The 288,358-nt window shown below is 39.6% G+C and overlaps 1 protein-coding gene across 1 annotated transcript; it reads right to left on the reverse strand.

Moving 5' to 3' along the window:
* Positions 1-12,292: 12,292 nt before the first annotated feature.
* GALNT18 (polypeptide N-acetylgalactosaminyltransferase 18) lies at positions 12,293-239,833 on the reverse strand. The gene is made up of 12 exons (XM_084264078.1): positions 239,634-239,833; positions 239,224-239,490; positions 131,060-131,252; positions 119,402-119,568; positions 85,649-85,832; positions 84,659-84,856; positions 82,032-82,146; positions 66,241-66,426; positions 60,591-60,728; positions 57,083-57,178; positions 29,491-29,655; positions 12,293-12,756 (listed from the first exon to the last, which is right to left on the reverse strand). Exons 2-12 carry the CDS (start codon positions 239,456-239,458, stop codon positions 12,610-12,612), a joined length of 1,824 nt encoding a protein of 607 aa, XP_084120204.1. The 5' UTR covers positions 239,459-239,490; positions 239,634-239,833; the 3' UTR covers positions 12,293-12,609.
* Positions 239,834-288,358: the final 48,525 nt, after the last annotated feature.

Below are 288,358 nucleotides of genomic sequence, written 5' to 3' on the forward strand. Positions count from 1 at the left end.
AGCAAGGATGATCATTCCTTGTATATTTGTAGAGCAGTGGGTATTCTGCAAGGGCTATTGTAATAATATGTATTAGAAGCATTTCTCCTCAGACTGATTGCCCTGAGAGGAGGCAATTCAATGAATAATGCGCAGTTGACATCCCTGGAACTCCCCGGTGCTGCGTTTCTTGCTGAAATACCACTGGCAGCCCTTCCCCATGGGCCTGTGTACTTACATGTGGTTGCTGTTAAGACAAGGCAGCTCTGACCTACAGTGCTGTGATTGCACTGGATGAGTGTTCAAGCTTCACAGAATTCGAGCCATCTGCAGTAAAAATTCAGTAGAAGTTTCCATGTACTTCTTCAGAAATCACAGAAGTTTTAATCTGTGATATTAGCTCTACGAGAGGAGATCTGAAATGAACGCAAAAGAAATAGGTGATGATGTAAATTTGTATCTTTTTTATTTTTTCTAATACCTCACTAGTACACCTGCCTCCTCCCCCCATCCCTGCCTCACCACCACCACCCCCCTTGATGTGACCAGGGTGAGAAACTACTGCCTTTTTCCCCTGGGTTTATTTTCAGTCACTTACAAGTCTAGGGTACATATTTGCATTTCTGTGCTCTCAAGGAGGAACTTGGCAAATGTTAGTGCTGTACTCCTGTCTGATTCTAATTCCTATTAATAGTGATGTATAAAATCATTCTGTACTGCTTCACTTTTTTTTCTTTCCTCAATGAAATATATTTGGATGAGCCTGGCTTGTCTCTTATCCTAGTGAAATGTAATTTAACTTACATTTCTATCTTCATAATACAGCATGCATGTATTTCAGTAGTCCAGTGCATTATCTGACAAGTTTTTTCTTAAAATTCTCCTTCATTGTTGTAGATTGAACTCAGCATCTATATGTTTGGAGGGAATGTTAACTAGAATAGGGTCTTTATGGTGATGTAAACTGAACATACATTTCAGAAATTGTGGTCTACTTCTTACTCTGGATTTGTTCATAGATTGCTGAATGATCTGGACATGTGCTTAACATCTCTATGTCTCATTTTAACTTGTTGTATAGTAGAGATAAATTAGTTACCTTTTTCATGGGTATGTTATAAAACCTAATAAATTATACAGGCAGCACTTTAAAGCACTGGTGTAAGTAGGTGATGAGTATTAATGGTGAAGATATTCAGATGTGGAAGTGGCATTTGGACACTTAACAGCCATTTCTGCCTCTGGGAAATTTCCCCTGGCTGTTGGTGGTAATGATTTACATGTGGGAAAGCTGGGGGAAGCTACTTAACTTCTCTGCCAGATGGGAAGACTAATGATGTACCTCAAAGGCATTTAATCTGCAAAGAGCTTTGAAATCCTCAGACACAGCAGCACTATCAGGGAGCTTATTAGAGTTGCCATAAGTCATCTGAAATTTTTTTAAAATGTTTCAGTCTGTGCTGCTGCTTGGATGATAAGGATGCTTTCTGTTCCAAATATCAATTTTATTAATTAATAAACACATCCTCTGCTATACTGTGAAGTTACTTGGTAGAGAACTGGACACGTGCTGCAGGTACAATCCACACTCACCTTAGAAGATCTGTTCCTCACGTTCTTCTGATGTGACAGCTACCCACTGTATGGTAAAGAAAGTGCTAAGTCAAGCATTCTAGTACTATTGTTTGGAGATGTTCAGATGAGAAAACCAAACCAAACACCTTACTGGAGTGGCAGGGAAAAAGAATGTATTAAATGCTCATTTAACTTGCATCTTACATGCAACATAGTAGCCACTTGAATGTTGCCTGGCTGCCCACCATAACTAAAGCTTAAGTACAATGTTTGGCAAACACTAAAGCCAAACCTTCAAAATACCTCACATGATGTCCAGATGATCAGAATTCAAAATGTCTGGAGTCAATAGAAAGGAGCTAAATCAGCAGCTCTGTAACTAAGAGGAGAACTCCCCTCTGCATGGATTTTAAAAATTATTTTCTTTTTCTGGCCAAAATTGAACTTTGAAAAGAGATGATCAGAGAACTTCTCACATCTCTAGCACAGTACTCCACCTGCTAGCTCCAGTTAGCTAGATGTGTTACTCACAGGGTATCAATAATGTTGATGAACAGATGTTTTGATATGGTAACAATAGGAATATGTTGCTTGTATCCATAAAAATTAGGTCCCCTGAAACCTTTGGCTCATGATAAAGTGCTGCACCAAATGTCTGTGGGTTAGCAGAGATGATGGCAGCAGTAGCTTTAATTTCTCTTCATGATGTATGCTTCCACTGCAATAACTTGGAGACAGTGAGATGATAAAAAACACTGAAGGGGAGAAAAACCTTGCAAGATTCCTTTGAAAAGGTGTTGTGAGGAAGGTAACCCTCCTGAAAGCAGGTGATATATGGGATTTTATTCCTCTGGAAAGAAGGCTATTTAATGTAACTGCCACTTCTGTGTGAATGGTCTAAACTGCTGATAAAAAGGGAAAATGGACAAAACTTCTTTTCCTCCAGCTGTTTTTAAGTAGCGACTATATCTTTATGAGAGTTCAGAGAACACACCCGGTCACATCTTCAGGAATTATGCCCTATAGTTCTGCACCTAGTACACTGTTGTGAAGCTGAAGCTTGAAAACAGAACCAGGTGCAGCAGAGACAATTTTCTTTGTAGAAAGATGGGTGTGTACTAAGCAAAACCTGGATCCATGCAGGATTCAGTGTTTAATCAGCTACTGAAATTAAGCACTTTATTTCATTTGAACTAGCAAAAAAATTCCTTTTCCTAATGTTTTAACATAAACTTTCAGATTTTTTTATTCATAAATCTCCTTGAAAGTCCTTGTAGACTAACAATTTCCATGTACCAAAAGCTGTAAGTGTTCTAAGTTTGGTTTCACAGAAAGCCTGCAAAGCAAAGCTGACCAGTACAAACCAGTGACTACAATCTCAATGAGAAAATAGTTCACTCAGGCTTTAGCACCTGCGTTTGTCAAGGTCTGAGCAGGAATTGAGATCAATGCTGCTTGATATTCAGATACACTTTGATTGGTTCTTTGATTGACTGAGTGATTTTTAAACTGCGAGGCCTGTTTAGTACTTCTGCAGAAATACTTTAAACCAGGTGATGTCATATAATGCTGCTGTTTATCAACAGTATGAATTCTGGGGAAAAAAGATAAAAAACTTTTTTTTTTTTTTACACCCTCCCCCCCTGGACTAATGATATCCAGTCTCTTGACTCCAACGTTGAAACAATGATATTCAATCTCTGACTTCAAGGTCTTATCTATGGGAAGTGTAAATGCTTCATTATAATAATATAAAATTAAGTTCAGTATTTCTGTGGAATTGCTGCTGTGCCAAATTTGCCAGCAATTAGAAGGTATCAATTCCGAAAAGGTAGATGATTGTTAAGTTCAAATAGCTGTAATGCTTGGTCTTATAATTACATAACATCATTAGAGGCATAATTTTATAACATCACTAGAAACTGAATCTTCATGTCTGTGCTGGGTTCTTGCCCAATCTGTCTTTAGGAAAACTCTGGATGACTATTTGGGTATTGCTTATTTACAAAAATGTGGTGTTCGTTAGCAAATAACTGGAATTAGGTTTGTTGACTTAACTGGTCTGAATGTATCACTACAGATGAGAAGCAGATAATTTTGGATGTTCAGTAGATACAGCTCACAGAAGAGCATTTATGAAGTGCTCTTGATGTAGAAGACAGTAGAACAAGTGATCTGGCCTGTCAATGCACATTGGACAGCATACAGACTAAATACTGACAAGCTAAGGAATTTTTGATTAGATTGTCAGTGTCCATTAGATTGGCTACTGGGAAAAGGGGTTTATGTAGAACAGTAGTTTGTGTATTGTTTTGCTGTCTCTGCATTTACAAATACTTCCCTTTGTACAGCAGTAGCTAATTGCTGTATGTAAATATACGTGGTGATAAGATTTATATACCCCATGAAGCAGTTCCTTGGGATAATTTGTTGGGGAGTTCCTCCCAGAGGAAGGCATACCTGAATGCATAGGCTGTGTTAAATTTGCAGAATACATTACAAAACTCCAATGGTATTCTCTTCTGTTGCATGAGGAATGGCAGCACTGTTGTCAAGTTGTGAGTACCTGCAGGAGCGAGGAGAACGGGGCTGGCCCTGAATTACCAACCTCTCAGAAGGGTTGTTTGCAGAACTGTGATGCTAGCTACCTCTAGTAACAGCTGTAAAAAGCAACTGGACCCCCACTGTGTGTAGCTGGTGGCTGCGGTGCTTGCAGTTTCTAAGGGCCATAGAGTTACTCATTTTCTAAGGTGCTGTGAGTAGACAGAGTGCAGCACTAAAAATAATCTGCAAGATAATTACGGATAATTGCCTTTGGGACTTTAAACAAAATAATAAAGAACAAGAAGGCTGTGCTAGCTAGTTTTCTTGGTGACCAGCTATGAAAGATGTTTCATTCTTCCAAGGCTTTGCAGAGCTCTCTGCTGTCCCTCTATCTGCAGCATCCTTTGGGTGAAAAGCCTCTGTGAGGTGAGAAGTAAGTCTGAACAAATTGAAAATCCCTCCCACCACTAAGAATCATGATGTGTTTTGTGATCTATGAAGCTGTCACTCCATGTTTCCTTGGCATGATGTTCCACTTTGGAGGAAAGATTTGTTACCCCTATGAGTCTTGCACCCTTTGCCAACAAACTTGCTTCTCTTCTCAACGGTCTCTCTGACCCTTTCTAAGCAGGAGGGGTGAGTGGCTGCACCCATCATTGTACATGGTTCCCCCTTCCTGGCCTGTAGCAACTTCAGGCCCAACCACCTGCAGCTCTGCCACTGCAGATTCCCTGCTTCTGAATCTCTGACAAATGCAGTCTTCAAAAATGAGAACATAAAGCAAAACTCATCCCCTGCCCCTTTTTATAGAGAGAAAGGAAAACGTGTTGGTCGCTGTGATGGCCAGAGTCGCCTGGTGCTCTTACTGGTCACCAGAACTTAGGCAGAAAACAAAAATGAACTCAAGCTACCTGTGAAGTGTGAGCAATGTTTTCCTGCCAACAAGCTGATGGTTATCTCTACTTCAGTAGAGCCAGATTTCACGTGCTGAAAAATTACCGGGTTTTATATATATGTGTAGGCAGGAAGTTGGAGAACCATGTTCCAGGACCTAAGGTATTAATTAGAATCATTATTTATCTGAACAGCAAAAGGCACCCCACCCCTTTTTATTCTTTCCTCTAAAATGCATGCTCAAGAGTAACAGATTTAAAATAATTCAGCTCTTTACAAAGGTCTACTTAGCAATAATAAAGATATTGTTAGTCTGTGGACAAAAAAGAAATTGAATTCCTTCCTACAATTGCAGCTAAAAGCAGTTGTTATGGCAACTCTTGCAGTGTATCAGTATTTCTGCTGTACTGTTTGAGAGGCAAAATCTCTTTTCCTCAACTGCATGTGACTGGTAGAATGGGAGATAGAGATGCTCAAGTAGTAAGATGAGGGTTCTGGTAATATGCTTTAAGTTAACCTCCCCCTTCCCTTGGGGGATAGGGAAGCAAGGGCTGCCCATAGATGCAGACAGATTGCACACAGAGAGTCGTCAGATCAGAACACGATTTCCAAACCTCTAGGTACCCAGAAGGCCTGGCTGAAAGTACAGCCAGATGGTTTTGCCTGTCAGTCTTTGTAGCCAAACCTCTATGTGCTGCTCCCAGGGAAGTGTGATGTGTGTCATTTATTGAGTGTCTAAAGGTACCATCAAAATATCTCAGAAGAGTCAGAGAGAAGCTGTTGCCAGTGTGCTTAATGAGTGATTTAAGAATGCTCTGCCTCGATGTTTGTATTACCTTTGTGGGTAGATTCTCAAGTGTGATACCTTCCAGTTCTGAAATTAGGTTTGCATTTGGACCTTTGTCTGCAGTTTCCCTGCAAACTTGTGTGTTCCTGTGTGGTTTCAACTGGACTTGAACTACTTTTTTTCCTCAATTTTTTCTTTCAGTTTTTTTTCCTTTTATAGTTTCCAACTTTGTGTGGTTTTGCAGGTAACTGTGGGCACATACCATGGCAGAGGGATTTCTGCCCAGTTTTTAAAAGTGAGGGTAATACATGTGCTATTTCTGGGTTAAACACTGGATCACTGCATGGTGCAATGTGGAAAACCAGTTAGGGTCAGCATCTCCATTATGATGGATTTCCAGCTTTAGCATCAGCACTTGATGACTGAAGGAAGGACAGCAAAAATGTGTAAGCTGCAGTCTCTTTTTGATTAAAAGTAACTGTTAAGCACAAACTGATGTTCCTTTAGCACAAGAGGCAGGACACCATTAATTAAGGCTAGCATGCTCCTACTTTGATGTGGCAAGATCAATTGCTAAAGGTAATTGGAGAGCAAAATATGCAACGTTACCTAATCACACAAGGAAGAAACTGCAGTTGCATCCAAGGATCCCAAAGAGTTGCACCACGGAGCATCCTGAGCCTGTGTCCCCATACCCTGCCCTATTACCTTCCCATGCAGTCCCAGCCATGCCTGGATGCAGAGGGAATTGCTGACAGAGTACAGTCCTACAGCGTCCTTCCAGCAGTCTCACTACCAAAGAGGGAAATTAGCAGGTAAGATTTTAAGAGACTCTTGACACAACTGATTATTTTCCAAATCTTCAGTGGTACACATGCATCAGAGAGTGCTGTGTGGGGAAGCATGAGGTGTGACTTGTGCAGCTTTCCTGCATGTCTGACTCACATAGTAATCTTTAATAGTCTGTTGATTCTACAGTGCCCTTAACAGTGCCAGACATCGTACTGAGATACAGGGTATGAATCAATAGGCCATAATTCAATTAATAATCAAGAGTCAAGTTTTAGTAAGCGTGTACCCCCCTGGAAAGCATGTGACTCTTCAAGTGGTCTCACAAAGACTGACATACAAGAAAAGGTGATAGCTTCTGCAGAAGCTATCATCCACTTTATGAAAAACATTCTGTGCCCTTTCATGAAAGAGTAGTATTATCAGATAATGAAATTAGATGGAGAGCTATCTAAAGTCTAAGTGAACAGACAGGCTCCTCAGCATATGTTGGTAAACCTTGACTTGCGTGAGCTTATGCATGATACACAGTGTTCTGATATTTTTAGATTATGAAAGCTCCATGTGATTTAATCTCTTCCAGGAAACTTCAGTCGAGGATTTAATACCTGAAAGCACTGCTTTAAATTTGAAATCCTTGACAGCAATTGTTGATTGTGAGACCAAGTAGACAAAGTCATGCGTATGGAACAATACAGCTGTTAAGTATGAACTGTTTTAATTCTGAAGTGTTATCTTGAATATTTCTGTCTCTGTGCTATCAAATTTGAGAGTAGAGAGGCTTTTTCTTTAACTTTGTTGACCACTAAATGCACATAAATTATAACAGTAAGGTGACTCCATTTGCCTAGGCACAACATACACAGATTGGATAAATGGAGCAGGCATGCATTGAGTTCAGCTGCGGGCAGAAGGGTTAGATACTTAATATTCAACCATTCGATGTGGCTGCAAAGTAATTCAGTTGAAGTTTGGACTCTAGTTTTTTAGAATATGAGAGGGAGACTGATTAGAAAAGTGATACTTGCCAGAAATTTAAAGTTACTGCTGATACTGGGGTTGTGGTTTGGGTTGGGTTGGTTGGGTTTTTTTTTTTCTGTGATGTGTATCAGGTAAAATGTCCTGAATAGCAAAGCATGTGAAGAATGGTAAGAATCCAGGCAACTTGCTTCTCTAGCATGATGGTGATCTTTCTTTATTGCTCAATAAAACAAGCTCTCTCTAAATGGCCACCAAGTCTGAGTAGGTGTATTCAACCTAAATACTTAGAGCACAAGATCTGGTTCTGAAAGTTGCTGACCGTGCTTGTCATGGCAGTGCTTGTGTTGTATGTTTTCAACTGTTTACAAAGGTATTTTCAGCATCCAGTTTGGCTGGTAAAAACATTTTTTGTTAAGCTTCCAGTGCATGTGTGAGTCCTGGACACTACTTACATACGTGTGTAAATGGAGATTATTTGTGGAATTCAGCATGAGGCTTGCTTGCGGTGTGCTTTGGGGATCAAGGCCAGTTCCTTCTCATGTGGAGTTGATGCTGTTCCTCAGTGTATGTGTACTAACATACTAGGTGAGCATTCATGCCTGTTACAAGGAGGTGTTGGCACAACAGGTTGCATAGATTTCAGTATTTTCATGCTTATGTTTGGCTCTGGATTTGAGTAAGAGCTGCTCAGTGATCTTCAGACCGTGACAAGTAGCAGGATCTTTCAATTTGTGTCTACATATATCTGTAGACATATTTGGACTAGAATTTTGGCATATATTTTTAGTATCTCCTCTTTAAATGTGAGCATTTGCTGAGTGATTGGAACTCAAGTAGTAAATAAGTAGGAGAACATCTAGGAGAATATAGGAAGTTATAAAATAATGGTAAATACCAAAATATATGATACACAGAAAATCCTTATTAACAGATGCTGAAGACAGGAATCTGGCTTTGGTGGTTTGCTTTGCATTGAACTGTCATCCGCAGCAAAACATTTGCAACTGATACGAGAATCACTGTCACATATGGGCACTGCAGTCACAGGTATTCCATTTGCAACCTGTTTTGGGGGTTTCTTTCCAGAAAAGTAATAACTAGTATCCCAGTTCTAGAGGAAGTGAGGATGGGGAACTAAGACACTGAGATAGAAGTGGGTTTTAGCAATGAGAGAACTTATGGGGGAACTGTATTAGCCAAGATGGCAGGCTGAGGATGATGCTATTTTGTGTGTGATGCTGACAACAGGTTTCTCTTCTTCTCAGAGCTGGCCGAGATATGGGAAATCTCTGCAGCCAGTGTGCTCTGTGCTGTGCTTGAGATTTGGGAACCAGATTTACTATACTGTGGATTTACAGAGTTGCTGCCTTTGGCCAAAGAGATGAATTGTTATGGGCCCAAAAGCTGAGGCATGAATAGTCCCTGGATTTAGCTGCACGATCTGACTTCCCTTTTGTAGATAAATGAATAAGAGATTGCTGAACAGCCAGGGACTTGGGTTATGGGACATGTAAGTTTAGCTGCCAGAAGAGAAGAGGTAGGATTTTGTAAAGCTTTCTGGTAGTAAGAAAGCCCCAGTTGTTAAAAATTTTGTGTGTCACCGTTTATAAAAAATCCATACCACCCACTGTCCAAGGATGTCAGCAGAGTTTAAAGTAAGGACTTACCCATGCCTCTTCATACATCTGAGCACTCATCACCTCCCAAGCCGTGGTTCAGAGCTTCCTTAGAAAAATTCTTCCTTTTAAAAGCTGAATGAAAACTGCATTTGCTTCTGGTCTTTTGCAAGTAATATGTATTTGTTGCTTTCAAATCATAAGGTAGAAATGCATATATTCTTTTAATTGGAAAATTCCAGCCTATCATATATGCGCTTCAAATGAGGCTAATTAACTGGAAGTAACATATTATGATTGATAATGTATTTCTGTGGTGTTACAAGAGGTTTTCAGATGCCTTATGACAAAGATTCCCCTCCTCCCCCCTTCCCCCCCAGACTATGCACTGCAAGACTAAATTCAGTAAAAGTCACTTCCACCTAGTGGAAGCTAATTTTAGTTGATAAACAAAGACATTGCTTTGCTGTTTCTCAATTCAGCTGTGAATGATGTTCCTGAGCATCATGTTGCACTTCTAAGATAAAAGCACGGTCTGGGGGTGCTGGGGGAAATTTAAGAAACACCACAGCAAACCAATAGAGAATACACTGTTACTCAAAACCCATAACAATTGCTTCCTGAGCTTCTGTATTAGCACAACTATTCGGTAGTCTGGGTTTGAGAAGTTATTCTGATTTAACGCTGTGGAAAACCTTTCACATTTATTGCACAAAACCTTAGAAGACGATGGTCTGCTTTTTTGTCTGTATTAAAAAGAGAAGTAGTGTTGAAGGTACTCAGGATAGCACAGTGATATAACTGTGATCCAAACCTTTAATTTCGGTGTCTTGTTTCCATGTCTTTTAAGGCTGTGGTTGAAGTGGACTTCAATGTGATTTCCCCCTTCCCAATAAACAGTATGTGACCATGTGCATGCATACCAATGTTTCATGTATAAATCTAGGGGTATATATATTTGGTGGTGTAGATATATAGACACATATATGCATAATTTAGGCTATAAACAAAATTGTGATGCATCCTACTGATGTGTGACCTTGAAATCTCTAATGTTTCCCTATCTCCAGCTGAACATTCACTACTACCCAGTACGCAATGACGTTACATAAGTATCGTTTTGCAACTTTCTCTTGACCAGTGTATATAAAAAAGGCTCAGTGAGGGGTGCTGACTGATTAACTTCTTTTTCTCAAAGCCACAGAGGCTCAATGTTTATTTTGATAATTCCACTGTAGTGCCTAGAATTGCTCTGGGATCACGCTCAAACCCACACTTACCACTGAGGGATTCCCAGTCGTGTTGTTTTGGTTTAGAGAAGTGGAATAAAACTGTTTCCTAGTGCAGGCGCCGTGGGAGTCAGGTGAGCAGCAGCCTTAGAACTGGTGTGTAGTGGGGAGGTCTGGCTGGAGAGCACCAAACGCATTTTGGTGAGGCTTGTAAGTGGTCTTGTGGCTCTTGTAAGGGGCTTTGCTTTCTTTTGTTTTCCTTTTCCCACTTACCAGTGAACACTACGCTGCTGCAATGTAATCAGGAGGAACTACAGTTGTCTTTGGGCAAAACTGCTCAGAGTACAGCAGGCCCATAAGAACTGGAGGAGACTGATTTGATCCATACTATTTGTTTTTCCTTCTGGCTGCATCTTCCATTGCTGAAAGGAAGCATAGTTTATCTTAGGCCACTCTGTATGAGGTCTGTGCTTTTTCTCTTTCTGAGCGGGCAGTTTCCTCCTCCTTCATCTGGAATGCCTGTGAAAAATGAGTCCAGTTGGTCAGTGGCAGAACCTGTGACTGCCCAAAATGGCTCTGCATGCTGTGCACTGAGCCTTCTCCCACTGGGACATGGCACGTCCTCCAGCATGCAGGAGGCTTGGCTTACTTGTCTAGCAACCTCCTGATTCTCTGCAGGGCAATATTAAAGCTGCTTTATCTTGTCCAGCTGTGGTACCCTGACCCACTGGCTACTGATGCTCTTTCAGGATTCTAACTTTAATGGGAGTTTTCACTCCAACAGGCCTGAGGGGCCACTGAAGTTGGTCAAAATGGTTAAGCACATCTTCATTGTCTGTTGCTATATTCCTGTTGCTGGCTCACTGTTTTCCTCTCTGAGAAGCAGGCGTACAGTAACTACATATAGCAGAAGGTTGAACTCCTATAATTTATGGGCCACACAACTTATTAAACAGTCATAGGAACCAAGACTGCTGGCTGGTCCTGAGCGTGAAGCCAGTCTGTAAGAGACAGTTTGGCACAAAACCAGCTCCAAGAGGTGATGACTGTTACTGGTGGTAACAAACAACAAAATAAAGAGAACAAATAGAGTAATAAAAGAGAGGGAATTTACATACAAATAAAAGCAGCTGGAAATAAAGAGGCCAGGAATCCTAGTGTCCTAGTTTCTCTCCTCTGTTTCTTCCTCTCCTTACTTATCCTGACTTAGCTGAGATGAGGTGAAACAGTGTTGCATTCAGACCGCCTTAAAGGTAGGGAGAAAGGCAGAGTGAATTCATACTTTTTTGCTGTTGCTCTTGGATAGAGACATTTTTACCCAAGTTTCTGGTAGCCAGGGAACAGTGCATTTAAAAAAAAAAAAGAAGTTGTAAGAACTATGACCAGTTGGAAGGGAAGTGCAGTCATTGAAACAGAGGTCAGCCCATTGAGAAATGTCAGGGGGTTTCTGTATTTTTCTTCCAGTAGCTGCTGCTTTTGTCTTGTAGCTTTTCTTATTATTTTTTTTTATTTTAACTAATTCTCTTCCCTGCCTCACTTGAGCAGGGGTGCTCTCTGTTATTTTATTTTGTAGTATTAGTAAGGAACAGTACGTGGGTGCATATTATACACCTTTACACCTCCACACAACAACCCCATTGCACCACATCTCCCCCCATATTTGCACACTAGTAGCTAACAGTGACCTAGACAGATCTCCCCAAAGACAGAAAGGAGAACAATCCTCTGTCACTGTAGCTACTGGTGTGCAGCTGGGACGTTTTACCACAAGGAAATGGATACTGAGCAACAACTTGCTGAGATCAGGCTTGAGTTAATGAAAACAATGAAACCACCACTTAACTTCCAAATGGATTTCCATGGAGACAGCTAGACAGTAATAGCGTTTGGACTTTTTTATTCAATAAAAGTTTGAGTTATAAATATTCTCCATTTTGTTTTCTATTTACAATTGTAAAATACTTTAGGATAGCCTACCCGTCACCTGTCATTCAGCTTCTCTATAAATGCCATGAAAACATCATTGTAAATAAAAATGTCTTATTTTCAGCCCACAAACCCAGTATCCACACGCTCACAAAATAAAATCAAAGGGACAAAAAAGAGGAGAGAAGGAACTGTAGGGATTGGAGGGGGGGCAGGAATACAGTACAGCAGGCAACAATGCAGTATTTGCTACACAGTAGCAAAAGAAATGGGTAAAAAATTTAGTCTGCTATGATGACAAGCTTTTCAGGACGTTTGTTATAGACCAGCGCTGTCCAGTGCATTTCTGAAGGACGAGTTGAAATCCAAATTCATTTTCATTGTTTTCCTGCAATTCCAGGCAACGCTTGGATTTCCGGTTCTGGATTGGACCTCCCTTTAAAGATGGGGGAAAAGAAAGCAGTGCTGGTATTAAACACTCCGAATCTTCCTGCAGTGCTACTGTGTGTAATACAGAACAGAGAATGTTACAGTATCTGTCTATTAAAATCAACTGCTACTGTGAAAAATGTTTTGGTTAGAGACAAGATAAGCACAAAGTTGGACAGGGAGAGAGGGTTTCTTTGTCACAGGCTGGTTTAGTCTCCTGATGCAGTTTAGAACAGCTTCAACTGCCTGTGGAGCAAGTGGAGTTTCTAGACTGGAGCTCTGTTTTTAGCCATGGTTTTTAACAACAAGCTAAAATACTGCTAAAAAGCTTTCCTCTTTGCTTCAGTTATATGGCTTAGTAGCTCTACTGCAGCTCTGAAACATGGAAAAAGGCAAATTATGACCAGTTCTTTGGCCAGGGGAGTCCTGTATGTAGGATAAAATGCAAAAAATTGTTTATTTTTTAAATTCTGCAGTGTACTGTCTAATAATCTCATGTTGCTACTCCTCAGTATTGAGTCTCTAATTCTCAGTTTAACACCATCAGACTCACTGTTGAGTTTCAACACTGGGTCTGTCACTGAGTTAACTGCAGCCCTAAATTACAATTAGACCATTGCATAGGTTGCATAAATTACATTTTCCCCCACTGTAATTCTAGTTCCAGTTGATTCTTTCACCCTGTCTACTGTCTAAGACAGATAATAGATAACCTGTACATATTAGTGTATGGGAAGTTTATTCCAAGCTATACAAAGTACAGTTATTTACACAGAAGTCTGAAAGTCTGTTGCTCTAGAGTACCTTGGACCTGTGTAGTAGAGAAATACTGGCATAATTTTCAAATCCAGGAGTGAAGAGTAAATCAGTACATTTCAGTACAGCCACATTTAAACTACTTATTTGTGTTACAGGAAAAAAGCCACACACAACCCCATACAAAAAAATCCCCATGAAACCTACCTCATAAGTTTTGTTACACCATCGTAACTGTGAGAGATTTCTATTCTAATCACAAGGGTATTGGCATAAATCCCGTCAAAATGCTGAGTGTGCCTTTTCAGAGCAGGCTGCTGCTCAGACAAGGGGCGCTCGTGGCATTCAGTGCAGGTTCTGCTCTGTTCACACAGGGGACCAGGGGTCACCTCTCCTACCAGTAATACTTGGCAAGTGCTTTCTCCATAAAGTGAATTCTAAAAAAAAGAATTTTGGACCTAGCTAATGAAATACAGAATTAGGCGTGAAAGCTCTTAAATTTTAAATACAGATTTGGGTAAGAGACAGACAATTTCTAGAATAATCCATAAAATTCAAAACATGAGGCTCCCATAAATCCTCCGTGGTATGCCTACATGCAGTGTAGATCCAGTTTTCAGTGATTACTTTGAGGCAGACAGGCACACAGTTGGCATTTTAATACACCTCCATAAGGAAATGCTGAGTGAACTGTCTTTTCCCACTGCTGTGCAACTGTTATTGACATTCATATTAATAACAGGAGTTGTATTTGGGTGGCTGGGGGGAGCATGAACTCTAAGCTATCTATAAGCAATGAAACTGCTTGACAATGGAACTAGGATGGGAAATTAATCAAAGCTTTATTATATACTACTTGTTCCCTTATCCTGGACACAAGGCCTACCTGCCCTCCCCCAACCCCCAGTTATTCTGCCTTTCTAAAGCTCACTGTGGTGAGCTTTGAAGTAGGTCCTTCACAGATGTAAAACTCTTAGGTAATGGATGTTTTCTCACTGCCAAACAGTTGTGACTTCTCCCCACCCACCTCCCAGCAAAATGTACGGTTTCTATTCTTCATGCAAACTGCTGATTATGCTTTTACTCTGCACAGACTCAAGTGCTGCATGACAGTCAGGGTCAGCAACCTGGGTTTAAACTGGAATTACAGTTTACCTTCCGCAAGCGTTTCCACCGAAACCCAAAATTAAGATCAACTTCCCTGTGCTTCCCAGTGATGCTGGAGGTGCTTGTGTTGCTGTCATTAACTAGTGCTGCATGTCTCAGTTTTGGGGCCCCAGACATCCTCATCTTGGGTATTGCAGTAAGTAATAAGCAGAAGGAAGAAGTTGTCCCACTTTCTCTCATCAGAAAACTAACGAGTTATGGGAGACCAGCTCAGCTCCATTACTTGCCAGACTTTTGGACCTAGGATATGAATCTTGGTGAGGTATGTTTAGACCTCTCCTGTAATTTCTAATTGATTAGCCTGAGTGAAGGAGCAGAATTAACTCCAGTTTATGTAAAGCGTGACAGGTAAAACACAACTCTTGAGCCAAAACTCTGTGAAATGGACTCTGTGGTGTCCATCATGAGGACAGCTTTCATGCCTGTGAAGAGGAGGGAGTTGGGATGCTCAAGTCTAGCTGGCTTCAACAGCTGGGCTGGTGCAAACACCTATTTGTTGGCACACCCAGTCTTTGGTGTCTATTTTTCTCTCCCCAAAGACTGTGTATGGGGCCTAGTCACCTAACTCAGAGCTCTGTTAGGTAGAGGTAGCCACAGCACTACGGCTGAAACTGCCGTGCAGAGTTGGAATTTCTGTCTAACACCCACTTGTTTCAGGGGTCAAGGGTCTCTCCTGCTTGAACTGGGCCCAAATGCCTTCTGGCCCCTTTGAGGATTTCAGGGTAGAGGACGGAGGATGGTCACAATGGAGGCAGATTTTCCTCCTTTCTAAATCACGTACTGCACCCACACAGGTGTCACAGTAAATGTATTTATGCAAAGTATTTTAATAGAGGCAGCTACATAAACAGAGCTAAACCACTGCTAAGGAAAACCAAACCAAGCAAGCAACCAAAAAACCCACCCCAAATGCTGTTCCCCTCCCCCCTTCGCTTTTCCTGATGTGCCCGCATGTGAAATTTAACAGAAACAAGTGACTGGGGAGATAAAAAGCTGAGGAAGCTCTTTTTGATGTGCTGCAAAGCACTCTGCAGTGGCTACTGAAAATCACCCTGCTGAGTACACCGGAGCTGCTATACAGCACATAAAAGAGACACCAAAGTTAAGTAGTGGCTAATGTGTGTGAATTGAGTGTTGTAAAGAGCAGGGATGCTTTTAGCAGGATAGGTTTTTGGTTTGTTTGGTTTTTTTTCCCACAAAAGAGAAGCACAAAGGCTCAAGTCTTGTTAGAAACTGAACAACTCAGCTCCTAAGAGATGACAGGTCGGTGCAGAGCCATGGCTTAATCCCTGAGAGGATGCAGTCTACACAGCTTCAGTTCCTTTCAGTAAGCATACAAATGAAAGAATTGCTCTGAAGTGCAGGGAGAAGGGTTTGTGTAGTGCTTACTTAAAATTTCCCGTTGTTAACCTATTTAATTGCTCATTTTTTCCCCCTTAATATGCCTAATGCAAGCCTGTTATAGCAGTTTTGGGCTATTATCTCTAGGGTGATGGCAGCGCACCCACTCTTAAGTTGCAAGGTCTGAGCCGTTTCATGGTTAGTCATGAGCTGAGTAACTCCACTGAAAGAAGCGAGCAAGCAGGACTGACACACTGCAAGCTAAAGCTGCGTTTTGCTGCTCCAACTGGCTTGGCCTCCAAATCACAACATTGCTTGGGTCTTTACGGAGAGGTTGGTCAGGCACTGGAACAGGGTCCCCAGGGAAGTGGTCACAGCACCGAGCTTGGCTGAGTTGAAGAAGTGATGCACTCAGTCATGTGCTCTGACATGGAGCCAGGAGTTGGACCTGATGATCCTTATGGTCCCTTCCAACTCAGGAGGTTCTGTGATAAATGGTAGCCACAGTCTCCTCTTGTCTGTTATATGCCATTTGGGACCATAAAGCCAAATACAGACAGTGGTGTCCTTTTAGTTAATGATTTTTTTAAAAGCTCTGGCAAGCCATGATGACTGCTTGATTAGCAAAATGGTTTATGGTGATACTACGCTTCAGGCTAAGGGAACAGCAGGGTGCCTGGCTGGTTCTCCACCCTATGTTCCCCATCCTAGGTATGACCTCTACTTTTCAATGTAAAGGCAAAAAAATGCTAGCCTGGGGTAAACCTCTTTAAACATGGTCTATGAAATATAATTCTATAGGCTGAAACAAGTGAAAGAGGAATTCTGCCCAGTTGAACAGAATTAGGATTAAGATAACTGATGATGAGAGGGAGGCAGTTTAAAGGCAATAGAGGTCTCAAGAGGATAAATAAATATTCAGGTCAACTATTTTATAACAATAAACTGAGCCAGAGACCTCCAACAAGTTTGACTGAAAACTTGGTGGGTTTTGCAACACAAATTGAAGCAATTCCCATGAGAAAGACAAATGCTCTCAAGCACCTGCTTGTTGCTTTAGACACGTGTAAAACTGATTGTGTGCTTCATAAGCGTATTTTCCATGAAAACACCGTCTCCAGTCATGCATACTGCTCTGACCAGCAGCTGTTTGAATGTTGAAGCCTCGAGCATAACACACTTAGCAGAAAGCAGTACTTTTGACCTCCTTTAGAATTATTATACTTTCTGTGTATCTGCCATGTGTAAGAGATTTCCTTTAAAGTCTTTCACTGAAGTAACTTGAAGTAGAATTTATCCAATAATGTGGCAACCAAGAATACCATTTGATGTGCCTACAAAACCACTGCTGTACAGGGATGATACAACATGCTTCTAGGCAGCCCCATGCAGATCTGTCATACATAAAAACCAACTCAACTCACTTTTAGAGAGAGTAACATGTTGCAAGCATATACCTATATACTTACATATTTTAGGTTAGAGCTGGAATGCTAATAATCTGCAAAGTAACTAGACTGTCTTTGCTGAACTGTTCTCTGGGGTTTGTTTTGGTTTACTGGGGGTGGTGGATGCACAGTTCCCAACCCCCCTCCTTTCTGTCTTTGTTCTGCAGGGCAGTAAGCGGGATGGGTCCTCTCTGGAAGATGGGCTCTTGGAGAACCAGGCTTAGTTGAAAACTGTCAGAATGTTTCTCTCAGGTCTAGAAGGCCTCCTATCCAGAGGGCTACAAATAGGACAGAGCACTGGTACAGCTTTCTTCGCAAATACCAGAGATGTTAAATACAATTTCTTTGGAACAAAATATGCACAGTGTGCATGCATCACATAACCTTGGTCTTCTGCCCCTCTCTACCACTGCTACTGCAGGACAGAGAAACTCCCTGCAAAGCCCACTCCCGTGTTCTGACTTCATGACAAAAGGAGTTTCTGGAAACATGTGCCAAAGAAAGTTCTGTATGGCCCATGGGTTTTCTTGCCAAAAAAATCTCACCTTATAATTACTTTTCTGCTGAATGACTGGCCTTTTAAACAGCTGACGTTTTCCTGATCACAGTGTAAACGGGGGTGGGGGGGGGTGGTGTATTTATTTCTGGCTGTATTTAATAGAAACTCTCTAATTTTCTTCATCAATAGCTATTTTCAGCAAGAACCAAGTGATTTTTCTGTTGTTTGTCACTCTGAAGTTAGATTGCCAAGGTTGTGTTTTGATACATGAATAAAAAAGACTCAGCAGGAAAAGGACAGAGATGCTACTTCACCTAGTTTAGGTATTTTAAAGGAAGGATTGGAATGTGGATATATAGCATCGTTAAAGATTAATAAATAATTCACAACATCTAATTGACTTGGTCAATTTAATCATTGTTTGTACTTGGCCCATCTGCTAGATGTGATACATGACATCAGGTAAGTGTGATGGATTCTGGAAGCTGTTGTATGGGTTTTCCAAATTTCCCTGAAAAAACGTTGCAGAAAGGGAAAACAGGGACATGAAATTGTTGCTTTAGACTGAACCAGGGCTTCTTAAGCTCTGGTTATATGGCTCGTAGGCATGAAACTTAAGACAGGGTTTGATCACTTGTAAAAATGAGGGATATTAAATGAATGAAATGAGATTGTTAGTATTCCTGAAAATCAGACTGATAGGTCTTTTTAACAAGTTACTATCAAGCACACACTTTGCTGGAGAAGTTAAAACCTACTTTTTGCTCATCCCACTAAAGCTCATGTTTTTCTACCTGAAGTGTTCTTTACCAGCATGCCTAGTCCTGGCTATTTCAGAAGAGGGTTTTACAAGGTTAATAACTATATCAAATCTCATATCTCATATGCTATATAGATGGTTGCATTCACTAGTCCATCATTTTCTATTTGTACCTCAATCACTGACCTCAAATATTTACGCTCTACCTTTGAGATAGAAACTCTAATCTTCACTATTGCTTTGATACATGTGCTTGGAAATACTGGATGATGTTACTGAATTTAGAATTTCTCTTTTGTAGTTGTATAAAGGATATAGGTGTAATGAATGGTAGGTATAGGTATATTGATTTAATTCCTTCTCAGATCTAAAACGGTACGACAAATTTTCAAACTCTTTGGTGCACAGATGCTAAGTAAAACAGACTCTGTACCATACTCTCTGATGTTCAAATCTTTCCAAAATGAATTTTAACTATTTAAATTGAAGTATTCCTCAGTCAAGTATATTGTTAGCCGTTGCTTTTCAAAGGTGCTTGGTTCCTAATATATTTGATAGTACTAGTGTGAAAGAAAGGTGCATTTAACTGCTATTATGTGTATGAAACATTATATACAGCAGTGTTAAATATTAAAAAGATGTTATATGTCACCTATTTATCAGTATTTCCAGTTAGATAAGAAAAATTAGAATCTTTTCCAGACACTTTGAAAACTAATTGCTGTGTACAACATAATCATGGGTGGAATTGTAATAGGGATCAGCCAAACCATTAAGTTTTCCCCTCCTACTGCCTCCTGCACTCAAGGCAGCCAACCCAGGGCTGCTCTTACATCCACTTCCTGGTACCCAGTGAGTAAGTACTATGAAACGCACTCTTGACAGTGGAATTAGAATCACAGAACTGTAGAATGTGTTAGGTTGGAAAGTGACTTTTAAAGGCCATCTAGTCGCACCCCCGTGCACTAAGCAGGGACATCTTCACTACATCAGGTCACTCAGAGCCCCGTAAGCCTGACCTTGAATATATCTCCAGGGATGGGGCCTCCACCACTTCTCTGGGCAACCTGTTCCAATGCTCCACCACCCTCGTATTAAAGAATGTTTTCCTAATATCCAACCTAAATATACCCTTGTCCTATTGCCACATGACACCATTCAACAGTTACTACTATTGAACATCTACATCCTGCTTTGTCTCATTCCACTACCAAGACTTCTGAGTGGTCAGATTTTGCATGATTATAAATGCTACTTTTTTTATATTGCTGCAACAGTTTTTTAATACTGCAGCTGTGACAAATGACATGATGCAGCCTCATCTGTATGTCCAAACTATGCTTTAGTAACTAGCAGACTGTGCAATGTTTCTCTGGTTTGTTTCCCATAGATTGGCTACCTGAATGTACAGGTTCTGAGCACAGCCCTCTAAGGTGTAATAGTTACATCTACAAGATGTGGAAATACACAGTACTGTTAATTAAAGGGTTTAAATAAAAACAATTAAACCTGGCAATAGGAAATGCAGTTTCATACAGAGAATGTAATTGGCATAGAAAACAAATCAGAGAAATGGCATAAATAGCAGAAATGGAAACTATGGATTTGTACCCATCAGTAATATTTTGCACATATATACAAAACTTTATCAAGGATTTATAACACATTACAAAACCCCACTATTGATAGCAAGATTAAGAGGATAATGCATCTCAAAAAATAAGTTCAAGCCTTAACTGATATTCAAAGAAGCTCCTCAGGATAGGATAGCTGCAATTGCCTTTTACTACAGAAAATGCTGATGAAACTAAGAAAATGGAAGCAGACTTAGGAGCTTAATACATGAGCCAAACTGGAAAGATCATTAGGGATTTTTCAGAAAGTTAACACGAATCATTACTGTATTAGCACTTGCTGGGGAATCGGACATATTCTGTCAACATCTGTAGAAACACATGTTCTAGGTACACAATATGATTTTTAAAAAAATTCTTCATTGAACATGGTTTCCAGGGGTTGTTGGGGGTAGCGGGACGTAATTTTAAAAGGGACTCTTCTATCCATACCTGGCCAAATGTGGTGTTTGCGGCTGAATTTATTGTTTGGTTTTGTTTTGGCAATACATCCAGATGATGTTCATCTTCTGAGGGCTGGGATTACTTAGTAAATCCTTTGTAGAAACAGAAACACTAGCTTTATGCTGTGCAGTTGGTAATGATGCACACAGCTCTTCTGACACAGCTGCTGTCTTGAGATATGAGTTAACAGGACAATTCACTTAGAAACAAATTGAATGCTTTTTGAGAGCTGATAGTCATAAAAGAGTAAGTTCCAGCAGTGCATGTTGGTGAGAGATGATTCACAGGTTGACGTTTTCTGAAATTTTCACCTCTCTTTTAGAGGGGGGGGCTGTGTGTAAGCGTCACTGCTGCATCCTCCCTGCTTTGGCCAGGTGATGCCCCTCTTGAGGGCATTCAGAAAACAAAATACAGAACATGCTACACTGAGTAGTTGCTGGCTAGTTAGTGCTCTAACTTCTGTACTCCGACGCTTGGAATTAGAATGACTTCTACATTTTATACCTCCTTCTGCTAGCAGGAGTGTTAGATACAGGCAAATCCTAGGTTTCTAAACATCTCTGGAGTCCTGAGTAAGACCTGGCCTATAGACAAGAATCCAAAGTCTTCGCTCTAGCTACGTTTTTTTTTTCTTATCCAACCTTTCTCTTCACATTGAGCCATACATTAGCTGCCTGTGTACAGAAACAATATCACGATACCAGTAGGAAAAAGATGGGAATGCTGGATAAATACACTTTATTTGGATGTTTTACAGCTGTGTTTTGTGAAAGGCTTAGGAAAATTACTTTTTTCTCTTTCTTTCTGAGATTACATATAAATGACTTCTGCAAACAAGTCAGGCCTGATTTATCTGCCTTGATCCAGGCTTGCTTCAAGATGTCTGAAGTAGAAGACAGAAAAAGGCAACAGAGATGCTTTAAAGAGTGATGGAATATTCATAGGGTGGGGATTAAAAAAACTAAACTGAAATAATAATGGGACTTTGTTTAAGATGTAAATGAAAATTAGTGGAATATGACTTCAATCATCAGAAGTATAAGAGGCTATTAATACAATTGTGAAACTTGTAAAAGATCTTTCTAAAGAAAAAAGGATTGTTAAAATTAGAAATTTGCAACCATTGCTGTGATTCAGGTGGGAATAGAAAACCCGCTGAATAGAGTCTCAGGCATCAATGCTCAGTGGATGTTTTTAGTTGATTTTAAGTGCTCTGATCAAACAACATGTTACTGGCATGCTAAAATGGATCATTCAGAGAAATCAAATCTTGGTCTTCATGAAGAAATCACATTGTGATCAAGAAGAGAATCCTCCTCCTGGTGTTACAGTGAAGTGCCAGCTCAGAATAGAACTCACTTTTGTGACACAGCAAGCATTGCCTGTTGCCTGAGGCAGTCTTCCAGATGAGGTAATGAATCTTTAAAATTAATTTTCTGATTTGTGATGTGACAAATTGTGTGTTCCTAGATTTTGACTGTTTGGGTTTGAAGCAATCATCACTTCTGTATATGTTACTTTCTAAGGCTTGTTCTGCACTGATTGTCTACGCAGAATTCTTGCTAACATCTCTTCCCACCCCACTCTTGAGTGTGCACAAGATGCAGTATCAGTTGAAAATCCATTGACAGCTAGCACCTGGGATCATGCCTAAGAGCACCTTTCTGCCTTATTCTTTATCTTTTTCTCTTTATTGATGAAAATATTGTTCTAACATGGCATACCTAGAAAACTAATGTAAAGTTCACGTTACTATTTACCAGCCTTGGCATGGGTGATATATAGTTTACTCATCTTCAGACAAAGAAATAAGAAACTCCTTGCAGCACAAGTAGAAAATCCAAGAATTTTTTATTTTCCTTAGGAAAGACAAGACCTTTGCCCTAAACATCATAACAGATTCCCAAAGATTTATGGGGTTTAGATGAGAGAAAATACGCATTCCTGTTCCTCTGAGAGACAGCTCTTACTGAAATGTATCTCCTTTGGAAAAAACCCTGACAGTTTCTTTTGTGTGTGTGGTGTATTGAATTAATCTAGTTTTTTAATCTACTGCTCAATATGAAGGCTTTCTTACTGGTTTTAACCCAGAAACTGAACTGCTCGCATTGTCATTATATGCTCATGATTAAACCAGACTCTAGAGACCAAGAAATAAATAGAGTGCCAACTGAAGAAAATTAAGAAATGAATTTGCAGTAGTATTTCGATTGATCTGCATATTCTAACATGGGAATTTAGGTTGGGCTCTTTGGGACCTTGGTCACAGTATCTAGTTACTGAAAATGGCTTTTTCCCTGGTAACAGCACAAATTTGTTAGCTGATTATAACTGATACTGGGAAAGGCATGTCCTTGCAGCCACATGACTAATCTTGCCAAGTTTACTCAGACAGTAATGGAAATAATCTGTTTTTTGTTATAGCGGGTATAGCTGTCAGGTTGAGGACACCAGACTTGTCAGCCTGATCATCTCACTGAATAACAAACCCTTTCCTTGTCTTACACGTCGTTATTGTACCCTGATTGAATTGCTTTCCAAGTGAACATTTTTCTTAAGCACGTGCATCTTGGATTGACTGTAGGGAGTTTCTTGGTAGCCAGACCTTGCTGATGTACATATTGTTCCTACCTCCACTGGAATTAAATATGCAGCTTCTACTGACTTGGTCAGGACAGAGTTTTGTTTTTGTTGTGGAAGTTGGAAATTTAAGTAAAAGATGTATGCTAAAGGTAAAAGTACTTCCATCCTTCTTGCAGCTGAGGAATTCAAAACCCAAGAAGTGATTGGTCCAATGATGCAAAGGAGCAGCCAAGAACAGAGCTCGTGAAACATGGCCACTTCATTTGGTAAGTTTTGGTTATCAGACAAATTGTAGAAAACATTCTGGATTTGGGCATTCTCTTGCATGTCTCTTATTGTAATGCCATGTGGTACCTTGTCAGTAGCAGCTGTCATCTGCGATTTTTGGATGGAGCCTGGCTGGACATCTGAAATTATGAAAAATCAGGTGGAACTAGAACAAATAACTTCCTGTAAATAAATGTGCTGTTTAAAATTATATGCTAAAATATGCAAATAGGGTATCTGTTTTGAAGGAAAAACATGGGTATGTGCTAACTTTCTTCTAAATTAATTCAGCACCAAGTGTCTTAGGAGCTTAAATGTAGTCCTCAGGAGAGTAAATACTGCATAATGTGATATGCTGGAAAAGGCTTGAAATGCACCCACTAAAAGCTCATTTTACTCCTGTATTCACACACAAACTTTCTAGCTGGCAACTTCTACACCTAATTTGCAAAGATTAAAACTTGCTACTAGACAGTTACTCCATGTAGAAATCTAAAGTTACAGAAGGAAATTTAGGTTACCAGTAACTACAACAATAACAGCAAACAAATGTAACACCAGTTGTTGAAACACATATTATGCTGTAATCTTTCTATTTAATATTTTTTCTGCATGCGTTTTGTATTTATTTTCATATTGAAGTTAAAGTCAAGTATTCAAAATGGAGAAAAATGCTTTCAGACTTTTGTACTTGCAAATAATTCCATTCTACATAAATGGGACAGACTAAAGAGTTTGTAGGTTTAAGAGTAACACATAGTTCAAGGAGTATAAAAACCAAACACTCAAATACACCTGTTTTTAAGAAGTGTTTAATGTGACAAGAATATGGGTTGACTTGCCCACGAATTAGGGACAAATATATTTGAGAGAAAAAAACCCCCAACAAACCATTAACTATCACTTTCTTATGTCTAAGCAGTTCAGGGTCCCTGTCCTCCCACCGTAAGGTTTTGTGCAGTATGAGGTGTGGGCAAGCCAGGGTAAGACTGCATCGAAGGTGGGCAAAGAATAGCTGAGTATAGATAAAAGTGCTGTGGGTGTACTGGACCTGTGCACCAGCACTGCACTGGGCCCCTGGGGCTGGCAGCTGTGCTCTTTTGTGGCCAAGGTTAAAACCAAACACTTGGCAACACTGGTTATTTAAAAATCAGTCTCACTAAAAATACAGGACTTAACCTAATCTGTTGGCTCAATTAATTGAATAATTAGGTTCCAATTTTCTTTATATTTCTCCTGCAGGGTCAAAATCTGCATTTCTTTTGACAGGATCACAATCACTTTCTGTTCTGAGCTGCCTGGCAAATAGCACTGCACAGTTCCATAGCTGTATAGCAGCACAGCGTGTCTTACGCTGCAAATACACATTGAGTGTGTTTGTGTCCTTTGGGGTTAGAAGTAGAGCATAAATTCAAATTCTTGATAAATTAATGATGCTGTTTTTCTACCCTGTGGCGCTCAGAATGGAAGAATCTGAGGAAGTTCATGGGGACAGTTGTTCCCTTAGACACACAGCTCTTCTGAAATGAATCCCTCTTGTATGCCAGTGTCCTTGGCTAACGCTGAAAACTGGCAGTGGACATTAGAAGGAAAGTGTCTGCTGTTTAGTGGTGTTAGCCTCCACTTCTGCACTGTGTGTGCTCAGCAAGGGGCATGTGAAATCGGTACAAAGATTCTCTGCTTGCTTCACAAGCAAGCTTAATTCTGCCACACAGTCTGCACCCTGCATTCCATTACTTGTTCAGGATGTGGCTGTGGGTGATGGTTCTAGCTAGCAGTACTACAGCACATCCTTTAATTTTGTAAGGTAGTAAATGCACATAGGAGCAATTCAGAATGACTGTCTAGCAAAGGCCAAAATCTGTAGGAGAAACAAGATGTAAATGCTTTCAGTAATTTTAAGGTCTATTCTTTATATAGCTACACAGAATATGTATTTAATTCATCTATTATCTAATACCTATTTAAATGAGATCTGAATCCTCATGTTTATCTGTGGAATACTGTAACAACTGAGTAATTGATCTGCTGTCATTGGTCTTCCCTTTTCCTTTCAAAGCAATTCCTGCTATGATATTTGGGAAATTACACATATGTTAGCTAAGTTGTCAGCAATAAATTTCTTTACTGCTTCTCAGGATAGCATCAAGCACCTCCTCTGAACACTCTGATCTGGATCATTTCCAGTGGAAGCCTCCAGCACTGACTAGAATCACAATGCTCTGTAACACGTAAAAGCAACGTTAACATCTCAGGCAGATGCAACTGCTAGTGGGTATGGGTACACAGCAGTGCTGAGCACTGGCTGCACATGGCCTCTTCCTCCCATGACGTCTGTGATGACTGTCCATCCCTACAGATGCATACTCTCCTTACCTTCCTATGGCAACCATGCTGTAAGTTAACTTGTGCCTGCTGTACTGAAAAGAATTCAGCATGGAACAGCCTGAGCAGGGTTCATCGCTTGGTTTTTGGCTCTGCCCCATGTCCTTTCTTACAGAGACCTCTCCTGTCATGTTTCTCACAACAGCCAATAGTGACAGCACAGCCAGTCTGTTTAGAAGCAGAAGAGATACTACCATCACAAGCATGAGAGACAGTCACATCCCCAGCTGACTAAATATAAACAAGACACTTTAAGAGTAATTACCTTGCCCCTGTTGCTTTTGCTACTGCTGGAGGAGTCCTAACATGCTTTAAGTGTACTTTCTAAATGACACTCAGGTGATGTACACAGAGATGAATTTCACATGTTGGGCAGGTGTTATGTCACAGCTGCCTTTCCTTCAGCAGTAAACCTGAGAAAGCTGACTAGAGACTAACAAACTTGTCAAAAACCCAAACCAGTACATCCCCTCTAAAGAACTGCCTGCATTTAGAACTGCATTTAGAACATACTAGTTCTTAGTACACAGAACAAACTTACTAGCATCAGGTGGTTTGGAAGAGCACAGTTTTGGCCATAAACAGTTTCTACTAAAAGAAAGATGTCCCAAAGAGTATCTGTCCAGGTGCACTGGTCTCCATCTCCTACATCTCAAAGCCCCCTCCTTTTCTGTCACACAACCGGCCACACAATGCAATGACTGTCAGTCCCAAGTACAGCAGCTTTACTGAGCACATGGACAATGAGGGTCATGCACATGTGCTGCTGACATGATGCATCCTGCAAGCATTTGATCAGGATGGGGGTGGGGGGTGGCAGATGGCTGCTGCCAGCATTCTGCATGTGCACCGGCTCCTTGCCATGAAGAGCTCACAGGACATGAGCAGGATTTAGTTTTTAGTTTTAGATTTTTAGTTCAGGACTAAATCTTGGTGGCAACTGAGGTTAGTTTTTTATTTCCTACTGGCTCATGATGCCAGAGAACCTTCCTTGATGTCCTGTTTAAATTAGTATTTTACTAAATTCTGACCATGTTATTCTGGTAATTCTATCCTCTCTGCCTTGTGGAATTTCTAGTGATTACTTACTATTTTTCTATCAAGTCTAATTTTGTTCTGATTAAATGAAAAAGTGGTGAGACATACTGAACTAGGTGAACTGTCAAACACCTAGAAGACTTCTGAGCAGAAAAGTATTCCCAAATTAGGTATTTCCCTAAGAGAAGACTTGAAAAAACAACCTGAAGAATAAAATCCTTGAACATTACCCATTTGACAGGAGTCTTTTCAGGGCTAATTTACATAATTTGACATAATTACAGTTATAAACACTTGAGAAAGCCTTGGAAGGAAGAATGCCACTGAAGCCCACGTTTTATTTGGTCTCCTTGCATTTGGCAGCTGTACAAAACTGTGGAGCACAGAAATTTGCTCAGATGGATCCTGATTATACAAACACATAGTACAAGCTTGGAATGCTCAATGCAAGTTTGTCCTGTACAGAAAGATACTGGAGTCTCCTAAGGCCTCTGCCAGCATGATCTACAATGAAAACAGCTTGAGGTTCCCTCCATAAGAACACCCATTAAACCACTGTGTTGTCTGCACAGTGTCCCTAGCAGTAGACATCCGAGTGTCTGTGCTGATTTGGGCTGGGATAGAGTTAATTTTCTTCCTAGTAGCTGATATGGAGCTGGTTTGGGCTTGTGCTGAAAACAGTGTTGGTAACGGGGATGTTTCTGTAATTGCTGAGCAGTGCTAACAGAGCCAAGGCCTTTTCAGCCTCTCAGCCCAACCCACTAGTGAGTAGGCTGGAGGTACACAAGGAGATGGGAGGGGACACAGCTGGGACAGCTGACCCCAACTGAGCAAAGGGACATTACATACCATATGACATCGTGCTGAGCATATAAAGCTGATACAGGTCTGGAATGCAGGGCAAATATACCGATTTTTGTGCTGGTCAGGGAAATCTAGTTCAACTGATTTATTCTGCTCTGGTTGGTAAGTGTTGCTCCCATTCCCTTTCTGAGACAATTCTCTACTTGCCCTGCTATGTTTTTAATTATCAGTACCATCAGACGTTCTTGTTGAATGGCTAGAGCATCCAGAGATGTCAAAGCACACTTGCAGCCAAAGGAAGGTGCTATAAAAAGCTATGGCCAGCATCTCCATTTAATTAGTATTTCACAGACTTCAAGACTACATAAGCACTAGTAGTCACAGCCTTGCTTATTTTCAGCAGTTTTGCTCACTGCATAATATGGAAAATAAATAACAGAGCTTTAAAAAGGCAATAAAAAAGGCTCTTTTCAAATAGACAGCTTCCAGTGCATTCACAGAAACACATCCATTCACCAGACTAAATGAGAGCATTTCAAATGGAGTTAGTTCATCAGTTGATCTTGGCAAGCCTTGATTACTCTCATTAGCTTGCTTCTAACTTACAAAACGTACCAGGGGCCATATACCATGCTCTATGTTGAGAAATAATGGCATTTTAATTGAATTGGGTATTAGCAAAATCCTTTTTGAACACCAAGCTTTTAATTATTTCATTTGTCTCTTAATTTATCATAAGGAAACAACTAATTAGCTTTGACTTCTCCTTGGTGGAAGTTTCTTTGTGTAAGATTGTGGTAAACTTCCAATGTCTTAATTCTTACCTTAGGAAAATTTTACCTTCCTTTGAAAGACCAAATTTGCCTATCACTAGCTTCCAAACACTGGCACCTGTTTTGTCTTCAGGATAACCTATCTCCCTCTGTGGAAATGCTGATAGGCTTTGAGTCACCTTGCCACTCCCTCTTAGTTGAACTTAATAGAGTCATCTCCATAAGCATTATATTGCAGAGCATGTTTTCTAGCCCCAGAACTTTAATGGCTTATTTATAATTGTTCCTTGTATTTCTAAATCAGTTATGAAGTTTGGACACCAGGCCTAGGCTGGCCTGGTATCCTACCATCACTCCCATCACTGTGAAATCCCTTCTCAGGCTCCCACTGCTTTTTAGCTCGTGCTCTCTCACATACACACACACACACACACACACACACACCTCTTGTTAAGTAAGTAACTCATGATGAGGCACTGCCCCCTTGTCTGAGTTGTTACTTCCAAAAAAACCCCAAATGACAAAAAATCTTTTCTGTTTCTTGTTCTTAAATAGGCTACTTGGCATTTGACTCTACCAAAATAACTTTCTATGTTAGTTCTGTAGCAGTCACTCTGCCTTTGAAACAAATAATTCACTGTGAACTCAGAAAACACAATACAAGCTGTACATCCTCCTGAGGTAGCCAACACTGGGATCAACTGTAAACATACCTCCCTGGCTCCACGCAAAGAAAGCAACGATAAATCTGTTTCTGTTCTGTTGGTAAACATATTACTCACACTTCAGCTACAAAACAAGAGCTTTTGAACTTTCTGAGATGTCTGCTGAGTAAGAATTACCTGAGTAAACTGCCAGTAAAGCTTCATTCTCTTGGCTTTGGCATAATTGCATTCAATGAGCCTGGGCCTGCTGTTCACATCCACCAGGCATCTGTTGTCATCATCGTCGATAGTGGGACTCAGAACACCCACATGGAGCTGCTGATTGCTTGTGTAATAAACATTCTGCAACAGGAAGCACAAACAAGATTTGTGGCCTCTAGACAGAAGCAGCACTTTTACCAAAAAGCTAATAGCAAAGATAAATACGCTGAATAGCAGCAGGCTGACCCCATAGTGGCTTTTCAATTACTGCCCTTCATGCAGGAGGTAACACAGCATTTAAAAAGTTGTTCTATATTAACACTTATTTGTTAATTGTTATCAACAAGTACATTTTGGATAACTACTTAATAAGAAATATGCAGTATGAGTCTTTAAAGAGCAAGATGTACACCTGCCATCAATTACCATTAGTCTATTTCATCTGAGGATAATACCTAACTGGTAAGGTAAAAAGGCAAACAGCAGTCCAGCAGGAAGGATCTCAATCTTTCACATGACAGATAGAGATAAATGCTTTCTACAAACAAATGCTAAAAATAAACTTGAGGCAGCTAACCAGAATCCAGTATATACAATAAAAAGTTATTAGCAGTGGTGACAGACACATGGCAGGAGTGAACAGAATAGCTGTGTTTAGGGCTATTTGTTCTCATTTTATTTTGTGTATGTCAGTAAACACAGACACAAGAGACTGGAAAAAGGGACCAGATACTGGCTGCTCTGGATTTGCTGCCAAGGAGTGCTCTCATAGGCCTCAGTTATTACACTTAAAACCGAAGGCATGAGACTATTATATTAGACAAATTCTTTCCGCTTTGTTTCACCACAAGAGGTTTCTCTAGGAGAAAGAAAAAGGAGGGGAGGGCAGGTGAGCTTGCCAAACAGCTGATAGTGCGTTCTCTTGAAGACAGCAAGTTACATCTAACCCCAGAAACATCACAAAGGACTGTAGCAGGACTGACTGTTTGCTAATCACAAATAGAATTTCTTTTGCTAAAATCAGACCTTTTTCTTGAGAGGACTGTGAAAAGAATGAAATGGCAACATCATGCTTTAGCAGCCTTACCCAGTAAGGCTTTGGCAAAGTTGTGGTATCAGAGTCGGAACAGACAAGAGCGGGACAGAAGCACCAAATTAATTAATTACTGTATCCATTCTACATGCCTGTAACAAAAGTGGGGCTGGAAATTACAGGGTATGTATTGGGAATCTTTTCCCAGAGGTTGATGGTACTATCTCCTGGTATCTCTTCATCGTTGACGTTGTAGCTTGTTTTATACGTGCAATATTCTTATTTGTGAAAACCCTGATACAACATTAATTGCAAATAGGGAGAAAGCAGAGAAACAGAACAAACCAGGACTGAGGAGAGATTTGGAAGCTTAAAATAAAAAAACAACTTTGAATGCTGAAATCAGTCAATGCAGGGATTAAATACAGATCAAAACAACTGGTGTTCCTGTGCAAGACTACATCCTCTCTTTACCCTCCTGGAACACTTCCAGGGCAAATCACAGCAAATATAAACTGACAAAATTGCATAAATGTTAATGAAGTTGCCATTAATGGTTTACACTGAACAAAGGTCTGACCCCCTTCATCAAGCTTCCTGCTTTTCACCCCAGTGAAACAACAGAAATCCAAGCTGGCTGAACTGAGGGGAGTGTGGGTTTTAAGAGTCTGAGCGGGGAAAAGCCAACTGGTTCAGGCATGCTTTGCAGGAGAAGAGAAGAGACGGGTGAATACTGAAGTAAAGTGTAATCACAGTGGAAGGACTAACAAGAGCACACACCACAGCAGACTCCATCCCTGTGCTTGGTGCATAACATCGCTCTAAAAAAAAAAGAAAGATGCTGTAGAAAACAATAAAAATTCAAAATGCACTTTCTAGACAGAGCAAGAACAACTATTTTAGAGATGCTTAAGATCTATCTAGGTGGTGGGTTTTGGGTTTTTTTTTTTTTTTGAGGGAGAGGTAGTTCTAAAGCAAGGCACGAAGATCAAGATGAGCTTTAAAGGGGATTGTTAGGACACAGTGACTCTACAGATGAGCATTCAGGTTGCAGCTCATTTGCCTCTTACCTAAAATTACTATCAGAAAAATGAGAGGGAAATTGTCAGCTATTTGCATTTGTTTTTACTCTCAGGAAGTGATTAGTTAGTTCCACTTTTTCAGTGCATTGTCGCCACAGAAAACATGATAGAACATGATAGATCAAGGAGGGTTTGCATTTTAAAAAATTTCCTAAAGACCCACAGTCATGGAAGACAAATGAGTCACTGAAAAGAAGTAAACCTGCTTAACTGTAACTCTGACATGTGGACACTATGGCTCAGGGTTGCTTCTGCAGAAAAAAGCAAACAGAAAAATGGTGTACCTGCCCATCCTCAGGGCTGAGCTGTTTTTATGGGCTCCGTCTCCTCAGGCTGTCAGCGACTGGCCTGAAGGCTCCAGGCAATAATTTCACCTTCCTGGATAAAGCAAACCCAAGTCATAGTACAACTCTACCAGCTTTTTATGACACTGAATCAGTGATGGTTCAGTCTGAGCATCTTTTTGGGCAGAAACAGAATGATGGCTCTGGCTGGGGGAATTACTCAATTCTGTTTGTTGGCAAAACTGTAGAGAGATAGAACAATCAAATGCAATTAGGCTGAATAGATTTAATTAGCAGGTTGTTGCTTATCCTTAGAGAGCTCACCCTACCTGCTAATATCACTTCAATTTTTCATTGTGTGCTCATTTAGAAAAAGAGGGGCGAACTCTTGTATTCTCTCCCAGCACTGGGAAAGGCACCCTCCTGCTTGGAAGTGGCATGTAAAAACAAGTTCAAGCAGAAACAGGCTGTGGTTTGGTCTCTAACCAGGCTCTTTCAAGGTGTTGCTTTGCTTATCCAAGTAATATGACTATAATTTAATTACTCTATATATTATTATAAGTATTTTAGTACTGTATCTTATTTCAAAATTGAAAACATTGCACCACCTGGTAATTTAACTACTGTGAGTTTCTAATGGAGGGATCTCATGGAAAGCCCATACCCCCTACAAATTCTACTTGAGCAGCATGTGAGCGAACAGCGAGGTGTCGGTCAGCGTGGCACTTGGCAGAAGACTTTTCTTAAAACCTGGCTCCTTTGCTCTGCCTGGGAATGAAACAGTCCCTGCACTGAGAGTGCAACAGTAACTATGACAGGATGAAGAGAGGACACCCATTTGGCAGAACAGAATTAACAATTCCCACTAGTGCTTATTGTGCTTTTTGTCTGAAACCACAATAAAGCTTCCCTTTTCATATGCTAAGAAAAATATTCTAATTGGTTTCATATGTTATGTCCCTATTTCTATTTGACTATTTTCAGTTTCCAAAATATTCTGTCTTTTTTTGTTTGTTTTTATGCAGGGCACTTTTTTGGGGTTTAGGATTGGGGTTTTTTTGTTTCTTTGTTTAAAGAAGGTATGCAAATTACCTGGGCCATAGGAGGTTAACCACCTGAGGTACATGAACTGAACTACCATCTCACAATGTACTTGTTAGGTATGGACATACATGATTTGTCATTGTTCATATTTTAAATTAACCTTCAGGTAAAAATGTGATTTTACAGATTAAACTCCTGCTCGTGTTTTATCATCTTATTTGTAGCCCTATAAAAAACAGTTTGTACTTGTGATTTAAGTAAGTTGTTAAATAGATAAATGCCCACAGCAGTGCTTTTTCAAGAGGATGCTTTTAACAAGCATCAAGTAGGCTAGCTGTTTTGCACTCCACTTCAGCACAAAATGAACAACTGAGGCACTTGTATTTAAAACACTTCAGGAGATACAGGCAAAACACATTCTACCAGCACATTTGTTCCTACAATATTGCAACATCACCGTCAGCTAACACAACAGGATAGAAATTTTGCAGTAATTTAGGAAACTGATTTTTGAGGAATCCCTCCAGTACTGTCTGGGAAGCCCAAATGACTGAATACTGAATACAGACTGTGAAGTCGTTAAAGTAACTTTGAAAATTTTACTCAGAATGTGAATCTTTCATTTCTGTTGCAGCACCCAATGTCACAGCAGCCATTGTTCAAAGGACTGGAGACTCAACAGCCAAACATTTGCTTAGTTCCCCTGACGGGGAGACACTTGCTGTATGCTGATTTACAGCATTCATTCCAAGCTCCTCTGCACTTCCACTGCAGCCTCAGTAACACACAACCAAGCATTTTCAGATCTCCATCACATCCACACTCCCTGAGAAGCTACTGAATTTTCACAGAAAGAATCTCGTTTGGGTGCAAGGCACATGATTAATAAAATAAATAAAATTGGATAAAATAAAATTGCACCCTTATTCTGTAACAAAGTAAGCCAAATAAGCCTCCTTACATTTCACTAGTCTGCTCTGGCCCATAGCACTTCACCATCTAGTTCTTTCACTGTAACAGTACTGATGTAAAACTATGTCTCCTGGCAACTGGAGAGGAGCACCTTTGTTCAGGAAATCAGTTAGGTTCAACAAAAGGCACTTTTGTCCTCAAAATGTAAAATTATAAGGATTCAGCATTACTGTCAGCTAGAAACTCTAAAAATGGAAACAGTATTTGTGATTCATAAAGTGTCAGAGTCAACAACATTCTTGTGTTCTCACAGAACAGCCTCATAACTGAATCACTTTCAGAACTGATCTTCCTCTGGACTGTAAAAAGTGGGTTTCTTTGTAAACTGATTCCTTATTTGTTTATTTAAATATCTGCTTACAAACGTGGCTGGCAAAGAGCCTTGTGGCTGTAAACCAGCATCTTCCAACCAAAGGACCAATTATTCCATAGCTTCCTTGAATTTACTTTGTTAGAAGTATCCTATCTAAGGCCATTACCTACCTCATTTCCCATTTTCTCCACCTAATAATCTCTGATTATTCACACTGAGACAAAATGTAAGGCAAGCAAACTGAGATCAGTATCACACTAACGAAACACCAGTCAGTCAGACAGGGCCTGGCAGACTGAAAAGTGGTGCTGTTCTTTCTAGAAAATTAACAACTGGATTGCTGTGGCAGGTTTTCTGTAGGGCCAGAACAGTAACTTTGGTGGGATACTCCCATCTTACGTGTGCGTCGCAGTGGTGACGTACAGAACACATCCTAAATCTGCCATGAGAGCAGTAAAGGCCCAGGTGATGCAACCAACCAACCTTTCAAACACCCACAGAAAGTAAAATCTGCACAAAGAACCACAATGCTCCTGAGTAGAAGGGAAGGGAAATGAGCTCTGCTTGCTTGGACACAAATACATGGCTTTGTCCTCACAATGATATGATGTAGAGTTTCTATTCATGAGAAATTTGCCCTAAAAGGTCAAACTGTGACTCTCATTGCAATTAACACTGAAATTGCACTGACTCTTTAAGCGCAATGAGAATTTTTTGGCTCCAAGTTTATTATTAAACTTTGAAAAGCCACCAGAGTTGATAAAGACTTCAGAGCTGAAGTGGGTTGCCAGTTGCAGTAAATTATTCATAGGAGCTGGTTTATCATGTAGCAGAAAGTTACAGTAAGATGTTCAACTTAACACAAGATGATTATCTGAAGGATAAATTGCCAACTCCCCACTGGAAGTTTAAAGCAATACACACCAATTTTCAGGCTGAAAGCCATTTGTAATCCTTATGGCAATGTTCCCAGATGAAATCACACTGGAGACTGGTACATGACTCTGCATTTATAATGAGCAAACTTAATGCTCAGCACCAGCAGTATTTATTTGCTACCCTGCTTTTGGCATAATAACTGCGAGGGATAAGAAGCCTGATTCACCACTACTTTATTCCATCTTTAAGGCGTATTTTTCTTCACATGAATCTGTGAAGTCATTTATTGTCAGGAGTAATAGATTAACATATTAGGTCTAAAGTCTCACAGCAGATTCATACTTGACTGCAACTCCAGCTAAAAAGCAGACTGGTAGATGCCAGTAAATCCAGACTTTGTGAGCATCACTGTTACTCAGCTATTTATACTGTTCCTGACTTTTACTCCAGCATTTCTTGGTACATAAACACATTGAACAAAAGAACTTTCCAACCCTGATAAGAAAAGTCTCAACAGAATCCAAGTAACACAAACACATACACCACTGAGAGAAAAAATCAAGATTTTTCCCATTCAGTGTTCATGCAGGAAGTGACAGGAGGGACTGTGCTGTTCTGTACCCACAATCAGCAGCATCACTGCATCCTGTGCTGCCCTAAAACTTACTGCTGACGAAGTGCAAGCATAAGAACATGGGCTGAGGATTACAGAAAGTTATGCATAAGCCATAGGTCAGCCCTTAGAAGATTCCTATTATTTTTCTGAGGTAGGTTTTCAGCTGGTGCAGCCTGATGATACAACTTTAAACCGATTATAACCATGTTATCCATGTTGAGGATCTATTCACTACAACACTCATCTTACTGATGAGCTGACAGCTAGTAGACCAAGTGTAGCAATACCATATTTTACACTTAAATTGTAAAGCTGCAAAAATACAACAGCATCTAAGAAGAAATTACTATTTCACTTGTGTTTAGATTTGTATCTACTGAATTAAGCCACCAGCATACCAATTACCTGACCTACTTGCTCTTCTTCATGCCTGTGCACTAATTAACTTCTGAACTCTAAGCAACAATCAATATTTGATAGCAATAAAGCCAAGGTGCTCAGAAACTTTACGCGATATGGCGTGGTGCTATAAATAAAGGCTTAAAGACACAAAAATGTTAACATTATTTTAATAGAAAACAGGAACTTACTGCCAGACTTTTTAATTTAAATTCATGAACCTATGTTGCAGTGGAATGCTTAATTCTGCTCTTGCCTACTTTGGTATTCTGCTTTGGCTTTATTTAAAACAAGCAAATAAAAATCCTCATATTTAAGCTCCACTTTTTAAATTGAATAGAACCATCAATTGTTGTTTTTATATATGCTTTCAGGACTTACTTCCATAGTTTTCCTAATGCCAGTAACTACAGAATTAACAAGACCTGGATAAATTAAAACATTACTCGATTCACTTCCTAAAGCTTCTTTGATTTTGCTCTTATTGCTGCACCAGATCTCTACGATTCTTCCACAGACACAAAAAGATAAAAGGTGGTAAAAAAATAAAAATAAATCAAGAGCCATTCTAGCATAGACAACTGTGTCCTTTTATAAAAAAGCAGGCTGTCCCTGTGACTTTGCCCTAGCCAAATTTTACTTTTCCCTCTCCCCTGATCCTCTTTACCCTTCATGTTCTTCTTTGTGGATTCCTGCAGAATCCCTTGTCTTTCTTACCATGTTTTCTTATTTCTCAGCACATACTGATCTGCAAACAAACTCAGCCAGCAGCCCCATATGCTGATGCACTGGTCCATACTTTACACCAGAGCTAACTCCTTCTGGGCAAATAAAAATCTGAGCTAGTTCACGGCCATCTGTGTGTAAGCATTTGGTAGCTCAGCACCAGCGGGTTTAAAAGCAGATTTTTACTTTGTCACAGCTATGCCCTAGTGCTTCACATTGCTACGGGTGTAGGCACAGCCAGGTAATCATGCCTTTATGTAACATACATCTTCACCTCACTTTGAACCTCTTCCAAAGTCATAAAATCTTGTTATACAGCCTTTTTTCCCCCTGTAAAGCATCTCTGAAATACAACTCTTCCATGCAGAGCCAACCTTCACTGGCTTCCCTCACTAATGTCAACACTCACGCCCTCTTCAAATCCACTCTGCTTCTGAAAACCTGGGTTTCAGGTTGTGTTTCAGAAAGGCAGTATCCTTCCACTTCTTGTTTTCCCTGCTGCACCAAACACTTTGTATTAATTTTCAAAACCCTTCTGAACCCCTCCTCTTTTTACTTTTCAGCCTAGCAAGCATCAATAGGCTGTCTTCCAACTCCAAATTAGACCAGGATGCTAGCCTTCACCGGTCACATTTGTCAAGCAAATGTTCCTGGGAGCTAGGAGAAAACACTGGTATCTTCCAAGGAACTTCTCTTCTTCCACATGTTCTACAGAATTTCCCATTTGCTCAGATGTCTCAAAAGATCCCCACAACAAGCCCCCAAAAGCCCTTCCAAATCCCCAAACAACAAAAAACCCCCCAAAATCTGCTGCTGTACCAAAGCACTACTCAAGAATGCTATGTCAGTACCTCATAGATGTCAGTAGCACATGGCATTCCCTTCTCCCTGCCATAATCTCCTGTTCAAAATATTCTATTTGTAGATTTTTAGCTATCCAAGTTAAGGGAATACATTTTATTATGAGACAGTAGAGAACTTAGGATAATGGATTTCTGGGTCATTATTGGAATGCCTAGAACCACAGCAATAAGCATAACAATTAAAAAAAATGTAGTGCCAGAGATGAGAGAGGTAGCTTAACCCTTCTCAGAAAAATTGGTATAACTTTGTGAATGTTTGTAAAAATAAATTGTGTTTTTTCCTATTCCCATCTTTTTCTAAACTGAATTTGATAAAACTGTGTTTCTGCAACCAGTAAATCAAGCCAGGCAAATTACAATCAAGTGCCATGACTTCTTAATTAAGATACTCTACTAAGATCTTGATCATTAGGGTCTGAGGGCTCTTTTTGATTGGTTTGGTTTTTTGTGTGGGGTTTTTTTTGTTTGTTTGTTTATTTTTTTTTAATCCAGTTGTCTTTAATCCTATATGATAGTGAGCAATGACTATGCACACAGAGGTCCTTCATTCCTCTTGGCTTCTGCAAGTGCTGTGAACTTTTGGCGTTTTGTGATGGGGACAAAGGAAGGGAGCAGTTACACCTGCAGCTTTGAGCAGAATCCCCAACTCCCTACAGATGTTACTGAACCCCTGCGCCAGCGCGCTCTCCTGCCTCCACTGAAAGCAATCACAAATCTCTCTGATTTCAGATGAGCCAGTTCTCACCCATTCTTCTTAGGATCACACATGCATTTGTTTCCAGAGGTACCAGACTGATACCAAAAGACGCAAGTACAAGAAAAATTGTCTAAAAATTACTTATTTGGTACTAAAGATAATAAACTACAGACATTATGTGGAAGTGAAGCATTATATACAGAAAAGGAAAATAAAAAGGCAGCACCTTTCAACCTAAGCTGGTTAGTGGAAGTCTGATTATCTTTCATTTGTTTTTTTTTAAGGCTACCAGCAGACACATACAACAAAACACAACACCCACATGAGTTCATCAACCAAGGTTAACTTTATAAATTGACCTTCTTGCAAGCACCTTTGAGAGAAAGTCAATTTGAAATTGAAAAGCAACTGTTCTCAGTGTCTTCAAAAGTCTCAGGATGTAGTAGGTTTTTAATCTGGTTCTACAACATGCAAAGGAGTAAATGCCATAGCAAGAAGAACGGGCCTTGATTCAATCACACCAAACCTGAAATAAATGTTATGTAATTCCTGTGAAACCAAATGAACTGTCAGGATCTGAGAGTCTTTCCTCCTCTTCCTCTGCATCTGACAAATTTTACAGGTGTTACATAACAAACAGCATCAATACACTGACCTAAATGAAAACATGAGCTGCTCTAAACTACAAAGGCCACAAGTCAGAACAGAAGTGGAACATGATGCTGAGACTGAGGTGAAGTTGGAACCTGAAGATCCTGTAGGACTCAGAGAATATAAAACAGTGAAAAGCGCATCAGACTGAGATGTTCAAGATGACCCCAGATTTTATGGAAAGGTGGACTCTCTGTCATTCCATGTAGTCTAGGCAAGCAGAGTAGCTAAAGCCAAGCTATAAAGAACCCAATTAGAGCCCTAAGTCACAACGGACTGAATGCGCTGAAATTAACGTGCAAATTAAAGTTGAGCTAATAGCCTGGGACATTCCCACAGTTTGTCATTGCTCTCTGACAAAAGGGGAACTCTTAAGGTTTCCCTTACTCCTATTAGCAGCATTTCCATCTGTAGCAGTTAACCTCTCCTCCTAAACTCTCAGTGCTTAGTGTTAAATAATTGTACTCTAAAAGCCTTATTATGGGTGGTTTTAAACTTCTCAGTTAGGAATGCACTATGGTGATCTGTGTGATGAGCAGCACTAGCTATCTGGAGTACTACCAATGTTCTAACACAGTGACTAGTCAGAAAAATCTCTGCAGTGCAGCAGAGGACCTCAAACTCCAGAACTAGGAAAAGGATTTTACTTTGTTTAAACACAGAAATGTGAGGGAAACAGCACAGATGCACAGCACCTGCGCAGAGAATTTTCTTCAGTTTTCAGTCTCTCATATGGCTTCAGGAATTGTTGTATGGTTGAGCCTGAGACATACTGCCATCTGGGTACTCCATCTTGAAGGCATATTACTCGCAGGTGTATGTGCATTTCCATGTACAGAACATTTAGTGCTGTAATTTCAGTGGTAAGCAGTTCTCTTACCAAGTTCTGCCACTTGAGCTGCTCAGTTGATACTTCTGCAGGTTAAATACTTCCCAGATTAGAATCAGTCATTTTTCAGAGTAAAACACTGATACTATTATACATTTGCAGAGGTCTTGCCTCAGATTTTTGTGTCATGTACAGTCCGTAACAACAGAACTGGCAAATACTGTATATAGCATTATTCTGTGCTCAGTAGCGCTTTTTTTAATGAATGACTGTAGAGCAAAATAAAGCTCTGCCAGGTTTAGTAGCCATACATTTGCTATTTAAAAACACTAGTAGCCCTTTGTCGTGAATAATATGTCAGACATCTGACATCTATGCTGTGATTTCCTTTTCTGTAAATGATGTAATAGCCAAGTTCACAAGAGTATATTGAGTTAGTCCAAATACTCATGATACATACAGAACTGATAGCCACCAAAGAAAACTAAGAGCACAGAGCACCTGTGCCTTTTTTGATGGTCATTTCTGTCCTGAACAGTTGAGCTTTTCTCTTTTTATAAAAGGTCAAAGTGTTATTTGCATGTAAGTTTTGTACTAACTGCTTTAACAGATGAGGGCCCTTAGCATGGTTACTCAGTGGGTAGGGGTGAGAGGTGCAGAGCTCTCAGTCCCCTGAAGAAGAAAGGGAAATTACTCAAAGACTTCTAGACTAGGAACAAATAAATAAATAAAGCTGTTTAAAAAGCAGAAAATTGCTTTCATGTCAAGCAGGACATTAATGCCACTCCAACTGTCCTAGCTGTGTGGGATGCCTTACTGCAGTCGGCCAAGTGAGCTTCATTTCTCCTATGAGTAAGAACCCTGCCAACTTTGTACCGGGCCCCTTGCACAAATCAGGCTGCAAAACTTGGCAAGAAATGAAATAGGAAATACTTTGACATGCAAAGGCACATTGCTTAATTGTGCAAATAGTACAATACTTCCCCTGCCCCCTGCTGTCATTCATTAGGGCTTGATTTCTGGGGCCTTCGCATACAAACTTAGGCCTTACAGACACCCACAGACCAAGTAGAAGAGGCTCAGCTTTTCTGAGTACCAGCTTATCAGGTGGATAAGGCAACAAAATAAACCCACCAACTCTAAACCCAGGTGTTTTAAATGACCTTCAAGTACCACAGCGAGTAGCTAAAATAGCTACACTAAGCTTCAGACTGCTGAGGTATCACTAGACTGTGAGGCTAAGCCTCCTTCATCAGGAAAGGCAGATTACATCATAGATTTTCCCCTGCATTTTCTGCCTGTTTTGGGAGCCTTTATTTTAGTAACTGAGTAACAGTATCTGCAGGATACAGACCTAAAGAAGAGAAAAAGCCCTCTGTCTTGCCCATTAGCAGTAATATGAAAACTAGGCACATTAGTCACTCATAATTAATAGTCACTGAATATTCACAATATAAATAATACAGTTCTTTCAGGACTCTTAGGTAGATTCATTTTACGACATCCTTGCAGTTGTTCTAAACCAACAATTATTACTACTGTTAGCAGCCTCCTAATTTGCGTATAAATAAAAACACTAAGAAGGATGATTACAATGCACACTAAACTATGTAGTGATTTGTACAAGTATGCACAGCTGATTCTCCCCACAGCACCTATCTGTGTCCTCACATGGGCCCTCTAGGACCAGATCCTCCCCAGGAGTGCAAGGGTACACACCAGAAAAATAGTGGTTTGGGAATCAACTGTTCCCCCCCTGCTCCTCCTCTCCTTGCCATGAAATCTCATGGTCTGCTTCAAGCCATCAAAGCCCTTTCCTTGTGAACTAAACTACGTCAGCCCTGCAGCATTCAAAAAACAACTTGGGAGATGAATGGAAAACAGGAGGTCACAAGCTACATCCTCATCTGAGATACTGAACCAGACTAATGCACCTGATCCTGATAAGATGTTGAGCACAATCTGACCTGTTAAGATCTGACAGTAGGGATTTATTATATTTTTTTTTTGCTTGTGGTCACTGAAAGGAAGAAAAATGTTTTGAAGTCACAGCAGAATAACAATTTTAGTCCATGTGGACCCATCTGTTTTTGCATCAGTGAAGTGAAAGCAACATGTTCCCATCATTGATCCAGCTTTTTAGTTTACAAACCTGGAGAAAAAGCTCTCTCATTTTGTAAGATTAGAATTTCATGAATGCACAACTGCTCCTAAGTAAGCCTTTTCAGGTACATTAATGTAGGTTTCTTACTTAGCTGTTCTACCTTGGAGTCAAACTCTGATGCCTCTCCCTAAGTATCTTGTCTTAAGTACTCCTGATTCTTCTGCACAAAGCTCGTTTTTGCAAGAGAATTTTTTTTACTAATTTGCATCCGCTGGCACTTGTAACACAAAATGTTTCCTATTCCCAGGAGTACTGCTCCTTATTTACCTTATTCTGATGCTCTCTTCCCTCAACAATCAACTTAAACTTTCTCAGATTTCATTATTGTAAAATATGTACATGATGAGATCTGCCATCTCTTAATAAAACTGTTACTGACCTTATGTTCCCAACAGCACAGGGGGCACCAGGTTTGGTCTCCTGGTTGCACAAAGTACATCTCCAACTTGTCTGAAGCTGCTCTATGTTTAAAGCCTGATGCACATTTTGAGGCTTTTAGCCAGCCAGGTGGCGTTTCATGCGGCATTCACTGAAATCCTTCTGCCAGTCTTACTGAAATTAGAGTTTAGTCACTGTCCTATCAGCCTAAAGTAGTCAGAGTTTATCCTCCACTGTCAGCTGGGATGCATCACCCCTATTATTGCACACTAGTGAATCACAGCTGCTACTGCTCTGTACTAAAAATTAAACATTTTTATGGGTTACTCCATCTAGTTAAACTGACTTTATATCCTTAAAACTTGGCTTGCTCCCTATAGACAGCTAAGGACAGGTGTCAGAAATACTCGTGTCTTTTGGGGAAGTGATGGTTACCTGAAGTCATGGAACTTTTTTCTTGATAGGAACTTCTCTTCAGCCCTGGCCAGACACAGTCCTTGTCTTAAAAGTTAGAAAATACAGGCAGAGACAGAATTATTTCAATGCCACTTATATTTGCCCATACAGGGCGCTCTTCACTTGCCCAGGATGCCTTGGGTTTCATCTGCTTTCTATTGACAGAACAGGAAAAGAAAGTATCATGAGATGGCAGTACGTGCTAGCTGATGCTGCTTGAGCAGTAGGGTTGGACTAAGTCATTGCCAGAGGTGTCTTCCCACCTCAACTGCACTGTGATTCTGGGAATTAGTCTCCTATAATCACAAGGCTCCAAACAGTTGGAGAGCAACAAATTTGGAGGGATGGGAGGAACTGTAAGAGGTAATTTTTGTCTCATTAATAAAAAAATAAATCAGCATTGATTTTTAGAAGTTTAAAAAGGGACAAGGAAGTCAAAGAGAAAAAAGATCCACAGTTCTTGTAGCTGTTGGTTTTTTTCCTTGTAGTGATCACATCTAGAGTTATCATCTCAGATAGTATTTCTAAGATTACAATATTCATTCAAATGATTTATGTGCAGTTATGAAAGGAATCTACAGTGAGCCGATCTTACTTTAATTCAAAATAAGCTGCATAGGGCATTAAAAATTTATTTGGAAGCCAAAAATTGGCATTCTGCATCAAACAGTTAATCCATAATTATTCAGCATAGCTCCTGCTGAAATGTTTAAATTAGGTACTTCAGAGTATTAACTATGTACATCACACATCTGGCAGAATAGTGTTTAGCTCACTTGACAGTTCATATTTAAATTTGCCTTGAGTGCTCAAGAAGGTCCCAGTTCTCACAGTCCATTGTTATGCAAACAGTTATGACTATTCCTGTTCCTTACCATATTAAAAAATGCAATCTGGGAAGAAAGCAATCCAATTGCCTCAGAAATTCTTAAAAAAACCCAAATTCATAGTTACTAACAAGAACCAGTATAAACTTGGAGATGTTTAAACCAATCCAACTGGTGAAAGGCCTTAAGTTTCATGACTATATTGGACACAAATAAATAAAAGCATGACTAGTCACAGACTCAGAGAATAGTTTGGGTTGGAAGGACCTTAAAGCTCATCTAGTCCCAACCCCCTGCCATGGGCAGGGACAGCCTCTGCTAGACCAGGTTGCCCAAAGCCCCAGCCCCATCCAGCCTGGCCTTGAACACTGCCAGGGAGGGGGCAGCCACAGCTTCTCTGGGCAGCCTTTGCCAGGGCCTCACCACCCTCCCAGGGAAGAAATTCTTCCTGATCTCTAATCTAAATTTCCCCTCTTTTAGTTTAAAGCTATTCCCCCTTGTCCTATCACTCTGTACCCTTGTAAACAGCCCCTCTCAAACTTTCTTGTAGCTCCCTTTAGGTACCGGAAGAAATTAGTCCATCACTGTTGCAATTTCATCCAGGAACCCTAGTTAATTATATGATGCTTATTTAACACTGGCACCACACGTTTTGAAGTCAGTTGGTACCCACTCTATGCCCATACTGTGAAAACACTGTGCAGGCACACTGTAACAAATGAAACCTTTTTATGACAAGTTGTGCTGCACTAATGCAATGGTATTTGATAATTTCTATCTGAACAATGGGAGATTTCCTCATTTGACTACATTTAAGGACAAATGAAAAATTTAGGGATTTGCTTCTGTGCTAGTATAAAATAGAAGATCTGACTAAAACCCCGAATTAATCTAAAATCCAGTGCTCTGATTTGCCACGATTGGCAGGATCTCCTTGTTAGATGCTGAGTTCTGTCCCTGCCCTTTGGTCTCAAACATCCATATTAAGTCCAAAGCTACACGATCTATATGGGTTCCAGGTTTAATATGGTAGCTTATTTTTCTTTTCTATATTTTTTTATTTAAACTTGATGTTATTTTACAAACTTCTGAGTTCATAAGCTGTATTGCTATTTTTTCCTTCCCAAACTGGTGCCATTAGTGAGTCAGTCCATGCAGACCTCATAATGTTAAGGCTAATTTCAGAGTTCGAACACACTAAAAATAAACGCTGAATGGAACACGCAAGCTGAATAAATCACCACGTCTTTAACATAGAAAGAGCAACAAAGCTCCAATGGTCACAGTTGCTGCAGTTCCTAGCTAAACAAATGCAGAGTTAATATTTTAGTAACATTGGAATAACTTAAATGCATCCATCAGCTTTTTCATTTAATTGCTCTCAGCCTTTCTGGACAGCCAGCTGAGCAGATAGGCAGGGTATAGCAGAGCTATCTTGGTATAATTTGCTTAATCACACTTTAAGAGAAAAGGAAGAAAAAAGGGCAAATTACTCAAGAAATTTAGCAACTGTTCTTAAAGCTATAAGGTTCTTCACCTTATGGAAACATATTAAACCCCCCATTTCTTTAAAGGCATTTTTCTTCTAGTCTAACAGTGTTATTTCTGTACATTCTAAAGTGAATCAAAATTCATAGTGCTACCTGTGATTGCCACTTAGCTGACATGTTACTAGATTTAAGAGCCATAGAGGACCATTAGTTTCTTTACTTGGATCTTCTATATGCCACCGGCTATATACTTCCACCTGCTTACCACTAAGTCCACTAACTTTTATCACATTACAGTTTCCAGAATTGTATCACCCTTGATGACTTCAGCAGTTATTGTCAGTGCCTCTTATGATGGCTAGTCATCTGCTCTGATATGACTTTATTCCTCATCTGTAACCGAGTGGCTTCAATTCCTAGCTGTTGGTTCTTGAAACAATACTAAAACCTCTGGTCTCCCATGTTTCTTTTTGGGGAACATACTCCTGCTCTGTAAATATAATCAGATTTAGATTGAACTCAACATTGTGAAAAGCTGGTTTGCTGATCCAAATACAGTATCATTTCTTGGCTTACTAATCAATGCAGAATTTTTTTCCCCAGTTACTCATAAATATTCAATCAAGATTTTACATGAACAAATAATTTCTGATATTCTCTCTGCTTCCTTATTGGACAAAAGATGGTTAATGAGCAGGAGAAAAAAATCCCTTGTTCACAGAAAGATACTGTGGATACAATCATTCCATAAACATTTCTGCAAAAATCCCTACTCTGCAAATGATGAACAATACCAGAGAGAAACCAAGCTGAAACTGAGCTGCTGATCAGAATTTGTATGAGTGCTGTGGAAAGTAATACGGCTCATGCAATTACAGAGGGAGTTAAATATGCTTTCATTGGGACTGAATGTGGTCCATGAATTCTAAATGAGCCAGTGGATGACTTCAATTAATGGAATGACATAGTAAAATGGTCAATAAAGTTAAAGAAATTATAAAGTGAATCTTCCATCTACGTATTAACTACCTTCTCTAACTGTTATTCACATACTGTCAAGAATTTCAGAAACAGAAATCTGACCTTCAGAACTTTAACACTGATGAAGTAACAAATGACATAGTGTAACATCAGTGAGAAGAACTGTCTAAATTGACAACCTTCCAACAATTACTACAACACCCATCTCCAAGTGCTACACATGTGTTCCAAAAACTACGTTGGTTTTATGCTGAATTTATACTGCAAGCGACAACTGGTTTTAAAACCAGGAACACCACTCCTTGCTCCATACCAGTAGACTCTTTTGCAAAGCACTCAGGCGAGATCTCTGAGCAGGTCCAGATCAGTCTATTAGCCAACCACTGTGGAAGTCAGCAGCAGCTTCAAAACCAAAACAGCTAGTTTATTTTGGGGCTGTTGGCTTAAAAGCCCTTTGGCACTGGCCAAGTGTTTACATTTGGCACCAGCCAAACATATGTGTTGCATACACCGGGTGTATGTAACAGACTATTTTAAGCCTCTACCCCTGAACTGAACCAAATATGAAAGGCAGTGTTACCTTTAATCAGGTTAGTGTCCAACACAAAGAAAATAATGTAAATCCAAAATCCAGTGCCAGGTTTATCATCTAGAAGCTCAGCAATGTTACCTTCAAGTTTTCAAATCATTTGATGTTTTAACTTACTGAAATTCTTTTGGCCAAAACTAGCCTTACAAAAAATTGCATACTCTAACACAAGGAAAAAAGTGCCTGAAAATGTATGTGCATTTTTATTTCCCAGGCGAGAACAATTTTCAACTATTGTATAATATTCAGTCTAACAACTCTAATCTCTTCTAAATTAAAACAGTACATGAGAGCTTGAAATGCTCTGATAATTTTAAATTCTTAAGTACTGCACTTGCTCACAACAGTTTGTTTCAATTATCTTAATTTCTTTTTTTTCTACCGATACCCTGGGAAAATTGCCTTAAAAATGTGAACCAGGGAGTAAAGTTCCTACAGTGACCATCACAAACTCACTAACAACGATTTGAAACTTATAAAATGCAAAGAAACTAAAAGACAACATTAAATAGCCTGAAAACCAACTCCTGTGATATTGCACTTACCCTCTCTTCCTGCATCAGCCTCACCTATTCAACAAAACTCTTAATAAATAGTTTCCAAACTATAGAGACAGCAGATACATGTCCCTCTACTCCAGTATCGGTAACAGACATATCAACAGTGGACAAGATAACCAAGAAGGAAGATCGTGATGCTAAAGTAGGATTTAGTCATACAGAGAGGTAACAGAATTCAAGATGAAGAGGATAACCCAAGGGCTGAGAGGCAAGTGCAAAAATCAAAGCAATGCAGAAAACATACAAGGTCATGGTAAGACAACACTCAAAACATGAAGTGGCGATACTTCATAAATAATCAAAAGAGAATTCAGGGAAGAACCTTTTGTAATGTACAGCATTTTCAAATAATCAGTTTTTTCTTAGAAAATCTGAGCTGAAAAAACAGCCCCAGATCTGTGAGCTGTATGGTACAAAGGAGGTGTTAATTTGTTCATCCTGTTGTTTCTGTGCAGGAGCATCATTTGTGGTCCCTGGCATACTTCTCTGTGCACTCCACAAGTCTGCTTACTACTATTTGCTGAGACGATGCATTATTCTTTACTGCAGGGATGTGATGAAATCCACATTTACCAAGTCTAGGTAAATTCCACCAGAGCTTTTGCCAGTTGAAGTTTCTATTATCTCTGCTCTAATCCTGCTTTACTAGGCAAAAGCTTTCAAACTAAATGCCTTTGATGGCACTTTCTGAGTACCCTTCTGACATTACTTCTGATCAGCATTTGCAATCATTCCTCCCATTAAAGGTCACTTGTGCTTCTGTACCTTTTCAGCACATCTTGGAATATATGTAGAATTACACCAGTACCTGTACTAGAAAATATTAAATAGTACAGCTGTATTAAAAGAACCCTTATTCATTTTCCAAGATGAGCATTTCCCTTTTATTTAGAAGGCTAGATGACTGAGCGGATATGGTATATTACAGACAGCTACTTTCATTCCTGTGATATTTTCTGGTTAGGGATTTTATTTGCTTTTTCAAACAGACGTCATCTGTGGCACTGGCCAAGTTGCCTTTGCCTCTCCTGCTGCATCCACCCACATAATACAAGCAGTCATTTCTTAGTCAGAAAAATGCTTATCGATTAGCCAATATTGTTTAAAAAAGGCATTTTTTTCTTAGCGCATTCTTAGTGTTAAATTTTGAAGACATTCAAGATCTTAATGTTCTTTCTTCTGACCATAAATATCCACAGCACTCAAATTAATTGAATTGCTTTTTGAATTCTTGCTTTTTTAACTTTAACTCAGGTCCTGGAACCGGAACGTCAACATCACGCTTTAGCCAGATCCCCGATTTCAGCTTACAGTAGTGTTCTCCTTTCTCATTATTCAGGCTCACCATCAGCAGTGATCCTGTACACTACAGATTTCAAAAGCACCTAAGACTTTTGTAAGCCTTTTAATTCTAGGCTATCATATCAAACCAAAGAAAAGAATTCTTTGAAACAAAACCATTTCTCCAAGAGTACATAAACGCTGTATGTTCCCAACTGAGAAAATCAATGTTATTCTTGGGGGAAAAAAAAGATTGCTTTTCAACTCTCATTTCACTATGGTTGGAGCTTCAATTCCAAGTGATCAGTTCTCTCAATTCTCACAGGCATGCACAATGTTTTTACACTGCAGAGTTTCAAACACAAAATAAATAAGCAGCAGTATCTATTTCATTATTTCCAAATTGAGAGATCTAGAAGATACCCCCTCTGATCCAGAAAATGCAGTTCTACAGCTTTTTTTCTTTTTGTTTTTAATCAGTGAAGTGAAACACACAAAAGACCTATCCTAAATCCAAAACCAGAAGGACCTCTTGTGCTCATTCTTTTTAATTCAGGTGCCTTTTACTCTGTGAACAGAGAATGATGTTCATTATGTCTGATACTTCCATAAAATGAAGAGAAAGGTTAGTCTCTGCTCCTACTATCATGAAGACCTGTGGTTAGTTGCAAAATAGAGTCTGCAAATCACTCACTGGTCTGTGGTCAGGCAAGGGACCTCCTGATCAGATCCATACTTGTACTTTACAAACTAATTCACCACCACTGATTTTCATCTGCACATGAACAACGTTCTTCAGTTTAAGAGAACCTCTCCTACTGGGCAACAGGTACTGAATTGGAATGAGACAAGCAATACAGGCAAAGGGTAACTGCCATCTTATCTCTATCAACAGAAAGCCTCTTGAATCAAACCACAGCAAGTACAGAAATAATTTAGTCTTGGCAAACGGTTCACTACAAACTTTACTCCAAAGCTGGAAATCAGATCAACAGATTCTGCCTCTGAAATCCTGCACTGAAATACATAATGTGAATTTTGCCAGATCTGAACTTAAAAAGATTAAAAAAGATGAAATCATTTACAACTTGAAATGATGTATTAGTCTTCATTCACAACATGTCCCCAAAGAAGAGTGTTGTACTACCTCTGTCTGTGCTAGGCCAAAGGAGGACTGATTGGTTTTGAAACATGTCTGTAGACTCCAGATGCACCTGCCACACTCTAAAGCGGCTGAGGCACTGAAAACGTTTTCACTGGCTTTAGCTTCTCAGGCATACATCAGAAAAACTCTCTACTTTGAAAGGAATTGCAAAAAATTAATATTAGATTCTGCTGCTATTGCAAACAAGGTCATAGTTTATATTCATTTTACTATGATCAAACTCAGGATTTACGCACCGAAAGAAATTAACAGAAATATAAATAACCTCAATAAACTACTCAGCAGGAATGTCTTATGTAAGACATTAATTGCCACAGCAAGCAGGGCCTTTACAGAATATGTTTAAAATAAAAATTAGAATTCATTAATGCTTATAACCATCCTTGCTAAGCAGTTTGACTAACTATATAACTTTAGCTTCTATTACATGGACCTTTACAGAGCTGAGCAACTGGATTAAAAAGTTTAAAAAATAAAAAAAAAAACAGTGCTATTCTAGTTCCAGAAGCATTTACATGGCAATACCCTTGTTCCCAGAAAGCACACCCTATGCACATCAAGATAGTGCTTAGATCATTCCACAAGACTTAGTGAATAAGGCAAAGGAAAACAATGAGCCTGACAGTGTCTGGAAGAATGTGAAGAGAAGCACAGACCCCTTCGCAGGGACACTAAGAATCGGGTCAACCAGCAAGGCTGCCACTCTCTTGATGCAGCTTCTTCATTTTGTATGAAACATTACATGAAACATTACATACTCACTTTGGCTGTACAAAGAGAGCAATGACTACTCTCTTGCATGGTGTGAGTTTTCACTGCGAAGTTTCCAGACCAAGACGTAACTGCTTTGTCCAGTTCCCTTTCTGCACAGCACCCTGTGTGTGCCTGCACACCTCAAACAGCCTTCGTAAAGCAGGTAACTGCTAACCTCAGACCGATGCCTTAGCAGGTCCATAGAAAGGAATGGTACTGCACAGAGCAGATGTCAGATCAGACTGCCTTACACACAGATGTTGAATGTGTCTAACAGTTACCTTGAAGACAAACATGAACATCAACCCTGAGTTCACATGTGACTGACAGCTGTTAAAACAGCTGCCATGCTTCTTTAAATTGCTTAAAAAAGGCTCCCTGAGAGTGGTTATCTCATCTTCAGGGCAGTCATTTTTTTCAAATTTGAAGGGTCAATCACTGATCCACATCAGCAGGTTTTTTCTGTTCTTTATTCCCTGACAATCACTGAAACGTGCTACTATCAGCAGCTGCTCGATGGGGAGCCTTTGGTTAACTACTCCCTTGCATAGACTCTTGGTTTGCAGTGCTTATGTGTTTTACACACACTCTTAAGAACATGGTCCTAATGCTAAATAACAAAAGATGGCTTGCTTCCTGAAATGTATGTGTATTTCATAGTTGTTTCTTAGAATGCTGTATTTTTGGACTAGAATAATTAGAATTTCACTGTGAGTTTAATTTTCAGCTGTAGGAGAAAAAGAATACATATTCAGTCATAAGCCAGCTCAGGATCTGAGTCATCAGAGTTATATGCTGTTCCTAAACTTCAGAAACCCCTTCACCTAAAGCTTTTCAGGACAGCAGCACTGTGGTGCTGTTAGCAGCAGCGTCAAGACTGTCAAGGACAAACAGCTGCAGCATTCAGTATCTCCATTATTTATTTTTTTTTAAAGCAAATGAAAAATTGTCATGGAAAGCCTGACCTGATATAATCACATTTTATCTATTAATTTCACCTTATAAAATGGTATTTAACGCTTCTTGGTCAGCATACTCCACCTATACAGAAAGTCAATCCTAAAATGACGAGTGCTTCAAATTCCCTTACAGCCATTCTGACAAAGCACGTGGTGGTTCTCCCAGCTTTTCTGGCACTGACCATTGTCCAGTACAATGAGAATTTCATGAGGCACAGGAACCTAAAGAAAATGTTTAACTTTGCAACAGACTTAATGAAATTAAAGCTCTATTAAAACTAATTTTAGGAAGTTTGTATTTGTAATGTCTTAAGAACTTTAAGATCATACCAACTTTGCTCTGGAGATGTCTAAATTATTCATTTAAAATAAACCGAAAATTTTCTTTTTTCCTTCCCTCCAAATTGTATGTAAAGCTACTTTGAGTCTTTTGATTAATATCTGCTCAATGTCTGTGAATTTTTCCCTCTCCTGGGTTTTACAAATTGATCTTTTTTTACTGGAAAATAAATGCCTTCAGGTGATAGTCATTTTTTACTCTCATATAATCTCATTTAAAAATTAGCAAATATCTGTGTGTGAACAACCACCACACTAAAGAAGTTTAATTGATGAAAAGATAGATTTTACAAAAGATATGTATGAATAACATTTAAAAAGGAGCACTCATGAATCATTCAAAGAGTTTTCAGAATTTCATGGAAGTTCCTGTAACCGCTGTTTCCAGTACTTCACACGCTGCGCTTAGAATACAACATTAAGCTTTCAGGTCAGAGCCTCATACAGTGCAAACTGGCACAGCACTCCTTATTGGCATGACTTCCTTTCACTGCCTTCAGCAGATATGCAATAATTCATACCTGGTAGTGCTGTAGTCATTGGTTTCTGAGTGTCAGTTCTGCAATCTCTTGCAAGAATATGAAAGGATATGAAAGGGTGTCCCTTCTCACCTGCATTTCTTTTCTACTAATTCTCCCAATCTCATCTTCTGACCCTGGTCCTCAACTTGAATTCCTCAAAATCTAACTGGGTTTGTATTGACTTTCACATCCCTGGATGAGCTTTGCGGTTTAACTGCTTATAAATTGAGAAATATATGAGCCAGAAGCGATTGAACAAGGGAACACAGAACCGCCCATTATCCCCTCAATCACAAGCACTTTTCAAGGTAAATCTGTGCTTAAAATATCACTTCATTGACTGATGGTACTTGTTTATTATACAATAAAGTCTCTAATAACGTGGTGTTTCATTCTCAGCAAAGAATCTTCCAAATTATCACTCAGGAGTAGTTTTAATGCAATTGACACCCTGTCATCAGTCTGCCTTCGCAATTCCAGCCCTGGTTAAACAGCAGCCTTAAACACCACCAAACACCCAGGCTCAGGCAGTTCTCAGAACTGGGAAGAGAGCGCAGTCGGGCCTGGGGCACACACTTGCTGCAGCTACAAGCAACCATCTTTTCCATGCAAAATGGGGACGCAGCTGGAAATGGACTGTTCTAAGGCATAACCATGTAACTGAATTGTAGCTTTGCCTCAAGAAGTTCAAGAAATAAAACAGTGCCTGTATCAATTTTTGCATGAACCACTTAAAAAAAAAAAGCAGCAAAAATCTTTCAATTTATTTTTTGTACTGTTTTGCAACTACTGTGCTTCTGCCTTCCCTTCTTTCCTTTCCTTTGATCTCCTCTCACATTCCCCCTTACTGCCAGTCCACCTCATCTCCCAGCGTTCCAGTTTCCCTCTAGCATTGCACTGAAGGGGGGCTGCTTCCTCACACCCCCAGCTGTCTCCAGTGTAATCTCTTTGGCCAAGAACAACTGTGGGATGCTGTGCTTTGCCTCTGAGCTGTTCTCATGCAGTCAAAGCAACATGATTTCTACCACCACTGACAGTGTAGTAGGAACCTATTTTAACTGCTGTTGTTATCTATTTTACCATGCTAGCTATTTTAAGAGCTGCAGAAGTCAGTTTTGTTCAGCTGTTCTAAGAAGCAGCAGCCCTGCTATTGCAGGCTAAGACATACAGCTAAAAGCCCTTTCTGAACAGCTGACCATCAGCACACCAAAGGTGCCAAAACCACCTTCTGGTGTTGCTTCATGCACACCTACTAACCTGCCTGGTAGCTGTGGTGGCTACAAGAAGTATAAGCAGGAGCTCAGGTGTGACAGTGCTGTTCTGATGAATCTGGGCAAGTTTTGCCAATATAAAGTATGTAGCTGTACAGGTGGGAGTAGGAACAACAGTGTCGATCTTGGACAGTCACTAAAGGCAGAGATGGAAGGATGAGATGCTTAGTAAGCAATACACCCCAACAGCAGAACTTGGGGAGGATGAACAACTGAGAAATCATGTTGTTCAGACACTACAACTTAGAAATACAAACATTCTCAACAGAATCTGTAATTACCTGGGGGGTTTGCAATCAAATAGTTCTTACTAAAGATAAAGTAATAGCAATTCTTCCCTTTAATTCACAGACCATGTTGCAGGCCTGCCACTGATTTTGGTTTTTCACTGAACATGCAAGTGGCTCTACATAGTGGATGGTATCATAACTCCTGAAGTACCCAGACTCCTGGGGACCAGGACAAAACACAGGTACCCTGGGAAGCACTTCTTGAGGACAGGAGGGTACAAAACAAATTGTGGATTCTAGTTTTTCAAGTGCCCTCTGTCTTTTCAGGTCAAGCCAAGCACTCTGCTGTAAGAAATTCTCTCTCATTAGTAGTATCAGAGGACTAAGGAAGCAGACAATGTTCTGATTCTCCATTCCATCCTACTATTTAACCACCTTTGAGATTTGCATGATTTTCTCTATTTGCAGAACAATATCATTAAACATAAAGTGCACGAAGGTATTTGCAGGAATGAACTATGAATATACTAATGTTAGTTACAGTAGATATACAGAGTGGATTGCTAAAAGGTTGGGAAATAACTGTGATGTCTATTTAAAATGAAACTGAAGCACTGCAGGGAAGATTGTTTCTGATTCATTGGAATATTTGAGGATATTTTCTATTGCTTTTAGTTATGAAGTTACACATGATGTTCTTCGTAACATCTGCAAAAATGGAGTATGAATTTTTCTGTCAGGTATGCAGTTCCCTTTCTGTTGACTTCAATGATTTCTTTCTTGTATAAAACATACTAAAAGGAAACATCAGCCATATATAGCATTCTGAAACTGTTACTTGATCTCAAATACCTCATCTAAGCTGTTTTCCACACCAAGTGTTGAAAATCCAAAAAGATCTGAAAGAGGTTAGTGGGGAAAAAAAAAAAGAGGAAGTTACCCCCGATTTAGAAGAGGCTGTAGCAGTAACCATGAACAGTAACTTACACTGCATAAAAGGGAATGGTTCCTGTCTGCCAGACATATAAACACACATCTAGATGCCACTGTGCAAAGCCCTCAATGGTGGCAGCTGTAAAACCAGAAGCGATTCAGCTGCAACAGTAAAACTCTGCAGCAGAGTGAGGAATGGCATCACCAAACCTCTCAGGCATACAAGCACTAACCTATTCTGATAAGGACTACTAGGTAGGCAAAAATAAAAAAAAAATCCCTTTATATAACATTTCACCAGTACTAGAATAAAATTAGCGTCTCACCAGAATCTTCCATGGTTACTGGCAATTTCACAGGAATTGTAAGGAATTATTTACTCAAGTTTTCCCAATATGCTGGGTAGAGCAAGTGTAAATGGGTGCAGCTCTGCTTAAGGAAGAGATTCTCTATGTGCAATGGAAATGTAGAAGTATGCCGAATAATGTTTGTTAGTGCTTTCCCTGTCAATACCACAGTCCCCAACATAGAGAAGGTCTGCTCTTTTAAACAAAGTTCTCACTCATTACCAGGATGCTGCTCATATATACGACTTTCTGGGGGTTGGTTTTAACACTGTTAGTTACAAAATTAAATACACAATAACGGGAAGGAGACATGACAATGTAATTATGAAAAGAGCAGAATCTTGTCAAGGGAAGTTTCCTTTGCACCTTTTCCCTCTGTCATATATTTGCTGCTATCTCATTTATACAGAATTTCCACTGACATTTAAAGGTAGTACTTGATCTGGTGAATACTGAACTGAGATAATTGAAGTGACTTGTTGTTGTTGTTGTTGTTGTTTGCCTCTTAACTATAATTAAAATTTCTAATTGGAATTTACAGCCATGCCTGTAGTGTGTTGTCATCACAGATGATATGCCAGGAGAGAGTTATGGCGTCCTCCCAGAAGATGAAGAGTAATGGCTCTGGCTCATGGGTGAATTACACAGTTCCTCAGCAGACACTGAGGACTAGCTCAAAAAGCTGCTGGAGGCAAACAGTGGTTACCACATAATTATGTGACAAATAAGCCACAGACCATGCAGTGAGTGAGTTTGATTGATGTCATTTTCAGGTATTTTTTGTCTTCATCATTCATAATTTACTCAAGCGTGATGCCACTAGGGATCGATATGAAAGGCCCTCAGTGAAGGAAGGCAGCCCAGAACATTGCAGCACGTGTAACTTGGTAAGGAAGCACAGAATCACACCTGCATTTCACCAACTCATGTCGCTGGCTCATGAGCTGACCCAGGTAGAGACAAGAATATTACCTTGTTGGTGTGAGCTTATTCTAAGACACTAGGAGGATTCATATAGTCAAATCAGGTAACTGACAATCCTTTGGGTAAAACCACATTCCATACCTTAAGTGGAGCATAACAGGGTCCTTTTGAGAGGGCAAGTATAAAAGGTAGTGAGAAAAAAGAATGATTCAAACTGGGGGGATTTTTCAGTTTCTCCAGTCACTTCCACAAATACATCAATTTCCTTTATGGCCTTTTTTTATGTCTTTGACAAGCATGTCACATTATTTCTACTGCCAAGATTTGCTTAGAAACACTTTCACCTATGCCCACATGCTCAGCCATTTGGGGAGATACAATGTCTTAATCTTCTTGGTTTATCAAGTTAGTAAATCCAACTGTTGTGTAAGAAAATGGAAAGGTTTTGGTAATTTGAGTGTGTGGCACATACTAGAGTAACAGAACAACAGCAGAGAAAGAAAAAAAAGGAGATTTAGAAGAAGGACTGCACAAGAACAGGGTTTGGAATTCGACACAGCTGTATGGTGTGAAGAAAGTGGCTGTACATTTCAGATTCGTGAAAATGAGACAGTATATATATCGAGTAAAAAGATGTTGCTTTAGATAACCCATAAATAAAACGTGAGTATACATGTGTATGCATGTAAAATGTTTCAAAATGCATTGTTTCATTCATATGACAAGGATAGTTAATGATGAGGAATAGAAATGTCTTTTGAGAAATCTGGGTCATTACTGACTCTCATATTCCTTAAATTTTTAAAAAATGAATAAATAAAGATTGTCAAAGTGCCAGTATACCAATGATTCTCAATTTATGGCAGAAACAGCACTCTAGGTGTCTATAAAAGAGCTACTAAATGGCTTACAGAGGTACTGTTGCAAGAAAACCATGACAAGTACAAGATGGTTCCTCCTACACGGTCTTCTCAGAGCAGCAGCAATACCAGAGATCATTAGACAAACTAACCTGTGGTGTCATTCCATGGCAGATATACACGATGGGGATATTCTCCGTATCTGGCCCTTGATCAAGGCACAAATCACTTTTCAGGGAATTCTGCAGCTAAGATAAACAGAAAGAAAAAGAAATCAAGCAAATCTGATGTGAGAAAAAGATGGTGTGATTGCTTTCTTTTCTTTGAAAAAAAATCGTATGTAGTTGAGCAAGGAAGAATGCCAAATTAAGAATACTTGTTGCAATGAAGATGCTGGAGAAAGCACCTGGACTAAATCTGTCCTTGTATATAATCTAATTCTGCTGATTTCAGTTATGTTACACTTAAAGGCTTCGGGGAGGGTAGATTTCAAAGAGCCTTCAGAGATAGCAATCATTTTTCATGTAAGTTTTTAAAATATTAAGTCTAATGAGTACACGTTATACACAAAAGACTTTTATTTTTACCAGTGCAGCCAGCTGAGTGCTATGGATGGAGTTTCAAACATAAGGGAAGGCCCTGTAATTAAACAGCTTTTCAGAGTCGCTCAGGAGAGTCTTATGATTTCTGCAAATAATTAAGAAATAAACCATCCTTTCTGCTGGCACGGAGAGACTTCTGGCCAATTGGTGTGCAGCAGCGCTGCGCCAGCCCGGGCTAGCCCATGCACAGCAACCGAGCTATGAACAGACTGCAAAGTACCTGCCCCTGTTCATCACAAAGCCCTATGTATTACCTGTGCAATGCTGAGACAGAATTTTCTGAAAGTGAAGAGCTAAATTAATGAGCAGAGATAGCTGGGAGGTCTTTTTAGAGTGTGAGGCCGAAGATGTGGACTGCATACCCATGGGCATCTATAAAGCTGTTCAGTGGTATAAGATCAGTTCAGAGAACAGGAGAGAATTGCCTGACAGAGGGAGTGAAGAGGTGATGTGGTTTGCAATCATCTATGATTAACTGGCAGTCCTGTCAGCTCTGTACAGGGGCCTCCTTTGAGGAAAACAAATTGATATGCTTAGAAAGGAAGTCTCAAAGTGTGCTCATATCTAAGTGTGGACAAGCCAGAGGCTGGAGCCAAGCAGTGAATAAAAATCAAACCCATGAACTCATGTCTACAAGGGTTCCAACTCCCAACCTAACTCTAAATTCCGTAATAGATAGGACAAATCTCTGCATTAGAGAGAAAAAATATGCATTAGGTATCAATATTGGCCTTATTCTTAGCTGTAAGCCTTGAGAATTAAATAAAGCATCCTCTCTCAAGCTCTGTATTTCTTACCATTTCCACAACCATGACTCTAATCTTAATCAGATGTTAGGCACCACTGTTTCCAAACCAATGATACATAACAGCCTTATTAATTTATGCCTGGATCCCTACCTTTGGCTTTTCAAAACCTCTTGCACAAACTCAAACTTTGACTCTGCAAAACTATCTCAAATGTCAAGCTGAAATCAGGGAGCCAGTCCCTTAACACTAAATACATCAGCCTTTGGCCCACTGACGTCACTTTCTCCTACCTCTAAGGGTACAGCAAAATTCAGGAAGAAATTTGGCTCCCAAACCTTTGCTCTGCCACCAGCCCCAACCCCAGATATATGCCACATCTTGAACTAGTTGTGAATGGCACAACTATTTTTCCTGCCAGGTGTTGACACTGTAGATGTGTATAACCTAACCCTCACCCTTAGTCATAACTTCTGTAATTACTCAGTATTTTTTTAAATTAATGATAATCCCACAGTAGCAGTATTTCTATTTTTTACAAAAAAATGAAGGCAGTTGATGAGTGAAAGCACTTAGAGAATCAGCAAGCAGCTGACTTGCTTTGAAATATCACACCTTTCTCCAACAGAAAAGCAGACATGAAGGAAGATTAGAGATCCAAGCAATTCTTCTATTAAAAAGATTGGTGCACTTTATCTTTTTGTTTCATAGAACAGTATTTCATAAAGCAGTAAGCTGTGTATTTTATAAAACACTCCTCCTTTACCTGTCCAGATAGTTGTCATAGCTGTCCACTTCTGCTTTTGTGATAGAACAAATAATGAATAAGGCCTCCTCCTCACATCTGTCTTAGCTGATGAAGCTACTCTCACACTGCAGACAAAAGACTGCATCACAGGCACTATGGTGCAGCACTTAATTACACTTTCTGCTGACCGGTGAGTTCAGTAGTTCTGTAACTCTTCTGATTATTTTTGGTTTGCATATTGCCAGCAAGGAGCCTTCAAATCAGAGGGTGCCTGTTTGCTCATTTTCATTTTGACTCACATGACACAGTAAATCCCAAAACTATGCAACAACTACCTTAGCTATTGCACTGGTCTTTCTTCAGTCTAGTATTGCTTCTATCTGCAAGGAATTTTTTAGCCAGAGGTACCTACAAGCAGAACCAGGCACCTATTAGCTGCTATGCCTCTGTCTCCTTGGGGGACTCTTGCACCTGATCACATCATGGTATTGCTGAGGGCAGTTCCACACAACTTATTGAAGAGGCTGCTTGCACACAGGTATGATTGTGGCATTCTTCTGAACTGTTCTGGTAGTTAATCATTATATCATATATTTAACAATGACATAAACCTTTGTTGGAAGTGGTTTTCTTCTCTTTTTTGATTGTATGAAGAGCCAGCACAGAAGTCAAAGGTGTCATGGAACGCTGACAGATAACCACTTCATTTGCCAAAACAAAGCAGCTGCTCTATGGCACCTCCAAGGGTCTTCTCAGAGCCATACTGGCACAACTCAGACTTTTTTTGAGGAGGAATGTCTCAACCCAAACCTTTCACTTGAAAGGTTTGCTCTTACTAGTATGTTTCCTAACTGGGACATGCATGCAAAAAGGCAAATTTAATTAACACAAATTGATTTTTGTGAATATGACACTGGACAGAGAACTTGAATCCTAGCCCTACTAGCTTATCGTGGGCCTGTATTAACTAACTGTGCTTATCCTCCATGTTACACACACCTGCCTTCTGTTTAGATTTCTGGTCTCCTAGGGCCAAGAATGGTCTCTGCTTTAATTAGTACAGTATCACTTAAGCATGATTTCAACACAGACAGGGGTCACTACTTGTGTCACTACTGTGACAAGGGTCATTACTGGTGTCACTACTGTGACACAAGTAACAATGATGATTGCAAAATAAAAATGTCTGAGTTTCTAAATTACTACATGGCTACAATATTAAGAAGCTTGCTGTTGAAATATTGAGCCTAATTTGACAGTTCACCTGCTGCCACCAGCCTTACAAGTGACAGCTCCCAGGTGTGTTACGTATCTCTGAGTTGAACGCAACCCATGAAACACACAAAAAATCAGAGAGGCAGATAATGTTCAGAGCACCTCAGCATAAACTACAACAGAGCAGTTGTCTCTGTCAACTAACTAGTCTAAAAAACTATTTAACTAGTAACTTCAAGTTTATCTGACTCTTCTATTTAGATCCAGGCACTGTCTTCATGAATTACTTCCACTATTACACCTTTCTCCCCCACCTTTTTAGAACAGGCAATGTAAACAAGATCCTTACCACCCCATAGGCGACAGTATCCGAATACATTCTCATTTCTGGATACACGCTGACAAGATACCACCTAAAGGTCTTGCACTGGAGCTTTTTCCTCAAGGCCTTCCTCTCAGAAATATCACCAATGTCAATTCCAGAGTCCTGCACAAAGGATAGAAAAAGCAGAACATACCATCAGCGATACACTTCTGTGTAGACTCATCATTCAGAGTCTCCTTCGTTGCTATTATGACCTGTGATAATTACCAACTTTTGTTTGTGAAATGATTCTGTTGCCCACACACTCCATAAGTGCCCCAATTAAAGATGACACAGGTCACCGTGGTAGGAAAGGCTGCTTTGCTCAATGGAACCGCTCCTGTGGACTTCAGTGGGGGTTTAGATCTAGCTTCTGCTGAATGTCACTGTTCTCTAATTTCCTGGCACTTTCCAAAACCCAAAGTAATTGGCAGGAAGTAGCGAGTTGCCCTAGAAACATCCTCATTGCTGGCGTCCCGCTGTGGCCTGATCATTAGTATAGGACACTTTTCCGTCTGTTCCTGAAGCCTGGGTGTCCTGCTTCACTGCGAAGCTCTGCTCACCTTTCTGAAATACCACGTATTGAATTTCTCTTGTAATGTAAAAAGGGGAGTTGCTATTTTTGATAAAGGCAGTTGCAGAACATTCTCTGCTCTAATTTTTATTCTCCTTTACATTTCTAGCTAACCTGATTTCTACTTATCATACGAGCAGATCATAAAGTGTGAGTTTCATAAAGTCCCTGTATACAAAAATCAATAATTTATCACATTAAAATCAAGCAGTGGAAATTTTTAGAGGGATCTAAGTGCAGATCCATGGCTGCTATCTGACAGGAAGTAAAAAGAGACATTTTGTGCCACACTGTGCTTTACCACATTGCCTCAGAACAAAACACAGGATAAATATATTTTCATACAGAAATCCTATGATATCTACTTAAACAGCTGCCTTTACTGGGCCATAAATGCCCCAAAGATTTTGTCAGTCACTAGATATGATTTAAAAATAACACTGGAAGCACTGAATTTTTTTAGTTACACATCAAAAAAGTGGCTTTGTAAGTATCTAGGTTTCAGAGCTACTGAAGCAACTACTGCTTATTACAACCCAAAGCACTGAATTAATGTTAATATAGAACAAGTTTATTTTATTATGGAAGCATTTCCTAACTAAAGTAAAATTGATTTCCACATTAGCAAAGTATACTAAAAAGTAGGAGATCTGGTATAAACAGCCATAACTCAAGTTACTCCTTAAAAATTATAACTCCCCTCCCATAAACCCCTGTATCATTCCTGAAACTTCATGCAGAACTACTCATTTTACCCTGACTTTTCTAGAAAGTGACTAGATAGAGGAATGTGCTGCAGGGTGCTGTAAGGCAACCAACTGATCCCATGGACACATCCTGGTCATGCACCGCTCTGACTGCACTTGCCAGTGTATCTGCCACTCGTGTGAAAGAAAAGGAGGATGCCAGCACACAGCTAGCAAGGCTTCCTGGGATCAGGTACTAAATTAGCCCAGTGTACCCCGACTCCTTTCTCACACAACCCTACAGGCACCAACGCTTGTTTCCCCACTGTTTACTGCATGAAGTAAGAATCTGGGGCCTCAGTAATCACAGAGAAGGAAAAACAGCTCACACGTAGCACACTGGCTTTATCACTAGTAACAGCTCAGTGTGTTTCCCAGAGCTGAGAATACCATGGGAAGAAAAAGAGAAAAAACAAATCCAAAAATATAGGGAAGGACACATGGAAAGCACAGATCTTACTACTGGGACTTGAAAAATCTTTCCTTAGGGTTTTAAGTGCTTTTCTGAATCTATTTATTTAGATAGTTATGCAGAAGTCCCCATGCCATCTGAAGCCCTCAGTATGTCAGAGCCACCCACAGAGATCCCAAGAGGGCAGTCACAGCACACTGCCAAATGAGCCTAACTCTTTTTTTATTATTAGCTCTCAAATAGTAAAATCTTTGGAAACAGCTGACTATGGGGGTTCTCATAGATCTGGGAATTCTTCCATGGAAAAAACAGTTCCTGTGGTTAACATTTTGGAGTAACATAATTCATGGAAAGTCCCAACCGTTATAGCTGAAAACATTTCTATTACCTGCACAGTCCATTACCAGGGCACTGTTTCATCAGCTTCCAGATAAAGAATTACTCCTGCAGTTATCCATTTGTGCAGCAGTATTTGGCCATGCTGTCTGTCTGTCTTCTCTGCACGTCTCCACAATGATGTCTCGATAACTTTTTGCCTAAGCTGAAGCTAGGTTTGATTTGAAAACTGTCCCTCTGGTATTTCGCCCTTGTTCTTGAGGTAAGCAAAGATGAAAAAGAAATACTGCTATCCAGGCTGGTATTTAAATTTGACCTGATCCAGCCCCAGCCTATCTCTTTGCCCCTGCCTACTGGAAGTCTTTATTACAAGCGTCCCACAGGCTTTATGTTATTTTTTAGGTTGTTTCTTTACACTGAATACTCCCCTTATTCTACAGGTGCTTCTATACAAAGCAAACCTAACCTTCTGGTTTATAAAAGAGGACTCCCATTAATGGTGTAAGTTTTCCTTATCCTGTCTGATTTAACTGCAGTGCTTGGGAGTGCAATTTTGTACTGTATTTTCCTCTTCCCCCTAAAAGGCCAGAAGCTTTCCTTAAACACATACTTGTTTCTTAATGCTCTTGAACCAGTTCTGCTAAACTTGCATGGGAAAGGGAGCAGAAGTCCTAGGTCTTTGAAGCTCTCCCCTTGATTCTTGGCACCAGGCCTTGCACAATCACAGAATCACTAGGTTGGAAAAGACCTTTGACATCATCGAGTCCAACCATACCTGTCCTCTATTAAACCATATCCCTGAGCACCTCATCTACCTGCCTTTTAAATACATCCAGGGTCAGTGACACAACCACCTCCCTGGGCAGCCTGTTCCAATGCCCAATAACCCTTTCGGTGAAGAATTTTTTCCTAATGTCTAATTTGAACCTGCCCTGGTGCAGCTTGAGGTCATTCCCCCTCATCCTATCACCTATCACTTGGGTGAAGAGACCAGCACCCATCTCTGTACAACCTTGTTTCGGGTAGTTGTAGGTGGTGATAAGGTCTCCCCTCAGCCTCCTCCAGGCTAAACAACCCCAGTTCCCTCAGCCACTCCTGGTAAGGTTTGCTCACCAGCCCCTTCACCAGCCTGGCTGCCCTTCTCTGGACAAATGACCACGAAGATGCTTAAAACAGCTTCGAATTACCTGACTAACTTGGGATACTAGAGCACATGTCAGGCTGTCAGAACAAAATGGAGTCCCCACACTCTTCTAACTCCTTCCCTGTTTTCTACATGGCAAAATTTGGAAGCTGGGTGAACAACAGTTCAATGTACCAGCTGTAAGTCACAGATCCCATCTGACAGGGGAACCTTCTGGTGGTCACAGAGGTGCTATACTGCCTCTGAACTTCCTGCAGCACTTACTAGGTAATGAGTAGATTCAGGCTTTATAGGCCTGTTACAACTGGAAAACTAAGCTGTTTCCCAGTGTATTTTAAATAACTATGTGGGCATGTGTGTGTTTGTTTAGTTCTCTACAGTGGTGAGAAATACAAACGAAGGTTCTTTGTACTTGGTTCCATACATACACAAAGTAAGTGATTTCTCCTTACAGCAGAGGCATCTCGTTACACAGCAGAAGAGGCTGCCATTATCAAAAGCTGATATAGTGCTTGCCATTTCCAGCTTTTAAGTCTACAGTATGGTTTGACAGCAGTAGCTGTTGTGAAGATGGAGAGAGACCATAATCTGCATTACCATTTATTCAAGCAGTTCAGGGCAATGATTAGTACATTTGTGGTGGGAAAATGATGGAGATTGAAGTAGCAAGAAAGCCTGTTATTCCTCTTTAAAACTGGGAGCCAAATCTGTTTTGGCAGTACAAGGCTTACTTTGCAAACATCTTGATGCACTTTGTGACCTGAAGAAATCAGTTCAATCCATATACCACATTTACTTTTTTCTCTGTTTAATAAAATATATTTGTTTCCTTTGTTTAATAAATGAGTTTCAAAATTTATTATAACAGGCATTTTCCCCCAATCTATCAGCACATTCAAGGCAGTTATTATTACTTGTTACATGGAGATATATTTGTGTTCTTTATGAATGTGATTTCCAAATTGCATTCAGATCTCAACTTTGCAGAAAATTAAGCACCACCACCATCATATCTGGATGAGTATTACGCAAATAGGTGTATAATACTATATATCCTAGTTAGCAAAAGGAATATCTAAATTTTGTGTTAACACCATGTTTACAAATCAAAAAATTGAAACTTGATCAAGCAATGAAGATAACCACTCTTCAGGAAAATAAATTGAAATTAATTACAGATTAATCACAAATAAAAGTGATCGGAAATTGTTTTAATGTAAAATAAGTAACCCTGTCTTCCAGAATTGTCTTTATTCTTGCATGTAATGCAACTCAACTACTCAAATGAGGGACACTTTCTGTGAACATGAGACCAACTTCTAGAAAGGTGCCTTCCCTATACCAGATCACAGAGGACTTTTTTCTCGGTGCCAAAATCACCTAGTTTTTAACCACAAGAGATGGAAGAAATTATTTGAAATAGCTGAATGAACATCAGCATTCATCTATCTGTTCAGTTTTTTGTTTCTAACCTTTTTTTCTTTATTAAGCTAAAGGAGAAGTACAGTATTTTTTCTAAAAACAAAAAAACCTTTTCTCTGAACGAAATCACTCAAGAGATTTTACAGACATTTTATGAAAGAAAAAATAAATTGACCCTGTTCATTTATTAAGTCTAATATATTTGCTTTTTGCTATAATGATGAGAACTGCACACTGTAAGTCAAACCTCACAATACAGCCATGGTTTATAACCTGTAGGGGGAAACAACCTACTCTACATAGATCCTGAATATTTTCCAGAATAGGTACAGGACAATAATCACCTTTTGCAGAGCCCTAGAACTCAACAGTTCACAAATTAAATACCATTGATTACAGAAATGAGGAACATCTAAAATCAGATGTCAAAGGGAACTATCAGGTCAGCCATCAGACATGGACCAACCATTGCTCATATCTGGAGAATAATTCTAGACAAGCAGGCCAAAACGGAATTACAGGTAGATTCTACAATATGTCACGGCATCCACCAGCCACCTTACTGTGGTGTGAAATTACTCCAGAGTGATACACCCGCACTTAAATTGTTAGACCTTAACACGTCTTGCCCCTTGGCAGACGTCTCCTCACAAATCTGGTGGAATTATAGCTATCTCTAATGGCAAACAGAAGACTCAAATTCAAAGTAAGATGCTTAATATAGATTTGATGCTTCTTTCACCCACATTTGTGCAAATACTAGATTAGTATGTCCAGGCAGAGTCATCAATGAGGATGATGAGCTTGACAAGAAATTAATTTTTAAGAAACCTGAAGACAAAGGAATTATTCTGGAATAGATGCATATATCTTATGCCTGCATGTAAGCCATATGTGTATACAAATAACAAAATCCTAGCAGAATAATAAAAATTCAGAATAGGAACCAAACCCAAAAGGACCTAAAGCCAAAGCTTGCAAACACCAGCCTTATGACTTACCTCCTGGGGTATGTTCCAAGCCATATAGACATGGCTCTTAAACTCATCCATCCAGACTTCAGCCACCCTTAGTGCATTTCTCCGGACATGAGCAGTGAGATCTTCTGTGTACGGTTTATGTGCTCTTTCAATGTGGGCAATCCTGGAGCAAGGCAGAACCTCAACACTTCCTCCACACTGCCACACCTAGGAGGAAAAAAGATATTCTGGTAGTGAGAGTTCCCTACAGCACTGCTGTTCTTGAAAATATTTTATGTCTATGCTCATCATTGTTACAAAGGACATTAACTACTCAAGACTTACTTGACTATAGATTTATTTTTAGACAGTTGTGAGTACTTAACAGTCAGTTAGAGTACTTGAATTACTTTACACAGAAGCTCTTTTTCTGTGTAACTTGCATCGTGAACTTCCAAACAAGATCAAGGCATCCCATTTAGAATAGTTGAGTGGATGCTGCTCAGGTGAAAACTCAGATGTACTCAAACTGTTTGATTGTGTTGAACAAGTACCTCAGTGCCACAGAGGCAGGTGTATTCACTGAGAAGTGACAATCTGCCTTCTGATACCACCAGCAGAGATTTCTGAGGCTTGACATCCCATACCAAGAAAATAAAAAATGAAAGCGAAGGTGCTTCTTCCTCAAACAGCTCATCCAGGAGAAAGCATACTCTGCTCTCCCTCCCAGTGACGCGGGATGTGGGCTGGCAGAACATCATGTTCTGGAGCTGCTCTTAGACCCTTCAGGTCTGCCCATCCTATAGGCATATGCTCTACTAAGAAGGCACTTTGTTCAGACATTCATTTTATATATTTAGACATCTGGCTTGAATACAGCATTTAGGCATTTGGCAGCTCCCGAGACCAGAAAATGTGGCATGGATTCAGAATGTTTACAAAGCCTTTTCTGAACTGGTGCCTAATTGCATTCAGCATATGCTGGGAGAAGAGATAGAGCCTTGGTTTTCAGAGCTCTCTGGAAGGTGAGAACCACAAACATACTGTACAGTCGAGAAGGGAGCTGAAAAGACTTCAGCATGTCTCCATGTCCAGAATTTGGAACCCCGTAAGAGTAAATAAACATAACCATTACCAGTATCAGGGCAAAACTGAGATGATAATAAATATTTTAAAATAAATGGGCAATTGATCTGGCACAAGAATAAATCATCTGGAAACAACATTTGTGTCCTGTCTTTCTAAATGTCATATAAAGTGGGCAATCCAGTCTAATGATCTAACAAAAATAAGAGTTTGTCAAACATTTAATTCCAAATGGTTCAGCTACATTTCCCAATAAAGATTAAATGTGAAGTATCATCAGGCTTTGCTCACACAATGCCTGCTTTCAGTCCAAGCCATTTCTCAGTACAGCATTGACAACCAGCTATAAATTGTTTCAGAGTTACTCACTGTACACTGCTTAAATTAGTATCATAAAAGACAAGGAAGATGTAGAGATGGTCATAACTTAGCCTGGGACAAGACACTTCACATACTCTGCCTAGCATTTGCTCATTTTCACTAGGGATGGCCTCGATCCAAGTGCGACATGTGAAGACCAAATCTCTTGTGGGATTTTCAGAGTTAGGTCAGAATGCCATCTTGACAAGCAGCTGAGACAAAAACTCACGGTCTATAATAAGCTGAATTTCCAAGTAAATTTCCACGTTCTGAAAATCTGAAGAGTGGAGTCATCTATAATTTTAACACTGATTCAGTAATCAGTAAAATCTAATTTGACTTTATAATGAAGTCATATGTGTTTTTGAAAAACATCCTGAGATGACAAAGTCTTTAATATACTTTGTAAATAACAATTACCCACTACCTGAATAAACACCAATTAATCAAATGTGGTGGCCACTCCTTTCTCTCAGACACTGTCAGTTCTGTTTCCAAAGACTAATTAATTACTCTGCATGAGCCATGGATTCGCTTAAAAACTTAATGCTAAGAGGGAGCTGTCAATACAGATGCTGACAGAACAAGCAGGCTGTACTGAACAGCTTCAAAACCAAATCCTATTATTTCTAAGCAAAAATGTCCTGCAATCCGTGAAAATGTGATTAGCATGCACCAAAATTAGACTAGAGATACATGCTAATAGTTTCCATATATCAAGATGAATAAAAGTCCTTCAATTAATGACTTTTTAAAGAGGACGACATCAGAAACACATGTGATCTGAAGATATGAGAATCGTAAGTTACAGGGCATGCAGAGCTTGCAGTCACAGCACGAAACAAGTAGCACTACCTCAGATGGGGGCTATGCAGCCTGGCAGAGCATGCACAGAATGAAAGCAGGCACAACACTTCCTAAGGGAGAAGGAATAATCCTGACTGGCTCAGCTGGTCACATCCAGGACAAGCCATAGTACCTTTCTCCCCCACAAGCGCTCTTTGCCAGTGGGACTGGATAGCAGTGGGGAGAAAGCTCTTTTCTCCAAACATTTCACTGCACTTAGGGAGAGGACAGTTGCAAAGAAAGAGCATGGAAGTAGGCATTAAAGACCCATTTTTAAATGGCACGAAATTCTGGAGTCTCAAGGGATTCTGGGTTCCCAGCTGCCCAAAACATGTGCAAAATCTCCAGCCAAGGAATGAAGGGCTTTGCTAGTCATACACTAAATATTAAATACTATACTGAACAGGATAAATTATAAACAAGACAACGCAATTAACTGACTACTATCAAAACTGTTAACCTTTTTTTCCCCCCCATTTTTCCTTGATTATATTTGGAATAAGGGAATTTCTTGCAGCTATATCAAGAACACCCTTCTCTTTCCCAAACTGTCCACCCAAATCTGACCACTCCTAGCTCCCCGCATCTTGTTTACTTGTGCAAACAAATCTATGGTACTCCAACCATTGTGTTGGAGCCACTATGGATTCTTGGATGGTTCTGAAGACATCTTGAAAAAGCACAAAACTCACTTCAGAAGTGCATAGGAGAGACTCATCAATTGCTCTGAACCAAGCACTTTTGGCCAAAGACAATTTTTAGGGTTTTTTAAATTAGTATTTTAATACTAGTAAATACATTTTCTTAAAGACTCAACTCAGAGTGAAGTTGTGATGCCTTTTAGAACAGTGTGTTCTTCATCTAATAAAATCCTGTGGACATGAGATTGTTGTCATGGTTAAGAAACAGGAATAGCAATAGAGGGGTCAGTTCCTCACAACTTCACAGGTTTTCCCTTGTGAATTCCACAGCTTTTATTTTCTGCTATTAATAATCTGTATTCAGGGTTCATCCATACAGAATAGCATCTTTCTAGTTCTCCAGTACTGTTATTTTAAGTGATAGCTATAAACAAATACAGAGGTTTAAAAATCAATGAAGCTTTTCCAAATTATCACCCATGGAAGACTAAAGATAAAAGCTTCAAATACTTTTTTTTAACCACATGGAAGATTTTAAAGTAAAATGTTATATTTCTGAACACATTTTCACCGCAATCAGTAATTCTTAATGAAAATCCTGCACCTAAAAATTCTAAGGAAGCCACTCAATTTCCTAAACTATAATTGAAAGGAAATGCAGCAACTTTCCCTGTTACCCCAGGAGGATGTTTTACCTATGGTAGCAAGAGGTGGAAATTGCTGGCAGTAGTCTCAATTTCCTGCCAAATCCCTAAACATACACACTTGTCAGAACCAACATACGCTTCCATCACCGTGATACAACAAACAATTCACATTTCATCCTGTAAAAGCATCAGCTGCACCAGTGGGTCTCAGTCTTTGACTTAAGGCAAAGGCCTGAGAAAGTTTTGAAGTGTGAGGGGCTGTGCATGTTCAGGAGTACTTAACGTGATTACTGGAGCCCCAGTAGTGCAGAAAGTTTGCTTTTCTTTGGAGGAATTTCTGAGCTTCTGGTCCTGCTGGTTCACTTTGCAAAACCAGACTTACAGAAAAAGAACACACCAACTGGAGTTTCCCTTCCAAAGAGCTCTCAGAATCCACTCCAGCGTGTTTTCAATGCTCCCTTCCAAGAGGGCCTCAGAAATGCCTCTTTATTCTTGAATTTCCAGAGGAGGTTCATTTATTTGGCATTGCCCCAGGAAAGGCTTAGAGGGCTTCCTCTTCTTGAAAGTGTTCCTCCATCATTACCAAAAAATAGTAAAATTTCCTAAAAAAAATCCAAGGCATAAGGAGACAGTAGAAGTGCCGGGGTGACTTCTAACACTTTCAAAGCTGAAGGTCTAAAAAAAAAAGAAAATAATCAGCAAAGCCCATGACTAAGCAGCAAAAGAACTGGGAGATGACAGGAACATTAAATGAATACAGAGAATCTATTTGGGGAAAAAAAAAGGAGGCAGGTGGGCAGGAATCTCTCTTTCAGATTTACGTGGAGGAACTGTCCAAGCTCTAAAGACTTCTTACTGATGACTTGCTGAAGGTATGTTTACATGTAAGCTATAACTGTGGCTCTACATCTATGTGAATTTATGTTCACCAAAGCTAAAGTGACCACTCGGAGCGAAGAGGAGACAGGTTCTTCATATTGGATAAGCCAGGAGAGCAGAGGGCAAGTAAAACTGCAGAAGAACTCATAGCAGCAGGAGCCTCCACTCTGTTAAAGGAGTAAAGTGCGGTGGGATGGCACAAGCCAGGCAGCTGCAGCAGCAGCAACACACCGAATAGCTTCCCTAAATTTCTTGCGAAGTCCCAAACTCCAACATAGCTCTGCTATCATCCCTCACTCAGCCCCACCAAAGCGAGGGCACTTGTGACAGCACTTGCACAGCCTTCAGTGTGCAGAAGAGACAGATGACTCACACATCCTTAGAAATGTCTAAATCAATCTGGTTATTTTTTTGGGAGCAAATTCCATTCACATCTGGAAAATCTGTTTCACTAGACAAAGGGGCTCCATTTCTGTTTAGTTTTCTTTTAAAATCCACATACTTTAGTAAATCCTTTTCAATTGCATTGAAATGTATTTGAATTTGCATATTTAATCAAACCAATTACAATTCTGAAACTGATCCCTCTCTCAAATATTTAATTTATACTTCATTATCAAATGATATAACACTTCTTCATTAAAAGTGTTTCTTTTTATCTCTTTAATCACCGAGTGTTCTTTTCATGTTGTGGAAGCTTAATCTAATAAAACAAAACCTATATGATGCTAAGCAGCTTATTAGCATGTACTGTATTCATTAAATTTATACAGATCATGCAGTTTCTCCAAGAACTGATGAGACCTTGTTTGAAACCATCATTCCATTTGGACTGCAAACAAAACTTTTAATTATTAAGTGATTTCTCTAAAAGCTGAACTGATTTCTAGCTTCTGTGAAGTCTGCAAATGACAAAATTAGAACAACTCATTAAAGATGCCCTGAAGGAAAAAAAATAGTCAGTGTGAATTAATTACTATTGTGGATACAAACAAATAGTCACCCATATCTTTAAAATACATTTTAGGGAACAATTTCATGCAAAAAATTATTTGTGAATCTTGTTAACCACTGTCATTACTATTAATCACTTAGTGATAACCAATAATGAGCCTGATGCTTTACAGGCAAATATGAATAAACTTATTTCAATTCGATACCATGAGCTAAGCCTGTGATCAGTTTGGGTCTGCATTTTTATTTTAGTATCTTGACAAGTGAATGCAGAAAGGACAGAGAAAGTGGCCACATACAAAGATCACTGAACTCCAGTGCTTCTGTTTCCTGTCGCAATCCGTGGGTTTTGGCTTGCACCCTGAAAGTTTTTGGATTGTCATGTACGCTTGGGTATCTGTCTCTATGAACCTACAAACTATACTCACTGGGTGAAACATGCTAATCTTTATTTAGGTTGTATTTCCACTGAAGTCCAATAACCTTCACCCAACAACTGCAGTGGTGACAGTAAGTACTGGTGGATTTGGCCAGCTTTCCCCAGTTGAGCAAGAAACCACACACAGCTTTGCCTATTCCAAGAGTGTCAAACAGCTTCCTCTCACTGAAGATGTGTGCCCAAGCAACAGAATTGAGCACAGAATCCTGACCCAAGTCACAAAAACTCAGGATTAAAAAAATCAGAATATAGGTGGACAGGAAGAGAAAGGAAATACACTGCTTCCTGAAGCTATGATTCTGGCTTACTCCCTGCATCTAGATGCTGAATGAGATGGAACAAAGAATCATGTCTTTGGCATGTAGCCCTGCAGAGTGGGTGGAACTTAATTCCAAGAGGTGACTGCCTATAGTCACAGCTCAGAACAGTATGCATAAAGAGATCAGGCTGAAGCGAGAGGGTTTTTTTAACTATTTCATCTGTTTCACTGAAGACCTGTGAGGTTTCTGAAGACTGTTTTACTTATCATCAGACTTTCAGGTAAAATTATGTATTTGTGTGCAAGAACAGTGTCTTTTGATAATCAAGCTGTTCATGTGAAACTGTAAGCAAACCACAAATACACACCCCCACAATCCAAAAGTCTTTTTAAAAGGAAGTAAAAGTCTTTAACATAACTAGAGCAGCTCTTGACTTTTTAAATGTAAATTATATCTTAAATCTTACTTTTCAAGTCATCATTAATTGCCTCATAGGCCTCATTTTACATTAATTGTGCCTTTAAAAAAAACATTCTCATTGAACAAGTAATACATGTAAAGATTCTTCCCATATTAAATTGTCAGTAGTTTCCTTCCTCTTTTAGCTAATCATTTCAGTATGTACTTTTTAAATTGCTTTGCTCTGCAGGGATTAATTTTGCAGCTATCTTCATGAGCTGTGAAACTTTTACAATGTATTGTTAAACTGTGCATGTTGTGTTGCTGGTTTACAACTGCAGGAACTACTCTAGGCCTTGTGTTACTAAGAGATAACATGCTTCAAGGGTCACTGAATGCATACGGCATCATTCAGCTCTTCTTCAAACGTGTCTATCTCATTGCCAGGCACAGCAAATAACTGACACGTAAATCACTTCACTGCCGAGTTTAAGTCATGAGGAGGAAGTAAAAGAAATGACTTTTCATCTTAAAAGGCAAAAAACCCTAATAACCTGATCACCACTGGTCTAGTATTCATGGAGTGACTTCCTGCACTGCCCCATCTTGTATGTTTTTACCTTTCTTTCCCTCACCACATCTGTACTTGACTTGATCAGTCTTGCTAATCTTGCACTAATCTTAAAGACTTGATCAGTACTAGAATACAAAACCAAGGATAGGATAGGTGCATTTCAGTTGGAAGGGATCTATGACAACCTTCTAGTCCAACTACTTCTGGGCTGATCAAAAGTTAAAGCATGTTATTGAGAGCACTGTTCAACGCTGACAGGCCTGGAACATTACCCACTTCTCTAGGAAGCCTGTTCCAGTGTTTGACCACCCTCTTGGTAAAAAAACACTTCCTCAAGTCCAGTCTGAACCTCCCTTGGTGCAAGAATGCTGTGAGGGTCAGTATAAAAAGCCTTACTAAAATCCAGGAAAACCACATGCGCTACCTTCCCTTCATCCATTAGGCAGGTGACCTTATCATAGGATATCAAATAAATTAAAAAGGACTTTCTCTTTGTGAACCCATGTTGACTCTGCCTGATGATTGCATTGTTCTTCAAATGCCATTCAATAGTGTCCAGAATAATTTTATCTATAACTTTTCCAGGAACTGAGGTGAGACTAACAGGTCTGTAGCTTCCTGGCTCTTGGCTCTTCCCTCAGACCCTTCTTGTATATTGGAGTAACACTGGCTAGCTTCCAGTCAGCAGAGAACTCTCAAGACCTTTGATAGACAATAGAAAGGGATCCTGGCAAAACCATCTGCTAGCTCCTGCAGGACTCTGGATGAATCCCACCACGGCCCATGGACTGGCAAACATTCAGCTAACACAGTATTTGACACTGTCCCACATGATATCCTTGTTTCTAAATTAGAGAAACACGGATTCGACAGATGGACCATGCAGTGGACACGGAATTGGCTGGATAGTTACACTCAAGAGAGTTGTGGTCAATGGCTCAATGTCCAATGAATGAAGTGGTGGGTGGTAAGGGACTGGCACAGGTTGCCCAGAGAAGCTGTGGCTGCCCCCTCCCTTGCAGTGCTCGAGGACAGGTTGGATGGGGCTTTGGGCAACGTGGTTTAATGGAGGGTGTCCCTGCCCATGGCAGGGGGTTGGAACTAGATGATCTTTGACGTCCCTACCAACCCAAACCATTCTATGATTATATGATGACTTACAACACAAGGTGCTGGGACACATGTAAAGGTATGTGGCCCTTGCAGCTTTGACCCAAACATTCTGGATCCATACTGGTCATCTACTCAGTTTAGCTACAGCACAACAATCCCTTGTTCTCCCACACTGGTCTTCTTTTAATCTCTTTTAGATTACTCAATTGGTCTTGCAGTACTAAAAAGCTCTCCATGAAATTAAATTTTAGAGAATTATCATCACAGTATCACATTAAAACATGTAAGAGTATGGAATCTTCAGAGACTAGGCCATGAAGAATTACAATACCAGAAGCTGGAATGCCATTGCCACCTTTCCGAGACTTAAAGTGCAGAAAGATGTTAAACATGAGGCTATCTTATAATAATGCACTAATTAATTTGCATCTCACCTGAGTCCACTGATTTGGAAGTGCATGTTGACTTAAACTGGTTTACTTCTCTCCATACCACTATAAACCAACCATTTCCTCTCATCATCAAGATGTCTGTATTACTGTCCGGTTGGTAATGTGCCACAATACAGGCATAACCAGTAAAAAAACATCTGTGAGAATCTCCAAGTGCCTCTTCCTCCTTCCTTGCAGGGTATAGTAATGCCTTGTGTAGGCTGGTGCTGTATCAATCATTTGTTTTCCTGAGGGAACAGCTAATAAAATGTTCTCTCCCCAGAAGGAGCAAAAACACAGAAATGATTCACTGGTAATGTTGTCTGCGTGTATAATTACACATGCTGTAGCTGCAGGTTACCTGCTGGGGTATTCATGGGCAAAATGAGGGAAAAAACCCCAATTATTCCACTGTAGGTTTGACAGAAAACCAGAACAAGACATAGAAAGCCAGCTTTCTCTTGATGTCATGACTGGCGCCCATTTGGAGGCATGAGAAGTCCTTATTTTATTCACAACAGAGGCTGTTTGGTTGGGGGTTTTGTTGTCGTATTTTTTCCTGCTGTTGAAATTATGACTTTATAAATACAGATTTTTTTTTAATCTGTGTCATCTTGGGAGTCAGGATGTTAATACAGTGAGGTAGTTTCCAAACCAAAATTAACCTTAGCAGTAATTCCAGCCACAGTGAGAAGCCACTGCTGTTTACACAGGGTGCTAGGCAAGTACTTACACCATACTTGCACTGCCAAGGAACTATTTTATTTTGGTGAAAGTGTGGGCTATGAAAAGCACTAGCTATCTCTAGTAAGTAACATCTGGTCTACCTTTACAAGGTTTTTTTCCACAGAGTTCAGCTGAGAAATGATCTCTTCTTAAATCACAAAATGGATAAAAATAAAATAGACATTTCTATTTAAAGCTTTAATATGAAGTTCAAGAGAAATCACTATCTTAAAAAGCAGTACTTCAAATTAGCAACTAAGAATATTCTTATTCCTGCACTTCTCAGCCCTTCCCCTTCACACATCATCAACCTAATATTGTTGAACAGCACCTGTGATCATATACTAACGATTTTATCTGTACAGCAAACCATTCCCTAGTGGGAAGGGCTATGACCCACCTATTAAAAAAATTAAAAAACATGGTTTAAGACCATAGCAAAAGATGGCAGCTGAAAGTGCAAGGATGGGGGACATCTCGTTTCATTTTTCTGAAAGGAAATTAAGGAAGATCTACACTCATCAGTGGAGGGCCATGAAAGGGGACACTCTGCACATGTGATCCATCCCACTGCTCACTCTCCATTCAAACAGTTTCACAATACAGCAGCTTAGTGAAAAATCCACTCAATTTTCTTTGTTCCCCCAAAGTCACTTCTACCTCCTGGCACACGCCCCATTTTCCTAACACAGTAGTTCACCAGGCAGCGTGGTAAATCACACACCAATTAGCATTAAAATTAATCCTGGAGTTTTAAAAAAAGTCACAATGTAGAAGTTTACTTCTGAACCAGAGGGGTTCAGAGAAGGGGTACAGAGCCGAAGGACTGCTGTGCTGTGCTGCGCTGCGTGGGGGAGAAGGAGGTGACAGTGAGGAGAAAAAGAAAATGCAAACCAGAGTAGCTGTTCGAGTCTTCGTGTTGTGAAACTACACCCTGATTTGTACCCTGCATACAGGCTTCTCTTAATAAAACCAGACATCTATTTACATGTAATGTGTTCATGATTTCATGAAATTCGTGGCCTGTATTAGAAACACCAACAGGTAAAATTGCTGGAAACTTCTAGGGAAAGAGGGAAAGTTCCAAAATGTTTTCAGATAAATATGGAGGTCTAGGGGCAAGTGTAAATATCTGTACTTGCTCATGATTATCAAAAAGAACACTCTTGCAGGGGCATATTATAAGAAAGAGATCTCAGGGAAGAAACGATCAGGATGCAGAGACACTTTGGATTTGAAGACACTGGACACATAAGCCAGCAATAGAGTTCTATGCACCATAGAAGAGAGACTGGGTTAACTGGCCAGCAATGCAGAGTAATGATTCCAGAAGCTGGAGTGGGGAGAGGTTAAAATAGAAAAGAAAGGGCCAAAAGCACCTTCCAAAAAAACCAACCCCTCAAAAACCCCCACCCCAAAATAACAAAAGAAGGAATTTGAAAAAACCCAACCCAAACACATCAGGGAGAGGAACAACAGACTTTATCTCCTTGCTCTGCAACAGGGACTTTTCCATATGGAAAATACAGCAAAGAACAGTGGGACTATTATCTGGTCAACCAGCTCAGTTCTGCATCTCTATTCAGAAAATGCATTCCTCTAGTTCTCCACCAATAGTAAAAGCATCAGCTTCTTGTAATTTCTACAGATGGAACACCAGGCTAACAAGCAATGAAAGATACTCTTCTTATGACCTTTTTTATTGCAAATACAACTAATTTCACTATGGGAATCTACTTGTGTGCCTTACTCAGTCTGAACTGTAAATATAATTTTCCTCCTGGGTCAGCTGATGTAAAGTCTTGATATATTGTCTGATGGGAGCAAGATCCATTCCTTTTCCCTTAAAGAGCTATTACCTTCTAACAGAATTTCCTCTTACCCATTTAACAGGCCCATTATATCCCTGTGAACACAAATTCATCTGCAAGCACAAAGTCTTTGTGACATGCATAATTACTCTAAGTCAAAGCCCAGGCTTACATTCCCTTGACTCAGATGATGGCTTAAGTTTGTGACCTGAGGCAAATCAGTGAATATTTGTTCAGGCATCTCTAAAAGTGGTACAAACAACTTTGTTGTAATGTATTTGGAAGCTTTATCAAACACGTAGGCTGCTTTAAAAGACAAAGTGATTGCTACAGGCTTGCTCTTCATAGAAAATCTTCTGCTGACTTCAGCAGGGATTAGAATAGGTTGTGTGAGCACAACCTGGAAGAGCAGCCCAATGGTGAGAAATGCCACACTCACATTTTGTTTCTGCTGTAAGAATCACAGAATCACAGAATCATAGGAGTTGGAAGGGACCTCGAGAAATCATCGGGTCCAACCCCCCTGCCAAAGCAGCTCCCCAGCTCATATTGCACAGATAGGTGTCCAGACGGGTCATGAATATCTCAGGAGATGGAGACTCCACCACCTCCCTGGGCAGCCTGTCCCAGGGCTCTGTCACCCTCACTGTGAAAAAGTTCTTCCGCATGTTGGTGCGGAACTTCCTGTGCTCCAACTTGCAGCCATTGCCCCTTGTCCTGTCTCCACACACCACTGAAAAGGGGCTGGCTGATTCCCCCTGCATCCCCTGCTTCAGATAATTATAAACTTTAATTAGGTCCCCCCTTAGTCTTCTCTTTTCAAGGCTGAACAGTCCCAACTTACTCAGCCTTTCCTCATAGGGGAGATGTTCCAGGCCCTTAATCATCTTCGTAGCCCTTCTCTGGACTCTCTCCAGGAGATCCCGGTCCTTTTTATACCAAGGAGCCCAGAACTGGACACAATACTCCAGGTGGGGCCTGACCAGGGCAGAGTAGAGGGGGAGGATCACCTCCTTTGACCTGCTGGCTACACTCCTCCAGATGCACCCCAGGATCCCATTGGCTCTCTTAGCCACCAGGGCACACTGCTGGCTCATGGTCAACCTGTCATCAACAAGGTGGTAACCAACACAGCCCCTATTTGGTCTCCTGAGTAAGCAAAGTGATTCCAGTTTGCCCTCCAAATGCAATCTGGTTCCATGCAAGCACGCTTAAGTCCATTCAACTCAGAGTTATTGAACTCAATGCTTTGTAAAAGACGCATTACTCACCCTAACATGAATTTAAGAATATTATTCTGGGGTACAGTAAATGAATCTCTTCAAAAAATTGCAGATAAAGTGACTGAGCTGCTCAGAAAAGATGCTGTGAAGTTTTGCATCAACCAGCCTGGCTTTATTTTCTTCTGGGGCAAATAAATAGCTTTGCAAGAAAGTATTTGCTTGAGGAGAAAATGCAGTATTGCTTTTAATACTCAAAATGCACTCATCTGTCAGCTTCTAGCTCAAGGCAACAGAACTCTATTATTTATTTAATAATAAAGGTTTAATATTTTACAAATGTTATTACAAAGCCATAGACAAGGGTAAAGATATTAGAAGTTAAAATAATACACCAAATTAGAGACAAATAGAGCTGAGCAGAGAAACTAAGTCATTGTAGTCAAGAGAATAATCCTCCAATCAAAGACCTCTTCTCTGTGGCTTGTTACAGTTTACTATCCATAATTTCCAATAATTGGGGATTTTCTTGCACTCCTGTAACAAAAATAACCTGGTATTTGTGCAGGTGATGGGGTGACAAAAACACTTCCTGGGAGAGGATAGTGGGTAAGTCTCCATTTTGTCAGGGTTTAATTCCTGTCCCTGCACAGTGGTTCACTTGAAAACAAACCATTTCAAGATTTTTGAAGAAACAGTAAAGGCTTCTCCTTTAAAATGAAAATAAATTGTGAATAGGTAGACTTTACTTCTCAGAAGCACCTCATCTGGGAGATTAAATCTTATCTCACATCACTGAAGATGCAGCTGCTAACAAAGCAAATGGAGAAGGAGGCTTTGACTCTGCATAGGCACTGAGAGCGATTTACTCAGTCCTGTCATCACATGATGCTGCAGCTGGTCTGCATAGGAGTCCAGCCCACAGGAGTTCTACATTCTCTGGAACAAAATTAGCGAAATAAAGACACAGGACCATCATCTATTTAGCTTGTTTATCTTAAGATAAACAAGTAGCTCACATGATCCTAACTGATACTGCTACTTCTACGGTTGAAAGTAACCTCTCCTGTTCCTGGGGATGTTTGCTCTTAGAAACTTACACACAAAATTTCCCAGTGACAGAATTGACTTCCTGTGCCTAAATACCACAAAGAATGCAAACAGGGTGTGTGTTCCTAGAAACTCAATCCACGAAAAAAATCAAGGAAATTTCACTAGCTATCAACTCCATCATATCAAGACAATGTGATATATGATGTCCTACCTCTTGACTATCCTGGATACCAGGCCATTTGGGCACACAGTGTCTGCATCCCCACGTGATAATGCATATCACAGAGCAGAATACTAGACGAAGCTAGTTACTTCTTAAAAAAGGAAAACAGCAAGGAAAAATGAAGCAGAGTGATCAATATGTAGTCATGGATTGGAAAGCAAAATTCTAAAATAGAAACAATATTTATTGCACTGATACTGTAATTATAATGTTTTTGTAGAACAATTACTGCCTTTATTAAGTGATTCATCGTAAGCCTCGCAGTGGAAAGCAATACATGTAATCTAGAGATGACTATCTGGTGCTGCACAAAAATGTAGTTCAGCAGCAGAGACAGACCATCTGGCCTGAAATTCCCTGCTGACTACAGTCTTACACGTAGCCCCCTCTAAAAGAAATGAAAGGCAGCCCCAGGGAGCTGCACCTCTGGAGACAGCGTTTAGGATGTACCTGAATGACAAGGCTGCCCACCACCACAATATGAGAGCCCCTTTGAAGCAGCCACCTGTATTTTGCCAAGATGCTTGGTGTATGGCCCCAGGTGTGTGCCAGATGCAGGCAGCTGAGAGAAGGAGCTTGCTTTTCAAGCTTAACATCTGCAGAAATAAAACTGTGCTTCCCAGAAGCTCTAATACTGCGCTGTACATTTATATTCAACCTGGTTTTACCTGGGATAAGATGAGAATTGTGAAGAGTTGGTAATAAACTGCTGAAAAATCTGTTCATTACAGCCCAGTAATTTGTTTTGATATAGCCAGGAACACAGATCCAAGTCAGGATAAAGTTACATGAGGCAGCAGACATTATGTTACCTTGCACACTACAATCTGTTACAGATGAAAGTATTTTATGTAGGTCAGGCACTGCTTCCCTGGAGACAGACAAAAAGCCACAAGGAAATCAGAGCAGTGTTGGGCCCTATTTCAGTGATCCAGCCTACTCCAAAGTTTCAATTATGCAGAGACTTGGGTCTCGCTGGTCTTGCCTATCAAAGTACTTTTCCCAATCAACTCCTACAAGGCTAAGTATCCGGGACTGGATAGACATGATGCAGAAATAGATAAAGCTCCCTGCAATCACAAGAAGGCAATAGTTTGGTAAATTGTAAAAAAGAAAAATCAAACTGACATTAATTTTCAACTCATTGGAATACTGAGCTGCAAAATCAGGTTTTGGGAACAGAAGGAGGCTCCCTGGCCCTCACAGCGAGGAGAATGTTGTTATTAAAAGAAGCAGTCTTGCATTTCCCTCTCCCTTTCCTTAAAACTGTGCTGTAATATAACTGAGGTGGGACCTATGTTCCAGTCTTGGTGCAATAACACTTTATCTGACAGGTGGGAGAAGAAAAATTTCAGGAGCCCAGATGCAAAAATGAGAATATTTTGTTATATCTCTTGGTCTCAGCAGAGAATTCTATATTTTTAAAATAAATCCCCTTCTTTTTGCTATTGTGTAACAGTATGCTTTTATTCTGTCAACTAGAAAGCACAAAATACAAGCTCCCACTAGCATTTCATAGCAGAATTCAGAATTTAATTTTATAACACATATCATTCCATTTTTCATTACCACCTATCTGCAAATTTATTTTCTATCAAAACCTGAAAGCCTCTCAAGGAGAACACAGCTGCATTTTCAGAACCATATTTAGCTGTGAAAAGATACAGAAAAAAGTACACAAACTACACACAATTCAGATGAAAACTATGATGAAATATGTGCACTTATGCACTTTATTAATGCCTTAATTCCTGACCAAGGAAAAGGCAGTTTGGTCCCTTGTGATTTCCCTAATTTAAATAAACCAAGTAAACCAGAAAGGCTTTTCCCATCACACCTGTGAGAAACTATCCTACTTACCAAGCCCAGGATCACAAGTAAGCAGGGAGTTTTAGGGATCATCTCTGCAGAATTCTAAGTTACTTGCATAAAGGAATATTACCAAATCCTGCATTTCTATCCTTGTTCCAGAGAAGGTCTTTAAAAAAATGTAGGAGATTTGCTCTTTTTTTCCCCTCTGTCCTTAAATACAGATGTTTATACTACTACTGGAGCTGTGGATCTCCTTTGCATGCCATCATCCATACATTTTTGACTGGTTTTCCCCTGCAATAAAAAGCAAGCTGCATTTTAAATGTAAGCCACCAGTGTTGATTACTTATGTTCCTTACCCTGATTCCAAGCTCCACATTCTCTCCTCCGTATACTTCCATGCCTTCATCCAGTAAGCCAATCTCTTGGAAATATTCCCTATCTACTATGAAGCATCCAATTAATGCAGGACTTCTGGAAGAATAGAACAGCAGCAAGCAAATTAGCAGATAGAATATGAACAATTTTATTATTCAGAAACAGATCATCTTTGTAATTGCTGGGTCAAATGGTGTGTTAAGACAAATCCTTAGGGAAGTATTTCTCAAACAGATTTATCCAGCTTTGTCTTCTTATGTTCTTGATTCTGTGGTGAATAAGCACCATTGAAGGAAAATAGACTCAAAATGACTGGACATACATATTCACCAGACCAGGCAGGATTTCAGTGCTAGCAGTACTAGACCTGGGAGCCCCAACTTTGTTTCTGAGGCACCAGCCATTCTAGTCTCTGCTCCTCCTAAAAGTCCTTGGGTTTCTCATCTGCGTTAATTAACAAGGGTACAGTGATGCACAGTTCTGTGTGTTTAGCCAGAAGCTAAGTTCATCTACAGCTAAGAAAGCTTGTGTCTGTAAGCTTATGTAAAACAACAAATTATTTCTTGAATAGGAGCTTCCAGATCAGGTTTTGCAATACAGAATCAAGAAATGTCTGCCCACACCAGCATCCTGTAATACAAGTGTGCTGTCCTGAAACAAATTTAAACAAGTCGCTTATCTTTACTGATTCAGTAACCTCTATGTCATGACCTGTATTACCCAACTTTTACTATGCAGAGCCTACCTTAAGGTAAGAGTTTGGGCACAGAGACAGTACCATTTTAACTTCTTGAGATGCAGTGGAGAAAAATACAGAGTAATTTAGCCTTTCCATTTTTCTCCTGCCTTATCATCAACAATGGAAAGAAGTAAAAATGTCTTTTCTGATCATTTTGCTAGTATCAGTAACTGGGAACAACAGGATATTAATTAGCAGTACAGGGGAAATCCTCCTGCATTTACTGGGAACATTCAAACCGCAGATAAGAGTAGATACCCACTTTCAAAGAGATTATAGGATGTCTTAATCACAAATTATATGATTCTAGAGAAATCTATACATATATGCCTTTAACTTGAAGTGCCATAGTACCCACTTTATAACAACAAAAGACTATTTCTACTCCATTTATTAAAGAAGAAAATAGCAGTTAATGTCACTTCAAAAATTATATTTCTTTTATGACGAAGTAGTCTTGCTTTTGGTGGTGTTTTAAAATTATTCTCAGAGTACCTGCTTCCCTTTGCTGTAATTATAGAAGCATACTGGAGGCATGATAGAAGCCATCAAATCAATACACATGGTGGGGTTGGGATTGAGGTTTTTTTGTTAATTTTAAATATCCAGCACACGGTATTGTACTGAAAAAAAAGATGCCAGGGAAAGGGCTAGGGAACAAATCTAAACAGCTAATATTCACAAAGGACATTAATTCCACAATCCTCACATCGAACAGAGTTTTAAGGGAAAGTGGAAAACTATATTTGCTCTTTATTCTGAGTTTCAATACTTTTAATTTAAAAAGTCACCATAATGAATACAGAAGGTTTGCCCCTGCAGGATTTAATAGAATATTTCAAAGCATTTTCATAATATTAACAGAGTTCATTAACAGTGAGAACCTTTTCTACCAATGTGGAAATTAGCACCTCTATTTACCTATGTCCTTGGCAAACCTGAATTTTTCTCTCTTACTTTCCGATTCTGAGGCTGGTTCTAAGGCCCAGCACAGTGGGGTCAGCACAGTTCAGAGTGCCTAAGCTGACAACTGGAAAAAAGCTGTCTGCCTGAAAAGACAGAACTACTGGATGAAAGGTACCCCTTACACTGACCACATGGAAACTGATCTGTAGTGACGACCCTCTCCACTGCCACTGGTATTTAAGGTTCTGCTTTGCAGCTGGTCAAAACAGTCCTCCCACTTTCCTTCTGCAGAGAGCTAGACTATAGCTACCAGTGATCTCCTTGATACGCATGCCTAGCGAGAAGAAGGGCCTGGAATCTCATCTGAGCTCTGAGGGGATTCAGAGGCACCTACTCCTCTTCCAGAGATAAGGGTTCTGTTCTGTACCAGCCTAACAATACTCTAGACATGGTAAGGAAGTACAGAGGTGGACTGTACAGAAGCTAAGATCTCATACAGTTTTTTCCACACACTGTCAGGGACCAGCATTAATTCCTAGGACATAACACAGCCGTAAAGCTATGGGAAAGCATTATAAAGAACACTATTTTCACATCAGTTCTGTTTACATAACGCATTTGTAAAAGAAGTTCTGTTTCTTGCCCATTACCACTAAATTAGCAGACAAGACATTTGGATAAGCAGCATGGCTGAGCATTCAAATCCCCCATTTCACTTTGGCTGTGTTTTGCCCTGTACTAAAAACAACGAAACCTAATTGTAAGGGTGTACTGTAAACAACAGCTTTCTTACTGACTGCATGGGGGTCAAGGTTGAAAGCTGAAAAGCACAGCTCAAGGACAGTTAACTAATTTAACATTATGCCTGTAAAACCTATTATGTAGCTGAGACCACTCACAGTCCGTCATATCTAGATGAGCACTGCCAGCGACACAGTAATCTAGGTCACAGCTGCACGTTACCTTATTGGAGCAGTTGTGTTCTCCAGTTTCCACCATGACTTAGGAGGGTTCAGATAACGGCACCATAGCTCCCAGTCAAAGCCCTGTGCTGAGAGGGGATATTCCTCTATTTCAAAATTATCATACTTGATGTTATCGAATGATGGAGAAATTACTCTTTTTCTGTTTTCTTTTATCCTAGTAAGCACAGGTTCAGCCCTAAAAAAGGAAAAAAAAAACCTCATTAAGACTACATCAGTAGAAGCATAGCACTGATGGAAATTATTTCAGAGAGGGCAAAGTCTGTAGCTGTCACCCATTCAGAGCTCCCCTTCTTTGAGATGGAGTTTTGACAAAACAGCATCTGCCCCAAACCAACACTGTGATATTTTATCCAGCATGCCCTTTGATGTTAGCTGGCAAATGAAGAAATTAATATCTGCATATCATAAAGCATTTACATCCTTGCTACCAAATAATGACTTCGGGCTCTCAGCATTATAAAGGACATCAAGATCAGAGTTACTAACAGATCTATTCCAGGGACAGAAATTCCTGCCTTTTTACCATCTTTCCTACTCAAGAAGCAACAGACACAACCTCCAGTCTGAACATGTTAAATGTTGCATAGTTTTAGTTATGTGATACTTTTGCACAGAGCAACAACCTCAGTGCCAAAAGGACACTTTGCTTACAATGTAAAACATAAAAGAAACATGGTATTTTTAATGAAAAGAAGATAAATTTGACCCTGTGGGGCAAAGGGCTACATTATAAGATGTTTTTCAAGTACAGGTTTCCAATATAGTTTAAAAACATTGGAAGTAGATCAGTAGATCTCTCATGCTATAAAAATAATCTAGATTGTTATATATTTATACATTTTTAAGCTGTGTCTGAAAAGAACAGAATGTTAATTCACCCTCTATATCCAAGAGAAACACCATTTAGTGATTTATATACAGGGCTTGGAAATGTCCCTTGGTCAGAGAAATTCAAGAGGACACATACCATCCCACATTGAACTCCACATGGGCATCAAAGAGAGCGACAACTGGTGCTGTGGCTACTCTCCACCCACTAACTCGAGATCGAATCAGCCCCTCTTGTTTGCTGTGTCGAACAACCTTGATGAAGCCAGGTTTACGGGCATTTACTTCATCAACATACTTCTTCAGCTTCTCCTTCAGTTCTTCTGTGGAAAGAAAAGAGCTAGATGTTAACAAGAAGCATCAGCTTGGTAAGATGTAAAACCTGTTCTTTCAGCAAAACAGGAGTCTTCACACATAGAAATACTTCCTTTTGATTTTAACTACTAAGAATTAATAAATAGTCAAGTCTAAAAGGAGGCAAATAAAAAGGACCATAAATTATATAATAGTAAAAAATCCAGGTGTAACTATTTAGCTTACCTGACATCACAACCCTACCAGAGTTTAAGAAGCCACAAAAGAAAACACTCAATCATAAAGCACCATAGCTATGCAAATGCATATGATGTTCCTGCAGCAACAAACAAGATAACTATCTTCTTATTTTGAGAAAAATATGTCCAAGTGTTTTCCATGAACTTCACCAATATTAAAAAAAAGGAATACAATTGATTATTTATGCTTTCTCCTTTTTTTATTTTTCACCTAAACTTTGACAATCCTGTTCTTTTCTCTTTGCTGAACAAAGTACTGGAGAAGAATAATTCCTAACAGAAATATGATAACTTTATAATCAACAGCTGTCATAACTCTGGTTTAAAGACCATAAGCACACAATTATTACTAACAGAAAACACTGTTCACTACTATTGGTTATTAGCATTGCTATGTTCTATTTATGTTATGGTACCACTCAGAATTCCTGTGGTGTTACTAAGTTCCTTTTCCTCCAAATCTTTCCATAAATATCTTTGCTGTGATGCAGAATAATGCTCCTGTGGTTACAATGCTCAACTGGGTATCATCAAATCTACATTAAAATCCCAATGCTGCCTAGTCCCTTCTGTGAAATTGTGAGCAAGCCACTTAACTTCTCCATAATCAATTCCATAATCAATTCCCCATCTGCAAAATGGGATCACCACACTTATACTTCTTTTCAGTCTATTTTGACTTGACACTTTAAAGAATAGCAGTTTTCTTTTTGTCTGCATTTGCCCTGGGGCAATGAGCTGAGGGGAGATGGCATGAGACAAGGGATGACACTAGAGGCCAGCAGTGGAAGGAGCAGAACTCCATAGTCAGCAGCATGGTAGGGAGTACAACTCCCGTCACATTGGCTGGCACAAACTGCTTCCCAATAAAATATAACAGGTTTTTTTTTTTAAACCTAAGCAATGAGGCTTTCCCCTCTGCTGTTTTGCTGGCATTAGCACTACAATGTGCTCCTAGCTACACGCCAGGAGAAGATTTCTGCTTTGAGCCCAGGTTTGAGCTTCTCAACACGTTATGCCAACTGCTCCAGGAACTGGTTCCAACAGATCTGGACAAGACATGCACTAGAACAGTTAACACAGCAGAGAAACAGAAGTGAGCACACTTCACCAGCCACACGAAATGTTTATCCTTGGAAAGGAGGTGACAAAGAGGACAGAGCTGTTTTATATGGTGTCCTCCAACCTAAAGACTTACAACCCACACAACCTTAGGGGGCCTACTTCTCTGAAGATATGGAGGAAAGGGAAAGATGCTCAAGCACAAAGACTCCAAAACTTCCCCCCCCCACCCCGTGCGAAGACTCTGGGATAGCCACCAGGCATGATGCTCTTGCAGCTGGTTCCACTGTGCCTGCCACATCCCTTTGTGGAAATGAACTCTCCACACAGAATTGAGAGAATACCAAAGAAAAGGGATGAAACATTTTCCACAAAGAGCAAGGATTAAAAATAAATATCCTGGTGACCATGTCCATCACAGTACTTAAACTGTAGCTATTTCTTAGGAATGGACTCAAAATATTTCTAGAATTTTCCATATTATATTGCCAATATCTATTAAAAATACTTTTCTATGACTGCATCACTTTGAACAAATAATACAAGGCATTAACATGCTTAGCATAGAACACTATTCTATTTGTATTAGATTTGTTGCATACTGATCAATACACTTTTTCCTTTATAAAATAAAGAAATAATATTCAGGTTTTCTACTGTGATTGTGCAGAGCCATGTGTTCTTATTGTTCATGCCCTAACACAGAGAGATTTGTAGCAAGCACAAAACTATCAAACCAACCACCAGCTAACAGCACTTTAAATTCAAAAAACATTTATGTTATTGAAATTGTGCCCACCTAAAAATAGTGCAAACCAGTTCTCCGTTCCCAAAATGTAGTATTGTGGAGGATGAATATCAAAACATGAAGATCAAATCTTTGTTCTTGGTGTGAGTGGCTGTTCATAGATTTGCAATACCAGGAAGCTTTATTTGCCACAACAATGCAGCATCACCACTGAGTATGAAATATATAAAAAGGAAGCAGGCTCTCATCAAGGACTTGAAAATCAGTACCCTTGATAGAGACATTGTTCTCTCAATCACCTTCGTTTTTAGCAAGTGGGTTATTCTTTCTTCTGTCATATACTCTTCCTAGTGCAGATGGACTTGAATAAACACAGAATCTTTTTCATGGGTAGGTGTGGTATGGAATTAGGTGGGGATGGAACAGAAACTAAGGGATGGAACAGAACCTAAGTCTTGGCTTGCCACCAGCATGACTTCAGATGCATTTTATAGCTGTGACATTTGCTGGGCAGTAGATACTTCTAAATTTCTGGCTACACTGCAGCTTTTTGAAACTGAAGTAGCCTGAAAAAGTTTCAGGGGAACCTTGAAGACTTACCCATGGTATGGAGAGATCCTTTTGTGGGCTTCAGTATGAGCCTCAGGAGGCAGAGGGAAGTGCTGCCTTTTACCTAGTCTTCAATACTGGCCCACAAGCAGCGACTTACTCTGTAGCACATTCTCAGGAAACAAAGCAGTATTTTGCAGTTAAAACAGATTAGCCTTCCTTTGTAAAGGCAGAGTGCTGAGCAGAACTTTACATGCACTCTTTTTCTTACTAAACCTACCTGGTAGACTCCCCCAGAAGAAAAGTCTACTAAAAATGTACCATTTTCACTCAGCCACAGGACACGGCAGACACGTAACTGAATCTAAAAACATCGCTATTTTGGGAAGAACACTACAGATGTCCTAGCAGTATACTGAAGTCAGTTTTTTTCATGCAGTTCGTGTTTTCCTGAGTTTTATGAGAGAAATCTGAGTTCAATTGTCTTTGACAGTTTTAGAGCACTCTGCCCAACTGGACTGAATGATGGGATTCTCCCCCTAGAACTGTTCATACATTTTTTGATGGCACTGATTGTCTTCAGCAATATATTTTTAACCCATGCTCTGTTTTTTTTTTTCCACTTCAGATATGTTGCATGAATAATAAACAGTCTTTTTCATTAATTATTGTGCTTCAGTGCTTTATGCCACCATAGGGAGAAGAAAGGGAATGAGCAAATGTGTCATCTTCAATACACTGTTGATTTGGTTTCTAATTATGGAAACAAACAGGCTTATAAAGATAGATGTGTTTGCCTTTCAGCACAGAACCTCTCAAATAAGGACTCAATTTGACTAAGCTGAACAAGTGTCTGCAATTGGAGAGAAAGTGCAGCCGTATATGGAATGGGAAAACGGTTCTGAACTGGTGCTTGGAAATGTTGCACTACACTACCCGTCTCTATATGTCTGGAAAGCACAACTCTCCTCATTAATATAGATGTTTTGGGTTTGTGATACTGGGGTGGCTTCTGCAAGAAGCTGCTAGAAGCTTCCCCTAGGTCCAAGGGAGCCAGTGCCAGCCAGTTCCAAGCCAGACCCACTGCTGGCCAGGGCCGAGCCTATGGGATAACATATTTAAGAAAGGTAAAAAGCAGCTTTTGCAGTCAGAGAGAGGAGTAGGAAGATGGAAGAAACTTTGCAGATACCTGGGTCAGTGAAGAAGGAGGGAGAGAAGGTGATCCCGGCACCAGAGCAGGGAGTTTCTCAGAAGGAAAAATATACAGGTAGCATTCTTCACCCAGTTGCATTCAAGTGGCCTGCATTTTGTATGCATCTTTCCTCCCTAAACTGAGAAGTTACCAGGCTAGGTGCTCCATGGGACTCCAGTGTCCTACAGCAGCTGTGGATCTGTCCTCAGACTTCAAATTTTAAAGTTACTGATACAGTGGTGTAAAAAATAATAAATTACTGCCTTGCATTCATAGACAAGTAGCTTAAAGAAGAGGCAATTAAGTCCCACTTTCAGTAACTTTCATGCTTTAAAGTACTTCCATTCTGAGGGCTTAAAAGGATATTCATCTCTCATAACAATTACATCTGTGAAGTCCCATGCTTTGCTGAGACGCACACATTCTACTGACTTTTTCAAATTGTTCTTAGCTGTAAGTTTGCCAAAAGAGCTAAAATAATAAATAAATAAATAAATAAATAAATCAAAGCTCTCCCATAACTCAATGTATTTTCTAAAGTCTGAAAGTCCCTGTTGGCTTTGGTGTGCCAGAATTCATGCTGGATGTTATTGCCATCTCTGCAAGCCTTGTGGTTTTTTACCTTTAGGGAAAAGTTTATTTCTATGTCAAAGGCCCAGGAATTACCATGTCCCTCTGTAACCTCAGGACTTGGCACAAACATGGCTTCTTTCACTGTGAAGGGAAAAAAATTGTTCCTCAATACAGAATGGGGTTTAAAGTAACAATTGTCCTCCCATGCCAGAAATTGTGGATTGACACATCATACAAAAGGGGTAAAATCCTGCCAATTCATTATTTTTATGCTCTAGTTTTGTATGTTCACTGAGCTGCCTAGAAGGCACACTCCGGTCCCATGATAAAGAACCATGTTGGATATTTTCTTGGATCACAAAGGACAATTCTAAAGGCAAATCACTGTATCAGTTGCAGTGGTATAGCAGACCTACTGCCTGTCTTGAAGCCAAGAAACGACTGATCTGTTTGCTCCTGGCAAGAACCTCAGAGCTTCCCCAAACACCCTGTACAGTAGGTCAGAATGGGATCTACTGCATTGCACCGAGGCAAAAAAGCCAACTGGCAGAGCACGACAAGTCAGTATACCATGAGAGCTGCTGCCACACTGGGACCATCTCATCAGGTGCATCTTGCTTCTGCATGAAAGGCCAGTAAATTGGCAAAAGGTAATTTTAAATCAAGATTTTCCATCTTCTTTATCTGATTATTTGTGGCTTGCAGTCTTAGGAACATGAAAAGCTTTTCCACTCTTCCTTAGCATAGCCTTTAGAAACACAGAATGTATTAATATAGCTAACTTTCCATCAAGTAAAGAAACCCTGTAACACCAGGTTTACAGCAAAAAACCCCACCCCTGTGTTCCCCTGCAGCTACTCTGTAGGTATAGAGCCTGAATTCATGGAATAAGCTGAATTCATGGCAGCAGTCAGGCAAGTAAGAAAACCTGTTTGCTACACTTCATCTAATAGGCTTGTACATTGGATCACATCACTTATTTTGTATGCAGCTTGGTGCTTTATAATTTTTGTTTTCCTTTCCTCAGGTTGCTTATCTTTCATGCTCAAGTGATCACCTCTCATCTCTGTAGTAGAAGAAGATAATTCCAAATGGAAAATATTTATAACTAGATAGAGGCATATAATTTGTAATGCACATGTGTATAAAGAATGTTTGCAACAGAGGGCAACAATGCTCAAACAGATAACGAGGGCCTGCTGCGCACACGTATTTAATAACCTCATGCTATCTAGTAATAGATAAACTGCCCAAGGGAAATTACTAACGTGACACAAGGAATTGATTTGGACAGACCTCAAAACAAAGAAACCCAGTATAGTCCTTTTCCTCCATTACTGCACCTAACTTCTATTTTTGACAGAGATGCATAATCTAATCTCAGAAGTTCCTGCTATCCACATGTAAAGCCAGATAGCACAATGAACTGAGTCACAGCCTTTGCATTCAGCAATCCAAAGTCTCAGCTGCTGTCAAACCTCCCCAGGTCTATTAGATAAATGAAGCTTACAATAATGCATTCCAGCTCACACCTTGGACTACAAGCCAAGGATTTCTTCAGTCTATGATGTGAAGAACACTTGCCTCCCACAGTAAAGGCAGAAAAAATACACATTTCCTCTCTCAGCCCCAATGTGCAAACACACATTCTTTCAACTGCCAAGGGGAACAGTACAGAGGAGTGGGAAGCACATGTTGCTTTCAAAGGGTTTGATCTGTTCTCAGGTCCTCTCCCAGGTCCTCTCCCAAATGTCATGTCTATGCATGAAAGAGCTTAGGTGGACACCTCACTCAATCCTCTTGATTACTGTGAGGTCCTGGGAATCTGACAGCACGAGAACTACATACCAACAAACAATTCCACTTCAAAACACTAATCAGTAAACAAACACATCTCCCAACACTAAACAGGCTTTGCAGAAGAGACCTGTGCCAGCGACTATTCCTTGAGTGATCTGACAGACAGGTACACTACTTGGGTCTGTTTTGGTTTTTTGCTAAATGATACATAGTTCCAATTCCAGCCACAGAAGTGTGATACCACCCCTCAAATCAATATTGCTGTGTCTTCATAAATACCAATAGTATGGGAAGTACAATGACAATCATAATTTGGAAACTGTGGCAGCTGAACACCATGTTATGGAGGAGAGGGGTACTGGAGAAAGCAATATTACATCTGTTATTTGTTGTTAGTACTATTCTCTTGTAGTAGTGTCTTTATAATAAGGGGTTCAAATCCCTTTAATTTCCCTTCTATCATTTATCGATTACTGTTCAAAGACAGTACTTGAGTTCTGTCCTAGGGTGCATCCTGTCCTAAGTTCCACTGATGCCCCACCCTAGCAGCAGTGTGTCTTGCAACACACAGAGATAAATTCAGATGCCAGACAAATCTGAAAGGTTACACCAGAAGCTGCAGCAGAAGAGGAACAGAATGTGGGTCTCCCAAATCCCAGGGCAGCACATTAACACCGCATGATTCCCCTGAGGCTGTGATTCTGCAGTTAGAACCATGGCTCATAGGGACCTCAGAGAACTCTGTGTAGGTTCAAGAGCCCATCCACATCACTGGGTGGGGATTCACAGGCAGCTGATACCTGGAGCTCTTGTCAATGTCAACAGCAATGCATTGCAAAAAAGGAGTTAAATACTGCCCTTCCATTCCCCTAACAAAGGGAGAGAGTCACATGCTTACCTCTGAAAACAGAATAGAGCTTACTAAAGTGTTAACATCAAGAGAGGAAAAGAAGTTAAAATCTGATTTTGAGCTCTTTAATGAAGTTAAGTGTATGTGGCAAGGCAGGATAAGAAAAGCAGAAAATGTTTTTACTTCGATTAAAAATTTCCCAAATTAAAAAGCTCACAACTGATGATAAAAGCCAGTTGGTCATGTTGTGCTTACACCAGAGAGCATGAACTACAAGTTAGAAGTAAAATGGGGACTTTCCAAGCACTGCCACCAGCTACCATACAGACAAGAAAGCAAGGGGACAGAGCCTGGTACGTATCTCTTCATGGCCAGACCTAGAACCCTTTCAACACAAAGGTGTTTACATCTCAAAAATATCTTTAAACACAGACCTGTAATTACATAATCTTAATCGTTCCACTCAACTTTCTGCCTGTTGGATGCTGGAATTAATCTCAGCAGGAACACTATTCTGCTCTGGTTTACTGTGTATCACTGATTTCCATTTAGGGACTTTCACTGGATATATTATGGCAATGATGTGATCACAACAATGGTTAAATCACCTGGTCAGGAACAAGCACTGTCACTGAAATCAGATGTTCATATCACATCAGATGCAAACACAACTTCTGATGCTTATTTGGATATGACAGTTTCAGAAATGGGCCATAAAGTGAGTAGTACACAAACACTAAGGCCATGCATTAGATCTGACACAGTGAATATAATACATTGGTGAAATACCCACTGCCAAAATTGTAAGTTCATAATTTTGTTTCTTGGCATTCCTGGATTCATTTGTAAAATGACCTTTAAATGTTAAAAAGAAGTGCCTGAAAAATGCATTGCCATCCCAGTTGGACAGCAGCTGTTTCCAGTAATCCAAGTGGCTTTTTCTTTTTCAATTTACACTATTTCATTCTAATCTATTTCCTGGATGTGTAGGGAACAGAAAAATCACTATTCAGAAAAGGAAACTAAATGCCTGAAAAGAGCCAGAGCATACGGTATAAATCTAGAAAAATATAACATGAAGAGCACATTAGAAATACTTTATATTTCTATAACTGTAAGATGCAGCAAGCTGCTTGCTGTACTGTAAACTTAATAAATAATCATGACTCCAAGAAACAGCGTGGTAGTTCATGTTATAATAACAGATTCATAAGGAAAAGGAAACTGCCAATTAAAACACAATAGTCCAAGAGTAACTACTTTATTTCTGGAGTGAATTCAGAAGAACTCACTCACATAAGTTATAAATATGCAAATATGCAGTTAGAAATGTATGGCACACAGCTGTTTATAGTCCTCTCTGGATCAAACCTGCCTGTAACAGTGAGAAAGTTGAGAACAGGACCATAAAAGGAAGAGGAAATAGAAACTATTCACAGAATATTTCTGGAAGGGAACCCTACAATGCAGCCCTCATAGGGTCCACTTAAACAATAATAAGTAAAATTCACTATTAATTTATTAATGAACATTAATTTAAAAGAATGTCAGAGAGCATTAAAAGATAGTTTCTGGTTTTTATAAATAGGACTTAGCTTTGCCTGCTTCATTAGCTTTTATTAAAATGTTGTTAGAAATTATAATCCAACTTTATACCTATCACACAGAATTACTTCCTTGGGGAACTGTTGTGGTTTTGGCAGGGATAGAGTTAATTTTCTTCCTAGTAGCTGGTTAGTGCTGTTTTGGATTTAGGATAAGAAAAATGTTGATAACATACTGATGCTTTTACTTGTTGCCAAAGCAGTCAAGGACTGTTCAGCTTTTCATACTGGCCTTGCAATGAGATGCCCAAGAAGCTGGGAGGGGACACAGCCAGGACAGCTGACCCAAACTGTCCAAAGGGATATTCCATATCATGTGATGTCATGTTCAGCATATAACTGGGGGACTGTCTGGGAGGCAGCATGGCTCAGGATCTAGCTGAGCATTGCTCTGGGTGATAAGAAATTCTGCTGTTCATCACTTGCTTTGTTGTATTGTTGTTATTACTACTACTACCCTTTTCTGTCCTATTAAACTGTCTTTATCTCATCTAGTGAGTTTTACTTCCCTCCCCACCCCTATGCTGCAAGAGGGTAAGTTTAGATTAGACCTTAGGAAGAAATTCTTCCCTGTGAGGGTGGTGAGGCCCTGGCACAGGCTCCCCAGAGAGGCTGTGGCTGGCCCCTCCCTGGCAGTGTTCAAGGTCAGGTTGGATGGGGCTTTGGGCAACCTGGTCTAGTGGAGGGTGGTTGGGAGTTGGGACTAGATGATCTTTAAGGTCCTTCCAACCCAAACCATTCTATGATTCTGTGATTCTTTCTCATTCTCTCCCCCATCCCACTGCGGGGGCGGGGGGGAAGGGGCGGGGACTGAGCAAACAGCTGCGTGGTTGTTTTAACTGCTGGCCAGGTTAAGCTATGATGACAGGAGCAAAACAGTAGCTAGCACACATCACACTTGATGATCCTGTGAGAGCAGGACCCTTGGGGGTCAAGACAGCAATAGTACTATTTTTTCTTGTGAGATTTCACTCTACAAATCAAACTGCAGTTAAGAAAAAGTAAAAAAAGCCCCCCCCCCCCCAAAAAAAAACCCAACCCAAACTGTCAAAACCCAATCACTTTGTGTGGTGCATTTTTTTAAACCTGGTCCAAATGTAGGGTTACCAGCTCTTCTTTTGAATGAATGATTCTCATTCTACCAGACAACTCTTACACATCAGAAGCAAAACGTTCTGTCCATATTCCAGGTCAGAAAGATTAACTTCTTGACTACCTGTGATCATGCTGTGTGTGACCTGCTAACTTCTCCTTTCAAAGGTGGACTGCCACTCCCGGGAGAACGTAACTCACCACAGCAATAGCAATGGATCGCCCAGTACACCAAGGAGAAATACAGCCTGACTGGGCAGGAGGGCTCTCTGTTCCACAGATGGGATTAGTTCACAGAAAAGGCTTGTTTGCTCCACTCACACAAGTTGTTTCCATCAACAGACAGAAGAAAAAAAAAGCAAATTATATTGATATGAGCAATTTTTTATGATTATTCTAATAGCTCATATGTTTCTGGCAATGCAAGCAAGAATAGATCAGATAATGCCACTTGCAAATAGAAATTTTACAGGGTGAAATACTGGCATCACTGAAGTCAATGAGTACTTTTCAGAAAAAACTGTTACACGTCCAGGCCCTGAATGCAGCATGACACATGACAGCAAGTTAGAATCAGTCCTTGCAAAAGGGCCCTCACATGCCCTTGTATTATACCATGCAGTCTTGAAAATTTCTGCTGAACACCATGTATTACATAGCACATCCATTAGAATCTGCTAACTGGTATAAAAAGGAGAAGCAGGACATACCCCACCACCTAACAAACAAGCAAAGAAGAGCCAACAGTGTCCACTTCCACTGCAGTCCTAGGAAGACTGTCACCTCACAGACCACTTCCAAGTTCACTTGGGACAATCTGGTAGGTATATAAAATGCTATATAAGTCATGGGGTTTAATTAACATAATTTGATTAACTTGGACATTGTAACTTCTCCCTTTTGAAACTTCCTAAAAATAAGGACAGAAATCCAAATCATTCTTACTCCTGCAAAGCACCCATTCCAATCAGAAATAATGTGAATACCACAAATAGACCAATAATTGAATACCACAAGAGCTACAGGAATTCTTCTATCTAAGGACAGAAACTGTTTTTTCAGAAGACTCCTATATGTACATTTTCAAATTAAAGCAACAAATTCAAGCTTGCTTCTTCCACAACAACATTTTGAGTACTCCTTAGGAGTAACACAGTGCCAGGACTGTGCCATTTGGTAGCTGTGGAAACCTCTAAATCTGGGATGTACAACTCTAACTAAAGGACTGATTACTATCATAATGGATCATCCTCTGCTTCCTAAAACTCCTGAACTGCTGGTATTAACGGAACACACTAGCATACATTTTGTATCTTTAGATGACATATATCAGCATGCAACAAATTATTCCAAGCATTTAATCAGCTGTTACAAAAAATTTCTCTGTAGTCATCTAATCCATTAGTTCTAAAGCAATCTTAATTCTTATATTTCGGTTGTTGTTTATGTCCTGTCTTTCTCCATCAGAAACACGAAGGACACTAGCAGCAAGCCTTATGTGTTCAAAAAAAAAAAAAGATGAGGCATTAAAAACAACCCAGGCAGTATCTTGAAACTAAAATCCATAATATCTTTTCAATGCACAACATGGAAACGGCATTGTTATTAGTATCTTACTGCAGTCACGAAAACATACAGTTAAATCCTGATGAATTGACAGTATGCTTCTTTAAAATTAAAGAATGTTTATCTGGGTATTAATATGCCTCCCACCAGGGTGGAAGCCTAGCTTGTCTAAAACATGTGCATAGAGGAACACATACCAGCCTTGCCTTTCCTGCTTCTCAGAAAGAACTGCCAGTAGCGTCAATATTGTTTGACATTATAAGCAGTAAAAACATCTTTTTAATTGTGCTGAGATGCAACAGAATTCTGTTGCCTCCAGCACTCCCTCCTGGAAACAGACCTGTGTTAGCAGCTGGAGGTTCAGGTGATTAGGTTGCACCAGGTTTCTGCTTTACTCTGCAGATGGCTGGAGCTACCAGGGAAGGCCACTACCTGCTCCAGACTATAGGAAGCAGGCTGGGCTGCTAGTTCAAGTTCTTATCTTCTCAGCAAAAGCAGAGCTGGTTCATACTGGCTGAGAAACCCATGAGGAAATGCATTTCTGGCTCTGCCACCTGGGGTTCAGCAGGCAGCAGTCCTCTCTCCAAATTGGTCACGCATCAACACTTGACGCTGCTGAGCACAGCAGCTTGTGAGACGCTGCAGATAACCGTCACAGAAAACAGACTGAGATCCAAAGCACAAACTGAGCACTGAAATGACTTAGACCTTGGGACATCCTACTAAAGAAAATTTCCATAAGTGAAGACAATGCCTAGGTTTAACAAAAATGGTCAAACAGCTTCTAAGTTACTTTTTTTTTTTTTTTTTTTTAAATTGAGTATTAGGAAAACAGGAGTCCAGAAGAAGATATATTACAGCAGGTTTGTTCAACATTTGTGTTCTGGTAGAGATTGCGTTAATTTCAGTTTGTTTCCTTTATCATGACTTTTGTTTGTTACTTATCTTTAGCTTTTTACTTCCAAATTTGCCTTCAAAAGCAACGCTTTAACACCTTATGATCAAAGTAGAGAGGCCCTCAGGACCCATCAACCACAACCCAGCAAGTACAACTTGGTACGTGCCAAACTTACCGGTCATGTGGAAAACTACACACATGGTCACTTGTATCCAGGTCTTCCTCCCATCACATTTTAAGAGATAGCTTCATTTTCTCAATAAATGCAGTAAATTTTAAGGGTCTCCATGAAGCACTACCAGCATAATTTTTACTGACATTATTATTTCTTATATACTTCTGAATCCTGACAGATATAAAATACTGCTTGGGAATTTTAAGGTCTTTTCGAGGAGACTTTTTTATGAATGCCTGTTAGCACTAAGTACTGTCTGTAACTCACTTAGCTAGCCATGATGTGGTCTGCAGCACCATAAACTTACCAGGCATCATTTATTATAGAGATTCAAAGGCTTGAAACTATCACCTCCTATCCAATTCTTTCAGTATACATTTGACCTTTCATTGTGAATAATGATTTTGCACAGATACAGGCTAATTTCCTTGGAATGGATTTTGATTTGCAATGATTTGCCATTTGTTTTGCAGTACATCCCCATTTTTCAGAACAGTTACTGCCCAACTTCTCAGATTTAAACCTTTTAGCATCTTCAAAAGAATACTTCTTGAACAGCTGAATTTCATTATGAAATTCCATGATTAAATTATCTCCAAATATAAACATTAAATTTCTACCTTGTCTGCATATTGCAGTATGTTGTATTGAAGACCATGTGATAACTTCAGGCTGGGTAATGATCTCATTTCCTATACGGAATTCATCTTAGTTAACCTGAGAGGGTTATTACACAGCTATATTCTTATTGCTACGTTGCAGGAGGAGTTTGTTCCATAAGGCAGTCAGCTCAGAGTCATCATTAATATCCAAATCTTTAAAATCCTGAGCATCATTTATTGCATAGAAATTCTGATCTCTTTCCAAAGCTCAAAAAGCCTCTAAAAGCTGAACAGTGAAAAGCTCCTGGAGGCACGCGACTCTTCCAGGGCCAAGGATTTTACATCACCCCCTTTCTGAATCTGCTCTCATATGAAAAGTTACAAATGGGTAAGTTGTACTCTACATAGAAAGAACAGCCATGCTACCTATGCTGGAAAGAGTTAAGTGGCCTGAACAGACTGTAAGTTAACATAAACCTTTTGCGATGCTTTGTGATTTAAACTACTAAATACATATGCAAGCCACACAGCCAGACAGACAGATGCATTTTCCCAAGTAACCAGTAGGTTACATTTCATTTGACCAAACCAAAGGAGATGCTGCCTTGATGTTCACTGCCTTAGTAACACTGCCCAGCTGGCACTTGCAGATATAAATCCCTGGAAAAGTCCATATAACATAGCTGCTTACTAAAATGAGGGTATTACACTTAATTTACCACCATGTGAATCTTTGTCATTGGATAGCAAAGTGGCTCAGCTTTATAGAGTCCCTGACCACTTGCATTCTGCATGATACTTCCCCTGAAGTTTATACACTCCTCAGAGGAGCTATCTCCAAAGCTTTTGGCAAAAGGACGGTCAGAGTTTGCTACCAGGGCTACATTTCCAGCTCATGTGAGGAACCTGAACCACATGCTACAACTCTAATTGGAGAACTCAAATCAGGAAAATAAGAAACCCCAGTAAACACAGGAAGACAAAATGCTGAAGGGGGCAACAAGAAGTGGTCACAGTTTAAATATCAAAAACTGGAAACTATTCAATGATCCTGTCTTTCACCACAGACAAATCAGTGTGACTAAAACACACACAGTCAGCTAGTAGCTTTCATAACATCTCTTTGAAAAACATGGAACTTTTTTTTTCTCAGTTAGACCCCTCCAAAAGAACAAAAACCCCTCAAACCTACTCCGGAGCAAAAGCAAATAACCTTCTGAAACACAAGGCCACCAACTCGCAAGAAGTTCCTCTCACTCTTTTTGCTAAGCTGCACATGAAAACTGATGTCAGAGTTCCTTTTTTTTTATTTGCTATGTGAATGAATCTTCTCTGTAGCTGAAAAGTAAACACTGTGGCTGTTAATTGGAAGCATTTGTGAAAACTAATTAAAATTTTTGTGCTGGAATCATGCTTCAGAAGGCTTTTTGTATCATATCCTAATAAAGATTTGTTTGTCTTGTACATGCTTTGTTTAATCCCTTCAGGTAGATAAACAAAGAACATATCAGTTGTATTTTAACAAAGAGAGGGAGTGGCAATTCTAATCAAAGGACTTTCTTTACAGTTAAAACTAAAGCTATTAATTAGGACCTTGGTACAAGTTATCCCCAGATACATACAACTCTCTAACAAAGAGATGTCACGAAGGACATTAGGAAAGCATATGCATTAGGAAAGCATATTCCTGGGGAAGACAGACAACATCACTTTTAGAAAGCATCTGTGCATGCCAGAAGCCACACAAGCCGGTTGGTCACAGTCTGGAAACGAGCTGTTACTACCATGTGATCAGCCACCTCAAACAGCTGGCAAGCTCTCAAATGCTTCACTGACAAACTTTTGCTCCTCATCTCAAAACAAACCTGTTTTCTGTATTCTTCCAATACTAACCCATGCCACCACTGCTTCCATGTGACTATTCCCTACTGAACCAGTCTTTCCTGCCCTTCTACTGTCATTGAGCCTATCCTTCCTTAATGATGTCCAATGGATCTGACACCTGACACATACTAGCACTCACAAGTCCCTCTGAAATTAGCTGGCATCAAACGCACATACAATTTAAGAGAAACTGAATAAACTGTTTCATTTTATTTGTATCCACATGTAATATCTATACTTATCAAACAATGCCTTATTTTTCTCCACCCTTCTGCTACTTTGGTTTTGAAACTCACGGATACCTTTGGTTTACTTTACACTGTACAAAACAATATTGGCAGTATCATCAGGTCATACCTCTTAGAGGTTCTTCACTATTCTCTCCACTAAAATCCAGCCATTTCTTTCTCTTCATAAACACTTTGCATTTCAGTACCACGTGACCAATCACCGTTAAAACCTCTCTGATCAAAAGCCTAAAATACCCACTAGCACAGGATTATCAAGTATCCAGCTACTGGGATTTACCATTCAGCAAGTAAATACAGAGCACCACGGCATCCAAGGACACAGCTACAGTGTGCAGCTCAGAGCACACACAGCCACCTGAGCTAGCACTAATGAGCTGCTCTGTCTGCACAGGGAGCGCTGGGCAGATGTTCTGCCTCCAGGTCTGGGAGCAGCTTGACTGATTTACTTGCAAGACTGAGCCTACACAACAGGACTGGGAGGAGAGTTTGTAGATGTTTAAGGTGGCAATGACAATGAAATGGTCTTTCCAGTGTGAGAGAATAGTAACATTTGTAATAGCAGTAGTTCAGAGGGAAGTCCACCCTACAGGTTTCGACTGCACTTCCCTTGGAAGATTCTACTCCAGCCAGACATGTATTAGAGCTCTGGCAGAGAGCTCAGTAATGCCAGAGGAAAGAACCTGTCAGCTACAGTCTTCTGTCTGGATTGCCAGCTATCCTGGACGCAAGCCATGCAAGACACCTTATAGATAAAGTCTGAAGCCTCAGATTGACTTCAAATTCTTAAGAAGAGCTTCATGCCACTATGTACAATGTAATACAGCTCTGTGGCAGAAGGAACACTGCTGTGTTCAGAATTAGTGGCAGCTCTTTGAGATCCCACCCCTATTTCGCACTAGAGCTGTCTAGACAAACAGTGACTGACCGTGTTCGTGCTGGTGGCTGGGCACACCCTTCAGGCTGAGTTTACTTACCTGGATCCTGAAGCATGGCATAAACCCACTTAAGTTGGTTCATACACAGCTATCTTGGGTTCAATTCCTTGACAAGTGCAGTATCATTTTAATTTTTCACACCATTATGCCATTCTTAAAACACTACCAACCACTCTCTTTGAATCTGTATTTTTAATAACAACATGACATTTCAGTCATATGAGGCACTGCTCTGAAGCTCTAGCCTTTTAATTGTTGAAAGTAAGGCTCTTCTACAACTCCTTAGCATCTGGCCATCAGAAATAATTCTGTGAATTAAGATGACAAGAGCATCTTTGGTGAGAACTATCCAGTGTCTAAATTAAGTAAACCCAGTCAGTGAGGCTCAGATGGGCTCATAGATCAAAAGAGATTATGTCCACGTGCAAAAATGCAGTAATTTTTTTTTTTATGTTTTAACTTTGTATTTCAGGCTTAAATTTCCAGTCACTTTAGATCATTTTTACTAGTGTTACAGATTTATTACTGATGTTGGAGGTTTTGAAAAACCTAAATGGACATGGTCTTGGCCAACTTGCTCTAGCTGACCCAGCCTTGAGCAGAGGGGTGTGATTTAGATGATCTTCAGAGGTCTCTTCCTACCTTACCCATGCTGTGACTCTGTGATAGCGTCCACATCTAGCCTGGAGAGAATGCATTGATTTATTTTGATGCACACCTATCTTCTGACAAAACAAACAAGCAGCCACAGAACAAACGACACCCCTGAGTAGATGGCCTGAAGGCAGTACAGGAATTGGGATGCATGTTATTTAGCCCTGGAACTATTCTGTGAGCTAGCAACACCCAGTCGTAATGTCATCAAACCTGTTTTTAATAATAATATTAATATATTTTCAATTTCATAGACAAAGCAAAATCTTGCCAAGAAAGTAAGTTCTCATTTCTGAAGCTGTAGGGTCAATGTTTTAGAAGGGGATCATCTGACATGACTTCTAAGCCCATGTTTAGGTGACTGAATAGAAGTTCTCTGATTTTCAATGATCTGCACAGAGACTAAACACTTCAGCATTCAGCTGAATGAACAGGTTCACCAGTTACTGACATAATGGGAAAGAGTCTGTTAAAGCTATACACATCACTTAATAAATACAAATCATGCTGAAGTTGTTCTGTCACAAGTCTTCCAACAGCAACAGTTTGCTAAAGAAATTGAGCTTCACAATTACTTGTTTGCAGATGATAAATTAAAGGTATTAAAGCAACGGAGTACGGTGGTCTTATGCACCACAGGCTTTTATACAAAGAACAAGCTGTGAACCCCTTTAAGTATATTCTCCATATACAGTTCAAATGGATTGCAGAGCCTGAATGATTGTATTTCTTTCATATACAGCAATCTTTGTCTAAAAGCACATCTCGGGAAAATTTGGTAGTGTGGACACACCCAATATTTACTAATTATTCTGAATATTACAACGTGAGGGATGCTGAAGGTATCTCTAGCTCTGCCTACTGGCACAGGAACATTCACAGCACTGTTAAGGGCTTTCAGAGGGTCTAATTTTTCCATATTTGCCTAAGCCTCGTAAAACTTTGAGGTTGGAAATTATTTATAGTAGAATAAAAATAAACCTACCAAATACAGAGAGAACTTTCTACTACTGGTTGCAACTTTTTTTTCTCCCTTCCCTTCAACAGGAAGAACAGTTCCTCAGATATTTTTTATGACAGTCAGAAACTATAACAGGCATCTTAGAATATGAAATCCCTGCCCTGAAAATATACATACTGACTAATCACTGAGTGTTTAAAGACCAAAAATAGTTTGATGAATAGAGAATCAAAGACTGCATCACTGAATGGACTCTGAAAGATCACCTGCTCCTTCTTGCCCCAATATAGTGGGAAATAAGTTTCAATTAATCTTGACAGAAGCTTGTGTCATCTCTTTTTAGGTTTACTCTGCAAATGTTGTCCCATACTCTTTATAGATGGATGAAATCAAGCACACAGTAAAGACAAATATATTAGCAGTACACATTAGTTTGCTCTCTGGCACAGTTAAAAATCCTAATACCCCAAACCTGTGGTGTTTATATCTGCATTATTTGTGTTTGAAACCATAGGAATCACTTGCTTCAGAATAAGTACTTACAAGAACCGTGAGCCGTAGGCCAAAAGAACTTCAATGAAAGGTCTAAAACTCTTTTTGCAACTTTGCTGTTACAAGTAGTAAGATTTTTCCTTGTAAATATGAAGACCAAGAGGAACTCTTGAGTAACAAGCCCTTTTGAATATTCATTAATATTAACATAGTTCAGACAGAAAATTCAATGTAGTAACTTTGCTTTTAGGGGTGGCATTTCAAGATCACCCTTCAATGAGGGAAATGGAATGACAGATAGCAGCATCTCCCATTGCCAACCTGGAAGATAATTTTTTAAACAGAATTTCACTGGAAAACACAGTATCCTCCTACAAGCAACACTGAACAGTAACACGGGCAGCCTGTGGGGTGAAGATAGCTTTAACAATTTGGCAAGACAGATAGCTGGCTCTAAACACTACAGAGTCATCAGTAACATTTAAAAAACAGCTCTCTCACAGAACAGGGAAAAACTGTCCAAATTTGCTCACTGCCAAATCACTTGAACACAGCAGGGGAAAAAAATATTCAAAGAACTAATTTGAGAAAAGACACTTCAAATACTGAACTTCAGGAGAAATGCAGGGAAGGTAGGAAGGTATTAAGATATAAAGCTATCAATTTAAAAAAAAAGGAGAAAAAATATTGCAAGTTAAACCAGAAAAAAATCAAATCACACCACAGACATTGAGGGAAAGGAAATTTACTGCCCATTAAAAAAAAAAAAATCAAAATCTACTAAAATCAGCTAAGAATGAAACTTCACCATCTGAGATTGTGAAACAGCTGTTTTGTGATTTGCATTGATTTCCCTTTCAGATAAAAAAAAAAAAATCTGTTATTTCAATTATTCTCAGTTACTTTAAAAGAAATAAGGTGACAAGAATGTGTCGCTTGTCTAATAAATATTCCAGGCAGTTGTCACAGTACTTACAGTCCCATAAGTCTTTTTTGGGGGGTTGCTTGGGTTTTTTTTTATGTTTCTACCAAATCTGTAGTAAACAGGCACTGTGTTCAGGGAAGCCTATTCATAACATATGATGTGAACACTTTCATTAAATGTAATGGCATTAAAGAGGATGGGATCCTTTATGAGGCTAACTGCCAAACAGCAGTTTAACCAAGAAGTACCTCACTGTTTCCATGTGATACCTCACAAAATAATATAAAACATGCAACTAAACTGGGCTTACAATCTATTATAAATACACACAATTGCCAAGTAGTTAGATTTCATGATTAGGGTGACAGTGTTCAGTCCCTAACGAACAAAACAGCAGAGTTAAAAGGGTTAGACACTTTTCAAAAGGGGACTAAATTTTAAGCAAGATTGCCTCAAGCAGACTTCTTCCCATTTTTGCTTCTGTGCCAGGAATAGCACAGTAGCAAATGAGTACACTGACAGATGCCAAATAAACACATTGAGGATCCTGGAACCTGGCTCCAGGGATATACCCGAGCACGCAGTGCAATTCTTCAAGCCTTCTTCCAAGGAACCATTATTTGACATGTATTGGAGAGAGATTTATTTCCGAGGGAGAAAGGAACGAATATCCTATATGGCCACAACACCTATCTGTCATCACTCCCTCCTGCCCTGGGAACACTCACTTTTTCCAAGAAGTATCTGCTGAGTAGATCCATTCCCTAGCACTCCTGGTTATCCCTGCTCTAGAGGTACGTCCTGCATATTCCTCTGCACTTAATTTACTCACTAGGCAGCTCACCCACAGAAACAACATTAAATTGTGTCTTCCTGGGGAGATGAACAGTTAGAAGCAGAATTGTATTAAAGTAAGGGTTGCAGAATATTTACAGAGAAATCCAACTAAATTTTCCCAAAAGAATACCAGACAGAGCATAGGTGGTGCCTCATACTGCCCAAGAATTGCAGAGATATTAGGCAGCTATGTGGGTACTAATGTACAGCACCTATAAAAGGATTTTTAAAAATTAAGAAGTGACAGGCCAAGATTCTCTTCAATACTCCCTTCAGGACAGGTTATTTATTCTATGCAATTTGTGTCGTTTTCAGCTGTCACTAGTCAAGCCCCTTTTGGGATGCTACTGAGCCCTCGGGCTGAAGCTTATGTCAACAAGGGTTCTGCCTTTAATGGGATAATGTAGAGTTTACTCTTCAATTTCAACAGTATCTTCAAGCAAATTATCCAAACCTCATAAATAATGCCCTTCTCTAAAAGAATCCCTTAAAAAACAGGAACATATATTTCATATCTAATTATCTTTTTATAGACAGATTTTATTCAGGAAACTCCTGAAGAGACAACTGATTACACAGGTAACTACACGATACTGGAAGTGGTATCAAACTTAAAAAATAATAATACAAAAGCAGAGAAAACACTTTTCCCATACCAGAGCCAGTTATATACATCACAGGAATCTCTGCTGCAATGGGTACATATGGCACAGAGAGAAATGCCATTTTCACATTGATAGAAACCTTCAAAAATTGCCAGAATCAAAAATGCAGCTAGCTCAACTGGAGATGGGTAGGTAGGTAGGGGAAGTTAAGCCAGCAGAAAACTTGGCTCTGCTAAACAAAGTAGCCTACTGCAATTAAAAGTTTCTGAGTGTGGACTGAAATTTATTTGAAATAAAATCCACCTCCAGTTTACAGATTTGCTAACTCAGAGTGTATCTGTTATAAATTAAGTGATCATTGCTCGGGAGTAAATGAATCACGCCCATTACTGCTGTAATAAGGAGAGGAAGGTCAGCCAGAGTAGCAGTGGATAGTCCATCTGGAGAGCTTTGCATTTTTCAAGAAAATACCCTACATGAACTTGAAACGAAGGGTTGTATATAACACTGTGTAGCACCATAAAAAATAATGCAATTTGCAGAATATGTTTTGTCATATATGAGGACTAAGTCTCAGCACATAAGATCCTGTGTGTGAGAGATAAATCACACAGGTTTTCATGTCACTCCCATAACTTTGACAATCCAATCCCAGGAAGTCAAATGAACTCTTGAACATACACCTTTTACAGTTCTGCTAAATAATTCCTCTACTTTCTTCCTGACCTACAGCTGACTGAGCTGTTGTGTAGTAATCCACAGTTGATTAAACTGAGTTTGATATATTCTGAGGCAATGGGCATATTTTTCTTGGGTACTTTCCATTATAAGGAAAGCTGATTAGAGCCCATTATTACATTTTACTGGCACTAAGTCATCTCTCTCAGTATTCCTAGTTTAGGGCCATAAAATGAAGGTTAGTTTAACAGACCATTTCATTAACTCATGACCCTTGAGGTTTTTGAGGTTTTTTTAGATATTCTAAAACACTGCTGAGTTCCCAATTTTTGTTCCTTACAAATGAGTGCTAAAAAGAAGAAATTCTGGGCATGGCTATCCTATGCTGAGCATGCAGTGAGAAGTACATTATCTCAAAGTGACTGAAGCTTAATTTGGCCTTCATCTTACAGTTCCCCAGATGGGAGCTCTCAATAATGACCTAACATCACTGAAGTACTGGATTTCCTTCATTTTTGTGGTAACATTCTCTGCACTAGTTATACGATATTTTTCTACGTCACATCACACTATGCAACACAACCTATTAATGGAAAAAGAAAGTCCTAGGAGACAGTCAGCACCTTCTAAGGTCAGTCCTCAAACTAAACAGAGGAACCCAAAAGTTTTAGGTATTTGGTTAAGGTGTAGTGCAGACATAAGCAAAGGACAAAAACCCTCTTCCTGGAGGGGGAAAATAAAAAAAAAAAAAGTAAAACAAACCCCCAAACTTTTAAAAAAAGAAATATCCACTTTTTTCTCTTTCCATTTTAAAGAATAATTTTCAGCCAAGAGGTTTTATGAATCTAATCTTGTTCTTCAGATTTGATATCATGCCTAGTTTAATCACAACATCAATTTGAGACAGGCAGCACACCACAACTCAAAAAGAGCTGTTTGTGATGGAAGCTTGAACAGTACAATTCCTGTACCATTCTCACCTCAGGGACTATGAATGTACATCTGCAAAACCAACAGAAAATCCAATTCTACAGTGTGCAGTAAAATGGTAATTCTGACTGCCTTAAACTGGATTTACTGATCTGTCTTCTGCTGAGTGCTCATGCCTGCATGATGCCTGAAGCATTTTAGAGTATTCCAGGCTGTTGTAGGACCATCTAAGAGAGAAGCACAGTACTCCACCTGCTTGTGTATTTTCAAGGATTTGAACTACCAGCATTTCCTGCCATCAAACTCCTTCCAGAGCTCCTACTGGAGTACAAAATAATAGAGCCACATATTCAGATTTCACGTATGGCATTAAGAGAAGAGTGGATCACTGGAAGTGTAGATAGTTGCATAAAATACCACTGCATTTCAGGGTCAACTGAGTATCAGGCAACCTCTAAAGTACTACTATATCACTGTATAACAACTGATCTTTTCTGGCTTGTAGGCTAAAACTAAAGTATAACTTTTCTTATTTCATTGGAAACGCTTCTCTTCCTATGATCTACGTGCTCATTCTCCCAGAACGCCATATATGTCCATATGTGATATGCTCTTTTTACCAAGCCATCCAGGTTTCCTGTAAGTTCAATATTTTCTGCTGCTCTTCTGCAGACACAAATGCTGAAGCAAAAAGACAGAGTAGATGAAAATTTAAAAAATCTGTCTCTACTTACTTCAGGTAGCTCTAGCCCTGTGCAGATCTAGGAAGGGGCGGGGGGTGGGGGAGGGGAGGGGGGGGGAAGAAAAATAACCTTGACTGTTTTTTTCTTGCTCTTACGTGGGCTCCCCAGGAGAAGGAAATTCTGGACATGGCTTTGTTTCTCAGTCATAAAGTCTCCCTTTCTTTTACACAGCCTACCTATTTCTTGGCTGTTCTATAGCTGAATCATTGCCCTCTCATAGGAAAGCATTCTGCATTGCTTCTGCCTCCTACCCTCTTCCTTACCTCTCAATTCTGCAGTTTTCTGGAGATGCTGGTAAGCAACAGCTGTGAATTTCTAACCTCTCTGCTCAATTTCTGGTGAAATGCTTTCCTCAAGCCTCTTTTCTAGCATTGGATTAATGCTCTAAGTCGAACTGCCATAAGATTTATCGAGGTGGTCATGGCACATCCTCATTCAGTTCTTGCCCTTCTATGCAATACTGTTTGCAGCACAAACAGCAAGAATAGAAAAATTATTAATAAAATTAAAATTAATTCATAAAAATTAATGTTATTTGTGGAATATGTTTTGTCTTAGATCAGGGTTAGTCTCAGTACATAAGATTCTGCATGTGAGATATAAAACATACACACAGTCACACAACTTTTGCCACAGTATTCCTTAAGTTTTATCTATTTGTATGTGTGGGAAATTGACAAAGAGAAGAAACATCCCTTTGGAAATTGAGACACATCTGATGAGCGAACAGGAAAACAGATCCAGTGGTACACAGTTTCAATTGCATGTTCAGAACAGATTGTTAAAGGCACAAAGAAGTTTCAAGGGCAGAAATATCACTAAATAATAATCCTAGGCATTTCATAAAAGCAGCAGGGGAATGCTTTAAGCCTTTTGTTCATAAAGTAATAATAATATTACAATGGAGACATTATTTGACGTGGATATAAGTACTTTTTTCAGGTGCTGACATTGCACTTGCTCTTGGTAATAAAAACCAGAAATCGTTGTTTGTTTGCTAGCACAGGAGTTGTCAACTTGTTTTCCATTTTAGAAGACCTTGTTATCCTCTTTCCACTTTGTGTATATGAGGCACAGATTGAGATGAGGAGTAATAGGTCAGGTGGAATAATCATTCCATAGCAAGTAAAACTGATAAACCACATATTTAGCTACAGAAATATCTTTAAGAGTCCTAAAACGTCATCATAATTCCATTAGGTATATGGCATTTTTTCAGCTTCATAAAGCATTAATGGTGTTTATATCTCATTTTCTTGTGTTTTTTTTTTAACTTTATTTTTCCAATTATTTCTACTGTATGCAAATCTGCTGGTATTTGTACTGCTTGAAAAGTGCCTCAAATAGAAGATGGCAGCTTCTGAAACATTAAACAATGATTAGAGAGGCACTGGGCCAAAGGAGTGAGTCAGTTAGGAGCAAAGGAACAATGCAGCAGATGACAGTAAGCTATCTTGAGAGAACTGAGAGCACTTAGCAATTCCATCAAGATTTTTTCTGCTGCCAAACGAAAACAACGATTCATACTGCCATATTATTTAGCATTCACCATGATTCTAAATCATTTATCAGAGAGTTCACACTATTGTGCAGACAAACCCTGTTAAATTTAATAAAAGGCAAATTGTTCTTTGAGTTGGCATCAAAAACATCTATGAGAAAGCTTTGGAGCATCTACCATTCCTCTCAGATTACACTTGAAAGGAAACTAACATTAAAAAAAAATTCAAACCAACATATAAATCATCAGCTTATTTGCAAATTCCATCGGAAAATGCCATAGAAATCTGGCAGGATGCTAATGGAGAATACAGCTCAATACAGCTCCCCCAGTCAGAAACCTTCATCTATCAGGCTGCCAGGACAGCAAGATTTGCCCTGTGTGAAGCAGGCTGCACAACTTAAAAAACTAACAAACTTCTAGACATTTGTGAAAATAACACAGACTTTAAGAATATGAAGGGTAATTTTTTTAGTATATAACCTGTATCTCCTTCCACAAGGACTCATATCTGGATTTCCTTCTACCCAAACTATCAGAACAGACTTCCAGTAAGTGATGTTAACAAGGACTCTAGTTACAGAAGCCCAAGAAAAACATAACGTACTTCCAACTAAACTGGGTGAGGACAAACATGGAGAAATTTTCACTCTCTCACAGCCTAAACTCTATGTCTTCATTGTTCCCAAGTTAAATCCATCATTGAAGGAAGAAATTTTAGCTTTTATGTCTAGTTGCATTACAATTTCCATCAAGTTTTAAATAGAGCTTCCCAAACTTTCCAAGACTGCTACTTGAGGCATACTACTTAAAATAAGTTACTTTTCTTGTGCAAAAGGAGAGAACACCATTTGAGTAATGGTCCCACAAATAACAAACAGCAACCATGTGAAGTCAAGTAATTGAAAACTAAGTCATCCAATATACTTAGATAACAAAAACGAAATGCCAAACATCCACAGAAAAAAGTATGCTAAAGGAAAAGTCAGCATGAATTGATTTTTTTATCAACAACAATTTAAATATCCTTTGATGAAAGGCTCTGTACTTGAACTTCAGACTTACAGTAGGTTCCACAATGTCTTTAAAACATCTAGCAATGCCCATATATGTGCCTTTGTATATTTCTGTAATCTATTCATATGTTCTTGCTTACTGATTTTTATCATGTTTTAGACCCTTCGTCATATTAAGGATTTTCAAATTCCATCACAAAGAAATATTAGAAATTATTAGTTCTGGCAGGAGGTTTTACCATCAATTTAAATTAAGGGAATTTATATTTCTTACTTTATGTAAGGGATAATTTTTTAACTCCTTTGCCTAACATTATGAAGTATTTTCTCTACCCCATCAAACTCTTGCAATTATATGTACCATTCTCTTGATAAGGAAAGAGAAAGGAATCCTTTAAAATGTCATTCAGGCTCTTAGAAGTTTACATTACTAGAATATCTCAAAACCAAACTCTACAGTGACAGTTCCACAAGGCTGCAATTACACATTGGCATTCTCACAGTGAGGATGCCGCCAGCCCATAGCACTTCCAAAATACATGGGGTGAACTCCTCATTGCTACCAGAGGAGCTCAAAACTAGCCTGTTGTTATTGCAGTCTTTAACACTGTGGGCTGCATTGAGTTTCTGAATCCCACCTGCCACAGGTGATGGCATTTCTTCCAAAAGATTCCAAAGTGCCAACGTGCACCCAGGAACTTCAGCTGTGTTGTCTTCATTGGGCTTTGATACTTTAGGTAACCTGAGAGCACACACCACTGCACTCACACTAAGGATTGTGTCATTACAGGACAGCAGAACAGACACAGGGATGAAGAACAAGAAAATACTGTGCATTGTGCTACGTGACATATCTAGGGCATACAGCACGTGTGAAACAGATACAGAATATTAATTGGTACACTGGGAGTCAAGCCACAATGAAAAAATGCCTGTCTAGCTTTCAGCTTAATTTGCTGTATGAAAAAAAAAGTGAAGATACAAGAAATCTGCAAACGTGCAGCTAAATCACCTCAGGATTTTGTTTCCTAGCTCCAGTTTTTCAGCATTTCCTGTATTATAGTTCAGACACTCCATTTTACTAACTTCCATCAAGATTAAATATGGCATGTAAATGCCACTCAGATGATGTTTAAATTAGCTCCTCCCATGCTGAAATCAGGTATGTTGCTATTCCAATCTTTAGCTCAAGTTTAATGGCAATCGACTTGTCTCATGAGGAAAAAATAAAAAGCACTATCTGGTGCTAAGGGTTGGAGTTGCATAGAATAAATTTTCCTCTACTCTGCCACCTACATGAAACTGCAAGTATGGGAAAGGCTGGTTTTAGAAGTGATTGCTCTGTTCTCTTGGAGTTGCTATGCTGCATCTGATATAGGAAAAGGTATGTATTAGACTGCAACTGCACTGGGACTGAATGAGTTAAAGCACCTCAACGACAGAATAAAAGATAAGATGACCACATGTTAACTCTCAACCACTGCTGGCTAGGGAAAATTCACAGTATTGTATGAACAGCTGAATCAAAACTCTGATGTCAGTAGACTGCAATAAAAGCTCTGCTGCCCGTTGATGACCCCTGATGCGTACAGAGGTTATGCTATCAGCTCACACACATTGGAATTTTGCTTCTCCAACCATACAAACAGACTGAACCACACTATATTGCAGATGATTAAAATAACTGTTCTTTTGATAGGCTGATTTGTCACTGCACACACATGCTGAGCACACACTTCCACAGAGGCAAGTGGTCCAATGGATGTGTAAGTTCTCTGGGATGCACTGGAAGAGCCACACTAAGATCCTGCTAAGGACCTTCCATATCCATTATAAAGAATAGAGAAGGTGACAGTTCCTGTGATAAAACAAAGCAAACTGCATGCTGTTTATCAAAGCTTTCATACAACTAAAACTCCAATGCTACAAAACCCAGAGTCTTGCCTCCAGCGAGGGGTCCTATGCCTGCCCACAGGTGTGACCCAATGCAAGTCAACATTTGACTCTGACGCACTATGGAGTTCAGATACGGGAGAGTTAGAAACACTGATCTAAAGGAATACAACAATTATTTTTAAATTAAAGCAAAAGAAAGCGGAAAGACATGTCTGAAAAGGAAGCATCAGGGAAAAGAAGGAGGAAATTATACAAGGGAATGATAAAAATATTTCACAAAGAAGCAGAATACAGCTGGGGGAGAGGGGGGAGGTTGGTTAGTGTGGATAACAGCGGGGTGAGCTCAACGATGAGATGTTTCTGAGAAGGGGCAGCAAACGTTCGAGTGGAGGAGACAGGGAGGGATTAAAAGGAGCAGGTACACTGGATTGGAAAACAGGGGAATGGAGACCCAAACTGAGGTGGACAAGCTCATTTAAAGAAGGATGAGGTGTATGGAATGGGCGTGAGGAAGCAAACATCTGAAAAGCGCTGACTGCCAGGGCGGATTGAAGAAAAGGAGAGCCGAGTGAGGGAATAAAGACCAAGGACATAGACCATGCCTGCATGAAAAAAAAGAAGGATCAAACACAGGAGGTGAAAAAGAGGTGAAGAGCAATAAATCAAAGCGAAGGAGGGGCATGAATAGTTGGGGCAGAAAACCTCTTCCCTTTAAAGCAGGAATCAAATACAAGAAAGAACAGTCTGCAGCCACTGTAGGACAGCAGGACATCTAGGACTTCAGGACCTACTGTCCTTGTAAAAATCTGACAGTCCTTTTTCATTAAAGGTTCTTAAGTTTTTCCACAAGAGCTTTGAGCTGCATGACCAGTCATTGATGAGACACAAACAAAAGTGTCTACACACTCCACTCATCCCTTAGAATAAGAACACTCCACATTCTTCTAACTTATGCTGACTGCCAAAATAGATACATGGCCAGTGGACTGTGTTTTGCTTTTGGTTATTCCTTCATATTTTCAGATGCATCCACAGTAGCTGGCACTCAAGCCAAGACACACCTCACTGCAGTCCTAGCATCAGCATGTAGTAGCAAACATATGCTCAAAGAATTGTCTACATTTATTCAAGTTTCAGTGCTAAATGTTATTATGCAAGTAAAATGCAGAGTTTGTATCAATAGCTAACGCTACTCTCAAATCTACAACGGAGACAGATCTGGTTTATACATGGAATACATGCTTTTTAGCATCTGATTCCTAACAAGCATCGCACTCTTTCATGTAAATCCCTAGCAACGCTACTGAAAGTTTGCTTCTGTAAGTGCTATGAAATAACAGAAATTTCAGCATCAAGACCTTTAACCAATAGGAGGAATTAATCTAGGCTGATAAAGCAAAGGCTTCACAATGCATAAACCATGGCCCAAAAGTGAATGCAGGTTTGAATAAAGTTTGTCTTTTTCCTTTTTTTTAAATGTTTTTATTTGCCTTTAAATTTTGCTGGCATTGAGGTATGCAAAGAGCAAGAAGCCAAACAGGATAGCAAGTTTTCCCCAAGAAGCTTGTTGTGAATAGGTTTTTTTAAAATCAACATTCATAGTTGTTTGGTCTACAAGTAAGTCATCTTCAAATTATGCTGTAATATTAAATCTAGCATGTATTTGAACAATACTTTTGAGGTTTATTTCTCACTGCTTTTGTAAAGAAAAAAAAATTCAGACAAGCTTCTATTCCCAAATCTCTCTTAAAAATAACCAAAGAAGAAATATACCTTTCTAATGAAAGCTTGGGGCTGCTTTCTGAAAAGCTTCTTTGTATTCAGTGTTTTGAGGACAATGTTGCAAATCTCTCAAAGGTGATACTGTTGCATCTGACCCGCTTTCTACTACTCTCTGCTAATTCTGTTCCATACTCTAAGTCATAAAATTATCATCCTGTGATATCCAGCATTATTACTGCAATTCAATAGCCGTATTCATGGAATTCTCAGGACAGAATGAGAATCGTTAAACTGCACGTTAGGATATTGCATTCATAAGTAATGATTCAAAGAAAAAGGAAGAAACCTTATGAAATCTGAGCCTCTATTGCAACATTTATTATTAAACTTAATACAAAAAAATTACATATAGGATGATAATTATTGCTAAACTATAAAATTTTCTAAGCCATACTCTGGACACATCAATGCATACTGCCTCCCCATGAAGCTGAACGCAGGCAGCATGGCTCACAAGTTTTTAAAAGAGATTTCAAATGGTCTTAAAATATCTTCAAGAGGTGTTTCATAATGTGGTGGGGCTCACTACCAGCCCAGAGTCTCAAAAGCCAAGCCAGGACTCCAGTGGCGCAGAAGGTCACCACCCTGTCCCCAGAGGACAGGATGCCACAAGCCAGAGTGTGAATAAAACTCTATTCCAGTAGTCTCCAGCTCAGGCAATGGTTTTTCTACATACATTTCTGAGGTCTAATTAACTATCAGCAGTCATGGGCATGGTCACTTTAAGGTTTTTTAAAGCCTATTCTCTGCAAATCCCTCTCCTCAATTGCACTGAGTTAGCTGGAACTCTGCTATTTCTGAAGGGAAAAATGAATATAACTTGACAATAAAATAAACTACTGAGTGTGTTATCTCTGAAAAGCAAACAGCATTCCTGAGGAGGACAGGAAAGATTCTGATCTAACAGACAGCACTTAACTGACACACCTTAAACACGAAAATGAAAGAGCTGAAATTGGTGCAGTTGCTCCATTCCACACTAATGTGAATGAGACCAGAATGAACAACACTGATATCTGGTTTGGTTTTTTAATAAATCTTTTGGTTTTGTTATATAGCACACAGGCAGTCACTGAAATGCACTTTTTTAAACCATCAATTAATTTTTAATACTAATGAACCTACATATGAAATGTTTCAGTGCTATGCTTACCAGAATTGCACTGGAAAAGATGGTATGGTGAAATACACATATTGAGCCATGCAAACGGCTTCATTAAAATAAAGGATACAAAATTGTGGACCTATAAAATCTGTTTTCTGCTTTTTAATGGCTCAGACTGCCATTTTCAGTTTCTTAACTTGGCGGGGGGGGGGGGGGGGGGGAGGAAACTCCACAAAGAGATTAATTGAGGTCTCCTGAAATATAATTGGGAACTTGAAAAACTGCACTGAGGTTTAGAGAAACTCAGAGATAATTTGCTTGACATACCCTGAAGTGCATAAAATAAAATACTATAGCTTATATTGTTCAAGACAAATGACGTTGGCTGTACACTTGAATACATGGTTTCTGAAATCATCCTTCTGGAATTTTAAAAAGCAACTGGATCTGCTCCAGTTAGGGGTGAATTCAGATATTCATTACTAGATCCAGAACTCGGTGCACAGCAAGAATTCGTACCAGTTTACCAGTACACTGCTTTCCTTCAGAAGCAGGAAACTTTGTTGCCCTCCTATAGTGCCAATCATCGCATCTGCTTTAATTTTGAAATCATATACTATGCAAATCCAATGAAATAGTGAAAGAGACTCAAAACCTACAGTCATTTGCACTCTGCCTGATACGAGTTCTCACTTTTTCTCTCTAGTCGCTTCCCATAAGCACGATGTTTCCTGCCTGTGAAATCCATGGCTGCAGCATCACAGAACAAAATCTTACATCAAGTTACAAAAGTTGCCATCCTTGGAGAAAGCCTGAGAGTAAACATACTACTTATAATTAGGATTCTGACAGGTGTCTGTGAGATGCAGAGTCTGGAGCCAGATGCAAGCACCAAGTAAGCTTTTGCCCCCTCAGGTAACATTACAGGGAAACCCAGAGTAACCCACTTATCTTACAAGCAGCAACACTCGCAAGCTAAAGAGCTACTAACAAAAACACAGAATGACACTAAATATAAAGGATTACTTTCAGCAATGCTAGAAGGGAGAAAAAAATTGAAAATATAATATTGTAAAAGCAAAAGTAAATTGTAAAATAAATATTTCAGGATTTAAACTAATAATAGAAAAGCCCACAAATCATCTTTACAATCACTCCCTTTCCTACCAAACATCCATCCTTTCCAAATGGATGCCTATAACCAGGTCTTCAGCATACATTATGGGATAAAGAGGACTGTAGGAATCTAATTTACTACTGCAGAGAACAGACACAAGAGAAAGGGTTAGAGGAGTAGCAGAAAATCCTCGAGAGAATTTCTAGGAGACTAAATATCACTCTGCACAGTGTGGCTTTGTATAGAATGACATGTAACACCAAGCCAAGACAGCCAAACCAAAGGTTATCTTCCTGTCAATTCCTGTCCTCCTGTTTGGGGCCAGGAAGATAAGGATTTAAGGCACAAGAAGGTAAGAAAGGCAAACTTGAATAAAAGGCAGAGCCAACTATAAAAACATGAAACTTTACAGTACCAATACTGATAGGCACAAAACAGGGCTGAGTAGGTCTTCCTAAAAGATTAGACTGCTGCTGCGATTTCTTATCTATTTCAGGAAAGAAAGAATGAAAGAGAGTAATTCTGACAAGCCCACAGAGCACAGTGCAAAGTGTTATTTGTTAGTGAGCTTGTCACACTGATGACAGGCACTCAGAGACACCGATGTTGATGACATTGCTCTGCAATGTGGCCACTGGAGTAGCTGCCTGTAAATGACAGAAAATCAGACTCAAACTCTAGAACCCTCATCATTCAGCCAGATTATTTTTCTTCTTGAACTGCTGCCTTGCAGCCAGTTCCTCTGTATGCAGAGGCCTCAGGCCCTGCGGCACCAGTAGCCATTCAGAACCGCTGAACGCCTGGTACCACATTAACTGAAACTGTTTGAAAGATGTCAGAATGGATTTCTACACATTCAAGACCCCAGGTCCACCAATCAACATTGTATTTCAATTTTTTTTTTCCCCCTATCAAACTGCTATGTATTGTGTGAGAGAGTGGGCAAAAATTAAGGCCAGCAAGTGTGTGTCAGTAAAACCACATCAAATGACTGAACTACGTGCTGAAGCCAATCAGAAACCTACCTCAGTTCACAAGGTGTTTCTGCATCACGTATGTGTGGATGATGGTTGAATGTGAGTTGTTCTAGTTTGGTTTTTGGGGGGAGTTTTTCGGGGAGATTAGTTTTTTTGTTTTATTTGCTTTACTCATAGTTTACTGATGTTTTGAGATTTTTTTGTTTACTTCATCATAAATTGTGCCATAAATTAAGAATAGCAACTAATACATCCAGCATGTTCATCTACCCACACGTTTTCAAGAGTAGGTTTTTGAAGAAAAGCTTGGTCAGCTTTCAGTACCTCTAAACATAGTATTATTCACTGGGCCTGACATTAGATTTGATAGAAGCCTATATCAAGTTGTTGGGTTTTGTGTGTACTTTGTATAGAGACAGGATTTTACTTTTTCCTCCATTAATAGTCAGCAGAAGAGGAGATGATGAATTGCATAGCCTGGGGTGGGCAAGTTATTTACTTGTTTTGCAATAAATCTATTTTCTGTACAAATCTGAAATACATTTATGATCAGCAGTGAGTCAAGGATCTAGACACAAGGAACACCTAACAGCTGTAATGATGGCAAGGTTAAGAGAAGCCCCTTGTTCAGCATTTTCCTTAAACAGGATAAATTCAGACTCTCCTTGTATTCTAGGATTTCAGAATTAACCCCCCAGCAGAGCAAAATTCTTCCATAAGTTCAGCATGTTGTGCTTATTTAAAATGCCATCGTTAAAGCTGCCAAAAAATAAGACTTGTAAATAACACCCAGCATGACCTCACTGCCAAAAAATGAGGCAAGTACTGAACAATCAGATATGGGCAGTCCAGTCCTTCAGATTGCAGAGCACAAAATCTGAGTAAATACAGTGGAAAAGCAGCAGGTTAATATTGCCAATGAAGACCAAGGAGAGGAACTGGAAATGTGAAAGAGATGTCCAAGGATCAGAGAACGACATTTTAAACAAAAGAGAAAAAGAGTGAGCATGCACATGCAATCATATGACTAACAGGAAGAGCACAGAAAGGATATAATCTTGAAAGGTACAAAGCATAAAACTTCTTAGGTCTCTATTGTTGCACTCAAACGTCTCCTTAGCAGACACCTTAAAAATACAGAAACAGCATTCTATCTCTCTGCATACTCTTTTACACATGCCACACCTGTGACAGCCTGGCAAGACTGTGGGACAAAGGGAAAAAATACACCAACAACATTTGCAATGCTAACAGAAGGAGCAGAAGCCAGAATTCAAGGATTCGTATGTGCTATCCAAACTCGGGCTAAGGGGAAGAGAGAGAACCAAAGCCTCTTACCATTATTACTGTTATCATCAACTAAAATGATTTCTTTGAGCAGGTGAGCAGGAGTCCGGTCAATGGCTGAATGAATGGAGCGCAGGATCACCGAGAGCGCTTCGTTCACAAATATGAATACGATGCTGACCTCAGGAAGCCTATCAGGAAACGTGAGGTTTCTGCACCTGAGGGTAAAAAAAAGAAAGACAGAAAGAAAAAAAGAAAGTAAACTGTTGGAAGGCACAACGTCAACACAAACTGTTTCAGCAGAATCTATCCCCAGACATAAGAATAGTAAGACAGCTTTTATAGGCATGGATCAGAAAGTCCCCATACACGCTCAGAGCACACGCAGACAGGCAAGAAACCAGATGAATTACTATCTAAATTAACTATCTTGAAAAAGAAATATCCTGAATCCTGAAAACAATATCCTGAATCAGCCAAAGCTTAGAGGGAGCTCACCTTTCCACCCATGGTCCAAAACAGTGAAAATCAGTCTGCAAACCAAATGCAAACTCTTGTCAAAATGTAGCTTCCAACAGCAGTTGTTTACAATGTCTTTCTAGACAGGGCAGACAGGAATAAACAGAAGAAGCCCCCTACTTTAGACAGCATCTTCTTAATAGCCACATTGGTTATTTTTGCTAGAGTATCTACCACTTGTCTCAGTCAAAATCAAGGGCTTCTTTCTCAACACAGTTAAAACTCCAACTCCAAAGAGCATCCTGCTAAAAAAGCTAAGACAGTGTAGCCAAAAGAATAAGTGAAAGAATGGAAAACTTATCTGTAAACTCAAATCAAGAAGTTCAATCAGAATGAGGAACAGTCTCAAAGCCTGATGGATTTTCTGTGCTTTTTAAAAAATATGGAAATAGCAGCATAGAAGCATTGCCTACAACCCCAAAGTTCCTTAATGTTTTACTATTTTATTTCCTTCCTCATTTAAAAAGGATTAAAATCTTGTATTTTTATGAAAAACAACCCTTTAATCAATTTTTAGCTTTTAAACTGTCAGCTAAATTTTCTTTTTGAGTAAAGCCACAAGTTATTAAGTAAAAGAAATTATTTTCCTTGGAAACTGTTAGTATTTTAACACAATGTTTCTGACCAATAGTTAATATTAGCTTTTTCTTGGATCTGAAACTATTTACTAGGATGAAATTAGGCCACAAGCTGACCCAGACATCGTTTCTAGATCGGATCTGTAGATGGAAATGATTGATCTTAATGCTCTTCTCTGCCTCCTGACAGCACTGAAGATGTTCTTCTCTCAACATGCCTAGATTCACTACAGCCAGGAACTCCTGAAAGCTCTGGAAAGCACTACTAACAGCCACTGTTTAGTATGCATGCATGGATGGATTCAGAATTTTTAGATCGTGTTTTAACATGACTCCTCAACTAAATTTGTCCTTCAGTTCAAAGAGAAAGTATAGCATCTTTCTGATTTGCTATTTCAATCTGTATAGTCAATACAGAGAAGTATCACTAAAGCATTCCTGTTCACATGCTGGATGCCGCACAAAAAATTAAGTTCAATCAAGATGATGAAGTCACATGTGTGCTTTTAAAGCCTCTTGAAAGGGTCAGTGCACAGGACACAAAAACACTGAGACACAGAATGCTAAAAATTCAGCTGGTCAACCAATTTTTTCAATTCGGTCATTACTTTGAAATGGATGGAAATCACATTAAAGTTGTTATTTAATATTTTATGTGCTTTTCTTTCTGTCACCATGTGAAAGAATCCTACATACACGCAAAACAGAAACCAGAGTCTTGAAAAAGTAGCCACAGCTTCAGTGTTGAAACTACAGCAAGGTCTACGCTCTATTTTTTAGCAAGTGGGTTCATTCGTCTTTCAGAAACAACTAAGAAACCGGCTCACGGAGATCCACAGCATTTTGTTCCAATACAAAACAGAAACAATTAAAATAGTGCTGGGATTTAGCAGTTCCCACATGTAGCTTGATCTTCTGGCAGAATAACAAATCACAACTTACTTTCCAAAATCAGTTTGTATTGCTACTGATGTGTTACTCCCCTGTTTTCACCAGTAAAAGAGCTTTCAGCTTGAGGCATCAGACTGAAAAGTTGTCTTTGTAGCTTTCAGCAGAGCGAGAAGCATGTAATATCTTTTTTATTTATTTTTTTTAGTACCACTGGACAGCACAACAGCTTGTGGAAGTGTCATTGTGTTGTTTATAATCAAACACCCCTCCTTTTTTTTTCTTTAAAGTCAGTGTCAATTCATTAAAAATGGCTTATAATAAAATTTCACTGCTCCTTGAAAAACAGATTCTATACCTGGCCTTTAAAAGCAATAGCAGCCAGGAGTCTTACTGGTTTCTGGGAGTTGTGTTGGCAATCAAGATTTTCTAAGGACTTATCAATAGATGCCCAAAGGAAATCCAAATGAAAATCTAAATATTGCATCTTTCAGCAGAGCGATAACCTGTGAAGTAAAAAGCTGCTCAGAAGCGCACATACAAGTCAGGAAAGGAGAAGCTTTCTCTATGAAGCACTGGGGGCCCTCTGAATTAATCAGAGACATAGGTGCTTTCCTAGAGATAAGAACCTGAGTGGGTTTTATTCAAAATAAAAGACTACAATAAGCAGAGGGAGCTGAACTGCCTTTTTTTCCAGAAGCCAAGTGCAAGGCAGGACTGTTTTTCTCCTGTAGCCAGTAGCTCAGGAGTTAAAACCTTCAACCAGGACAGAAGGAAGATGAGTTCAATCTTCTCTGACCTCTCCAGAGCACTAACTAATTTGCCAGCTAGGTGTAATTCTTTTCAGTCCACCTTTTCAGAGTCATTCTACTTTCCATGGTGCAATTAAGTGTGCAATAAGTTGGAGTGATACCAAGTAAGCATCTCTCACCCTGTGTTTAGGGCAAATTTCTTGGAGGAAAGACCTGTATTGCAGTACCTGTTCCAAAGGATGTTCATGCATTTTATACACCCTGTACTTCACTCTTCATGTCTATGTCAAATCTTCCAGATTATAATGCCACAGTAATACTTGTGATCACTTTTTTCTTTTGTGGTTGCACTTAAGAATTGCTGTGTTGGCCAAAGGAATAAAGGCACCTTCACAGGCCTACAAATCAGGTGTCAGGGGACTTCACTGGGAAGCAATACAGAATCACAGGATGGTTGAGGTTGGACTGGACCTCTGAAAGTCATCCTGTCCAAACCCTGCCTTAAGCATGGCCACCTAGATAGAGCCAGCTGCCCAGAACCCTGTCCAGACACCTTAGGGTATCTCCAAGGATGGAGATTCCACAACCTTCCTGGGCAACTTGTGCCAGTGCTTGGTCACGCTCACAGTCAAAAAGCCATTTCAGTTTGTGTCCATTGCCACTCCTGTCACTGGGTGCCACTGAAAAGAGTCAGGCTCCATTCGCTTTGCAGCTTCCCTTCAGGTAGTTATACACATTGATGACATCCCCTGAGACTGCTTTTCTTTAGGCTGAACAGTCCCAGCTTCATATACAAACGGAAGGTTTTAAACTTCCTAAGGAGAAAATTCGACTTTCCACACCTGCCTCCTGTACCCCAGAGGGAATATTTTAACCCCTGAAATCATTCATTAAAGAAAGATCATCTTCTGTGGTGAACAATGTTTTAAAGTACTGCTTCAAAACACTGCCTAGATGACCGAGTAGGTGAAGCAAGCACAAAACGACTCGGGCTGAGCACTGTCAAGACTGAGGTCAATCTTTTGCAAACGTGAATTTGAGGTGCCACCAGGGTTAGGTAGCATCTAAAAAAGGAATTTTCAAGGTTTATATTTGAGGCTCGAAGTGTCTGGGAAGTGCCTGTACCACACTACAATTTTTAAATACTAACCCTCACAGTTCTCCAAAAGATGCTAAGCTTAATACAAACCCAGCTCCTTGAGGTGCAGACGTGTTCACGGCACACAGACTGTGAACTGTGCGTGCTGGTCTGCACTGACAAAAAAAATTCCACATGCAATCCAGATACTCTTTACTTTGTGGATGTCACCTCTTATACACAAGTTGGATGGAAACATTCACATGGGCATAATAACAAATTACTAACATTGTGGTCTCCTGTACACCCTTATGTAACAGCTAGCACATTTCTGGGTGACGTTAAGTTTCATACAAGTTTTGAAAATTTGGCTTCAAATGACCTATGAACTGGTTAACAGGTTTATATATACTGAAATAATTTTCAGTATTAGCCCGTGAAGAAGCTTGTTATTTTAGTGATTCACCCGCAGCCAAAATGTAGAGAGGTATAAAATGGTCCAGCAAACAAAGCTACAGCCAGCTATCTTTTAACTGTTTAGAGTAATTATTTGTTATCCTCAGCCACATCAATGTACAAATAAGATAAAATCAAAACTAGCAAAAAATGTAAGACACGTTGCCTGTTAGACAAAGAGCAACACAGCAACTTTAGAAAGTATTTTAAATACAATGAAAATAGTTGAAAGAAGTTTCTGCCTTAAAATCTGTTTCTTCTCTCCTCTGTTAATTAGGCTAAAGCTAACATATATGGAAAATATACCTTTGTAAGAAATTCATGACAAACTATACTCCAAAAAAATGTTCTGCATGACCAAACCAACCTTCAAAAGTTTGCTGCCCTACCCTAAATCCACGCATAAACTGAAATGTTTAAGCAAAATTTCTGTTTCTGACATGTCTTCCATCCATTCAAAGGAAATCATTTGTATTCTTTTTCCTCCTTGCATTCATTTACACCTTTTCAAATTAGATCATACTGGACAAGATTTTCCATTTTCTGGAACCTTGTGCAATACAAGAGCAACAAGTTTAATGTTGTGAATGTCATTTTACTCCCTTTTTGTTCCACCATACCTTTAAAAGTAACTATATACCATAAAAGAGAATAGAATTAGGGTCCTGCCATGTCCAACTTGTGTAGACTTTTCAAATGGATTATTCTTCAATGAGGGTACATTCCTAAACTGAGGTAATGTTTTCTCTTTTCCTTTCAGACTACTTTATCATCTTTACTTCCAGTTTGAATCCACTTATTTTTCAATGTGTGTAGAGTTTGGAAAAAAAATGCCTTTTCCTGACTACAGTGTTTTTCATATTAGATGATGACAATAAAAAATACATGCTTTTTTTTTTATTTCAACTAATCAGAATTAAACCCACACACTTCAGATCATGCACAGAATGCAGAGCACTTGTGCAGCTTCACATCTCCGTCTTCCTCTTTACACCAAGTTTTATGAGGAATACAATTCCATAATCCTAGGAACAAACAAGAAATAGCTACAGAAAAAGCATGCGTGTACAAAACATATGCTGAAGGGGGAAAAAGGGAGGAAATTGTATGGATCAAAATCTTAGCTCCATTAAACCCTAAGAACTGAACGGTTGCATGGCAACCGGCAACATCCAAGTTCCAATACCAGCTCTGCCTTGGACTCAGCCAGGGGCCTCGGACAAGACCCCTAACCTGCCCCTCCGTAAAGGGAGGCTCTCAAGAGCTAGCAAAACAAATCCACAAAGTATAGAGCACATTGCGACTAAGTAATTTTAAAATAGAAATTCAAATATTATTTAGAATTACAATAATGACTATCATCTCAATGCAGCTAAAAAATTACCTCTAGCAACCTACTCCACTAAATTACGTTGGGCTAATAACACTAAAGTAACAGTTGTCATGGTTACCAGAAATTTAGAGAAACTCCTGGTGTTCTATTTCAAGCATAACTCTGGTAAATGGAGGAGAGCATACATTAAGAAGCTTTTTTTCAAGTATTTGTCCACAAGAAAATTATATTCCTCTAGAATATATGCACTGTGATAAGACAATTAGCCAGTCACATTAAAAGTTGCTTAGCATAACTATGCAGTAAGAACAAAGCAAGAAAAAAATTCTGTATTTATAACTTCTGAGACCTTCTACAATTATATAAATATATACAAATTATAAAAAAGAACCTTTCACCAAGAGTCAACATGGGTAACACAACCAACAATGGCAACAGAACATGTTTTTTGTTTTATTCAGTAAATTATGCCATCTATTCATTGTTTTTTTTTAAACACGGGATGCAATAAAGCACATTACTAAAACATTTAGGTTTAAGGTATTGTTTTTAGAACATATGTGGGAAGAAGGTTTGGTTCCAACAGAATAAGAACTTCTCAGAAGTACAATCAGAAATAAAACTGTACTTTCGTCAAGACCTGGTAACATTCTGTCATCAGCCAAAAGGACAAATGGAAGTTCAAGATGTATGGGATGTAAAAAAAATCCCATTCTGGCATAAGTTAAATAAATAGAACTAAAATTCTTCCAAAGAACTATTTAGGTTTATACTTTAACTTTGCAAGTGTTCTTCATATCTCATTTACTTTTATCAGTATTTTAAGTGTTAACTGTGGTAACAAGGCTGGCATTGAATAACATACAAAAAGGACTCTTTTTTTCAATCTCTGAGAATTACAGAGTATTATTACAGAACTACAGCCAGCAATACAGTACGTCTGGTGAAAACCTAGAAATACTTGTTTATGGTCATTATCATCTATTACAAGACAGAAAAGGCAGACATACAATTGTGTCACGAATTTGAATACAGAGTTACCATATAACATGGCTAACTTTTTTTTCCCCCTGGCATCAATCCCTAAAAACAAACAAAAATTCACACTAAGGAAAGATTAGATAACAGGCAGGGAACTTCATAAATATGCAGAGAAGTTCCAAGACTGTAACACAGGAGTGATTAGTTCCTGGTCTCCTAAGCATCTTACAGCATAGATTTAATTGTAAAAGACTGATTCCCCCTTCCTTTTATTAAAAGCTATTCGTGTTGATAAAATTATACCATAAAGGTCCATTGTCTTCTTGGTACTTAAAACCAAGATCTTTCTCTGAATAAAGAAATAAGAACAGAAAGCTGGGAATTGATGTCAGTATAACTCATTTCTGGATGAACATGAGAAGAATTCTGTATAGCTATATGGCAAAATTGTTAGCCTCTCACAGTATAATGCCATGGATTATTTTGAGTATGTTTCACTGTAAATGCATGCCAAGTGAGAGAACGTTCATGTGTTATGACACATTAATAAGAGACCGAGAGAGATACTGCACACAGATTACCACATTGCATCTTCTTTCAGCTACAGGAGACAATGGGGAAGATCAAAAGCATCAAGCCTACATCACTATTAACTGAGTTTATTATAGCAGGTTGGAGACTGCGGCTGACTTGTTATCACTGCTAGTGATATTAAATACTTCTAGAGCAGCCATCTGAGGAGATAGTGTCAGGACAAGCTGAAGCACAGATCAGAATCACAGAGGGTGGCCACTCAGGTTGAAGGCAGGCAAAAGTGAGACAAGAAGAAGAAGTGAAGATAGAGGGATGAGTAAAACAGAGTGGGAAATATGATGGAAGTAAACATTAGATATTTAACAAGCATGCCAAATAATTGAGCAATTTGGGGACTTCTGTCCAAAACTATAGATACTATAAATATCAGGTTTTTTGCTCTTTCTAAAGGATTCCTTTGAAACATCAAATGCGACAGGCAATATTCACGCTCTCTTTCATGAGTACAAACAAAAGAACACCTCAGAAATTAACATGGAGCCATATACATAACATATGGCCAGCATAACAGAACTGTTTCGCAGACACCTCTGGAAGCAAACACCTCTAGAATTAAAGTCTGTAGGAAGTAGCTTTTGGGGAGAAAAAGAGCTGACATGCAAATGCCCAGCTTGAAACTCACAATCTGAGATCACGTGTTCTTCCTACACCAGTTTTAATAAAGGTTTATAGAAGTCTGAAGTACTAAGAAGTACTAAGAAAACAGCCAAAGCCTTTCTCTGCAGAACATCATCTCTGCCCTTGTCTAGAGGGCAAACAGCACCAATTCAGTGAAGAAAAGGACAAACCTGCTACAAACTAAATACTTCGCTGTACTCTGAGTTGCAAATACTTCTTTTCCCCCTTCACCACTTTCTGCCTTTGTTTTTTCATACAAACACTGTTTTTACCAATGCAAAAGAAATTAGGATGACGGCAGTCACACTGACTAAAAAAAGCTGCTTTAAACCTACTGGTCAGGCCATGCAAGAGCAAAGCTCTGCAGAACAGCTCCTCTGCTGGGGTCCTGCTGCAGACCTCTTTTTCCCCCTTCTCTTCGTTCAACACATAAGCAAAGCAGAATGTTATCTCTCGTTCCCACACATGCTTCAGCACACTGGATCAGGCAACAAAAAATTCACAAGCCGAGAAAGTAGAATTCTAAGTGCATTCACTTGAAAGGAGATTTGGTACACAGCTTTGGGATTCCTAAACAACCTAAGTTTTAATAATGTCTGTGTGAGCTTGTTCAACATTTCACTCACGACAAGCTTTGTGGGTACTACCTGCCCTACTTAAAGTAATAAGCACAACAGAATTATAACTAACACAGAAGTGTTATCCTGTTCCTGCACACCGTTAAGGGCAACATTGCCTTCTTTAATGCTTCCAAGCTCATTAGAGACAGTGGTTACTTCTTAGTCTGCAATGTAGGTATTTTTACAGGCTAACAGATACACATTAGGTTGGCAGACAGCAGAGCACCCTGTTTCAGCAGCAGAAAATAAATGGAGGCCTTGTGAGAGACAGCATAAGCAATACTGCACAATATTTCTTGGAATACCTACTAAGTACTACAAAAATGGAAGCTACTTCAGGATGTGATGATTGCTTCAGGAGCCTGGGATATCCAGTGGAGTTATTTATTATTACCTGTATTATAAAATTACTTTGGACTGTGTTTGTGACTCCCTGTGCTGGCACAAATACAGATAAAAAATACTCTAATTCTAGATATTTTATCACAGTGAACGAGGCTCATGGCTGCTCAGACATTTACAAACCACTCCACAGTACCTAGAACAGAAGAAGGTGTGACATCTGCCGCAGCCTGATCCAGGTGCAGCCTGCTGGATGTTTCCATCTGACTGATGGCCATTTTTTCACAGAAAAGACAGAGATCAGGAGCTTGACCAGAGTGCACTGCCCTAACTACCAAGTATGGTCTCCCACCTCTGCATGCCACTCACAGTGTATGACCAGGCAAAGCTGAATATTTATTTACTTTCTCCATCACATCTCTCATGTCTCAGCAATCTCTAATTATGCTCTGTTTTTGTCATGGCATTAAATGTCGACCAAACCTAGAAAATCCTCTATGCTATAATATGGGGTTATTACGTATGCAGAGAGGCCTTTCTCACTGCAGAACCTTCCAAAGAAACGCTGAGCTCCTCTACATTATTTTGCTGTGAATTCTCATAGCGCTGCAAGCAGAAAGAAGGTCGAGGCTAAGCCCAGGTGAGTCTATAGCAGGGACTACTAACACCACACACGTGGCAGATCACTAATTCTCTCAGTCTCAACTATGTACAGATTACATTAGACTTCAGTTATATGTGTATTTCTTTTGTCTTTTTAATTTCCTATACTTCATATGATAGGCTATGAGCATAGACGACAGACCACAACTGAGCCCAAAAATATCTATATGAAGTCCATTCCTTTAGCTACCTGCACACAAGCTTTTGCTGGGATTCCAATGTCACAAAGACTCCTGGAGAAGCACTGACAAATCCAGGCTAATGAGCTTGGTTAGACCTAGGTTAGCTCCATCCTGAGCTACTGTGGTATGTCTGTTGTATCATGCATTTCTAGTCAGAACAGAAATAACACAACCGACTAAAGTCCAGGAAAGTTGATTAACTCTGTCTCTAAGCCACTTGGTGTGTGCTCTCTGCAGACCAAGCTGACCTTCACTTTCATGCTAAGCTTCTGGAGCTAGGATATCCCCATGGATAATTTAAATACATGTATATAGTTGCCGTAATTAACAGATACAATTGGCTTTAAAAAAATCTTCAAAATTGATCTTTCTAGTGGAAAACATTTTTTCAGGGTAGGCTTTTTTCCCCCACAATAGCCATGTGTGTGTATCACACAAATAAAAATTTGTGTATCAGGAGTGAGAATTCCTTTTTCAGCAATATGACTTTTAGAATAACCTGTAGCTCTGTGCTCCACAGGGTGTCGTATATACAGCAAGCAGTGTACATACTATCTAGCAGCACACTTCATTTCCTACAGTATCAGAATTTACTACATCAGTGTCAGATTACCTACTTGCCCCTCAACCATGGTAAGGGGGGTGATAGTGGTGGTAAAAATCTTCCTGAGCTACCGTCACTGAGCAATTATTTTGCATGCATATACCAATAAATGTATTTTAATGTCTAGTAAGTTTCTGGTAACATATAACTAAGAATCAAAAATTCCACAGAAATTAGAATCATGATTCGTTTCTAAATCGTTTCTAAATTCGTTTTAAAATCCCAACTCTAATTTATTTTTTTCAGCTACAGTAACATTAATTTTATCTGTCTCTTTAATTTTTAAAACCCATAATTATAAAAAATTCAGACTGAAATCATTCAGGAAAGTAATTTCAAAAGTGATATTAAGAACAGACACATTTCTGCCATTGACATCTTGTTACACTACAGAAGTTCTATTTTTTCCTCCAAATTATTTTACAGGGGAAAAAAAAAAAGATTGTCCTGACAGGCAGTGCTAAGCTGATTTAACCACAATAAAAATATACATGCATGGATTTTGATTTCTTTGAAGTCATTATTTCAGCAAATCTACAACATAAGTATTTGTGAAGTGTGATATGTAATATTTAGCTTAAATATATTTAAAATTGCTAAATGGTTGCTGGGAAGCGCATTTTTATCTTTCCATCAGACAGCCTCATACAGGGTAAAATATGCTGTAAGTGCTTTAATTATTAAAACTTTTGGTTAAAATAAGTGAATATGATCACACCTGGATTGCTTTTGGAATTGGCAAGGAACTAAGGAGTCTTTCATATTTTGGTTACTGGTTCAATTCAGCAGATACCTATGATGTTTATTTGAAATGTGTGGGGTTTTTTTGTTTTGGTTTTTTTTTGATAATGAGCTGTAAAAAAGCAGTTTTCCCTCCACCCATTTCCCCATCCTGATGGGGATGTTCAAAGGATCAGATATATCACCAAGGCTGAAAAAGTAGTTGAGCATTAACTCTCTCTGAACAGTCCTACCAGAACAGCCTGAAAAGCACACAAGGGAAAGTTATTCATTCCCTTGTCCCATCCACCTCCCCAGGCCATTGTGGAATAGCAATGGATGTGTTTACACAGCCTAACAAAGCCAAGAGCAGCCCAGTGAAGGAAGTTCCATGGGCTGTCAGCTGGCACACACTGACAAAATGACCTATTTCACCACTGGAGCACAACAGTTTCACCTGCTTACTGATCTTTATCAGACAGTTCTGGGCTTTCAGAGAAGCAGATCTTGTGACAAAACTGAAATTTAACATAAAAAGGTTATTCTTTTTAGCAGTAAACCTCTTGCAATCTAGTGCAAATTGTAGGTGAGATTAACTTTCCAAAGGATCTTGGGGAACTTCTAACAGATACTTAGTGGGATTTTAACAGGACTTAATTTGTGGACTGCTGTGTTTCAGGAGACATTTGAAACTTCCAACTTTCTATGTGATCAAAGACTTCCTATCTCCACACCCTCAACAACTCAGGAGCTACAATGCCCAGGTGACCTAAGCGCTTACCCGTTAGGCCTCAGGTCAGGCAGGGGCCTGTCCAGCGGCAGCCGATCGCTCAGGTAAGCGTTGTAGCCGTAATACTGGAATTGCTTCAGCGCAACACGTCTGTTTTCAGGACTGAGATCCTGGCCCCAGTGTGCAAAGAGCGATGAGTCAGTGAACGCTTCAGCAGGATTTTCTTCCAGTTTTGGTGGAGCTTCTGCAAAAGACAAAAAGAAACTATTTTAGACTTTCATTCCAACAGCCTCTAGGGTATGTTACTTTAAAAAGCTTAGGGAGAACATTGCACAGCACAGGCTGCTGGCTTACAGCATCTCTAAGTCTTTCACATAACGTGCCTTCACACCCTTCTTAGTGGCAGTGTAACAATTAGCTTTTTGGGCTCAAAATTTAATATTTAAAATATAGTTAGTTAAAAACAATTATTTTTCATCACAATCAGACTGAAGGCCAGGATGGATAAGTCTAAATTAAATTTCAAAAGGATCATTATCAGACTACGAGAATGTTGTTTTTATATGCAAAGATGAACTATTTAATTTCAGCCTGAATTATCTTGCTAGAAAAGGATTAGAGTTTTGTAGGGGAAAAACAAAGGAAGAGTCTGTACAGAACACACAAAATGGCTGCCAACATCCGTGTATAAGTAAGTTATTTGAAACTACAGATTCAACAGAGAAAAAATTCACTGCACTTGGCATCCATGTTTAAACCAGTTTCAGTCATGCAATATTTTTACAGTCCAATTTATCAGCCCAGGCTATTTGAATTTTTAGCCCATGTTTAGATATGTACAATGTTGCCACTGGTATGGACATTCATGTTATTCTAAAATACTTTCGTTCACCAAGGCCACGTATCTGGCTGCTGAAACAAACAGAAGGTGAGAATTTAAAGAAGAGCTCCAGTACAATGAAATCACAGCATTTGTTCTTGATATTTAATTACCTAAGATGTCTGTTCAAAGTGAATCTATAGGTTCTCTGTAACAGCACCATTTCACTCCTTCAATCAGCCCTTCAGTCTTTACTCTGGTGACTACACAATCTAACCCAGACAACCCCGTGCTTCTGTAAATACTTTACAACATACAGTACTTTAACTTCCAGAAAATGAAGGCCTTTTATTCTTTGTGAATCACAGGTTTATAGGTGGATCAGGGCCAAGTAAGGTATTTGATCTGTCTGTTAAAATTATTTACAAATATTCTCCATATTTATTAACAAGTAGCCAACTAAATAAAAATAAAGTCTCACAACCATAACTGCTTGGTCATACAGAGACTTAAAAAAATAAAAGTGAATCTTTGAAAAATCTTCAAATGTGTCCATGAGGCAGAAACTTCAGCTGTGTCCAAAATCCTCCTCAGCACACACATAGTTACCTACAGACCTGAGAGGTAGCTTAAGCTAGCTAATGGAAACATCTGAAGAGAACAGTTTGTGCAGTATAACAGCATATACCACCAGAATCTTGACTCCCAAAGAATGCCAGAAAACATGTTCTTTCATCTCTTACTAAAAGAACCCAAAATATAAAAAGATAGTAATTTGAGAAGATTAAGTTTTTTGATTTGTTCAAGATGTTTTCTTTTTTCACCCCTCAACAATACCGACAGGAAACTAATGACACTTCCTTCCCTGCATTGCATTCCAACCTCTGTAATATGTAATGTTTCTTTACTTGTCTAAGTGCTGCCTCCCAGTCTGAATCCTGGAAGCATCTCCAATTCTTCAGAGATTAAAGACATGCTAAACCCTCAGTCACACAAGGAAAACTACTCTGACAGGCCCTGCTACCATACAGATAAATATGAGTGGAGCTTGTGAGTTTACATACAACTCTGCAATTGACAATAATAAAAAATAGAAAATAATACAAAAAATCATACAAAAACTCCACATAACTAATTTCAATTTCGACAAAGAATCTCAGAAACTATCTTCATATCATAAGATGTATTTAGGTCATATAAGTTCCTGATTCTAGCCAGTAGAAATTCATATTTCTCAGCACTTTTCAAAAATTTGGACATTCGTGCTAATCAAGGAAACTATGCAAGTACTCGTTCAACCTGTTGTGTGTTATATTAATCTGGATTTCTCCAAATCAAGCACACTTGGATAAGTACACAAGAATAATTTTCCGTGGATGAAGAGCTATCCCAGAAGCAGCTCCCCTCATGGAATCACACACACAAGCACCTATAGGATTTTATGGATTTTGTGGGCAAGAGTATTTCCTAAAGTGATCTATGAATTTCTTGCTCACTGAAAAAGCGCTCAGCAATCCAGGTTGTGTCTGCAAAATGAAGATTTTCCAGCAATGGGTATCTGTGAATTTAGTTTACAGGCTCTAATAAGCCACTTGCCAAATGCAATCATTTTTTGTATACTAAGTAAACACGTTATTTTAATGTGTTACTCTATGGGGGAAAAAAATCATTATCAAGAAGTTCCAATTACAATGTCAATCAACAGAATTAAGCGTGCATGTCTGATGACAAAAGTATTTCTTCCCTTCATTTGGCTGAAAACCCTTGTAGGAACTGACTATTCAGGCAGTCTCTCTCAAGAAATAAAAACAATTACTATAAGACTATCAGCTGCCTTTCGACTAGTCAACAAGTGCATTTGATGTCTGAGCCTCTAAAAACAGGTCTGAAGTCTTCTTACCATTTGCTCTACAATTACAGAGTGATCATGGGAAGCTAAGGCTCAAAGGTGAGCCAGGTAAGTAGTACTGCCTGAAGCAATACTAAAGTAGGCACGTTTATGTGCTCAGTTATCACTAAAGAGGAAAGATCAGTTCCATTTTTCCTGTGGGAAGAAAGCTTACTGTCCATGGTGCACTGCTACAAATGTTAACGAGAGGTCTTCTTCACATTAACTTTTCGTGTCATGCAAAGATCAGCACTGTACATAGACATGATGCTGGTATTAACTCTTGACAGACTACCAGAGACAAGATGTCAGTTGTATACTTAGGGTGAGGAGGTCTCCTTTCAGAAGCCTGGCTGGTCATGGTACCAGCATGTTGGTCACAGACTGCTTACCTGAGACAAAAAAACTCAAACTTGCAGCTTGTTTTCCATAAGGATATGCATGTCTTGAGCTCATGCTTTCTGGATCATGTTTACTAGTTATGTAACTATTCTTAATAGAAAATCTATTGCTTCATCTAATCTCACTGAATGCAGCCTCCAAATGGAATATCCTCTTTTTATTGCTCATTACTGTGGTGAGTTGACCTTAGCTGGAAACCAGATGTCCACCAAAGCACAAAGGCATCACTCCCCTCCTCAGCTGGACAGAGGAGAGAAAATATAACAAAAGGCTTGTGGGTTGAGATAAGGACAGAGGACAGAGAGAGATCACCCACCAATTACCATAACAGGCAAATAACTGTAGCTCCCTCTACCCCCCTACCAAAACCTTGCCAAGTAAACCCAATACCATTATACAGAATAAATTAGAAGAATCACTTTGAAATCCATTTGTATGTATTTTTATTAGTAATCGAAGCTTGAATGAACATGTGTTATTATTGACCTTGTAATTAACCACACACCCCCAGAGGTTTCAATAGCAATATCAGGTGCACAGCAAGGTCTGGGTAGCAGAGGGACTGCAGGAGTGGCCTCTGTGGGGGGTGGCCAAACATAGCCACTTCCCCAACAGCATCCCTGCTAGCCAAAACTGAGCCCATCAGTGAACTTGGTGACACTTCTATAAGAAACTATTTAAGGAAGGGTAGAAAATGACCAGGAGGAAGGAAAAACGATACAAGGGAGCAGCAAACAGAACAGGGGAAACAAGGATATGAGAGAAGATCTAGGTCAGTCATGTTGTCTTTGTTTCCTAATACCTAAGTTGGTAATTAAAGATTTGGACTAACTGGTGAGGAAATTAAATCCTTGCTTTCTTCACAGGTTGTAGAAACAAGCGGCAAAAGGACACATGTCCATCCCCTATCATTAGTAAGGAACTTCAGACAAGCAGTGTGTTAGAAGGAACAAGACAAGACAGTTATGCACTTATACTGATCTCAACTGCTGCAGTGTACCAGTGTATCTCTTTCCTTCCTCTCCCTTCATTTGTTGTCTGTTTATAACCTACATATAGCATCATTTGATAATAACTAAGATGGAACAGGTATTGCTAAGGCTACCATGAAAATGCAATTATTTCCTGGGTAGCAGTACAGGACAACCAACTAATTTACAACGGGATTTTTAATTTATGAAAGCAAGTAAATGAAGACTACTGTATCCAACTTTAACTGTAGCAGTCTTCAAGCATCTTGATAGAATCACAGAATAGTTTGAGTTGGAAGGAACCTCAAAGATCATCTAGTTCCAAATCCCTGCCATGGGCAGGGACACCCTCCACTAGACCAGGCTGCCCAAAGCCCCATCCAACCTGGCCATGAACACTGCTAGGGAGAGGGCAGCCACAGCTTCTCTGGGCAGCCTGTACCAGGGCCTCACCACCCTTATGGTAAAGAATTTCTTCCTAATACCTAATCTAAATCTTCCTTCTTTCAGTTTAAATCCATTACCCCTTGCCTTATCACTATACTCCCTGATAAACAGTCTCTCTCCATGTTTCCTGTAGGCTCCATTTAGGTACTGGAAGGCTGAAATAAGGTCTCCCCAGAGCCTTGTCTACTTCAAATTCACTTCTCATTTTATCTTGGCAAAATATAATTATTTAATTACTATTTGCATAATGTAATTATTTAATTACATAGAGATTTTTTTTCTACCCAACAAATGCACATCTCTCTCAGAACCATGAATGGCATCTCTAATAGTATTGATGCATCAGCTATGCAAGGTTCAGCAGGGACTCTTCTGGAAAGACTGTGTTCAGTTTTGTCACCAGTATCATTTTACGTTGCATCAAACTATTTCCTGTGTATCTGCCATGCAAGGGCTGATTCTGCCCATTCATATCAAGATTTAAGAAAGACCATGAGAACATGTTTTCATGCATGCGGGCTGATTTGAGTTTCAACAGCCTTAACTAATAAGTTCATGAACTTATGTAATAACATTAACAGCTGGCATTTAGCAGATTAAATGGCTAAGGAATACTGCCATATTTAATCTAATTTCAGTGGTACTTAAAGCACAATGATGCTAGTGCATCTATAAGGAATAATTTTAAAAGCAATTTAGCATCTAAATATATAATTGGCACAGTGGCTGTTTGTATTGTACCCTGAGCCATCTACAGAAGCATTTAAGCTTTTAAAAAAAGTCAGCTGTCCTCTCTTCCAATATGCATCTGCAGTTAACAAGTACTTGGTTTACAGAAGAGGTCATAAAGATAGCCCTGAACAGTAAGGTTCAGTACTTCACAAGTCAGTACACTGCAAGAGCTTTATCCTCCTCTGTCATGCTTACTTTGGACCATCAATTGCTGCCAGTAATACATTTTTTCCCCTCTTTTATTTTTTATCTTACTTATTTTCCTAAGCTGTACACTGCATTATCTGTCCATGACCAATGCAAAACTGACTTTGTTGTGATGTTTTTTATTATTTCTCGTTGTCTGTCTCTGCTTGATGTTTCAGCCTCCTTAGGTGTTATTCACCATTTCTACAAATAGCACCACAAGGCCTTGAAGTAAAGAACCTGTATGTCAGAGGGCATCAAGATAGTACACTCAGGCATAAGAGGTTCCTAAAAGGAGGTTGTAGCCAGGTGGGTGTTCGACTCTTCTCCCAGGTAATAAGTGATAGGATAAAAGCAAATAACCCCAAGTTACACCATGGGAGATTTAGATTGGATATTGGGGAAAATTTCTTCACTGATAGGGTTGTTAAGCTTTGGAACAGGCTGCCCAGGGAAGTGGCTGAGTCACCATCCCTGGAGGTAGATGTGGCACTTGGGGACATAGCTTAATGGTGGGTTTGGTAGTGCTAGGTTAACAGCTGGTCTTGATCTCAAAAGTCATTTCCAAACTAACAATTCTATGAAAAAAAAATAGTTAGAAATGATGCCAGGATGCACGCAGTAAGGCTCTCATCACGTACTCTTCTGAGTTGTCCAGTGCTTAACAGTTTGATTTACCAGTCTAGAAAGGATGGAGCAGGCCACAATTAAAGAGATGCAGTAACCACACATTACCTTAAAAGGTGGAATCATGATGTAAATCTAAGTAGACTGTCATTAAAGACAAAATAACCCTCAGCTCTCTGATGTTCAGCAGCTAGATTACCGTGAAGTCAGAAGAAACTAATAAATGCTTTTATGAAAGAGTTCCATAGTTTGAAGAAACCAGAACTAACTTTCTTACACAACCTCAGGAGCCTTTAAATTCTTGAGACAATTATAAAGAAGCTCACATCAACTTTATGTGCTAGATTGTCTCCAATGGTACTCTGAGAATCGTTTCAGGATTTTGAGTACTGACAAGTGGCCTCAGACTCTGACTCCCAGAACTCAAAAAAAAAAAGGTAATCTATATTCTATTTCTTGCAGGCAACAGCATTTCAGCTTTCTGTGGAAGGAAGGATTCTTTCATCCTTTTCTTTTACGTGTGCCCTTCATCTGTTAGCCAATCTAGACCCTCTCTAGCCCTTCAGAGGCGATTCTACCTGACAGGTAAAATCCCAGACTTGCATTGGCTCATAAAGCCTTGATATAGCTTTTTGAAGTGTCACACAGGAAGATACACACAGATCGTATTTTCAAAGTCTACTGTAATTAATGCAAACATGTATCAGCACCCTTAATAATTACAGTCTGACAATTCCCATCTTGGAAGGCTGAACCTATGCATGATGCTGCTATAAATCCTCTATCAGATGAATGAGCCCCTGAAATGAAAACATTATCTCCTTGTTTGTACAGTGAGAGGAAACACTCACAAGCAACAGAAAAGCAGCTCTTCAAGATGCAATAATGTATCAGTCATGAAGAAGAGTATTCTCGGAAGTCAAAAAGCTAAAGTGACAGTAACAGTAGCAAAGAGAAAAAAAAATTACAATACTGTTGACAAGGTGTCAATATTAATATTGTTTGGTGCTGAAAAGTGAATTTTACTGTTTACTGTTTTACTGTTTTGAATATCTAAGTTAATCCTCCTCTCAGAGTCTAGTATTGTTTCCAAAGAACTGACTTTAACAGAAGTGCAGCTAAGAACAAAATTAAATACTTAAGTGGGTTAAATTCTGCTACCGCTGCTCACTTACAGCTCAACAGGTCATACTGAAGTTGCCAAGGTTCCTCAAAGACACTGACAAAGCCTGTCAGAGTCTGTACAGAGTACAAAGAGCAGTGAAGCCCTCATATTAAAAAATAAGAGTCAGATCCAAGCTACATACAAACCACACAACCACCCTGAGACAATCCAGCTCAATATCCAGTCATTGCGTATTCCAGCACAATCTGTAGTTAGTGTCAACACTGGGCAGATCAGACAGGGAATGAGGAAAAAAACCACCACTCAAAAATGTGATCCTTTCTTGAAAAGCCAGAAGTCAGAAGCCATGCTAATACTACAAATAGTAGACGACCAGTACGAAATTTTAAAAACTAAACTGTGCACATACAGAAGGAAATGCCCAAAACACTCTCAACAAGTTGACATCATTGAGAACTTGAAGCACAATTTATTATTATTAATATTATTAATACTACTGCACTTTAATGCAGCCAATACACGCCCATAATGCTAAACTACTAGAGAGCTGCTAAAAACACAGAATCTCTTAGAGAAATTTGATCTTTTTCTGATAAACAATCTCATGCTTATTGTGTGTGTTAAGGTGGAAATTCAGTCTGGTACTGCTGCTTAGCACAAGCATTTTCTCTCCCTGAAGTCACTTACAAATTCTAGAAACCTAAATATCGGGTGATGTTTTCCCTATGTGAATGACACAAGTAGCTATGAACTGAAGAACCAGTGAGAGGCATTTGAGGTCTTTACCCACATTCATATCCACACCAAAGTACTCTGCATTTTTTTCTCTTTCATTTTTGGCCAAATAAGCTGTCCTAGAGCCCCACACCCTCAGGAAGCCTGAGGTGGGCTGGGTCTCGCTCGGAGCCACACCAACACCAGCACACATGAACAGTACACGCAAAGCATCTGAACAACCTATAGGTCCCTAAAAAGTCACTGCACAGAAATTACTTTCCACTGAAGACGACTCAAAATGTGCTCAGCGCTAGAGGGCAGTGCGAGAAACAGGAACATTGGTCTCCTAACGAGAAATAGGAAGCTTTTAAGATTTCTTAGGAACTGGTCACAGAGCTTTCAGAACTCCAAGTAGCAAAATTATAAACTCCTAATTAACCAGCAAATTCTATTACAGTGGTTATTTCCTAAAGGTAAAGCAAATTCTAAAGTATACCACGTGGGTGCATGCGAACAACACTTCATAGAAACGTGGTCTTGGTAATGGTTCTCTATTTCTGCTGTACACACTAGAAGTAGCCCATTGTTATTTAAGGTGAAAACACCTTAAATCCTGGCCATTGTTGTTTCTACCAGGTATCTTTTTAACTTATTGGAAAGAGTTTATAAATGGAAATATGTATTTCCAAGTGCAATTAATTTCATCTGACAATATTTACCAGATGAAAACATAAACCTTTCTGACCGGTACCAATACTGCCCTTTGAAGGCCTTCTGTATCCCTTGACAGCAGCAAATGGGTAAAAGGCTGATTTTAAAAAAATACACTATAGGGATATTGAAGACTGAGGAGTACCAAGTTCCAAATCTTCGGACTTCCTAAACCACATTTTTAAGATCATCCAAAGCAATGCTCATCTGCATTCCTCACACTTGGAAACCAGATTTTTAAAAAGCATCAATTCATTTAAAGGAACACATAACTGCTGAACTACAGGCTTTCAAGATAAAGGGTGGCCAGAAGCATTATTTATTGCCACTTGAAGGACTACTGTTGTCTTCATTGCAAGAAATAAATTTTAAATTGCAAACTTATTTTTAATTTCAAAAAATTCTTTACTTAAAGCACAAACTTAAACTTAACCCATAGGCAAACATGTAGCAGTATTCAAATAATAGTCTAATGATACAATAATAAACTGCCAAAAACTATCTGAAAATTAATTTAGCAGCTTCATTTCAGTTTGTGATTTGTAAACCATACCATTATAAACTGCAGTGCAACTGGCATAAACTGGTAGTGGTACCCATAATGAAATGGGCACAATTGCCAATTTAATTTTTCAGAGAAGCACCATGATAGTCATGGTTCTGGTTAGCAAGTATAAACCCCCTTCCACAATGCTCATTAGATCAAACTGCCAACTAAAGTGCTAAACCAGTTTAAGCTAATCATCTCTGATCTCAGCTGTTTTGTGAGAATTACAGCACTGGCCTAACATGTTTTCTGTCTTGGACCAAGAAGACAGGAGTGCTGACACACGTAGCAGCCACCTTAGAGTTATTTGTGATAGCGTTTTTCAAAATTCCCATCAAATTGTGTTGCTGAGAGCACTGTACAAACAAAAAGAAAAGAATATACACAAACTAACCCCTAATTTCACAGTAGAGTCAAATGCTCAGTAACTTCATACAGAAGTTCCATTGACTTGTGTGCCTTCAGGAGGACTTGAACAAACAGCTTCCATGTGTACAACCTCATGGTAAGCAAGCCAAAAAGGTGACCAGAGGTTCTCTGGGAGAAAGGAGGGGGAGACCAGTGAATGTTAAGGAGGAGAAACAGTAGCAAGCCCAGGAACCCTTCAGCTGGATACCGAGGACTGAGGCGGCAGAGAGGTAGGGAAGGAGGTGGCCATTCCACAGTGACTCCAGCCTCCTCCTGTCTCCTCTCCCCCACTAGCACCCGACTAGTTCCTCCCAGCACAATTACTAAATAATAAAAATGCTTGTTGATTACATCCTACTGTCTTCATAGCCAAACAAATCCTTGAATATACCGGGGACTTGGATTCCTCAAGTCTTAGCAAGTATGGAAAGGTTTGCAAAGCAAGCTGAAAGGGTACAGTTGTATGCTCAATGAAATCTCCTTATTAAGAGCACTCTGCAAAGCCAACAAAACAAACCAGGTTCCACAGTAAGGCAGAGAATCAGAGACCTCTAAAAGACACAGCATAGTGAGTTGCTGTGCACAAAAGGAATATAAAAAGATTCAGAATATTCCACTGATTGTAACTGCACATATTCCTAAATTTAGGCATCTGCTTATGTGCTTACTAAAAAAGGAATCTCATCTGCATTTAATGAATAGCAGGCCACATTTTTCTTTGGGATTACTGGAGTTTGCATCTGTGCAGCTGAGAGGATTTAAAAGCTCAGTGTGTTTTATATCATAAACACAAATCTATGTCACCTGAAGTAAACACGAAAGCACTTAAGTATTTTGAAAACTTTGTTACCACAAGCTGTCAGGCTGTGACACTAATTGGAGCCATATGTACAGCTTTTACTTATATACAAAACTGAGGAGTCACACCAAAAGTAAAGTCCACATGAGGAAACAGAAATTAGCTCTCTTCTACACTCACCCAACTCAAAGCACCAAAAATAGGTTTCCTCTTTCAGTAATCACATAAAATGAGATTTTTCTCTGCTTACTGGGCCATACTGCATTTGCTTAGATTAGTTCTTCACCGATTTCCATTCAATCCTTTGAGGAATTTTGTTTTGGCCCCTTCTTCACAAACACAAAAATTTTAGAGAGCAGCAGCTCCCCTTCTCAAGACAGCCTTTCCACTTTTTGTAAATGCTTTCAACATTATCATAAACACTGTAAACTTTCACCAAAGTCTATCACCGGCATCTCAGTAAATAGCCATTTTGGTAAGTTGGCCTGTGCTCGACAGGCCTCCCATTTCAGAAGGACTTTGCAAACACTTGCAGATAGAGTTGCACCTACTTGGAGTTAGTTCACACTTTCACGTTTTTGTCTAGGCTACCTCAAAAGTCAGAGAGGAACTTCAGATCTGAATAGTGGGAAAGCCAAGTCTACTATGTAACGATTCTTATAACCAGGCCTAGAAAGACTGGCACATGATTCTCTCAGTGTTGCCGAAACCTTTCACTGTTTCATGATATAGAGAGAGTGGTGAGGTGCTGGAACAGGCTGCCCAGAGAGGTGGTGGATGCTCCATCCCTGGAGGTGTCCAAGGCCAGGTTGGATGGGGCCCAGAGCAACCTTGTGTAGATCCAGGCCTGGAGGTTGGTGGCCCTGCCTGTGGCAGGGGGGTTGGACCTCCATGATCCTTGTGGTCCCTTCCAACCCAGACCATTCTATGAAACATCAAGAAATCTCAAGAACAGGGCAGTTTTGAAGAGCCCACATGCATGTCGGTAAAAGCATCTTCCATCCCTATTTGCCATTGTTTTCTTCAAGTTTTCTTCATCAGTAGCAGGGAGCAAGTACATTGCAATAAACCACCTAAGCATGATACAGCTGCACCAATTCGTAGAAAAACATGAATGACAAGCCCCCTCTCCCATGTTTGACAGCAAGTACATGATTTGTGCTAATGTTAATAGCACTAATAAACTGAAACTGACAAGATCTCATGAATTGTCCCTGAAATAGTATGAAAAAGTAAAGAAAATGCAATGCAATGAAATGAAGTCCTCAAGTTTAGTAGGTATTTGGTAAATGCTGTATCTTTAACTTAATTTTGGAAAAAGGGCAGTAAGTCAGAAACACACTAAAAGAAGATAAGTCACGAAGACAACCAGCAGTCTGCATCAACAGAAAGCAGAGGATTTTCTACATTATATCCAGCAAATACTGGTTTGTTTACTGTTCTCAGCTATATGCACTGCCTATCTGACAACTAGGTAATATCTACCACCTGAGGTTTTTTCCACTCCTATGTTATTTTAAGAACTGCAGAAAAAATGGCTTTAGAAACTTACACAATCCTGCATTTCCTTTGCAACTTTAAAAATCAGAGTGAGTTTAAAGAATATTTTTTTATTTGAAGCTGCATGAACTCTACTCCTCCACTCCTTCAGTTGTGTGAAGAACAGAGGTGTCTGACCAACATCAGCTCTGTGGGGTTCTGCTCCATTAGCAAGACTAATTTTTGCTGAGTTTGCACAAGCATTTCCAATGTTTGATAAATACATTAAAAAACCAAACCAAACCAAAACACACACACCCCCCAAAAAAACCAACATAACATTATGGAAGAGGACCTCTCCTCAGTGTTCTCCATTGTCAAGGTCATAAGACTCCTCTGTAGATCAGACTGTAATGAGGAAGTGGAAAATACCATAAGCACCATTATTCCTCAAGACAAAAGGAAAAAAGATGCATCTGTTCTCACCACAGAATATGATTGCCCACTGACTTTGCACCATTACACGGGGCAAGAACTGAACACCGAGTGTCACTCCACATCCAGGAAGGTGATCTTTGGATGAAAAGAACACAGACACAGGTTTTAAAAGCTCTATCCATGCCCACAATTGGGTCCTCTTTGGAAAATAAGACAATAAACCAAATAAAGCCTGCAGAACAGCAAGGGTCAGTTATTTAATACTTGTTAAGTAGGTTGAGGAGAGAAAGCTGTATCTGTTTGATATTGCTCTTTACAACACAGTAGGCTGATTCCTCAGAAGAGATATTGTTTGGTTTTATGGACAGGAGTTATGAAGCCATGAATGATCATTATAGGGGAGAAAAAAGGTGCAGTGACATAATCATTGCTGCTGAAAGAGATCCAAAAGCTTGGAACATATGAGGAGCATCTTGAACAGGTGCTGACTGCTACAAAATACAGATCAATTCCACTACCATTTATGATAGAAATTAAAGACATATGGAGAGGGTTGGTTATTTTGTGTTGTTTTTTTTTTTTAAATTTAAGTCATCACAGCTCTGTCAGAATTTTAACAAAAAAAACCCCGAACAGGTCTAACCAACAGCTAGATTATAAGCTTGATTCATTGTCTAGCTAGAAATTCAGTACTAAACTGAAATAAAAATCAAGAGTAAAAAGAGGAAGAAGCCAAAAAAACCTGAAATTGCTGCCAAACAAGGAAACGAAACAAAAAAAAAAATCAAGGAAAATTTGGTTTATTATGTAAAATACAATGGACACATTAGTAATTTCTCATCATAGGATGACAGATTTCCCTGTAGAGCTACTGTGACTTTGGTGTGAGAAGCATTACTGCAAAGGGCTCACATTCACTAATCAACCTCTTGTAAACGTGCTAAATCCATACAGAAGAACATGAATGGAACTATCTTCTGAAATTTTTAATTTATTACTTTCTCTCAACAGAGAACAAATTATAATTTGCCAAAATTCAGTTCTGTCTGTTTTCCTCCTATCCTCATCCCACATCTGTAGATCAGCGTCTGGTAATCCCACAAAGCAAAAAGGATGAGGGGGAAAAACCCAACCCCTTAGCGGTCATATATTTTGAAATGATAGAAGAATGATTTTCTACTTTTCCATTTCCTTCTGATAAACCTGTGCATCACACATCCTGAAAGGAAATACAATTGTTAATTAAAGATTAACAGCTGTTCATTTTGTCTAAGACAAAAATGAAGGCTCTTTGATAAGGATTGTTCCGGTGCTTTTAATGGTGCTCACCGGTACTGCACCCCAATTTTAGCCAGGGCAAAGGACTGTGCCCACTGCGCAGAACCTGCAAAAACATCCGTATCTTGCTCAGTTACCAAGAAATACTGTTACTGAGTTAGCCACATTACTTCTCCAGAAAGCCTGTTCTTCAAGTCGTGCTTATCACCAAGACAGTCCAAACCTACTTACTGTAGAAACACTGATGAAAATTACAGCTAGACATGTTACTGAAGGAATGCACCCTTTTTATGAGTACTGGAACACAAATTAGTCATGTCTGCAGAATGCTTTAAAGAGGGACAGACTGAACACCAGCAGCAAATGCATTTCTATTCTCCTGTTGCTTCCCTGGAAAGCATGTGGAGTGCTCTGATAAGCATTGTTCATTTCACATTCACTTGTGTTTTCCAGGAAAATGAAAGAAAGAAAGTAAAAAAGGTGTTACTAATAGTGTCTGTGAAATAGCTTAACTTCAAGGCATTTAATGATCTTACCGCACTCGAACCCTTCAGGTGGGACATAAGTACCACTAAGGTGTCAGCATGCCCATCATGAAGCCACTCAGGCAGGCAAGAGAAAATGTGAAGGGAAAAAAGCCTTACCTTGAATCCTGTCTCCCACAATGACTCACATGCTTCCCGCTGCAAGGAAGCGCCACCTTTCCCTTGCAATTCACAGTTCCAAATGCTCTCCTGGATTTACGTATCAATGCATTCTCTTTAAAATAGCCCCTAAGCTTGACCTTTCACTGTAAACCATTTGGAAAAAGGTCTTTGTCTTTGACCAGTATGATGCAGTAAGAGCATCTCTGCAGGGTACATACCATTCAGGCTTACTTGTCCTTCCAGCCTAAAATGATTTGAATGTACATCAAAGCCTGTATGGGACCCATGAGAACCCTGGTTAAATGAATGAGATCACAAGTGTTGATACTGATTTGTAGCAGATAAGGATCTACAAGACCATTTAAGATAGTCTATTATAGGATAAATTCTCATTTTGGCTATATTAAAATAGACAGGAATAGAATTTGCAAAAAACTGCTGAAGGATACTGGAGTTACACTTAATATAATTGCACAGAAGTATTTTCTACAAATTCTTCTGTTTGACTGTAAAAAGAGAGCAGAATTGAACCAGCCTGTGTGTTAAATAAAGGAGTGCATTTAGCAGATCTCATATACATATAATCCCACACAGGTGGTTACTAATCCCAGCTGTTCTAATAAAAACAGAATTATCCAGGACTGTTAGCAAACACCAGCAAAACGCCTAAAAAACTGGGTAATGAAAACAGACTTTCACCAATTTTGAGCAGAATACCTTTAATAATAGAGGACCAGAGACTTTATTGTTATATTATTTGTTATCATTACTTTTAGCAAGGACTATTAGGATAGATAGCAGAACAATATACTCTGATAAAACACCAAAGAACTGCAACACATTCTATTCTGAATTTACATAATGCTTTTAGGAATTGTTATGCATGATAACAGATTTCATTAATCCTGAGGTTATGTCCAAAATGAAACACAGTGGTGTTTTCATTTGCTCCACCTGCCCGGAAGGTGTTTGAAATCTGCAGGGCTTGCAAGTTAATTACTGATGAGTCACTGGGGTGGGATGGGCTAATTAAATTCTATTTGAAAAAGAAAAGAATGAACAAATCATTTTACCAAAAGAGCGAGCATATTAGCTGCAGAGTAGTAGTGAAGGAAGAAATTCTAGAAGCAGCCAGCTCTGAAGAGAAGACCCGAGAGGCACTTACTTTGGAATAGCTATTCATCAATGAAACCCAAGTTTTTTTTCTACATCCACATCGGAAATCATTTTCTCTAACAGCAAATGAAAATTCTTAACAGTTTATTTCCAATTAATCTTCACTCCTGGAGAAAAGCTGCCCTTTAATACTTTGAGGCTTAAATACAGTTGGCATAGATTGACCAAGATCAGTAAAGACTCCAGAAATTTTGTAAACAAATCCTACCTCAAGGCAATGCCAGAGAATTAAATTTCTCACCTGGAAAATGCAATCTGGGAGATTTTAATTCAATGCATTGTTTTACCTGTGTTGTTTTCTCAGTGCAGTCTCCGAAAAAGGAATAATTATGAGAGAATTTGAAGCCAATTAGAATGCAGGAGGTAATTTCCCTGGCAGGAGAACCGAAGCTCATGGTGTTAGTCCTAATCATCATCTCCAAACCTTAGCCAGAAAAGTTTCCTAAAGAAGCCCCCACACAGTATTTCACTGTGTCACTGGGGAAGAGTGATTTGTAAAGCCTGCTGAGGAGACATGGTTTTCTCCATGAGCAGAGCCACAATTTGGCTGGGAACACTGTAATGAATCAGCTTCTCTTTCCATCTAAAATGCACACATGGTAACCATCTCTCCACACTGATGACTCAGACTTTCTCAGTGTCATCTTTAGATCAAGAGTTATGTCAAGGTTGCTACTCTGCGCCATACTGGTTTAATCAATGGTCACTGTCCCAAAGAGGTCAGCAGGTGCACAAGGGAGTTTGAGATTTAACTCCAAAGTTGCTTTTGCAATTTAAGGCGACTGGAAAAAATACATCTCTCCTTTTTAATATCTTATTGCTTCCAGATAGCAAGTTTTGGGTATGCTACTTTGGGCCAGTAAGCTTACCAATGCTTATCCAAACTCTGCTGAAAAGTAGAAACTGATACCAAGAAAACTCCTACACTAGTTTCACTGCATTCTCATTTCCGAGATCTGCAAAAAGGTTCAGTGAAGGAGTGTTTCTGACTGCTATTAGTGTCTCTCTGAAGCTGTACCTATGCCAATGCAGGAATTTAAAAATACATGCAAGGAAATACTGATGAGACCTTTCTCGTTTCATAAAATTTAGATGAGAGTAGGTTAAATCATAATCAGAGTGCTGAGCACAATCTTGTATGGTTTCTTCTCCAGGGGTTGTTGTTACAGAAGGTTCTGTCCCTTCAGACATTTGCTCTGATAACACTTTCTTGTTTAGGTAATTTTCTGCCAAAGACTTAGCAAGTTGTGGAGGAACAGATGTCTGTTTCTCCATCACCACCTTTTTTGGCTTCATCTAACACCAGGTTCCCCAGTTCCTCAATGCTTTAAATGCTTGCAAAGAAACGGAACTGCAGATACCAGATTTCCACTTACTTTTGTCCTCAGCTTCACCTACGGCCAGTGGAAGATTTGTCATCATTATTTTCCCATATACTTTCCAGTCTAATTATACACAGGTTTCATAACCTGAACTTTTTCTTTATGCCCATGATGTATTCTCAGCACTTTTCATTTGTTCCTCCTGACATCTCTACTTCCTGACTTTGCCAGGCTTTCTATCTGCTACAAAGAGTAAGAACCTAATGGCATATGGAGTATACAAAGCTGCTCAACATTTAAGTTACTTAGGTGTCAAAACATCTCCACTTTAGAAAAAGTGCCTGGCCTTCAGTGCAAAGAGCTATTCCCAAGATATCCTGTTGCCTCCAACCACAAGAAAAAAGAGAAAGTGCTGAATCTTAAGAGCTCAACTATCCACAACCACAAGCACATCCTCTGTCCTCCCGTGGATGACAACAGTTGCACTGGGAACTTACACTAAGGGTTATTTTCTCCTGTTGCTTCTCATAGTATCCTTCAACAGTGGTAAAGGAAAAAGAAGATTTAATTTTCTGCCTAAAATAATTCCTTAATTATCTTTGAACAACTGAGCGCTTACAGAAAAGCCAGAACGTTCTCTCTGTGGATCTCATCTTCCCATTGTAGAAAAGGAATAGCACCGCCTCCCCTGCCTTGCAGGAGTATTGAAATAAAGCTACGCTTCAGAGCTACTCAGTACCAGCCATCACTGAAACGCCTATAAAACCAATAAAAGTCCTCTTTCCTCTCATTAGCCAGGATGTTAAGAGCAGTCATTTTTCAGCAGCTCCTCCGCATCAGCAGACAATCTGCATCACCGAGAATCTTCAATTACTTGCTGTCCCTGTCCCCAGAGAAGGTAATACTGAAGATGTCGGTTTCAGTGTTTCCAAGCCACCTGCCTCTAACACTCTGGTATTACAAGGAGCAGATGTTTACTTCAATTCCATTTCCTTAACTAGTAACAGCGGATTTGTTTTGTGCGTAAGGAGATTAACTAGATTTTCAAACCTCTTTGGAATGTGGATTGTGAGGAATATTTAATACTTCAGTAGAACTATCTTTCCTGCAAAGAGACATGCGGGTGCAGATACCCTTTTGTCTTACAGACTCATCAAAATTTGGTTCTGTGAACAACCAATGTTAAATTGTTGCCAAGAGGGGATGCATTCCCAAATGACCTAATCCTACAGTGTGTAAAGAAGCCAAAATGTTAATTTTCAACTTAGAATATACTGCACTCAAATAATTTTGTTCAGGCAAGAATCCTTTCTCTAAGTTACACCTTTTAAATTATACCTAACAAAACGTGCACTTCTTTGCTTAATTATACAGCCTGCTTTACCCCTCTCTTCGCCCATTCCCCCTTCTCTGCTTTTTCTTGCTCAGAGGTATGCAAACCATCTGTGCAGCTGACATGGTCTAATAACAATCTGCAAATCCGTTTCCCTCAAAGTGACATTACCAAAGCTGGAAGGCCAAACAGTGCCAGCTGCTTGCAGGAGTGCGGGCTTGTGCATCACAAGCCCTCTCTGATTTTCCCTCTCCCTGGCCTTCCACCTGGACAACACATGAAAACACCTTGAGACTCTGCAGGTCCCATACTTCTGCTTGCATCAAGCATGCCTGCACATTTTTCTTTTAATTTTATAATACCACAGCACATGATTTGAGTTTAAATGCCAATATTTCAAATAGTTACCTGAGGTTCATATCTCTCATATCTTGAAGAAACAAAGTCCAGTAGACATCAGATCCAAACTGAGAAAACTTAGGAATATGAGAAAACTTAGGAATAACATTTTTTTCCACTGACTTTAAGAGAATCTATTTTAAACAGAAATAGTGGCACATATTCTCACCATACTACCCAGTATATGCATTTTCCATATATGCTGCACTTTGCTAGTATCTTTTTTTTGCTATTTTCCTTTATTGACAAAGGGAAGAGACTTCATCTCAAAAAGGCTAATATAGGTGTTACATTTGTTCTTGTAATGCTGGAACATTAAAAACCTTTTTGAAGTTTTACTGAAAAGATACTTAAATTTTATGCTCATGACACCTCTATAACATAGAAACACATGCACTTTAAAAAAACATTATACATACTCTGAAATTTTCTGTCTTAATTTAAATTTACACTGTTTTCTCTTAGATTGTACTTTGGGCACCTGACTTACAGATTTACATGAAATATTTCACATTAGTTTTTAAATTAAATTAGTACACGTACAAATGGTATGCCTAAACTGAGGTGTTGAACATACAGTCATACTATCAGCCAGAACATCACATTAGTAAACAAGACTATTTTTACTACAAGAGAAACACTGACATCATTCTACTTTGAATGCTACTGGTGTAAGGATGACTTGCAGCTTTAAAAGAAAGTACAAGTGTTAGAATTGAAGCAGCTAAAATCCCCCTTTTACATGTTTTTGGGGAAAAAAAAAAATCTAATATAAATACACCCAACCTACTCAGAGGAGCTTCTTATTAAATTTATTTTCTTCTGGTAGCACTCACACATCAATGGTCACAGCTTCCAACCCTTAAGAAAAGCCATGGTCTATAAAACCTGACAGTAAGTTCTTCTGAACTTGCATTTCCTATTAACAACATTAATCTCAGCTTAACCTTAAATATTTTTATATCTCTCAATATATCTCTTACAATATATTGCTGACAGAGTAGGGAATGGTATAAGCAGAAGACAGGTAAAAATAAGAAGAGAAAATGCTTTTATTACATTGCCTCCAATATACTAACTAGTAAAGCAGAGTTACTCCATGGAAAGAAGTAACTTATGCAGGGGGGGAGGAAAGTCAATATAAATCTGTTTTCTCTTGGAATAAAAAGTGCACTCTACATGCCACAGTGTTGTTCCTCTTCAAGTTCTCCGCAAGGATCTATACAGATCCTCTTGCTCAGGGGGACCAACTTGGCCCTTGCTAATTTTTAATTTAAATAAGTATTAACTTATAAACCACACCTTTGAGGCAAACAGTGCTTAATGGAGAAGATAAAACTTAAAGGGATATTGGAACAGTAATTCCATCACTGGTTTAACATTTAAGGAAAAAAGAGTTACACTTTCATGAATATCAGTTAATTGAACAGCTTTACATAAAGTATATTCAGAGAACAGGACTTACTGTAAGATACAATGTATCTTCCTAAGGGGTAATAAGACATCCTGGCAGAAGAAAATTTGCTGAAACTATGGTATAATAACCCAAACCTTGTGACTGTCTGATGGATGATCGTGTCTTCCTGATGCTTAACTGGATCTTCCAGTTTTACTTGACAATTAAAATAAAGTAGTTTGGATTTATGCTAGCTTCTTCACAGACTTTCCATTTATAAACACAGAATTCAAATTTCTTATTTAACATTTCCCATTAGAAAAGAACAGGAGTACGAGGAATGAGATTTTGTTGTATTTGTCATATAATTCTATTTGATGTCGTTCCTCTTTCAGTGATTTCTATCTACATAATTTAATAGCTCATTATCATATTACAGCCACTGAATCTCAAATAGCTGGTAACGACCACATTTCAGAACCTGTTCACATCTACTTGCTACAGTCCTGGTCCTCCCATCTTCCATCTGAGCCACTTCCAGCTGGTCCGTGCAGGAGAGAAAATATTTATAGTGCTACAGCAGCAGGGCAGAAATCTTGTATCATATTATCCAACACCCCAAACATTCAGATGGATGTTTTCAACCTTTCATTATAGGTTTCTGTGCAGCTTTTGGTAATACTTCACATTAGACTACATTTACATTATTTAAAAACAACCACGTAGGTTAAATTGTTACAGCTTCTTTTCATCTTTTCAAATACTGAAAAAAATGCCTTTCCCTGTAAGGGAATTAGTTCTATATTTGGATCTAAGATCATAAGTATTTCTTTTATCTCAGATGCTGCCCAAATTGCACTCTACCTATTAAATAAAACCAGTCTCATTCCAAATTCAAGAGTATAAGGACAGTTATTTGAGCACGAAAACACATATGGATTCCTCAGCCAGGCAACCAAGCTGAATTTTCTGCCTGTCATCCCATTTTTTCCTCTCTTCTTCCTCAGACTAGCTTCCATAGAAGTCACTGTAATAAGCTGAAATGCTTCTTCTGTGCTACTTAGTGGAAAACTACCTCCCGAGGACTGAAGGCCCCACAAGCATGTTTGCCATTTCATCATAATTGCTGTTGATTCTGCATGGTAAATCCAAGCAAACTCAGGATTCCTTCTGAGGTCAGGGAGGCCAGTCTGCATTATATTAAAGATTAATGCATATTTACACAAAGTTGTAACTATGGTGTTTTTTCCCTCAGATCAAGAAGGCTAATGACTCTGTAGTAGCCAGTGGGTCTTCAGTTTCTATTCAGACAAATATTCTTTGATACCCAAACTTATCCTTTTCACAGCTTATTTTATTCTCACTATTTAATGCAAAATTGAGTTGGATATGTTTTCCTATTGCAGGCAGTTATAATTTTTTTGTTGTTGTTAAAAACTAATTCACAGAATCATAGAACATCTGGAGTTACAAGGGACCATAACGAATGAGTTCAACTCCCTGCTCCTCCCAGTAAAACCTAACATGAAACCATATGACTAAGAGTGTTGTCCAGCTTGGTGCCACAACCGCTTCCATGGGGAGTCTGTTCCAGTGACCAGCCATTCCTATATTTATCTTCTAAAATGTGATTTTGAACAAAAAAATCCAATTCGTAATTCTAGATAAGTCTGAATCCAGAAGATGACTATCAGGTTGTCTTTTCTACATCCTACAGACTGCCATGACCTACAACCTTGCTGAATGTTAGTTTCTTGGTGATGTATGTTTCCATTGACACTGAAATGCAGCTACATTTGAATGTGTGAAAAAAGGGGATATCAGGTAGATGGGTATCAGAGAGCTTGTTCTAAGCAAAGAAAAAAAAAAAATCACCGTAACCAAAGACATCAGGGGAAAAAAAAATTGGATGAGAGCCACAAAAAACCTGAGTTTTCCTAATACAAAAAAGTTGATCCAGTTTTAAAGCTATATACATTGGAGGTCTATCATATATACCTTAAATATTATTAATTTAGGTTTGACTGATTAGGTATATCCTAATCCATTATGATATTCCAACACTTAAAAAAGACTTGTTACCCACATGTTAAAAACATAATTTGTAATATTAAGGAGCAGGTATAACTGGAACATTCCTACTGTTTCTAGAAATGTTTTCTCCATTTTTCTGATCAGTTGCAAGTCACTGAGGCACATATATTCATGCAAGTGTTTAGCTTATGCATAGATGGGATTAATTATTTGGATGAAAATTCAAAAACTTTTAGAAAGATCATTAGTCTTTCTGTGAAATTAAATATCAGATTGTTCTCTTAATAAATGGAAGCCTTCATGAAAAGCCAATGAGAAACTATGGAATGAGAATTTAGATTAGGTTTGAGAATTCTGTCTTCAATTTAGGAAATCCATTTGCATTCCTAACAGCCACCAGCACTATCAAGCTCATTACTTTACGAGGGCAATCCTCCAGTAAAACCAACTGGCAACTCAGAAGAAATAGCTGTTAAGTCAAGAATGCCCTCTGGTGACATACTACTGATGATGATTTTTATGTCAATGGCTACAAGAGATGCAAAACATGCAAAAGCCAGAGATTTTATGTGCAAGGTCGGACTATCAGACACACAGAGTAATCCCCTGAATACAAAGGAAAGGATTACTTGATTTTAGTAGTTATCGAGTGCAATTATCTATTCTGTACCTTGCAAAAAATCAAAGTGATCTATAAAAAAAAGTATTAAAAGCATTTTCCTTGAGTTTGATGATGCTATTTATGCCTCTTTTCAAAGCCCATAAAGCAACTTGCGAAACTATGGTCTCCCATACTGAGGAACTTGGTGATGATGCTGACACATCAGTTTACTAATTATCACATACTCTGCAATGGCAATTATGCTTTGCTTCTTTTTAACTGTCTTTGTATGATGAAAATATCTATATGGCTCTGTGATGTTCTCAATATCCAGCTAAAGCCGTTATCATATTTATTGTGTTAACTATCCCAAAGACAACTTGTGACCACAGTCTTTCCAAAGAGTAAGTACTTTCCAAAGACTACTACTACTCAAGGTGACTTGCAAATTTTACCTGATGGACAGTGAATTTGCAAAGCTGATACCTGTTATGGAAAAGTTTCATATTATTTTAAAAGCTTGACATGGTATAAGCAAGCAAAGCTCCACTAAACAAGAAAATGAAACAAGTTCCCTTCCCAAAAGCAGAAAAGCTGGTTTTATTGTCCTTCGAATATTTTGATGACAAGTTCTTCTCCCTTTCTCTCCCCAGCTCTGCCTACATCACTAGGATGCCTACTCTTCTACATGTACTACAGAACCACCAGACATGAAGCTACTCTTCCATTTACAGATGTACTTTACAGTCACAATATTTGTCTAGAAACTTCCTTACCACTTCACCTCAACTTCTGTCCTCCACCTAAAGCTTATTTCTTCACAAATACCGCTCCCTGCAGCAGTCTCTGGTGCACATACAACTGCTTATGTCTGGCTTTCTCATGTTTGGGTTCTTTTCCTCCTTCAATTTTCTTGTCAGGTCAGTCTATTTTGGAATGATGACTGTTCTCCCCTGAAGAGATCAGGACCTTATTTTGGTACCTGTATTTGCTTTGTACACCATTCAAAAATATAGTGGCTATAAAATATTTGGAAAGGGTCACAGGAGATTTCCTGTGGCACGAAAATAACACAGGAAGATGATAAATCCTTTGCTCCCAAGTACAAAGGGACGCTCAGACTACTCCATCTTATAGAAATCATTTTAGATGAGAGAAAAACCCAGACTCGGGGTGTAAATTAAAGGAGAGAGACATTGGCTTCTCTTTCCTTTCAGGCTGTTTTCCACAACTGGTGTTACCTCCTAAAGGAACCACCAGAGAAAGCTGCTCTGGGTTATTTGGGGCTTTTTTTCAGCTCTTGTGCAGATTTCTGCCATCTGCAGTTCCTCCTTCCATGAATAAAAGTGGCCTAATTTCCACTGTGCCATGTGGACTAGGACAGGTGCAACACCAGTTGCCAGAACATCTATTGTCTTCACACATGGACAGAACTTTCAAGGTACCATTCCAAAAGCTCAGTGTGGCTTGTTAGAATATTCTGCCAAATCCCACAAGACATACTGAACGTGACCCAGCACATAACAAGTAGCATTAAGAGCACTGAGATGCCTTTTATATGGGACCAGCTATTGATTGTGCTTACTTGCTAGAAGTTTTATAATTTATTACTTCTACTAATCAAGAAGATAGGAAATTATTTGTATTATTTGCTTGGATTTCTGTGTAGCCATCACTCTTGTGAGCAAACAAAACCTGTAACAAACAGCTTCCAAGAAAGTTCCAGCCTTCTACAAAAGCCTGACAGCCTGAGAAAAAGTGACTGCAATGAAGTTACCTTACACAAGATACACCTGCCTTGTGAATCCGTGCCACAAATAAACACCAATTTGGCAGGTAGGTGGAAGAAGGAGCTGATGCAGACAGATAACTTACTAACTCTTCCAAAGCATCATGAAGGTCAAACAAATTCCCACAGCAGTTTTGAAGTGTTTTGATAGGCAGGTAACTCTCCCGCCAGGAGCAACCGCAGTGACCACAGCAGTATCAGGTCTCGACTCAAGCATTTTCCAAGCAAAATGGAAAAAGATGAAAACACTTACTGACAAGAATGCAACTTGTGTAAATCAAATTTGCTGGGTTGGATTCAGTTTTGATCCTTCCGACCCATAATCCATCCATAACAGTAAGTACAAGTTTAGCCTGCACCAAAACACTGCCCCTTCCACACACAAAGCTGCACTCACTCCCTTACAGCAGCATTACTGCATCCTCGCTGCTCAGTGACTCGATTAGGAATGCATTTTGGCAAATGCTCTAAGGAACAACAGATTCCAAAGCTCTCTTACTGTCTCAAGTATCAGGACAGTCGTTCTCAGCTTCTCTTCATCAAACATACATGCTAGCTACTTCTATACAGCTCGGCTGTGCTTGTGCTCCTAATGACACCCACTGGGAGCTGGAAATGCACAGCCTCATCCAGTATTCCCTACAGCAATACAGACAAAGACATTGATTTTCCAGTTCAAGCAATAGCAGCAGGTTGCCTCAGTTTCCTGCCCAGTTTCATCTCCAGCAAAATGTCTGCATCTTTACAGCTATTAACCCCATCAGACCGCGACACTAAACATTGCTTTATTTTTGTCTTTTAATAGAAAGCTCTGTATTTCTCTAACACTTAGCTTTTTGTTACTTTACTGGTAAAAAAATCATCTATCGGGAGTTCGGGTGAAGAAAAGAGCTTTTCTGTTCAAGATAATCTCTTCTATAACTACAGGTAAGTTTGACATGTGATTCCCATATTGTAAGTGATCAAAACACAGAAATGTCTTCAGCCTCAAGCAGTAGAGAAAACGTTCCAAAAATGAAGCCTGCAGTTGCTGCTGACCTGACTAATAATTAGCACATTTTATGGCATTGATAAGGCAGTGAATTTAGACATTTAAAATAAATAATGTATTAATGTGGTCTAGAAGAGGATTTTTCTAATTTAGCTTTTTCTTGCTCCTGATGTTTATGTTGAAAAGCTAACCTGGGACCAGAAATATAGAAGAGATATTGAAAGATTAAATGGGACACGGCAACAGAAATGAAAGACCCTCAAGCATCATGCAGCTGTACCTACCTAACAGCTCTCTCCTCAATCTGTTGGACTCTGCAATGCTGTCAAATCAAAACTTTGCATCTTCCAAGAAAAATTCAAGAATTCTCTCCATACTTGGAAATCAGATTTCTAGCTGAGACAATGTGTGTATTTATACATTTTTTAAAATCCAAGTTTGTTTAAAACATTGTCATCTGCAGTTTTCAGAAGATCAAAAGGAGTAACAAAAAACTCAAGGAAGATTACCATCAGTCCAGAAAGTTTACAAAATGGAAAGAGAGTTGTGAGTAGAGGAGGTTATAAATTATACAGTGGTTTTTTGATTTCACGCACTGAAGAATAACCTCAATCAGGTTCCTTGCCTGCCAGGAACAGAAACTCTGGCTCTACCCTTGACAGCCACAGATGGTAATGGACAGCCTCATCTCAGCAAGCCCTTCTGCAAATGGATTCCTCTAATATTGACCATCATCCAGCCATGGCATCTGCCAGCTCCGTCCTGTCCCAAATTCCCCTACCTCAACCAGCGAATGCTGAGCCAGGCCCAAGACCACTGAAAATCTATACTTGGTCAGGCTCACAGAGACAGCACAGCGTGTTCAATCAACTGAAGGGGGATCCCAATCCTACTCACAGCACAGCTGTCTACTAAGTTTTTCAGCATCTAAAGCATAACCCCTGAGAGCAAAAAAACTTCCCTTCCCCAGGAGTATACACAGAATTTTCTGATGTATTCTTATTAGACTATATTGTGGCAGAAGTGAAAACCTGAAACAAGGTGGTTTTGCTTAATAAAGACCATAGAATATAGAAAGCTTTGCATTATCCGTGCCTCTCGTCATGAAAAGAAACCCCCATGAAACATTAGTGACATAGCCCTGTCCAAGCCAGCAGATCACCAAGCCAGATCAACACTCCGTAGTGACAGATGTAGGACTAAACTCGCAGAAATGCCTCTGAAAGCTCAACAGCTCAGAGTGGGCTCTATTCTCTCCACCACTTGCCTTTTGGTGTAATTTTTGTTGGCTTTGAGTTTTGTGTGTTGTTTTGGGTTGTTTTGTTGTGAATTTGGTCTGGGGGGAGGGGGAGTTTGTTGTTTGGATTTTTACTATCCATTCACAACTCCAGTCAGGTTGACAAATTTACTAAATGGAGATGGTGCTCATTGTTTACTGTGCACCATCTCCATTTAGCACTCAACAGATCTGCAGCCCTTCTGTGGAGCTCTGCCTTGCAGTTAAACTCAGACTTCTCCTTTTCTTTTGATACTTGTTGAGGTTTTCCAGGGATCAGGGGTTGGTTCCGTATCTGCCGCTTGCACACATTCCTTCCCACCGACAAGATGAAAGAAGACGACAGGGTAAGAAAAAAAGAATTATCCTAAGCATCTTTAACAAAATTTCACTGCTGTTTTTCTCTAGACATGCCAAAATCAAATCACATGCTGTTCCATTCAGCTGCAGTGTGTAACTTCCCCAAGAAGTCTCTGTGAACTGACAAGACAGGTGATTGAATGCTCTTCCAGCTAGGTCTCCTGGTGTAGGTTCATGAAGGGTTGCTGCTGATTGACAGCTGTGTCTCTCAAAATAGGGTGATGTAATGAACTCTCTGTTAAGAATTCCTGCACAGAAGCAAGCCTGTGAGGCAAGGTAGGCAGAGCACCAACACATAACGGTTAGGAGGGCTCAGAGAGAGGACTTTTACACTCCAATGCAGAATCCTTTTACCCCAGGGAAATGTACAGATGACTTCAAATTAGCAGGAGACCTCCCTGAAGCAGAGCACTACCAAGGGGTTTGTAGCAGGACTCAGCGCTGAGCACTCTGAATTCACTGAGGTATGACAAAAAGGAGAATTTAGTTGTCTCAAACTGGGAGCACAGAAATCATTCCAGAAGATTTCTCAGTCCACATTGAAGTAAGTTATTGTCAATTGTTGACAGAAGTGACCTGCCAAGGCAATTCCTTTCAATAGTTTTTCTTCTAAAAATATGTTATATGCAGTGGATTTTCAGAGGGTCTTGCCCCTTCAGAGGGTTGTCAAACCATCCCATCTCAACTAATATCTTTTGTTAAGCCACGTATACAAAAGGTCAGCAGTAATACTGGTGGTGGAAGCTTCCAACTGCATGTCAGAGAGCACAAGGCAGGAGGACTGTCAGTAGTTTACAGAGGACTGTGCTGGAACTGAACAGGAACTCACTGGAGGTTGAGCAAGGGGATTACTTCCTACACAGGTTTAGGATTTGGAAGAGGGGTGAAAAAACACACAGAGCAAAGGTTAACAGTGTCAAGCCAGGGATCTCTGGGCCTAGCACAATGACCAAAAGAAAGGTGCAATAAGCAAGAGAACTGTACTAAAAAAAAAAAAAAAAAGCCAATTGTTTCATCAGAGGGGAACAAGGACTGAGCTTCTTCAAAGATGTGTGTGATAGTGAGTGATTAGGATACAGGAGAAGGGACCTTAACTCTTCACTTATTTTATCAAACAATAGAGACTTCTTCTAGTAACTACTTTAGCAGATGTTCTGCTGCTGGTTCTGAACTGATAGCTTGTTTTCAAGAAGCTGCAACCTTTCAGCTCCTCAGTCAGTTAAAAACCAGAAAACCACACTTCTGTATTCTCAGATGTAGGAAACTGGCACTGCTCCTGCACCACTGAGAGCCTAATTCCTGCTAAGACTCCAGATGACGTGACCCCTTCTCATAGAGGATGACAGCGAATGGAAAGTGAAACGTGACAGTCAATGTACTCCTTGGGGTTAGCTTCCATTCCACGTCAGCAATAAAGCACATGCAGTGCTTCATACACATGCAAAGTATGATGCTCAGGAAAACCAACTCTTCTTGTTTCATTGCAAGCTTTCTATTTTTTAGTAACATTTCTTTCAGCCACAAACACCTAATTTCATGACTACTGCAGCTTTCCTTACAAAAAGAAAAATTCTAGCTCTCTGAATAGTAAATCTACAAGTCCTGGAGTGCGTAACAGAGAGGGAACACAAATTAAAACATGCCATGGAAACTCACAGTATTTTAAAACCATATATTTTTTAGTCAATCTTGTGATTCAAGTATTTGACTTAAAAATTCTTAGCTTTGCTAATGCTATACTTATTAATCACAATATTTCATTTTGGCATACAACACGCTTATGCTTTAACATCAAATTTGACTCTAGGTTGTACAGAAATGAAATTTAACTATACTCCCTCCAGAAGGCATTTTTAGTTTTTAATACAGTACGGAGCATTAATAAGCCATTACTGAGATGTGAAGCTGTCACCTTTGTCTTCAGAGACTCTGAAATTCATTTTCTGAAACAGGAGCTTGAATGTAACAGTTTTGCACACTGGTTAAGCTGTCATTTTGACTATTTATTCACTTGTCCATGCCAGATTCCCTTTGTAGAAAGGTTCCAAACTTTAGTATGTCTCCATAATCGCATTGTTCCTCCCTGCTCCCCCCACAGCAGTACCTTGCTATCTCTGCTCTCACCCTGTTTCTCTTTAACCATGCCTCTTACCTCAGGACAAATGCCGAGGGCATCCTATGCCAAGATCGAGACCATCACAGTCGCTGTCTCTCTGCCAGTCCCCATTTCATTGTTGTCAATACCTATCTGTGCAGCTCACAAAACATTTGGCAAGAACACACCGGTTATCTGCCTGGTCCTTTGTTATATATGGTGTAGTGGGACAAGCAGTTCTTCATACACGACTGAAGCCATTTCTCAGTGTCCCCCAGGAGAGCACTCATAACCTAACCCTCACTCATGTTGCAACCACTGGGGGAAGATGCTTAAGACACCTGATGACTTGTATATGACAAGCTTTCTACCTGTCTCTGCTTACCCTCTGCCATGGCAAGCACTCAGTGTTGTTTACATTTATAATTACTCTTATGATTACATTTATAATTACTTGACCCAACAGGTCCAGAGGCAGATTCAATGGCTTTTTCACCATCTTTGTGTGGATGCCTCCAGTGTGTTCTTCCATTTCATTCTATGCAATTTCATAACCTCCTTGTAAGCATGACTGCTGCATGTAGCAACACTAAAATACAGGGATCATCTGTCTGGAATATAAGGAATATGATTAATACAACTGTGTAAAAGAAAAAAATGGTGCTGTGGGCAAACAAGTGGACATGCCACAATCACAAGCAAATTAATTAAATAAATCCTTCCCAAGTTTTCAGCCAGAAAAAGCACTTTACAGTGAAAATGATCTGAAAGTTGTAGGGCCTACTCTGTAGTCATTCTGTCCTGTACTAACAACAACATTATCCTGCAAAGTTTGTAAACAAGCATCCAACATGGTATGAAACAGATTAACTACCTGGCTCTGTACCCCGACTTCCCAGTGGTATAGACAGCAACATTACCGGTCAACAAAATATTGGTACTGCTATTTTATAGCTAACATAATTTTTCTCTAGGCTTCTAAAAAATATGCTTTTATTCTGGAATAGATACATTAGAAAAACAGCGGTCACCGCATGATTCATTCAGAATCATCTACCATTACACCACTTCAAACAGGTAGTAAAGGACACAATAAAATGTCAGCACTTTGTTCAAAGCCAGAACAAAAGAATATACTAAATTAGCATAACAGAACACTATTAATGTGTGCTATTTTTAGTTACCTATAATTTCATTTTATAAACACAATCTACAAATATATCTTTCAGTAAGACAAAATAACTTTGCATTAAAAATCTTAGATGCAGAATTTTTTTTGAGTACACATCATAAAGGCATTGTGGCAGCTTTTTACTTGGAAGCAGGCTAATAATGGAGACAGAGCATATAAATGGAAGCTTACTGGCCCATACTCCTCACAGATAACAGCACTACTTACTTTACTGATTCATCTTGCTATCATTCAAGTAAATTTCTTAATGCTAAAATCCTACATTTTATCACAAGAGTAAGACACTGGGTATATTCAGGCAATCAAAAAACTTCCCTTCAAAACTCTAGCACTGGAATTTCAGCAACCTAGCTAGGAAGTTCATATTTGATTTTAACTCAGTTTTGATGACCTCACAGGATCTTAGTCAAGTGCTGAATTTCATAGTGCACGGATTGCAGTTTCCAAGGTCAACTCCATATGGACATACAGAATTACTCTACTTTTTAATTTTATAAATTTTTACAGACTATGCAGTTTGGATTGATTTTACTGATTTGACTACCTTCCCCAGGGATACAGAAATGAAACAAACCTCCAGGCTACATATATGTTGCTACTATTTCCTTTTCTAAATGCCAAGTCTTTGATGAATTTAATTCTAATTATCACACACAAACTGGAGCTCATCCAAAATGGAAACACAAAACAAAAAGACTTTTTCACTAAACAACAACAACAAAAAAAAAACCCACAAAAACCCCACCTAAAGCAAAAGCCTCATCTATGGAGTGTCTTTCTTCATTAAATTTTAAAGCAATCTAATAAATATAGAGACTGATATTTTACCTCTAAGTATATCCTATCAGAAAATGTTCAAATTGTTATAAGGCTATTGACTCACAAGAAAGAACTAAAACTTTTGCTTAAATGTATTGATTTATGATACTCCATCAAGAATGACTTATGACCTCGGGAAGCTAAATTTTCTTCAACATCAAAAATATGTTCACACCCTAAACTGAAAGAAGAGAAACAGAAAGATCAGAGATTCAAAACTGCATCCCACATGACCACCAGAACTCTCGGCTGACTACCACCTGAAGAAACAACCTTTGTCAAACACCTTTTTAATGACAAATGGCAAAACTCTTGAAAGTCATTGAATGCAAATTTCTGCCATCCCTGAAAGCTGCTGGTAATGACAAAATTGACTTCTGGATAGTTCTACTCATACAGTGAAAAATATTAAGAGGGAGGCGTGCTAGCAGATGCCACTATATCCATTTTAAAGTAATGTTGAACTCAATGAAATGAATCTCTGCCTAATCAGCAATGCTCTAAAAGTTAAATTACAGCTACAGTATGTAACGAAGAGATAAAACTCTGAATAAGAATCAAAATTAATATAAAGAAATTAAGTTATAATTGCTTGAGGAGAGGGAACTATCTAACTTTATGAGACAGCTACAAAAGGAAAATTGTACTATTTTCACAGAACTCTTGTTCACAGCCTGGTTTTCTTCTAATCTCAGCATTTCCAAGGACCCAAAGCAGAATTTGTGCAAATTTGAGTAAAACACAAAAAATCTGATTCCATCCAATCAGATTTGATAGAATGTCTTAATTTGAAATGATTACATACTTTCCAAAGCATTGAGAACACTGCTACAGGGTACACATGAGTAGCATAAATTAATTTAAGTCTGTTAAACAGCAGCATCTTTTCCATTACCCAGGAGAAACAGCAATGTTCTGTATGCTATTTTTAAGATTCAATGTACGTATTTTAGAGATTTTTCAAGGTAATGAAGCTTAAAGAAAATTATCCTTTTTATTAACCAAATGTGTCTGCTTTTCGTAAATGCAAGAAGCTGCTAAAGAAATAAATAGAACCAGCTTTGCAAAATGGATAGAATCCTTGAGACTTGGATTTCAGATTTCTCAATTACTGAGGGAACACTAAGCCACATTCTCTGTTTCAAATTAAAACACAAACTCTCATACATATAAGCTCAGTAATAAAAAAGCAAGTTGCAAATTTTCAGCTTACTACTGGGCGTTAGCATCAGACTCTGCGTACGCAATACAGAACGCATTCACTACACCATTTGAAAAACACACCCCCCTTGAAAGGTATTCCAACAGTCATCCAGGCATACTACTACAGGTTTATTCTTTCTCTGTAACAGAACTCCGAAGGTTACATATAAAAACCCACCGTGTGGGCAACTGCTGAAGTTACATTGTGTCTTTGGATCCTCTGAATTACCAGCTAACATCCTGCTGACTCTCCAAGACAGAATGAGCCAAACATGTTATCGCAGACCTGCCCTACAAAACCAGGCTCCTCAGGCAAATTCTGGTTGCAGCTTGCAGTCCAACTGAGAACCAGCACCCTGAAATACAAGATTTCATCCAATGTTGGCTTTATTTAGTCATGAGAAACACATTACAACTCAGACAGCCCCACTGTTGCCTTTATTGACTGGTTTAATACATGCTCTGACTTGTCTGGCCCTGTGTGGAGCCAGGAGTTGGACTTGATGATACTTGTGGGTCCCTTCCTACTCAAGAGATTGTATGATTCTATGAATAAACCAGCTCATCTTCCACTTTATTGGTGTGCAACCTCTTTTTCTTCCTGCAACTTCCCAGCTGCATGATCTAAGAAATTAATCTAGACCACGTTGCCATCATTCATACCCACAGTGAGCACAGTCTTCCTAAGGGCTGGGCAATGTTTCCATCCTGCAGCCCTAACCAGGATCACAAAGAGATTCCCTCTCACCTGATAGATACACTGTCTTACCAAAGCAAAATTCGACTGCACAGGGTTGTACATCAAACCCACAGCCTGCAGTCTGATGGAATATCTCCAAGACAGAACCAAAAAGTATTCTTGTAGAGAAAAGCAGTTAGCACAGAACTGTGGAAACATACAGAGACTGAGCAGTATCATGGGAACTAGGTGGACCTTAAATCCCAGCCAGCAAGATGGCAGAAGAGGAAGACATTTGTAGTGAGAGTTCAAGCAAGCCAAATGTCTGTAAATCAGTTGTTCTCATATTTGGCTATTTCCTTTGAAGGGATTTATAAACTCAGGAAATCAGAATAGAAAGGTGTTTTTCAAATATTTCAGACAAAAAGAAGTATCTCATTTTCTTTCAGTCAGTATAAATACGTCAAATACATCTGTATGGCTTAAGCCATAAGCATCTATAGAACACGGAGAGATTTTTCAAAACACCACTTCTGAGCTAAAGTACTCATTTCTGGAAAGACAGGTGTTTTCATAGGTTAGTTACTTTTCTATAGTTTTTGTTTCTCTACAAAACCAAATACTACTACTATTAGTGGTTTTTCTTTTCTTACATTGCATCCTGTTTCTCTCTTCTCCTCCTCCCAAAATGTAAGAGAGCATTCTCTCACATTTGAAAAAAGGACAATATTGGAATAAACCCCTAACAACATAAAGTAAACTTGTAGATTTTCTTCAACAATTTTCCAGATACAATGTTAAAAAGCAAAAGAAATGCATCTGTGAGCTGAAACTGAAGGAAAACACTAGAACTAAAATAGAATGAAAACAGTTACTTCGGGTTTTCTTTCCCCATATCCCCAGTAGATAACTGATGATACCAATAGAAATTAAATTTGCTTATTGCTGCAGCAATCCACAGAATTAGTCTGCCTAATTTTAAACAGCACATATGAATTTTTGCCTCATTTTTGTTTTCTTCAAGGAATTGGTAGTAGCTATTTAAGTAGCCTGAGGTCTCTATAAAGCTCTCTTTTTGTGACTTTGTCCATTCAGTTGTAATGACAGAGAATTGAGACATCCGTAGTGCTGGAATTACAGATCAGAAACTGCCTTTTAATTTCATGAACACTGAGTCAAGCCAACAGAAATGAATTTAGGGCTCAAAGTTAGGGCTAGTGCTATGTAATGTTTTTACAGACTATCTGAACATAGGAATCGAACGTACATTAAGTAAGTTTGCCAGTGACACTAAACTAAGCAGAGCTGTGGACTGCCTTAAGGGTAGAAAGGCTTTACAGAAAGATTTGGATAAAGTAGAAAGATGGGCAATCACCAACCTTACGAAATTTAACATGAGCAAGTGCCAGATTCTCCACCTGGTACAGGGTAATCCTGGTTATACACACACACTGGGGAACAAGAAGCTGGAGAGAAGCCCTATGGAAAAAGACCTGGGGGGCTGGTTTGATGGCAAGTTGAGCATGGCTCAACAGTGTGTCCTGGCAGCCAGAAGGGCCAACGGTGCTATGGGGTACATCAAGCACAGCATCAGCCCCAGGGCTTGGTGTTGGGTCCAGTCCTGTTCAATATCTTCATTGATGACCTTGAGGAGGGAATAGCATCCACCCTCAGCAAGTACCCGATGATACAAAGCTGGGAGGAGTGGCTGACATGCAGGAACTCTGCGCTGCAATCCAGAGAGACCTGGACAGGCTGGAGAGCTGGGCAGGGAGAAACCAGATGAGGTTCAGTAAAAGCAAGTGTAGAGTCGTGCATCTGGGAAGGAACAACCTTTCATTTCAGGCTGGGGGATGACCTACTGGAGAAGAGCTCTGTGGAGAAGGACCTGGGGGTCCTGGTTGATGACAGGTTGGCCATGAGCCAGCAGTGTGCCCTGGTGGCTAAAAGAGCCAATGGGATCCTGGGATGCATCAGGAGGAGTGTGGCCAGCAGGTCAAAGGAGGTGATCCTCCCCCTCTACTCTGCCCTGGTCAGGCCCCACATGGAGTATTGTGTCCAGTTCTGGGCTCCTTGGTATAAGAAAGACAGGGATCTCCTGGAGAGAGGCCAGAGAAGGATTACAAAGATGATTAAGGGTCTGGAGCATCTCCGCTATGAGGAGAGGCTGAATAAGCTGGGGCTGTTCAGTCTTGAGAAGAGAAGACTAAGGGGGGATCTAATTAATGTCTATAAGTATCTTAAGCATGGAATGCAGGGTGAATTAGCCAGCCCCTTTTCAGTGCTCTGTGGAGTCAGGACAAGGGGCAATGGCTGCAAGTTGGAGCACAGGAAGTTCCGCACCAATATGCGGAAAAACTTTTTCACAGTGAGGGTGACAGAGCCCTGGGACAGGCTGCCCTTCACTGGAGATATTCAAGACCCGTCTGGACACCTGAGTGATATGTCCTAGGGAGCTACTTTGGCAGGGGGGTTGGACCCAATGATCTCTCGAGGTCCCTTCCAACCCCTATGATTCTATGATTCTGTGATCACTAGCTGGTCAAGGGAGATGACTGTCCCACTTTGTACCAGACTGGTGCAACCTCACCTCGAGTGATCTGTGTAGTTCTGGTTCCCTTAACATAAGTTCATCAAACTATTTCGGCATGTCCAGATGAGTGTGACCAAGATGGGGAAAGGTCTCAGGGGCAAGACTTAAGATGTCACTTCATTGGTTCAGCCTGGAGAAGAGCTGGCTAAGGGGTGCCCTCGTGGTAGTCTATGACTTTCTTGCGGTTGGGGGTGGCAGGTGCAACAGAAGAGGAGGTGCTGACCTCCTCTCCCTTGTGACCAGCGCACATGAGATGAAGCTGTGTCAGGGCAAGTTCAGATTGAACATTAGGAAAAGGTTCTTCACCAAGAGGGTCATTTGTCACTGGAACAGGCTCCTCAGGGAAGTGGCCACTGTTAAGAGTTCAAAGAGCATCTGGAGATGACACACCCACTTGGTACAGTATGATGGACTACAGTAAAGCTCACTTGTATAAAATTCGCAAGGATGAGAAATCTTCCAAACTTTCTTTTTCCTCTGTAATTCTGAAAACATTTTCAGGCACGAGCTTAAGATTTTTCATCATGATTCAAATATTCCATGTAATATAAAGTATATGATAAAAGCACGATATGGTAAGATTGCCCTGTGGGGTCATTTTATAAAGAAACAGATGTGTCTGCTTTACCTGTTTACTGCTACTTTAGTGCCCACTTAACTGTGTCAGCACCAGAAGAGTGTAACGTATGTCACACAGCTCATTATCACAGACTCTTTTCAACAAACAGTTTACATGAATTCACAATCTGAACAGACGCTTTTGGGCACAGTGGTTATTTTCACTGTGTGTGGTATCCACCTCAGCAGCTCCCTGAAGTATTAACTGCTGAAAGCCGGAAGAATATTCCGGTGCACCTACCACTTAACACATTTTTTTCTTTCCTCCATACACATTGGCTGCTGCCAGACAGGGCAACAGATGAGAAAAACCTTCATATGATTAGCTTTATGCTCATTATACAATGCATAGATTTCATAACTCATTATGCGCTCACAATGCAGTGCTCATTACACAACGCACACATTATGTAACACATTGACAAGTACAGCAGCAGGTAACTATGCTAGGTAACTTATCAACCAAAATCCTCACAGCAAATTCAGGTCCAGTGAAATACACAAGATTAGGCATTTTTAAAAAGTAACAAAGTTAAAAAAAAAAAATTGGGAATAGAAGCTTGATCTGCTTCTGCTTGGTTACCAGCATCTTTCTGACACCAAGAGACAGATCTGCAGAAGCTGTAGCTGAAGTCCCAGAACTGTATTTTCATCAGGAGTAGATCTGGCCAGAGAAATGTAAACCACTTAATTTCTCATGCAACGCTGGTCATGCACAAACTAAATGTGTATAACACATCAGCTGTAGGTATTTACAGAGTTTTAATGCAGAAAAATAACATTTTAGTCTTGCATACTGGCTGGAAAGAGGTAAACAAAAATGCACATGCTTTCACTTTATCTTAAATGGCAGAGCTATTACTGTGTTGTGTTACAGTAGTGAGGCATAATTTTATTGTATTTCTGTTACTACTCTAGTGAGAAGGTATTAACTATTTGTAGTAGGCAGGTATTCATTGATGAGTGCCCTAGTCATGAAGCAAAATAAGCAGAACACCATATGATCGGTTTCCAGTTCTCAACAAGACATCTTTTTGAACCTCTGTACTGTTCTTTCTTAGTAAATCTGTGCCAAAAGGTCAAAGCATGACAGGTATTAAAGAGGATAATTAATATGATGCTTGGTTGTGCCTTACATTCTTTCCAAGGTAACATGTAAGGACACACCAGAAAAAGAGGTCAGCTGTAATCAGAGCGAGGAACTAATCTGCAGTGTGTGCTGTGGTGTTTCAGATCAACACAGATTACACTAATCTGTGTGACCTGCCTGCAGTGACTCTTACCATGTGACGCAGGACACAGCACTGGGAGTCATGAGAAGGCATCTTCGAGTTCCTGCAGATTAATGTTTTCACAGAAGCAGGGGGAGAGGCAGTCAGCACTACTCATCACCTCATAAGAAATGTAACTGACAGGATAAATAAGATAAATTTCCAAGCAAAGCACATCTTACCAAATTTATATGTCACTTGGGTATCCTTGCATTCAAATGCAAGCCAACTGCAACTTGCTTTTATGCTTTTCTGTCTACAATATTCTGTGGTTCGACAGACAAGTTTAGTAACGAACTCTTAAGGCTGTGAATGTAAAACACCTCCTGTTTCCAAAGGGAACTCTTACCTCCTTCTTGAACAGAGCCCCACTGAAGGGCTTTCATGAATAAATTCCGTTGTGGAAATCCCAAGACCACTGCTGAATGAACAGCAAGCACCTTTCAGTGGTGCTGTCAGTAAACCTTTTCTTGTCTCCATGAACACAGAAGCCAGCAAGCTGCAAGAGGGGCAGGCACACACACAAGCGTGCTATTTCATTTGTACAAATAGCTTTCCATTAAGTGCCATTAAAAACAGTCAAAAGAAAACAGTTTATATTCCCAGAATGTTTTTCAATTCCCAGTTTAAGCCTGGTTCATCCATAAAAAGGCAAACAGAGAGATGGCTATCAGTTTCTTCACAGAACTCCACATACTAAACTCTTTACAACACAGGGACTTTATTACATTTATCTTCATGTCAGAATGGGATCTTACTGCTCCGCGTTTTCATTTCTTCTGCACTCACCACCCTCCATCTGAAGCAGATACAATAAACAATCCTCTTCCATATTCAGGGGGTTTTGGGATCCAAGTTCCTTGAATCTCATGTTTAGTCTTGATGACATTTGTTCTAAGTGCCACAACAGGCAAAGAGACCCAGGCCTTGTGTTCACTACAGCTAGCATTCACTTCTCAGAAGAGCTTCAATTAAAGGAACACACTTGGTATGGGACCATTTCTGAGGACAGTGAAGGGTTGCTTCAGAAACAAAGCCATGGCATTTATCAGTCATCAACAAAGACCAGATTTCTTCACTGTATTAAGCCTTAACAATATTTTAATGAAAGCTACACACTGAGAATACAGTATTTGGGTTGATTTGTGAGAACAGATGCCTGACAAACTACTTAAACCTGGTGAACTTAAAAGGACTATTCATGCCTATTCCATTCAATTTCAAGCCTTCCATTTCTACACTTTCCATCAGAACAACATAATGGAAAAATCCCCGCTAGCCTAGTTTCCCATGATTATAATTTTCAATTTATCTCTCACAGCACAGGCAACCAGAAAGTTTTCTTCTGTGAAAAACGACCACGAATTTTCTTCTTCAAAATATAAAGCAACTGTAAAATAGAAGATGTAAATTGATAGAACTGTCAACTTCAAAAGACTGATGAATCCTACATTGCCCTGAGGAAGACTATTTGGGGCCAAGACTCAGGCGATTTCCCTTTAAAATATTCTTATGTCTGAATGACTCTTTGAAAACGTTTTGATAAGCAGTGCAGGGTGAGGATACAACAGATAAATTTTCTCTCCTGGGTTATGAGGGGTTGTCTTGCCTGCTGACATCTTGGAAAAAGTACTTTTCAGCCCTAATTTTAACCATTACAGAGCAAAGTACTTGCTCAGGTGAGCACAGGGCAAACTTGCCTGAAAGCTTCCTAAGAGCACAAAAACTTTTATTCCATTAGAAACTGCTAAACCCAAGTTTCTCCTGGTGTTGCCACATAGGCTGCAAGACATTTATAAGATACATCTATAATTCAGAGGAAGGCATAAAGGTCTAGAAAGTCCTGAGAATGTATTCAATAAGCTGGATTATTTAAGAGCTGCCTGTATTTCAACTTCTCCATAAGCAGAGCAGGAGACAAGGCCAGTTTCCATCAGCGCTCTCAGAGGCTGGGATCTGTCAGGAAAGAAAGGAAGCCTCTCGAAGTGTGTGACTGCTACACTGCTATGTGTCTAGATTCTGAGGTGGCATAAAGCAGAATCATCCCACCTAATTCTGTAAAACTACACAGAGAGACTGATTAAAACATTGGTTTATGTAGTACAGTATTAAAGTTTTATATGGTATTTATTCCAAGTTTGCTTTATAACTGTCTCTTGCTTCATCAACTCAGAGTAACACACTCATGAAAAAAATATATATCCATTAACATTTTTTCTTGAGGAAGTTTTATGCTGTACCCAAAAATCTATGTGAGAATAGCAAGACTACTGGATACAATTAACTAGAAACAATTGTGGTTGATTAGATTGCTATCTATCTCTGCAAGTCAAGGATTTTTATATCATCCACCTGGATTTAGCAAAGCTGCTGCTACAGGAGTAACACCTTTCTCTCACCTTTTGCAGAAAATGTTTTATCAATAAACCAGACTCATGCATAAAAGGAGTAGCCACAGAATTAAGTCTTTCGTGTCCACAAAACTCTGGCTGTTCAGAGCACTGATTCCAGTTTAGAAAAAAAAAAGTCAATAAAATCACACATTTTTCAATCCAAGCCTATATTAATTCTTCTCCTTAAAAGGACACAAAAAAACAGGGTGAACATTTTATGTCCAATCTGAATAGGTCGGGTAAGTGGTGGGTTTTATCCAACTAAATGGTAAAGGAAACGATGCGTGAATAAGAAAATTGTAATGCAGCCATGGATCACTTCTGGCACTTTCAATTAAGGTTTTGTTTAGTTAAGCACTTACAAATTTTAATGAACAGTTTTGAAAAAAAAAAAAGATTCCAGTTTTCTTAAACGGTCTGACTTCTCTATTAAGATGTGTTATATTTGTATTTTATTGTTTTCCCACATTTCACTCCCAGATAATTGCACTCAAGAGGAATACTAAGTTCTGATGCTGAATTCTTCACAAGCTAAGTGCTCTACATGAAGTTTGCTCTTCTTTTCATTAGACATTTGCACTTCAAGATTCTGAAATTAAAAACCATGATGAATTTGCATTATTAAGACAATTTTTAAATAATTCTACTTCAAGACAACAGGATTATACCATCTACATAAATAACATCTAATAAGAATTGAAAAGGAACTTCAGAACTGAAACCCTCTCCATAATTAGAGTACAACCTAAATAAATGCCTACTGTGAACTTCAACAAATTAGTTTCACCTGGCATATGACATAGGAAAAATCTTCCTGTTGTTTGCTCACACTCATTTTACAGTAATCCTTGTAAAAACACCAAATCATGGAATGTGCTGTTCTGAAAACTTCTGTCTTGCCTTCCAAAATAATTTTCATTCCAGCTACTCTTGAATTCATTAATTTCCTTTGGAATACAAACCCAACTGCTGGGGAGAGGGAGTGTAGAGACAAAATGCAATTTTGGTTTTATTTCTTCTTGGATGTATCAGACATGTAGAATTGCTTTCCCTATCACTGGATGGTTCGATGGCTGATAATGAGATCCACCAGGAATGAGAATCCGCACAGAACACATGGCTTGAGAAAACTTTGTCTCAGAAAAGCAGAAGCAATGCAAGAAAACCCTACTACCAGCAGGCCTGACAACTCAGTTCACACTGCGGCATCTCACGCTGCGTTTCCTTGTTCCAGAACCGACATGGCAGAATGGAAAGAATCCACGCTTCACAGCCTGCACTATGACTGCTCAGTTGTCAAACTGACATGAATAAACCCACATGCTTTCTTATTCCAGTGCTAGAGTGTCACCTCTTGAAGGTGCATGCACCTGGTAACTACACACCTCTCCCAAACACCGAGGGCCCCAGCATCATGCTAGTGGAATAGGAAGCAACGCAGTGAAATACTCTACGGCACTGAAAAGCCCCTCTCTGTCCAGTAGCATAACACCCCTTTGAGCTTCTCCTAGACCCTCGTTTAAAGACTCAAAATTAATGGAGCATCCATGTCATGTCCCGACTCAGTCAATCAGCAGTTGCTTTGCAAGGTGAGTAGGTACCATTTCCTCCATGCAGTACTGTGTAGCCAGGTTACTGAGTACGTCATTAGTTGCTCCCACTCAAAACACTTTACATCTGAACAGACTACTGATAGCCCAAGGGCCAGCTGCATGAATTGTTGATGTTATGCTTCAACCAAAGGCAGTGCACATGGAGGTCTCTCACTTTACACAGGGGATTAAAAACAACCCCAAATCACCAAATCAACTCCACATTCCAAAGATACCTGCAGCTTTCATTTTGAAAAACAAAATGTTTTCACAAATAACTAGAGAAAATGGCCCAAATCTGTCTCAGGAGCACAAATACACTACAGAACTATTACAGAATTAATTCCATCAGTAACTTTAAGCCGCCTTCTTCCAGCAAGGTTCATTACAAAAAGGTTTTTATGCTTGCCTGGAACGCCATCAGACACAGCAGAAACGGATTTTCAAGTCTACAGTTTTCACAAACCATATCCAAGAACTTGCAGTTTGGTGTTCTATTTACAGAGCAGCCTTCCAAATCCATCAGCAATATAAGCCTCCCAAACTGGAATCTCCATCTCCTTATCTTTGTGCTGTTAAGAGAACAATTTAACCTCTGCAATAACACCTTCACTTAGCTTTCAAAGATCATTAATGAAGGCAGCTAGTGCAACACCACCCACAGAAATACCATTAAAGCATATCTATACATTTATTCATGCATAACATTGATATTGAAACTCTTGTTAATACAGTGTGATGTTTTGCTAGTCAAGATCTTTTAGAAGTGTTCAAAAATCTTATTTGCTTAACAGCAGCCTACAGAAAAGAGTCCACAATCTTTTTTTCAGTTCTCAATAAAGTCCAAATTTCTAACCACATGGTATCACATTGTGCTTGGTTTTAACCATCTAAGATGGTATTTCAGACCGGGAGCCTATCTTAAGCTTATTTTCTATTTCTGGGATATGCATTTTAAATAACTTACTCACTACCAGTGCCAACATGCTGACATACCACAATCCTTTTTGCATGAAAAACAGCAGTTTGTCCCTCGTGTTTATGCAATTAAGCAAGTTTTTTTGTTAAGCAGATATTTTGTTCCTTCCTATTTCTCACACAAATCTATTATAAAAGTTACCCAGCACAGCAATTCTATTTCAGTTGATGCTACTCAATTTGAGACCACCAGAGTAAGCACTGCCAGGCTCTGGGCAGCTGAAGAATAGCTAACACTAGCAGTATAGGACGAATGCCTTGCAGACAGAAGAATGTGTTGCTTTTTACAAACGTTATATGCATAAATACATCCAACACCTTAATAATTTCCACTCCAGTTAAATATAATACCTAATTACCTCTATAAGTACTTCTTACATCCATTTATGCTTGCAGAAATCAACATAGTCTTTAAGTACCCTGTATATCCACAATGACATCAAGCTATACTTTGAGTACGCTCGACTGCTGTTCGTATTTGAAGGCTGTTACTGGGTGGCCATCTGAGGTGAGTTCTCTTTGGAATTATCACTGGGGAAAAGGCATCTGAGCCACAACTTCAAAGTCAGCTGAGTTCTTATCCTAGTTATCCCAGGGCACTGTGTGCCATGGCTGACTTTCAGATAAGGATTCAGCTATGCTTCTTCCCTTAATACTGCGCCACTGTAATCGCATTACTGAGATGGAGTGCCTAATTAGTTCTAGAAATGGTACAGGACTCCAGGAAGAGCTGGCAATGCCCAAGACAGAGTTCATCAGAAAGAGGTATTCTCTGAATCTAAGCTGGCTCACAGAACTAAGAAACTCCACAACAGCCTATGGAGATTAATGGCCTGACACCCTTAAGCTGTTTTCAGATCTGCAACAGCTGTTCTGTAACATCTGAACTACCACCCTGGAAAGACTCAGCTGCAAGTGCCCTCCAAAGTGCCCATGCCACACCAACTTTGTAGGGAACTGAATCTTACTGGCAAATAGGAGAGCAAGGCTGTGCAAATGCCTGCGTGCTGGAAACAGGAGCCTCCTTTAACCCCTTCTTCACCTTCCTGGAGAAACACAGGCTTTTGCTTTGGAAGATGAACAGTCCTGTAGAAGTCATCAACATGACTTCAACACAGCTCGCATGCTGTGTGTCTACTTTTTTTTGTGGAAGAACAGCATCTGGAGGAAAAATAAAAAGCCTGAAGCTGAAATGGGGCAAAAAGTTGCTTGTTTCTGCAAAAATATTAAGAGAAAGTTAATCCACTCAACCAACTCTGAGTTGCATATGGGTTCTGGGCTGATATAAATGGCAGATAGGAAATAGCTGACATTTGTTAATGACTTAATTCACTCCTGTAAACTGGCACCGCTCTCACACACAGTCAAGACTATTATTTAATATCATAAACAAAATCCAAAGGAGTTACTATATCAGACAAGATTTTTGGTTAGTCAGCTCCAGCTTGCTGTCTCCAACAACAGCAAAGAAACTTTCACTTTGGAATAAAATGACTTTTGCCTGCAATGGACTTAACCAGCTTTCATTCCCTCGCTACTCTCCATGCTGACACCATTACACAAACGGATCCTCACTCCACTGGGAAAACTGCAGCCGCAGTACACTGGAAAAGGACTGTAGTGCAGAACAGTCTTTCCCCAGTCCAGGGACTGTGGTCCTTCTGCACATTGCGAATGGGGCAAATTAACTCAAAACCAAGAAGAAAGTGGCCAATGTAAATTGTACTGTGAAGAAGCTAAATGTGCATTCAAATAAACAGTATTTAGAGCAAAGTTCATCAATTGGGTCTCTTCAGACAAAACTCTTCTATCTATTTCAACCGAGCTCAGCAAGCACTGGCTGACACAAGAAGCAATGAAGCATTGCCAAACGAGGAGAAAAAGTATCCTCACTACACCATGAAAAAGGAGATACAACTTGCTAAAAAATATTTTCTTTTTAAATAAGGAATCAATTGAAGCAAGACTTCACAAACAGTCTGATTAAAAGCACTCACTACCTTTCTCTGAAACACAGTCTTGGGAAAACGGATTTTCCCATCTCAAACCAAGCAAGCGTTAGGTACTTGCTGCATACATTAGATGATGTCTAATCTCTTCCCTCGACTTGTATAACTCAAGATGTCTTTGAGGTCTACCCTCTGGAACACAATCTTCTATACCACTGAAAAATAAGCACCTAACGATCTACAGCTTTAACCTGTGGCACATGTAATGTATGATTCTGACTGGCACTGCCCTTTGTTCTTGGTAAGATTTTTCACTACATAGCACAAAGGGCAGTATAAACTGAGTGGTTGAACTCATCAGCGGGTGCTTTCACTTCATCAGCTTCTCCTGGCCCAGGAAATGGCAGAGAACACTTCACCTTGGCCTGTGCTGCACACCTCTAGCTCCTGAGACACTGGGCCCTGGCAGCAACACATCCATTTAACAGCGCTGCACACCCTTATTTGACACAGGCAATATAGCAAACACCAGGAGAGATCTGGGACACCAATATATTCACAAAAATATTTTGTTCCAGTAGCTTTTTGATTAAGCAGTAATGCAAAAATATACCCATCAAATATGAATGAAGGCCCTCTGCAATTAAGACGATGATATATTTAGATAGCGATTCATAATTTCTCTCTTCTAGCTATGCCCAGACACGGCTGGCTGTACCTTACAAAGCTGAATTAGGTAGTTAATCTAAAAGAGGGGAAATTAAAATTGGCCAGCAGGGTTGCTTCTGATGATTCTGCCTCAATTAGACATAATTATTCCAAATCCTAGCACCACAGTTTGAAGATACAGATCTCAACAAAGTGATTTCCAAGGCTCACCAGTTTCCTTTGCTCTTGTGTTTTTTGAGGCATGCAAACTCTGTGCACAAATGTTTGGGTGTCTTAAGGAAAGTTTCCCTTGCAATGTGCTGGCTGCGGGAAGCTGGCTTTTGCCCATGGATGGCAGATGGCATCATCAAAGCAGCACAGCTGTACTGTAAGTAACTCCTACCCTGAATGAATTACTGCCTCTGCTAATGGGAGTCACTGTCTCAGAAATGAAAACGGAATCCAAAGGCAGTGGAAAGGCAACTGGGCAGCAGCAGGGGGGACTGGACTACCACACCCTCTCCCCTGCACATCTGCCAGGCGGTAAGAGTCCCCACACCAAGACAACTCTCGCCCTACCAGCTGAAGAAGGCGGGGTGTTCGGTCACTTTTAGAGCCCATGGGCTGCAAGTCCTAAGCTGTGCTGTGCTGCTGTATTTTTTCTTGCAACAGGGATGCCACTACCAACAGAAAAACATTGTGTCACTGCTAATGCAAGATGGTACCCTTGTTCCTAATTTTATTACTGCAAAACTTACTAAGTTTTTTAACTTATTAAGAAACTGTGTCCCCTACTGCTGGCCTGCTCTCAGACACAAAGGGTCAGCCTGGTCACTATAGTGGCCACTTCAGTGCTGTCCAGCATGCCCTGCCAGCTGTGTTCCTAACCACCAGTCCTGCCTTACCTTCCAGGCAGGACACCCAACATAGACACACACAAGTCTCTCTGCTGGCAGGTTTAAAAAGAGACTCTGATGTTTCCAATACACAACAGAGAATCCCCTGCACACCAGCATAAAAATCGAGATGGTGTGTTCCATGTGAGACAGGTACAAGCAACACAGGCCACAAGATAAAACAGCAATGCCAGCCCCATGTGCAGTATTTCACAGGACCAAAACAGGCTTCCTATTGGACACAAAGATTCCCTCAAGTTACCTATTGCAATGCCCAACTGGAAACACACAGGGAAATTTCTGCACACTTTTGCCTACAAAGTAACAGTGATGCTGTTAGGCATATGAGCAACGCCTACTTAAAAATGGTACAATGCATTTGTGAATGAAAAGGCTAAAAGTAGGTTACCAGAATAACAGAAATAAGTACAAGTATTATTTTACAGCACAAAATGTATTTTAGTATATCAGAGAGGCAAAGCTGTATCAGAAATTATTAGGTCTTTTCTTTTCACTGCAAATACATACTATTTAGTGTTGCAAAATACCTCCAGTTTTATTAAGTGTTTCACAGACCACATATAGGATGAGCTTTGTCGTGGTCATGCCATTATTTCAGAGCCACAGGTGACAACTGGAACAAACTGGAAGGAAAAGTACTATGCAGAGGTCAGCATTTCAAAGTGAAAAAGACACAAAACAATTAAAAAACAAACAAAACCCCAACATACCAAAATACCCTAACCTGGCTCAAAGGACACCTTGTGCCAGATCAAGGCTGAATGCAGTATATTACTTTTACAGAACATCAGCCAGAATGCCAGTACACAAGTCTCCTTATTCTGTCCACCAAGAAGTTAGCTGGAGTACGGAAGAAATAGAACCAATAAACTCTTCACTTTTTGCACAGCTGCAGAAGCTGGTCCATGGAAGTTTGGAAGGGGGAAAAAAAATTAAGCTACTAAAGCATTGGCAATGAATGGTGAAATCACCAGCTTTACCAAAGGACTGACTTGAACTCTTTTCCAAAGGAGGTTGGTCAGTGCAAGAGGCCGGGGTAGGTACACAGACAAACACATCAGGTGAGTCCAGCCAGAGATTCTCAGCACGTTATGTTATGGCAAGAGAAACGCAGCACAATGCAGCGCAACGCAGAGAAGAAACAGCTTCCCACAGGTTGCTGGCTGCACCTTCTACTGAAATGAAAAAACTATAGAAGGGTATCATACATTGCAAAGGGGGAAGTCCTGCATCTCACTGTTCACTTCTATTGCCTAAACCTGTCTCATTCTGGGTTTTCAACTGCAAAAAGTAGTTTCAAATTTACAGACCCAAACAGATCCTACAGAATTGCCTATCTCCAGCACAAAATAATTTTTTCACAATTTTGTTGTGAAAGCAACAAAAATCACTTTAAAAATGTATCTCCTCTTTGTCCCTGACCTCTCCATATTGTCTGCACACCATATAAATAACCATTCGCTTTGTTTACAACTGTATTAGGAAAAAAGTCTGTCCTAAGGTTTTTAAGTGGGGGTTTAAATGTCCTGCTGACTGGAGAGAAAACACCATGGTAAGTGGCTCAAGGGCTTTATAGATTAGCATTTGTTTACTTAAAAAGCTATTTTTGCATGGAAGAGGATAGAAGATGTCCTTTGTCAGAACTAGAAGTTCTTCAAACTTCATGTCCATATACAATCCACCCACCATCTGAAATATGGTTACAGTGATAATTAGTGACCTTGTATATAATACTGTGACTGATCAAAACTGATCATAATGGACTGTTGATTAGATACTTTTTTAAAATATTGTTTCATTCATCCAATTCACTACAGGGAAATATTTCAGCTTTTAGAGGAAACATTGTAAATTTGCCCAGTAGGAGAAACGAGACATGAGGATCAATAAAATAGAAATGGTACATTTTTTCAATGCTATTGTATTGAAAACTTCTGTGTATTGACAGGAGCAAGAGAAAATTATCACTAAAGAGATCTTAACCTACAGCAACAACCCTTTCTCCAACTCTCAGACCTGTAGGGGCAGTGATTTGGTTTTGCTGTTAATGCATTTGATGTAAAAGTTTCAAGTTGCACCTATTAATTAGCTAAATAAGAATAATATGGATTATTTTAACACTGTTCTTACATCACAATTTCACACAAGTCACAATACTTTCAAATATTAAATTGGTCAGAATCTTGAAAATACATTCTAGTCTTGGCACACGTAGATGCTAAAACATCTCCATTATGAATTTACAAAGATTTACACTTAACATATTGGCTCATTAGAAGATTAATTGCCCTTAAACTACATGAATAACATGCTTTCTCCAAAGCTAAACTATATTATTAATTGAAATATTATCTCACTCGTGGAAATGGAATGCTGAAGACTTTAAAGTAGAGTCAAAAGAAATTAATTGGTTTCTAGGCCTCCATAATCATAAACCTAATGGAGAAAGGGGATAGTCAGAAAGCATCTAGAAAACAGAACAGAAATTGTTCTAACTCCTCCCTCCTGCTGCTCCTCTCACAGAACAGAAACAGGATTCAGTAAAGATATGAAACTATCTCTATAATAATATGGCATCACAAACTAATATAAATGCAGAGTTACTGTGTCAGTGCTGTAAGTTAATATGAATTATTATTACTGCAGCTGGGATCAGAATCTACTCCCTAGACACCAAAGAAGGTGCAAGTATGCAACACTTACTAGTGCTAAAAAAGGAATAGCAGTGCTTCTTGGCTTTATCCTTCCCAGCTGCCTGATAGAGCATGGGTAATCCATCAGTCTAGACTAGCGGAGGTCACAATTTAGAAACAGATTCTCAGGCAAAGTCAAGGACACATCTGAAAAACATAGAAGATACAAAGCATCTGGCTTCTTATCAACCTTTGTGTAAGACAACAAACATGGATGATTCTTTCTTTGCAGATACAAGAGACTGCTGCTTTGTACTTCCTTGATGAGACAGAGCAAATCCCCCGTGGCCAACTGCCACACATTCAGCAAATATCCTAGAAATCTTGCAGTGTTTTGTTGGGGTATTTTTTCTGACCTCTTAATTTGCAGTACATTTTTATGTGGCTTTCCCTTTAAGTCAAAAACCATTAAACTCATTAAGTACTTAATAATGTTCGAACAAGAGCAAGAACAGATCAAAGAACAAGCTGCAGTAATTTGAAAGTCTTGCTTTCATCTCACATGTCAGCGGATCAGCAAATGCCCTTAGCCCAGTGCTACTAGATACACTGTTCAGGAGGTACAAACTCTGGACTCAAAAGGTGGTACGTAAGCCTCTTGCACCCAGTCCCATACATCTCCCTAGGACACAACCTGGGGCAATCCTGCAAAAGAACTGTATCAAGATGCTAAAGAGCATTGCTCTCATTTTGTTGGCCTGAACAAGAGAACTCACTGAAAGCTTGTTACAATCCTGCAAAACAGAACAGACCTAGAAGTAGAGAACGGCTGAAGACTTTTCCTACACACACATCTCATAAGGTATTCTTGTGGCTGCTCTGTATAAATGTTATTTCAGCATGGGATTTGCATAGATCTGTCTACAATTTGCTAAGTCCCCAGATTTCATACACCGAAACACCATTTAATTTTCCAGCTTCACAGAGAATAGAAATGTCTCAAAAGTTTAAAGTGATCAGATAGATGGTTAGCAATCCTTGCACTTCAATTCACATGTGTGCATGAAACAAATTAATACACTAACTTTTTCCTTGGATTTCACCTCCAAATATGAAAGCCTGTTTCCCATGTACACTAAAGAATGGATTAAGGAGATGCATATACATAGCCAACTGCATTCATATAAATACTGCAACAGTCAAAACATAAATGGGTGGGTAGTTTGTGTAGCAGGCAAATTCTCCACACTAACCCCTATGGTTCCTATTTGTTATTCTAATGTCCATGATTCCCTGCAGCAGACTAAATTTGCTTCTGTAAGAAATACAAAGCGTGTGCTAGCAGCACACTGAGAAGGATCAGAGGCAGGTCACAAGAAAGCAAAAACTGGAAAAAAAATTGTAACATACAAGCTCTTTTTGGTCTAATAATTATTCTCTCATATATACACCACCAAAAAGACTCCCGCATCTATTCTTAGACAAAACAATCTGGAAGCAGAAAATAGTGCTTTAGAGATGTCACCAACAGCTGCTGCTCTGACTGTTTGAGCGCTCATTTGCAACTTGCTGGATTCTTGGAGGGAGGGGAAAAATTGCAGGAATAACTAACAGGCTTAATTTTGTTGGATTAAAAAAAAGCACAGCTGGATGCAAAGGCATGCAGCTCAAAAAACCATTAGGACTTCTGCAATTTGCTTGAAGGTTTTGGTTTGTATAAACTATTTACTTTGCAAGACTATTATGATCAACAAAAATAACAGCACTAGAGCCTTCCTGATAGCTAGGTAGACATTAAATTCACAACAGGCATCAATTCACTCTGCTTCTTCATGGCAAGGACCACTAAAGCAGTGCCTTTAATTGATGACATTGTTTTAACATTTAACTCATTTGGAACAACGTAACCTAACTCCTTATACTGCCCCAAGAACTCTTATACCTGCAAAACATTATGCTTCTATTTCAGGCACAAAGGAATTTATAAGAGTTCATTATGTTTATAGGCCAAGGCCAGGAAGTCCCACTGCTCGTTAAGTTCTACCTCCTCCAGAGCAGCTCTCTAAACTCATCCAGGTTTGCACTGACCCCCCTAACTTGCAGCATACCTTCAACAGTCTTTCCAAAGCTTAATCCAGACCAGGTTTTACCCTGTAAATTCTACCTTGACCTCAAAAAGCATTAAGGACTAAGGACATTAAGGACTAAAGTTAAATCTAAAAAAATACTCATTTATTCTGATCATTAAAAACTAGTCTCTAATATGAATTTACTAAGTCTAAGGATAAAACTTGTGTGTCTTACTATGCCTTTTATCTAATGAACATACAATTACCCTCCACTGATTTACACACACTGGTAAAGGACAGTAAGGTCATCCTCTATCTGTTTTGGTTTTGGGCTTTTTTTTTCTTAGAAGATAGGCTTAACCTCAACCCTCTGATTTCAAGAGACACTGCTAGTCACAGTGCCTAGGTCTTTGGTAATTTAGCGTCAACCTAATAAATAATAACATTTGACAAAAATCAACCTTGATATCATAGCTTCACCTTGGAGAAAAAAGCTTCATAAACAGTATCTTGCATAGCAAATACCTGGTTATCCTTACTCCACAGGCCTGACAGTGTGTATTAAGAGAAAAAAACAAGAATAGATGAAAGTCTGACTTGGATTTATTTTTCCTTGGTAGTTCTCCAAAGACAATACAGTTTTGGAAAGAAAAAACAAACTTCATTCTCTAGTGACTGATACTTCTCCAACAAAACTGCTAACTAGATTTTGATTGTTGAACATTTAGATTGAGGGACAAGTAAGCCAGAAATGAAGAACCATCTCACCTGGCAAGTAAGATTTTTGGCCTTGTACGATACTGAGTGTATAAACCACACCACACACTCCCGAATCCTACAAAATTGGGTCTGGAAGTGCCCGGGACAGTTGTGGTAGGGTAAGGAAAAAGGAAAAGGGAAAAAAAAAATAGAAATGGATTTACGTGACACCTCCTTCAGTTTTTATTCCAGAAACTTCCAGATACAGATGTAACCACAGCGGATGGCTTCCTTCTCCTCTCAGGTACATAAGGGAAGGCTGCTGCACACGCACTGGCTGCAAAAGAGTCTGTACCAGATGCAGAGAACCAGGAACACACAGCTCCATCACAAATTCTTAATAGGGCTTCTGGAGCAGGCTGTACGTCTGTAACAGCCTGCACGTTCAGAGAACTCTTCTGTAGGCACTTTCTGCTTCAAACCCAGCAGAAGTCATTGAAGCACGAGTCACCCTTCTGCAGGGCTTAGGGTGCTCTGCACAGCCGGACAGATTGACTTGCCGATTCTGTAAGGAAAGAACTAAGGTTTGGCAGAGACAGCTCAGCATACTGCCACTGCACTGCTTATGAAGTTGTTTGCTCCTTTCCATGTTGAAATACCCTCAGACCTCTGTTTTGTCAGCATAAGAAGTAACCTTTGCAGGACCTGTATTGCAGAGAAAACACTTGAGTATGTGGAATCTGAGGCCGCATAAGATTCTGCGCCTCAAAACTGTAATTCATGACTGAGGGTAAACAACCAACCATTCAGAAGTACTGAATGTATCATTACCAGAAGTAATGAACACATATTTAAAAAAAAAAAAAAGTATGAACAGTACTAGCCTTCAGACCCCTTTTTGCTTTTTCATGGGTACTAAACAAGAAGCCTCGACATTTTTTTCTCAAGTAGTTTATAGCCACACACACTTAAGTCAGCTGCTGGCTGAAATACCTCCAGCAGTCAGAAGCTAAGCAGCTGTTATCAGAGGACTTTTCCAGTAGCCAGTTGCTAATTTTAGCTAATTTTAGCTACAGACCTCATGTTAAGAACTAATGCATCCTCTTCCTACAAAAAGAAACAATTTTCAGCATGTGCAAAGGTATTACTCCACTACTTGTTTTCAAGTCACAAACGCACGATGCAGTAATAACTAGAGGAAAAATTTAAAAAGCAACCCAATACCACTAGTTTACTTTTCAGCCTGCAGGAGTATGTGAACTATCACGAAAAGCAGCTTTACTTTCACTGCAAAGCTACCTAAGACCAGCGATGAGACCCATCAAAATCTCTTCCTAACAATTCGAAAAAATTTCACTTCTAACATTTCCCATTCTAAGTATGAAAAAAATAAAAACAATGTAAGGAGAGTTAGATCCTTTATTTGCTGTTGTTGTTTCTAATGTGACCTTGGAAACAATTTGTTTCTGCTCCTTAAGTTTGCTTTTGCGTATCTCTTATTTTCATATAATTTCCTTACTAGCGATTTTTCTTCTTGTTCAGTAAGGAACAAAACAGTGACAAACGACAAACTTTTCTACAGCTTCTGATGTTTCTTAAATGCCATGTTTATAAATGTAACTGCAGATACAAATTACTCTTGCCACCTGTCCCTTAAAATGCAAGGCTACCCTTTAAATGTTTACTTTACCTGAAGTTCATCCATGCTCTGAAAGTTAATGAGCCCCCTGAAACTCCTTCATAAATATTTTCCTTTCTGCAGCATTTATTTTCTACAGAAAGTGAGGAACCTCTATAAAGATCAAGTCATATGTAGTACAAGCCATAACCTTTTACAGATTTGTTTGTCTTAAAAACAGAGCCAGGTGCTTTGTAGCAGTTGCATTCGAGGTGAACAGCACACAAACTAATTGTGAAGGGCCATTTCTTTCCCATAAGCAAAACACAGCTCCTTCTACTTCCAGGGTGTCCAGGCTTGTACTCCATTGGCCACCAAAGAGGCGCGTTGCAAAGCAATTCAGCAACACCCTGCTCCAAATTAGGTCTCAGAAACAAACAAAAAAACCCCAAAGTGAAAACTTCACTGATTGTTCTCAGTGGGAACAGCTTACAGACGTTTGTTTCAAGTTTGTTGTCAAATATTCTTTAAAAATAAGATGACCTAATTTTTTAATGTCTACCTTCCATACAGGTAGCATTTATTAGTACAAATGAGACTAGTAACTGTAAACTGTGCACAAATCCATGGTGGTCTCATGCACTTCACATAGTTGGAAATGACCCAGGATGTAGCTCGGGTGCATGCTATACCTATGGGCGTGCATTTCTCCTCGGAGGAGAAAGATGTTCTTTGTGAACTGATAGTTACATTCCATGAAGTCCTGTACAACCTTGTTTATTTTAACTATCAGACATGCCTTCAAAGCAGAAAAATAATTCAATCACTGTTTTCCACAGTCCCTCTTTCAAATACCCAAGATCAATTGGCAACAGTATCATGAGTCACCTGGTAGACAGGATGTAGCTCCGTTAAAGGGAGCCAAAGTTAGTAGTACTTATGATCTGATTCATCTTGAAAGGTTGCCCGTCTCACTGCCTTCATTTTAGGATTTTAGTTACTGAGCATGAGGGTGGAGGGGCAAAGAACAGCTCTATGGGCTCTCATGAGGAAACCTTAACTATTCCAGTCTGCTCATGACCTGCATTACTTAATCGCATTTCAGAACTTTTTTGCAAGTGGAAAGATGAGCATCACAAACCACAAACCAAGCATCACAGATTCAGACTGACTGTAAACCCTTCTTATGTACACTAGATTCCCCTCAGTTCTGGACCTAAAAAATTGAGACAAATTTTGCTTTTAGTCACATCCCTTTCAATGGTACCACATAGGAATAATTACACTAGGACTTGGATCAGTGCAAAGAAATCTCTGGATATTTTTTTTTTCATCTGAAGAGCTATCAAGGGAAGTAATTTTAAAGAGCTATTTTTTCTTTTAATGGCAGCAGTGTTATGACCTTAGACCTTTTTTTTTTTACTTTCCATTCCAACCTTGACAGACACCTTTCCAGACTGCAGACCACCTAAAAATATGTACATAACGCTCATCACATGAGGGGCCCCACTGACATCAGAAACCTCGAAGACAAGCACAGGACTAAGTCACCGAAAGGAGCGCTCAGTAGCAACACATCTTCTAGAAAGCCAAATGAGAAGGCGGATATGAGAGAAAGACAAGCTCCAGGATTCTGATGTGTTTTGAAATAAATACAAGTGTATTACAAACTCATTACAACAGTTAAACTGCATATCACAAAACCAATGATTATGATGCACCTTCCTCTGTACAAACCTAGCTGTTTTATAACAAAGTAAGCTTTCTGCTAAGAGCCTTCATTCAGATAGCACTGGTGAGACTATACCTATAACCCTGTATACCAAATGGAACATCTCAGCCACAGACCTGACAATAGTTTTTCAGAGAATACAAAACAATATAATAAAATCAGGAAGTCAATTTCTTCCCCTCTGTGAAGTAGGAAAGGAAGCAAATAGATTTGCTAAAGACAAGGTACAAATAACGCAGAGGAACAGGAGAGTTACATGCCTGCCAGCGATGGGAAATCTCTATTGACTTTGAAAAGGCCATTTGATACCAGCTTAAATCCAAAGTCGACAGTCTGTGCAAGAGCAGTAGAGATTCCAGTGCTACCTCTGTATGAATTAATTCTGTAATACATAGAAGATGAGTGCATGTATGTATGCAGAAGCGTGTGAAAAAAGAAACCAAGCACAGATTGCTTGACCACCAGATGTGATCACTGTCTGTTTTTAAGAGTATTTATGGAAGAGCAATTGAGAGTTCAGTATTAAACGAGTAAGCCTAGCTATGCATTTTAAATTGATCAGCCCTGCATGAACAGTGGTAACTCCTGTATGTACTTGGTATGACCTAAATCCAAGGCTGTTTATAATTTATTACAGAAGAGACTAAATTGAAAGAATCTTGAAAAAAAAAACCTGAGAAGACTCACTGAAGGACAGTTTATTAAAATCTTTAGTAATAAAACCTCCGGCCCTTTTGCCTTCTATAAAGTTCTACATGCATATTACTCTCCGGATGCATTGTCTCTCTGGGCTGCTGTGGTGCTGCTGGTGAAGGGCAGTTCACAGAAAGGCCTGCTCGTTCCTTGCTAAGAGCTAAAAGCAAAACACAAATGCCAGACACTAAGTAACACACTCGATACATAAGCCAAATCTAAGGTACCATGTCCCTGTTCACTACTGTCCTGAGAATTTGGAGCTGTAAGAGAAACTCCTCTGGGCTCAGCAATTCAGAAGGCAAGTCAAATGAAGGGCAAAGCAGATGAAAAGGCAACATAAATATGTGGGTCCAGCCAAGCCTGTTCGTCAGCTGAGACATGGTTTTACCTGGGCTTGTGCAAAGCACTTGACACTGTCCAGCACGACATCCTTCTCTCTCACTTGGAAAGACATGGACCTGATAGATTGACCGCTTGGTGGGTAAGGAATTGGCTGGATAGCTGCACACAAACAGTTGTGGTCAACACTCCGAAGCCTGAGAGACCAGCTGGTATCGGGGACTGGGGCTGTTTAACACACTTGTCAGCAGCAAGGATGGCAGGATTAAGTGTCCCCTCAGCAAGTTTGCTGAACACCACCAAGTTGTGTGGTGGGGTTGACACGCTGGAGGGAAGGGACACTATGCAGATGGAACTGGAAAGGCTTGAGAGGGGGGTCAGTGCAAACCTCATGAAGCTCAATAAGGCCAACTGCAAGGTCCTGTGCACGGATCTGGGCAACCCCAGGCATAAACACCTGAGGAGAAGGGCTTGGGGCTGTTGATGGACGGTATTCCTAGAGAAGGGACATGAAGATGATCAGAGGGCTGGAACACCTCTCCTGTGAAGACAGACTGAGAGAGTTGGGCTTGTTTGGCCTAGATAAGAGAAGGCTCCGGGGAGACCTTATTGCAGCCTTCCAGTATCAAAAGGGGACCTACAAGAAAGCTGGAGAGGGGCTGTTTACAAAGATATGGAGTGACAGGACAAGGGGTAATGGCTTTAAACTGAAGGAAGATTTAGTTTAGATATTAGGAAGAAATTATTCACTATGAGGGTGATAAGGCACTGGAACAGGTTGCCCAAAGAAGCTGTGGATCCCTTTCAACTCTGGAAACATTCCAGACCAAGCTGGATGGGTCTTTGGGCAACCTGGTCTAGTGAAGGTGTTCCTGGCCATGGCATGGTGTTGGAACTAGATGATCTTTAAGGTCCCTTCCATCCCAAACCATGCTATAATTCTAAGACAGAGCATATGTGTGTCCAAAGTCTTGTTCTGTGAGCTCAGAGGGCAATACCTTCTGCAATGGGACAACAGAAGGCCATTCTACACCTGGCCAACTATTTCCCAAGCAGCAATAAAAACTCAGCACCTTTGCGATCTCCCCTTTGTAAAGTTCCGCTCAAAATCAACCAGCCAGGTTCAGAAGTTCCAGTATTTGAACACATGTTCTTATACTCACAGGCAGGCTTTACTGATTCAGGATATTAAACTGCACTTTATCTACTCTTCTGTAACGGTGAATAGAAAACTCTTCACCTTTTTTTTTTCTAAATCATTCGCATCACATCATGTGTTTTGCAATATCATCTTTCCAGACTGACTTAATGAAAACACCTAAGATTGTCTGCACCCATTAAATTCTGAAGTATAAATGAAAGAGGGGGAGAATATCTCTGTTCTCTATGTACATATTAAGCAGGTATTCTTGACATGGTAACCCTTAATGTACTTGATAATCAAATTCAAAGAAGAACTGAGGCTTAAGTAAACAGCTTCTCTTCCATATCCCCTATCAGCCACACCAACAATATATGTCCTTTCCCTGATGTACAGAATTGGTTAAAAAAAAAAAAAAAAAAAAAAAAGAGAGAGATAAAAAGGTGTTGAGACAAAGGTGAGAACAAGTGAAACCTGAAGGAAAAAAAACAAACCATCAAACAAAAAACAAACCAACCAACCCAGTCCACAAGCTTGTCATTTACAGGTAAACCTGGAGAAAATAATGAGCCATTCTGCAGAGAGATACGATTCATGTTCAGACATCTTAAGTAACAAGTTGTCTGTGTGTTGTTGGCTCTCTTTTCCCAGCTTCTCACCACTGGCAACACTGCAAAAACAATGGTGGGAAACTCCAAACTGTCAACTGCAAAGGTAGCAGACACCACAAAAACACTGCAAGCTCTGAACATTTAGCCTCCAATCTCAAAGTGTGTAGCCCACATATTTTACCATTTCTCAGACTATATTCTGCCAAGCAAAACCAAAACACCCTCTAAAGAAAAGATGATCCAGACAGAAACACAGAGCAAATTAGATTTACCCAAAGAAAAAGAAAAAAAAGAAAGCAAATGCTAAAAACATAAAGACTTTGAGTTTCTGTAACTGAAGCCAGGCAAGACATTCAGCTAAAACAATAACTGACTTTAAGAAACACCTTGGTAAGTTTACAGTCTCACAGTATGACTATTAGTATTTCTAGTACTTTGGTGCTCCAGAACAGTGACCCATTCTGTACAGAGGAGCACCAGGAAACACTTTTTGATCTTTTGAAATGAACACGAGTGTTGCAATGGCACTAATTTTGCATTAGTATCAAATTCTTCCTAGAAGGACAAAAACTACTAAAGAGCATCAGGGACACAGACTTGTGTGTGTTGGGGGAATTTCTGGGTGCTCCAGCAGCCTGATTATCTCTCTGCTCAGCAGCTGAGCTGGTCTCCCCATGCCTGGACCACCAAGCTCTGTGTGAAACAGCTGAAAGCAGGGTAAGAGACACAGCCGGGGGGCCTAGGCCGAGGCACAGCATCAGACTCACTGGCACTGCAGCAGCAGCACAGCGTATCGCTGACAGGCCCTTTCCTTTCCCCCATCAGAAGGCACAGTACTGTCACTACAGCAGTATCACCAGCACACTCTGCGATCTCTGTGCCTGCAAGTCACACAGAATGGAAGCACTTACGCCGCGTATCAGTAAAAGCTGGAATCGCTGTAGCTGCCTCAGAGACCACCAGTTCTGCTCCTATACCTGTGACTCCATAGCAACTTTGAAACTAAAGCTTAGAGTAGCAAGAGAGAGTTTGTAGGCCAGAAACAATTTGTAGTGCAATAAACTGCCCCTACAGTTTGTCCCAGCCAAAAAAAAATCAGTCCCCAAACACAACTAATTTAAATGAGGGACTAACCCTTTTCAGAGAGCACTAAGCAAAGACAGAGAGTGGAAAAGCAAGAGTTAACCCAACCTTTACTCAGCCTTTGCTTTAGCTAGCACGCACCTGTCATTGCAAATGACTGGACCCCAGTTCCATGCTAAGTTCTGTGCGGTTCATGAGGCAAACTTCAAGAAGTCACTTAACCAAAAGGTGTTCAGATATGACTGTGGTTTTAAAAATTATTCTCAAGTATTATGCATATAGTATTTTTAAAATCAATTTATGAAAAGAAGTATAAGCAACAAGAAACCTCAACCAGCTGGAGGACCTTATACAATGTTTATCTGAGCCTCAAACTCTTACAAGTTTGACTAATTGCCACTGAAAATGGCATCTCAATCCAAGCAAGAAAGGCATGGCTGCCTGATTAAGTCACAAGGCCAGTGTTTCTATCAGAACTTCTCTGAAAAAAATTATTAGAGAAACCAACATAGACCACCCAAATTGTCCTTTTTGTATCATCAGTGCACTAATTTAAATATTCCCACAATACTGCTATAGTTGCATTAGTAGCCAGACTTGATATGTCACTGTCAGGCTACCATTTGGCTCTGAATTTCAACTCCTATTTACCTTTGCTCTCTGTACCACAGTCCACCATGAAATATCATGACATTATCTTTGGCCTTACCAGTCTTGGTAAGAAAGGTACCTTCATGCAGGGATACATCAGTAACTGGCAATCACAGCATAGTACCTCCTGGCTATGCAACATACCCAGGAAACTGCACCTGAATTCCTATCAACAAGATGGGTAATTACTGAGCACTTACATTAAAAGTCTTCCCATTTAAGACCACACTGTGCTGGTGTTACGGGTGGAAAAACAGATTCTCCACTGCTCACATCCCCTTCAGTTTCACTGAGATCAGCAACATGGGGAAGAATACAGATGGCTACAATCGATGTTTTCAATCAAGCGCTCACAAGCTTTTAAATTATTAGTAGCTGGTCACCTGAGGTAACCAAGGATGACTGTATTTTCTAGGTGTCTAAGAGATGCTGAATGTGAGTAGAAAACTGAGTTAACAGATGCTTTTGATGTTTTTGCTGCCTGAACACCTCCAAAACCATTCTCTTACTACTTCTATAAATCTCTTCTGCAGCCTTTTCTCATTACATCCTCTATATTCAGAGCAGGTACTTACAACTTGTCCAAAAAACATCCTTCCCTGCACCTACCCAGCACCATTTTTTCATAAATCCTTCATAGGGTGCTGACATCTAACACCGGTCTGGCTTCAGCCTGTCCAACAGATCGTTCCTATCTTTGTTGGCCTTAACATATCTTACAGAAATACTACAGACTTCAGTAAAGATTTGGATCCTTTTTACAGTAATACTTTCCGCATTTTTTCCAATAGGTCTCATGTAAACTTCCACAGAGGGAACACTCAGAGAATAGCAATCAACAGGTCACAATTTGTCACCTAACAAAATGAACACAAGCCCAAAACTGGAGGGTGATCCAACAAAATATCCTGCTGTCAAGATCTAACATTTCAAAAAAAGAACAAGGAGGAAAAGTATACATTCAACCTACAAAAAGTTCCTTCCTCATGACACTCTGGATAGTATTTTCTTGGTCCTTTAGATTATTAATCCTTTTTTACTGTAGCTCCTGGTTATAAACAGTTAACGCTAACAGAGAAATTACGCACTCATAATATAAAAAATAAGTTATACTGCAAAAGGCTTAGACCCCCACTCAAGTACATTTTCTAGGACTTTAATAAGAGCGTGATGCAGAAACAATCTAGTCCATCAGCTTATGATATGAATAACAAAACCTGAGTACTTCACCTTCTAAAATTTTTGAGCATGTTACAGGAGCTCATCCTCCCCAGTATATCCTAACCTCATACCTTAAACAACTCGCTAATGATCTGTCCACCCTGTTTTTGTGTTTCATTTCATGCAATATTTTAAACCAGAAAAGCAACAAACACTTGGAATATAAAAAACAATTCTAGAAAGAGGTATTTTGAGTAGGCACATTATGTAACAAGGTGCTTTTGCTTAGCGACAATTATTCTTCATTAGCTGATTTTTCCACTTCTTATCATAACACTGCTGCCAAACCACTGACAAGGAAGAGCAGGAAGAGATATCTAAAACACACGACAGAAAAAGAAAGGCATATCTTGAAATTATACCCGTTCTTACAGTATTTCTTTTGGCTTCCCAGATACAAGACAGATTTCAACAAGGCATAATTGTTCTAATGATTCTGCATTACTAAAAGAAACCAGTTTTCCAGTAAAATGTAGAATTGTGCACACTGATGCAATTAGCATCTCTCAGAAAATTTGTTCATAATGCTACACCTCTCTAAAATAGGGGGTGAAAGGCACAAAGCCAACCATATACTGCACATTCATACATTAGCCAGACCAAACAGTAGTAGTTACCCAGTGGTATGCCCTTTGTCCCTTCTCTTCAGGCCTTCATCCAAAAAACCCTTTTAATAGCAGCCTAACTTCACAGCTACTCATATACTTGAAGTCAAGGAAAGTACTCAGCTGTTTCAAAATGGAAATCATTAAAATATTTTGCTAGATCAAAGAAATCCCAACACAACAAATACTTATTCAAACACCTTTATTTCAATCATCTGTTACTTCCTGCAGTACTGCTACCATAGGTTACACAGACAATCCTGGAAAGAGACTTGCCTTTTTTGTCTGAAGGTGTTCAAAATACGGTTTTTATGTCCTCTAACATTACAAGTTCTCCAAAATCTCAGTAATCTCATCTGGGATATCAAATGGCAGGGCATCAGCTCACAAATCTACAGAACAACAGTAAGAAGCTTCCACAGGTTCCCACACTTAACAAAAACAGATCCCCAGCACACAGGGTGAGAGGGAAAATGGCGTTGCGACAGGAGCAGAGAGACACTCTCTCTGCCTGCACTGCAGCCTATCTGCCCCAGGATCACTCATTCGGCGCATCCAGGCTCCTACATTTCTTCCAGGAATGAAGGGCAGCACGTTATTAGTGACAACCTACAGCAGATGGAGTGACATCACCAGCATTCTCCTGCAGACATCGCTGGCTTCTCAACCACAGTACTACTTACTTAGGCTTTTTTGCTATCTTTTCTAAAATTTAAGATACATTTAGATGCAATATGTATGAGGGCATTACACAGCAAAATCTCAAGGCTGTGTTTCTGTGCAAGCATTCATGCTCTCTACAGGAAACCTTTTAGGTGTATACAGCCTGATCCTCTCATCTGTAGTGAAATCTCACCAAAAAGAGCAAATTTTGTTGGGTTTTCTGCTGATCTTTTTAGCAAATATATTTTCATCTTTTGTGGCAGAGAGCAGGTTATATGAAAAGAGTATGCGAAGAAATGCAATTCTGAGAAACAAAGAATAATAAAAATCAAAGCCATAAAAAAGCCATTTGAAATAAAAATTTAACAACATCTAGGAGAGACTGCAGCTTAACTTCATTTACTCTTCACTCCTAAGCAGTAGAGACACACAGTTCTGACTGCAAAAAATAGAGTACGTACTGATGTATATTCAAGAGTCACTGAGACAGTAGTATCATTTTTACATAAAGCATCAAGAAAGCCACACAGAAGAGTGAGTCACCCTCTTCTACATGCCATCCTCAGCTGACAATGGTAGCACTAGCTATATAGAGAAAGACGTAATATTAAAAAATTCATTAAAATTAGAGTTTCCTTGAGCAAAACTGTGAATAGACACAGGTCAGATTTACAAAACACAGAGGCCAAAAAAAAAAACCCAAATAAAATTACTACCAACTTAGGCATTTTCACAAGTTAATGTGAATGAGATCGGTGAAGCGCATTTTTATTGTCTGTTAGCCAGAGTATAAAATTTGTAAGAAATAGCACTGATTCTGGAAAAAAGTCCTGGCAGAAGTGTTCTGGTATATCTCAGCTTTGGAGATGATTGCCCAGCTTGGTAAGGAGCAGAGTTTTACACAGATCGAAGGGGAGGTTGGGCAAGTTCAGGGCATGGAAAACTACAGGAAGATATTAAACACAGAAACCACACTTAGCTCAGTAGATCCAGGAGCTGACAATCACTGAAGTCTCAGAACAAAAAAGAAAGGCTTTAGCATGCATGCTTGCCCTGTTCTTATACTTCTCGTTGATTAAAGCTGCTGCTCAGGATGGGACTTCTTTGTAGAAGCTGGTACAGGCTTTCTTATGTTCTTATGTAACGAAAAGTGGTGTAAGAGGAAAACAGACTGGATAGAAACAGTACAAAAAGCACCCATATCACTGCCTACATATAACATAATCCAGATGGAGTTCTCAAAACTTTCCCAGAATCTGTCACCAAACATCATTTAACTCAAAATCACTTTCAAATCTAACAGTTGGTGGAAACCTCCACTGGCCTCAGCCTATCACCATCTCAAGAGAGAGGTAAGGTGGCCTTCTATGGGCTAGCACAGCTGTTGGAAGGAATTGAGCACGTAGCAGGTTCAATAGTAAAGTCCCCTCTAATCTTGTCCTCATTCTTTGCTGTCCTCTCACCCATCCACATGCTTGTTTCATTTGCATACTGATTTGTTCACTGCAGCTTGAATTGTTCAGGGCAGGAACTGTCATTGATGCTTGTAGAGGGCTTCACACAGTAGGCAGCATTCAGTGGAAGCCTCTGTTCTCTACAAAACCAAGAATAATAGAAAATGAGACAGAACAGAAGCTGAGGGTAATGGCATGTTGGTATTCTCAATCTCTGCAAGCAGCACTAGACCCCAAGTGATCAGCAGAAAGACTAGCAACGCAGAAGTCATTTTACCTCACATTTTAGACCTTTCTTAAAGCTCACTTTTTCTGAAAGGTAATTTGTTCATGCTCCACAGCTTCATTCATTCTGTATTAACAAAAATCAGCTGAATAATAGTTCATTTTTTGAATGCTCATTATCTCCAGCAACATCCCAGTTACTCACAATTACCTCGCTCTTCCACATCTCTGGTTGCTCCATTTTGAACACATTAAATCCATCAAAAGGGCTCTTCTATTTCTGCCTCTAAGGTAAATTTAAGACCTGAGCCACTGTTAAGTCACTTATGTTAATGCACAGAAGTCAATAAAATTGGCAAAGTAATAGGGGCATCAAACTAACACAAAGAGATCTTTGCTGCCACTGACTCCAACTGAAGACTTGATTTATTTTTTTCAGCCTTGTGTTTATAGCATTTTTAACTTTAATATTCTTTACAGCTTCAATTTTCTTTACAGCTCATAGAAAAGTCCAGGTTTAGTGTTTCCCCAGATCTTGGTTTGGTTTACCATTATGTCTCAGAAGCAAGTGAAAAATTAGCCAGGAAATGCTGGTCTGTCTCTGATGAGAATGTTCGAAGACAATTTCCAGAAGAAATAGTATGGTCTCTCTTTAAAGCACATCACAGGAAAATTGTCTTTTCACATCATAATACACTAGGAAGTCAAAATAACACACTACTAAACTTAGCTACTTTGACAACCCCATTAATGCAACATCTCTTCTTGTTCTAGTGACATTCTTAGAAAGTCAGAAATGTTGTTCATCTGCTTAAATTCTCGTACCAGTGCAAAAATTAAGGATTTGTGTAATTTCATCTGCCTTTCTGAATATACAGCAATTCACAATAGCTCTAAATCTGACTTACAACTGAACATCACGGTCTCATAGAGCTCTCAGATTTCTGAACAGCTTTCCTTAGGAATATTTCCAAAATTTCCTGACGTTTCTGGGCTTTATTATTCTTCAAATCTCATCTGAGCCATATCACTTGCATGTTATCAAATAGAAGTAAATTCCAACTGTTTTACATTAATAATATAACATCACAGTATGGTCTTGAACTTGGTGTTACTTACCCTATTCTCTAGGCAAAATAAAACAAGAATTGCACAGCAGAGGGGAATTAAGCTCTTACTCTCAGTTCAAGAAAAGTCACCTCCCCACCCTCTTCCTGAATTCTGAGATTTGTGTACAAGTAATCTTTTGCTGAAGATCCCTCAAGAAAACAATTCTCAAATCTTCTGGCATACAGTGTCTGAAAATAATATGGCTAAAGAGAACTTGTCTGATTTATCTCTCAAACACAGCATACTATTGTTTTTCTTCACTCCCACTCTTGTTCAAACAAAGCTTTTTCTTTCCAGTGGCATTGAAGTTAGCACATCTTCTTGTGTCATACATAGCATTTTTAGCATAGTTTTCAATAACAAAGTGAGCAAAAAGGGGAATGTTACATGGCCTGTTAGTTATTAGCAGTTTTTAATTCTCTTCCTATTCTGAAGTTCATCCTTACACCTCTCTGAAGTACAAGCAACCACAGAAGTAAAAATATCTGATCCTCTTCAGATCTCAAGTCTTTATACCTGCTATACAGACTTTTTGAAACTCTTCAAAGAAAAAAAAGTTTAAAAAAAATAACAGGAGATAATTGTTTGCGTTTGGAAAGCAATTAGGCAGCGAGAAGCAGCCACTACACGGTCAAACTAAAGGACATTAGTCTAAGAAAAACAAACTAGCTAATAAACCCAAGCAAACTTGGTTGCCACATGAACAGAATGACAAAGATTAAGCTTTCAAAGCAGTTTTATTAAAGCTCTAGAATGCCCTATGCTGTAAGAGGGAAAATCTGTGAAAACAACAGCAAGGAGAAGCTAAAACACAAAAAAAGATGAGTAGATTGTAGTTAACACTGACAACTTGAAGGCTATCAATATTTCCAAAATAAAATGTATCATCTCACTTGATTTAGCAACACCCACAACCAAAAGCAGTAAATAAATAAACCAAACTGCACAAGGCTTTCATTCTTCCTCTCTCATCCTTCCACTTCACAAATGCAGAGCTCTGGCTCCCTCCCCAAGCTTGCCATAGTGGTAACTGAAATTGATTCTGAAGCCTCAGGCAAAACACTCACATGCATTTGTTTCCTTATGGTGCTAGAAACTTGGGATGGATGCCCTAAGTGAGCGCAGACTGCCAGACCGGTGAACAGCTACGGAATTTGCACCTCTACTTCAGCAGCAGTCTAGGGAAGCTCAGCTTGACAATACAGCTTGTCCTGTCTGCCAAGGGGAGTGGGAACAATAGGCACCATCTGCCCTGCCTCACTCAGAAGTGCAAGCAGCCAGGATGCGGGATCCAGTCCGAGCACCAGAAAACGACCGCAGGGGAGTTGAATCCGTAGTGATGAGTACAGCATCACAGTTTGCCTCATTCAGTACTTATTACGGGCCTGAGCCGAGAGCGAGTGTCTACGTCAGATCAGTGCCTTCCGCTGTCCTCACGCCATCAGTGGGCTTTGCACTAATGATGCATAACGGAACAACTGCCACTCTCTGACCCATCACCAGCCACAAGAACACCATGATCTGGGTGGATACTGTACTCTTAACAAAAACACACACACAGAAGTAATTTTAAGAAACAGCCTCTCAGTACTTACACACTATCTAAGTAACACAAAGCACTTGATCCACAGAAATTGTTCCTATTTTATAGAGTTGCAAACCCATAAACAGAATCTGTTTGTCTTGTGGGTGAATACGTCAAGAAGAGAGTGCATTTTACATAGCCACTGCGACAACACAGAAGTCAAGAATTCATTCAGAGCATACCAAAGCAGCATTTACCTGTTGCAGCTGCTGTCAGGATCCTCAGGTGAAAAACCAGTAATAAGAAACTACTATAAAACTATAAGGAAACTGCTTACGTTAAAATAACAGACTTTTAAGACTTGTCTATTACCTACAGCATATTCTTAAGCAACGTTATTCAATGTATTTTGTAATCCACAAATATCTGAAGATAGCAACTTTCCTTGGGCTCCCGTTTCATCATCAGGATCTCTTCCTGTAGTCCAGATGTTAGTGGTGTAGCTTCTCCAAAGCAAAAAATGCACATGGCTACGGTATTTGGTCATTGGACATGGATCTCACTACATCTAAGTCACCACTGTTTCTGTCTCCAGCTGAATGCTGCTCAAGTCAAACATGAGACCTTATAATGAGAACCCTGAAGATATTTTCCATCACAGGGCTACATTTGCAGGTTTTCTACATCCCCACAGCAAGTTGGGTTTTCTTATTTTATCTGCATGTGGGCATTCAGTACCCTTACTGAGATGAAGCGCTGGAGTAATTACAGTATATTTATCCAACCAAAGGAAGCTAATTTGCTTTCATTGTTTGCAATGGAAGGATAGGGGTAATAGGTGAGGAAATAAGTGAATATTGACCTTGCCAGAACTCTTATTTCCAAAGCAATGAAAAAAACATTCTTTCACAAAAATATGGGGTTGAGCCAGCAAATTTAGCATTTGCATAATAAAATGCCAGCAGGTTATACACTACAGAGTAAATTACTAAAGGGAAATACCCCATACAGAGGATAATTTTGCTGAAATACTCTCTGCAGAACCACTCAAGAGGGAAGATACATAAAAGATGTCACTATTTATAGAAATTATGTATATAGAGATGCACACATAGATTAATAGAAATGTCAGGAAATACATGAAAAAAGTACATTATATAGAAAAAACATATGTCTATATGAATATTGTACTATATAATATGCATATTATAATACACGTGCAATGTGTTATAACTATATGTATCTAATAAATATACATAAAATGTGTGCATAACGTGGAGAAAATGATGCAAAATTGCAGGGCCACAAAGCAGTCATTTTCTAGGCAAAAGCCCAGCAGGTAAAAGACATTAAGCCCCCAAGAATTCTTAAAGAAAAGCTCCGGTACCTTTTTTCACACCATGACATTAGATTAGCAGTGTGAACAACTGCAAATAGAGAAAAGGTTGAGAGTGGAAATCAATATTATCAGCCAAAACAATAAGGAGAGACTATCAGGCTTATGGAATGCAGCTGCAGCTCTGTATATTAATGCAGACATGCTGCTGTCAGTGTCCAGTGACACTGAAAACAAGGATTGACTTGTTTTCCTCAGCACTGTCAAAAGACTGGCTGTATTTTACCTACCACCACTGTGAACATTTAGGAAATATGCTTACAGCACCTCTTTTAGTAACCCAAAATCTGAGAAAGTCAGCTTGTCTGCAGGGCAAAAGTATGACAGAACAATTCCTCAGAGTATTTAATAAATATCACATAAAATTAATTAAATAAATCAATAAAATCACACAGGCATCCTCTAAGTCCAAAATATGAATTTCCAAACATTTTGCTAATACTGATCACACAAACAGCACCAGCATCATCCTCAAACCACAGATTCAGTTACCACATGGTTAACGTACTCAAGACTACAGATAAAAGCTGTTCCATTTTCTTCCTGTATCCTGACACTAGGTGCTGCCTGGCACTGCCAGCTTAACACTCATGAGAATCTCATTCAACTCCACAGATCTCTTAATGGTTTCTGAGAAAAACGTCTCTGATGTATGTAAATCTCAAGGATCAGTTTAAACACAGCTCCAAATGTACACCATCATATCCAGAAATATTCTCACAACTGAAACTGCAGAAGGAAAAATAACCCTTTTGCCCCTCCTGCCCTACTCCCACCCCCAACCCTAACAAGCCCAACTTGACAGCTCCACTTGATCTTTCCTTTCCTCAGAAGCTGGAAAAACACCAATCATAAATTAATAGGGAGTTTATTACTGGTCTTCGAAGAGAGGGTATGGAAGGTTTGGCAGTTGTCCAATGTTCAGAATTTTAATGACATCTCACAATTATAACAAATAGAGTCAAACAGGAAATGAGAGGAAAAGGTTTATTTTCTACTTACTAATTACTTACCAAAAATTTAATGAAAAACTAAATGCCAGTAAAATGTAGTAACATTTTCAGAGAAGTTGAATAGGTCGATTACATACTTTTTTGTTTTATACTGAAAAGTTCGTGTGCAGGAAGTGGAACAAGTTAAATAGTAACATCTGGCAAGAAAACATCCATTTTTTTCCCAAAAGAAGTTCCTTTCTTGTTGTAACTTCAATTTTCACTTTGTAATATTTCCAAATAAATGAAGAATGAATGCAATACTCTTAACGACTATTCCTCTGCAAAAGTTGAAAAACAGAAGAATGGCCTAACCTTACTGAAAAAATCCTTTTAAAAAACAATTACATGTACCAAAGTTTAGAAGACAGGAAAGAATGCACACCCCACTGGGATTTACTTCATAAGCTATTTATTTTTTTTAGTATCTTTACTAAGCATGAAACTCAATTTCTGTGACAAGTGCTACTGGTTTTCACCCCCACTGCGATGCCAGTATCATTAAACCAATTCCTCTTTTCTAATAACCAGCGTCAGGTTTTTGACTCACTGTGCAACTGACTTTGGGTAATTCTGCGTAGCCAGGGAACACACCACCAGAATGGCTATTTCAGAAATAAAGGGAAAAGCTGAATAGAAAAAAAACAGCTCTAGAGCTGCAGTAAAATCAGGATGCAAGTCCAGGGGCACTTGTTTCTTTCAAAATAAAACCAACCCACAAACCAACCCATTACACTGGTGTAATGTTTCTATTCAACCCGCTTGTGTATTCAACTCCTTACTGGATAAAGGTTACAGAAGAACATGCAAATTTTAATCTCTCTGCCTGCACCACTGGTCTATTATTTTTCGCCACCATTTTCCAAACAATACAACAGCCGAGGAACATAACAGTATGGAGATAAAGAGAATAAGCATAGGCAGCCTTTACTCTAATGACTAGAAATGACCTGTCTACTCGCCACTGGAAGGTAAGAGTCCTCCCTCCTTCCTCACACAGCGCCACAGCTGCTCTCTTAGCAATCAGATTTCAGAGGGAATGTGTTCAGACAAAAGCGGATTGTACTTTCCATGTCAGCTTAGCTCTGTCCACGCAGAGCTCTGAAAGCAGAGAAACCTAACTGCTCTAGCAGTCAATCGGGCTCCTCTAGTCACCTCTGCCTGCCCTATGCTGTTACATGGGGAAATGAGCACACACCAGGTACAACTGAACTCTTCCTCCATCCTGGCCAGGAAATGATGCCACAGGGAATGACTGTAAAGCAGGGTGGAACCAAGCTGGTGAAAGCAGGCACAGTTCTTTAGGGCACCTGTTTCAGACTGTAGAGTAACACAAGTGGTCAGTGCTCACTGCTCTGGATCAGACTGCAAGGCTTTGCCAGGAATTGGGTTAAAGTTACATAAACCCTAATTCAGAAAGGATTTCAGCTTCATTGGCTGGTTCAGCTAACACAATTACACAAGAAGCTTTGTAAACACAGTGAAAATATTTATTCTTTGCAAATGCTCCTGTTGCATTTAGAGTCAGAAGGGAATCTGGACAGATTGGTGTCCACTGACCAGGTTGTGGGTTCATGCTGACACACCACAAATGATTAAAAAGCACAAAACAATAAACCAAAGGAAAAAAAAACCCAAACAAACAAACTTTGCCAAACTTCTCAGCTTTCACTGGTTTGACTGGTGTGCAGCTAAGTAAAAGGCATCAAAGAACAAGCTACAGACTCTCTTTGACAATCTTCTAGCCAGTACATCTTCTTTAACCTCCTCATTGTGCCTTTAATAAGTGAAAGATGGAGGAGTTGGGAGATATTTAGGTTTGGCTTGTAAAATCCAGAAATGTGTGCTAAAGTTGGGATCTATCCTTTATTTAATACATGTGATCACCACTGAGTTTCTGTGAGGAGAAGCTGGACTCTGCCTGCCTTGGGTTACACAGACAAGAAAACAGGCAAAAGCTTTGGTTAAAATTTTCAGCATTAGGGAAGATGTAACATCAAGCCAAATAACTCTAATATTGAATATACATTAATATTCAAATCCATAGTGCTGTTTTCACACACATATTTTTTAAAAACTATTGGGATTAGGAGAGGAGCAGCTGTACTGTTCTATGGAAACATGCCATTGATCCATACATGCAAAGCCTGCTTCATCTAAGAGACTTCTGGAGCAAAAGTTTAGAAGTAGCTTCTGTGAAAAAAAAAAAAATCATACCTGAAAAATCATGAATATCAAACCCAATAAAAAGGGCTGAATCAGAATTCCTCTAACTCCAACCTCTGACATACTGGAAACACACAGGATTGCTATTTCTAGTGGTACTTCCAAGTGGTACTGATGGCCACACGTATTTACACATCTATGGAAAACACAGAGAGCTAGTCAGAACAGAGAAATTGCTTCACAGATGTTTGCCTTTAAGTTTCACATCTGCTATATTCAAACAACTGTTATGCATGTAAAACTGCCCAGTATGCCTCTCATGTGGGGCCCTGAATGCACTGCAGGAACACACTCACAAAACACACTACCACATTCGTAGAATCACAGAATGTACTGAGTTGGAAGGGACCCACAAGGATCACTGAGTCCAACTCGCAAGTGCAACTCATGATGGGTCTCTTGAGTATTCTCTCTCAGAATGTAAAAGGCACTTTCCAATTTTCCCATACCATACTTTTGTAATTATAAAAGCTGATTAACATTCTTGCTCTCCAGTACTGATCATAGCACAACTCTTGAGAACCACAAAGAGATTCACCTGTCGCATACAGAAAAATCTCTCTCCTGCTTAGTCATTACATCCCCACACCGTTAGTGTTCTTTTCCAAGAACCATATTTAAGACTGCTGATCAGTCACAAGACTTGTGGGGGCCTGAATAACAAAGTGAAAACACAAAACCGAGAGAAGAGCCAGCAGCTAATGACAATAAAGGTACATATGTAAAGATACCATGTAAGATTTTCGCATTCTTTCACAGAAGCAAGACCAAATTTTACACATGGGGAGTTCAGGGAGATAGATCAAAGACTGTAAAGGTCTATGGCAGAACACAGAAGCCAGGCAAACTTCAACTCAGACCTGTCAATGCTTGAACCAACCTTTGGGTTTCTGGTTTTGGATCTTTAGAATTCTTCAGAGGAAAGGGAAAAAAGGTGGAATTGCCTGGATACCTCTGAGAAAGGTAGAATGACATGTAAGGCAGCTGTGGGAGTATTAGCAGATCCTGAGAGTAACAATAAAACAAGAAGAAGTACGCATTACTTTGAGCCTTAGAAAAGGATGGATTTAACTCAGAGGACAGAAGCGTGAGGGTTCTTGGTCACTGTAACAAAATACTATGCTAAATGAACTACAAATCCATGAAACTTGGTTTCTGTTCACACCAAATGACACTCTACATGCATTTCACCGTAGGATGAAGTTCAGCTGCTTAATCTAAAGAGTAACGACAGATTTGGGCATAACATATGTACTGCCAAAACCACTGTCTACCTCATTTTAACACACTTTCACCACCTTGAAAGCTAGCAGGAAAGGAGAGTATCAGCCTGACGAATTAAGGGGCTCAGAACACTGAGGAAAATAATTTTCCCAGAAGAACAAAGCTTCGACTGCATTTTTAGTTTTAATGTGGCTGTATTTCTTTTCAGAAATCCAGTTATTTCTTTGTAGTGTGACTTCCCATACACTGTGGTTTCAGATACACAGACATCTTCCAGGTATAAGATGCAACTAATTAATAACTAACTGCTCCAACACTAGACAGGAAAGTAGAGGAGATCCATTAATAGTAAATAACTGACAGAAGAATTGGTAAGAAAGAAAATCAGCTTAAAAAGAGAGTAAACTCTTTCATAAATGAGAAAGCCTATTTCTCAGAACTCCACAATGTGCATTTAAGTAGTAGGGTACCAAGATTCCAGTGGAAGAAGCCAGTGTGAGATGATCCTTGAACTTTGGATGGAGTCTAAATTCAAGCAGACATCAAACTGGGACATGTTAGCCATTTACTAAGCTAACTGTTGATCTCCAGAAGCCAAGATTTCCCTTGATATACTGCAGCCTTTAAGATCAAGCTATTTGAATTTACTCTCAGAATCTTTAGCCTGAGGGTTAGTGGTGTCACAGCTATTTTGAAACAGGGATCAGCACTGCACAGAGATAACGCCGCTACAGCATGAACACCTGCCAGCTAAACTGACAGCTCTTCAAAGATGTCTCTGGACACCAATCCCAAAAGAGCTAATAGCAGCTGAGTTAAGCTGGAGGTTCACAAATGGGCCAATGGATACCGACAGCTACCTCTCTCAGCCTACAGCTTCACCATCAGCGAGGTTCAGGAAAGGAAATTACATGCAATTCAATTCCTGCACTTTGTAAATAATTTTTCCATATAAACTAATTACTCAGTAAGAAACTACAAATCATGTCCTAAATTTAATTAATGCAGGCATCTTGATCTGTCAGTCACATAAGTATGCAAACACCAGTCAGGCATATATATAACACAATGTTATTGCTACATAAGCAGCCTCAACATCCACTACAACTTTCCTAAGCTAAAGAGAGACATAACTGTCATTTGGTGCCACTTGATTGATAGAAGTGGTGTACATTACCGTCAAGTTGAGCAATGACAAGTATGCATTGTCTGTATTGATCTCAAAATATACCAGCCTATGAATTTACAGTAAAGTACAAAACTAAAACTGTTATCTTCTGGTTATAACGAATATCTTATGCAGAAGAGTCACATGCCCACTCAGTGAACCCAAGCATTCTGAACGTTTCCCTTAGCATTTTTAATTAAATAAATAGTGGCATCAAATTAAAAATAAAAAAAAAATCAGTTCAAACTAAATTGGCAAGTCCTCCACAAAACCGTAATGGGGAAATTATAGGATTAGTGTAGCATTGTAACATCCCCTGCCTTCTCATATTCTTTGTTCATCAGTTACTTCACCACATGTAAAAAAAAAAGAAAAAACCAAAAAAAAAAAGAGGCCACACTTCTTCCATCAACTTTTCTGAGAGACCACTTAAATGTTAATGCAAAGCTATTAAGTATTGCTATGCTAAAAGGGTTAGAGTGCAGCAGAAAAGGGCAAGACTCTTTTGGGGCAAAATTCATGCACTTCGGTTATTACTACCAAAATAAGCTACATGCACAAAGAAACAGTTTCTTTAAGCCAAATAAATACCATTTAGCATATCTTCCAAAGCAAGTAACACCTTTAAATTATACGCTGCCTTCCTTTCTCTTTGTTATTTGCCAATATTGAGAGAGATGTAAATGCAGACAGATCAGTGATACTGTGGGTGGGGTGCTCCTAGGACGTGCAGGATCTGCAATGAAGGATTGAGTAGTATGGAAGTGAGCAAGAGAATGCAGAGCAAATACAGAATTTCTCAGGAAAAATGTTTAAAAGACAAAGTAGTTTTCTTGGGTTCCTCCGCAATACAAACATTTAAATACAGAAAACTGGATGTTAAAAACAATGTAATTTGGCAGCAAAGATTAATGAAAAGAAAGGCTAAATGGCAGGAAACTGGAGCCCCACCAGCAAGGTACAGGAATTTCTCATCTTGCAACAGGAAAGGTAATCAACAGGGTCAGGAACAAGAAGCCTCTGGAGAGCAGTGCTCTTTTGTTACTCTGCTTATGTAGCCAAACGCAATCTTGTTGCTCACTTTCATTTAATCTGGCAACGAATCAAAGCGTTCCATATGACTGGAAAATTCCAGAGTCTTACTCGCTATTACTGCCCACCCACAATGATTTCTGTAGCAGATGATCTGGAATACTGAAAAGTAAGACTGAATAGGGCTGCTCCTACCACCTTACATAACCAGAGCAGAATCTGGATATTTAGGCTCGTTCCATTATCCTGAGGTACCCTACCACAGGTAGGGTAGCTGAACATCCAGCCCTTAATGAAAACAAATGCTAACGACAGCAGCTTGCTTGCCTGGCAGTTTGAACATATCTACGTGATGGCCAACATCCTTTTGTTTTATCATCTCCTGCTCTGCAAGTTTGAGGGTTCTGCTATACCCAGGCTGAAAAGAGAAGCTGGATCAAGTGAAAAAAATATATGTAGCTATTTTAAAAATTCAGGTATTAGAAACCTGAGTTAATTTCATTAATAACTGTTTACATTCATCCATAAAAGCACATATGTAGTACAACCTCCTAATTAAACAAACTCTAATGTTGCTGCGCTATCACTAGATATTTTTTATGGCTCAGTTGCAGCAGTCAAAAATCTCCACTGCAAGGATGTAACAACAACAAAAACCCTACATAGCAAAAACATTCTGTGCTTTCAATAGGTTGCTATGGAAATATTTTTCCTTCTGTAATACCAAAGTAGCTTCACACACCCAAGCAGAAGATTGGCTGCTCAGTCATTAATTTGATGATAACAAGCTACAACCCTCAATAAACAGCAACGAAAAGAACCTGTTACAAATTAGTATAATTAAATTAAAAACATCTAAATTGACAACTGAGAAGATAAAGCAGGTAAAGATACAAGTTACATCCCAGAAAAATAGAATTTTCAGAGAAGTTCTGTAGTTTGGTAGAACTTTACTAAGTTCACAAAAGAATCTCATCTCAGTGCAAAATGCACATTGCAAAGTTAGATTCATAGGGGTTGGAAGGGACCTCAAGAGATCATCGGGTCCAACCCCCCTGCCAAAGCAGCTCCCTAGGACATATCACTCAGATAGGCATCCAGACGGGTCTTGAATATCTCCAGAGATGGAGACTCCACCACCTCCCTGGGCAGCCTGTCCCAGGGCTCTGTTGCCCTCACTGTGAAAAAGTTCTTCCGCATGTTGGTGCGGAACTTCCTGTGCTCCGACTTGCAGCCATTGCCCCTTGTCCTCTCCCCACAGAACACTGAAAAGGGGCCGGCCATTTCCCCCTGCATCCCATAAAAAGTTAGGTTCTCAGAAACATCTATGGGGGGAAATGGAGTATCAGAAACCACACCTTGGCATGAATTATTTCTTTGACTGCAAGTCCTTCAGCACTGTTCAGGTACATGCAGACGTTTTACAAGGCAATACCAACACAAGACCACTTCAGCATTATCAATTTCACATCAGCACAGGGTAGCTCAAAGGTGGAGAGATGTGACAGCATTTAAACTATCAACCCCAGAGTCCAGAGACGCAGATTCAATTTGTGGAACTTTTATAGACATTCTCAGGTATACGACATCTATACTGACATACCCCTGCACCCTACCAGAAAAATAGCATCTTCCTATTTCAGGAGGAATGGTGTGAGAATAAATACATTACAAACACATCCCTAGAAGAGGCTGAAGAGTTAATGTTGTGCTTGTACATATACAGCTCCTTTCCCTTCCTATATGTCTACACAGCTAAGCATGTTCCAGAGAGACACTGTGTCTCCAAACACGATTCCACATTATCCAAGTTTCCAACATCACTTGAATTAGTTTGGGCAGTTTCACTACAGAGGAACGTAACTCCAATTAAACAGACAACTATTTCCAATATGGACGAAGCGGTTAGAGAACCAGTTGTTCTCCATGCCCCTTTCCTAGCTCTTTCTACCCTCTAAAGAGCCTGTGGTCTCCCAGGATTGGGTACATCATTTCTTCCACCATCTCTGCTGAAAGCACACTGACTTCCACAACAGTCAGGGACCTTTATTACGTCAGCCATCATATCCAAATCTGCTCTTCAAAACTACAGGCAGTCTTCCTTGGACTAACCTGAACACGATATAGCAAAAGCGCAGCTGCCTTTAGTCACCCAGAAGTGGTATTAATCTTTATGCATTGTCCCTTCAGTCAATCTGCAATCCTATGGGAGTGCATACTTAATAGTTATTAAAAATTCTTCTACAACTTACCCAATGAGAACAAGGATCTTGTCTTAACTACTAGTGAAGAATACTTTACTTTGGTGACCACCACTAATTTCATCAGTGTTATGGAGGAATATCAACATTTAAATGGAAGAAAAACTCCAACCAAACAAACCAGAAAAAACCTTCACTGTTTAGTTATGGAATGCATGGACATTTTCAGAAGCCAGACCCCCAGATATAGCTACTGTGAAACCAAATAAAATAAACCCCTTTTTCAACTACCTTTTAAATTAGAAATTGAAAACCCCACACTAAGAGGACCACTGCTTCAATTTCAGACTTTAGGATGAGGAAGCAATTCTTTTTCAAAAGTCAAATATTTGCTTTATTTTTCCAATGACCAAGGACAAGTACAAGATTGATATCTATTGAAATGCATACGTAAGAGGCAGTATGTTGATGACTGCCCAATACTTAACACACTTCAGGTGAAAACACTAGAAAAATATATACCTGATGCCCTAATTACATAGACCTGTCACCCCATTAACCACTGAAATCTTGGCAAATGAAAATGCAGTAATAGATGCAGGAGGGCAGAAGGGAAATCAAACTGCAGCTCGGGTTTAATGTGCTCAAGTAGCACCTTATATCCCCCATATTAACAAGGCTGCTCTTTGGAAGCTCCAAAACTCAGCTCTGCCCCAGCTCTTGCCTTCCTGTAAGCACTTCAGGCAAGCACTTGCCAAAGTTTGAATGCAGCGATCAGAGGCACCCATCAGTACCAAGGGCAGTGCTGCTACCAAGCGACTCCCTAAGTTAAAACCACAATTCACCACACAGTACTCCACAGCTAAACCATGTCAACCTGAAAGCTCTGCTTCACTACAGAGACAGTTCTGCAGATAGATTCATAAACTGTGTTGTTCCACACCTCCTCTTCCCCCCCCCGCACCCCAATTATCATTTCCCACCAAAGTACCTAACCATCTTTCTTGCTCGTAATTATCAAAACCAGAAGTCAGTGGCAGAAGCGACAGGTCTCAGATCTGGTTCAGCACTCACTGAATTAGACAGAACATGTTTTTTTGTTCTTGCAGTACGCTTTGGATCATACTAGTGGATGTGAGGTAAGACAACCGCTAGAAATGAACTCATTACTAGTAATACAAGGAACATGTTTCTTCTTAGATAGGCCTTCCACGGAAGAAAAACCAGAGATCCATAATCATGTTACCAGTCTTATTTCAGAGTCCTAAAGCAGCACTTTCCAAATCATCAAACCTACCTAATCACCCAGACATCCCACATTGACTAAACCAAAGGCAGAATAATAACCTCTCTCTGCTTTTTCAGGCACAACACAGCAATGAATAGAGCTTAAGTGATTTTTCCACTACAGACAGACACAGATTGCAAGAAAAGTCGAAGTGGCTGTAGCCAATAATGTTACCTCTCCCGGCACTGACTGACAGCAGAAAAGCACAGAGCGTGCCGTACGTATCATAACCCTCCAGTAAGTCTCCTCTATTCATCAAATTCTGTGTTGACATACATTTTGTTGAGTCACCTCCATACAAACTACTGATCAACTTTAACAGCAAGAATGGTTTAATATATTGTTTTATTAATATTGCTATCAGCATCTTACTTAATAGCAAAGAAAAACTCCACTTAAACTATTTGAGCTCTCCACAAATGGTGCAACTGAGCTGTTCCCTAAAATGTTCTTCCTCTAGCCTTCAAGTTTCTACTTCCAGCATTATCTTGGTTTATGTAGCACTACTATTTAGTTTCAAGTGTATATATTCCTCAAAACCACCCTTAGGAAGCAAGTGGCTTTGGCTATCTTGATTCTTTAGGACTGAAACTCAGTGTAAAAGAAAAACTTTTTAAAAGGAACTTTGAGTAGAAAAACCTGCACACAGGGACTGTTTAGGAGTTCTGCCCCACAGTTCTGTAAGTCCAAATGCATCCATTTGTAAGGAGGAGAAACCTTAATGATTTAACAGGCACTATTCAATGCCCTACAAGGAAGGTACATCTCTACAGGGCAAATGAACAAATGAAGAGCCTTAAATGAATTCAAATTACATAAAATGAACCACACAGTCTTCTCAACCTTATTTTTCATTTGGCCTCAAGATGTGTGTCTAATATCTCACTAAATTCAAAGTAGGGCCTGAAAAATGTAGGGGGTTTGTTTGTTTGCTTTTTTACAAGTAACACTAAATTAACACTTTCTTTAGCCATCCAAATCTTGAAATTGATTGCTGGTTGAATACAAACTAAATATGACTTCCCAGCACTGGCAAACTCTAATACACACACTCTTGTAACTAATGAGTATCAGATAAATGTATCATCTTTCATCTGAGCCATCATTTGTAACTCTTCAAAAAACTTTATTCTGAAAGTCTTCAAGAAAAAAATCTTATCCTTCTGAGCCAAAAGAAAAAACCCCAAAAACCAAGCATTTATTAATCAAACTCCAGTTCTCTTTGAATTTTTGTGTTTATTCTTTAACTTCCCATTCTAGGCAAACCGGGTCTTCTACAAACATCGGTACATCACGTCACAAAAGGTGTGTCACAATGAGATCACCACTAAGGCAACCGTAACCATGAGATCATTTTGCACCACACTAAGGTCACAGTAGTAAACTGATTTTGTCACACAGGAATAGTAAGAGAACATAACAAGTATAGATATATATTTACACATTTACATGTTTCATATATATCCATTTTATATATTAAATATCTGCAGAATTAAGTATATTACTAGTAGCTATTTTTTTCAGACAAAGTAGTTTCATTACATATTCAGCAAAAGATCTTATTGTCAGTTTTCTTTCTATCTATAATGTTGTGGTAGGACAATACAGTTCAGAAAAGTCTAATGTCACAATTAAATTAAGATTTCCATAAGTAAATTCTGACTGATGGGCCAGATGTTATGAAAAATATTCTCCCTAATTTTAATTTGGCTTATGATTAGCTTTCCAGTTAACTCCTATAGGCACTCTTTCAAGAGAACTTTTCTGTCATTAGTGGCTTGTATGCAGAACAGTTTCCATTATAATCTCATGAAGTCTGGAAAAAATTTCTGACATTGTAAGGAGATAACGCCATCTCCAAACTTCATACTACTTGGAATTTTTCTCTTCCTCTGTTTTACAATTCAAAACACTTCACCTACATTTAATCTGGAATTCCACTTTTTTTTAATGAAATCAAGCTCATTCTATCTGTTTTGAATGCTCATAAATAAGATATTAATATATTCTATATAACCAGAAGCATTTGTCAGATTTATAAGTATGTAACATGCCAGCTATGTGAAAAGCTCTTGATGTTTATTTGCAATTTTCTTTTACTTTATAAAAAGGGATTGAGGCTACTTTAAAACCATGGACTCCGAGATCAGTCTTTCTGCGTGTACAACTTCCACTGTGGATGACAGCAGTACTTTAACTGCAAGATCAGACTCAAAAAAAGACAGTGTACAAAGACAAGGGAAATGCAGGGTACAGAGAAAATTGTCTTTGCTAAGTCCTTGCTGCTATTAAACTAAGAGCCTGGGGTTTTAGGTGCTAACCTACATATTGCAACATGTAGTGATTTAACGGATTTGCAGTCTAGAAATACCAGAAATTGGCAGGCATGAACTGGGACATTTGTTTTATTGCAAGAATAATTAGAACCCAGGTTTTATTTTTGTGCAGACAGCCTTAGCTGCCGGAAGGCTACTGCCAATTCTGTTAGTAAGAATAATAGCGACGTTTTGCAAACAACCTGAACTTCCTTTAAAAACCAAATATATATCTTCCTACTTTTTTTCCCCTTGACTACATCAGTAATCAATAACATAAAAATACTAACATCTCTCAGGCTTTGAATTATTTCCTTAGAGAAGCCACTTCCTTCCCAAGCCCATTCTGCAAATCGGAAGGATTTGATTATTCAGTTCGCTGAAACTGAAGCATCAAAATAAAAATAATCTTCTTAAGAGAATTCATACTTTCTTGTGGGTAAACAGGTTGCTTAATTAAGTCAGGGGTCCAGAAATGGCAGGTGCTTCAAGCACTGCTCAATTACCTAACCCAAGACCACAGCAGTGATGTGAGTATCAAGAAAGAGCAGCAAGGAGGAAAGCAAACAAAAGGAAACCCTACATCTACCACAGCAATTCATTTTTTTACTTCGTCTACAGGGGGCATTCATTACAGTTTACATCAATTTGGAGCCCAGAATTTATACTTGGTTTTCGGGTGTTGCTGGGATAAAAATCTCAAGGGCTTATCGTCTGTGACTGTCTCTCTGCACTGACAGTTAGCTAGCAGGACGTTAAGGAAGGATGAAGGGCGAAAGAAGGAGAAAAAGTGGAGAAGACATTAATCTACAGAAAATCCCATGAGATAAGGTCAGTACATCGGTCATTGTCTGTCTGAGGTGAGAAATTCAATAAAGTCAGAGGACAGCAAATCTCCTGATGAATCTTTGTAACATCTTTCATTTCAGTAACAACTTTTATGGCTGGCACAAGGTAAAACACTTTGTGATAAGCAGCTCTTGGAAAGTCCCACACAACTGCAGCTGAAAACTTCAAAATAACCAGTGATAGCCAGTTGCTTTGAAACACCTACCAAAATGCAGCAATTCCACAAGATTTTCATCAGAAACCTCCAATTTATTTTGTTAACACAAATCGTTTATTTATATCATGCTGCCCTCAGGAGTCCCCATCACATTCAGGGAGAATTTTGATGGCCACAGAGGTGAGGAACAGCTATTACTCCTTAATGTTGTATGCAAAGAGCATAACCTGTTTCTGGACTAGACACTTTTTACTAACACTTCCTTCCACACAGAGCTCAACAATGTTCCTTATTAGAAGTACAATTTAAACAACATAGCTGATTCCTAACCATCATGATTCCTAAACCAGTATCTTTGCTGTACCTTCTAGGAACAGGCAGCAAATATAAAAGATCTGGTGGCCTAAAGTACAGCTGCAGTCAGTGCACAGGCACACTCTTCTCCTCCTCCTGTTTCAAACTGATGGGGCAGGAAGCCTCAATTAGGAAACAAAAAGGATAAAATGTAATAATCCGACCTAATCAACAAAACTTTTCAAATTAAATGAAGCCATGATGTCCCATCTGCCTCTGAAGAGGCTGACTATCTGTCTTCTATGGGACTGGTTATGAGTTTCTTGGATGGCCTTAGTTTCACACCACACACTTTTCCATTGATTATATAACGCTGTTAAGAGGTTGGAACACCATGAACCGAACTATTTCTGTACTGAAGAAAAAAGAATGTGAAAGGCTGCATGCTCACAAAACTTCTGAATTAAAAATTTGGCAGCAACCTCTGGATAGATACCTGTTTTGCAGCACCATACAAAAAGCTCATGGAAGACCCTTTAAATTAATTGGAGTTAATTCTGTGATATCCATTAAATAAATATTATTAAATATTAAATGAATCCATGACCCCAAAAAAATCCTGTACGAGTTAACATACCATATTTTGTTTCCCCCCTAGTTTAAGCACCCCTAAGTAATATTTTATGTATAACAAGCAGCAGCTGCTTAACTGTTAATATACAAGCACAGTTAAGTGGATGGAACCAACCAGCTTTCATTTGCTCAATGTCTCAAATTATGTGCCCATTCAACCTGAAGGTGTACAATGTGCAAAAATCTTGTTTCTCACTATGTTCTTGGGGTTTTTTTCCCCCCACCTCAAATCTTCCCATTTTATGTGGAGCCATTCTAGAATTAAATAAATATAGTAAATGAAATTGATTGGACACATCAAAACTTGAAAAAGGTTCTTCAGGTAAATATGAAAGATAAATATTTAGTAAAAAGGCACTGAGGTGAGACTTACATGACCTTCAGACTCTCTCCTGTCATAAACACAACAAAAACAGTAATCTGACATTGCCAAAGCAGGTAACAAGTTGTGACAACCCGTTGGCAACTATGCATAATGTTATGCTATTCTAAAACACAGCCCTATTTATATTCAACTTTTCATTACCCAGTCCAGGTCATTAGACTGTTTTATTTGCAGATTAAAAAATATATATTTATACTCATTAAATCTAGACTAAATTGCAGGCTAGCACTGTAACTAGTGGAGCCAGCCTTCCTGGATCGCATTAATTTTCAAGCAGCATTTAAAGCCCACCACAGAGAAATCCATGCTAGCTGTGAACAAGCCAGTCTGCCAGCATGGCACAGAGCAAGGCTGGATCTCCAGAGACAGGGATGGTCCCCATTGGGAAAGCAGCCTAACAAGGAGCAGGTCTGGTTAGCCCAAGCATACGTCAGCACAACATGACCAGCCTCCTTTGACATCAGAGCTGCACAACCAGCTCTGTCACCTATCTCTCACCTATCTCACCACTATCCTATCACCACTGCACTGCACGCTGCCAGCGGAGCCTCAGTTCTCTGGGAGCAGCTACTTGTGGTACGATTTCTGAATGACTGTAACAACGAGGCCTGACCCAGTTCAGGCTTCAATTTACCACCACTGAGATGACTTCAATATAAAACCCTGTTAATTAAGCAGACTGATTTATACCAAGCATAATGTATTCTCAACTATGTAGACTAAAATTTATTTTTCACATGATCTCAAGAGTGCTGGAGACTATTTAAAGAATTTTAAAATATGTTAATTACAGCAGATCAGCTGCTTCTAGTTCATCTTGGTTTTGTGGGGTTTTATCCTCCTGAAAAACAATATGCACATTCGAACGCTAGCATATTGGCTAGCATATTGGCTTGAAGAACAGCTGCCCTTCTGGGTCTCCAATGGGTAAGAGATAACACACAAAATACTAAACCATGAACCTCTCAAGGTTATTATCTGTAAAATAGTTCATACTTTAAGCTTTTTGTCCCCTTTTTGGACTTAAGGTAAAGCCTTTTAAAGTAAAAATTAAAAAAAAAAAAAATTACGTTACAAATGCTTTCAAATTGACAGTGTTTAAATGCTTTCTTTTCCTCTCCATTTTTACTATTTTTGTTGCTTTCATTGTTTAATGGAATAAGTCACTTGGTGCTTGTGAAAGGCACCAGATCCATAGCCCCAGAGATTCAAGTCTAATTAAGTTGTTTTCAGAGTGCCCAACTTCCTTTTTTCATTACATAAACAGAGGATGGCAACCATGCAGATCACACCAAGGGTGCTCACAACAGCCAAAGTCCACTTCCCACTGAAGTGTCCTGACCCTTTGTGCTTTGCACTTTCATTTTTCCCACACTATGAGAGCTGCACACAGCTACCCTTTCGCCAGCAGAAATGATCACCTTGGTAAGGGGCGTGCAGTTCCACTCCTAGCTACAAGCCAGAAGCCCACACTGTGGTACACAAGCCAACACACTGCCTCTGTCCCTGCCACACCACAAACTGAAGAGCTCCTATCCCTAGTAACTCCCGAAGTAAAGACAAAACTTAACAAGTCCCTCATATTCATGACTAGTTATTTCTAATACTGGGATATTTTTAAGCTCAGCTCTAGCCTGTGAGCTTGTAACAAAAAATGTTGAGCTGATCTTGACACTACCATAATACTCCTCAGCAATGCACCACTGTGCTCCTTTCCATCTCACCTCTTGCATCGTGTTTGGGAGCTCTCAAACTGTTGCTACTTTACCTGAAAGCTCTTCAGGTTTCAAAGGATAACACCCACCATAAAGGTCTATGCACCTATATATAATCTCACATGCCAAATAGCACCAAACCAGCTGTAGGACTCAAAATTAAAGAGAAAAAATAGTGAGAATTTCTGCCACATGCATGACATATCATCTCTGTAACATTGCACTGAAATCTGCAAAAAATAAATGAATCCAATTTAATATTCCCAGTACCCAGTGGAACCAGCAGCCTGAAGGAAGAGCTAGAACTAAAGCATTACTATAAATTGGTTTTTCAGCACTCAAACCCACTTGTCGCTCAAAATTCCCAAATGGCAACACAAATCATTTCCTGTACTTCTTATATGATAGGATATAAATTAATATCTCCTATCTGCATAGAAATACCTTTTTTTTCCCCCATTACTAGCCTCCTGTCTTATATATTATTGTCTGGTCCAGATTCTGCAGCATTACTAGAACTGTACATAACACATCCCAAGTCTAGTGTTAAATAAGAGCTTATTTAACGAGCCTTAGTAACTCACGTAAAAGGCTCAGTGAAGGCAGTTAACTAGCAGGGGATTACTATGGATGCAACTAGAACACAGAGCTATTATTTCAATGCATTTATATACACTTTCCCATCTGCAATGCACAACAACCTGCATGCTAAAATACTGAGATAAACATCTTGGGACAGCATTTATTTCAACAATACAGCTTATATATAGCTATTTGAGCCAACTGAAAAAAAGCTACATCACCTCATAGGAAGAGCTGACATCTAACATAATACAAAACAAATGTTATCAAAGATAGTTCATACAGAGAAGAAAAAACAATCTTAATTTACTTGCTAGAAGACACAGCTTAGAACTGGCCACCCTCACTCACCTAATTAGCTCTATTGATTTCAAGAGATTTAGACTAAACAAACTTTTCAAGTGGGGTTCATCTCCTCTAACTGTAACACTTACAAAGTGGATATGGGTTAGTCAGCTTGAACTCTTTTTACAGCAGGCATCTACACGTGGGTTATTAAACTTCACTCTCCTTCATAGTTTGTGGGGTGAAGTAGGTGCTTTTATGGAGAAATCTAGATGCTTCTATCTTGGGTTGAGCTGAGCCTCTTCCTTTACAAGGAGTCCTGACGCAAACTTTCAGTCACCTAAATCCCTGTCAAACTCTCAATAATGCTCATGGTAAGGGGAGCTGAAGTGAAAAACAGAATGCTGTTTAAAGAATTAATGCAGCACATGGCCTTTTCCCTGTCGTTCTCGTTGCGAATGAAATAAGAAAGGTAAGTTGAGCTCACACTAGACCTTCTAAAAGTATCCACTGTGGGCATGACTCTGCTCCTTCACATTCTGCAGGATAAAGACTACTGCTGCTTCAAAAGAGTTCCTGTGAAACACTAATTTAAAACCAGGAATTTTAAAATTGTCGTGCAAGATAATTAGTTACTCAAGCTAAGCAAAACAGTTAAGTATTAGTGACACACAAACTCATCCACACTTGCTAACCAAAACCACATTAGAATTCATTTGCAGTAGCTAAAGTCCTTTAGAAGTTAAGGTCTTGGGTCTTCTTTTAGCTTTTTAATTCCTTCTTTACAGGGAATACAGAGACTACAGAGAAACAGGAGACTCTCTGCAGAACTGGGACCTCCTTGCCTCACTCTTTCCTCCTACCCAGACAATACAGAAATGGAGGGACTCTGTTTTCCTATTGATAATCTTAATTCAACACTTACCTAGAAAAGAAAATCATGATGAACCTCATACGAGTGAACAATAAAGGTGAGAAACATGAAATGCACACCACACTGAAAACTACTCTAGGTACTGTTCCCAAGCTACAGTGCCTCTATCAAGCATTCAAGGCAGAAGAAACTTAATTCAGAAGTCTACTCCAGGCTAAATATACCTTTTAAAATAAAACCTAGCCTCCATGAAGTCAAAAAAAGGTGGGGACAGTCTCTAGGCCAAGTTTGTGGATTTGGTGCGGTGGGGTTTTTTTACCCCTAAAGCTATGATTGACTTAAAAACCTCAGGCAAAACTCTAAACTATATCACAGTAAAACTATTGATTTGATTCAGTAAATGTACTGGGAAGAAAGCCAGCTTCTAGTATGGGGGGGTGGGGGTGTCCATTTTGTTGTATAAACGCATTTGCATGTGGGTATTTTTCTTTCTTTCTCCCTCTCAGCTGCAAGTAAATAGAGATGTAGAAATCCTACACTGGAATTCTCTCTCAAGATGGTTATTTCATAAAATTTTTTTTAAAGTTTACCTTGGACTTTTTGCAAGTGGGTAAATGTATTTCTCCTAAAGGTGAATGACTAACATTTGCCCTCTCCATCTTAACTGGCACACAGAGATAAGCAGAACTCATCAATGCCACTGTCACAATAAATGTTAACTATGGTCTGCACTCACAACGGGTAAGGAGAAGGAAAACACTACATGTCCATAATAATCTAGAATACACAGAATAAACCATCCAGGCTTTTATGTATTCATTGAAACTCAGTGGCAGCTCCAGCCATTGCTTTCCAAAAACTGCCGAAGGAACAGACTACAGATCTGTCTGGAAAAACAGCAGAGTCAGAGTGGAATTAGTTTCTATTAAAACACACAGAGGAGCATCGTATACCACTCTCACTCATGCCTACTACTACTATACTGACCAAGTTAGCAGGATTGCAGGAGGCAGTAGGATTAAAAAGTACTACACAACTCAGAAAAGAAAGTATTTTGTCTGGAAAACTTCCAGGTCCAATACAAGAAAAATAAATTGCAATAAATAGCTTTCAGTAGGGGATGGCAAATGATGGGAGGTTAATCTAATGCAGCACACATTTTCCAGATCAGAAAAATCAAACATGCAAATTTGGTATCCTTACAATCTGTAGGATCATTATGGGAAACTACATCTGGAAGACAAAATTGAAGTACAGAATGAGTGCTTCTATTAAATAAATTCTCTTCTCAGTAAAGCCCATTTGTTAAACTCCATCAGCACCTAAAATTCAGTAAAACTTAAGGGTAGACACCTCAGACTTGGAATACTTACCCTGAACTTAAGAAGTACTTCCAGGAGTACATCTGCAGAAAAAGAGCTGACACCCTGACTTTCTTTGTACCTTAAGGCATACAATAAAGTCAGCTGAATAATCAATAGCTTGAATCACTCCATTAGAAGGAAAGTGTACAAGGAACTGAGGCCATCAGTGCAAGCTTAATGAAATTAAGATATTAACAGAGTAAACAGCAACCTAACTCTTATATAAGTTACACTGCAGTTCTAAGTAAATACCATCTTAATCAGATGAAAGCATCAGGGTCAGTTGTTTCAGGGACTTCAGAGGCAGTGGGAGGAGTTTGGCATTTAAGCACACATTAGAAATTGGTGCATCTTGGGGAGAGACGTATTAATAATTAAAGAGAGCTTCTGGGCTGAACAACCAATCAATAACATACATTAAGATCAGGCATTCCCTGAAAAATTGGCAAATGTGGGTTTCAGACATTATGTAGTCACACATAAGAACTTCAATTTACATCCGTCATATGTGTTATTACTATCCCAAAGTAATGCTGACCCCAAGACATTTTAAACTCTAGTTCCTTACAGTGCTACATTTAAAGTCTGTAGTCATTTACAAAATATTCCTAGTTAGCTACTAGGATTTTCTTCATTGCTCCTCTAGTCAAAGACTTGTTTGTTTTGAGTTGGGTTTGGGGGGCGTGGTTTTTTGGGGATCTACATGTAAAGAACTTAAAATGTAACTTTCATTAAAAGAAAAATAATTGCCTTCTGTCAATAAGCCGCTAGACAATTCTTTCCAAGGCATGACTTAAATTGGGTTTTACTTCAGCTTACCCTAAAGAACAGGAATTCTTGTTCATGCGTAGTACTAATACGACCCTTACTGCCTTTGTTGCCTTTACAGTGACTTTTCAGACTTTGAGGAAGTTATTCTAACAACATATAAACCTTTTGCTATAGTGACAAATTAAATTACAAGAACTCATGGAAAGCATGTTTTACAAAGCAACTGTGCCGCAGTCAGCAAATGAAATAAAAATTTTTAGATGTTTCAGTCATTGTCAAGACGATTGGTAACTAGAAAAGCTTCCTAGTTGAAATTTTGCCAAGGTAATACAAAGTAGCAGAGTTGACAACACTGGAAACTGATGGACTCTCATTTTCCCTTGTTATGCAGGCTTCACAATTTTATTTTATCTTTTCTGAACAGGACACGATAAGGGTACCCTGCAAATGTGCCTGCCTAACCACTGTGAAATAGCACACAATTCCAAAAAAGTTGAATGAAGCTACCTTCGTGCCATAAAATCTCCTCTCAAAAAGCAACACAGCACCTTTCTTGCAAATCCTTAGTTCTTATTTACTAATTTAAAAGTATAAGGTAGTATTCCCTGCACAATGCAAACCAAGAAGAGGAACATGATCAACCTAGTGACAAAGCCACAGAGAGGCCCCAGGCCCGGTGGCCACCCTCAGTGCCTGTACACAGGTTGTCACGAGGTCAACTGGCACTTCACCAAAACGGGTACCATATAATTTGACTCTGACCAAGAGGAGGTATGTCCCCTGACAGAGAAGATTCCTAACAAAAATAGGGAAAGAATTTCCATTATCAAAGAAGAAAATTGCACTAACTGAAAAGGTTAGAAAGCTTATCTTTCCTGCTGTAAACATTCTTTCAGCAATTCTGTTCACTGCAGAGGAGCCCAAACAGTGTTGAGTTTCTGGGCTTCGTTTCATAAAAATATTCCTACACAGGCTGATTACAAGGTATCCCAAACACAATTTGCCACAAATATAATGACTGATTGGATTTGACAAGCCTCCTTCTAGGATAGTAAACACCGAAGTTTTTGTATAACGATGTTAATCAGCTCAGCAAGCCAAACGTGTCACCTGCACCAGAATGAAAGAAATACCATCTCCACTGGCTGGTAGAACCACCAACAGTAATATCAAAAGGAGGCAGGACTGGTAATTCAAAGAATTCATCCAGATCCCAGCTATTCAAAGTGGCAGGCTTTCATCACCAGACACCCATCCTTCCTGTGACTGATCACTCTATGAGCAATAATGATCCGGCTCTAATGGCCGTGGAGATCCAAACAGAAATCTGGGATAGCCTTCTGCAAACTAAGAACTGCAAATCCAGAAATGATTCTGCTCCAAACTGCATCTGCAGGGCCTGCATCTGCACCTTAATTTAGAGCGAAGATGATGTTGACTACACTGAAAATATCTTTGTGTCCTATAAAGCTGACCTTAATTTAAGAGTAATTAGAAAGCACAGATGTCAAGAAATAGGACATCAAACTTTTTAACTGCATCATGGCCATCAGCAAGTCTTACTGACATTCTTCTTACCTTCCTCTGCCCAGTGGCAGTTAAGATCATTGCTGAAGATCTGTTCTCACATTCAGGCTCCTGTAGAGTGGCAAATGATCATGTACAAACTGTCAAACCTACGTGGTGAAGTAGTGTTCTGAACTACGCCAAGATGCCATCCTCAGCTGTAAAATGTGGATTTGTTACAGGAGGGCATCACACACCCTAAGCAAACAGGAAGTCTTCACATGGTTAAAGAAATGACTCTCCATGAATGCAAACACTGAAACCTATCTATATACCCACCCAGGACTACAATGCGAGACTTTGCAAGTTACAAAGTAATTCTAACAGTAGCCATTCTACCTTCTAAAGTGGTACCTCTACATATTCCTAGAGCAAAACAAATCCTTTATGAAGTATTCTGCAGAACACTGGATAACATACCTGAAATTTTTTTCCAAACTAGACCTTCTGAAGTTTCACCTCTGTTAAAATGCATATTTTTACACAGTTATGACACATACTCATAACTGTAACCCTTCGTGAAGGCTTCACAACAGTTTCTGTGTAGAACCTTTTCTACAGGTCAATATTTCACTGTTCAACTCCTAGAGATGCCGGATCCCAACAATCACCACACTTCCTAATCACGACCTTTGCAAGACTGTATGATCCCTTCACCGTCAGAGAACATCCTGACAGCGAGGAAAACAGATGACCAGCTCAGAAGACACTCTGCACAATATATGAAGACAGGAAAGTACACTTTCTGTCTCATTTATTAATACTGCTAATAATTTTTGCTGTGTCCCAGTTTTGTGGCCATCTGCAATCAGAATTCAGTTTAACTAATTAAAACAAAGACAACATAACAAAACCCACCACACAAATGTGCTACAGGATAAACCAGGCAGCTGCAGTCCTGTTAAGAGAACAAATACTCCATTTTCTGCACAAGAATTATTTTTAAGAAACTTAGAAAGGACCTAAGACACAATTAAATAAATCAGATCACTGAGCAGAAGACCTGATAAATGCCAGTTATCAGTTATGCTAATGGACTTATTTTTACAATGTTTCGGAAATTACTGGGGGCAGGTGGGTATTTTGCTCCATGCACATTCTCTGACAGTAAATAATAAGTGCAGCTTTTCAACTGGCACAAGGAGAGTATCTAGAGAGCCTCCCTCTACTACCTGTGACAGACTCACACAAATAAAATTATTCCCAAGACTTTTAAGCTCTGATTCCAATCAATTCAACTACTAGATTCCAAAATTACTAAAAAAGGTAACCGGGTTACCAAAATACTGTTTTCTTTTGATTCAGATGTAAAAAACAGAAAAGTTATGACAAGACCCAGTATGTATTCAATTCCTCATTTTAATGCCAGAATTACTAGTGATAATGTTAAGCTATTACATAATACCCAAATTTTACCTTGTGAATTCTTCAGAATTTGTATTTGTTGGCCTTTTACCTGTGGTTCCCTTAACAGGAATAGCTACAGAGCATGCTAATATATAGTAAACGTACAACTTCAAAACCTGAGTTTAAAAGGCAATATGGAGTCAGCAAATAAGTGAGCCGTGAGCTCGCACTCGCCATGGGCAGACACATCCCCACTGACACGGTGGAATTACAACATACTGCTGACACAAGCTCTGAATCTGTCCTAGAATGGAACAATATTTAGTACAACTGTCAGCCCTTGCGCTCTAGAGGAACACAGCCAGGTAGATTTAATCAGTACAGTGTCACAGTTCAGGTAGCTGCTGAGGCAGAGTAGCTGAGCTGCGGAGTCAGGCTGCGTGCTAACTACACTGCTGATACCCACCAACTCCATAGGCAAACAGCTCACCTTCTGAGACAGGGAAATCGCTCCTCTCCTACTGGAGTGACACCTCTACTCCTAAACGAGTCAGTCCAAGGCAAACCAAGCATCTGCTTGTAAACACAAAGTTCATCCTTGTATTACTAAGTAGCAGGGAAGCAGTGAAATCTAATATCCCACGATGCCTCCTTGGACAACCGTGGCATCTGCATCTCTACAATAATTTATCATTTTTCTGTTTTTTTTTTAAATATTACAGATTATATATGAGTGTAATTGTATACACAAGTACACACAAAACATGTACATAAGATAGGGAAGAAAAGTTCTGCCAATGGTGTAACTATCAGGGTCTCTTCTATCTCAACTATAACACCAGTAACACGTGCAGGAGAACTCTGAGGTCTGCCTTAAGTGACTCAAGAGATTGATTTCTTTTTTTTCTTGGAAAGGTAACGTGCAGTAAAGGAAAACAAGTTGTAGAGGCTTCAAAGTCACTTACAAAAAAAAAAAATTCCAACATACCTGAGACCTATAGAAATGGGACTTAAAAGATTTTAAAAAAACCCAACCAAACACAGTTACAGTGTCATAATTTTTAATTTGAGGGGTTTTATTCAAAACTGTCTACTGATTCCACTGTGCATTTTACATCAGGCAAAAGGAAGTTCTAAAACATGTAAAGACAATGAAAAGCTCATTTAAAACATATATAAACAAACTCATTCAAGAAGTTGCATGCACCAAACTACTGGGAAAACAACTTCCATTCAAACCTTGGAGTATCTGTTGCAGAAAGTTGTCTATACAGGGCTTCAAGACTGAGGCACTCAAAGAATTACATTCTTCAGGAAGCAAAAAGGAAGTCTGCTTTTCGGAAAGCAGGCTGCTTCCAGACTTCTGGAGAATGAGTTGTAACAAGGAAAGATGACAACTAAACTTACTTTCAAAACACACAAGGAATGAGAGGTTAAAGTTTTCATTAAAACTACTAATACTGCAAATTCTGAGCTTAAGTTGTAAAACTTGAAGGAACCATACACACAGAAGCCAAAATAATTTGACAGTACCACAATAAAATCAATCCTTTTTTTATGCACCCACAATTCCATCCTCTGTAAAGTTATATAGGGAAGAGAGACAACTGCACTAACCAGCACATCCTAATCAAAGGCAGAATGTTGAAAAAGTAGATTTAACTTGCACACAAGCTCCACAGAAAGACACGCTACTGCAAGGTAACACTACAGAAAGATCCTTGTCCCTTGGATGAGACTCTTCAACAGGAGCCTCCAGCACCACAAAGTCTGCCACCACTTGCAAGAGTAAACCATTATTTCTGGGTTGTTGGTGTGTTTTTGTCTTTCAGAAAAGCAGATCAAGTTGAAGAGAAAAATGAATATTCATTCCCAATTAAACTTTCATTTCTCGTTGAAATTTAGCTTGCTACAGTTTAACATACCTTTTTAGCAGCCATTCATACTTTTGAAAAAAAGATTAAACAGTTTTTTGAAAATTAGATAGGCAGCATGGGAACTCCAACACATTTGTAAGAGACATGACTGAACTTACCTTTTCCCATTCACTTTTACCATGGGTTCCCAAAGTTCCCTAGCTGAAAAGTCCAAACATACCACAGTACAGACCTACAATGTTTAAAAGAGAAGGGTTCAGGTAAAAGTGACAGGCATTGGCACTGTTTGGCAGAACGGAAAAAAAAAGAAAGAAGATGATCATGCCCTTTACTGGGCCATAAGCCTAAGCACATCCTGCCATATGGCACCACTGCAGTGTTTTAAATTATTTAAATTTTCATCCAAATTCTAATTTATAGTCATTGTTGCACATACAAGCCCTAAGAAGCAAAAGAGAGAAAATAATTTAAAGAAACACCAAGCTTGACCATAACCTTGTTTGGATCTCCAGTTAACCCATTTTAGTTTACATTCTGGTTTTAGAGCTACTAAGACAAGTTGTAACAAAAAGATTACTAGACACAAGAGTTCTTGAAAACAGGTATCCTGCACAGTGCTGGGAAAAGTCATGTGGCAAAGAACACCATGCTCAGGTCTCAATTTTTCTAAAGGTAAGTAGCACGACTGATACTTTCATTTGTCCACTTGAGAATATTTGACCCTTATGAAGTAAAAGTACTTCATAACTGAAAAGTATTGAGGCTCCATATACTTCAAGTATGGAGAAAGGCAAGCATGACTTCATAAAATTATCTCTTCTTTATTATTTAAAAGAAGCAGCTATTCATTCTGATGAAATTAATAGAATTTGTCTTGAGCTCGTTGTGAATGCAGTCATATGGGTTACTTTTTTTTTTTTAACCACCTAGTGTTGAGTTGGCCCTTGTAAATAAATTGCCTTGAATAAGCCCTGCTTGTTGGATGATAATTGAATGAGCTTGGGGAATCTTGCCAGTTCCAGGTGTTGAGAAGTTGGGAGAAAATAACATCTGTTCTCAAATAGCAGAAAGGCAAATTTAAAGTCACTCTTAATAAATCTGGAGCAGGAACATTAAATAAAGAGTAAAAGAGATAGATTATTTTCAGTAAAAATATGCACTTTTTTAATTAGCTGAATGTAGAAAAGCCAAGGCACTGCATTCTACATGATTCCGTTACAATTTTTTTCTCTCATCCCTTGGGCTATCACAATTTGTCACTGTGGCTAAAAGTCTCACATTCTCTGCACCATGTTCATTGTAAAAACAGCCAGACAACTACATGGCTGTACACTGACATGCAAGAACAGCCTAGCTAGCTAGGTGCCTAAGCAGAGATCTTAAAGATAGCCAGAGAGCACACCACTAAGTATGGTCTCCTGCCTATACATCTCACATACCCCCTTTAATAATTACATTCTCTTTTATACTTACAGATACCTTGATCCTCCTTTCCCACCCTCTTCATGGTTCAGATGCTTACCTTGTGATATGGAACAGTAACCCCACGGAAATAAGACCAGTAAGAGCCACCCCTCTGGATCACCACCTGGCCCCCAAGTGCCCGGGGCAGAATTTGAGTCAGCAGTGAGAGGGGACAGAGGAAACGAGTACTTAACTTGCTTTTTACACTGTTCTGCACAGATGATCCCACTCACTTCCAAGCACCACAAGACCTCAGATGTACGAATTACTGCAGCATGGCAATGACAGCAATGTATGCAAGTCCAACAGAGGAAAGAATTTAGAACGAGAACCTCAGGTACATTCACAGGGACTGGGAACTCAGTCCAGGGACACACTGTTATATGGAAAGAATGTAATAATAAAACCAGTAATTAATATCCATCAGTATCCTAAGGCTTTTAATGTAAGGGAAAAAATCTCAAGACAGAACAGCCCCTACCAGGACTTGCTCTCACTCACATAAAGACCTCACAACCTTTTAGTAGCAGAAAGGGTACAAATGTTCAGCATCTGCCTAGCTTTACAATTTAAAGTTTGTCTTAACTGGACAGTTATCCAGACTCATCTTCCACTGCATCTGTGCTGACACACACAGTATTGAGTAATCCTTCCTCTGCACCCGCTTTCCTGAAGGCAGCTACTTCACTTTTTAACGGAAGTTATACGGCATTCTTACCTGGCAAAACCACCCACAAATCTGGTTAAAAGCACAAGCTCTTTGTCTCAACCTGCCAAGAAACTTGCTCCCTACTGTTGCCCCAACACAGCAAGCATACTGAGAGGCCTTATTCACATAATCGTGTTCTCAGTTTCAGGACCGCCACTCGCAGCCTAAGAGCTAGCTGCTCACACAGAGACAGAAACAAAGTGTAATCAGAAAATCATTGGTTAACATAACAAAGTATAATTAAAAGAAAAAAACCCCACAAACACCACTCTCCACACCAGTTTTATATTTATCACCTCATTTTATTAACAAAGCTTGGGGGGATGGTGTTTACTCTATAACCTACCCTTAGGTCCGCAGAGCTACTGACTGCCATCGGCATGTCTCCCAGCTGGCAGCTGCACAGAGTACCTCAGGCTGAATGGTGGATCATCCCTCAGCTCCCACACAACTGGTACAGGGGGTAAGCACCCAGACACCTGGGACAGAAGCTTTTACACTGCAGCACCTGGCACATCTATGTTTTTTTGCCATGGTCAATGTCTCCACAGTATGATGACAATGCCGGTATTTGACCAGGTACTGCAGCCTTCTTCCAGACTGTAACAGAAGCTTTTGTTTTCCTCTTTGTCTCAGAACACAAATAGGAACATTCTTTGAAATATATTTAGACTAAACTTTTTTTTAAACTCTCAGGAATGTTGCCAATCCACTTTTAGCAGATGGTTTCCATGTCTTTAGGCAAGGCAGAAAAGCTTTAATCAGTAGAATCAAAAGAAATGTTGTGAAATTACATGCAATTTTACAAAAATCAAAGGCATTTCCTATATACTGTCAAGCAGACAAAAACATATTGATGTGTTGTTACTGGAAGAAGCTAAGGAATGTTTCATTTATTACAACTAAATTTCCTTCTGCGTGTTTTCCAGTTTCTGGGCTTCCTCATCACAAGGAATTTTACTCTCAAATTTAAAAATTCCTCAACAGCAGCTTATTTCTAAATTATGAAAAAAGAATCTGGGGCTGAATGATTAAAAATCTACCTTCCAGAGTCAGAAGTTGCAACACAAAAAGCTTTACCTTTGCTTACTTCTGCAAATGAGAGATCAGTAGCGTGGCTCCCCATTCACCCTACGGCCCAGTATTCTACAGCAGTCAGTCATCCCGAAAATGGTCTCCACTAATCAGTGATGAAATGTGCAGGGTTCACTCCAGCCATCAGCTATAACTAGTGCAAAGAGAACCAAAAACTGTCTGTAAACTGATTCTAAACACACTTCAGGCAACACTTCTGTCCTTTGTCTTTCCAGACTGCAGGAGTCCGTTCCTGTTGCCACCCTACTGAGACACCATGCAAATATGGTCCCACTTGCTCTAATCCAGTTTGTGCTTCAGTGCTTCTATTACCATTTACAAGCTCTTCCACGTCAGCCCGTATCAGGCAAAGGTGAAGACCCTTCCCACCTTGAAGACAAGACATATGGATCCTCAGAGTAACCATTAAAAACACATGCATAAGAGAGATGTATGTTATAATAATATAGACTATTTTAATATATATTTTCTATATTTCCATGTTCATCTCTGTGCAGTACTTAAATGAAAACAGAATAGTAGAATTAGCAATATGAAGGTGCTTTCAAACTATTTTCATGTAAGAAAGACAGAAGCCACGCTGAAAATCTCATACTTCATACAAACGTAAATCTATCAACATAGATAACAGCAATTCAATGAGACGAAAATGTTTTTATACTAAAAGCATTCCTGTTACAATGCCCACGTTTAGAGAAATGAAAGCTGCAAGTGAGAATGAATTATCCAAACACAGGTCTTCTGTCATCATTTTGCTACTGCTTTTTCTGGCCTTGCTGCTTCTAGTGCATAAATTCACCAGCCTTTCTGGTGTTATGTATGGCTTTATCTATGCCTTAGGAATTTGGGGGGGCTTTTTATTGTTAGTTTGTTTGCATTATGTCTAGCAGTTTGAAATTCATTTAAAACTTATTCATCTCTAAAACCATGTAAAAATACTAGCTAAACTCCAGTTTAAAATATCTCATTTAGTTACACCTAAGTTTAATAATGTCATAATCCTTTATGGCTGACATCATGTTGTAAAAGTCAGAGAGTACTATCTCTACTGCCTCTTGAAAAAACACAATCAAAACACGTTCATAATACTGAAGACAAACAGCAATAGAATTTTGGTGAATAGATTTTCTAAATATTTCTTGCTTCATTAGGAAGATACCACACATTTCAAAAGGTCTACATAAACTATATCAAATACATTTAAGTCTTGCGTTTTTGAATGCTAGATTTGGTTTTAATTAACACAAGCACATATTTGTAATAATCTAGTAGATGTGAAATTGGTTTTGAGAGCCACAAGTAAAACATTTTCAGAACAGAATCAGAAAATGGTGCATCTTCTTTCCACCCCGGTTTCAGTAACACTAGTGGAAACTCAACAGCTGCCACTCAATCACTGGAGTTTCACATTAACTAAAAAGGGATAAGGCATTCAAGTACTCTTCTGCAACCTTTAGCTTCTTCTGTATTTCTCCTTGACACTCCTTATCCTTACACATGAAGCGAATACATCTTCTAATCAGAAATACCACAGAAATTACAGCATGGTAATTACTCCCCCACCCTTTTCTTGAGCAACTTAAAATATTCCTGTTAGCACAAGTAGAAGATGGAAATGCTAGCATGGTGTGATCAAGCAATATACAGCTGATAAAATAATAAATACCTCAGAGAAAAGCAAATAAATAGAACAAAGTTATTTTAAAAACTACGCTGTGCTCTCTTCTGCAAGGCCTATTTATTTGGTGCACAGAGAAATCCCAAAAGGTGTTTTCTCTAACCGTAACTTCATTGCAATGATAATCCTGTAACAGATGGGCACAGACTCACTCAGTCTGCTGTGCTGGAAAAGTTTATCTGACAGTTTTACTTTTACCTACGGCACGCCAAACCTTCCTGCAAAGCCTCTGGCAAGTCATGACTCCATGCAGAAAGAAAAGCTTCAAAGGAATTTGAATCCACCACGAAAGCAGGGACAAGTATTTCACTTCATTAGTTGGACAATTCAGGAAATAGATCTCTAGCTAGATCCAGATTATATATGGGCAAGTAACACAACCTCAAAATCTTAATTTCCCTAAAATGAAGATTAGAATGACCATTTATCTATGGAGGAAAAAGAAGAAAAAAACCACAATCAGAAATACTATCTCCTTTTCTTACATTCTTCAGAAAGCTGCTTACAGAAATCCTCTTTTCTGGGAGATCACCTGTGACAGCTCCAATAAAAGGAAAATTCAAACATTCACATTTAAAGTAAGGGTGTTGATTTAGGAGACAGGAAATGACAAAACCAAAACTACAATAGGATTTCCACACCTCCACTGACATTACTGACATCAGGTCACTGAGATGATGATTTTTCAAGATAGGAGTAGAGAACTAGGCAATTATATGGTATTTAAAATGTACTAATTACAACATCCATGTTGGGAGAGATACCCAATCTCACATTTCAAAGCTCATGTCAGTCTCAAATTTGTATCAGTGAGGATCTATGGTGGGAGAACAGGCAGAGCTACTGTATGACATGTGATGCTTTACTACTGCAGGATTCACACACTCTCTCTAGGGTGTTACTAATGGGAGAAGAGACTTTCTGCCTGATTCATCTGAGCAACTCCAGCAACGAGTCAAACCTGACACCAAGTCTGTATAAATCTGACCATATTAATTCTCTATATCGCTCTCCTCTGTCCATCTCCTGCAGATCTTACCCACGGAGATGAAGATCTCCAAGTCAAGGGGTTCACTACACATTTGTACAGCACTGATGACAAGATGGCTGGGATTTCAGCTAGCTGTCCCAGTGTTACTGTCATTGACATAGTAAATACAGAAATGCTTATCATTTCAGTAGAAAATATAGTAATAACCAATGGACTTGGGAAGACACATTCTGGCATTTTAAAGGCAGAGGATTTCAAGGTAGCGACCTGGACTATCCATCTCCACATTAAAAGAGGAGAAATTAGAATATTCTCATTTATTCATATTGAAAGCCAAGTAGAGGAGGTGCAACCATTACAGTCATGGTCTTGGCTCCTACTGATCCCTGCCTTTGCCTCAGGAAAATCAGGATATCATGTTAAAAATAGCACCTCGGTTACAAAACACCAGTTGAGCAGAGAAAAATTATAAAGAAAATGGAAACAGTGTTGTTACACAGGGAATACGTCAGCACTGCACAACCACAGTCAGATTAGATTTAATGGAAGAATGAAGATAGACCATGAAGGTTCAGGTAGCTGGCAGTTTCAGTTCCTACTCAGTGTATCTGCCCACACTGTCCCACCAAACAGCCTCTTACTGAGCTATTTCTCATGTCCCTAAAATAAAGGAACCCAGAAGTTTCTGAAGAGGCTACAGAGCTAGCACTGGAAGGCCAAAGACATCACAGAAAGGTTCCTCCACTGATGATGGAAGTGCCATTGACCTTTGACCATAATATGGCTCAGTGAACAAAACAGGTTAGACTAGAAGACACTTTTAATACAAAAAAGGGAAATTAAAAGGAAAGCAATATAGCACATGAAAAGTAATATCTCTCAGAAGAGGCGTAACAAGATACAGAGTCAGTTTTCACTTTTGCATTGGACAGAAATTTATCATTAAGGAGTGTGGCTAGTTGTAGACCAGTAAATCACTGCTTAGCAGTCACACTGTATCTGCTCTGGACTCAGGGGCAATCCCAAAACAGAAAAGCACACTAAACTAAGTCCAGTCTCCAATCTCTGGGCCAACTGTAGCTAACACCACAAAGTTACATCTGCAATAAATGAAGACAGCTGTTAACCAGCTAAAGATGACCCATGCCCCATTACATCCCCTGCCACACTCCACATTTTAACAGCTAAAGATCAAGTTGTGAGACTATTCTAATGACAACCAAGGATTCTCCATCATTCCTAGGAAGGCAGCTAAGCCATCTTCACAACTGCCACAGCTGCCTCAGGATCTGAGCCTAATACTCAGTTTTTTAAATCACTATTCTTTACATATCATGTCTCTAACATCCCAATGGATGATATTAGCTTATCACATCACACTGCAGCTTATGCATATTTTCATAGTATAATGTTGATGACAGGACCTTTTGTGTTGAACACAATTAAGCTGCTTCTGTGCCTTGTCACAGGCAAAGGGGCAACTTTTGATAGAGGCAGGCAACAACTTCAGCCTTTTGGCCCTAGAGATGATGGAGAAACCACATAACACATGCCAGGCTCAGGGATAAACAAGTGTTTGAAGCCTGGTTTTATAATATAATGGAAAGCCTCGTATTTTGTGCACATAAGATTTGCAGGTCCAGGTCCTGTGCTACTGGAGGCAGACATATCTTTCATAAGCACTCATCTCATGCAAGAGAAAAAAAATAAACTCCATCGGCCAAAAACACTATCCTGGGATGTGATTCTAGGGCTGTATCCTATTCCTCAAACACAGGAAGTACCAGTAGCACACAGAGGCCACCTCTCAAAACACAGTCTTGAACTCAGTGCATAATAATACTTTCACAAATGCAGAACATGTACCTTGTGTACAGATATAACCATCTTTCTCTGACCCAGTAAACAAGACGATGCATGACATTATACAGCACCCTCAGTACCTCCAGGCAAAGGCTCTTTTGAGTTTTAGGCCCTGAAAGAAGTCACACCTCCCACTGCTCTCTCTGCCTGCTCTTATATACAACAAGTTAATTGGCAGATCAGGATCAGCCCCAGGGCACGGCATGCCCAAGTGGAAGAATGGGTTTTGCACTGGGCTGCTGAGGGGGCTACTGCCACAAGAACATGGCAGTGGGACCAAGCCGATCCCACACACAAAGTACAACTCCTGGTAGCTATGCGTAGCTCTTGCTTTATGTTTCTTTTCACATGTATTTGTCCATACTTTGGTCACGTAGATAAAAGCACTCATTAGCACTAAAATGGGCACAATGCTCTAGCAGAAAGTCAAAAAGCCTAAGTTTAAATCTCTGCACAGCTGGAGGCTGCTCGAGTCAACCTGAGCAAGGCCTTCCGGAGTGACACCTAGCCAGCGCAAACGAAGCGCTGTGCTGGGCCCAGAACCCTCAGCTGAACAGCAACCTCCATCGCTGCACGGCCCATGAATCAGCTGCTCAAAGACTGCAACCACAATCCGCTCTTTCCACTGAAGCTGTGCCACTATGCAGAGACAACACACATCAACAAAAATGAGTTTTTTCAGAGAGAAAAGACAAAATTATCCAGCTTAGCAATAAAGGAGCTTGTGCAGGGCACAGAAGACACAGTTTCCAGCCTCTGCTCCCAATAAATTTTTAAGCTTTTGTTGAAGATTTTTTTTCTTCATGTGAACTACAGAGACTGTCTGGATTGAAGGAAACAGAATTCAGGTCAATTTCCTTCCCAACTACAAAGCTAGCAATCACTCTCACTTTGTAGCCAAACATAATTTTTCTTGATTCTGGCTCAAAAAAACCAACCGCAAAAAAAAAAAAAAAAAAAAAAAAAGGCAACTGAACTGGCATAGAATCATAGAATGGTCTGGGTTGGAAGGGACCCCAAGGATCATAGAGCTCCAACCCCCCTGCCACAGGCAGGGACACAAACCTCCAGGCCTGGATCTACACAAGGCTGCCCAGGGCCCCATCCAACCTGGCCTTGAACACCTCCAGGGACGGGGAATCCACCACCTCTCTGGGCAGCCTGTTCCAGCACCTCACCACCCTTTCTGTAAAAAACTTCCCCCTATGTTATTCCTATTGTATAAACCTGAAGAATTAATAGAACAATCATGCTGACAATGTGGAAAAAAAAAAATCATTCTGATAAAAGAACTTTAATCATGAAAGGAACCACTCAATCTCCTGCAATCAAATACAGTTACCTTAATAAGGACAGACTACCACTTCTCTATTTTGGCCACTGTGTCCTAACCATGGCAAAATAAATCCTCAGTAGAAGAGCCATCAAGAAAGAAAAGAACTAAAGATATTTAAAGCTCAAAAAAGTTAACTTTAGTAACAATAATAATAAATTATCACACTGTAGTGAACACAACCAATGTTGTTAAGTCTTCGGTAGATGGTCCTTGAAATACCTGAACCTCCAGCAATGTCTGAAAATTTGCAGCAATTTAAGAGTCAATGAAATCACTATATTAAGGTTTTCTTTAGTGCACCCATTAAGCATGAAAGAACATGAAAGTTAAATTCAAATTAATCTGCACTGACATGCAGCAATCTAGAATGACTTGAGAAGTCACAGCCTAAAGAGAAAAAATAATGGGATTAATCCTGCATGTCTTACATATCTGAATAGTTCCTTCTCTTGCAATTAGTTACATAGGGACAGCAGGTCTCTCTGTATACAGACTGTGAATATAGGGCCCTCTGTAGCAGAGCAATAGCTGTGTTCCCAGGGCTACCGTCTACTGCTCATCTGTTTCTCAATAGAATAAATACACTGCAGTGAGTGATAAACATGCCTAATTGCTTTTGAGCTTGAGAGAAATAAACTGGGGGATTTAGCAATTAATTATTCCCACAAGGAAAGCACCACAAGAGTAAGAGACACGGTGGAGTGGCCATGCAAATCCTAGTGTGGCTGTCTTTCTGGAATCCAGCTAGCCAGCCAGGCTGCAAAGGACAGCTATCACAAACCAGCGGTTTATATGCTACATTCTTCCTCATGTTTGAGGAAATAAAGGGTAGATATCAAATGTGGGATTTACTTATTCAAATCTTTAGATTTCTAAAATTAAGAATCTGGGTTGATCTAGTTCCCAAATTCAAAATACGCGATTTCTGGGAGCAAGCCTTTCCACCCTACACACCTGTCCAAGACTGGAGCCTCACACTGCAGATCTCTCCCTCCTCCAGCTGACCACCGAGGGTGACTGAATATCCAACTACAGGGCAGCTAACATCAGCTGAAGTAAATCTACAGAGCAAACCGTTCTAAGCAGCAAGTTGAGAGATCACACACACATCTCCTCTCTTACAAACTTTCCCAACTAAGTCCACCCAGGGCTTGGCATTCCATTTATGACAACAGACACAGCAGCTTGCAAAGGTGAAGGACCAAAGTCCTAGTACAACACAGATGTCTTAGTAACCATCCACTGACCTTAACTAAGAATTTAACTGGTCAAGAAATGAACTGTGTGTTTATACCTTTAACATAAATCTACTTTATGTATTAACTGCATGTAATTTATTAATTCTGTTTAGGTGGGGTGCGGGATGGGGGAAAAGGTTAAGGTTTATTTCATAGACTTGTCTGCAATTTTTAAACGTAATGCTGGAATGCGAACATCATCTGATTAAAAGTAGGAAGACTGAAGACTATTAAAATTACATAGCATAGTAAGATAAACAGGATGGCACACATGAGGTATTCTAAGTGACAACAGCTTAATCCAGCAGAGCTTTTAAAGAAAAATGTTGAATCCAACACCTAAGAGCTGGGCTGCAGAAAACAATAAATCACTCCCTTGTTGCTGGTGGTTTTCTTCCTGCCATTCTTACATCTTCAGTATCTGATTAAGAGCACCTACCTGCTCACATGATCTTCTAACTGCACAGGCAACTCTGGGCTGTTTTATAGTGACAGAAATGATGCATGAAACATTATTAAGATGAAGAAGTGTGTTGTGATCTGTCTGAAGCACTCTTGCATTGATTTGAATAAAATGATATTGGTTGGGTCTTAGGGGTTTGGGTTTTTTTTTTTGAACCAGTATGTTTGTTATGAACTCAACAGAAGTTACTGTTTTCCAATAAAATACAGAAAAACTGATTTTAAGTCTTTGGTTGGAACCACAGGTGTTTTATTTAACACAGTATTGATTAACCTTAGCCCTTTAAGGTACACGTTCTGGCAATAAAACTCAATAGTACTAAATTATAGATGTGTCATGCACCTTTGTTAAAGGGCTGCATTTTGCATAAAACTATCTGGTCTTTTCCTTGGTTTCTTTCACACACAATTCATCTCAAAAAATATACCACCTTGTCTGCAAACTCAAAAGGAAGTAGAAACTTTAAGAGTTTCTCTCGGTGGGTTGCCTGATAGAAAAAAAAAGTATGCCTCCTACCACAGATCAGGGAAAAGGTTACCTTTATTACTAGCCAGGTAACACTCAGATGTCATTAACACAACACACTACCACAGAAAAGCATGAAAGTCACCATCATCATTGTAATACAGTAAAGTGCTTTGACCAAAACTACCTTGTAAATGGTGGGAGGCCACAAGCCAAGAATTCATGATCCTCAGGCTTAAGCTCAAGTTCCAGCATCATGGTTGCACTCCACAAAATACTTCTTTCTGTGCTCCACATTGCCCTGCTAGACTGTGGTGCTGCCAATCCTGCCCACATCAGAAGTCTGCATACAGGTGTATCACTCATGTGCAGCGCAGTCATAGACTACACTACGTAGATCAACATATAATGAGGGAAGAAGGAAGCAGAGAAATACCGTACAGGCAGAGCACATATACAAGCTCACACTCCTTTTCCAGCACTCAGAAAATGTGTGCAGAGAAACGATTACCCTTTAACACTTGCGTAGGTACAGATACACAGCAGGTAAGACGTGCAATATGGCAGGTACACACTTGTGCACTGTTGTGGTTTAACCCGGCAGGCGGCTACAACAACCGCAACCAGTGGAAGAGAACCATAAGAAGTAAAACTCATGGTTTGGGGCAAAACCAGTTCAATACAACAGAAAAGGATTTTGATTATTCTAAGAACAATACAAGAGTATAAAAAACAAGTGACACACAACACAACTGCTCACCAACTACTGACTGACGCCCAGATAATTCCCAAGCCATGGCCTTCCCTAGCCAACTTCCCCCAGCTTACATACCAAACATGACACCATATGATATGGAATATCCCTTTGGCCAGTTTGGGTCAGGTGGGCTGGCTGTGCCCCCTTCCAGCTTCTAGCGAACCTCCTGCACAAAGCTCATGCCTCCTCACTGCCAGAGTCTGGAAAGCTGAAAGTTCTTGACTTAATTTTTAACACCGCTATGCAACAACTAAAACATTCTCACCATGAGAAGGACATCAAAGTCCTCGAGCATGTCCAGAGAAGGTGAAGGGGCTGGACGGCAAATCATATGAGGAGCAGCTGAGGGAGCTGGGGCTGTTGAGCTTGGAGAAGAGGAGGCTGAGGAGAGACCCTATCACCACCTACAACTACCTGAAGGGAGGTTGTAGAGAGATGGGTGGTGGTCTCTTCAGCCAGGGGACAGGAAACAGGACAAGGGGAAATGGCATGAAGCTGTGCCAGGGCAGGTTCAGATTAGATGTTATGAAAAAAATTTTCACTGAAAGAGTTGTCAGGGCCTGGAACAGGCTGCCCAGGGAGGGGGTTGAGTCACCATCCCTGGATGTGTTTAAAAAAAGGGTACATGAGGTACTTAGGGATATGGTTTAGCATATGACAGGAATGGTTGGACTAGATACTTTTAAAGGTTTTTTCCAACCTAGTGATTCTGTCATCAGTGTTACCAACATTATTCTCATAATAAATCCAAAACACAGCACTATACCCACTGTTAGGAAGAGAATTAACTCTATCCCAGCCAAAACAAAGACGCGCATTCAAACTTCCGCATTTCTGGCCAACTCCAGTACCAGCCTTTCCCCTTCCATACTGTTCTTTCCGAACATAAAACACACATAGTGTCATTCTCTCTGAACTTCTATGTAGAAATCTTTTTTATAGTCTGATACTTCTCCTGCCACAATAACATATTTTTAAAAACACACACTTTTAAAAGTGTGTTATATGAAGGCATGTCTTATTCCTTCTCATTTCCAGGACACTTGATAAAATATTACAAGATTGCAATTTATATGCTAAAGGAATTCCCAGATGGTATCTAATTAAACAATTCAATCAGAATACAAATTAAAATGAAATACTAGCATAACCCCATGTGTAAAATGCAGCATTTAGAGTTCTCTGGTATTTGCAGGATATCCTATGGAATGCAGTTCTATTGCCTGTGCTAATTTCATGCCTGTTCAGCACTGCAGAACATCTGAGCTATTGACACCTCTCTCCAACATAAAAAAAAAAGAACTTCTCCAAGGAAAAGTTTAATGGCAAACTGCAGATAACCATTGTAACTTTGTCCAGAACCACTGCAGCAGCTGGTTTACCCAATTTACAGGAATGAATATCAAACATAGTTTTTTAAAGCTGACCTTGAAGCTCATCCCAAACCCAGTAAAGCTCAGGATACTGCTTCCAATGAGTTTTGCACCACAACACAGAATTCACAGCATCTCACAGGGCTAAGCAAAATCTGATTAAAACAACATCTTATTCTGCAACCTCTGCCACAAGAATTCCTTGCAAACCCTGGTTATTACAATTTGACAAGTAAAAGCACAGGAAACCCACTTATGTATAATGATCTATGATTTTTAATTTATTTATCTTAAAAATTAAGTTGTTTCAGTAAGGTATGAGAATTTCGTATTTTTTTCTTTTTTCCACTCAATGTATTTTAGTGCTTATTACCAAACTGCACACAATTATTTTTAGAAGACTCTCTTCAACTTCCATACACGTTATTTAAGGAAAATACCTGCTGGTTTGGTTTACACATAGTCACAAAAAGTCACCAAAAAAGTTTATGCTCTAATCCATGCTATCCTCTACTCTGATTTAAGTACATCTTTCTTTACTACTCTGAAAAGAGCCAAGGAACACGTCTATATGGACATTGCTATCTTCCTTGAAAAGATCCAGTATTCGTGCTTCACACCAACAAAAATAAAGGAGTTATGCTTCAACCTCCTATGGAAAGTCAATTAATTTCACGTATCTAACTTTTAACAGTGCCTTTTGAAAAATCCCTGCCTTCATGCATGCTTCCACAGTGCACTCCACTGGCACACAGAAAAGAATATACTTCCTTTTAAAAAACCACTTCAGGAATCAAGAAAAACTGGAATCAAAGGACTGCATAAGAGAGGTTAAAACATGCAGGAGCTACTATAACTCATCCTCCAGGGAAAGGAAAAAAAAAAAAGTATTTTAGTAATTTGCCATCACTATCTGAAAAATGAAGGCATACACAAACTGAATGGTGATGTGTCATATTTTAAAAAATACTAATACAAGTCAGAGCAAAATAGTTGGGCTTTAATAGTACTGCAAACTTATCAGTATTGACAAGCAGGAGAAGCCAAATTCATACAGAATTAGCTACCCTGCCCATTCCACCTTTCTTTGTATTCACAGAACGCCAATTGGCCAAAACTGCCTGGAAGCAGGAGAGATTTTCTGGCATCCTTTACCAGATGGTCTGCTCTCCCTTTTCAGATTTAGAAGAGATTAGAACTAGGACTTGAACATTCAGTAGAGGTTATGCAGAAGCAGAGAAAGATGGTCCCTCTAGATTTTCTAAGAGCACTCACCTACCTCACACTCAGCCTCCTTACTATCCAACCCACTTCGCAGAAAGGCGGAATGACTCTACGATGCCATGCAGACGATGGAAGTAAAAAGGAAAGTACTAAGATCACCTAGCAAAGCAAAGTCATGTAAAACCCCAAAACTCCCAGGAAATAATCATATTCTTTCCCACTGCTTGCCCACTTCAACCCTTCTCCCAGAGCTCCCGTTAAAAGGAGATCAAATTAAAAAGGCATTACACAAATGAGAGATTGTCCCAGTTATAATCCCAAGTGGTTCCCAGCGCTACAGCAGCACTGAGGGGAAACCTTGAGCACACCCGGACACACACAGACTCTCAACGCGGATTAGCAGAGTCAGGCTTACAGGGGTAAGAGAACAAATATCCCCCTCGCAGAAGCCCATTTTGGCGAAGGAAAATAACAAACACGAAACAATGACGACAGCAGCAAGACGGGAAGGGGGTCCCCTGCCCCCCGCGCCGAGCCCTCCCCGCGGAGCCCCCACTTGAGCCAGACGCGGGCTGGGAGATGAGGTCAGGTTTATTACAGCACCAGGCCGAGCCCAGCCCGGCGGGGCTGCCGCCGCTGCCCGGCGCTCGGGCCGAGCCAAGGCGCCCTCCGCCACCCGGCGCTCCGCCGCGTACCGCCGCCCCGGCCCCCATGGCCCACTCCCCACGGGGCGGGGGAGACTTCCCGCGGCCGGCGGCCCCGGCTCGCCACCCCGTGCGGTAGCCGACCAGGGAGGAAGAAGGGGAGCGGGGCAGGTCCTGTGTGTGTGTGTGTGTGTGTGTGTGTGCCCCCATCGCACACGCACCGCCCGCCTCCGCCGCTCCTCTCGCCAGGCACCGGGAGGGGACCGCCGGGGACTCCCACACGCACCGCAGCCTCCGCGCAGCCCCTGGCTCTTCCGGGCTGAGGAATGGCTCTCCCCGATCACGACAGAAATGTCACAGGCACACACAGCGAACGCGGCGGGAGGGGATGGAGACTGCACACGGCAAGCGGCGGGGTGGGGAAGGAAAGCAAGCCGGGGGTAAGGTGGTACCTTGGATGTGCTGCTTGATGACATTTTCCAAATGGTCCAGCCTTTCTATAATCCTTAAAGTGTCCCCTTTGTCTTCCTCTAACTTTTTTTCTGAGATCGGCTCCTGCACTTTCACGTAAACACTGGCAATGTAGTTGGTGACCCAGCCCACGTACAGTAGGCAGACGATGTTAGTCATTCCACTCAAAATCACGCAAGTGGACACTAAAGTTTTGGTTTTCCTGGTGCACACCATCCTGAGATCCCTCCATATAGCTCCAAAAAATCCTGTGATCCAGAAAACAAAAATAAACTGCGATGAAAAGAAATCCTTTCCCCCCTTTCCCGAAACGGAGACCACTCAGAAGTCAGTAAATTTCCATGCAAAAAAAAGTTCTCTCATCCACAGAATAAAAATATTTGTCGCCTACCTAGAAGGAGAGGTGGGGGTGGGGAGGGCTGATAATTAGAATCCTGGATTTTAGTACATTAAAATAGCTGAAACTTTGCGCTAGCAGTACCGGCAGCCGACCAGCAAGGCGTGCCAGCCGCCTGGCTGCCCGCTGCTCCTAGGCACCGGCTCCTGCCACGGGCATCAAGGACGCGAGCAGCCAAGTGCCCAAGTCTTGCAAACTTTGTTCCCTCCGACGCCGCTCCCCGTCGCCACCGGCCGCGGCTCCAGAATCAGACCCTGGGAGCAGCTTGCCGGAGAGCGGGGCTTGCTCGGCCGCGGATTGACAGCCCCCTCCTCCAATAAAGAGCCTGCTCCGGCACGGAGGTTGCTGCCATCACCGTATGGCCGACGGGGACCCACGCGGGGCGGGGTTACCGCGGGGCCCACCTGCTCCGCGCACACACACAGACACACACGCACTCCGGGGCGTTGGGGCCCCTCCGCCGCGCTGCGAGCCTGGGCGGGAGGGCGGGGACGGCGGCCTCCCTGCTATTTCTGTAGCTGGCTGCAAAGCGCTTCCAGCCTGGCTGGGAAGCGGCAGCCGGTTCCCGTTCGCTGCTGCTAGGTGAACGCTCTGCTGCTTGGCTGGAGAGAGCAGCCGGTGTCATTAAGATCTGTGCTCGCACAGAAAGCCATCCATTTGCCTGGAGCGGGGGAAACCGGAGACGTGCCTCTGGCTCATCCGAGCTGTCCCTGCCACAGCTCTAGATTACCCAGCGACCACCCGCTGTTACAATACGTTTGTCTTCTAGCCCGTTTGCCCCCTTCCCCAGGGACGCCGTATCAGGAACCGCTAATTGTTGCTTGCGTCCACACCAGCAAGCCCCAGCATCCATCCATCGCCTCCCCACTTCCACAGAAGTAGGCTGTACGACAGTACACCCTGGCAGAATTACCTGCAGTATCAGGGACAGCATCGGCAACTCACAATTGAGTTCAGTGCCTCTATCCGTGCTGCGCTCTCCTCCTCACCTCACATTTTACATACTCTTGGAAATACACTAAGGCAGCAAAAGCCTCCCCACAGTGATTTGAGAGAAGGTACACAACAGAGCAATCTCCTCCATTCCCATCAGAGAGGAACTTCTGTACTAAACGAGATCATTTTGTTCCGACAGTCTCAAGACCAAAATGCAACATTAGCATGACCAGTAGCAGGAACAATGAGGCACCTGTTAATTAACACACTGAATGTTGTTTTAAGGTCTTACTATCCAGTGAAAGGAAGTAGTAACAAATGCGGTGGATCATACCATAGTTTTTTACCTATGTGGTAAATATAAATTAGTCCCCCTCCCCAACTGATGTTACTGTGTGTGCACATGGAAAGCACAGCAGATACCAGGACTCACTACTCAGAAGCACACGTGTGTGAGCATTCAAACCCTGCAATATTTTGAATGCACATTTCGCTATCCCAAAGAAGTAGAAGTAGATGTTTTGTCTCAGGCTGTGGGGCTGTTATTTTTAAAATTAATTATAAGCAAGGCCTGGTATTCAAAAGAGATGGCAGGCAACCGTCCTGCCAAAAGGCAGAATGACTTCTTCCTTTCCACCAGTTGGTACTCCATAGAAACAGTAAAAACGATGGATACTCAAACACATACAAAACCGGCGCCAATAGACGCGGCAATAAACTCTGCCAATGAAGCTCAAAAAACAAACCGCCTCCTCAGTCTTCTAACCCTCTCTGAAAACTAACGCAGAGTGCAACCAATTTAGAAGCACTTCCCCAGTGACACACTGAAGGAGGTCAGCCCAACAGAACTCATTTGGAAATTAGAAAATGTAACTCAAGGTATTTGCACGTGAAAAAGAATATACATTCACGTTTTAAGGAAAAAGTATCTTTAGCAACACAGGAAAGTTTGCTAGACAAGCCAATCAATGAACAATTTCAAGCTTTATAAAAGGCAAAATATTGACACAATATAATAGCACAGCTTCCTCACATAAGTCAATTATCCTGCTTGGTCTGCAGTGAACACTCGGCTACAGCATCATTCATTTCCCTATTTCCTGTCTTTGTACTTCAGTGTTACAGCTTCGCATCTGGTAGCGACCGGGGGCAGTAAGCGCCTATCACTGTGGTCTTTAACAACAGCGTTATCTAAACTCGCTTTAAGCTTTGTAAACTCCACCTGCAGCCACGACATACACATTCATCAGCCCTGGCAATTTAGGCAGAATACAGGACTATGCCTTGGACTTCTCAATTTAAAGCAAAACTTAATCAAAATCATTCCAGATAAGGGATGAGTAACAACTATTAATAAGTCATATTTTCCATGGAAGTTTATAAAATATTAACAAACTAACTGCTTTTATAAAAAAATATGGACAGTACTGGTTACTAATGACCGTCGGCACATCCATAAGTGACATCAAGGTTTGAAAAAAGATGGCTAATGTGTCTCACAGGCCTAATGCATTGCTTATAACACCACATAATTGATTAACCTTTTCTTCCAGTAACTATTAATAGTTCATTAGCCCTTTGGTCCCAACAGTTTTCTGATCATGTTTAAAATATAGTTTCATTTGTAACTACAGTCTCCTACTATCAAAGCCGCACTCCTCAACAGCAGAACAGTAATTCCCTGTCTCCTCATTTGAGCCCTGGTTTCACTGAAGCTAGTGTTAAAACCCTGTTTGACTTCATAGCAAAACCTCCAGATGCTCTAGAGTACATGAAAAATATGCTTGCTTTCATGTCTCTGGTGGTAATATTCTGGACTGGTCTCTTTTACAAGTCATCTTGTACGAGTTTATACAAAGTTGGAGGTCTCTGAGTATATGCTGTTTGGAAATTGGTTGGTTTTGTCACTTTGATTTATTGTATGGTACTACAATTCAGATGAGACCCCTTTGTGCAAGGTAATGCACAAATACACAAGCAGTCCGCTTTTATAATTTAACTGGAATAAAAACAGGAAAAGGAATAATAGGAGAACAGAAATGCTGCCAGACTCACATTATAGTTGGGAAGAAAATTAGGTGATAAAAAGCCTAAATGCTGCTGCTTTTTTTCCCCCTTCTTTTCTTTTTTAAACATTTAAATTATAGGGGAGTGCAAGGTCTATGAAATTTGTTCTCTTAACTCACATTGGTGTTTTTGAAAGTTCTACTTCAGGTGTTTAAACTTGAGGCACAGGTCTTAAACTAGTTGTCTGATTTTATCCTTGTCCTGATAGTGATCTGCTACAAAAGTTTCTGTTCATTCTGTTTCATTCTATATAACGAAAAAAAAATTCTTAAAGTTTGTATGTATCATGGTTTTCAACATGAATTGCCCCCAACTGCACTACTCTAGTAAGACACTATTTCAACCGCTGCTGAGAAATTGCCAACCTCATAACCTAGTAAATAGAGCCAGCACTTATCTTGCATTAAAATATTCTGCAGGGAAAGTAATCCAATTAGCATTTCTTACCTATCATTACAGTTCAGGGAAGGGAAAGGATGGAAAGAAAGAAAGATATGCTTAAGAACTACATTTTTATTGGTCCACTTTGACATGGACTAAAAAACTTAGTGGTAAGAGAGTCTTTGAAGAAAGCAGTAATGAAGCATCAGAACCAAGAGTATTTACACTCCATTTTACAAGAACAGGTTTCTTATACCTTGGTAGAAATCAATGTAATAGCTTAACTTCTTAGCATTATTTTGATTGTACTCTGTTCACATTCTTAGCTGAAATCATATTAGTTTATGGCAATATAATCTTCATTATTATCTACTTTGAGTAGATTTTCTTCTAATAACCCTTCCTCCTCCCCCATAATGATCAAATCTTTTGTTTGGAAAGATGATAAAATCCAAAAGCACTCTAGAAGTAAGGCTGCATTTTTATATTGTGGAGAGATATGACCAGTACACATAGAAAAGTCTGAATTATCCTGAGTAGGTAGTTTTTTTAAAGCTCTGATGTCCAGGTCTGCACACACACAAATGAAAAAAATGTATCTGTCCCTTGAGCAGGATTACCCCTCCTGCAGGTGAGCTGTTCAAGTTATGACACCATTTTTTTAGGTCTCCAAAAGAGGTAGCTTTCTGTATTTTAAAGATAAAGGTCATGAGTTCAGTCCCCAGGGAAGTGATGTGATGAACTTTGGTATATATGGTCCCTAGTCACCACTCATTGAATTTGAGCCAATCTCCAAATTGTTATTAACTCATAAGATGACATGTGCAGGTATTGCAGAGATGCCTTTGCATATTCTGGAGCTGGGTTTTGAAGCAAGGGATTTGTCACAGGGATGTTGTAGATAATGCATATTAACTGAATGGGGAGGAAGAAAAAAAAAAAAGATAGGGAAAACTGGAAAAAAGCCTGAATGGATGAAAAGTAGAGTGGAGGAAGAAAATAAAGTTTAAAAATGGCTTTTTCCTTGTTACGCTAGGATACATTATCATGATCTTTATTCCTCTGGCATTTTCTCTCTTTCCTGCTCCTCTTTCACACCTTCTTTGGGTCTGTACCTGCCCTCTTCCTTTTCTGTTATCCCCTGTCATTCTTCCCCTCCCTCATTTAAAAATAACCACTATCAAGCTTACACTACCTCTGCTACACATCACCATTTTTGACATTTTTTATGAATCATCAGCTCATCTAGGTTATGCAGGACTCCTCATTTTTCCCTGCTCGGCAAAGACCACACAGCACCAGCTGTGAGAGCATCAGCTGCAGTGAAATTCAGCCCCATATCCCCACCCGGCAGTCTCCCAGTGAGGAAAGGTGATGCGGCACCCAACTCACAAACATCCAATGGCATTTGGATAATTAACACCCATGAAGCATCATTTCAGAGTCATTCACCTAGTACTGAAAAGAACAACTTAAACAATACAGAAGATACAGAAACAAGAGAGAGCATGTACTATTCCACCTTGAAAACAGAACTGTATCTTGTCTTCTGGATTGAGTTCCCACTGCACATAAAGCAAAGAGAAAACACCTCACGCAAAGGGAGCCAAACAGAGTTAGTAGGATCGTTAAAACATCTACAAGGAATTACTGTACAAAAGCAACCTGCATGTTGGGTGCATGTTGTCTTCTACATCACCAGATTCCTGCCTTAGAAGACATACCCCAGGTGCCACCTGCCCACCCTTCCCCCGGCGAGATGGGGAGGAGGAGTGGACAGAAGCACCCACAGGTTCAGGTAAGGCCAGTTTTTTTGGCACAGCACAGCGAGGGAGGAATAACAACAGCAGAACTTGTGACAGAAGACACAAAGGGTGATAACACAAAGCACTTTACAAATCCAACACTCAGTAGCCTCCTTTTATGGGGGTGGGGGGGGGGGGAGGGTGCACAACATCAGGCATCCCATAGTATGGAAAACATCCTTGGCCAGCTCAGCTCATGTGTGCTGGCTCCTTAACCCAGTGCTGGCTGGAACCAGGACACACAGTTACTATAAAATTTATGTCTGCATTTTTTGTTCCCAGACAGCATTTACAGCATTTTCCATTCTCTGTGTTTGCCAGGTTTATCTTGTCCATTTGTCCTTCCAAAAATGTTTTTCCATCCAAAACATCTAAAATCACTTTATAGTTAATTGATCTCTGCTATGCAGCTTTATTAGTTACTTCTATGCACTAGTGTGATTTATTTTTTCTGGCAGCATTACTCCACACTATTTATTTGCCACAAAACTCTCAGTTAATCCATCTCAAGTGAATGCGTGACCAGAAATTCACCATTATAAGCAAAAATGCAACATATGGTCCTTTACAAGTGGCACATCTACAGTCACTCAGAGAAGCGTTATATTATATTCTGTTCTTTTCAAAGCTCTCCTAGCCCCGCCCTCGGTGTCAACCCTGTCCTCAAACAACTTCAGTTATTGTCAGGTTTCAGTGTTAAACCTTGGATTCATTTGAAATAGATTTCCAGATACTCTGGCCCGCTCCATCTTTGAATCTTTTTATATTCAGGAGCAAATAATTAGTAAACATGAAATAAATTGTGATACCTAACAATCTCAGCCTTCTCAACCCAGTTCTCAGTGCTGTTTTTTCTATCTTTAACCATAATAAAACAAAGCATGGTAGTATCTTAACCAAAACCTGGAATAGCTGAATATCTTATTTCTAAATACTGTCTAGCTCTGAACACGTAGGGACAGGAAGAGTCCTTTTGCCAGACTGCCTGGCAAAGCTTCAACACATTTCATGACTTAAAGACTCTGTGTGTCAGGGGTTGCAACCAAGCAATTGCTTACACTAGCTATGTAAGCAGTTAAAAATGCACAAATTAATCCCTTTTTGTACCTGTACTTTCTCATATCCCAAGGAAAGGATCACTTTGCCCTCATCTTTCCCTCTGTGGTTGTATGGGCCTATCATACTCCTCCTTAGATGGCTCTTCTGACCAGCCTGAGTCCCTTCTCACAGGCAGCCCCTTCTCACATGACAGGAGCTCCATACTTCAATTATTTTCTGTCCTTTCTCACGTTCACCTTTTTTTATTTTTCTTTTTGAGATGGGGTCACATGGCAGCGCAGGCTGATGCATCATTTCTATCTTGCATTTTCTGTCTTGTTCTCAGCTCCTTCCTTCATAACTCCTCACAGTGTTAGCTTTCTCAGCTGTCACCAAGCCTCAAGTTAACCTCAGCAAACTAGTCACAAAGATCTCCTCCCCAGTTACATAAATGGCAGTAATCTAGATGGAGTTTTGTCAGTCATTCTAAGTGTAGGCTACATCATATTTTGCTATTTCTTCAACTTGTAACTCAGCGTCATGGCTACTCCATTTTTTTTTGTAGTTAGCTTTAGAAATTACTAAGGTCCACGTGGCATCCTCATTATTTACATGCTTTTTGATCTTGTCTACATATGCCGAACAACACAGATCCCAACCTCCTCTGTTCATGACTGTTCTCATTTTGGAAACTAACCATTTCTTTGTATTCTTTGTTCATTCTGTCTTAATCAGTTTTTAATGCGTGAATGGAACTTCTTTTGCATAATGGGTATCAAAAGCCTCTGGAAAGCAAACTCCTAGGAAGGGTTTGTAGCCCAACTATCAATTAAATCCAGCATCAACTCTATCACATTACCCCTGTATTTTCTGATTTAAAAGAAATTAAAAATAAACAGAATAGATAGAATTTATAAGAAGCAATAATTTCCTCATATTCCTATAAGAGAGAGGGTGGAGTATAGCTGATTTCTAGGCTTCTTTTAAGAATTTTTTTTTTCCTGGAGACTTGGAGCTTCATTTTGTTTCAGAGGAATTGGGCATTCAAAGACAGGTAATAAAAAAATGCTACAGGGTTAAGAAGTAGAACCTCACAAATGTCTGAAAAATTAAAAATGGAGGTGAGAGAGAACAGACTTTCATCAGATACTGCAGCCACAGCAGCTTTAGGTGTGTGTTTGTTTGTGTTTTTTAAAGGATTTGACGATGTCCAGAAGTGAACTCTTCTCTAATCCATTCAGTGCAATCAAAACACACCACCACCACCACAACAGACAAAAAAGGCCCTTGTGCCACATTTATACAAAACTGAGTCCACAGAAAGCTTTTGGTCCAGCTTGGTATTATAAAAACTCTCACAGCATGAGAGGAGATGGAAGTTTTTATTTGGATGGGCCTGGAATATCATGCTGTTCTATGCTGCATAAATATCTAACAAAACTAAGCAATGCATTAATACTTCCAAAAATATTACTTCTAAAAAGAGACAGACTGACAGAAGTTATCTAAGTAACCCAAAAGGAAGCCCACAGAGGAAACAATGGATTAAAGCCAAGAGTTATTTCAATAGCTAGTACAGTACCAGGCAGTACAGCTTACCCACTACGATTCAGAAGTTAATGTACAAATTTTTAGTCCTTCATATAACACTCCTGGTTTTAGAACTGATGAAAAGAATATTTCAAAGAATAGACTTCAGACAACTTGTAACTTTTTTTTTTTTTTTAAATACAGGGAAGTTTGGTACTAAAAAACCCAAACCCAACATTTTACAAATGTCACATGCTGTTCCTACCAGATTCTTTCCTTACTAAATAACAAATATCCCAGATGGTATACATTTGAGTCATATGCACATACTCTTTTGATATGCAACAATCACATTCCTTGCATTTTATTCAGCGGAATACATATGCTCTTAGGTTTTCAGCATGACAAATCAAGCTCACTCCCTTCCATCTCAGAATTGTTCAGAAGTGCTTCAAACATGGCAGTGAAGTTCATTTTTAATGGAGTTTCTTATCTCAACCCATCACCCTGGGGTAGGCTTGTATCAATTACATCTTCCAAAAGAAGGTCATAAAAGGATTTATGATTAAATTATAAGTGCAATTGGCTTCCATATAGCCACTGGCTTCAGTATGCTTGCAACATTTAAAGATAAAAGTTCTTAGTTTATGTTTTCAAAATCTGTGGGTCTAAAGCACTTTAAAGTACCATTAATGAAAACTTGCATTCCTCTGGGAACAGACACTGAGTATTTCTTCTGTCACACATTTTGGGGCCACAAATTTGAGTGTTTGACACAAGATGTGAGTTAAGTTCAACACAGGTTATGAGCATCTTTCAGCACATTGAGATGAACTACTGTCCTGGTTTTGGCTAGGACAGAGTTAATTTTCTTTCTAGTACCTGGTGTAATGCCAAATTCGGGAGTTAGGATGAGAGCAGTGCAGATAGCACCCTGATGTTTCTAGTTGTTGCCAAGTAGTCAACAACTGGGGGGTGGGGGAACACCCAGGAAGCTGGGAGGGGATACAGCCAGGACAGGTGATGCCAACCAGCCAAAGAGAGTATTCCATGCCAATTACATCATGCTCAGCATGCAGGGAGGCTTGTGGGGGGGAGAGATGCACAGCTCCAGGACACTCAGTTTTGGAGACAGCCTGGTTTCAGGGTGTCTCTGAGCTGTATGGCCAGAGCTGTGAGGTTTGGTGAGAAACTGCACGGTGTATCACCAATTTCATATGTTTTGCTATAGAAGTCCTATTACTGTTATCTCCCTTTCTCTCTGCTGTCCCAGTAAACTATCCTTATCCCAACCCATGAGGTTTAGAGGGTTTTTGTTTCCTTTTCCCTGCTTCCACCCACCTCGCCCCCATTCGAGAGGGCAGATATGTGTCGGTCAGCTCTCAGCTACAGCAAAAAAGTAAGTTCATACTTCAAAAATGACAGTCAAGCTCAAATAGTTTCTGAATGTGAACTAGTCAGATTCAACAGATCGGAACAGTTACCTGAATCATTCCTAGACCACGAAAATTTTATCCTTCATTTATAAAATTGTCTTTTTCTTCCAAAAGAGTCATCTCTCCATCCTACATCATACCTGACATAATTTGCAGCAGAGAGTTCCAACATGCCAGAGGAACTTCAGCCTTTCTGCACTGGCTGAAGAGAAAGTAACTACCTACTGAAAAGCTTGCCCGAAGTCCGCAGCCAATTTGGAGATCTTACATCAAAACAATGATCCCAACCCCATCAGACATTGGTTTCAAAAATTAAAACACAGCATAAGTGAGAGTTATTTGAATAAAGGCAGGCCTGAGGGACCTAGGCTTGAGGAAATCTCTGAATGGTCCATATAAATCAATAATTCTGATTTACAGAGATAATCAAAACCAATTGAGCACTAGCAAAGGGATTTAACAAATCAAAGCAAGCCTGAATCATAAAGTAGCATTAACTTTTATAGAGACTTACTATATCTCTTTGAGCCTAAAGAATTCTAAGTTGGTCAAAAAAGAAAAAAGCCAAGGAAAATGCTTTGGTATCTCTAACATGAGGAAATGGAGTGCCAGTTTCACTGAGATTCAGCTTAGATTGAAAGGACTGGGCCACTGAAGGTGCAAGCATGAAAATCTGGGAGTGAAAACAGAACATGAGGATTTTAGAGGGAAAAGTTACCATCCAGCTGGAAATATTGCAAAAACTCTGGATGACAACTTGAGGTGACTGAGTTATTTGAAGCAAGGGAGAACGTTACTTCATCGTACTTCTGTGAGTTGATGGTACAACAGGTAGAAGTAAAATGGTGTTATATAATTTTGAAGATTTGCAGTCTGGAAGCTGCCTTCAGATACACTGAATTCTAGGCTCCAGTAGCAATACTATTTACAGTTTAATTTACAGCCTGAATTTTTATCAGCACGACACACACAACACACTCCACAGCTTCTTTAGGCCAAATAAAAGCTGCAAAATGTATTTTCTAACAGGCACCCAGCAGTCCACTAGCCCACACCTTTTACCCTAATGACCACATGACAGGATTACAAAAATGCCCAGGCTTTTTTGATTGTAGGACTGCAAGTGAGAACATTATTTTATTTTTTTTTTTGTGCTCAAGTGGTTTCACCCTTCCTGTCATTGTTCTTTCTAATCAAGTTCAGAACTAAACAAGACTCACATTGTCATTACGGCTACTGCTTTGTTTGTTGCCAAACTCACACCGGATGTCAGGAAAAATTAAACTATTTATTCCTTCATTGGTCTCTCAGCCTGCACACTAAAAAAACCAAAAAATTAGTTTTTATAAAATCACCTACTTTTATAAAGCTCATCAGGATTTCTCTTCCTGTGCTAATGCCCGCTCATAGTAGTCACACAATACGTTACTACCAATTAGCAATACTACAAGATCTTCTAAAGAAGCGAACAGTTGAATTTCCTGTGCAGGCATCCAGTTTACCTTCCTGTTCACTACAGTATTTGATTCATACATGTTGGACCAGTCCCTTCCAAATTCCTTTCTGCCTGACAGAGAACTTCCATAAAAACATTAGCGGCTCCTGGAGTCTTGAGCAGAAAGTGAGCTCGAGCAACTCCCAGCATCCTTCCTGTTACTGAAATACCAAACACCACATGTTTAAAGAATAAACTCAAACACAGAATGACTTTACTATGGAAATTTTATGAGCAAAAGATATTCAGAAATAAAAATTTATGTACTAGATCTGTAGTACTAATCAGGATATGGGATCAGAAAGCACCATTCCACCAAAAGAGGCATAGAGTTTCTAAAAATTTTTCATAACTTAATTTTTTTAGTTACATAAAAGCAGCCCACATCAGAGACGTTGATTCAGTTCCTTAGGTTGCCACAGCTTCAATGAATTAAATGATAACTTTTGAAATACAACAACCTCACCTCCCCAACTACTTATTATGCGGTCTTGGAGAACGTCTAAGTCATTATTTTTCAGCCACCGAGATGGTGTTCAGACACTTTAAAGGCATGTTGCTTGCATTTGCCAACTGACACAGTTTCATAAAAGCTGTAGAATAATGTGGATTTAAGAGTAAGGTATAATTGGTTTAAACCATACCATGTCTCTTCCTCCTTAGCCCCTCTTGGCTGTGTGTTTTCAGCTATCCAGTTCAACAGCGTTGGTTTCATGACACAATTTCCTGTATAGGATTACATAAAATAGTTCCACTGCAAATACTTCAGAAAGAAAGTTTTCAACTCAGAGTTGGTGTCAGTTCTTGGTGGGTCACTAGTGCCATAGAAAAGTAGCATGAAGTGTCACTGCTAGTAACTTCCTGAGGAGAGTCCTCCTCCCACATCTGGACTTCTCCACTGAAGTCCCTTCAGAACAAGGCGATACAGAATCAAGATTCACATCCTGATTTTCATGGTAAACAATCCGTAAAAAGAACGTTTTAAGCTCTTGCAGTGGAAAGTAAAGAGCAAAGGGTAGGCAGACGGTGGAGGATTATCAGCAAAGAAAGGAAAACAACTCACCCTGTAAGCAAAGGGAAAAAACAAGGTACAACAAAAATTTTACATATAGAATTACGTGTTCACCAGTGACACAAGATACAACTCTTGCTTTGTTTTTGCTCTCAAAGGAAAGACTGCTGCAAGGACTAAAGAGAAGCATCTAATCGGCTCTTTATTTTCTGGTGATATTAATTTATTTTACTTCTTGCTATAAAAGACTTGGGGAAAAACCACCAACCATGTTTCACTGCAATTTTCCCCCCAGCTCAGGCACTTTCCACTGGTTTTAACATAGAATTATCTATTTCATGCCAAGCATTATTTCATTAAAATGCTGTGTTCTGAGGATGACTCATCAGTCAAACAATATTTCTGTAAAATATCTGCAGAACTCAGTGATGCCAGGCAGCAGAACACACTGTGTGCTGTTAGGAGCAGTAATAACTCTAGTTGCCATTTCTGATGATGGGAATAATAGGTAGCCATAATTTGGGAATTATATCATTTGGGTTTTTGTTATGCTGGGCCTTCTGCTCGCTGCTCAGAACCTGAGCACAAGTTCATCATTATCGATTGCTCTCAGTAGATCTGTTTTCACATTTGCAGGTGCGTTCTGATCATCAAATGGCATTTAAAACACCTGGCCTACAGCAGTAAGGTGACTTTTGTAATAGGACATCTGTTGGTAACATGCTTTAAAGGCAATTTGTGGCCAAAAGAAGAACTTGAGACAACAATTCTTCTTCTCTGGTGCTAGAAACTTAGATTTTTTTGCATTTTCTGGAAAAGTCAAAATGACATTATCCTATAATACCTCTGTCATCTTGAAAGGTCTTGAAATTTGCAAGGTCCTTTTAACAAAGCCTGAACACAGAAGTTAAACATCCTTAAATCTTCAAGAAAACTTTTGAAATAGCGAACCACTCCTCCTGGACTCAACTTTTTTTGTTTTCCTTGTTATTTATTGTAAAAAGGATTAAAGGAAATAACTTTCCTTGTTATTTTTTGCTATTTTCCTTAAAGCAACTTAATAGCTGTGACAAACAAAAAAAAGTAAAGTAAAAGTAAAGTGCTGCAAGCTTCCTTCATTAAAGCATGTTTTCCAGTTATCTGTGTCTGGTAAAACAGCCCAGGAATATCTCTACAATGCCAACACTGCTTCATTATTTTTGTTTTGTTTAAATGAGGCAACATACATCAATCAGGCAGCAAGGTAGAAAGAATCTTCTTTCTTCTCTAACATGTGGGTATGTGCAATGAAATAGCTTACCTCTTGGCTAACAGACTAAAATTTTATCAATTGCACTGTCATAGTGCGACAAAAAGCTAGAGAGTATTTTGGACAACAGAGAGCAGAAATTATTTCAAACTCATTAATATCTACTGTTAAGGTAATAGTAATTTATTCAAATCAGGTCTTGAAAAAAATGAGAAAAGAAACCCAAATATCACTAAAATAGCTACATTACTTCTTTAAAGCCATTGACTTCAGGCAACATGCAGCACAGATACAACGAGGAGCTCATTGATAAATATTAATTTCTTCCCTGGAACAATTTCAAAGACAAAAAACATTAGTTTCAAATCTGATTTTAAAGCCTAAAAACTAGGTGTAGGGTGTTTTTTCTTTTCCCCAACCTTTTCCACAGAAAGCATTCCTTTTAGTGGGAAAAGGCATTTTTATTTAAAAAAAAAAATTGATTACCACCAAGCTTACAAATTTTCTTCCAATTTAAGTTGTACTTTTAATACAGTCTATTTATGCTGTATGACTTCTAAACTGCGTGATATTCTTAGAACGAAATAAAAAGAGATCAGCTGAAGGACATACTTGTTTGCATTAAACAGCAAAGAATCTGTGGAGTAGTTTAGAAATAATCCAACTCTGTTAGATATTAACAAGACATTTTGAAACTGTACTAACTCTATCACACTTAAAACCAAAACACCACCATAAAAACAAAACACAAAAGAAAGCAATCACTCCTTTCTTGTATCTCAAAACCTAAGCTTTCAGAAAAGAAATGAAACATTTACTTCCAACCTTTAAGACATCCTTAATGCATACAGTAAATCAAGATTTAAGACACCACATGACTCATATCCATCCTCATGAACTAGAAATAGAATATCTTTCATATCAGATAGGATAAAATGTTCTTGCACTGTTTCTGTGTTGGAGAACATTACATCTTGCTCGGCAGCTGCAGTTTAATTAGGTTAAATAAAGTTTATTTCCTTGTTTTTTTTTTATTGGACAAGGAGGTGAATTACCACTTCTTTTACAGCAGTGCAGCTACTGACAAGTCACAGGAAGGGTCACCTTAGACAGTAGGTGTTCCCCTGCGCCTATTCCTTGTTACTTGATTGCCAAGCAAGGTATCTGGATCAGATAACTAAGGTATTATCATCTGTGTGTCAGTCTGCCCTTCCCTAACAATGACACTGCCTAGCAAAGAAGTTAATGACCCTGCTTACTGCTTTGATCAGCAAAACAGGCTCCTCTCCCCCAGACAGCAGAGGCTCAAACAGCTCAGTTTAGTTTCTGCTACTGGCTTAGAGAAGGAGTGTTACATAGGCATCACAGCACAAGAATGAGTTCCTTAAGTCAGGGCTTCCAACTAGGAAAATAAAAGTGCAAAGCTTCTCCAGATTTCAGGTGGAATTTAGGGAGCACTGAAGTTTGATGCTGCAGTAGGAAAACACACAAAATCCTTGCTAAATAGGCCTAACAAGAAGTGCTAAGGAAAAAAATGTTATCCCTACAACAGAAGTCTTTACTGAGGTCTACAGGCAACTGCACAACCCCCCTGAAGTATTTGTAGAGCTATAAAGACTTCTCATGAGAAGAGACCAGGAATTCATTTAATGAATTCTCATAAAGAAGGGAAGAAAAAAAAAAAAAACAAACCACTTTTGTTAATAAAGAGGAGAGCAATTAAGAAGCACCAACTACAAACATTCATAAGGATGGATCATACAGGTGCACATTATGACAAGATGCACCACACTGGAATATTCAGAGCAACACATTAGTGATGCTTCCTTGAAATTTGTTTGAGTCCTCCAGCTGAACACAGCTAGAAGGGTTTTGCCTTGACTATATTAGGTTGGGGAAAAGAAGGGCAGGAGTTGGTAAGAATTTTTTTTTTTCCAAGGGGACAGAGAGAGGATGCTATTTTATGCCATCATGGCATATTGGGAAAATAACTGCAACTGCTATTGTTTGTGACAAATCCATTATATTGGCATGAAAAGGACCTTCTCTGCATTACATATTATTGTCCATCAACACCACTAGATGGATAGGTTTCAAAAAATTGTGGGACAGCTGAGAAAGAAGGTAAAATTCTTAAGCAACAGTTCTTAAAGTTTTTCTTAAAGATTTGTTAACCTGAATGGATGATACTTATTTAAACCAGTGGACATGTTCCCCCTCCCCTTATTTATGAGTTTTCATGGAGGAGTGGAAGGAACACCAGCAAAAACATCCCAAGTTGCAGAGTTTTTAAGACAAATTTTACCACCTGGTACTCTGATACATTTGTGGATGCTATTCTGAGATCACTCAAGAACAACAGGGATGAGTGGTCCCAGCTCATGATCCAACCTCATCCACCACTTACACAGAAACACTGCATTACCAGAAGGAGCACATCTTGGAGGGTGTCCAGATTTTTTTTTTAATACTTTTTTCTTTAATATTAACAATCAAAGTTTCCATCACCTACCATAGAAGACTTGATATCCTCACATATATAGAAACCCATGAATTCAACCATTTCCCATTACATAAATCTTTGACTGTAGCCCACATTATAAGAAAAGCATTCCAAACAATATTAATATTTAATACTACTACTATACCATATATTAAGTAATCCTTTATAGAGAAGAGAGTTCTGATATCTAAGATCTCATATAAAGGTTTGGAATTGGCAAAGAAACTGTGCCTAGAGTTACTGTTTTCAGAAAAAAAAGAGGGAGGATTTCCCTTAAAATCATTGATCTGATCCTCTCTCCTTCCTTTTGTCCACTTCCCCACCACCACAATTAAGAATTCTCCCAACGTTTTCGCGATTTTAATGAGTTCCAGTTAGGCAGGTAAATCAGATAAAACCTAACTGTAGCAATTACTATGCCAAGTGGAGACAAAAATAAAGAAACCAGGGAAAACCTCCCAAATTCTACAACCTCAATTATCTCTCTATTTTCACTCATTAAGAATCACCAAAGTGGTTACAAATGCTGCTTTCTTTTCTAGTAGAAATCTAGAACCCCTACTGAAGTTTTCCTAAATGGCTTTGGCAAAACCTGCACTTTTTTTCCTGCTAGATAAATATCTAGCAGTGCTGAAAGGGAATACAGATGGAGGCTAAAGGAGGCTTAACACCACTAATTCATGCATCACTGCCGCTGGGCTTTGCTGAGCATTTCACTAGACTGCTTTCTTTCCAGTAGGCTAACACAATGACTCTGCATCAGAGACCAATAATTTCATTAACTGGTTGAAGCTTGTTGGGTTGGAACATGAAAGATTTGGCAGGACTGTAAATTAGAGGGTGTGTATTTACATAGTTCTTTCTAACACTGAAACAGAATTCATTCATAAACAAACTTACAGGACAGTAAATTTTATTGCATCTATTAAAAAATATTTTTTTCCAAACATATTTAGCTGACAGCTCAATTGCAAGGAAAGGAATTCTGCAATCACTAAGCTGCAAAAGTACTACTCAGGAATCTGAAGTTACATATTTGCCCTTCACTGGTTACGAGAAAAGTCTTCATCTTCTAGCACTGTCTTTCCCAGAGGGCAGTTTCCACTAACCACATGTAAACATGAAATCCATGTACACTGGTGTAAACATTGCTGCTTTTCTCACCTAGTCTCAGCTGGAAATAGAAAGTTTTCTTATTTCAGACTAATAGGATTGTCTGACAGTTAGAGAACTGCAATATTGTTAAATCTTAGATTTCTCAGAGACACCAAGAACTGGTTTTAATGGAATGCCCTTTCAGATCAAGCCTATAGTGCCACAGATTGAAACCACGACTCTTGCACTTTTTTATTTACTATGTGCCTTTTGTGACACTAAAGTATGCCTTCTGTGGGTATTATTCCCCCTCAAAATAATAAAAAAAAAAAAATTACAAAATGTGCTTAGGGATTAGAACAGGAAAAGCACATGACTACACCAAAGCTACTTACAAAGTGGAGTCATTTCTTCTTATATTATACACAGTGAGGCAACAACGCAGCCCGTTTTTACTTTTGTTTAGCACAAAGAATATTTGTGTTTCAGTGCCTGTGTACACTGTAGAACAAGTCCAAGGGATACAAAGTATCCAGCTCTTTGTTCCTGGAACTAATTTTACTAACCCTAACTGACCAGCCAGTGTAGCTCAGCCTCATTTTCTTTACTTGCAACAGAAATTTTACCATTCTTATTTAAAAGAAATAGGAAAACGCGTGTGTCACTCAGATTTTGCTCAAGTTAGATTTCTCTCAGTATTGACTTTAAGACTTCCTCCTCCCCTTCCCTCTACAGTTCATTTGTGACAGGCATCATAGGCAGAACAACTGAGAAGACTGTTCATAAGAGTTTCAGGTTCACACACACGAAAATTTACACTGTCTTTTTTGTCTATACTGTGAAGTCACTGTGATAGAGACAGGACCCGTAACAACAGAAGCAAAAATTGCAAAGGGCTGTCTCTCTGCAAGAGAAAATCTCCAGTTGTGCAAGGGAAGATTGTGGTAGCTGCAGTTCACATGCATGTGCTCCCCACAGACCCACAGCACAGACTGAGGTACTTGCACATTCACTCCTGTACACTTAGATTACTCCAGCGCTGCAGAAGCCGGAGCACACACGAAAGGCTGACCCATTACTAGGCACTGAATCTGCCTCAGATGCAGAGAGAGGTTGCTTTGTTTTCAGCCTTCAGCACAGCAAGAATTTTCAGGTACAGCTCAGCAGCTAAAGTTCAGTGAGCGCTTTGGCACATTTTAATGTGAGCTGCTTGAAGCCACCCTTTCTTTCAGGATTTTTATCTAACTTCATAGATGTAGTCTTTTCACTGTTGCATTTGCAGTTCTAGACAGGAAAAGAACAAACCAAAACCAGCCACATTTAGTTGAATTCCCCCATCTAATCAATTGCTTTTAATGTAGCTAAGCTATCCTCGATACTATGCACTGAAAATCCTCTCATCAAGAGAGTCCAAGTGTTTTCCAGGTAAAAAAAAGTCCACTGAAAGCCTTGAAGAATGTGAAGTTTATAACAATGTCTGAAGATAAATCCAGCATCCACACCACTAGTCTTGGTGAATGATTTGTAAAAGCACTGTGTGGAATTTTTTTTGCTGTCAGCTAAGTCCTCATTAAAATTATTTCAGGAATTGACTGGTTAATTTTGTCAGCTTATTAAGACTTTAGCAAAAAAATTTCTTCTGTAAAGTTTAATAGAAAAAGTGTCTTAAGAATCTACCTCTATATACAACAATGGGACAGAAAAGAATGACTTCCCTGCCTTCTAAGATATAATTTTGTGTTTATGCATCTAAGGGGATCCAGTCTTCGCCATTAAGACTTAGTTTTCATTTGTGAACCTGCCAAAGAAAATACACAAAATACCTGGAATTTATCTTCTGAAATACAATTAAAACAAACCCACCAAACAAAACAAAGCACCAAAAACTTTGTTAAGCCCAGTATGGCATTAACCACATCAGCACACTGCAGGTAACACGGCAGGCTTGTAAAGCAGAAGAGCGTGTCCACCACTTGGGCTAAAGACTGCTCTTACCATTAGTTTCCATCTGCTTTCTGTTACCATGTTATGTTATGCTGAGTGCAAACCTATGTTATACAACTGTTCAATCACAGGAGAACCATGGCAGCACACGGGGAGTGTTATACATGAAACCAGCACCCTGGGAGATGAACAACTGTGTCACCCATCCAGCTTCCAGTGCTTCACGAATCAAATCTTCAGTTGTTGCCTCATGAACACACCTCTCATGTCAGTGCCTTCAGTTATTCCCTACTAGTATTCAGAGTCCAGATCAATGTATATACCTGATTTTTGTCAGAAAGAGGATGTTACCACACCAGTACTTTAGAGACAGAACATACCCCTCCTTCCCAAACACTTCTACCCCAAGAACCATCCCTGCAGCGTTGTGCTGCTGCTTCCCATAGAAGGTTTCAAGTTGAACTCTTCACAAGATAGCCATTGCTGACAACTATAGAAATCAACATGGGCTCCTCCCTCATCCTTCCCTACCACTCCAAATTAATCAGCTGGAATACCTAGGTTTTGACATTATGATACAGCGATGACTGAAGTCTGTGCATGTATCTTCTTTCATCATCAAGCAATACACAATGAAGTTGCTATGGTGAACACACAATGCACCTAAGATACATCTATAGTGTAAGACAGTGAAACAGTTTTGTTTCCTCCAGGCTGGGAAAGTCTTATGATAAGATTTTTGCCTTTAAAAACAGTTAACATAAAAAAAAAATTACTTAGCAGCCAATAATTAAAAGACAATTACACACTGACAAGCAAGATGATAGCATTTCATTGATGGTTGTATATAAAAATGCAGACAGAAACCCAAAGAACTTCCCTGTTATTATTTTAGTGCTAGACTCAGCCTTTTATTAACAGACATTTTCTTCAGTAGATATTAAATGTGATAAATGTCATGTTCTCAAGTTACTGAAGGCTGCTTTTCTATCTCTTGCAGATTAAGTTAAACTGATTGTTGGGCAGATGGTGAGAAAGAGGGCACGTAATGTGTTCTTGATCTGACTGACACAGATTATACTCTTCAAGCAGTAATTGAAGCACTTTGGTACACCATTTCATCAGCCAAGACCGTCAGACAAGAAAGGTTCCTTAGTTACATTGATGCTGCCTCCCTAGCAAACCGTATTCCGATTATTATGCAAGTCACAGAAGTCTATTTTAAGACTCTTTGCTTTTATTACAGTACATATGGAGGAGGTTCTCTCCTCACATTTGAATAATCTGTCTTCACCTAGCAGGTGTGTTTTCCTTTCAGAATATATTTTTCAGGGCTTATTAAAAAAATCAGAACTTTAAGAGAACGAATTAAAATTGTGCTGCTGGGCATATGCACGATGTTTAACAGTGCCCAAAAACAGTGTCAGACTAAGAAAAGCATTAAAACCACGCTTATGCAGTGTAAGCAGATCAAGTGAGAACATCCCTGTGTTTCATTTGCAGGTCAGTAAGCAGCTTCCGTACTCTGCTCCTTCTTGTGCTAAGGGCAGTAGCCTAAGCGTTGGAGCAACCTGTGTATCATTCACCATTCCAACTAGAACCCAGCTACTGGTTTCAGAGATCTCTTCAAGCCTCAGTAACACAGGTGCGTGACTTCACTGCCTCAGGGGAACACGGTTATTTTCAGACAGATGTTCCTCCTTCAGATATGCAGTGAAACAGATCCTATCACAGGCAAGGGCCATTCTTCAGCATCTTAGAAGCATCTTTTTCTGGCAAGCATCTCAAAAGCAGATCCTAACTGAACAAATGTTTCAAGAAGCAAGCAACAGATGTCACACACATCCTAATGGAGGATGCTTGACTGTTACCAATTAATTGTAAGGCTTCTTGTTCAAAATACAACTCACAGCATAATCCTTCAAGTTCTGTGCAACTGAAGGGTTCAGAGTGACAAAAATAGAAAGTAGAAAAAAAGAAAGATGATCTTAGAAATATGTGCTTAGCTAGGGTAAGAGAATATACCAATTTTATGTGAATCTAAGCCAACTTGATGAGATTCATTTCAAATATTCTTGCATTCAACTTTATGACAACCTGTGACCTCCAGGCCTTGCATCAGTAGGTGGTTCAAGTAGGCTGAATAAGGAGAAAAATCCATAAAAGATTTGATTTTTCTAGCTCAGAGCTTTGGCCACATGCCCAGTGAGCTCTCAATTATTTTAAGTCATTCAGCTACAGCAATGAAAATACCTCCTCATTAATAAGATAAGAACTAGATGTTTAAGTGCCAGCTTACAGTGTTAGGAAGGACAGAATATCATCAATTTGCTGACAGAAGAACTACTGGAAATCGACCTCTGCTCCTCCTCTGAACACAATCAGTATGATCTCATCAATGCCCAAAGCCATTAGACCAAGCAGACCGCATTCTCACAGGAATATTTAGGCTCACAAATATTTACTACCTGAACCAGAGGAGGACTTACCACTGCTAAAAGCCAAACTGAGATGAGTGGATTCCTTCCTTTGAGACAAGTACCCTATACGTATGGTAACCATCATTATCAGCAATACTTACACAGGTGGTAGTCAGGTTACTAAGAACTTGGGTGATGGCAGGAACCTCTCACAGGGAATCCTGGAATTTTTTCATGCTTGATATTTTGCATCAGTGTTGGGGGTTTAAAAATCCATGACATCTTGCATACTGTAGACCTTCCCGCTTTTCTCAACTTTGGACTGTCTACCTTTGCAGATCAACCATCATGTCTTTTCTACAATCTCTCCCTCTCTCTCTCTCATGCCAGATTTCAAGTGACCGAAAGGTGAAGATCTACCTCAATGCCACATATATTCATTTGGTACCAGTGGCAGCATGGACTTCTTTCTCTACAAGTTTGGGCACAACTTCTCTGGTAAGCGATCCTAAAGTTAGCCTCCTTCTCAAGATGATCTTAGGCTATTTCTAGACATTAAGTTTGACATTCGTGCCTCATGACTTTATCGGTATGCCTCTTGTCTTCTCTTTCACAGGCACATGCAATCATGTACTCATAAAAGCATGCCCATCTTTTAAGGGGATGAAGTCAACACAGAAAGAACAGGGCGCAAAACTTGCATCTTTCAGCACTCAAGGAAAGCCAAACAACTATTTAGGTAAGACAAGAACACGATGACTCAAAGTCCTGAAAATTTAAGACATTTCATGGTATGGTTTAGCCTAAACTAAGACCCCAAAGATTTTAACTAAATTTTTTAACACTAACACTCTGCATTTTCCTTGCTATAGGATATTATCAGCAGAAATAGATGAGCAAAATGGTGGGTGCATTCTTTATAAGGAGTCATTAGCTGAGGCAAAGGTAAAAACACCACTACAGCTGGAACTGCTATCTGAACAATTAGCACTGGTTACATAAAACAGAGGCACCTGTAAAGGGTCTATTTTAAGAATGCTTGTTTTAAGGGTGACAATTTCTAACCATGATGTTCTCCATGCTTTCAGACAACCAGAGTTTCCCTGAAGAAAAGCTTCCCTTCACCTCCTGCTAAAAAGATCCCCAAAGATATGTTAATTTTTCTTTAATCTATTATCTATTCTATCACCACAACTGCCTTATCTGCTTTTTCCTCAAGGACTGATGCAGTTGCAAATACTTTTCTGCATCCCATGATAGATTTTATTAATGACATCAAACACTGTTTCATGCTTTGCCTTGTTATTAAGTTTTGTAGTGGTAGTGGATATTGCATTCCTTTGTGTAAGTTCTGTAATTTTTCTGAGGTTTGATAAGGCCATTAATCACAAAACAACTATGCTAATCCAGACTATACCAGTGCCCAAGACAATGCTAACAGTAAGCACTCTTTAATAACCATTCTCCTTTGCCCAGTACTTATCTGTACTGATTTATTTTGTTTAGGAAGTAGTCATCTTTAACAAATGTGGGAGATGATGAGGACTAAAGTAACAGAATTGTGTTTCAGTGAAACTTCTGAAGAGTCAGGATAGGGCTGATGTTATGACCTTGGTATAGCATTATGTCCAAATGGACCTTGCATTCTAGTGACTTCACTGGTAGTTGAAAATATTCAACATCTGGCAATACTTGACCTTGAATGATGCAAAGTACTTGAAAATTAACAAATTAAAAGAATTATAAATAGCACTGACTTTACTCCTCTGTATAGCAGCCTGACACTGCAAACCTTTTGCTGACTGCAAGTATTTGTGATCCTTGCATTTCCTGGCTTCTTTCAAAATAGCTTCTGAAAGGTCAACACCTACAGAAATCACCTTGCCAAAGAGCCCAATTGAGCAGCATTTGGCAGGCTGCTCTTCTCATTTCATGTTTCACTTTTCAATTATCTCTTGAAGTTTTGGGGGTTTGCCCTATTCCAGTTGAGTACTGAGTACTACTAAGAAGTACATTTCAAAATTATGTATTTTAGTATTATTGTATTCTGCACCTCACCACCTACAGAGGTCACATCCATGCCTGTATGCACAACCATATATAAAGCAGAGGTGCACATCACTCAAAAAAACAAGGAATGTAGCATTGGGAAAGAAAACACAGACTGAACCCGCTTCCTTCTTGCAGCCAAGTTTTGCTTCCTTTGTAGCACCTACAGCCACCTACTTTATTTTAGATGCCTGAAGTACAGAGATTACCTATCCCTAGATAAAGTGCACTCAGGACTTCAGAGGATTAAAACCCAGCGTGTGTTAACTGTAGCAAGGTGCAAGAAGAGCGTCTTGCATTATACCTGCATATAGCCAGCTTACTAGAGGACAACTAGTAGGCAGTAGTCTATGAGTAAGGCAGCAGAACTCCTGGGAGTCTGACTACTTTGCTAAGCTCACTATGTGTCTCACATACCAAGTCTTTAGTTGACTTATATCTGTCCTCTACAGCAGCCAACATAAAATAGCCCAGAAAAAGCACATATGGAAAACACAACAGGGTTGGTTTTTTTCTCCAAAATATTCTGAAGATTTATAGTAGGTAGAATTCATGAGTCAAAGGTGGTGCTCTGGTATCCTACAGCCCTGACTGAATCATCCAGAAATACTGGAAATTATTGAAGTAACACGGAATGTAGAGAAGTCACAATGCTTGAAAAATTAGTTCAATGCACAGGCGCAGAGCAGCTTCCCTCCTTAGTTCTGTTTCTTTCTTCCAACCCTTCAATATCTACAGCAAGCACCCTTTATCAACCACCTCTGTCATCTCTCTTCCATCTTAGTCAGACAGTCCCTTATTCAGAGGCATGTTTAGGGCACATATGCGTCTGAATGCGGGAACTGCCCATCTCAGGCGATACCTGTCAGCTCTTTTTCTAGAACTGGCACCTGTCTCACCCAACAAGGAACGAGCTCAGGAGGAATTCTGAGACAGTTGAGCAACCCGAGTTGACTTCCTGCCGTCAGCCATGGATCGCAGCCATTGCAAGAGAGAAAGCGTGGCCGTATGGTGACACAGCCACAAAAGCCACAGCAGTAAGAGCAACAGCTTCTGGGGAACTGTGCCGGCTGGACTCTGTAATCTCATGACTACTTCATATACTAGGCACCAGGAGAACAAGCTCCTCCCATCACAGGGTGGGTGGAAGTTACATGACAATCTCAGTTACCACCTTAGAAACAGAGCTATCATTGACCTCTCTAGGTGTGAAAAGGTGTGTTATTGCAGGTAAAGCGTCAGCTAGAGATTTACAGCAAGACAAAAAGCACACTTAAGATGTACATTTATTGCCTAAGTTCATAACAGTCAAATGATTTCTTACGGACTAAGTATTACAGCTTACTGCACGTGGAAGTAGAGTTTATTTAAACTTGGGAAATATATTGCCTACTAGTTACCCCACATTTATTTTTTCTTCAAAGAGCTCCCTACTACTGACTCATTTTCAAAGCTCCAGGTATTTTTGTGGAGGAGAGGAAGATAGCATGTGTGTTTTACTTCATTGTACAACTAAGCTTATTATTAAATTGCTTTTTAACTATTAATGGCATTCACACCTAATACACGTAGCGTACCAGTACACCAATTACAATACAGATCCTTCTCTGGATCTCCAATGGCTGTGATTCTGTTCTCAGGCAGCCCAAAGTACATTAACTGTCTGACTGGTAACACGATTAGGTGCTCTGCCCATAAAAGAGGAAAAGCATGTCCTTCCTGCCCATTTCATGGAGCTCTCTCCCTGGTAAAATGTCGGTAATGTTACGATAAACTGAAGATACACTAGGAGTAGGTGATCCAAAAGACAGGGACAGAAGTCACCTGGACCTAGATGCCAAAACTATAGATCTCAGTCCTTCGCTGGTATGTTAAACACCCCTATTGTTTGTGTGAAACTTGAATGCTACTGTTAGAACATAAGCCCATGTCTAATCAGACACAGTAACAGGAAAACCTACTGCAAAGACAGTATGCGCCAATCTCCCAGATATATAGGGACTTATTTTAGTAACCTGGAAGGTAGAGAAGACCCAAGCCTTGGCGACTGCTAGATTAACCAAAATCAAGATGCACTTCACATTGTTGTTCTCTGGAATGTTAACCTCGCTAAGCATTCATACATTTTGGAAACCTGCCCATCAGTTATGCAGTTCATGCTTTCATAACAGCAGCAACATCTAAAAAAAAAAAAAAAAAAAGAAAGAAAACCCTGAGCATATCCTTTTATTTAGAGCAATGTAAGTGTTTATGAAAGCAGAGTACTCTTTCTGGAAGTCAAATCACCAAAAGCCATGCAGAATCAAGCAGAGATTACTGTGGCTGATGTTCCTCTCACTTCTCTTTCAGAATAATAAAACATGAGCTACTTAGAATAATTCCTTACATTTGGAAAAAGGGAAAGCTAAGAACAGCCCTCAGCAACCTTTACAGTTTTGAGACCCCTGTACCCAGATACCCACGCAATCTATGAATAAAACCAAGAGGATCCTGCAGTGACAGAACATGCAAGTCCTAGAACAGACTTTTGTGAAAGTGAGCCAGATTTATTCGAACATAAGCTAGAATTAGAAAAATAGCAGATGGCCAATTGCAGCACCACTGAAATTCCAACAGCTTGTTTTGAAATGTTAATTCTTAAAATAAGGTTTTAGACTTGAATAAATTCTTTAGGGATGACAGGAAACTTGGTTCAGATGCAGCAACTCAGATTATTTTAAAAAATCGCCTGATCACCATTAGCCATATTTTTGGTGTTTTTCTTCACATTAGAAGGCTGCTTTAGGTGATCCTCTTGACAGTCACAACTGAAAATACTTTTTTTTAATCTATCCTCAGTTTAGACCAGTTTTTCCAGCTGAGCTTGAAAGAACTCTTCACATCCAGCTCCCCAGACCTACCATCCAGCTTCTAAATTGTTTTTTCTTCAGATGTAATAATTTCATAGCCTCATTGCTAATCTGCTGTGGATCCCTACATTCAGCAGCAAGATGCCTCATAAAGACTACGGCGAAACGTTAGTACGCTTTCTATGTGGTATCTACATTAATGAAGAAGATTAAGGACAGGAATAAAACTACAACAGATGGAGATGCTTTGTTTTAGCATCCTTGGTAGAGAATGAATTCAGCCAGTTCCCCACAGGATTCCTGCTTAGGCTGCCTTGAACCACCTATGAAACTCTCGGCCCAGAGTTTCTTCTCTTTCTTAGAGAAACAAACCTTTTTTGGGAGCAAGGGGGAGAACCTTCTGTACCTAATTTTATCCTCTTTCAAGACAGTTAAAGAATTAAAAGCAAGCATGATAGAAGTTCTTTTTATGCCCAGGAAAACCCTTTCTCCAGGTACTGCCACCAGACAGATTTAAGACGCTCCAAAATCCATCCTGAGCATGTTGGTATTACCATGTCTTTGTGTAAGGACAAACATCACAGGAAAGCCTTATTTTAGAGCTGTGACCAAGTACTTTTCATTACTCTTAGAAACTGAAGCGTTTATGTTGCCCATCCCTCGAAAAGAAGCTGGTTTACAGCTTTAATGTAGAGGAGCATTAAAAATGGGAACTGAACCCAGAATCCAGCACCAGAGACCGTACGCGGTTCTGAGCTTAAGGCGGGCTGTGCTCATAGGCGCTGAAGCACTGTTCCCAGCGCCCAGACCCAGGGAACTCGGAAGGCAGCGCCGGTCCCGGCATCGCGTTACCGCGGGCGCTTCCCCGCTCCGGGCCCCGCCGGTGGCTGCCTCACGCGGCGCCGCGATGCGTCGCGGCCACCCGCCGGCGCCATCTTGCGGTCCTCGTCCAGCCGTACCGGTGCCGGCACGACGGGTCGTTGTTAGCGGCAGCCGTCCCGCAGAGCTCCAGCCGTGCGGAGAGTGGGCTGCCCGGGGTCTGTAAAGGCTACCAGCCCCCTCTGCGGGCGGGCCAAGCAGGCACAGCGCCCAGAGAAACTGCTAGACGGAGCCCGCCTCACGCACACCTCGGCCCCCGGCCCTGCAGCCACCTGCCCCGAGAATAGAGGAAAAAAGCCTTACTCGCTGCCCTTGACCCGTTCCATAGCGATGTCCTGACCACGAAGCTGAATTAAAACTTAAAAGCAAAATCACTCCACGTTCACTCAAGGGATTAAAAGAGGGTTGATCTTACTGCCCCACATAATTTAGCCTCATCACCTACCGGCAACACCTGCAGGCGGTGTGGCTGCTTTCTCTTTCAGAAACATCTGGATCAGAAACATCTTTCTGGAGTCCCTGGTAAAGCAGCAAAACCTCTTTCAAGATCACACTTCTTTTTGAAGCAAAAGCAATAGAGCTCTTCCTCAGGCAGCACCCTATGAGAAGCGTGGGGACAGCCCAAAAGACTGTAGCAGCACAGAGCTGGGTGGGCCCAGCCCTTACCCACTGATCAGCCACTCCCCAGGCTCAGCTGGGTGCCCCTGCACACAGGTGTATGTGTTTTGCCAGATGTCCTTAAGCAAACATGAAGCAGCAATTCAACTTAACTGCAGGTGAATATAAAGCAAAAATATCATTGTTTTTTCTCTAGGGCAGTTGCTGAAGTCAGGGCTGTTGGCACACTGTAAAATACAAATGGTTCTGTAGAGAAAATATAATTTGTCTCTATAGAAAAAGTGCTATTAATGCGGTAACATTGCTTGTTACTTCCAAGGTGTGTCAAGGACTAGTTTTAAGGCTTTCCTCCTCAAGTTTCTTGCTGTTCTGGTCCCATACTGGACTCTAATTATTTGTACATGTGTTTCCTTTTTTTGTGTTTTGCTGTAGAGACAGATTTCTTAAGGTACAGCTTTTTCAGCAGTCAGCAAGACTAACATTAAAGTCAGGTCACAATTTCCATTACAAACACTGATTTCCAGAATCTTACTAGCCTTGAATAAAAATGCCCTGCAAGCAGAAATTAATCTCTGCAGAAAGCAATTAAAGAACTAAAACAGAGGCACAGTTTTTCACCTACTACTATTGCCTTTATAAACCTATTTCCACTTTTCACCAGTCAGTAATCTGACCCTTTAAAAATCAAATCTTCCTACCACAAAGCAGACAACTTGCATGGATGATGTCCAAGTACCTATTGCAAGGGACTCACAGCTGCAACCAAGCCTTGGCAGTCACCACTGTACAGCAGGGCCAGGTCAGTTTGTTTTGTTGAAACAAAGACGCTAATGAAAATTGTTTTTAGAAAAAAAAATTAGAAACGTTTGAACACCTGAAACATTAAATCCTCATTTAATGGTGAGAAGCACTGGACATCCTTCTAACACCCAGGCACAATGCTGAGACTTTAACAAGCTGCTTTTCTCTCTAACGCCTACATGTGTGTGATGCAGATACGATGCCATATCACCCTCAGCTGGGAACTGCCTTAACTTTATTGTTTTCTGTCACAGTCTGGATGCTCCTTCGGTGCTTTAGTGATTGTGAAAGATCAGTAAAGAAGGATTACTTTGAAACTCTTTGAAAAAGGAAAAAATCCATGAGGGAACTTGAAACAACAGTAAAACTGAGACCTATTGTACAGCACAAAAGATCTCATGAGAAGGGGAGAAAACCTTTCAATTGTGAAAAATAATGAGAGAGAGAGATGCCACTGCAGGACCTCTGCTGGAAGATATTTAAGAAAGAATCAAAAAAGATAAGTACCCTGCTTTTTGGAACAAAATGCTGCCCAAGGTCCTATCCTTGTGGATCAATATGGTAATTGTTGTCAGCAGAGATTATGAGTTACCACTGTTGCTATTACAGTGGACAGCTCAAATGCATTTTCATCGGTCTTTTCCTTCAGAATTAAAATTGGTGTGTAAAGGCTGTATTCCAAATTCATCAAGAACATAAGCAGCATTGTACTACACAGTTCCAACACGTTAATGAAAACAAGGATCCTTTGGGCACAGTTTCATCATAACTATGGAGCCAATGCTGGACCAAGGGGCAGTACCACTCTGCCTTCTAGGTGTTTCCATCCCTTCTCTGGTTCTAGTATTAAGATTTTTCAGTTAACTTGGCAGTAACTGCAGTAACTTTTTTTTTGGTTGAGTTTAACTGTACTACAATATAAACAATAGAAGTAGCATGTGGGAGACAAGTGGGAACTAGGCCTCAGTTTTTAGCAGTAACAGAGAAGCAACAGGCATAGAAAACAGGAAGCAACATTTTATCAAGACAGATGATACCTTTTATGAGGCAACCCAGTGCAGCTGGGAAAAAAAACCTAGCAGTTTCACTCAAGCCCTTCTTCAAGAAACCTATCTGTTGAAGAATGGATTTGACAGTCGGTTTAACACTGAATAAGGCAGTTACCTGTCAAAACCAAACAAAAAATCTTTGATAAGACTTTGGGACAGAAATTAAAAATGACTGCACAGCTTTGGTAGCTGGATGATTTATTTGTAAGACCACATGAAGTTCTTGTTGCTATTAGTATTAAGTTATTTTATATTTAGTGAAAGTATTTCAACTGGAGAATACAGAAAACTTAGAACATTCTTGATCCTATTTGCTAGTGTACTCTCCTGAGAGACTGATTCTGTCTCCAAATTGGATGGTCAAGTGAATTAAGCCTCTCATAAGCCTCTCGTTTATTCTTGTGCTAAGCAGGTGGAACAAGCCTGTGAAACTTGCTGTACAAGTAGTAAAGCCAGGAGAATATATAATTTGTAAAGCTTGCAACAGCTGTGATTTTGTAAAAGTGCCACGATGGTCAAGCTATACGCAGTTTTTCACATGAACAATGACTGAAACTTAGTAGATACTGACTTTGACTGGGTTAGGTGGCAGCCACAGTATCACAGGAGAAAGCTGCAATGAAAGTGCAAGAGCCTGTTATCTCAGCTACTGAACTTCATCTGTCTTTTGCCTGTCCTCAAGTTACATCTTTTTATCATACTGTAATTCTCTTGCACTGTAACAATGTTTCCCAGCTGCATGCCAACAGCAGGTTTCATTAGCAAACTCTTCATTATTGCACAAAGGTCATTAATGAAAACATCACGTTTGGCCCTGCGAAAAATTCCATGAAGTTCTTTAGTTGTCAACTCCCTCTAGCCCCATAACTCCTTGTAAGGAGGTGCCAACCTCACCTTACACCCTTAAATTCCGGAGTTTCAATAAAATACCCAGTGTGGGATTTATCTTAATCTACCGAGTACAGAATTAATAATGCATTGTTGTGCTACAGTGAGCCATACTTCTAAGAAAGATGTAGATGTCTCCAAATGCAGTGTGTCTATTCTAATGCTGGAACATAAGCAGGAAAAAAAAGATGGCCTAAGACAATACAACCTACCAGAGGACTAAAGGGGAAAACATTTGAGTTGTATCAAATCAGAGAAATCACCTGTTCCTTTTTTTCTGTTTGTTTTGTTGGCAGATTTTTAAACACACTACATTCAGGTTAGTTTAATGAAACATGCTTGATTTGTATTCACAAGGCTAGGTCTTCTTTCTAGTCTGTTGTCCGAAAGGTTTATTTGGCACGGATCTTCCCGAAAAGTACTGTTTACATTGGACAAAATAATAAGTAACCCCAGAAAAACATGGCTGTATGCAAAAGGTACACCGGCAGCTTTATTTCAGTTGCAATTCTGTATGTTATAAACATACATATGTACCTGAGTACAAAAAACTCCATGCAGATCACCATTCAAAAATGAAAAAAAATTAGCAAACCATGAAGAAGAATACAGTATCATTAAACTAAGATTATATTTGTATGTTTGTATATTGCTTATAAGAATAATTTACAAGGATATGAAAAACACAGGCAAGAATTAATGACTTAGGAAATACCAGAATTAGGACTGTGCGTATTCATTGAAATACATGTCTTTACTACATGCACATCTTCTTCTACGTGATCCATGCCTTATTCAGAGTTAAGACAGATTGATTGCACTCTTACTGAGTTGCTATCCACTGTTTGATTTTGTTCTTATTTGTTCACTGGGCAAAAGCCAGAACTGTATTCAGGGGACACAGTATTCCATTACTGCTTTAAAGGAGGAGTATTGGACTTCAGTGGGTATGAATCTTCCTCCCTCTCCTCTTACATACAAATGATTTCATAGCAGAGAGTGGGCATTTCTGTACCATGCAGTAGAGTCATAACACTTACTTAATTCAACTATTCCAGTAACTCCACAGCAAACACAGCCCATCCTGTCCACATCAGAGGACAAACTAACTTGGGTACCAAAGGCAGGTTAGAGCAGCATCATGCCTGTACTAGGACATTTGACTGCCAGTATGGCTAATCAGAGTTGACATGCTGTCCAGCTTGCAGCGCCAAACATGGCTGAGCAATATCTTCACTGCATTGCACTGATATGGACAGGGTTGATGGGCTCTTGGCTTCAAGCCTGGTTTTTATAAGGAGGATGAAGTCTACAGAAATTTTTATTCCTTAAAACTCTATGACTATGCACCAACTTCAATACTGCTAATGCCTACAAAGCAAAATATTTTAGAAAGAATCATTATTTACAGAAGAGATCAAAATCAGTATTCTTTAATTACAGAAGCAGTTTAATCCAAATGGCATTTTTGGTAGAAGGGGTAAGATTCCTCATCAGAACTCTAGAACTAGAGAGACTGTTCTGTTAGTCCAGAACACAGTCAAAATTACTGGACAGCGGATAAGACACTTTGTCTCAATTATCTTGAGTGACTGTTCTCAGATACCCTAGGGGAGCAATCCCTTGATATTACAACCTATGGTATAACACCAGACTTTCTGTTTTCACTAAAGATTTAGTAAATCTTACTAAAACTAATGCATTTTCTAAATACAGGAACTTGTTGCTTCTTAATAAGCAGCTAAACAGGCTTCAATATCTGATAGTCAATAGTAAAATATGATCTTTGGTTACCTCTGATGGAACAATCAAATTGGGTCTTTCTTATTCCGTTCACTATTGCATAATAGGGGTCATACATGAGGGTTTTTAACTCAGTCCGGCATGGAAGGTAACTATGAGACTCAGTCACATCTGTTTTGGCAATGTCTTCACTGCACATAAGTGAATGTACCCAGCTGTTAAAAATGCTTGAGTTTGCTTTAAATTAAAAAAAAGGTATCATCAGGAATGCTGTGTTCATGTTGAAGATATTTGTAAGACCCTAAATAACAATTATCACGTTTGTATGTGTTATGCATTATATTATCATAAATACAATTTTAATTTATAATATATTGTCTGAAAATCGGTGCTGACAGGCAGTTCTGTCTAGATCTCTGTATATGCTAAGAGAATTGAAGGTTGGCCTGTAGCATCCAGAAGATCCTGTTTACTAATTCATGCAGTGTTTCACAGGCATGCTATAAGGACTTATAAGGTAGCTTTTTTTTGCTTCTTGGTATTCTGCAATGGTGGAGAGGTTATTGGATTTTTCTCACTTGCTTGTCATGCCCTTAGGGTTTCTAGATCATTAATGATCAATAGATCCGTTTAGATAAGAATGATAATTCAGACAACTGAAAAACATATATGCTTCTTTGATGGCTCTGTGGTATTAGTTGCAAATGAATTCACTGTTTAACCCTCCCCTGAGCAATAAACACCCTATTTGAAAAGCATATTTTAGAATACCAGAGATGCTAGCTTTGGTGATTCTGTAACAACTGCAGCATAGTATTTGGTTTGTTTGCCTACTTTACAACTATGCTTCCTTTAAATTTATCAACTTCACTAAGATCCTGAGCTGTTCAGACCTTTTCACCTTATTGTATATTTAGTTACCACAGCATCTTCCGCAGTTACAAACGTAAAACGTTTGTCTCTAAAGGAGCTTCTGAGTGCTGTCAAAAGTTTTAAGGCAGGCAAAACCCAGGATCCGAGAACACAGAGTCCTTATTGTCCATACATTTGAAGCCACCTTCAGTCTCTGCTTTATGGACACCATCTCTTTTGCCCATTATCCATGTCTCCTCTATACTTGCAATAGTGATAGGCATGGATCTAGAGTTACACCAGTGGGAAGAGGTCAGGTGGTCAACTGCATGTACGAAGGACAGCCACAACAGCCCCCACGAGAGAATGCCCATCTAAGGAACTGCTTTCCTACCTGGAGTACTGTGTCCAGCTCTAGGGTCCCCAGTGCAAGAAAGATATCGAACTGTTGGAGCGAGTCCAGAGGTGCGCCAAGATGTTGCTCTTGGCTGGAGCACCTCTCCTGTGAAGATAGGCTGAAATAGTTGGGCTTGTTTAGCCTGGGGAAGAGAAAGCTCCAGGAAGACCTTACAGCAGCCTTCCAGTACCTAAAGGGGTCTACTCTCCATGTCACTCCATGCCCTTGTAAACAGCCCCTCTCCAGTACCTAAAGATGGAGAGGGGCTGTTTATAAGGGTGTGGAGTGACAGGACAAGGGGGAATGGCCTGAAACTAAAAGATGGTAGATTTAAATTAGATATAAGGAAGAAATTCTTCACTGTAAGAGTGGTGAGGCCCTGGCACAGGCTGCCCAGAGTAGCTGTGGCTGCCCACCCGGCAGTGTTCAAGGCCAGGTTGGATGGGGCTTTGGGCAACCTGGTCTAGAAAAGGGTGTTCCTGCCCATGGCCATGGGGTTAGAACTAGCTGATCCTCCCTTTCCAACCCAAAGCTTTCAGCAATTCCATTCTATGTCTCTCTATATTACACACACTCCTTGGTCTTGCATTTGCCACGCAGAAACACACAATTCTGTCTCCATCCCTCCTTCCAGCTGCTTTAATGCCCTGTATGTACAGAACACATTCTCCAGAATTCCTTTGCCATCTGGTCTATGCATCACCCGGTTCTTTCTCAGCAACCACACACACACTCTATGTCCTCACAGATACCTGCTATTCACTCCCTCCTTCTTTGGCCTTCTTCCTGGAGAAACATATTTCCCAAGTGACTCCTGAAAATACAGATTTTTGTCTTGCTTTAAATTATGAAAACATGATAAACAAAACTCACTGTGGGTGAGACTGTGCATCAGGTGCCTAGTATAGAAACCACAGGCACCTTGAGCCAGTTCAGATAACTGAAAGGCCAGCTGGGAAACTCAGATTTCTCTAGTTTTCATATGTTTATCCAGTTCCAGTGGAGATGTTGTTTTCCAACAATTTATCTGTATGCTCGGTTATCTTGATCTTTATTATCAAGTTTACCATCTGTTGAAGGAAGGAAGTCACACTCACACTCCAGCATTCCTGGGATTCTTTCTAGAGCCATTTTGTGCACAGGATGGACTTTTGCAATTTTCCTGCTTTTTTTTTTTAGCTGTTAACTATGATTTTTTTTTTGTGTGTGTGTGTATCCTATGCAAGATGCTACTCAAATTGTATCTTAGCCTTCTTAATTTCCTGGTTACATTTGATTCACCTGTTCTCTTCTGGAGGACAAACTTTCCATTATAAATGCCAATCCTTTCTACATGATGAACACCTTAATTTTCTCTTGAGCCATGTAGGGGTTTTACTGGACCACTCTGCTTTCTTTTCTGATTTCAACACAGAGTTTGTCTTGAATCCTAATGTGGTACTTTTGAAAAGTGTCTAGGCTACCTCTAGCCTGCCCCTCCTTTAATACTTTCTCTTCCTTTTGACCAGCTGCCTTTCTTTAAATTGAACACCTGAGTTCTGGATTTATTTTGTTCAGCTTCTCCTGCTGCAGCATTAAGCCTAATTGTATTGTAATTACTATTAAAGCCCAGCTCTCCTACATACTTCTTGAGCTGGTCCTGCGTATTATTCAGGACCAGAGTCAGAACAGATCTTTTCTGGAATTGAAGATTAGTGTTCTGGAAAGCAGGTATTTACTGTCTTAAAAAACCCCAAAATACAAGTCAGAGCACGTCAGTGAGTGCATCATTCCAGACGCTTCTTGAACTCAGTCAGGCTCGGTGCTGTGACCACTTCCCTGGGGAGCCTGTTCCAGTGCCTGACCAACCTCTCAGTAAAGAACTTCTTCCTAATATCCCAGCCTAAACCTCCCCTGTCGCAGCTTCACCATTCCCTTGGGTTCTATCGCTGGCTGCCAAAGCGGGGAGATCAGAGCCTGCCCCTTTGTTCCCCCTATGTCTGTGGGACACACTGTCAGCTGACATAGGAAGGTGTCTGATCTTTCCCTCCTTACGGCCATTACACTGCTGTCTTCCCAGCCTGTTCAGAGGTGCACTGAACATTAGCCACAGCCCATCTGGGGGATCACAGCCAGCTGACATTTGTGCTTCCTTACATCTATCCATTTCCTCCCAGTTTTTAGCACTTAAAAGTTTTCCGGGCAAGCAGCCTGGCTCCTTTCTAACCAAAGTTTCAACACTTTCTTCCTATTCCTCCTCTTCTGAAATATTCCCTGGTTCCTAATCTACGTAAATCTCTTATCCTAATATCTAAACAATTTCTAAGTGAATGTTAATTTCTATTCATGAGCAACAATTGATTATCATCATCTTAAAAACTCCCCATATATTACAGATTAGACTGCTACCAGAGCACAGAAGTTCTAAAATGTTTTAATTTTGTGAAAGGTTATTAACAGACAGCTGCCACATTATTAGCAAGCAACTGAAGCATCCTATTTATCCAGGCAGTAACAATATCAGCACTGTAGGGCAAGCTTTTCCCAAACAACTGTATCAATTTCTCTCTATCATGCCCAGGAGAAATGCCAATAGAGAAAAGGGATTGTAACGAGTCCCAGGAAGCTTCATTCATGCCAAGCTCTTGCAGCTAATGATTCTGAGAGGGAGAAAAGGATGTGGGGCAGCACCCAGAAGCTGGGGACTAATAGGGTGTTAAACAACCACTGCTTGTTCACAAAGTTCAAATAAATACTAGGCAAAAAACATATTTTTTGATCCTTCAGCTTCACCTTATAGAGTGACAACCACACATCAGGATGTACATAGAAGGGAGAGTTCAGATTAGTTGGTTAATATTTAAAAAGCAAAAAGAATATTCCAGAAATTGTTCCTTCACCGCAGAGCAGATACATTTTTAACATGCTGTGCATCTGTGTTCTGATTTAGACCCTAGCTTCTGACATCACAGGCAGTAGCAGCAGAGGGAGGACTGTTAAAGGCATAGCATCTATACAAAGGCATACCATAGTAATGACCTGTAAACAACAGCAATTCAACTTTCAAGCAAAATCATATCTTTACACCTCTTGAAAAAGTTACTACCCCCGTGACCAGAATAGGTACGTTATTTTGTCCTTCTTCATTTTGTCTCTTTAGTTTGACTTGTGGAGTTATCAAACCGCCTACCGTGGCATATCCGATTTACAGTGTGAGAGGTATGTGGTAAGAATCACATTATTCAACAGAAAATCCACCATTTGAAGATGTCCAATCAATTCCCAGAGCCGCTCAGCCATATGGCAACTCTCGTGGGTTCAGTGAACACTAGGAAGGAATAAATTTGTGTCCCAAATCTGTACAATCAGTGTTTTGGAGTATCTGTTACAATATAATAAGGATTTCCATAGTGGTCACATCAGTGAAAACAGGTAAGAGAAGCCAGAGCTGCAGAAAGCATTCTGAAAGACAGGTAAGAGTTAATCATCTCATCTTCATGTCAGAGAAATGTCATAATGTCTCCATCACACCTGGACCAGACATTGCTATAAGCTGAGAATCAGAATGGAGAAAAGGTAAACAAAACATTGATTGCACTGTCTGGTGTGACAAGCACATTACTCCTTGTACGAATGTGCTGCTGATTCCATGACAACAATAAGAACTAAGATATTTATAACTTTGAAAGCATGTCTGCATCTTAATGCCACAGTCTGCATTCATGGACCAAGGATAATTTAAAAAAGTTTTGCACACAAGTGTTTAAGGGATTTGGTGTGCTTTGATTCATGTATGACCTGCAACTTGTCAATGCATTGGAAAAGTGACATTCTCCAGGATGGTAGCTGCCAGCAGTGCTGGGTACTTTCAGCAATGGTGAATCCGAAGCCTCAGCACAGGAAGACTGATCAGTTTTGAAGTACTTCTTGTGATACAGGGAAACATACTTACTGATCCATAAAATTAAAATAATCATAATCTGTGCCACTTCCCTTCAAGCAGAGCACATTTAATAATAATTAAAAAAAAAAATTGAAAAGTAGCTTGATGATTCTGTCATCTCTCACCTCTCTATGACCTGGAGAGAGCATGTGTATTTTGATTCCTTCACAAAGGCAGGATTTCCTTGGATATATACATACTGATTCAAACAATGAAACTAATGTATTAGAGCTTAATAAGCTGAAGGTTTCAGTGACGTTTTCAGTCCTTCTGCAATATCCAGTTTATCCTCAATATGCAACTCTCACTCTCTCAGAATTAAGTCTTTCTGTTCAGATTTAGAATTCTTGTGTATCCCTCAAAATCCAAGCATGGCTTGCATCCAGTTTGTCCTGGAACCATTAGTGACAGAAAGAAACATTAATATTCAGTACACTGGGCAATTTCACATATTTCTTCCCAACATCTGTCTTTGCCCAGCAGAACACCGTATCTTTCCTGCCACGACTACACAACTTCCAGAAGCAAGATCCCATTGCCTGCCCTTTCCCTTGAGCACAGCCACTTGGTCCCGTCACCTTCTCTGTCTAAGTTCCACTATTCACGGGGCTGGGAGGTGAGCTCAAGCCAATTAAACATCCCAGTTTCTCAACTAATTTTTCAGATTGTTGATTACTCTGCTTAGCTACTGAATTTAGCACACAAGCTCATGCCAGCACAAAGCAACAGAACAAAATTGTCAACGCTAAATCCTCCTTTCAGCAACAGCCCAGAGACGCTGCATTAAAGAGATGGGTTACCACCACCTAAGTATTTCATCAGGGCAAATTACATACTGTCCAACAACAAGACCTCAGTTTAAGAGCTCCCATCTATGGAAGTGGTATCTCCAGTAATGTCAGGAAATTCTGTATTACAGAAGTGAACTGTGTGTCAAATGCAAATGAAGGACCAACTAAGTGTCTCACTGCAATCACAGGAAAACAATTATGAACATTACATTCATCTGTTTCCATCAGTGTTACTGCAGAAGTTACACAAAAGTTCTTACTAATTTTATTTATATCCTATATAGGCATAGAAGGATTCAACCTGACATTATGATAAATGATGAAATATAACATTAACTAACTTATTTATGTGAGAAACCCTGCTGACAGAATACATGCTTCTTCATTTTGTTTTTGCATCCTGTCTTTCCAAGCCGCTCAGCTAGGTCTCCCATCAATTACACCCATGCAAAAGAAGAATAACTTCAATAAAGCCTGTATAAATTCATCATTCTAAGAGGCAATATGTAATAGTAAGCTGATTTTGACAAAACCAGCAGATCAGAATAATAAAATTTAAAACCAGAGTTATCTATGTTGTCTAAGGAAAAAACTAATTTTAGAACTGACAGCACAGTATATATGATTCTTTCTACTTGACTATGCAAAGCTACTTATGGTAACAGAAGGAACCAGTAACAAGAGAGGACCTTTCCTTTGCTATGTCTGCACTGTCCCCTGTTAGAAAACAAGGTCCAGTGAGTACAGACACCCCTCTGCTCTTCTTCAGAGCCTGGCCCTGTTCTGCAACTCACAACTAGAGCCTGGAAGTCTCCTGCACAGTACAGTGAACTCTATAAACTAGATTCAAGTAACCTCACCACTGTGTAGTCAAAGGAAAAACAACTCTACTGCTAGTTAAACCAATGGTCATACAGTTGGGCAGCTTAAGGATCACTGACAAAGTCTCAAGATACTTCTATAAAGAATCACCTTGACTCTTTTGTTCCAGAAGAAACTTTACACTCAAGGAAAGACAAGCAAATCCCACAGTACAGTGGTGAGACATCTTAAACAGTAGCAAAAATATACTAACTCCCAAGAATATTTGGTTTGTTTCTCCCTTTGGGGTATTAGGATTTTAAAAGCCTAACATAGGCTTTTCTCTTTAAATGTCTTTTACCTCAAACTATATGCAGCTATTTTTTAAAACAGGAATGTAAAAACAAAGCAAGTTAAATATTGGATTAGCAGATGACAACTCCTCAGAAATATTCTCATTAAAGTTGCTCAGAGCACCAGAAACAGATTTTATGTTTTAAAAATTAAGTTACAGGGAAAGCTTCTTCCCTCTTACCATACCCTTGAGGACCTGTGAATACTGTTGTGGCTGGCAGTGTGTTGGCAAAGCAAATGCCAGCAAACTGCCTCCCCTCACAAGAGTGATTGATTGACCAGTTTAATAGAGCTGTAAATCGAGAAAAATGTTCCTCAAGCCTTAACAGTGAACTACAAGCAAATAATAGGCAGCAAGCTCTGATGCAGAATTGAAAATATAAGTACTAGCAAAACAGAGCATATGTTACATTTTTCTGACAGCAGCCTGTGGAATATCTGACCACTGTGATTTCCAGCTACATGACACAGTCCTTGAATTCTGGTGACACAGCCTTGTAACATTAATGTTGGGTGCCCTTTCTTCCATCTGTAGGGACTTTATTCCATCTGTAGGGATTTTTAATCCCTCATGGATTTTATTACATTGTGCTCAACTGAAAACAGAAGGAAGCCAGCATGAGAGCTAAAACCAGTGCTACAATAAACTAAACCAAGATCCTCAAGCCATACATCAAAACCAGAACTCTTTGCAATAATTTCCTGCCTTTATATTTACAGGATTCAGAATGCTACCAATGTCTATAATCGTTTGTACAAGATAAAAAGTTCTGTTAATGTGTATATTTCCTCTACAATTCCCAAACGATTTCTTAAGTACTTTTCTCCCTCCATCTAATTGCATCACTGTCAGACCATCTGCCATTTTTTTCTTTGCAGGACACCGTTCCTGGCATACCATGCCACTTCTGTTCAGAGCTGCTTCTACTCATCCTTGCAAATTTAAGAGGACATTTGCTAGTTAACTCTTCTATACTGTGAAACGGAGAAAGCAAGCTGCGATGGAAAAAGGTAGATGTTATCTACCAGCCTGCAGCAGACAATTGCCAGCTGCACACAGGCTTGAGCCTGTAACATCTGTAAGACAATAAAGGTTTTCAAGGAATACATTCAGTTCTCACCCATGATTGATTATATTTTTGTAACATAGAAACCAGTTTCTAAGTAAAACCTCAAAACTTCAGCAATGACGTAAGTATTGGAGATTCTTTTAAGAGTTATTAAAATTGAACAACTCAAGGAATTTTGCAGATAGACGTTGGGGTGGGGAGAGTTTAACTTTAGATGGACCATTCCATTTCAATTACCTGACAATATTCAGCTTGGGTTTTTTTTTTGTTCCAGGTTTGCTTCAACACTGAAGCAAATACGTGTTTTTATTGCAAATAATAGTAGGTTTTCATTCAAGAAGAAAGGTGCGTGGGTGGATTTAAACACAAGTGTTAAAAATACTTTTTTTTTTATGGTTGAAACTAATTCTGACATGTGAAAGGTTTAGTCTTTAATTGTAAAGAAAAAGCATTTAGATGAAAAATTTCCAACTGTTTTAAGTCTAACAGAACTGGAATGCCAGATCCCTATTCCATCTTCCACTAAATACTGGCAAATGCAGGAAAAAGTGGCTTCATCCTGCCAGCACATCACATCCAATAGCTTGCTTAAATTCTGCAATGCCTTTTAAAGATCAGTCTTCATTAGCTTTCACATACCTTCTGACCTTTTCAAAGTCTTTAATACACTCAACTTTATCAAGTGCAGTCTTCACTGTGATGTCAACTCTCCATCCTTTCTCAACACAACTTGTTGAATTTTTGTACAGGATACTTCATTAGAAGTCTGAGTTCTGGACTCACCAGAAATAGTACTTGAATAATTCTGATCTGCTTCACCAGAATAACTTGGTTTTAGAACTGACCAATACCCCAAATCCCCCAAAGCAAGTGCTTCTGAAGTCCTTATTATGTCCATGAAAGTTAGCCATCTTCTGTATTTCAACACATTTCAAGAGTGCTAAAATGCTTATCTCTTCTTTTGATAGTCTAGAAGCATATGCATGTGCACTGTCTGTTGGGTTAAATGCACTGGATGTTTAGCATGCATTAAATGCTACCAAAGAAGCAAGCACTGAACTTTGGCATTTGCTGACTTCGCCTCAGTGTTTGCCTCTCCTTTCCTTTCTTTGATAGAATTAAATCAGTAGGCTGTACCCTCAGCCTTTCTTTTCTAGAAAATAATCAAACTAAAATTAGTTTTCTATATAGTTGAGATAAATACGATCAACTTCAGTGAGAAGACTACATCCCATGAAATTAAACTTGTTTACTTGCTTCAGTCTTTTAAAGTATTGTAGCAACAAATTTTAAAGTATCGATACAGCAGATGCTCTAGGAAGCAGAGCACCCAGACAGGAGTGCTGTGTGCCCCAGCTTTACAGCACCAGGCTCTGCCTACGCCTGATAGCCTCACCTGCTGCTGACTCACAGGACTAAATGCTACTTGGAAGCAGTATCGCAATGTAGCCAGTATGAAACATTCTGGTTTCTTAGAGTTTTCTCTCAGGAGGACATTTTAAAGTAAGTAGTTAATGAACTTGAAAGAAAAACTTAGTTCATTCTAGAATCCTATTTACTCTAAGTTCAGTAGTTTTTCAGAAATGTCTCATTTTCCTGAATCAGCTGACACACTGGCTACACCATTAACAAACTTAGAATCCCATTTCAGCTTGAAAAGTCAAACTTACTGAGCCAAGTTAATAAATAATGCTGTTCAATATGGTCAATAAATAACCAATTTAGCTCCTTTCCAAATCCATTTACAAGTAATCATGCAGACATTAAGCAGTTTTATAACTGATACCTAATGGCTACATAATAATACATTTATTAGAGTTAATAATTCCTGTTATGCTAGTAAATGGACTAGCATGCTTCATCACTATCCCTAATAGTCTCTTTATGAACTAAAAGGGAGGCTGTCAGGGAGTGACTGGTATTCCACATGAGCAAGGCTTTAATGCACTGTTTCTCATTTCTGGAGAATAATGTTCAAACACAGATGTCATGGGCCTGTCATGTCACATTATGGCAGATTCATTCTCCCAAGTTTTTTCTGAAGAATGCAGGAACTGCAGCAGACAGGAACATGGAGAAAACTAGAAATCTTTTTAAAAATGCACAAAACTAAGGTATTATCAATCTTGAAAACTCTTTCTGCCATTGCATTTCCCATAGAAATGTGCAAAGTTATTTTTCATCTGTCAATTAAAGCTCTCAGGCCCTCCACACACAACCCGATAGCCTTCAAGTAATTTGTTTTACAGTTGGAGTTGGAGAAGAAATTGTTTCTATTCCAAATGATGTGCTCAGAACAGAAACTGAGCGGAAGAAAAGTGGTTCTGAACCCCCTTTGTGTTCCTCAGGCTGTGGGTGAGGCTGTGTTTCATCTTAGACCCTGGTACAGGCTGTTTGCCCCAGTTTATATTTTGTTTCTTGGAAACCTTTCCAGTCCCCAGGAAAAAGCTGCAGCAGAGTATACTTCAGCTACATCCTCATTTCACACTTGGGCTACTATTTTTCTTATGTTGCCATGGCTGGTGTGAGCTATTACATGAGTTGCCCTCCCTGGTCTTTGAAAAATAGCTATGAGCAATGATATTTATTAAGCTACTTCCTCTCTCTAAGGTCCCTCTTGTATCAATGGAGCTGGGGGGTTTTGCATCCGAGACCTTTCTACTTAATTTCTAGACAATGCTCCTTGGCATTGATTATGTCAAGATCCCATTTTCCTTCTACTGCTTGCTAAAACTTCTTTAAAAAAGCCAAAACATCCTCCCCACTTCATATATCACAAAGTGAGAAAAAAGAGCATTGTAAAAGAAAAAAAAAAATCACAAGCCTGTGGCCATTTAACTAATAGATTAAATGTAAAGACTATAGATGGGAAGAATATTTTTTTTCTCCTAGTCCTCATTCCACTATGCAGTGCAAAACACTAGCAATATCCTAGACATAGGCTCATCTAGCCACGAGTGCCCAACACTTCTGCAAGCCAGGAAAGTGATTCACCACCCTCTGATGCCTCATAGAACTACCTCTGGTGACTGTGAAGGGAATTATCATATTTTTTACTGACAAGGCACGTAAGAGAGATGAGAAAGAAACAATGCTGCATCGGTGTCAACAGCAATAGAAATGACTTGCTTAATCTGCCAGTAGCCTGAGGTAGAGAATGTCACTGAAAGCTTACCTTCATAATATTGCATTTGCAGGCAAAGCCTTGTCAGTCGACAGTCTCATTTATGGTTTCATATCTTTAATCTATCACCGAAGAAGATTTATTAAAAGTAACTGACAATATCATTCCCTTCCTTGTCTCCATCTTAGCCTGAATCCCCGTCTGTTACAGATAGACTGAACTCATCTTACTTGGGACAGCATTTTCCCAGGAGAAAGCCTGTGCTGATGCTGCCCACACTCCTCTCTCTCCTGCTTCCCCTGACTAGTCTCTGATTAACCACGTGTAGAACAACAGTAAGCCAAAATGTAGAATTTAAGCCCAGTGAGACTTCACATCCCCCCTCACTACAAGCCATGCTCTGACAAGGACTGCTCCTCTCACTCAGCAGGACCAGGGCAGCCAAGGTGCTGGCTGGAAACACACAACCTGGGCTCCCTGGAAATTGCCCAGATGGGCTGGCCTGTCTCCTCCTCTCCTTATTGGCTTTGGTCACAAATCTGAACAAAGGCTAAGAAATTCAGTGGGAAGAGATGTCCTTCCCCCTTGGGAAGGCAAGTAGGAGGAAGAGCTCCCTGTTCCTTCTTTTTTTCCAGCTAAAATATAAATTGGATTTTTGGCTTGATAATCTTTTCCAGTCAATGTCATTAGTACAGATGAGTAAAGCAGCTTTCCTAGGGCAGGACATGGTTTTGCACTCGCTACTCAGGCTAACATGATTTTGAGCTGAACGTGGAGCTGAACTGATTTTGGTGGAAGCTCTACCCGAAGAACGCCAGCTAAGCTAACGTTGCACAAGCCCTCATTTTATACATCTATTTACTTGAAGCTGCCTTTTCATAAATTAACGGCGATTAAAATATCAGAAGTGCCCAATAAAATGCCCCAGGTTACATTAGCAAAGCACTAATAAAAACAGAAAACAGCAGAATGAGGAAGACTCTAAGCTGCATGACAGGCAAGGTCCTCTCCATGTTCAAAATTTGTGATGAGATATTAAGATGGTGACTGGGTGACTAGTAAATATTTTAAATAAAGGAGACTCCCTATTTGTTTTCAAGAATAATACTTCCTAAAGAGGATTCCAGAGTCCCTCACCAGAAATATATTTATGAGCTGAATTAATTTTTGCTGACTTTAACAAATAGACATCAGTCACCCCAAACATGTCCCCCAGAGAACCAAACAGCCAGTGAAACTTCACATAGCTCTAGAATTTATGTGCTTAAAATATGCATTAAGTATTTCAAACCAATTCTAGGATGTTTTAGACCATAAAGTCTGCTTTCAGCTATTGTAGATCATTGGCTCTGCTTTACACGAAACATTGTTTTACAGGTTTATAACTCAGCTATAAAAAACTGCTCCAGGCTAAAGCTCAGTATAAAAAGGTCTCAGCTAAAGGGTAATTTTTTTTTCATTACAACTTTTTTCTACTTTGTTTAGCCATTTAAGATTACAGGTGTCTTTAAAAAAACCCCAGAAAAATCTCCTTCCACTGCAGGATTTTTACCAATGCCGGGGGTTGATTTATTGCCCTAGAATACAGGGAAGAGAAAGGTAATCCAGATTCTAAAACAAATCCAACCAAAAAAACCCAAAAACATGTATCCTGTCGTCCCCCACCCCCCAAAACCGCTGAAACTTTGAGTTTTACAGGGTCAAGGTTTTAAGGTTTTAGATTTTTAAGACAATGTATTGAACAGGTTTTTAAAACAGCTGTAACTTACTGTGCACTGCAGACCCTACGAATGGATATAGCATAATGAACGTGTTACTGTTCCATACTGGGAGATCTGTGACAGAGTGGTCCGTTAATGCATCTGTCCATATTGACAGTTTGGAGTTCTTCAGGGCCTGGAAAACAACCAGCTAAAGTTGAGTCTGCTTTAGCAGTTATTTGATCTTAATAAATAAATACAGGCTAAGAGGCCAAGCCCAAGAATCTAGTTCAAAGAGACATGCCAAGTAGCAAAAGCTATGCTCAGAGACAAGGCTAAGCATACTTAGATTGCAGATGCAATGCAAGGTGAATCAGCCATTGAAAGAGCTTTTTTGTGATTGCCCTGCAAGTCAAGATTTCATTTTTCACACATAGGCGACCCAAGGCTCTTAGAGCAGTTAAACACCCTACAGAGGATACAGTATTTCAGGATCTCTGGCCCACATTATACAAGTCACACTAGACTAACAGTTCCTGAGGATCTTGAAGTCTGTAAAACTAAGAATTGGGATGCATAAACAGAGAGAGAAACAACTTTGAGAACAGTTCTTTGCATACATACCATGTTCAATATAGAACCATACAATACTTTGCTCAAATCAGAAACTAAATTGTGTAGACAGCCCCTCCTTTGCAAACATGCATGATTTTTTCCATCTCAAAGGTAACCACTTCTAGAAGTATTTCCCAAAATAATATTGGGAAGAAGTCAAGAAAGTCAAGCTGAAATACATGCAACCCTCCCAGTGAGCATTGCTTGGGCAAGCTCAGAACTGATTTCACATTTTCAGAAGTAGAAAACATTCAGCTCAGTAATAAATCAATGAAGTCAGTTTTAGGAAAAGCAAAGTTCAGCAACTTGACCTTAGTTTTATGTTCAACTATTTGGTTCATAAAAGCTAAATAGGTATTAATGCTTTTAGGGAAAATAAGAATTATTGTTATATGAAACCATCGTAAAAAGCCAGGGTTGGGGTTTGTTGTGTGTGGTGGTGTTTTTTTAACAATCACAAAAGGAATATTGCTGGGAAAAGTAGAAATGTGCCCCCAGTCTTACCCGGTGAAAACAAGAGGAATGACTGTATTTTGATAGGTTTCTGGAGGAGCTGAATCTGTGCTGTTGATTGGAGGATACTAAACAGTAACTATACTCAGAGAAGAACATATGCCTCAGAGATCCTGGACATCCATAGCACATACACACTCTGGATATAATATAATACCATGTCCATATTCATTTAAGTGTGAAATCTCTAGGTACACAGGGTAGTTACACTTTCCAGAAACATCAGAGTTACTGCTTCTACATTTATGCTGACTCAGAGAAAATAATTCTAGTTTTAACAGTTCTATAAATAGTTCAAATACTGACCAGCTTCCCACCTCATGAGCCTCACAAGAGTATTTTATACATCTTTCAGAATCAGACGGTCATACCAGTTATGGAACACACTTAAAAGCTGCTATCCACATTCTCTACAATAATACTACTATCCCCAAAATACCTGGCAGCACACCACATGCATGATCATCATCTAAGTATTAAGCAAAAACACAGAACAGCAATATATTTCCATGGATCAGTAATAGAGTGTTTATGCCATGTTAGACCACACTGTTACAGAGACCATCACTAGGCCAAATTCGAGTTACGTAAAGTCCAAAAAAAATGGACAATCAAGCTAAAACATACCCCAAAATCTGTGGCGTGTGCAAAGAAAACTAACCTGTTTTTGAAAAACTGTCTCCTCGTCTGCATGATATTAACCTGTAAAATGACACTGGTGATACTCCTTTCATTTTAAAGTCATGAGGCGTTGACTTAATTGTTAAAATTAAGTAGAAAAAGGTGGGGATTTTCAATAGTAATCTAAGCTTCATTCATAAGAGTAAGATTTACTGATGATTGAAACTGGAAAGAAGAAAAGCCATTATGGAGCCTTCCTGGTTTCCACATTTTAACTCCATCACTCTAGTAGGAGGTAGCTCTTGTCAGTCCTGCTCAGAGTAAACCCATCATTTCTAGAAAATGCAGATGGACAACACGACCCACGCGATAACTGAGGTTCAAATGCCTTTGGTTAGAGTGCTCACCGCAACGTTCTCACTGAAAACACCGATCGCACAAGTTTCACAGATTACTGTGGCTGTTCCCACAAACAGTAGTGCAGGATGATACTGGGCAGAGACTTCCCCAACATGATTACAGAAAGCTTACTCAAAAGAAGGGAGGAGTAGGAAATAATCCTCATTCATTTTATTTTGTTATTTCTGTTCTTTCTGTACATCACATCTGGACAAAGTTTTAAAGTACCCTGTTACCGAGACTTTTTCTGCTCAGTGAGAAGGACATCATTTCAATGACTGGGATGAAGTTACAGTTAAAACAGCTCAGTCCCCCTATGGGTGAGAAGCATTTATCTGATGATCTCTGAGAGGGCATTTTGCAAAACTGCTGCGCCCCTAACAACAGGGCTGAAATGATGAAGGTTCCCAGACTGCAATACAGGCTTTCTGCTTAATTCAATTTCTAAATCTCATCAGGAATGGGATACAAGTAGATGCTCTATTTGTACTAATGTGAAGAGAAATGCACACAAAAAGAAACGACTCATAGGGGAGACTCAAGGACCCAGGAGAGACTGTAATGATACATCTAATTTTGGAAACACTTGATGATTTGTATCATCTTTTTCAATGCCAGTGGAAATAATGAAAGTTAATACCAGGTGCAGCAATGCTTCCTGGCAGTTTTGACCTTTAAAAGAAAGAACTTGGATTTACAGGTGACAAGATTCATTGCAAGTGCATCGCACAACAGTAAGCTGCTGACTTCCAGACTCACGAAGATTTACTGGAATACCCCAGCCCTTAGAGCAGTATTTCAACACCCACAGTAAGGGAAGTTTTACTAACAAACATTCCTGTCAGCAATTTGTACCAGTAACTCCTGTGACATTTTCTACCTTCAAGATCACGTTAACCAACATGATGTAAATTGGTATTTTTTCTCATAAGATTCATTATACATCGCAAGTCTCATACTTCTCAGCTGCACATAAACATAGCACAAATATAAACATGAAGCAAGTGTGGACCACCTGATAGCAACATCTAGTGCCATTAATAGCAAGCAAAAGTAATTTAAGCACTTACTCAAGAACTTGCTTTTCTGTTGTTTCCTTTTGACTGCACTTCCCTTACTGAAACTCACCTGAGTTACAGCTGGCAGCATTTCTGTTCAAATGATCATATTTTGGAGATGTTCTGCTCTCACTACAGGAGAACTTCTACAACAGGAAAGCGCTATGGGTTCGCAGCAGATAAGTCCCAATTCTTAACATCCTTATGTTTTGAGTTTGTGTGGCAAGGTTTTGGTAGTGGGGGGAAGCTTTTCCAAGAAGGTGCTAGAAGCTTCCCCTAGGTCTGACGGAGATGATACCAGCTGTCTCCAAGATAGACCCACTGCTGACCAAGGCCAATCAGCCACAGCAGTACCACCTTTGGGATACCATATTTAGGAAGAAAGAAAGAAAAAAAAAAAAGAAGAAGAAAAAAAAAAGAGCAGCAGCTTTTGCAGCCAGAGAGAGGAGTAAGAAGATGTGAGAAACTTTGCAGACACCCAGGTCAGTGAAGGAGGAGGGGAAGGAGGTGGTCCCAGCATGGGAGCAGATATTTCCCTACAAGCCATGGTGAAGACCATGGTGAGGCAGGCTGTCCCTCTGCAACCCATGGAGGAAGATGGGGAGTAGTGATTCCACCTACAGCCCATGGAGGACCCTCCACAACAGTAGGTGGAAGCACCTGAAGGAGACTGTGACCTTGTAGGAAGCCCATGCTGGAGCAGCAGGGTCTTGGC

This window comes from Gallinula chloropus (assembly GCF_964237585.1).
Source record: "Gallinula chloropus genome assembly, chromosome: 4".
NCBI lineage: Eukaryota > Metazoa > Chordata > Aves > Gruiformes > Rallidae > Gallinula > Gallinula chloropus.

Bases quoted from the DNA above. Each gene is read 5' to 3' on its own strand.
- GALNT18 (XM_084264078.1), bottom strand. From the start codon at position 239,458: ATGGTGTGCACCAGGAAAACCAAAACTTTAGTGTCCACTTGCGTGATT. The intron at 84,857-85,648 runs GTATGTGTCCTC...TTCCTTTTTTAG, and splicing joins GTGGAGTTCAATGTGGGATG to GGCTGAACCTGTGCTTACTA. The intron at 29,656-57,082 runs GTTAGTTTGTCT...TTCCTGTTGCAG, and splicing joins GCCATGGAATGACACCACAG to AATGTTTATTACACAAGCAA.